This window comes from Macaca nemestrina, chromosome 9, assembly GCF_043159975.1.
Source record: "Macaca nemestrina isolate mMacNem1 chromosome 9, mMacNem.hap1, whole genome shotgun sequence".
Classification (NCBI taxonomy): Eukaryota; Metazoa; Chordata; class Mammalia; order Primates; family Cercopithecidae; genus Macaca; species Macaca nemestrina.
Genome location: NC_092133.1, coordinates 24,753,894 through 25,042,251, shown reverse-complemented (window position 1 = coordinate 25,042,251; position 288,358 = coordinate 24,753,894). Strand labels below are relative to the sequence as shown.

At 36.9% G+C, this 288,358-nt stretch overlaps 1 long non-coding RNA gene and 1 pseudogene across 1 annotated transcript; one reads left to right on the top strand and one right to left on the bottom strand.

Moving 5' to 3' along the window:
• Nucleotides 1-113,827: 113,827 nt before the first annotated feature.
• Nucleotides 113,828-248,080, top strand: LOC139356051 (uncharacterized). The gene is made up of 5 exons (XR_011607425.1): nucleotides 113,828-113,865; nucleotides 115,735-115,803; nucleotides 169,916-169,966; nucleotides 246,311-246,447; nucleotides 247,846-248,080. It is a non-coding gene; the product is annotated as an uncharacterized lncRNA (long non-coding RNA).
• Nucleotides 127,817-130,707, bottom strand: LOC105467928 (ubiquilin-4 pseudogene; annotated as a pseudogene).
• Nucleotides 248,081-288,358: the final 40,278 nt, after the last annotated feature.

Here is a 288,358-nt window from a genome sequence, read left to right as displayed (position 1 = left end):
AAAACCTCTTCAACTCACACTTGACCTAAAACCTAAATGCCTTATTTTCTTCTGCAATGCCGCTTACCCCAATACAAACTCAATAATGGTTCCAAATAGCCAGAAAATGGCACTTTCAAGTTTTCCATCCTGTAAGATCTAGGTAATTCTTGTCATAAAATGGGCAAACGGTCTGAGATGCCTGATGTCCAGGCATTCTTTTACACATTGGTCCCTCCATAGACTCTGTTTCCAATGTGACTTGTGCCAAATTCTCCTTCTTTCCCTCCCACCTGTCCCCTGGCATCACTAAGTCTTTTCAATCTTCCTTTTCTACCAACCCATCTGACCTGTCTCCTCCTCCCCAGACTGCTCCTCCTCAGGTCACTCCCTGCCAGGCTGAATCAGGCTCCAGTTCTTCCTTGGCCTCCACTCCCCAACCCTATAATCCTTTTATCACATCCCCTCCTCATACCTGGTCCGGCTTACAGTTTCGTTCTGTGACTAGCCCTCCCCCACCTGCCCAACAATTTCCTCTTAAAGAGGTGGCTGGAGCTAAAGGCATAGTCAAGGTTAATACTCCTTTTTCTTTATCTGACCTCTCCCAAATCAGTTAGCTTTTAGGCTCTTTTTCATCAAATATAAAAACCTAGCCCAGTTCATGGCTCGTTTGGCAGCAACCCTGAGACGCTTTACAACCCTAGACCCTGAAAGGTCAGAAAGCCGTCTTATTCTCAATATGCATCTTAATACCCATTCCGCTCCTGACATTAAATAAAACTCCAAAAATTAGATTCCAGCCCTCAAACCCCACAACAGGACTTAATTAACCTCGCCTTCAAGGTGTACAATAATAGAGAACAGTTGCAATTACTTGCCTCTGCTGTGCAAGAAACCCCAGCCACATCTCCAGCACACAAGAACTTCAAAACACCTAAGCCACAGCAGTCAGGCATTCCTTCAGGACTTCCTCCCCCAGGATCTTGCGTCAAGTGCAGGAAATCTGGCCACTGGGCCAAGGAATGCTCGCAGTCCGGGATTCCTCCTAAGCCGTGTCCCATCTGTGCAGGATCCCACTGGAAATCGGACTGTCCAACTTGCCAGGCAGCCACTCCCAGAGTCTCTGGCACTCTGGCCCAGGGCTCTCTGACTGACTCCTTCCCAGATCTTCTCAGCTTAACGGACTGAAGATTGATGCTGCCCCATCACCTCAGAAGCCTCCTGGACCATCACAGACACTTTGGGTAACTCTTACAGTAGAGGGTAAGTCCGTCCCCTTCTTAATCAATACAGAAGCTACCAACTCCACATTACCTTCTTTTCAAAGGCCCGTTTCCTTTGCCTCCATAACTGTTGTAGGTATTAACGGCCAGGCTTCTAAACCTCTTAAAACTCCCCAGCTTTGATGCCAATTTGGACAACATTCTTTTATGCACTCCATTTTAGTTATCCCCACCTTAACTGAGCAATTAACCTTGTGAAATTCCTTCTCCTGGCTCAGAAGATCCCCCACTGAGCACCTTGTGACCCCTGCCCCTGCCCACAAGAGAAAAATCCCCTTTGACTATAATTTTCCACTACCAACCCAAATCCTATAAAACAACCTCACCCCTATCTCCCTTTGCTGACTCTTTTTTTGGACTCAGCCCGCCTGCAACCAGGTGAAATAAACAGCCTTGTTGCTCACACTAAACCTGTTTGGTGGTCTCTTCACACAGACGCGTGTGACATTTGCTACTGTGATTAATATTTCTGACTTTTCCACCTAATAAATTTCTTTTTATATGTCAATGTTCAGAGACCAAATTTTGAGTATGTAGGAAAAACTCAAGTGTTTTTCCTCTACTCTCACTCAACACAGGACACTTCTGTGACCCTGAAGTCTAGGGGTGTCTCTCATACTTCCAGCAATTCTCCAGCAGATTTTCCAGGAGACACCCTGGGGATTATAGGTATTTCCAGCTGGATGTCCTCGAATTCCATTCAATTTAGACACCATCCACCTGGAGATAGCATCAGATCCCAAAGGCTAAGTGCTCAGTCCCACAAGATGGCCTCTCACTTCAGATCCTGCTTCCAAGTCCTGGCCTCCTGAAATTCTGGTGAACTGGCTACAAATTTGGGTCCCCACAACCCTTCCTAGGTTAGATTAATTTGCTAGAGTAGCTCACAGGATTCAGGGAAACAATTTACTTACATTTACCTATTTATTACAAAGGATATTTAAAAGGATAAAAATGAACAGCCAGGTGAAGACATACACAGGAGGAGTTCTGGAAAGGTCCTGAGCACAGAAGCTTCTGTCCCCCTGGAGTTGGGGTGTGCCAATCTCCAAGCCATGCAGATGTGGTTGCCAATCCAGAAGCGCTCTGAATCCCATAGTTTAGAGATTTTAATGGAGGCTTCCTCACGTAGGCATGATTGATTGTTAATTTAATTTCCAGCCCCTCTCTAAAGATTGAGGGTTGTGGCTAAATCTATAAGCTTCTAATCATTGGAGTGGTCTTTCTGGTGGCCGACTCCCATCCAGGAGCCCACCAAAAGTGGTCTCATTAGAACAAAAGATGCTCCTATCACCCAGGAAATTACAAAAGTCTTAGAACCTCAGTGACAAGAATCAGGGTAGAGATCAAATATTAAAACACAAGATCCTCTTAGCATTCATATCTACAAGGGTATTAAGGGCTCTGTGCTAGGGACTGGGAGCAGAGACCAATATGCATATTTTAAAATTTTTATTTCACCTACATTGTCAAGGATATCATTTGAGATGGCCTTCTCCCTACCACCTCATTTTGCCTTCTATGCTATGATTTCATAATACACTCGACGTGTCATTTCATGGCACTTAAAGTATAACAAGGTAATTGTTAGTTTACTTATGTTCTACTCCCTCTGGAGACTTTAAATACATAAAGGGTAAGAACTGTGACTCATTCATGTACTAGTCACTTATGCCAGCATCTAATCCACTATAGATATTTGACAAGTATGAGCCTTGCATATGAAGTTAGGGAAAGTCAGAGCACAGATTTTTCAGGGATGAGTATGCATGTCCCCAGATGTGGAAGCTGATCGGTGATTGAAATTTCTAGGATTAGTGGAGGTTAACTACCCAATAAGATTTTTAGTGAGTGGCTGGAAGGTAATACTCAACCAGCATTCCTTTGATTAAAATGGAGAACCTATAACTCAGGCATTGTACCAGGACCCTAAATCTAAATAATCAGGTTCCAGCCAGTTTTAGGTTACACTGGTTTATTAGTCTCTTCATTAGGATCTAAGCCAAGTCCTCTGCAGAATCCTAATTAGTAGAAAAGCACTATGAGTTATTTAGTCCCTGGAATATCTTACCACAAGAAGTCAACATTTTGACAACTGTGAAAGGCTACCCTCATCAAAATCAGGTTAAAAATAACAGTCTGACTTCTGTTGAATCTGTTATCTTTTCTACCTGTTAAAGGGCAACTAAACCCATCCCCTTACCAGTTTGTCAATACTCCTATTTCTAGAATGATCACTATTGCCAGAATTAAAAAATATGATATTAAAACCTATAATTACTAGTTTTATGTATAAACTTGACTAAAGTATAATGCTCAGTTATTTAATCAAACACTACTAATCTAGGTGTTACTGTGAAGGTATTTTGTAGGCGTGGCTAACATCTGCAATGATTGATTTTAAGTAAAGGAGATTACTCTTGATAATGTGGGTGGACCTAATTCAAACCAAAAGGCCTTAACAGAAAGAAAGAAAAAAAAATAAAAAATAAAAACTTTCCCAGAGAAGAAAATTTGTGCAAAGATGGCAACATTAGCTTGTGCCTGAGTCTACAACCCTACAGACTATAGACTTGCTAGACCCAAAATCTCTTGCCCTAATTACTTAAAAATTTCTTTACCTCTCTATGTCTCTGTCTGCTTCTCCCTCTCTTTATCTATATCTATATATATATAGTATATATAATATATAATTATTATTATATAATTTTATACTGCTCTGTTACTCTAGAGAACATTGACTGATACAAAACCTATGTAAAACCGTCTCAGGAGTTTAAAGATTAATTTCCATTGTAAAGGCATTTGCTTTCTCCTGTTTTTTGACTGCTCAGAATCAGATAAACTTATTCATGAATCAGGTAATTCACTGAAGAGCTAGTTCTTTAAAATAAGGTTATCTTCCAATATGTCTAGGAGGACTTATTCAGGAAGACTTATTAGGAGGATTTATTAGCCCTTCAAGGCTTGTTTTCAGAAAACTTGTTTTGCATTTAGACAACTTTCATACATCCATTCTAATGGCTCAAAATCACCTCACAAAAACTGGTGCACTTATTTGAGGACTTGAGAATTCGAGAGTTTCAGTATGTGTGCATGATTGTTTGCAGTTTCGGCTTTAAAGTCTTTTTTTTATTCTTTTTTTTTTTTTTTGAGACAGAGTGTTGCTCTGTTGCCAGGCTAGAGCACAGTGATGCAAGCTTGGCTCACTGCAACCTCCGACTCCCTGGTTCAAGTGACTCTCCTGCCTCAGCCTCCCAAATAGCTGGGATTATAGGCATGTGCCACCCCACCCAGCTAATTTTTGTATTTTTAGTAGAGACGGTGTTTCACCATTTGGTCAGGATGGTCTCGATCTCCTGACCTCAGGTGATCCATCTGCCTTGGCCTCCCAAAGTGCTGGGATTACAGGCGTGAGCTACTGTGCCCGGCTGTACTCTAAACTCTTAGCTCTACCTCACTTCCCATCATATTTATCCTTCTTAAGCCCTTCGCTGAACTATTCTATTTCTGACTTAGTCTTAATTCCTGAGGACATGGTGATATATAATACTTCACTTTTGCAAAACTGCACATAATCCTTTTTATTTCTGTAGATGAATAATTTTACTACTGTTTATGTAACAGTATATCACCAGGAACAACATATTTTAATGGCCCTTTACACTAAACACAGTGAGATGTCTGAGTGAGAAATAAAAATGGTTCTACTCTCTCCTTTATGCCTGCATAAATTGGACAGCTTATTGTATGTGAGTAACAATATACCATCTTATTATAAATAAGAAATGCTTTTTACAAGAGAAAAAGTTGTTATAAGGTAATCTTAACACGTTTCTATTACTTCAAAGTTTTATTTTTAGGTTTATGTTTGATGACTTTTGATGTAATGACATATTTTACTCTTTAATGTTTATATCCTTTAAGCAATTTTTAAAAATTGAGAATTAATTTGCTTTAAGGAAAATGTGAATGAAAGTTTAATTTCCCACTTAATGAAAAATACTACCATGCAGAGATGAGAAGCCAAATATACACATACTAGGTTTTCCTTAAATATGTTCAAAGGAGATTACAATTTTCTGAAGCATGCCTTTCTTCTTCCTATATCTTGTTTATAAATATAGTATATGTTTAGATTTTTTCCTTCTTTGTTCCTGTAGCTCCACTACTGATAATTCCTTACTGCTTTTCTGTGCTTGTTCTTACATGTTCTTTTCCAATTTGTAAACAGATATGGTTAAAATGTTTGTACTTGCTTCAAATAAAGATATTAAAACCAAAAGAATACCTTCTGTGTCAATAATTATTTTCTCTCATTTCAAAATAAATATACTCTGTTTTATAATTCAGAGGGTAAATTCTGAAAATTATATTTTTCTTAATTCTTGTAGCTTCCTGTTCGGTTCCCACAAGATCAGTATAGGAAGACATCACTTGATTCTTCCATTTACTTGCTATTGCTGGCAATATTAAAAGGCTGTCACCAAGTAATGACCTGTCTCCACGCATCAGTAGCTGGTTGTGTATCTAGCTGCATTTAGCACTACTAGAACCAATTTCAGGGTGCACATTCAGAGATAGCATTACCAGTTGGGCAGTGCTATCTCCTCAGTGGCCCCAGCTCTGTGATGATCCTCTTCCTAGTTTTTGAGTTATCAATATTATTATTTTGGTGACTTTAACTTAAACGTTTCAGCCCCATATCTGTGAAACTCTCCTTCAAAGTCTGGAATGTCAGAAACAGCTTGGATGTGCATTTTCCGCAAATGTCTGAGCCCTGAATCCTCTGAGTATGTGGGTATTATCTAATAACCACAGCCTTTTCTGTTGGTTTCACAGCCTTAAGAGTGGTCGATGCCTCTGCAGTTATGGCCTCTGTATTACCTCAGTTTTCCTTTTGATCTTTCAATCCTTTAACAATTATTTAACCAATTCATTAAATACTTTCTATTAAAATACGTAGCACGACTTCTGTTTTACTGACTGTAGTCTGATTTATTTTATTTTATTTTACTTTAAGTTCTGGAATACATGTGCAGAATGTACAGGTATGTTACATAGGTATACATGTGCCATGGTAGTTTGCCACACCTATCAACTTGTCATCTAGATTTTAAGCCCCAGATGCACTAGGTATTCGTCCTAATGCCCTCCGTCAACTGGTCCCCCATTCCCCCGACAGGCCCCAGTGTGTGATGGCCCCCTCCCTGTGCCCATGTGTTTTCATTGTTCAACACTCACTTATGAGTGAGAACATGCAGTGTCTGGTTTTATGTTACTGTGTTAGTTTGCTGAGAATGATGGCTTCCAGCTTCATCTATGTCCCTGCAAATGACATGAATTCATTCCTTTTTATGGCTGCATAGTATTCCATGGTGTATAAGTGCCACATTTTCTTTATCCAGTCAATCATTGATGAGCATTTGGGTTGTTTCCAAGTCTTTGCTATTGTGAATAGTGCCACAATAAACACATGTGTGCATGTGTCTTTATGGTAGCATGATTTATAATTATTTGAGTATATACCCATTAATGAGATTGAGTCGAATGGCATTCCTGGTTCTAGATCCTCGAGGAATCGCCACACTGTCTTCTACAATGGTTGAACTAATTTATACTCCCACCAACAGTGTAAAAGTTTTCCTATTTCTCCACAGCCTCACCAGCATCTATTGTTTCCAGATGTTTTAATGATCTCCATTCTAACTGGAGTGAGATGGTATCTCATTGTGGTTTTGATTTGCCATTCTCTAATGACCAGTGATGATGAGCTTTTCTTCATATTTTGTGGGTTGCATAAATATCTTCTTTTGAGAAGTGTCTGTTCATATGCTTCACCCACTTTTTGCTGGGGTTGTTTTTCCCTCATAAATTTGCTTAAGTTCCTTGTAGATTCTGGATGTTAGACCTTTGTCAGATGGATAGATTGAAATACCTTCTCCCATTCTGTAGGTTGCCTTTTCACTCTGATGATAATTCATTTTGCTGTGCAGAAGCTCTTTAGTGTAATTCAATCCCATTGGTCAATTTTGACTTTGTTATGATGGCTTTTGGTGTTTTAGTCATGAAGTCTTTGCCCATGCCTATGTACTGAATGGTATTTCGTAGGTCTTCCTTATGGATTTTTTATGGTTTTAGGTCTTACATTTAAGTCTTTAATCCATGTTAACTTTTGTATAAGGTGTAAAAAAAGGGGTCCAGTTTCAGTTTTCTGCATAAGGCTAGCCAGTTTCCCCAGCACCATTTATTAAATAGGGAATCCTTTCCCCATTGCTTATTTTTGTCAGGTTTGTTGAAGATCAGATGGTTGCAGATGTGTGGTGTTATTTCTGAGACCTCTGTTCTGTTCCCTTGGTCTATATATCTGTTTTGGTACCAGTACCATGCTGTTTTGGTTACTGTAATCTTGTATAGTTTGAAGTCAGGTAGCGTGGGGCCTCAAGCTTTGTTCTTTTTGCTTAAGATTGTTTTCATTATAAGGGCTCTTTTTGATTCCCTATGAGATTTAAGGTAGTTTGTTTCTAATTCTGTGAAGAAAGTCAATGGTAGCTTGATGGGGATAGCATTGAATTTATAAATTACTTTGGGCAGTATGACCATTTTCACGATATTGATCCTTCCTATCAATGAGCATGGAATATTTTTCCATTTATTTGTGTCCCCTTATTTCCTTGAGCAGTGGCTTATAGTTCTCCTGAAAGAGGTCCTTCATGTCCCACGTAAGTTGTATTCCTAGGTCTTTTATTCTCTTTGTAGCAATTACGAATGGAAGTTCACTCATGATTTGGCTCTCTGTTTGTCTATTATTGGTGTGTGGGAGTGCTTGTAGTTTTTGCACATTAATTTTGTATCCAGAGACTTTGCTGAAGTTGCTTATCAGCTTAAGGAGTTTTTGGGCTGAGACGATGGGGTTTTCAAAATATACAATTATGTCATCTGCAAACAGAGACAATTTGACTTCCTCTCTTCCTATTTGAATACTATTTATTTCTTTCTCTTGCCTGATTGCCCTGGTCAGAACTTCCAATACGAAATTGAATAGGAGTGGTGGGAGGGCATCCTTGTCTTGTGCTGGTTTTCAAAGGGAATGCTTCCAGTTTTTGCCCATTCAGTATGATATTGGCTGTGGGTTTGTCATAAATATCTCTTATTATATTGAGATACATTCCATCAACACCTAGTTTATTGAGAGTATTTAGCATGAAGCGGTGTTTAATTTTATCGAAGGCCTTTTCTGCATCTACTGAGATAATCATGTGGTTTTTGTCATTGTTTGTTTATGGGATGTATTATGCTTATTGATATGTGTATGTTAACCCAGCCTTGCATCCCAGGGATGAAGCTCACTTGGTTGTGGTCGATAGGCTTTTTGATGTGATGTTGGATTCAGTTTGCCAGTATTTTATTAAGGATTTCTGCATTGACGCTCATCAGGACTAGTGGCCTGAAATTTTCTTTTTTGTTGTGTCTCTCTCAGGTTTTTGAATCAGGATGATGCTTGCCTCATGAAATGAATTAGGGAGGAGTCTCTCTTTTTCTATTGTTTGGAATAGTTTCAGAAGGAATGGTACCAGATCCTCTTTGTACTTCCGGTAGAATTCACCTGTAAATTCATCTGATTCTCGGCTTTTTTTTTTTTTTTTGGTTGGTAGGCTATTAATTACTGCTTCAATTTCAGAACTTGTTATTGGTCTATTCAGGGATTCGACTTCTTCCTGGTTTAGTCTTGGGAGGGTGTATGTGTCTAGGAATTTATCAATTTCTTCTAGATTTTCTAGCTCATTTGCATAGAATTGTTTATAGTATTCTGTGATGGTAGTTTCTATTTCTGTGGGATCATTGGTTACTCTTTATCATTTTTTATTGTGTCTATTCAATTCTTCTCTCTTTTCTTCTTTATTAGTCTGGCTAGTTAGTGGTCTATGTATTTTGTTAATCTTCTCAAAAAGCCAGATCCTGGATTCATTGATTTTCCAAACAATACCATAGATCCACACCATAGAATAGATTCATGATTAATTAAACCATCACTTTTATTCAATTGAGATAAAGGATTTATCTAAGCGAGAACATAGGAGAAGCATGTGGTCTGCTGCAAATGACCATTAAGAATCTCTGGGTTCTCCCTATTGAATAAATGCTGCTGAACTAACTGGCTAGTCATATGCAGAATACTGAAACTAGACCCTCTCCTTACACCATAAACAAAAATCAACTCAAGATGGATTAAAGACTTAACTGTCAAACTCAAAACTGTAAAAACCCTGAAAGACAACCTAGGCAATACCATCATGTACATAGGAATGGGCAAAGATTTAATGACAAAGAGGCCAAAAGCAATTATAACAAAAGCACAAATTAACAAGTGGGATCTAACTAAACTTAAGTACTTCTTTACAGCAAAAGAAACTATCAACAAAGTTAACAGACAACCTACAATATGGGATAAAATATTTCCAAACTATGTATCTGACTTAAGTCTGATATCCAGCATCTATAGGAACTTAAACAAACTTACAAGAGAACACAAACAACTCCATTAAAATGTGAGCAAACAACATGAACAGAAACTTTTCAAAAGAAGACATGCATGTGGCCAAGAGTCATATAAAAAAAGCTCAATATCACTGATCATTAGTGAAATGCAAATTGAAACCACAATGAGATACCAGCTCACACCAGTCAGAATGGCTAGTATTATAATGCAAAGTCAAATAATAACAGATGTTGGTGACGTTGTGGAGAAAAGGAAACACTTATAGACTGTTGGAGGGACTATAAATTAATTCAATTATTGTGGAAAGCAGTATGACAATTCCTCAAACAGCTAAAAGCATAACCACAAATCGACCCAGTAATCCCATTACTAAGTATATACCCAGAGGAATATCAACTATTCTACCATAAAGATATATGCATGTGAATGTTTACTGCAGAACTATTCACAATAGCAAAGACATGGAGTAAGCCTCAATGCCCATGAATGACAGATTGAAATAAAGAAATGTGGCACATATACACCATGGAATACCATGCAGCAATAAAAAAGAATGATATCATATCTTTTGCGGGAACATGGATGGAGCTGGAGGCTATTATCTTTAGGAAACTAACACAAAAACAGAAAATCAAATACTGCATGTTTTCACTTATAAATGAGAGCTAAAGGATGAGAACTTATGAACACAAAGAAGGAAACAACATATACTAGAGTCTACTGAGGGTGGAGGGTGGGAGTAAGGAGAGCAGTAGAAAAGATAACTATCAGGTACTGGGCTTAATACCTGGGTGATGAAATGATCTGTACAACAAACCTCGTGGCACGAGTTTACATATGTAAAAACCCTTCACGTGTACCCCTTGAACCTAAAATAAAAGTTGAAAAAAAAAACTCACAACAGAATGTATGTGTGTATGTGCATGTGTGTATGTCTGTAAAGGCTACATGTGTCTTATATACTGTAGTGCTAACATAAATAAAGTGAAAAGTCAAGGGCTTAAAATTTCAGCTGAAGTTACATTAAAAAGAAAACAAAAAAGGACTTTTGGTTTCACCAACATTGGATAGCTCTCATTACTTCCAGGTCCCCTTTCTTACATCTAAAAGGCCACAAATGGCACAATAACAAGCAGAAGAATAGTCTGGAAGCTTGAATAAAAAGGCAGATTACCTAGATAACTCAGAACTTGAGGAATGACATAGTGATGTGTCCTCTTATTCCTTGTTCTGTCTCATATATCCTGGACAGGGTGCTTTAAAAGTTTCCAGCGCAGAACTGCCAACCCACACAGACAACAAAATCTCCAAGAAAAGTCTTCTCAAATCAAAATAGACTTAAATAAATGGAGACACATATCATGTTCATGGATTAGAAGACTTAATGTAGTAAATACGTCAATTCTTCTCTAAATTGATCTCTAGGTTTAATTCAATTCATATGAAAATCCCAGCATTTTTGGTAGGTTTAGAGTAGCTTATTCTAAAGTCTGTGTGGAAAGATTCAGGTCCTAGGATGCTTAAAAGAATCTCTAAAAAAGGATAAAGTGATAGACTGGTATGGTTTTATATGCCTGTAGTCAGTTACTCAGGAGGCTGAGATGGAAGGATTGCTTGAGCCCAGGAGTTTGACCCTAGAATTTTGAAGTTACAGTAAACTATGATTGTGCCTTTGCATCCCAACCTAGATGACAAAAAGAGACTCTGTCTCTAAAATTACTACTTCTACTACTACTACTACTAATAAAAAGGATAACATTGGAGAAATAAGAGGCATTACTAATTATTAAATTATTATATCCAATATTAAAGTCTCCCAGATAGCTATGGTAATCAAGGAAGTGTCCAGAGGGTGGCCTTTTCGTAGAAGTATAGACAAATAGATTAATGGAACAGAAGAAAAAACTCTAATATACTCACATCCAAGAAGGTCCAATTAGATTTTGATGAAAGCACAAAAGGCATTTAATAGAGGAAGGACAGTCTTCTTAACAAATGATGTTGAAACAATGGGACATGAACAGGCTGAAAATACAAACCTAACTTAAACCTCATATCTTAAATAGGAATAACTCAAAATGAAACAGGCTTAAATGAAATATTATAATACTTTTAGAAAACAATCATGGAGAAAATCCATGGGATCTCAGCTAGAAAAATCATTCTTAGACATGACAACAAAAGCATAGCTTATAAAAGGAAAAAGTGATAAAATAACATATTTTAAATACCCTGTGCAGAATAATTTTAATTAACATGTGGAGATACTCTACCATCAGGGAGGTTGAATGTAACTCTTCACTCCTTAAGTGAAGGCTGCACATAGTGACTTCCTTTGTGAGACAGGAGAGTAACATTATAATAGGGAAACCCAATAAACGCCAACTCAGCCTGATGACTAAGGTTAATATTGACTTTGGTAAGCCATACTGATCATATTTACTCATGATATGATGTGATATGAAAACAACACTTTATTTCTGTGTTCTTCCCCTCCAAAACACACAAACATAACATAAGATGCAAAGAAACACATCAAATCTCAATTAAGGGATCAAAATACCTGACTAGAATTCTTCAAACTACCATAGTCATCAAAAACAGGAAAAGTCTGGCTGGGGTGCAGTGGGTCATGCCAGTAATCCCAGCATTTGGTAGCACAAGACAAGTGGATCACTTGAACCCAGGAGTTTAAGAGCAGCCTGGGCAATATAGTGAGACCCCCATCTCTGCAAAAATATAAAAATTAGCAGAGCATGGTGGTGTGAATCTGTATTTCCAGGTATTCAGGAGGTTAAGGTGGGAGGATCACTTGAACCCTGGAGGCAGAGGTTGCAGTGAACCAACAATGCCACTGCACTTTAGCCTGGGTGACAGATAGAGACTCTTTCTCAAATAAATAAATTAATTAGTTAATTAAATACAACAACAAGGGAAGTCTAACTATCACAGTCAACAAGAAGCTAAAGAGACATGAGTACAAAATAAAATGTGGCATCAGAATGGATTCTCGAAGAGAAAAAGGACATAAAGTAAATACTAAGGACATTTGAATAGAGTACAAGTGCCAGTTGATAATAATGAATTAATATTCATTCATTAATTACAACAAATATACTATAGTAAACTGAGGTGTCAATATCAGGGGAGAAATGGGTACAGAAAATATGTACCACTATTACAATTTTCCTCTTAACTCAAAGCTGTTCTAAATTTTTTAATGTTTATTAAATGAAAAAAAAATAACAGTTTTGATCTTGAAAAGATTCTGGGAAAAGGATGAAGACACACTACAGATTGAAAGAAAATATTTGCAAGTCACATAACCACCGAAGTACTAGTATCTGGAATGTATACATCTCTCTTAAAACTTAACAGTGAAGGGTGGGCATGATGGCTCATGTCTGCAGACCCAGCACTTTGGGAGGCCGACGCGGGCAAATCACGAAGTCAAGAGATTGAGACCACTGTAGCCAACATAGGGAAATTCTGTCTCTACTAAAAATACAAAAATTAGCTGGGCTTGGTGGTATGTGCCTGTAGTCCCAGCTACTTGGGATGCCAAGGAAGGAGAATTATTTGAACCTGGGAGGCAGAGGTTGCAGTGAGCCGAGATCACGCCACTACACTCTGGCCAGGCAATAGAGTGAAACTCCATTTAAAAACAAACAAACAAACAAACAAAAACTTAACAGTGAAAAACAATCAATCCAGTTAGAATATGGGCAAAAAGACATGAACAGGCATTTTGCCAAAGCTGTAAATACTGATGGTACATAACTACAAAGGAAGATATTCAACATCATTAGCCACCAGAGAAATGCAAATTGAAACCACAATGGGATATCACACATACATATCCGAATAGCTAAAAATATATATAAGAAAAGTGGCAACCACAAATACTAGCCAGATTGTAGAGAAACTGGGTCATTCATAGATTACTGATGGAAATGTAAAATGGTCAGCCACTCTGGAAAACAGTTTAGCAATTTCTTATAAAACTACACATCTAATTACCATGCAATGCAATAAAAGCTAAAAGCAAATGAGGGATCCTTATGGTGATGGAGCTGTTCTGTATCTAAACTGTGTTAATGTCAATATTGTTTTTGTGATCTATCGTTTTACAAAAGATTACCTTTCAGAAAACTGTTTATATGTAATCTTTTTATTATTTCTAACAACTGCTGTGAATCTACAATTGTCTCAATTAAAAAGTTTAATTGTGCTTATATTGTGGTCCTAAAACAACTTTTTTTTCTTTCTTTTTTTTTTTTTTATTTTTTTAAATCAGGTCGCACTTTGTCACCCAGGCTGGAGTGCAATGGCATGATCTCGGCTCAGTGAAGCCTCGATCTCCCAGGTTCAAGTGGTCTCTCATCTCAGCCTCCTGAGTAGCTGGGACTACAGGCTTGCACCACCATGCACAACTCGTTTTTGTGTCTTTTGTAGAGACAGGTTTTCACCATGTTGCCCAGGCTGGTCTCAAACTCCTGAACTGAAGCAATCCACCTGCCTTGTCTTTCCAAAGTCCTAGGATTACAGGTGTGAGCCACCATGCCCAGCCTGAAAATCACACTTAATATTTAATTGTGCTGTTTGCAGTACTACAATATAAAATAATTTACAGATTCGTCAACATTTTCTTGTGTCTCTACCCTAAATATGACATTCATGTACATTTCAGATTTAACTTCTTTCTCATCCAATTAGTTGCCAAATTCTATTATTAATCAGTCCCTACTATATTCTTGACGTAAGTCTTTTGCAAATACTGCTGAACCATGCTTTACTTATATTTTTTCTGATGTTTTAATTGTCAATTAATTGTTCTACTAATGCCTTTCTTCCCTTTTACTTTTACCTATATTTATCAATGAAAATCTACCCAAACTCCCTAGAGGGTCTACACATTCTGGGCCATAAAAAATATCAACATAGACAAAGACCCAGCTAAAAGATAGTACTATGGGGTGTCATAAAGGCTATCTGACTTATAACACTTCTATATCTGAAGGAGTGAAAACCTCTAAGTAAACAGAAACATACAACACAGTCATCTCATTGTTTTGTGTGGAAAAGTCGTTATCTCTAGAGTTAATAGTATAGCATTAATCCTAGTGAATATTATATTTACAGTGCTATTATACATATAACATAAATATTTCTGAGCTAAATAATAATTGCCTCTTCCCTCTGGCCTCTGATATTGAATATATGCGTTCTCTGCTTCACTGGCCCATACTGATGGTATCGTCAAGCATCTTGATTTGGTAAAAGAGCTGGAAGCAGAGACAGCTTGATGTCGATTTGCTGTTAATGAAGAAAGTGTGCAGGCTAGACTGACCTCTACTTACCCAGAGTCCATTTTAATTTAGAAAAATGCTGTCAGGTTGGAATGGAAAGAAACAATACGACTTGTTAATTTCCATTTTTCTATCCTGGATAGGGAATAAAGAAGTAAATGGAGCTGCTGGTTCGTCACAAAGTGCCACTCTGCCTTACGCTGATGTGGAGGCATTGGATATTGAAATTTATAGCACTGTAGGCACTGCCCTCTGCTCTGGAAGAGGTCACCCTTATTGTGTTTTTATTATTGGGTTGTTTTACATGTCCAGCCTGCTCAATTTGAGAAAACTGTATCGCGTTGAGGGGAGACTTGCATTACACATGGGCAGGCAGCCCAGAGCATTAATTGTATAAATATACTTGTATTTCAAAAATAAATCTTTCTCATGTTTTTCCCTTGCTTTCTTGCTCTTGTGCTTTTTCCTTGCCCCTTGAATTAATTTTTCCCATAAACTCACAGAAGCCAGCTGAAATTACAGAGGCAGGTTAGGAACCTGACAAATCTTAAATATTCCCTTTGGGTGTTCCGCTCACAAACCTGTCACAGATGTTGTTCTTTGCCTGGGGGCACATGTTTCTTGCAGTCTCCAAGAGCATGCTATGTTTTGTAGGCACACAGAAACACACACTTCCCGTGTGCAGTATATGTAGTGATTAACAGACTTTGAAGTCAAAATCATCTAGAATAAAATTTCTACTTCCTCACTCAACCAGCTTACCTAACCTCATAACAGTCATACAAGCCTCCACTTTTCTCACCTGTAAATTCTAAAATGTCCCAGATGGGAATACGATACAGGTAAGATAATATAATGAATGTTAATAAATTATCACAATGACTAGACCTACCGTATATGCTAGATAGAATATTTTAAAGATAATCTCAGGGCTAGAACAGGCTTTAAGAATAATCTGTTTATAATATTCTTCTAAGCACTCTGATTTGAAATGGGGACATCTGGATGAACTCAGAAAAAGCTAAGGATCTCTAATCTCTAGCTTTTCATTACCTATTCCCATCTCACTATGTCTAATGTTAAAATCCATTTTGGAATATCACCACCAAATGCTGCTTTAAATTCTATTTACAAATCGCCACTGGAAGAAACTTTTCACCTGTTGGAGGAGGCTTGTCCATACTGAACATTTTTGAGAATGCATCCTCATATCTAACCAAATCTGGACCCAGTATATCCCTATCACTGATGCTAATTTTACCACTGGGTTTAGAAAGAGCAAATTTATTTTCTCTTCCCATTTTTCTGCTCTATGGAAATTTGAAAACATCTTCCATAACCTCCCTAGACTTCTGTGCTCTAAGATTATTGTATAATCAAAGTGCCAATCCAGGAAACCCAACGTTTTTTAATCTACCCAGTCGAAATGCTCTTGCCAAATACTTCTTCATCTAGAGTCTCAGTTGTCCCTGTCCTTTCTGTTCTCTACCAAGTAATCCTCTTTGGAATTTTCCCTTTCCATGTTCTAATTACCCCTTTCCTTGGCAAGTAAAGACCTATTTTAATTTGGGAGGGAATGGGGCATTTTTGCAGCTGTCTAGGCTGCTATAAAAGAACTTTCATATTTTTCATATTTTCTATCTCCTTAATCATAATGTAAGGTATTAAAGACAAAGACCATTGCTATTAACATGAGAATCTAAGATTTTAAAGTTGGAACTGGGTGGGGATAAAAATCATTAAGAGAACACTTGGCTCAAATTCCTGTTGTCATAACCATTTTACAGATTAGGCAGTTGAAGCACCAGGAGCTTAACTGACTTCCACAAATTCGTGTAATCGTGTTAGCCTCCATCCTACTGTTCAAGAGCTCCTTATAACAAGATTTCCCATAAATTTGGTACAGATCTCTCAAGCCAGAACCCAGATATTTTGTTATTTCACCTGACTAACTTTTGGGAGGTAGTATTTAAAACTCAGATTTTACATTAAAGTTATAAATTTCTGGCTTCTTTTAAAATGTAAGATTTTTTACATTATATAATGTTTACCATGTTGCTTTTGTATTATATCACACAATCTTGTAAGCATGTTCATATATTATTTTTTATTTGAGCCCATCACAACACTACATAATATAGGGAACCGCTATAATAACACGTGTATATTTTAGCTATATAGAGATAAGATAACTGAGTCCTCTAAAGTATCAGGCAGGGTACTATGGTGCAGAGATTTCAGAGTAAAGGTTCATAATAAATATTAGCCATAAACATTTCTTGCAGAGTAGGAGGTAGAAAATCCAGGTCTCCTGGAATCTAATACAGGGCTCCTACCATGGTAAGGCTTGCCACGTTCACTTTGTCTCATGTACCTCTCTTGACTTCAGTTTCTAGATTTGCTAAAAATGAAAGCCTCACAGAGCTGCTAATGAACACTCTCTCATGGTCAAGCACTGGATAAGTTACTGAAACATCTCAACATGCTCCTCAATCCAGCTCACTCACATATTCCTGTATGATAAACACAAAGTGTGTCCTGTGTGCAAGGTGGCTTCTGAATCATGTACTCAAGCTGGATCCTGAGTGGAGTAAATATTTTTGTAACCTATTAAAACTGATGGGTGAGTGTGTGAGTGTGTGTGTGTGTGATGGTATGATCAGAGTTCATACTTTACTTGGTAAATCACTGACCATAGGATTGCAATTGAGGTCCTTCTCCTATCTTGTGAAGAGCCTGACAAAAAACTAATTGATGACTCAAATGCCTGGCATTATCCCTATGAATCATCAGAATTTTCCTGTGCCAAAACCCTAGCCCTCCCATTCATCCCCAAGTCAGACAGGTTCTGCAAACTTTATGTTCTCAATAATTTTCTCTAATTTCTCTGGCTTGGGACTTTTTTTCCAATGTCTTATGGCAGATATTTGGCAGCTCTGTGGCCAAATGTGAAAATGGGAAATTCAGACTAAGAGGCAGAGACATTCCTATTCTTTGGAAGGGTGCTTTCATATGCCCAAGGAGACTTTTGAATAGAATTGGCTAAAGCATCCATGGAAGTATCACCTCGTTCTCCTAAGGTTTATTGGTAAAAACATATAAACAGATGATTTGGAACCAACCTAAAATATATTAACTTGCAATATCTGGGGGTGTAACCCATGAATTTGCCTTTCTAACAAGCACTTCTAATTATAAAAATCTGAGCCCCAGGGTTTCAAGAATTATGCTAAAAACTTAAAAATTATAGAGTAATCAATTTAAGAAAGAAAATACAAAAATGGTTTACGATACCCTAGAACTGAAAATCACAAGATAACATTAGATTGAGATACTAGTTGCAAGATTTTGTGAACATATTAAAAAATGAATTTTACCTTTGAAATCAGTAGTAAGATTTATGGTATAAAAATTATATCTTAAAGCCTTTAAAATAAATTTTAAAAATCATATGAGAGATCATAATCTAATTGGCCTAATTCTTCATGTAACCACTAACAGGGGACAGATATGGTAATAACAACTTCTCAAAATTTTTCTAGGCATTCATTCTTCTCTGGGTCTAGGACAACAGACAAAAAAGCATTGTCTATATTCATTCAAAGGGGAACTCAATATTTTGTTCCTAAATTTCTCATTTTGTGATCCCTGAGATTATGCAGACTCAGATATTGTTTGGATGCTTTGAGATTTGTAAGCAAAAAGTATGGAAAACATAGTGGAAGAAAATACAGAGAATGAATGTAGTTTCCTAAATCATAAGACAATGTCTAGTGTCCTCAGTCTATGCTGTCATATGGCCTCCTGGAGGTTTATGTTTAGAAGGTAGCTGTTTCAGCTGCTTGTGCATAAGGGTGTATATGTCTGTGTGTTTGTGCATCTTTGTACTTATAAATCAAATGTAGATACAGTGAACATTACACAAAAATTCCTTCTTTTCTTCTAAAATTTTTATGGATACAGAAGAGTCACATTTATGGGATACATGTGATATTTTGATATTTTGTATGTCAGTGCTTAGGAACCAACTGCGTGATATTAAAAATATGAGGTAATTAGGTCCAGAATATTTTTAGTTAAAAAAAAAGGCAGTTGGGTATGTGGATATTGAAGCAAAATTGCTGTCTGGTGGTTTTCCTTACCCTAACATTGTTTTTATCTTGATAACCTCTCATTACAGACTCAATTTTATCAGTAAAATTAATCATTTTGTCATGATTAAGCCATAGGATCTTTGAAAACACATTTTATAGATTGTACAGTGTCATCCGAATATAAGGTATTTGTCATAGTTTGTTCAGGCTGATGTAAAATAAAATATCTTAAACTAGGTAACCCGTAAATAGCAAAACTTATTCCTCAAGGTTTCGGAGAGTCAGAAGTTAAAGATCAAGGTGATGTTAGTGTCTGTGAAGGCATGCTTCCTCATGGATGGCACCTTTCGGCCATGCCCTCACAGGTGGAAGGGGCAAGATAGCTCTCTGGGACCTCCTTCAAAAAGGCACTAATCCCCCTCATGAGAGCTTCACCCTCATGACCTAATCACCTCTCAGAAGACTCTGCCAAGTAATATTATCATCTTGGGGGTTAATATTCCAATGTATGAATTTTGGAGAAATGCAAACATTTGGATCATAGCAGTATTATTGTGTGTAATAACACAAAGTTGCCTTAGGAAGAGTTAACCAATCAGGTTTTCTTTTCTTTTCTTTTCTTTTTTTTTTTTTTTTTTTTTTGAGACAGAGTCTCGCTTGGTCGACCAGGCTGGAGTGCAGCCATGTGATCTCGGCTTACTGCACGCTCCGCCTCCAGGGTTCACGCCATTCTCCCGCCTCAGCCTCCCAAGTAGCTGGGACTACAGGCACCTGCCACCACGCCCAGTTAATTTTTTTGTGTTTTTAGTAGAGACGCGGTTTCACCGTGTTAGCCAGGATGGTCTGATCTCCTGACCTCATGATCCTCCCGCCTCAGCCTCCCAAAGTGCTGGGATTACAGCCGTGAGCCACCGCGTCTGGCCCCAATCAGTTTTTAATCATTTTTAGCCTCCTAATATAAATTTCTTTTTCCCCCAACTATTTGAGGTATACATTCCTCTGAGAAAGAAAAGGTTTGAGGTAAAGTAGTTTCTATTTTAGGATAAAGAGTATGGGAGACAGGTAGGCTTTTTGTGGTGATGAGAAGGAAGAGAGAAAATTATTCTTTTTCTTTTTTGATCTATTAATTCTGAGATGTCTGTAGTTACCAGACTGGAGCTGTCAGAAAAAATAGGCAACTGTAATTGTCTTGAATTTTGGAGAAACATGGATTGAAGATGTTGTTCATAAATTATATTTGAATGGTAAGAGAAGCCAAGATATAAATACATAGAAGAGTATTGCATTTTCTCTTGGTTACATGGCCAGTAAGTAATAAATCCAAAATATAGAACCAAGTCCTCCTGCCTTAACTCAACCCTCCTTTCTTTAAATTGACCTCTTTCTGCATTAAAAATATTTGATCAGTGTTCACCATCTACGCAATATACATATAGCCTCATGAGCATAGAAAACAAGAAAAAGCATGAACCCTTGATAAGATTGTAGACACAGAGGCTATCTTTTATTACACATCAAGAATCTCTCTCTTATTGCTCTGTCCTTCCCTCATTTAGATCTCCATTGGTCCATCTTGTGGACCATTAGAGGCTTCATATTATCTGAAGCCCCAACTTTAGTCCCTTCATTCAAATTCATGATCAGCATATTCATGCCAGAATTACCTTCCAAAGTTGTTTCTCCTATGGACTACGATGTCTCCCTTTTACCCACAGGATAAAAATCTACTCAACTCTAATTGAAGCCTTCTTTGTCTGACATTCCACATTGGCCACTCTTACTTCTATCTTCTTCCCGGGTTGAACTCTCTGATGGACCCAACCTGACCTCTCCCATTTCACCATTCAATATTCTTCATCAGTAGACATATATTTCAGGCTTATAAGCAAAATTCATTCCATGTTTCTACCCATCTAAATTGCATTTATTTAAAAGATTCACTTAAATGCCATGTCCTTTGAGAAAATGTCCCTTAGAATCACAGCCTATGCTTAGCTCTGTATAACTACTTTCTACAATTTATCTAGTTCAGAATATGTTGTTAGATATTTTTTGAATATATATTATTAGGGCAACCAGAGGATAATAATAACCAGAAGATCTTATCTTCAAGATAAGATCTCTGCTTTATATATCTGTGTTTGACCAGTTATATAATTAAAACAAATATAGAAAATTAACGAGAACAATGACAGAATTGAATATAAGTTTCATAGGTATTTAAAACAATAAGCGTTTGTTCATGATCTGCTGTGTGATATCTTAGGTAGAGTCTTAGGTTTAGGCACTGGGACACTTAGCCTAAAACCTAAAAATTGCTGGCAAGAGCAAATGTTTCTGAGCATCAGCTTCATATTACCCATTAAGGTCACTTGTCCCTAGCTATAGGAGAAATTGAGTAAGTAAAATAATTAAAACTTCTGTACTTTCTTACATAACATTCTGTTTGAGTCCAGAAACCTGTGGGCCTGTTAAAAAGTTTATTCTCTTCGGCCATTCCACACTGTAGCCAGGGGCTTTAAGAAGCCTCTAATCTTAGCAAACATTCATTAAAATAAAAGGCCACCTGGAGACCCTGGAGAAGAACTCTGTCAGGAAGCCAATTAGCTTAAGTCCACCCCTGACTCTGTCTGCTCAGTAGTTATTCTAGGGCTATTTCTCTATTCCCTTTTTATTATTATAACCTGTAATTAGTTACTGTGCCATATAATTTCCATAGCCACAGGAAATATTTAACTGTAGCATCAGGGGCACCTGGGAAAATGATTAATTCTAGAGAGAGCGTAGTTTGGGTGACTAGAGCACATCAGGACAGAATCTCTTAATTGAGACATGTCACCAATTTGAGGATCAAATTAAAACTTCCTGCTATCATGCCATACCAAATACCCTCCCCCATGGCTGTGTGATCCAGCTGAGGACAGCATGGGCTCCTGAAAGAAGTCCCACAGCCACATCTGGTTTTGAGGTTGTAACCAGACCGTGATCTTGGTTCTGAAAGGAATTCAATCCTCTTCTCTCCACCAAATAATATAATGCATTTCAGAATCTTATTCAAATTATGACACATAAAACCCAACTTTGGTCAAATGATGAAGTTTGACCTAATTTGACATCTCAGTCTCAGTATCCATCAGAGACACACTCTTTCTCTCGCATTCTCTCTCTCTCTCCTCATCCTCACCTGCTCTTAGCCCGTCCATATATTTCAAATGTCAATGACTAAGTTACTTCTTCCAGGTGTGTGTGTGTGTGTACGTGTGTGTGCGTGTGCGTATCTTGCTATTCATGTCTGCACTGTTTATCGAATCTCCACTATTTGCTTAGTATTCAGCAGAGTGCTTTAAAAATATTTAGATCAAACCCTCCAGTATTCAAGTGTGTAGGAGAAAGGTAAAGTCAATATTTGTGACTTATTTCTATGCAAGGGATGAGGCAGTTTGTGTGCCTTATGTTGTTTAACAGATGACATGAAGTCAGTGTTAGTGTTTCCATTTATAAAATAAGAAAACTGAGATTTGGAAGGGTTAAACACATATTTAAAATTCATAGATGTATTAATGTTACAGCTTCAATTTCACTCCAGGGGGGGCCTATCTCCAAAATCTATGTTCATTTTTACTGCAATGTTTGTTTATAATAACTGCAACACAGGATAGAAAAGGACACATAGAGAGAGCAGATTTCAAACTAGAAATTATCCAGATGCTGTCTTTGATTGAAACTCTCTTCCTGTGCCTAGCATAGAATCTAGAATAAAATTGAAAATAAATAAATATATATAGATATATATATATGTTAAGAAAATATACAGGGGAAGAAGTGCTTTGTGTCCAGAACACAGATCAACTAAAATAATGCATTCCAGGGGCCACAGGCATGCAAGGCCCTGAAGATTAAAAACTGGCCCTGAAGATTTCCTACCAAGTTAATTCCCAGACACATAGAGTTTCTCCCACTTGAGGAAGTTTCTTCATGTATGGACATGATGTGTATGAATAAAGAAAATTACCCACCACATTTGTAGACCACACAAATCATAATGGTGGTTCAGCCACAGGTAGAAAAAACATACTCATAGGTCTGTGCAGGAGGGTGCCTGACAGAGTATAAAGAAGGGAAAGATACAGATCGGAAGGGGAGAGCAGGGGACATTCTACACATACAAAAGAGGACAGTTTAGACAAAATTATATAAGTAACAATGTATGTCTCCCTTTACTTACGAAGAATTTGAACCCATTAGAGTGGTAGTAGATTCTGCTCAATACCACATTTTTAAAATAATTATATCCCATTTTAAATTATATCCCATTTTATTTTCTTAAATGGGTATATTATTCAGATTCCAGCTCCTTTGCCTCATAAGTTAGTAATTATCTGCCTTATTAATTTACTTTTGACATTACAACTTAGTTTTGCAGTTAAGAGATGTGGACTTTGAAATAAATTTAAACATTTAAACAAATTATGTGAGATCACAACCTTGTTCACAATTTGTTTCTCCAGTCATTCTTAACTTCTTTTTATCTCCAAAACCTGGAATCTCTCTCACAGCACAATGTGTTTATGCATGATTTGTCTCTCAATGGCAAGTTTTATCTACATTTTTTCCTAGCTAAGTCACTCAGACCTTCATGCTGGAAAGCTTCTATAATTCTCTGGAGCGAGGCCATCTTAGATGCTGCTTGTCTGTGCTCCTCCTGGGTATGTATATATGTGTGCATGCTACACTCATTGGTTTCTCTGCCTCAGACTATTTTCAGATGGAGTGCTTCCATATGGTGACCCGTGCTTTACCATCCCTTAAGAAGAATAATTTCTTTCTAATAGTCTCAAATAAGATATTTTTGAAGAGAAAGATGTGTGTGTGTGTAGAGAGGTCCCTACAGGGACATTTATTTGCTTTTATCAAGGAAAGAGAAAGGCCAAGCAATTAGAGGTGATTGGATACACTGATTGCCAATAACCTTGGAAATATAAAACTTGACAACCCTTCTATCTACCCTAAGGTGGATATCAACATCCACCACCAAAGAATAGGGCCCCCTCCTGCACAGGGCAGAGAATTTGGTTGTGTTTGTTTCTGGGGTGTGTGTGTGTATGTGTGTGTGGGAGGTGTGTGTGGAGTGTGCGCATGTATGTGTGTGTGTGTGTGTGTGTGTTTGGTTTAGTAAGGAAATGAATCTTTACTGAAGTATTAGGAGTTGGGAGAAAAAAAAAATAAATCTTGTATTTCTTTTTGATGGATAAGGCAGTTCCAAAAAAAGAACTAGTCCTTCCTGAACCACTGTGTCCTAGAAATTGTGCCAGAAACATCATGCACATTATCTCATTTAATGATCTCTACCACCCTGGACTCTCATGGTCTCAATTTTATGGACGAGTAAACAATCTTACGAAGACTATACAACCTGCTAGAGTCACGCAGTTGGTTAAAAGTGGTCACAGGATTTGAACCTTGGGTCTCTGGCAGTCCAAAACCCTTGCTTACTAGAATATGGGGGTTACCCTCCTTGTCTTCTCTTTCAGTTACAGTTAAAGTTAAACTTGGAAATTTTGGATGCTGTTATTTGGTACTTGGGCCTCATTATCTTTTCTGCCAGTTAGTCATAAGACATCTTCTTTTTAAAAACATTGTGCAGAAATGACTTAGTTTCTGGCAATAGAGCCTTGTTCCCAGGATTCACATTATCTTTCAGGTAAAGCAGTAGAACAAATTACGGGAATTAAGGAGCATTTTATTATTATTATTATACTTTACGTTCTAGGGTACATGTACACAACGTGCAGGTTTGTTAGATATGTATACTTGTGCCATGTTGGTGTGCTGCACCCATCAACTCGTCAGCACCCATCAACTCATCATTTACATCAGGTATAACTCCCAATGCCATCCCTCCCCCCTGCCCCCTCGCCATAATAGGCCCCGGTGTGTGATGTTCCCCAAAGAGGATGCATATTAGAAATGGTGGAAGTAGCCAGCACTACTCCATCACTAACAGTAATGTATGAATTTAAAGAATTACTTTTGTGATCTGTTGCCTATTTATGTGAATTATTGACCAGTATGTGAATTCCCTGGCAAACAGAGTAAGGATAAACATAGTGAGGTTTGACCTCACAGGGCAAAAACAGAAATGGTGATTTAAAGTTCTAATAAAAATAAATCCACTTGAGCTAGATTCTCAAGAGAAAATTTATTTGATTGAGTGGAGACATAGCTGACAGAAGATCTTTTCCTCCTGGCTCATGTTGTAATTTCTATTTCTGATTTTGACCCTTAGAATAACATATAAAAAAAACTGGCAAAAGAGAAATGAAATTATACATTATAATTATACAGACAAATGGCATTTACAAAATGTTTACCTGCAGTGAAATTGTGTTTGAAATTATCTAATAAGAAAGATAAATAAATAGAGCACTCCCCTATTTCCAGATCCCCTCTATATCAACATGATAGCACAGTTTATTGGATGGTTTCATTATCAGAAATGAACATGGGCCTTCAATGTCTTGCCTACTTGTTTTTGTGTTCTCAAAAAGGTAATCTTCTAAATGTGATTATGAAAGATAATTGCAACAATTGTCACTTTGTGTGTGTAAATTCAGTTTTATCTGATATTGAACCTACCAGTCACTGTTTAAGAATATCAACAGCTACCAAATAGAATCATTGCAGAGATTAAATGAGACAGTGTATGCAAAATGTGAAGTCAGAATTTGAATAAGTTAGTACCAGCACTCAGGAGTCTGAAAGAGCAGTTTATGAACTGGTAACTGTCCCTACCTGGCTATTTTGCATCTTTATCTCAATTAGTGACATTATATAACAGCAAAGGATTTAGGGATGTTTTGTAACCAGGAACAATTACTTCACTTCTTTAAGCCTGTTTCCTCACTTATAAAGCACCTAGTTCCTAAGGCTGCTTTGAAGATTTTTTAAAAAGATAATACATATAAACAACTCAGAACAGTACCTGTTTATAAATGCTTAATAAATGTTAAGCACTGTTACCAAGATTGAGGATTTTCAAAGGCATCCGAACAGGTTCCCTTAAGTATGTCATCAGCAGTAGTCCCTGTGATTTAAGGCTAGCCTGGTTGCAGGTTCCAGATCCCTAGCATTAGGCTGGATGACATATGAGATCTACAATAGGTTTTTAAATCATGTATGTCCTTAGACATATTTTTAAAGAGGCAGGGTTGGAAAATGGACAGCACAGCCAATGCCACCATTCTTTTTCCTGTTCATGGCATCATCAACACTCTTTATGAGCCCGACCCACATCTTAGATCCCTGCTCAGCACATAGAGTACCCTGATGTGAGCAAATGAGAGGAAGTCAATGACGCTATTCCCATGGAAACTCATTCTGATGCTATTCTTCTGAATCACAGATCAGGGAGGGAGGTAAATTTTATAAGAGAAATGGAGTGAACATAGGCAGAAAAATAAGCACAACAACAACAAAAATGGCTAAAATTTCTTCAAGCATCTTCTAAGTTCTTTTCCTATCGGGAATAGAGATATATTCAGATTCTAGTGCCTGGCTCAAAATAACTGAAGGGTTCCTTTGTGCAACTGGGGAGAGAAAAAAGAGTAACATGGAGAATGCCAACTTGCACTTTAACATGCAGGTAATAGTGGCCTTTATCAAGCTCCCGCCTTTATATTCCACTGGCCACTTTATTATCCTACATAAGAGGTTGTCCCATGGAGTCACCTTCCTCATGTCTGTGCCCGTCCGGACTCTCAGTCTAAACCAGGCCAGTCTGAAGCTTTCCTTGAGATCCAGTCTGCCCATGTTTTCATAGTGTCTGTAGCTCCCTTCAAATTACTCTACATTTCTGAGGAGACTTGAGGGAAGAGCTGCCTCTTTTAAAAGGATACTAATATTGTTCGTCCAGTCTCCTCCTCATGTGAGTAATTTCCATCATATTTCCGGGACAAGACACTTATGTAGACATTCTGGGGTTAATCCTAGCATACTGTTATTAGGAAGCTTATTTATTTTTTTGATGTCTGCTGAGGCCCTTATTTTATCACTGCCTTTTCAGCACACAGAATTGTTCAGGATGTTAAAGGATCATTCGAATTATAAACACATTTATCCCCCTTTCACGTATTACTTCAGTTTTAGTAGAATATGATACAGCTGTGAGAAACCAGCGCTTCATAGCAAAGTTTACTTTCACTTAAGATGGGATGGCAAGCAAATCTCTGCTTGCTTTCTCTTTATATGTGGAATAGAGAAAGAAAACTGTGTTATTTACTGCATACATAACAACATAAACATCATAATATTCCCATAAGAAAATAACTTGCAGGTTACCTATCAATCAATAATGTGCCCAGTTTACATTTACCATTTATTTTCCCTCTCATGCTGTTTTGTTTGTTTGTTTGTTTGTTTTGAGACAGAGTCTCATGTGTTGCCTAGGCTGGAGTGCAGTGGTGCGTTCTCAGCCCACTGCTGCAGCCTCCGCCTCCTGGGTTCGTGCAATTATCCTACCTCAGTCTCCCGAGTAGCTGAGATTACAGACATGCGCCACCGCACCCAGCTAAATTTTGTATTTTTTAGTAGAGACTGGGTTTCACCATGTTGGTCAGGGCTGGTCTTGAACTCCGGACTGGAAGTGACCCACCCACCTCAGTCCCCCAGAGTGCTGGGATTATACGCGTGAGTCATCACGCCCGGCCTCCTTTCTCGCTTTCATTCTCACTCCTGCTCTCGCTCTTGCCCTTGCTCTTCCTCCCTCTCCCTTTCACAGAAATAACAGGAGGGGGAGAGAGGGAGAGAGAGACACACACAGAGAGAAGTCAAAGGCAGACTGATGGCTAACTGATGAAGGGATAGGAGAGATGAAAGCATGTAGACAATAGAAGCAGGGTCTATTCTAAAAGCAGTAGTAGGTGAAACAACTCATAAGATAAATGATATCACAGCCAGCTAGAATAAATAATGACTGGTTATTGAAAAATACGCTTCTTATAGTATCTACAAAACTGTAATTTTAAAAATAAAATAAAGTGAAACAATACTGGTCTTGGATGTTAAATACTAAATATTAGCCTGTTCCTACTTTATCTTGCACCTGACAATTTCAAAATTTAGTCAGCTAGGCTAGAGTTTTGCAGTCTCTCATTAGTGGAGGCAAAAAGAAAATATTTCACTGAATAAGTAATTAACAACAAATGAGCTTCTTCTCTATAAATGTGATGAAATTAGGGCAATTCCTTCTCAATAATTCCCTCAGACCCTCTCCTGGAGAGTTCCTACTCTTCAATCCTTTTGTGTCCCTTCCATTCCTTTAATTAGCCAATCTCAACCTTGTTACCAGCGACTAGGTAAAATCTAATTCAAACTGTTTGTAAATTTAGAAACATCAAATACAAGTGAATCTAAAGCATATCCCTGGAGACATAGAGTTTCTGTCTGTCTCTGAATCTGACCCTCCTGGTGGTATCAAGCTCACTCCCAGGAACTTCAGCCCTGAATTGACCTTGAAATTGATGATCCCACACAAGAAAAGCCCATTTCAATTTCTCCAGAAAGGTCTCTACATTTCTCCCGGGATAAATTCTTCAGTTCCAGTCCCATTCTCCTAACATTATTATATGATACATAACTCTGATAGGAAAGCTTACCATGTTGTTGGCTGTTTTTCCCACCTTATTGCCCTTTCTTATGCTGTTTTGTTGTTGTTGTCTTGTTTTATTTGTTTGTTTGTTTGCCAGGAAACCCGTCTATACCCTGCTAGGCTTCTCATAACAGATCCATGTCTCTGCATAGTTTCATACAACAGTCTATATCACCCAACTTTGTATTTAATAGTAGGCCATCTCATGTTATTTACTAACATCATATGTGAGAACATCTTTGTTTCCCTACCAGATAGTAAACCCTTCCACTCCCTCCATCCTCCGACTCAGCTTATGCATGCAATACAATGCATACTGATTACAGTATGTGGACACTTAAGGATTACAAACATTTTGTGTGTGTTGCCTAGTATATTAGCTGGAGGAAAAAGTAAGGTAATACTTCTAATAGCTTTTCAAGAGTAGGTATGTGTGTATGAAACTTAATATTAAAATGTTCAACATGGCTGATCAGCAATAAAACACAAATTAAAATCATAATGAAATATTACCTCATGCCTGTTAGGGTGGCTATTACCAAAAAGATAAACAATAACAAGTGTTGATGAGGATATAGAGAAAAGAGAACCCTTGTACACTGTTGGTGAAAATGTAAGTTAATAGTCATTATAAAGAATGGTATGGAAGCTCCTCAGAAATCTAGAACAGAACTTCTATATGATCTAGCAATCCCACTTCTGGGTATACACCTAACAGAAATGAAACCAGTATATCAAAGAGATATCTGCACCCCATATTCATTGCAGCATTATGCACAATAGTCAAGGTATAAAATCACCCTAACCATCTATTAAGAGATGAATGAAGACAATTATTATACACACACACACATATGCACACACGATTATTACTCAGCCTTAAAAAAGAAAGAAATTCTGTTATTTGTGACAACATGGATGAACCTGGAGGACATTATGCTGAGTGAAATATGCCAGGCATAGAATGATAAATACCACATAATCTCACTATATGTGGAATCTGAAAAAGTTGAATTTATAGAAGTGGAGTGGGGAATGGTGGTTGTTGAAGGCTGGGAGAGGGGAAGGTAGAGAATGGAAAGATGTTGACCAAAGGCTACAAAATTTCAGTTAGACAGAAGGAATACATTTTCAAGATCTGTTGCACAGTATGGTCACCATAGTTCATAATAATATATTGCATATTTCAAAATTGCTAAAACAATAGATTTTAAATGTTCTCGGTATAAAAAAATGATAAGTATTTGAGGTGACGGGTATGTCAATTTGCTTGCTATAATCATTCAACAGTGTATACCTACATCTAAACATCCCATTATACCCCATAAATATATACAATCATTATTTTTTCAATTAAAAATAAAAACTTAAAAAACAACTCCCTAAAATGTATGTGTGTATATCTATATACACACATATACACACACACACGTATACAGACATATATATGACATATGTCAATATATATGACACATATAACATATGTCACATATATATGACATATATGACATATGTCACATATATATGACATATATATGTCTGTGTATATATATGTGTGTATATGTGTCATATAGTATATATATGTCTGTGTATGTATATATGTAAACTTTCCTGTGGATATACTTGATATCTGTTGCCTTTTTCTCCTACCCTAAGGCTTGTAATGCCAGAGGTGCCATACAGCAGGCACTCAACAAGTGTGTATGAGTGATGCATTATCACAGAGTTTCTATGTTTTTGCTTTTTTGTCATTTTCCTCATAAGTACATGTTAGGTAGAATGACTGTCAACATAAATATACCCTTTCAGAATTGAGCTTCCTACCTTAAACTTAGTGAAATTTAAAGGTTTTATTTATTTTAGCATGTATAGCTCAAAGTTATAGAGAAATGTATGAAAGCACAATGTATAAATACATGCAAACTGTAGAGTACATGCAGTTTCTCTCCTGCAAGCACCCCTCTGAAATCTTTATGTCAGCAACAAGAAGCAATTTGGGAACAGGAAAAGGAGTGAAAATTTCAGAATGTGACATCTGCCCCCCTACCCTCCTAAAAATATACCTTACCGAGGGACAACTCTTCTTTACATAATAATTGTAGCTAACATATAGAGAACAAATGTATAAATGAGAAAAAAGAAAGACCTGTAGAAAGCCATCAATGTAATAATTCACTAAGAAAAGAATCAGAGGTTATTGCCAAAACACTGAGAGAGAGGAGTTGGGAAACATGATATTTACACTGGCTCAGCGATGACTACTGATGCCAAAGCAGGAAAAGCATCTTACAAAGAAATCAAGGGACCATCTTAGCTGAATGATCAATGTGGCATCAATAGCAGAGTACATGGATGTTTCTCTTCCTGGGAAGCAGTGGGAAGAACAGCATGACGTCCCTGAGGAATAGCCTTGCTCTGACTCTTACCTGGATCTAATAATGGGGGAAAATTAGACAAACCAAGATTGAAGCCCATTCTATAAGATACTTGGCCTTTACCATTTAAAAATTTCAATATCATGAATGAAAAAGAAACATCACAAATCTACTCCAGACCATAGAGATTTACAAGCCATGATATAACTAACTGCAAAACAGGTACTTTACCTTCCCAAGCAAAACCTGAATGTCTGTGTGTCTAGGGAACAATGGGAGAAAACACATGCCCTATGCAGTTGCAGCACTGAAAGAAGAATCAGATACCTGATGTTTTATCAAAGAGATCTGGGTTGGGAATGGGGTGGTTATCTCAAGGACTCTGCTCTTTGCTCTCCAGACATCCTGCCTCTTTCTGGAACACAGCTGGCATGCCCCTACCTCAGATCTCTTGCTTTTCCTCTGGACTATTCTTCAGGTAGGTATGAATCTCTCTTACCTCCTTCAGCCCTTTGCCCAAATCACTTTCTCTGACTACCCTATTACATCTGTACCCTGTCTTCAGCCTCTATGAGCATTCTTTGATTTTTTTCTCCGGTATACTTTTTTCACTAATATACTACATATTTTACTTCCTCATATTTACTTTTGTCTCCCTATGCCCAGAATGCAAACACTGTGATGACAGTGGATTTTGCCTTTTCACTATTTTTGAGTGCTTACTATATGCTAGCAACACCTTGCATGTGACATTCCCTGCCTACGTGGAATGTGTACTGACCCTCTCACTGCACGTTCAGTGCTGCCTTTAATCTCTAATGGCATACTTGAGAAGTAATCATTCATGATGCCACGGTGACAGAACAGTTCCGATGTCATGAATCGGTGGTGAAGGCCCAGTCCCATCAAGAGTTTATGAGAGGAGAGAGGATTCTTTTGTACAATTGGTGAGCTGTAGGGTGGACACTAAGTGTCCTCTTTTAGTGTCCTGGTCTGCATGATGCTTCACAACCCCAAAAATAATTCCTAAAGAGCAAATATGACCTTAGAAACTTCTCTAGATCATGGTGGCTACAGAAATTGTCATAATTCTTCCAAGGTAGGCAAATCCAGTCTTCACAACAGGAGTGTTACTTTCTCCTGCCTGATTGATTATGCTAAATGTAGACACACACACACACACACACACACACACACACAAAATGCCAGAAACTAAAAATATATGCCAAACCATTAAAAGTACATTAACAGTATAATTATTTTTCTAGAAGTATTTGCATAGGGGAGATGTGGTCTTCTTGATATATGATATTTATGGAAGATCTTGCTGAAAAACACAGAGAAAACCAAGATTAGATGTCAAAACATCTTCTGAATCTATCTTCTTGCTGTAGCTACGAGATGAAAGAGCCCAGTCAATTCTCCAAGACTCAGGCAAAAATGACTGTTCACCCATGCATGGTTCCTGCTCTAGATGCTAGATTTGCTTTACATTTCAAATTATACTGCAGACATCTTTGTCAATAAGTCATGCATTCTGAGGACTCTTTTCTTGGGGGAACTCCTTTTGTATGGAGCCAAATATGCTTTCTTCCTCCATTCTCTCACAAAAAAGAAGTCACTTTCCCTTAAAAAATGACTGGTAAGAATTTAGTCTGCAACTTTAAAGTTTACTTGCCCAATAAGAATTGAGCCTCTCATTGCACACTGAGCACTGCATCACCCTTAATCTCTAATAACATATCTGAGACAGAATTAATGCATAATGCCGTGATGACAGGATAGTTCTGAAGTCATGAATCAGTGGTGAAGGCCTGGTCCCATCAAGTTTGCAGAAGAGAGGATTCCCTTGTGCAGTTGGTGATCTGCAGAATAGACAGTAAATACTCTCTTTACTGAAGCTAAAAGGACTGCAGAAGTTCTTGAATAAATCAGCCTCCAAAACTGAATATTCTGCTACTTAGATAGTAAAAACTCCTGGACAAATTCAACAGCCCATCCCCTTTCTCTTGCTTAGGTAAATCTAGCATCATGTATTCATTCTCTTCTGTTAGTTCCATGATAAACTGGGCATTTATAACGCCATTTCCTGTCCCTCTCTTTCTTATTATATACAGACTTCCTAGTACTTGACACAACACATCAGCAAGATTCCGATGACCTCTGGTGGTCTCCCTCACTGCTTGAATGCACACACACAGACTGTCAAGCAATGCTAATAAATATTGATGAAGCCAGTGTAGTCCCAAGAGTGATGGTCCCAGGAGAGGGGAGGAATAAAAAGAGCCCACAGATAGCACTCAGAGGAGACATCAGCGAACCTTAAAGAAACACTTCCTACACATCACAGCTCTGAGGCAAACACTGAAACTAATGGAGTGTTTGTAAAGAGATGTGTATTTGCTGGGAGAGCAGGGTAAATGATGTGTGAGACCAAGCAGGAGGGCTTTGCATGTTGCCTTTTTCTCCTACCTTTTTTGAGGCAAAGGGCTGGGAAGGAGGAAAACACAACCTCACAATCTTCCTTTTCCTATTTCTCATAAATCAACAGATAACGTTATATGTTTTTATCATATTAACATCATGTTTTAATGTACTCATATGGCATGGAATGACTCAGTCTAGCTAATTAACAAATACATTACTTCCCCCAGTCATCATTTCTGTGGTAAGAGCACATAACATTTGCTCTACATTTTGCAAGAATACAATATATCATAATAAGCTTTAGTCATCCTCCTATACAATAGATCTCTTGTAATTTATTTTTCCTATGTAACTTTCATTACATATCCTTTGCCCAACATCACCTCATTCTCTGTTAGTCACCCCAGCCTATGTAGTAACCACCTTTCTCCTCTCTACTTCTATTTGGTCAACTTTTTTAGATTACATGTTTGAGGGAGATCATGCACTATTTTTCCTTAAGTGCCTGGCTTATTTAACTTAGCATAGTGTCCTACAGGTTCATCCATGTTGTCACAAATGGCAGGATTTTATTCTTTTTATAGCGGAGGAGTATTCCATCGTGTATACATACCACATTTTCTTTACCTATTCACCCACCAGTGCACATGTAGGTTGATTCTGTATCTTGGCTATTGTGCATAGTGTTACAATACATTCAGAAGTGCAGCTATCTCTTCTACATTCTGATTTCAATTCCTTTGGACATATGCCCAGTAGTGAAATTGCCAAAACATATGGGTAGTTCTATTTTTAATTTTTTGAGGAACCACCATACTGTTCTTCATAATGGCTATTCTAATTTACATTCCCATCAGCAGTGTATACGCATTCTCTTTTCTCCACATCCGCATCAGCACTTGTCATCTTTTGTCCTTTTTTATAATGGCCATTCTAACTGGGGCAAGATGATATTTCATTGTGGTTTTGATTTGCATTTCCCTGATAATTGGTAATGTTGAACATTTTTTTCATATACTTCTTGGCCATTTATATGTCTTCTTTAGAGAAATGTCTATTCAGGTCTTTCCCATTTTAAAAATTATGTTATCTGTCATTGAGTCATTTGAGTTCTTTACATAATTTGGAAATTAACCCCTTGTCAGTTGTATTGTTTATAAATATTTTCTCCAATGCTGTTGGTTATCTTTTGGTTTTATTGATTGTTTCATTTAGCTCTGCAGAAGCTTTTTAGTTTAACATAATCCCATTTTTCTATTTTTGCTTTTGTTGCCTTTACTTTGGGGTCTTATCAAAAAAAAAAAAATCCTTGCCCAGACTTATGTCATTTCTGATATGTTTTTTTCCATTAGTTTCATAGTTTTGGATCTCACATTTAAGTATTTTAGTTCATTTTGGGTTAGTTTTTGTATATGGTGAGAGATAAGGATCTAATTTCATTATTCCGTATGTGAATATCGAGTTTTCTTAATGTCATTTATTGAAGAGACTTCTTTCTCACTTGTGTGTTCTTGGAATATTTGTCAAAACTCAGCTCATAGTAAATGTGTGGATTTCTGGGCTCTCTCTTACATTCCATTGGTCTATATTTGTCTATTTTTTACTCTTGTGCTATTTTGGTGACTATAGCTTTGTTCTATAAGGTCACATATGGTGATAGCTCTAGTTTTGTTCTTTGTGCTCAAGATTTCTTTGGCTAATTGGGATCTTTTGTGGTTCAAATGCAGGGAAGCTTCTTGGCTTCACTCAGGAAAGAATTCAAGAGTGAGCTGGTGGAAGAAGAATGCAGCTTTATTGAGGCAGCAGCAATGTTACAGCTCTGTGACTGCTCCTTGCAGAGCAGGGCTACTCCACAGGCAGTGTGCCTATGGGCACTTTGCAGTCATATTTATGCCTTTTAATGACATGCTAATTAAGGGGTGGGATATTCAGAAAAAGCTAGACAACAAGTTGTAACTTTCAGGTGTTGCTATGTCAAAAGAAGCAATAACTTCAGAGCATTGCCATGTCATTGGTGAACTGTGCTGGTGGGAGTGTCTTATGGTCATGGTCAATGAGAGCAACTGGAGGTACTTTCAGTGCCCCTTTCCAGCCTCAGCCTGCCTTCAGTCTGATCTGGAAGAGTCCTGTCTGCCTCTTACCTCAGTTCAAATAGTTCAAAATACAAATTTTGGGATTGATTTTCTATTTTTGTGGAGAATGTCATTCGTATTTTGATAATAATTACATTGAAGCTGTAGATCACTTTGGGTAGTATGGACATTTAAAAATATTAATTCTTTCATTCTGTGAACGTGGGATATATTTCCATTTTTTGTGTGTGTCTTCTTTTTGCAGAGGTTTCTGGCAACTAAAGTCAAGAGGATTAAAGCATAGATTGAATAACTTCTCTGGTTTGACAAATATTCACCCCCTACTCACTACCTCCTTTTCTGGTAATATCCTCCTGGTTTTTTACTGCTAACAACCCATCTCTCACTCTCAAAATGTGTTGATATAGAGAGATGAGACAGACAGACTTGCCCCATCATCAGCTTCAAGAATAGACATGTGATGCAGGAATAGCCAGTCAGAGCATTACATCTGATTGGCTGAGGAGCAAACATGTGACCCAACTCAAGACATCCTGAGTTAATGGTATTCTTTCATTGACCTTTATTAGAACCACTGAGAAACAGATCATCTATTTTACTGGCTTAAAATGAATAAGACGTAAACTTTAAGATGCAGAGGCCACTGTAAAATGGAAGCCAGTTTTATAATGAAGCCAAAACAGAATGCAGAGCAGAAAGACAGAGAGAAGCTATTTCAATCATGACATCACTTGAGTTCAGCCTTGTCCTAAATTTTTTAACTTGATGAGTCAATAATTTTTTTTTGCTTTAACCAGTTTGCATTAGATTTCTGTAACTGAATATATCTATACTTCTAACAAGAATTTGTAGAGTTTTTTATTATTATTATACTTTAAGCTCTGGCATACACGTGCAGAGCATGCAGGTTTGTTACATAGGTATACATGTGCCATGGTGGTTTGCTGCACCCATCAACCCATCATCTACATTAGGTATTTCTCCTAATGCTATCCCTCTCCTTGTCCCTCACTGCCCGACAGGCTCTGGTGTGTGATGTTTCCCCCATGTGTCCATGTATTCTTATTGTTCAACTCCCACTTATGAGTGAGAACATGCAGTATTTGGTTTTCTGTTCCTGTGTTAGTTGGCTGAGAATGATGGTTTCCAGCTTCATCCATGTCTCTGCAAAGGACATGAACTCATCCTTTTTATGGCTGCATAGTATTCTTGGTGTATATGTGTCACATTTTCTTTATCCAGTCTGTCATTGATGAGCATTTGGGTTGGTTCCAAGTCTTTGCTATTGTGAATAGTGCTGCAATAAACATACATGTGCATGTGCCTTTATTCTAGAATGATATGCAATTCTTTGGGTATATACCCAGTAATGGGATTGCTGGGTCAAATGGTATTTCTGGTTCTAGGTCCTTGAGGAATAGTCACACTGTCTTCCACAATGGTTGAACTAATTTACACTCCCACCAACAGTGTAAAAGCATTCCTACTTCTCCACATCCTCTCCAGCATCTGATGTTTCCTGACTTTTTAATGATCACCATTCTAACTGGCGTGAGATGGTATCTCATTGTGGTTTTGATTTGCACTTCTATGATGACCAGTGATGATGAGTTTTCCATATGTTTGTTGGCTGAATAAATGTCTTCTTTTGAGAAGTGTCTGTCCATATCCTTCACCCACATGGTGATGGGGTTGTTTGTTTGTTTGCTTTGTAAATTTATTTAAGTTCCTTGTAGATTCTTAGATTCTCGATATTAGCCCTTTATCAGGTGGATAGATTACAAAAATTTTCTCCCATTCTGTAGGTTGCCTGTTCACTCTGATGATAGTTTCTTTTGCTGTGCAGAAGCTCTTTATTTTAATTAGATCCCATTTGTCAATTTTGGCTTTTGTTGCCATTCCTTTTGGTGTTTTAGTCATCAAGCCTTTGCTCATGCCTATGTGCTGAATGGTATTGCCTAGGTTTTCCTGTAGGTTGTTTATTGTTTTAGGTCTTATGTTTAAGTCTTTAATCCATCTTGAGTTAATTTTATATAAGGTATAAGGAACCAGTCCGGCTTCTGCTTTCTGCACATGGCTAACCAGTTTTCCCAACACCATTTATTAAATAGGGAATCCTTTCCCCATTGCTTGTTTTTGTCAGGTTTGTCAAAGATCAGATGGGTGTAGATGTGTGGTGATATTTCTGAGGCCTCTGTTCTGTTCCATTGGTCTATATATCTGTTTTAGTACCAGTACTATGCTGTTTTGACTATTGTAGCCTTATAGTATAGTTTGAAGTCAGGTGGCATGATGTCTCCAGCTTTGTTCTTTTTGCTTAGGATTGTCTTGGCTATGTGGGCTCTTTTTTGATTCCATATGAATTTTGAAGTAGTTTTTTCTAACTCTGTGAAGAAAGTCAATGGTAGCTTGATGGGGATAGCACTGAATGTATAAATTACTTTGGGCAGTATGGCCATTTTCACAATATTGATTCTTCCTATCCCTGAACATGGAATTGTTTTTCCATTTGTTTGTGCACTCTCCTATTTCCTTGAGCAGTGGTCTGTAGTTCTCCTTGAAGAGGTCCTTCACATCCCTTTTAGGTTGTATTCTTAGGCATTTTATTCTCTTTGTAGCAATTGTGGATGGGAGTTCACTCATTATTAGGCTCTCTGTCTATTTTTGGTATATAGGAATGCTTGTGATTTTTTCACATTGATTTTGTATCCTGAGACTTTGCTGAAGTTGCTTATCAGCTTAAGGAGATTTTGAGACCTCATTCTGTCAATATCTGAACCCTGGAGAGAATTTTTTCCCTTCATATTCTTATTGAAGTAGGCAGCATCTATTTTAAAAGTACGAAGTTTACAGTACAGTATGAGGTTAGAAAACTCCCCTTTTCTTCTCAACTGCTTAAAATTATTTACTTTGTTTGCCAGAATATCCACGTTCTATCCTTATCACCTTCCCCCAGAATCTCTAAGTTTCCCTGACCTCCAATGGCTTCCTCTCAGGATTAAGTTTCACAGTCCCACATTCTAATGCCTTAAGTTAATGAATTGAATATTTGAACTTCCACTTTTTCTCAACAACTCAGACTTTCCTGTTCCTCCTAAACAAACCTGATAACCTGCAGTTTGAAAACTGACCTTTGCTAAATTCAAGTTTTTTAATCTCCAACTTCTCTACTTTACAGAGGGCACTACTCTTCTTTCATATCACAGATAAAACCCCCCGCTCAGTAGAATAAATAACTCACCCTTCCCAACAGAAGAGACCTGGTAAAAACTTCAAGCAATAACAATGGATGTCTGACAGATGCTTGTTTAGTTTCTGCAAATGAGAGACTGTTTCCCTGGAAGACAGTTCAGTTGCCATAAATGGAATTTTAAACATAGCTAATTTTAAAAGATTTTAAAATATTATGTCATCTTTAATAGGAGACATACCACACTTGCAAGCTGAAAGTCATTTTACCCATGCTTCAGATACACACAATCCAAGTGAAAGGCAACAGGCATTGACCTGGTCCCTGTTCATGTGACTCTTTATGTGAAGGGTGTATGACAGCAAGACAGAGCTGGACAGGAAGGTTTCATACGTGGAAAGTAAGATGACCTCTCAGGTATTCTTTCAGTCTCTGAATCTAGGGGATGTGCATTTCTTACTCACAATTGTAGTGCAGATCAATCTCATAGCCCATTCAAATCTCTGACTGAGCAAACAAGTTTTATGATCTTCTTGAAATGTCTTTCCAGAGGTCATAAAACACCACCAAGCAACACCAAGTAGCACCAAATCAGGCTTATTTATGTACCTCAGCTAACATTCTGGTTGCAATACTACTCTTTGTTTCCTGTTACCAAGACATTGCCCCATACTTAATTTCTGTAACAGAATTCTTGCATGACAACATAGCCTCCCAGAGAGAACATAGTTCTCATCTGTGTTCTCATCTGTCTCTCAGGAACTGAAGTCCCATCCCTGAAGTTATTCCTTCTTCTTTATACTCAGACAAAATTTGCCTTTCTACCGCCAAGAACTATCATCCCTTTTCAGATTCCCAGAGCATATCAAGCCACAGACGGCTCTATGTCTATATAATGACTACTTATTATAGTCTTCACACGTCAACTTCTCTAGATGCATCATTCACCTTTCAAAAGAATTCAGTTTAAAAAATATTAAACTTTTTGTGCATGCACCAATTTTTAACCTGCTTTATTATTTTTGTTGTACTATGCTGGTCGTCATATATATTTTTTTTGCTATGAGGTTATTTGAAATTCCCAGAGCATGGTCCTTTGATAGACATTGTGGGGCAACAGTGTAATACAGAATTAATAGCAGGGACTTTAGCATCAGCTGACCTACATTTGAATCCTGGCTACAAAATGAGGATAGTAATATTAACATCATAAAATTAGTTGTGTGGGCTAAATGACGTATTTTATATTAAGAGTATAGCACCATACTTGATACAGAAGAATGATGTAACTGAGAATAATGAGGATAAAGATGTCAAAATCATATAAAACTATTTTTTTCTTATTATTCTTCTGGTTGGACTACAAGTTCATAATCAGTCAGAGATTAATGATCCCTTCAGGGTTTTCTACAAAGTGAATTGCTTTTAAATTTTAAATTTGTAAGTTCACTATCTTACACTTATGAATTTGGTTTTTTTTTTTTAATTTAAATCTTAAGTCTTTCAATGTAGCAATAATAAATTTATTCAACTTGTTTTTTTTAAGTATTGGTATTCATTCTCCCTTTTAGCTGGATGCCCTAAGTATGATCTGAGTGTTAAAATCTGTTCTTCCTCTGCTGGAAGTTATCTGCATACTGTTAAATGTGCCTTCTATGCCTTCACTCATGAAAAAGAAAAGTTGTTTTGAAAGAGTCCTATAATTCAGCTCTAGACTTCTCATCAAATTGACATTGGACCTTGAATATCAGGTGAAAGAACCATGTTTAAGTGTTCTGTGACATTAGAGAATAACACAGCCCAGAAATGTCTGAGGAAACACAAAAAAGAGTATTCAAACAATCTTTTTTGCCTGAAGTTCATTGAAGTTTTGTTTTCTCTGTTTTACTTGTTTTATTTATCTCCACCTCTTAAGGATTCCTACCTCATTCCCATAGTCTCCCCACTCAGCCCAGGACTCTTTTTACAGTGCCATAGTAACACCATTTTTATTTTGCACTTTGGAAGTGATGAGATCATTTCACAAGTTAAATCAATAAATAAGCTAAAATACTGTGATTTCTAAAAATGCTTCACTTGTGGAGGAAGTGACTTGATATATATATATATATATATATATATATGTATATATATATATATATATGTGTGTATATATATATATATATCCTCTTCCATGTTATATTACGGTGTAATTTTCTGGTTACTCTACTGTTGGAGTTTAGGTATATTGTAATGCTGAAGGCAGAACTGAAAGATTAAACCAGGCAGCTCTTAAAAAGCAGATTTACACCCTTAGGAAAGTTAGAAAGACCCTTTTTAGACTTAACCACGATATATATATATATGTACACACACACACACACACATATATATACACACACACACGAGAGACATGAAGTGTTTCACAACATGCATCTATATTATAATAATTCTGTGTCCATTGCAGGAAGACCTGAACACTTAACCACAGAAAGACTTTGTTGTACATTGCCCCTTGGTCATTCTTCTATTAGATTTAATAATTTATTTTTTTGCCTTCTAGAATATTTTTCTTCCTTCAAAGAAGATATTTGATCTGGTGTGGTGGCAGCTCACACCTGTCATTCCAAAACTTTGCGAGGTCAAGGCAGAATTGCTCAAGACCATAAGTTTTAGAATAGCCTGGGCAGAATAGTGAGACAGTCTCTATGAAAAAAAAACCAAACAAGCAGCAGCAACAACAACAACAAAAACAATGTAAAACTTAGCCAAGTTTGGTAGCTTGTGCCTACGGTCCCAGCTACTGAGAAAGCTGACTGAGGCAGGAGGATTGCTTGAGCTCAGGAGTTCAAGAATGTAGTAGTAAACTATGATCATGCCCCTGTATCAGACTGGGTGACAGAGCAAGACCCTATCACGAAAATAAATACATGAATGCATAAATAAGTGTATAGGTAAGAAGAAAGAAAAAATATTTACATATTTTATTCAGTCAAGAATTCTGTGTTCATTGTTTCTAGAAGAAACTATGGTGCATAGGGCAGAGAAAAAATGCATTACGTTTGACCAGTTTCTTTCTAAAATTATTTACTATCATTGTAACCACCAATGACACATTTTTATGACACAAAATTCATGAGAAGATGTTAAGGTTGAACATCGTTCCTGCAGATTTAGTAAAGCCTGGTAATTTTCTGATGCTTAATAGCATTTGTAGCCATTCTACTTAAGACCACTTTAAAAACAACAAATAATTTTGTTTAAGTGCCAAAACAAATGCTTGGAGGATCAAGAACTAATCTCCTCTTCCATGTTATGTTATGGTGTAATTTTCTGGTTACTCTACTATTGGAGTTTTGGTATATTGTAATGCTGAAGGCAGAACTGAAAGATTAGACCAGGCAGCTCTTAAAAGGCAGATTTAAACCCTTAGGAAAGTTAGAAAGACCCTTTTTAGACTTAGCCACAAGATCTATAGGTACTGTTTTTGGAAGAAACTTTAGAGATCATTTGTTCTCATGGTTTACAAAGTTCTAGTATTAGCTAACTTTTAAAGCTATTAATCGGAGGCAGAGTTTCCTATATATAAACTCAATAAAAACCAACTATTATTATTGAAGTTTTAACTTTTCATCTTGGTTGGTTTAGTCAGTAAAAATAAGAATGTGAAACCATTCTTAACATATTTCAGCCAGACATTTTACTTCTTAGAGTGGGGAAAAAATACCTGCATTATTTATATCATAGCATTGTCATAAACATCAGAAGTAATAATTAATGTGAAAGAGTTTTTATAAATTATAAAATGCATTTTCAGCTAAGATAATATCACTACAGGAAAAGATAAACACTCAATGTAGTACCTGACAAAACAAAGTTATGAATGAGGGGTTAGACAAGAAGTACTCTAACAATGGAGAGACAGAAATATTCTATGTCTTTTATCCAGTGACCCTTTTCTGCCTATTCATAGTGTCCCAAAAGATTGGAGTATATTACATTTAAGGAACTTGACATAACACTGATTATGTCCATAGGTCATCAGAGATGACAAATAAGATTGTGGAAGTTTGAGAGCAGTTTCACAGAAAATTTTCTTCATCAATGGATATATACCCAAAGAATTATAAATCATTCTGTAAAGACACAGGCACATGTATGTTTATTGCAGCAGTATTTACAATAGCAAAGACTTGGAAGCAACCCAAATGCCTATCAATGATAGACTGGATAAAGAAAATATGGCACATATACACCATGAAATACCATGCAACCATAAACAAGAATGAGTTAACATCTATTGCAGGGACATAGATGAAGTTGGAAACCATCATTTTCAGCAAACTAACACAGGAACAGAAAACCAAACACCTCATGTTGTCACTCATAAGTGGGAGTTGAACAATGAGAACACGTGAACACAGGGAGGGGTATATCACACACCGGGGCCTGTCGTAGGATGGAGGGCAAGGGGAGGGAGAGCATTAGGACAAATACCTAATGCATATGGGGCTTAAAACCTAGATGATGAGTTGACAGGTGCAGCAAACCACCATGACACATATATACCTATGTAACAAATCTGTACGTTCTGCACATATATCCCAGAACTTAAAGTATAATTAAAAAATATAGCTTTCTTAGTATTCAGAAAGAGTTTTATGATAAATTTATGATTTCTGCCATTTGTAAGAGATAATAGCAGTGGCATTTGTGCCCTATGTTTCCTATCCATGTTATAAATAATCTAACTTCATTTTGCTTTCTCCTCTCACGTCTTTGACTGTGGGTCCTTGGTGTTAGGACTCACACCATTTCATAGAACAACTGAAATTCTACAGTCCCAAAAGCTTTATTTGAGGATGGAACTACATGTTCACACTTCTCATTATGCAATATGTTTTGGTCTTCTGGGTCTTATTGCTTTAAATTCTGGCCAGTCTTCTAACTTAACAGGATCATTTATTTCTTATACTACTATACTCAGAAAATAACATCAGATGTGAAAGTTTCATGGAAGCTCATTTATCTTAGGAATTTGCATACTTACTAATATAGTGTTTTAATTGTCTCTTCTGTTTCTCTGGAGCATTCTGTACATACATTCAAGTGTTCTTTATAGGGGACAGAAAGATCATACTGGACCATACCTAAAAGGACCTAAAATTCCTCCTCTGTACCTTGATCTGCTGATTTCAAACATCGTTTGGCTGCTTAGGGAATAATTGTGCCTAAAAGTCAAGGGATAAGAGGTGAAGTGATCAACTTCACAGGTTCCCCGTGGCTTGATGAGAAAACCAGTGTGACCTAATGGGGACATGGTTGGCTCCCAATATCAGGTTTTTCTATCCTTGTGCAAAGTCAAGGGCTACTAAGACATCCAGAAGCATTCCGCTACCCATATCAGTAATTGTAATTATACCAAAGAGGAGATGATAACCACAGCAGCTCCATGTATAAATCCTGCTTTTTAACTTCAATAGCTCCTGTACATACTGACCGTAAGTCTATCTTTGGAATCAGCAGTAAAGAGCAGTTTTGCTTTATGGAATAAGCAAAATGATTTGAATACGTATAAAATTCTTTATGATGCATGGATTAATGAAAGTGTAAAATCACTGTAATAATATATAAGACATTACTATGGCTAAAAGATAAAAAACTTTTCTTCCATGCTTTCAGTCAGATTCAACTATTTTATCCTCCACAGTTGCTTAACTTGGTGTTGGAGGAGGGTTTAAGCATTAAAATAGGAAGCAGGAAATTTGATTTCTCTAATTTTAGAAATTATATCCCTAAAAATTAAAACATGAATACTGGGTGGTAATGATAATTGAGGGAAATGTATTTATTTTGGTGACATTTTGCATGTGTGAAGATTTTCTGAAATAGGACCTTCAAGATCCTAGGGGTCTTTTTTTGTTTTTTAATTGTGAGGAATAAAAAATCTGCCCACACTGGCATTTTAAGGTGACTGAGGTCAAAGGTTGTTTCCTTAGGTTGAAATAGCAGCCAAAACATTCTTCACACAGGGGCTTGGGATATGGCTGCTGGCAACATATTTTGTTGTGGGCTCCTTAATTTAATGATAAAATTTAAGCTAAACACAAGCCAAAAATTTTTAAATTTTTAAAAGTTTTTAAATTTTTATTTTTCACTAAACAGGCAATTGAAATACATGGTACAAAAATAAGTGGTAAGATAATTGTAAAATGAAATGGACAGAATATTCAATTTTCCATCTATGAAAATTTCACAATGAAAATCATAGTTTACTTTGTATTAAAAAAAAAAAAAAAAAAAGAAAATGTTGTCTCCAGATCTGTCTGTCTAAAAATAGCAACCCCTTAAACCTACAGGCTTCCTACACACATTATATTAGGCATACAAACTCAATTATCACATTTCCCCCACTGCCAGTGAAGCCTGTTCCTCTTCCCTATGACTGCTGTGTTTCCAATTGCTATGGTCTGAATGTTGGTGTCCCCCCAAAATTTATAAACTGGAACCTAATACCCAATTGGATGGTATTAGGAGGTGGGGCCTTTGAGAAGTTAATAATTTATGAGGGTCCCACCCTCATGAATGGGATTTAGTGCCCTTATAAAAGAGGCTTGAGAGCTCCCTTTCCTCCCCTGCCACGTGAGAACACACAGAGGCATCATCTTTGAAGAAGGCCCTCACTCGACTGCATTGCTGACACCTTGATCTTGGACTTTCCAGCCTCTAGAACTGTAAGCAATAAATTACCGCTGTTTATAAATCACTCAGGCTGATTTTTTTTTATAGCAGCCAAAGCTAACCAAGACATCACCCAAAGATACCTGCTGGGCAGCTACTTAAAATGCTAATCTTTAAACTATTTTTAAAATGTACTATGAAGGATAAATTTGTACTCACTAGTACAAATTTTGCATTGGGGAAAATATTGAATTGATTTGAAGAAACATTTTGGTATACCACTTGAAGTTGGAATTAGACTTCTAAAAGTCAAGAATGAATCAAAACAAACCATTTTTTTTAAGGTGAGTGTGATTGGTTTCCTGAAAAGTTTTGTTCTCTTGAGAGGGGATATTAGTGTAGAAGTGAACTGATCAGAATAATCAGAGGCAGAGTAGCCTCCCAGGTGTCCTCTTTAGTGATCACTACTCCATTTCATAAGCCATTCAATTCTAATTAAGTATATATAAATGCATACACACAGAAACAAACAATATTGGTTTAAATAACCTCCTTCTTATGATCCTGTCCTTTCACCTATCTGCCTAGGTCTGGCCCTTCTCACTTTTGCTCTGAAAGTTTCCCTGTACCCTGGATATGCTGGGACTCACATTGCTGTGCCTTTACCCACATTGTTTTATGTGTCGTGAATGACCATCCATTCTCTCACTCCCTCTCCTCCACTCCTGAGAATATTTTCATTGTCAGTAACTAACTGAGCTTAAAGAGTATCAGCTTTCCCTTAAGGCCCCAGGCACTGAATTCCTCTTTGTTTTGTATCCCCCATGTATTTGTTCACATCACTTTATTTTTATTTCCTATCATTGTTAATGTTATATATATTTTTTCACACGTATATTTTCAATAATAGTCTTTGAGTTACTCCAGGGCAGGAATTCTTCACTTATTTTCATTTTCTTAGTGCTTATCCAGTCTCCACATTAGCTGAGTGATCAGATAAAGGTTTTTGAATTAATTGAATTAGTTTCTGTTACCTTTTAAAGGTTACAGAGGAGGTTCTAGCCTTGAGTGAGTCACTGACCCATTCACTAACTTAAAGCAATGAGAATGGCAGGGCATGCCCATATACATTGGAGCACTATGTGAAAAATAAAATAAGTTAATAAAAAATGATACATTATAGTAAAGCACTGTACCAACTTATGTTATCTTAAACATCATTCATCATATAAGATGATTTGTTAAATTGAGTGGAATGAATCAGTAGTAGATCAAGACCTGTAAAAAAAAAAAAATCACATTAATGTGAAAGTCCAAGGTGTTTAGTTACTGATCCACATTTCCTGACCAGAGAGTAATTGGTGAAGACTGCATCATGAAACATCTCCTCTTCTAAGGAAATCTACAGACGTTTAGCATTCCAAGTCAGCAAGCATATAAGTCCAGAATAGCAAAGCAATTGTCCAGTGCCTTAGCAGTCTCTATAATACTTGTGGACATGGAAAGAAATCTGTGACATGTATACTCATACTGCTGAGAATGGACAACAGCATGGAAATAAAATTAAAATGTCATTGAGACAGGCCTTGGCAGGATTCTTCAATTATAGTGTTCTCTTTATATGGAATACAAAAGGCAACCATTATAAGGTCCTAAATGATACACTCTCCACCTGCAAATGTAAGGTGGTTACTGTATCACCACACTCTATTCCTCAAAGAAACAACAACAAAATTAAACAAATGAGTCTAGGAACTTGTTTCAGCTAACACCTGTTTCACTAAATATTCTAAATAGAGACCCCTGGTAGTAAATACCTATTGACTTTGTCAAACATACATTATTTTGTAAAATATCTTTGATTTTCCGAACCCATCCATCCACCAATCTCAGTTCATATGGCTTGGCATAGTTTCTCAGTAAGTAACTAATGGTGTAGTGATAGTGGTGCTCTGGCATTACAGCATAATACTGCACTCCTGATGAAAACTCGGCTCCCACACATATTGTTGCTCTGATATGTCCATGAAGCATGGCTTATCATTTTCATTTCCTAATAAGTTATCTGTCCTTTCATAGAGCATACTTATGGTTGCTTTAAATTTAGTACTTTCTGGTCTTTGCCAAAATCCATGATTCACAAATATAAATAAGAACATCAGAACAAAAAACTAAGATATGGGTGCATGTGTGCATATGCACATGTGTATATTTAGAAACTGGAAAAACTAAAATGAAGATAGCCTTTTTGGGACAAAATATCTCTTATTACAAATATTAAAAATACATAAGAAAATAATCTCTTCATTAAAAATACTAAAAGTGCATAATTGTTATAAGTATACCCATAAGAATTACTACCTATCCCATTACCCAGTGAAATTCCTCCATAATGCCAAAGATAATACAATTAATACTAGTGCCCAGAGAGGCAGGAGGCACATCTCTAATTCTTACTACCACTGAGTGTTCCAAATAAAATACTGCTTCAAAACTCAAACCCTCACTATATTATCTAATGTAAAGGGAACCGTGTCAGTCACAGACCAAGACAAAATTTCAAGAAACATAGCGCCACTGCAAGCTTAGAACTGACATCACCAGTGTTGTTTCAGAACACTGTAATCAAGTTTACTTCATTTTCCTTCTGTGTAAAAGATGTGGTCAAAAAAGTATATATGCACTGAGGCTTGGTGTTCCTAAGAAGAAATACTTCAGTAGGCAACTGTCTTTAAATGAATATAATTAGCTCAATTTAAGAAATTGACCATTGTTTTGAAACACTGCATACAAAAGCTATTTGTATAAACTGCAAAGAGAAGTCTCTCACTCTCCCTCTTTTAAACACACACATAGAGGCGGAAGGAAGGAAGGAAGGAAGGAAGGAAGGAAGGAAGGAAGGAAGGAAGGAAGGAAGGAAGGAAGGAAGGAAGGAGGGAGGGAGGGAGGGAGGGAGGGAGGGAGGGAGGGAGGGAGGGAGGGAGGGAGGGAGGGAAGGGAGGGAGGGAAGAGAGAAAAAAGAAAAGAAAAGAAAGGAAAGAAGGAGAGAGAGAAAGAAAGAGAAAGAAGGAAGGGAAGGGAAGGAGGGAAATGTTTCAAGCTATTGTAGATTGATTTTTAAAATGTCTCCAATTTTTTATGCCTCCCTGTATACAAATTCTTTGCAATATGACCTTGTAGCTCCTCCCATTAAGAGCTGGAATTAATTGTACCACACTTTAATCCTGCTTTGGCCCATAAATTGAGGTGTAAGTGACATTGTGTCTATTCTAACCAAGGCTGCAAAAGGAATATTAGTCAGTTCTCACTGTATAACATACCACTCACAACCCAATATCTTAAAATAATTAGCATTTTTTTGTTGCTTGGAAATCTACAGATTAGTTGAGTGGTTCTGTCAATTTGGGTCATGCGTGGCTGATCTTGGCAGGGCCTGTTCATCATCCAGCAGGCGAACCCATATCTTTTCACATGGTGGTTCCAATTTCAAAGAGAGTCAGGAGAAGTATGACAGGCCTCTTAATCTTTAGACATGGAACCAGCACATTTATTCTTTCTGTTTTCCAACACAATTCAAAGAGTCAGCACGCATTCAAGGGACTGGGAAACAGATTCTACTTCTTGATGGAAGGAGCTACAAATTCACATTTTAAAGGTGGTAAATATGTATAAATAGATAACTGAGGTCATTTTAATAATTAATCTAACACAACAGACTCTGAACACTCTGTTAACCCTTTTGAAATCCTACTTCCATCATAAGAACAACCCCAGTCAGGTGCCAGCCAACTTTCAAAGTTGTGAGTAAGACCATCCTGGAGCAACCGACCTCAAGATGACTAGTCAGCTGACAAAAGATGCAGGAAGAAAACAAGGAAAGCTCAAAACCACTCATCGAAGCCAGCTCAAATTGCTGCGCACAGAATACTGAGCTAAACAGAATTAAAAGTCAACCAAATCTTGGGGAGGTATATAAAGTAGCAGCTTTAAGGTGTCAACAAGTCACTGGTACGTGGCTTTTGTTTGATAGATGTGCCTGCTTTTATGATTAATCAGCAAGGATGGTGCAAAGTGGACATAAAACACAATATTAGTCTCATGCTGCTAACCATCTTGCTAGTAAGACAAAGGCCCAGGCATCATCTACCATTTCCGGTGCTATGTTTAATACGTGCTTATGTCTGCATATATTAAACTGCTTTCTAGGAAGCTCATAACATTCTTCATGTGTTAATATCTTTTTTAAAAAATGTACTGCCTTCAAATATTTAACTAAATGTAGCATTTCTGCATACTGAATTCAGCCATCTGATAATGTTATGCATGATCCAAACCATGTTATTTTTATTTGCTCATTTCTATAATCATTCATTAAACCACAATCCCATTGTGGGCTCCAACTATATGTAAATTGTGTGGAAGATTTTAGAAATATAGTAGTCATGTATATATAAGAATTGGCTTCAAGAGCCTTCCAGAACTGAGAGATAGATAGATAGATAAAGAAATAGAGAAGCAAATAGATAATTGCATACTATGTGGTCTGCCTTGGAATGAGCTTATAGGAAAGTTTTTTGTGTCTAATATATGGAGAAATTAATACTGTCTTGGTGCAGTTGTGGTCAGCAACATCCTCCAAGGGCCAATTTTATAAAAATGGTCAAAATGCAGAAGGTTATGGGGGGGAGAAAACATTTAGGATTTTGTTAAAAATATCAATTCTAGGACTCTAAAAATAGACTTCATGTATCAGAATCTCTGTGGCCAGAGTCGAGTGACCTACATTTTAAAGAGTATCCCAGGTGATTCTCCTGCCCAGTGAAGTCTGAGAACCACTGCAGCAGATTAATTGACATATGTTTGGAGACATGGATAACCAGTATTGCTAAGTTCGATTCTTACTTCCTCTTTAATGTATTTAATACACTGACATTAATTTTTAAAAATGCAATTCAGTGGGAGAGATTTCCGAGATAGCATTAAAATGTAAATCCTTGACAGACTCATTATTTTAACTATGATTAGTAACAAATTACTTGCAGCCCACTCCATAACTGAAGAAAACACAGGAGGCTGAATTAAGAGTTCCTGTGTGAAATCCTGGCTCTGCCCCTTACCATCTGGGTAGCCTGAAATAAAAAATCTAGTTTTCCTCTGTCTTAGTTACCTTTTTATGTGAAACAGGGATTTTAGTGAGCTATCTACATTATGAGTATCTGTGAGGACAGAATAAGTTATTATATGTAAATTACTTGGTATATAAATTAATATATGTAAAGAATTTGGCACATAATAAGGGCAAAAAAAAGTGTTAGGTATTATCTGTAATCTCAGTCTCTCAATCCCTTCCCTCTCTAGACCTAGCCTAATGTCACTACCTTACGCTTTCTTGCACATCATCTCTCTGTTGTCTTTTCTGATGTTTTCCTGGACAGGCCCATGGAACAGAAGTGTCTAATCTCCACAGGAGGGCTGCACTGAGAAGAGATTTATTTCTACTGAAAGCATGACTTTCATCCAGGGTGACATGATCCTTAGGAGAACCAGCCACTCTGCCCTTACCATAGAAATCTAGAAACCTGATATTTCTTTTCACCTCTTAACAATGAGCAAATAATTCCTCTCCCTCCCTCTTCAGCAGCACAACCCTTAGTTCTTCAAAATGAAGTTATTTGGATGTGAGGATTTGCTGAGAGTACGAATATTAGGCAGCTGGCATTTACTCTCAGATCTTTTATCTTCAGAGGTGCTGTGTGAAAATCAGAATGCCTTGTGACTGGGCATGATGGCTCATGTTTGTAATCCCAGCACTTTGGGAGGTCAAGGTAGGAGAATCATTTGAGCCCAGGAGTTCAAGACCAGCCCTGACAACATAGTGAGATCTCATCTATACCAAAAATTAAAAAAAAAAAAAAAAAGAGCCAGGCATGATTGTGCACGCCTGTAGTCCCAGCTACTATGAAGTCTGAGGCGGGAGTGTGGCTTGAGCCGGGGAGATCAAGGCTGCGGTGAGCCATGATTGTGCCACTGCACTTCAACCTGAACAGAGCAAGATCCTGTCTCAAAAAAAAAAAAAAAAAAAAGATTGTTAGAATGCCTCTTCCTCCACTCTCCTCTGTGTGTCCTACTTATATGTATGTGATGAAATGAGTCTCCAAGGTCATCGTTAAGAACTACTCGAAAGCCTCTCTCTGCTCTTAAAAATTGCTTATTACATCATGTCATGTAATCTTCTAATAATATAATTTGAGTCTCATTTCATAGCCCACTTCTCTAAAATTTAGAAAAATTCCAGTGCAATTAATATACATATTGAATATTTTAAATCCTAAAAAAATTTTAGATGGATTTTTAAAAGTTACTTACTTTAGAAATTAAGCCTCTTTGGTTAGTGAGAACAACTTTTATGGCTATGTTTAAAAGTGATGCATTTATGTATTTGTATCAAGTTGTGTATCTTATCAGTGAGTTATAATATTTTTAAATATATTGTAGGTATAAGTACTTTATCACATATATGTCTTGCAAATATTTTCTCCTAGCCTGTGTCTTTTTATTAAGAGCATTTTTTAAAGCAAAAGTGTTTATAAGGTCTTAAAATTGCTGATAAAGTATTATTTAATTTTTTTTTCAATGATTTTTGCCTATGTCCTACCTAAGAAATCTTGGCCTAAACTCAGTTACAAATATTTTCTCCTATGTGTTTTTTTTTTCTGAAAATTTGAAAACTTTAATTTTTGTATTTAGATCAATTATCCATTTCAAATTAAAATGTACAAAATATTTGACCAGATACTTCACTAATAATATGCAAATGAAAAATAAGCAAAGAAAAAGATACATAATGTTAGCCATTAGGGAAATTACATGAAAACTATGATGATATGATATTGTACCCGTAGTTAAACAGCTGAAGTTCAAGAGACTGACAATATTAAGTGTTAATTAAAAAGAAAAAACAGAGTAAATGAAACGTTCATACATTAATGATGGGAAATCAAAATACTATACTAATAATCACCTTGGAAAATAGTTTTGCAGTTTTTTATAAGGTTGATCACAAACTTATTGCATGATCTAGCAATTCTGCTCCTAGGTAATTACATAAGAAAAACAAATAACAACAACAACAACAAAAAGCTATGTTCGCATAGAGACTTATGAATGAATGGTAACAGTAGCTTTATCTGTAATGACCCCAAACTGCAAAGAACCCAAGTATCCTTCAACTTGATAAATAAATAAAAAATAATGATGGATTTATACAGACACACTGCTCAGCAATAAAAATAACTATTGTTACATGAAATAACGTAGATAACCTCAAATGCAATATGCTAAGTGAGAAGAATCAGACACAAAAGACTTCCTACTGTATGATTCCACTTATATGAACTTCCAGAAGAGATAAAGCTATAGTGACAGAAAACAGCTATGACATTTTTCACAGGTAAGGGCAGAGGGAGAGCATTGACTGTGACAGGGATAAGGGTATTTTTTGTAGTGATGGTATTATTTTTTTATTGTGGTAATAGTTACATAATCATATTTATTGTCAAAATGCATTAAAGTATACACAAAACTGGTGAATTTCAGTGTATGTAAATTAGACTTTGATAAGCCAATTTTACAATGCAGTTAAATAATTGTCATTAAATAGGAAAACAGTGACTTACAAAGTCTCATTTGCCCTTGCCTAAGAATAAATGAATTAAATGTCTTCCATGTATGCAGAAATTTTATGGCATTATATTGTGCTAGAGGAACCATATCAAACCTTTCAGCTCAGTGTAAACACTGATGGTTTTAACGGCCTCCCTTATTATTGCAGATCACAAGAAAACCAACAGCATAGTTATTTGCAATTTTTAAGGTATTTAAAACCATTTCACCTGTCCTCTAGTTTCAAAGACTTTTTAAATGGCTACAGTACTTTTCTCTGGAGGAGTCTGAGATAACTGGAATTAGTTGTTCTTTAATAAAATGTTCAAGGATCAGTTCAAGTAAACCTGTCCTGAGAAATATTATATTTTTTAATAAATTAAAATATCAGAGTATTATAATCTTTATTAACATTATTATTGTCAGTAGTTTCTCTGCTTCTTAAAGCACCTAAAATTTTTTTGGAAACAAGGTGAAAGAAATGAGAGCAAGAGAAATACATCGGGGATTTCCAAAATATGTAAAATGTTTTCTCAGAATATGTAAAATATTCTATGGGGCTACAAAATAACCAGGTGTTCATAATATGTTTTGGAGATTAAATACTGACAAAATAAAATGACATTATGTATTCAAGAGCTTGTAGTCCCTCAGCTGCCAGGAATTTAAATATTAAAACATGACATGACTCATCACACAACCTGTAGCATTTAAAAAGTTTGTTTAGAAAGAGCAAGCTATCAAGAGCTCAAAGGGGCAGCTACCAAGAAACTTACAGCGCCTGCTTTTCACTGCCATGTGTATAGCAGTGATCAAGTGTGAGAAACTGACTACAAGGTTTCAGGAAAGGGAGAGAGAAGGACTGGGATAGTCAGAGACCTTCTTAGGAAACATGGCTTAAGCTGGTCTTTGTTGAATGAATAGGATGTTGGTGCGTGAAAGGGAGAACAGAGAGTGCTTGAAATAAGACAGTATATGCTGAGTATATCACAGGGTGGAGAGCAGTTAGTGATGTATTCAGTGACAATTGCCAGCATACCAAGCAGTGTCTCCAGATCATTAAACCAGGAAAAATGGCTTGAATGAAAATATAAATGATTTTTAATGAACATAATGAAAATTTTTTTAAAAAAATTTACCATTGACTCCTGACTGAAAATGATGGCTTTCAAAAGAACATTTACAAGCAGATTTTTCAGGACTGAATGACATTCAAGTCCAGATTTAAAGCATCCACCGACCATTTGTCAAAACGAATAAGAGGGATACAAACCAAGGCACTTATTTGTGGAATTTCCAACTGCTTGGGCTGAAGTAAAGATCCACATGCATTGAGACAGCGAAAACAATATGAGAATCAGAAAGTCATCAGTATTTTCTCCAAGCAGCACCGAATGATAAAGACAATAGAAACACGTCTATGAAATTTTAGGCAGGGCAACTGATTTCAGCTTAGTTGAAAGAACTCTTCTTGTGGATTGGTTTGTTTTTGTTTGTTTTGTTTTTTTTTTTTTTTTTTTTTTGCTTCCAAAGCATCTTTTTCAAGAAACTACTACTGAGGAAGGAACCCCACAGAAAATGGGGTAAACTAGCTGACTAAAAGAGAAAGAGAATCCAACATCTAAAACATAATAGATATGTAACAAATCCAAAAAGAAATTGACAGAGATTTCACTGTTTGGATGGAAAACAGAAACTTTAAAAGAGAGATCTCAGAGAAAATAAAAATTAATCATTTTCAAAATTATTTGAGCCATTTGGGGAAAAATACTGATAGTCATATAATAGTAATGATAGAAATAATTTATAATGGATATGCTAAAACTATACAACTGACAACAAACAAATATGAACATAGTTTATTATATTGATAGTATTATTGGCTGGTTATTTAAGTAATTTGTATTAAATCTATTGGCAAAATAGGAGAAAAATAGGAACTAGAGATGCAGTATTATGTGATAGTAATATTAATAAACCCCCATCTATCATAACAGGATATCAACAGGCATACATTTATAAAGCAAGAACACCAAGATACAGCATTATAGATGTATGTCAATAATTAAAAACATGTTTCTTCTGGGAATTTGAATTTGGGAATTTGAAATGGTGAAAAGCATCAGCCTATTTTATTATAAATATTTTAGTTTGAATTTAAACGTTGATCTTTAAAATCTTTAAAGTTATCATCATTTTGAATTTCTTAACATTTTTCTAATGACAAAGTAAGAGACATCATCAAATCTTTACAGAAAATTAAATAACTGCCTTTCTAGAACTGGAAAAATGAACTACCAATGTTTCCTGTGCTCTGTTCTAGGATTTTCATGTTACAAAATGTATGAAATGTATTGGCAGACCTAAGGATTAGGTGCTCCTAGGAGGACTGGATTGCTTTGTGGTACCATAACAGGCCAAGTATTTCAGCAAACTTGGTAGAAGAGTATTTCCTTAGAGAAAGTAAACTTGACATACTTTTACTACTAGCCACTCTATTATATTTGAATGTTGTTTTAAACATCCTAGACCTATATGACTCTCATATGGAATGCTGACTTCTGAGCCACCTTTCACGAGGCTGAGATATAGTATAGTGTACTTAGGGCAATAAAAATGTCTCTAGATCACCTGTTCGTTGAATTGCTCAAAGACATTAAAATTGCTTCATATGTAAAAGAAAAATCTGTTGGGACATGTTGACTGGTTTCTAATATTTCTGCATGTCTATCCTAACATTTTGTGTCCTGAAAAAATAGAATTGGGGCCAGCTGGTTAGAAGTCACAGAGAGGTTGATCTCAGTTTTACAGAGTCAAAAAAAAAAAAAAAACCAAAAAAAAGGAGATTACCTACAATTTTAATTGCGGGATGATGGAAGTCTGAGTTCTCTGTTCCTATAGCTGCTCAAGGAAGGCCAAAAGTTCTCATATGTCATCCAGTACTGCAACTGAGCTGTTTCAGCCTGTAGGAAATTTAAATATTCTTGCATTTATATAATTTAATTCCAGAGTGTTAGAGCTGTAAGGGCCTTTTAACACCGTGCAGTCAAACTTCTTGATTTAACAGATGATGAAACTAAGGATCGGAGGTATTGGTGGGATTCAGTGGGGTTACTGGATGAATGAGGATGGACTGAGAAACCAAGCCTCTTTGAACTCAATCCTATCTTCTTTCTACTTTTCATTGCTGCTATAATGTGAATCTAATCTAAAAAAAAAGAGAAAGTCACTCAGATGCAGATACCAAAACTATTTAATAGAATGACAAACACAGAGATTAACAGTGTGTAGCAAGAGGCTAGTCCTGAAGGAGGGCACAAAACAGAACTATGGCTCTGCAATTTCTATTTTCTCTCTGACTTCCTTTGAATGGAAAGGCTAAGACTGGATTCTAGGCCAGGTGTTAGAAAGCTTTTTTCTGGAATGTTGCAAAGAATAAAAATTGTGTGCCTTCCAGACCACAGATACTCTCCGACCCATATTATTTGTTTTGTTTTTCTATTTGTTTGTTTATCACTCTTTAAAAATGGGGAAAAATCCTTTTTCGTTTGAAAGCTACACAAAAATAGGCTACTGGCTAGATTAAGCCACAGAGAGCAGTTTCCTGAGCACTGGTCTGGTCTATTAGTAAGAGGGAGTAGGACACTAAATGTCCTTTGAGAGACAGAATGTTGTGGACAAGAAAGTATGCTCAAGACAGTAGTAGGTAGGTAACGTTTATTGTCTTCAGGAAATAAGTTAAGGGTATCTAGGCTGTTAAAAAGTCCTCTCAAATTTGTTAGAAAAAATATATAACAATAATAATAGCCAAAGAAGAGAGACAACCATCAGCTATCTATGGGCCATGTGTGGTCACTGAGACTTGATGAGCTTTATGCAGAAAAAGAACTGTTAGTTGCTTGATGTGAAATCAATTAGTGCCATAACACAGCAATTAGAAAGTAATTATAGTCAAATCTAACAATAGACTTTATGGGCAAAAATGAGATGAAGAAAATAAGATGCATAATTCAGTAATGGAAATGTTGTTTACTGAATAACTAATCAAAAACATTAAAAAATAATGGGGTTTTAGAAAATCTCTATCCTGTCACATTTCACAGCAGGGAGAAGGATAGGACTCCTGTGTGAAGCCATTAAGTAGGTAACTTTTCCTCATGGCAAAGTGAAAAACAAAGAAACACAGGAATTAAAATCACACTTGTCCTTCCCCTCAAGTATTTTTGCAATGCTCCTAAACATGGAGCTCTCTGTGGGCATGATCTGGAGAGAGATGATGAGAGAGAGAGACAGATATACATACCTATGTACATACATACCTATGTACATACATACATACACACTCAGATGATGACTGCTGAGCTAGAGAGATACACAGATAAATAGATTTGTACTGTGAAGTCCACTACTTCATATACATTAATTAATCCCCATGAAGAAAGTTATACAGTAGGTATTATATTCCTCATTTTGGAGACGGGAAATTGAGGCTCGCAGAGGATAGGTACTTCTCTAAGTTCTCAGGCAACAAGTGGTGGGGTAAGGATTAGAATTTTGGTAACTCTAATGCCAAAGTTTTTACTTTTTTACCATCTCCTGCTTCCTCTCTTGTAACCACCTTCTACCTCTGCTAATTACAAGAGATTCCCAGGCTCTACATTCTCTGAGGCAAGTATAGTAGACGGTTGGTTGCTTTAAGTTAACCAGTAGACTCCACTGTTTGTGGAGTCACAAACAGGCTCTGCTAATATGCTGCCTCTGGGGAAATGAAGTCCTGGAGAGACAGGGTGCCTTAGAGCTGCAGCATGAGGCAATGTCATGGAGCCAGTAGAGTGTTGGTGAGAGAGCTGATAGATGGATAAAAGGAATCAGCAAAGGAAATCGAGGATGCCTGTACCCTGACTTTCTGAATCAGCTTAATATGACCCACAGGAATAATCGTTCCCTGCCCCAGCTCTTAACCTCTGACTCTGCTGATTAATAATATTAATGATGATAATAACAACGATAACTTCTTTCACCAAAACTTTTTATTCTAACAGCCTTTAGGCTTTATTCTAATAGCCTCTAACAGCCTATTTAAACGTTCACATAGGATATTCTATGATCTTTCACAATTTTATATTGTCTTTTATGGCATTCAATCTTGTATTAAAATAGCAGAATTCTTTTCCCTCTGTATCTTGTACATAAAAGAAATCTGAAACATAAAAGGATCTAACCAGTAGGAGAAAACATACTCTTCCTACTGTCTCAGAACCACCGGATGCTTATTAATATTTAAATTTTAGACAGTAGAACAACAACAATAGGAGTCCATTCTTAATCAAGCTCAGAAACCCCAACAGAGAACACAGGAAGAGAAGTTGGAAGGTAGTAGAGGTGCATAGTGAAAGGGTCAAAGGATGGAATTTAAATGTAGCAAGGACAGCAGGAATGTGTTCTAGTCAATTCAAAGACTGAATTCATTCCTGACGTTGTTTCACAGTGAGAGGCATAACCAGTAACCACAGATGACCTGCAACTTCAATGCTGAGGTGAATCTGTCACAGGAAGACAGTCCCATGAGCAGGAGCAAATCCCCTTTTTATGGGATCCAGACTTTTGATCAACCTGAATTCACTGAAGGGGTACACGTGGGCATGTGTGTTTTCTGACCAATGTGAGCATACATAAAGGACAAGGACTTAGAAACACACACCTGAAAATTAGACATAGAGCGGAGAGAAAATAGCCTAACAGATAAACAGATCTTAAAATTGCAAACAATTAAATCTACTTATGTATGTCAAATTACTAGACTTGACCTTTAAATTTAACTTGGAATCATAAATACAAGCAGGCTTGAGAGAAAATGTCATTTTGATGGAACCCAGGTATTTAAAATTTTTTCATATAAGTTATAAGCTAGAAATGGGAGACGCTTTGACAAGTAAATATATTTTTTTCAGAGGAGTTGAGTTTGTTAATACATTTTTGTAATTAAAACTTTGGGAAAGAAACATTTCTTAAATTTACTTGGAAGGATGGCCACAAGAAAAGAGAGAAAAACTGTCTCCAAAGGCATCACTGAGCAGCTGCAATAACCCAAACCTAAAGTGTTCCAAGACTTCTAGGGTCAAGGTAACACACGCACGCTCATTTAAACATTTAAAAAATAATTTTCCAATACAAAGTCCTTCCATTTTCCACAAATATCAATAAGGAGATTCTTCGTTTCTTTGTTCTCCAGCTTTTCTTGTGAATTGGCTCCTGAGTGCTTTACTACTCCTTCATATAAAAGACATAACCAAGTATAAAGAATCCTGCCACCTCCCTTACAATAATCAACTCTAATTCTCAAAGGCTGATAAAGGAGCATCCTCCTAGCATGAGGCACATGGAATCACAAAGATTTCTTGAAGATAAGGTGAAGCTCATGGGGCAGGAATCTGTTTAAACTATCCAATTCTCTCCAAACAATACTTAAGAAAGTTCATGGGCCTCTTCTACAATCAGTAAGAAGGTTTGGAATTGACTATTGTGTTGGCTCATCTTAATATTGAATATAATTGCTGACATGTTTTATTCTGGTTGTTCATTTTACTTGTCCCTAATCTTTTAAATATCCAGTTCTTGAGAATGGCTAGGATCTCATATAGGTTAGTATAATTATATGTACTTTTCATTTTTTAAAGTTTAATTTGCCCTTTAAAGATAATTATTCTTGCTTCTAATTGCCCTTTAAAGATAATTATTCTTGCTTCTAATATATTTTTATTCTCAGTCAAACTCAGAAGCCAAAGTAATATGCCAATATCATTTGGACTGTGATCCAAACTTGCATTCAAGTGTACTGCAGAGAGAAAAGCCAAGGCTCTCAGGGGTAAATATTGATTCTTTGGAGGGCACCCAAGACACCAAAATAAAGTTCTGAGAGGAATTATGCAAGAGACAGGATAGTTACTCTGATCAAATAAGAATTTGAATGAGTGCCCTTGATTGGAACCTCAAAGGACACACCCCTCTGCTGTGGGAAAGTTTCCCCTCCCCAGGGCAGAGGTCACAGGCTCCTCCTTAACTCGGGCCTCAGTGCTCAGTGCCTGGAACTGCTATTTATTTCTTCCACACATACTGCTTTTCCCTGGCTAGGTTAGATGCCCCTCATGGACAGGCTGTTTCTGTAACTCCCATTTCTAGCCTGCACGATGCCTTAGATGTCATTGAAAAGCAATACTGCTTTGTTGTGAAAATTTATGCAGATGAAATGAATTGTAGCTCCTGCAACTTATGTTGACTCGCTTAGAAAAAAAATAGAACGATGACTTGAGAATTATAAGAGAATAGAATATGTTACATTTCTAAAATGCTTTTTATGTATTTGATGTAAAAATATTCAAACTTACATGAGAAGTAAAACTTATTTGCACTACAAGCAACATAACAACCATCATATTCTGAGGAAAGGTAATTTCATTCATCAACCCAGCTGTTCACAACAGAACTCAGACATCCTGTTTTCTGTCACAAGTATTAATAATTTTATAAAAAGGAAACTGGTTAATAATATAACAAATCTGTGCAGATGCGTTTCATTGTTTTTCCAGGAGGGCAGCATTGCTGACTTACTTGAGAGTCAAGTTTAACCTTATTTTTTTTTATGTACTTACTGTTGTTACAAAACATGATCAATTTATTTTCTGCAAGTCATGGAGCATTGCTGCTAAAACAAGATTGATTCTGAATCTCTCCAAAGTAACTGCTTCTTTTATTTTTATTTTTATTTTTATTTTTTATCCATGTTAATGAAACCACAGTGTCTTGGCAAAATTCAATTTAAGATACTTTTTCCACCTGGAATGTTTTAGACGTTTAAAACTTTAGACATTTCTGGAACATGAGTTAGAAGAATATTTTTTTCTATAGTATTATTTTAAAATAATATTCTAAAAATATATTATTTGAATGATATTCTAAAGGGATTATTTTTTAAGGAGAGAGAAGAATTACTCTATTTTCATACAAATCCTCCACAGGGAAAAAGACAATAATGACTGTTCTTGAGGGATTTGTGGTCGTTTTTGCTCACAAACAATCTAAAGTGGAACATGCTATTAGAATACTTTCAGTACTGTGTGGTAAAAATTAGTATTTACTGAATAAAATGAAAGGTTTATTTTACTAGTCAGGCTTATGAAATAAAGCATCCTTAGAAACTGCATTTCAAAATAAAATCTCATGAAATGGATATTATGCCTTTGCACAATTATCTTTTAATCTTAGTAAATATTTAACTTGCCACAGAATAGTAGCAAAATATACTGTCATAACCATTTGTTAGAGTTTCTATCAATTTATTAATCACCTACTTTATGCTAGGGAATATAATAGGTTCTATTTATTCTACAATTATGTCTACTTTTACAAGTTACTATACAACTATTCTTTTCAAGCAAAAGCAACTATTTCTCTCATCCCAAATCACGTGAATGATATTTTTAAAAAATTATTTAAGATTAAAAAGTTTGTACTGCTTTGGATGATTCCTTCGGGCACAGTATATTTACTTAGTATTCATATGTATTTAAAACTTTTTAAATATCCATGATACTATACAGTATGGATGTCGTATTATTGTTACAGTTATTAAATAAGCATTATTTAACAAAATATTGATAGGATCAGTATTCTGAGGGATTGCTTATGTTTACATAATTTGTTTCTGAACATATCTCCATTCAGTTACTGAAAATTTAGCGTCAGATAGATGTTTTAAATATAAACCAGTGATGAGCTAATCTTTTCTTTTTGAGAGTCAAATGACATTAATGTATTACAGGATTTAGTTGTAGAAGAATATTAAAACTTAGGCTTCTGTTCTCATTAATACCTCTACTAAGAATTCATTTTTCTTTTGTCCTACTCCCATTATCTTTAGTTGGAGCAGTGTTAAAATCTTTCTCTTACAGTGTGTGCATGTGTGTATGTGTGTCATGCAAGTGTGTGACTGTGTATTGAGCAGTGTACAGTAATTGAGAGTATGGGTATGAAATACAACAGATTTGTGTTTTGATTCAATTCCAGAGTTTGAGGGTCGACAATTTATTTTTTATTTTTATTTTTACTTTTGGAGATGGAGTTTTGCTCTTGTCACCCAGGCTGGAGTGCAATGGTGCGGATCTTGGCTCACTGCAACCTTTGCCTCCCAAGTTCGAGTGATTCTCTTGCTTCAGCCTCCTGAGTAGCTGGGATTGCAGTTGCCCATCACTACATCCAGCTAATTTTTGTATTTTTAGTAGAGACAATGTTTCATCATGTTAGCCAGGCTGGTCTAGAACTCCTGACCTCAGGTGATCCACCAGCCTCAGCCTCCCAAAATGCTGAGATTATAGGCATGAGCCACAGCCAAATTATTTTTGTCAACTGTAAAATGGGATGATATAAGCTATAGTGTTGTAATATGTTAAATCCATGTCACATAACTTCAATAAACAGGAGTTATTTATTTTATATTAATAAATGTTTTCCTAACTTGTTGATTTTTGTAACAAGAGATTTTATTTAATCACAGTAAATATCTAATAAGTATTTCTTAAACTGAATACCTTGGATCACTTTTCTAGGTGAAAAAACAATCATTAGCAACTGAAATCGTTAATCACTCAATCACTGATGACTGTACAAAACATCTGCTATTAAAACACCACATTTTCTGTAATATATTTAAATCCATGATTGTTTGATAAATCTTCCAGGAGAAAACATTTAAAAAGTTACATAATCTCAGCACCTAGATTTTATTTTTCATTGATAATACAAGAATGAAAATATCTCTATTGTAAAAGAGATCAGTTCTGTAACAACCCAGATTAGCAAAAAAATATGAAGATGAGTTTCATTACTTGTTTCAGAAAAACGTACAAAGACACGCAATTCACTCAATGTTTATGCCTTTAAAGTTAATGTCTAAAGCAATCTGACTTTACAAATTAAGTGGGAATAGCTTTTGAAACAATATGCTTATTTTAACCAGTCTAATGTACTGAAAAAGGTGATTAGCTGCCATTGAAAACAATAGTCCAGTCAAAAGGATTTAGTGACATCTGTGTAAAACAATTCATTGACTATATTCCAGTGTTCTCATCAGTTCATTTTTTAAAAATACATTTTATTAGCTAAAAAAATGCTTACTGATCTCAAAAATAGTATTTTAAACAGTGGTCATAGGTGCTCTGGTGGCCCACAGAAAGGATACAGCGAAACTATAGAACTTAGAGGCAAATTTGGAGAAAATATGCACTTTTGTGAAATAATAATAATTTCCTAACATTAACAACATATAATCAACATGCAATTCATGTAGATTTATATTTCCCAAAGAGCAACGCGGGCTGTGCATAAAATTATTTAGATAAAGATATTATATAACAATAAATATTTTGTTAAACTGTAAAGGCATAATCTTAAAGTCATGTTTAGCACCCTTTAAAGAGAAAAAAGACCTGTCATATTCCAGACCATCACTGACAACTACAATTGTATTATATAAGAAATCAAGAAAAAGATATATAAACCAAAATATGTCCACAATTTCAATATGTGATTAAGGTCACTTTCATTATTTCTCTAGATGCTTGTGTGCTGGTTTATGACCACCTGGAAGAGAAAATGTTTCTTCCTAGGCTTATTCATGTCTGAATTTTCCATATGTTGTCTGGTTGGCAATCCATAGCATAGGCACAGTAGCATATCAGGGTGGAAATAAAGCATGAGTGTTGCTAGCCTTAGTCCTTAAATGCTGTTTTGTCACAGGACATGCTCTTATTCCTGAATTCTGGGATACTGGAGTTTCTTATCTATTTTCTCCTGTGGCTCAAGACTTCTTTTCTTTTATCTTAATTTATGCTTTTATATTTTACTGTTATTTTTACACAGTTGCACAGTAACCAAAATCCTGATTTATCTTTCACAATTTAAGCAATGTATTTTATATATAGTATAGATTTTATTTCATTTTTTTTCTGTTTTTTGGTTTTGGTTTTATTTTTACAATTCTCTCCAATCCCAGAAATTAAGGAGTCTATATCTTTATCTTGAGTGTCTCTGATGTCGCACATGGGATTTGATCATAAACTAAAACCAAAAAAATGTTAAGTCAAATAGAGGGGGTGAAAACACGATGCAAAGAATATGTAGGACTTCAGTATTTTGCCTAGAATCACTTATCTCTACTTAAAAATGTATACAAATAAAGTAGCATATTAGTGCATTACCTTTCTCATATAACAGGGCATAGACATGGCCAGGATTAGTTAAATTGGCAGCTAGGTTGCATCATCAGGAACTGAGATGCTTTTATCTTTCTATTTATCATCGTCAACAAATTAACCTTTGCTCTCAGACTTAGTCACTCTGCTCACACCATGGCTGCATTACTCTAGCTATCAAGTTTTTACACAAATATGTCAAAATGTGGGAAAGAAAATATTTCCTTGTGCCTGTCTTTCTGAAAAATCCCTGTGTGGTCTTCCTCTCAGGTCCCATTGGCCTGGATAAAGTTATTGCTTATTATCCTGCTGTAAACTGAACTATATGCTTTCCAAAATCCGTATGTTGAAGCTCTAAGCCACGTGACTATGTTTGGAGATAGAGCATTTAGGAGGCAATTGAGGTTAAACGAGATAATAAGGGTGAGGCCTGATCTAATCGGATCGGTGGCCTTCTAAGATGAGGAAGAGAGGGAGATCACTCTCTCTGTAAGCATGCACCAAGGAAAGACCATGCGAGCACACATGGAAAGAGGCACTCATTGTGTACAACTTACGAGGCAAGCCCTCACCAGCCATCAATCCTGTTGGCATCTTAATATTGGACTTCCAGGATCCAAAACTGTGAAAAATTAAATTTATGTTGTTTAAGCCACCCAGTCTATGGTATTTTCTTATAGCAACCTGTGTAGACAAAGAGAAATCTTAACTTCACAAAAAGCTGAGGAAGCCTAAAAACTCTCTGGCATTTTCAGCTTTTATATGGAAGTTGGTCTCTGTCAACAAACAAAAAGTAGAGTTTACAAACTATTCATAATTTAAAAAAAAAAAAAAACAGAGAAAGAGACAACAGACCCAGAAAATGCTTCAGATTACAGTATTTTGTGTGTGTGTGTGTGTGTGTGTGTGTGTGTGTGTGTGTGTGTATTAATCCTTATTATTCCAGAAGTCAATTGGGAGGATAGTGAACACATGCCTGAGAGGAGAAGGGTGTAGCAAGCCTTGGATGTCTTCAGCGTAGCTTCAAAATGGGGAGCCTGAACTTGGTATTTATTAGAAAGAGAAAACCCCATTTCATTATTCTACAACCCATTTTAATTCTAGGGCTCTTCATTCCCCTTAATGACCAACCTGGTATAATTGGGAAGTGCAAACTCAGAAATACCTCTGAGAAGGTACCTTCCTGATTCAACTTGAAGCTGTCAATACCATGTGACCCTCTGCCCATGAACTTTCTACAATTCAGACTGTTAGGTTCAGTGGTGTTTTAAGTTCCTGATCCCAGTATTAGACACGACAAATATCCAAAATCCCAGAGAATTTTCCCATCAATAAAAAAATTCAGAACAGTCTAAAACAAATACAAAGAGGAAACAAAGGTTTCCTCAAACCAAAGGAACAGGTGGTTCATTTTAAAACACAAGAAAATGTCAGGCCGGGCATGGTGGCTTACTCCTGTAATCCCAGCACTTTGGGAGGCTGAGGCGGGTGGATCACAAGGTCAGGAAATCGAAACCATCCTGGCTAACATGGTGAAACCCCATCTCTCTATATGTATATGTATATGTATATGTATATGTATATGTATATATGTGTGTATATACCTATATAAGTATATATTTACTTGTATATACGTATATATATACACGATATTTTACTTGTATATATATGTATATATACACACACACATATATATGTATATATGTATATGTGTGTGTGTGTGTGTGTGTGTGTGTGCGTTTGTACAAAAAAATTAGCCAGGCGTGGTGACAGGCGCCTGTAGTCCCAGCTACTCAGGAGGCTGAGGCAGGAGGATGGCATGAACCCGGGAGGCGGAGCTTGCAGTGAGCCAAGATCGCGCCACTGCACTCCAGCCTGGGTGACAGAGCAACACTCTGTCTCAAAAAAATAAATAAATAAAAACCCAGAAGAAAATGTCAAGGAGAAGGTAGTAACAAAGTTTTACCCAGGGCTTTAAATTACTTACCTCTTTCCTGAAGAGCCTGCAATATTCTTTAAGTTTTATTCAATAAATGGTAATGTTCATTCTTATTCTTCTCCTTTTTTTCCCATCTAAATCCATTATAGCTTGATTGCCCCTCTATGCTGGGTCTGCAACACAATCTTTGTAATTTTCTCTACATTCTACTCTGGCTGAGGAGTGGTGCTGGATGGTGAACCCTATGTGGCCAGTTTAAGGTTTTTTAGCTCAAGAGAAAACACTGCGGCCAGGCTTGAACCAATATCCTATCAGCTGTGCCAATTCACTTTTGCTTTGAGGTCGATTTGAACTGAGAGTCATTTTCTTGCATATATTAAATATTTTAAAATGGATGTAGGTCAGAGAACACTTTCTTGCTAGACATTAGTAATGGTTGGTAAGAAATTGAAAAAAATAATTTCATTAACCCAAAAGTTTAAGTTCTAAAAGCAATTCTAGACAAATATACAAAATCACATGCAAAAAGATACTCATTTCAATGTTGCTCATAAAACATAAAAGTATAAGCTAGATATGCATCAAAAATAAATTACGATATATCTATGCAATGAAATACAATACCAGTGCAAAAAAAGGCAATAGAATTCCATTTAGTGGTACACAGATATTAATAGTAATTTGAGTGCTCAACATGTGCAGATATTGTAATATTCCTAATAAAAACTAGTACACATGAAAATACTGAGAAATAGTAAAATTACATTACTTCTTCAAGGTCACAGAGCTTAAACTTGACTGAAAGAAAGTTTGAACCTAGTTCTGTATAACTTCAGATACAGATCTATTAATTCCTTCATAAGACCACAAGAGCTTCTAGATCTTCAAAACATTCCTCACTAATGTAAAAACAACTACAACAACTTTAACTAGTTTGCAATTGTTGATCAAAGCTGGGTTTTTTTGTAAGTATCATACTTTTTACCCTGTCATAATATTATTCACAGTTGGGATGAGATACTGGGGAAATATGGTCCTGGAAATTGGCATAAAAAGGACAAAGGACCAATAAAATATAAACAATTTGGAACCATAAATCTAGAAAGAAAATAAAGAGAACATTGCTATTGGTTAATGAGATATGCACAAAACACACAACATAATACGAGGGTAGAGGAAAGAAGATAGTTTTTGAGTGCAGTGGAAAGAGAAATATGCTTCTCCTCTGTGTACAGAGACAGGTGTTTCTCTTGAAGTCAGTGGCATTATAGACATGGCCAATGTGCACCCTGGATTTTCCAAGAAAGTTCCCATTATATGTAATTTTATTATTTTCAATAAGAGTGGCTCAATGAAAATTACAACTAAGTATCTGTTTCTAATGGTTGAAAAGTTTTTAAATGCAGATAATTTTACAGTCAGAAAAAAAATCTTTTATCAGAACCATTATTTCACCTTGGATTTTGGAAAATACAGGAAGTATAATCAGAAAAATTTGCTTTAGCAACCTATTTATTAGGATGATAAAAGTAATATATATGACTGGGTTGTTTCTAAATTTTCCAGCCTCTGTAGCTAAATTTTCCAAGGGCTTTGTGAACAAGAATACCCTGCTAATAATAGCAATAATAGCAATGATGATGAAGCTAATTAAAAAAACTATAACAAGAATGTGTATGAATTGAAGCTTTCCTTTTTGCAAAGCTCTGTGATAAGCACTTCTTAGGTATTTTCTCAAGCAGGTAGTGCACATATATCTTAGAGATTGTATACATTTTTTGCCATTTTACAAAACAATAATCCTATTTGGAGATACTACATAACTTGCACAAAGTAACAGCTATTAAAGGCTAAACAGAGACTCTTCCTCTCCAGTTCGTTTGATTCCATATCCCTTGATCCCCATGTCTCTAGAAGAACAGGATGTGCGTTATATAAATATATAATAGTAATCAGGAACAAATCCAGAGGAAGAAAAGCCAGACTTTACTTGTTACTCTAGAGTTGAGGGTCTCCTTTTGAAATAAAACGTGCACTGGGATGTAGTATGGGGATATGACCAGCACCTAAGCAAAAACTCGATCCCCCCGGGTGTGGTGGCGCACAACTGTAAACCCAGCATTTTGGAAGGCCGAGGCAGGTAGATCACAAGGTCAGGAGTTCGAGACAAGCCTGATCAACATGGTGAAACCCCATCTCTAAAAATACAAAAATTAGCTGGTTGTGGTGGCATGCGTGCCTGTAATCCCAGCTACTCAGGAGGCTGAGGCAGGAGAATTGCTTGAATCCGGGAGGTGGAAGTTGAAGTGAGCTGAGATCATACCACTGCACTCCACCCTGGGTGACAGAGCGAGACTCCGTCTCAAACAAACCAACCAACAAACAAACAAAAAACTTGATGCCCCTTGCCCCTTCAGCAAGATGCACTCTGCACCATATTTATCTCTTCAATAAAATAAAAAGGGTAACAGTTGACTGTTTCTTAGGAGCAAATGCAACATTAGGGGTGCGTAATTTAAACAACAGTTCATATGCATAATAAAAGTCAATAAATTATTGATAATACTGTTCTTATATTGCAGCCTCTTGCATGACCTATATTTTCTCCTTTATCTGAGCTTGAATAAATTGGTGCTTGACCTTATAACTTGAGGAATGATAATCCTTGAAAGGAACAAGTCATCTTTCATTATATGAGCTTGAAAAATCATAGTGCCAGATGGTCCACACTTACATTGAGTCTCTGCTATATACAAAACACTGGCCCTGGCATTGGAGCCTCATGAATGAAAGACAAACAGTTTCCTTAACTTTGTGAACATTTCAGCATTCTGCGTGGTGTGGTATGTTTCACAGCAGGAGGGAATTGAAAGAATGTGAGACACAAGACCTATTTCTGGGGCTTAGGTTTCAGAAGACAAAATAATCACACATGAAACAGAGAGGGCCTGGTGCTAAGCCATTGACTTTAAACACAACATTCAGAGAAAATTAGAATGTAGGAGAAAACCTCTAGGAGGAATCTCTAGAAGAGGAAAATCCAAAGAAATGTGAAATGTAATGATACTCAGCCTAAAAATATTTTAATGTTTAAATTTAGTATACACTTTTTTTCAGACACACAAAAGTATATGATGACCATTATATGCTTGCCTCTCAGCTGAGTGTTATCAATAGCATGTGAGGCTGCCTTTGAATGTATTTCTGCAGGATCATGTGATTCTTATAGATGTATAAGGCTGGACACCTGTGTAATGCGCTATAAATAAATGCTTTTAATAATGTTGTAAACAAGATTACTTACTTGCATGATATGCATAAACAGATATGCTCTGCTGCTGCAACACAGCCCCATGTAGGGTACACGCATACCTGATTTATAACCTCTGATATAGCTCTACTGTTTAGAACCAAGGGGAATTTACCTGTATTTTGCTATGTGCTAAACACCCTCTCACATATTAGCTTATGTAATTCTCACAGGTATTTTATTTTTTCCAACTTTCAGATAAGAAAACGGTACCTCCTGTGAGATGCTGTCCAGGGTCACATGACTAAGCGGAAGAGCTGGCTTTCTACTCAGTCCTTCTGACTGCAAATTGACTTCAGCGTTTCTGGTCCAGTGCTGATGCTTTTCAGAGATGTGATAACATTTAGGTTCTGTGATAATCCTACATGGGTTTCAAATACTGGTTTTAACAAATGCTGTGTGTATTACTTTGAGCAAATTACTTGAACTCCTTAGGTTTAACTTGTCTAATTTTCAAAGTAGAAGGAATAATGAAAACTCTGTATTAAGAATATTCTAAATATTTCATGGAGCCACTTATTAAAAGTAATTAGCATTATCCCTGACACATAGTAAATGCTTAATAATGATAGTTAGGATTGCTATTTCTTTTGTGAAGGTGATTTTAAAGCTCCATAGCAAAATGCAGAAGGCTGACACTTGGAATTTCTATGTAAATGAGTTGGCTTTGGGAGGCAAATATAGTAGATGTTGGTTATGACCAACTGTCAGAGAGCACCTGCTGCCTGCATGGAGCTGGGTTGACTTTTTCTCTCTGATTAAATAGCCAAGAACCCTGAAGACCAAGGTATCCTCCTTATTCCACAATGACTGCATTAAAGTCCTTCTGTTTCCTCTAGGGACTAGTCATTTCAACCTTATAATGACTTTCAAAATGCTGGAGAAAGCTTTGGCTTTCTGGAAAAAATTATACTGAAGAGTAAATGCGTAGAATTAAAAGATATCATCTTCATCAATAAATACTAAGTTAAAGCTGAAGGCTTCCTTTACTACCACCCTGCAACCTAACCCTCTGCCATATTTCCCCTCCCCCAAGAAGAGGAACCTGAATCTGAACTAGAAACAATCACTTTTCAGTTAATAAAACTTAAATTTGAATTTATTTTTGTTTTTAAAATGGTTGCAAAATTTTGTTAATGAATGCAATAAATCTATAGATTAATTTGGATAGAATGGATACCTTAACAATATTGAGTCTTCAAAGAGCATGGTAAAGTGTTATCTCAAAATATTTCTAATTTATAAATGCTATTTTTAAAAAATTTCATTTTCAAAATGTTTATTGTCAGCAATTAGTTTCTGTATACTGATCTTGCAGTGTAATTTTGCCAAACACAGTTATTAATTCTGATAATGTTTCTTTCAGCTTTCAATTTTCTGTAGGTTCATATTCTATGTAGAAAATCATGTCACCCATAGAGACTTTTTTTCTATCTCTTTTTCTCATGAAATGCGATCTCTTTACTCTTCTTTTCCCATTTTAATGCACTAACCAGTACAATGTTGAATGAAAGTGGTAGAACCAGACATGTCTGCCTTATTTTTGGTACTATGGAAACATATTTTTTCTTTATTAAATGTGATGGTAGCAGGGGAATGCTTTTACAAACACCCTTTATTAGGTTTAAGTGTGTTGAGTCGGGTTTTTATTAATTTAAATCACAAATGATTGAATTTTGACAAATGCATATTATTTACTGAAAGAACTACTTTAACTGATCACCTTTTTTTTTCCTTTTCAGTATATTAACTTGGTATATCACATTTGACTTTCTGATATAAATTCCATTTGATCATAATTGTTATATATTTCTGAATTCAAATTACTACAATTGATTTTATTAAGGACTTCTACACCTATGCCTATAATGAACATTGTTATATGGTTTTCTTTATTATTTGTTTCCCTTTTTTGGTATTAGGTTAATGTTGGCTTCATAGAGTGAATCTCAAAATATTTATTCTCCAGCTTCTACATTGCAGAAGAGTTGTAAATATCTGACATCATTTCTTCCTTAAACATTTAATGGAATTACCCAGCAGGTTCATCTAGGCCTACAGTTATTTCTGTGAGGAGGATTTTAACTGCTAATTCAATTATTTTAAATAAACATAGAACATGTTTATTTAACATGTTTATTTAAAATAACATGTTTATTTAAAATGTTTTCTTTAGTAGGTTTCATTAGTTTGGACCTTTTAAGAATTTTTTCTATTGTTTCTAAATTTTTTAAGTTATTGGCATCTGTGTTTTAAAATATATCGTTATTATTTGTGTATGTGTGTTGAAACTCCAGTGATGTCAGCTTTTTCATCCTTGATATCAATAATCTGTTTTATTTTCTTTATTGATATGGTTAAATGTTTTCCAATTTACTTCTTTTTAAGGAAGCCGCTTTTGTCTTTTGTTTTTGTTTCTTTTTCTCTGTCTTTATAATTTTGTTCCTTTTGGTTAGTTTGCATTTAATTCATTTTTTATTTTCTGATGTCTTATAGTGGAAGCTTAGATAATTGTTTTATGACCACTCATTTTTTTTTTTTCCAGGATAAGCAACTAAGATGATGGATTTCCCTGTAAGCACTGCTTTAGTTGCATCCCAAATGTTTATTCAACTTCTTTTCTCTCATTCAACTTCTTTTCTCACCTTGTGATTATTTTTTATTCTTGCTTTATAAAAAACAACTCTCAAGTAGTTGGAAATTTTTCAGATATTTTCATTTCTTTCTTTTTTTTTAATGTAATTTGATTGTGGTAAGAGAAGTTACTTTGTATTATTTCAATTTCATTAAATTCATTTTTTTGTTTATTTGTTTGTTTGTTTTTATGGCCCAGAATAGTCTACCCTGGTAAATGTCCCATGTGAGCTTAAATGGAGTGTATAGTCTTCTATTTCTGGGTGAATTGCTTGATGAATGTCAGTTATGTCTAGTTGGTTGATATGGTTTGGATGTGTCCCCACCCAAATCTCATCTTGAATTATAACTTCCATAATTGCCATGTGTCATGGGAGGAACCCTATGGGAGGTGATTGAATCATGGAGGCAGGTCTTTCTCATGCTGTTCTCGTGATAGTGAATAAGTCATGCGATCTGATGTCCTTAAAAAAAAACAGTAGTTTGCCTGCGCAAGTTCTCTCTTTGCCTGCCATCATCTACATAAGATGTGAGTTGCTCCTCTTTGCTTTCTGCCATGATTGTGAGGACTCCCCAGCCAAGTGGAACTGTGAGTCCAATTAAGCCTGTTCCTTTTGTAAATTGCCAAGTCTTGGGTATGTCTTTATCAGCAGCACAAAAACGGACTAATATATTTGTTGATAGGATTGTTCAAGTCTTTGTGTTCTAATTTTCTAATTTTACTAATATTTAGAAAGTATAAATATCAGTAACTATTATTGTGGGTTAGACTATTTTTATTTCAATTCTATTAGCTTTGGAATATATAATTTGAATATGTAATTTGTTAAGTGCTTATACAATTAGGTACCTTTGTGTTTGACTATGTGCATGTATTTGTGTGTGTCTGTCCACTTCATCATCAGCAAACTCATGGGAATCTTCTGAATTGAAGCCTGGATGAGAATGAAGTATGACTGCCTACCAGAATTGTAACAAAAGTCAACTTTATAAGTTCTCTTAGACTCAGATGGGCCATCTTCAAAATTAGAAAGCGTTCTATCTCAGATCACGGTTTCAGGACATGAATTTAATTTTTTAAAATCTATGAAGCAGCCAGGTGGGGTGGCTCACACCTGTAATCCCAGCACTTTAGAATACTGAGGTGGGTGGATCACCTGAGGTCGGGAGTTTGAGACCAGCCTGACCAATATGGAGAAACCCCATCTCTACTAAAAATACAATATTAGCCAAGCATTGTGGCACATGCCTGTAATCTCAGCTACTTGGGAGGCTGAGGCAGGAGAATCAGTTGAACCCGGGAGGCAGAGGTTGTGGTGAGCCAAAATCGCTCTATTGCACTCCAGCCTGGGCAACAAGAGCAAAACTCCATCTCAATAAATAAACAAATAATAAATAATCTATGAAGCACTTACCATATTGTTTAGAAACATAAAAGATAATCATTAATGGCTATTCTTTGTTAATAGGTTTTATAGTTACCTTGGTGAAGAGTAAGATTAATTATAGAATTGTATAAAATTATTACTAAACTTGAGGCATAATTTCTTTCCTATGGCTCCTACCTAATTCTCCAGTCTCCTCTTATAAAGTACTTCTCCATCAGGCAACTAAGCTTAAGACACAATAATGTTCACTTTGTTCTCATAGGACATCATGAAATTTTCAATTCTATGTAATCCTTCAAATCCCAGCAAACTGTAAAGTCCTGGGTAAAGCCTTTGCTAATTCTCCTAGAGTAGGGGAGATTATCACTGCATTTATCTGTAATCCACATAACATTCTGTATGCTCATTTTTTGCCTTTCTACTTTAACATTAGAGGTTATTTATTTACATGACTCCATCAACCTGCAAACACTGATATGGCAGAAAAGGCAGAGTTTGTTTGTTTCATCTTTGTATCTCCAGCAAGCAGAATTTATTAATTAACTATAATAAAGCTTAATGTACATGCATGCTCTGTAATTCAGTCACAAACATTTACTGTTCATCTGTGTTAACCAATCTTTGTCCTTGGTATTGAGATGGGAATAAAATATAAAATGCACTAAAGAAGAGTGGAAAAATTAAGACTCAGAATCTCTAAGTGCTGGATATGTAATCATGGATTCTAGTGTCTTCATTTCTAAAGTAAAATCATTAAGAAATCCTACCACACAGAATTTTTTAAAACATAAATTAAATTGTGGCTATCAAAGTCTATAATTTTTGGTTGTCTTAAAGATATAGCTTTATAATTTTATGGAATTCCTAAGGTTTACATTGAATTTAGTTGAGATTTATGACCCACAGATACCCAGGAAAATGCAATATCTATAACCTGATATTAATATAAGACACTATACAATGTATCTAAAGAATAAGCCATTAGTTTGTTCTCTACCAAAAAAGACAAGAATAATGGAGTTGAAGTCATCAGAGGAGTCGACATAGGGGAGATATAACTAAAACAGGTAAGATTTAAACATATGAAGTGAAGACTAGTTATATATTTGTGAGTTTCCAGATACTGCAGCACAATGTGAATTTGCAGTGCATCCGGCAGACAGTTTCCAAAGGTGACTGCTGGTTCAATTTGTTTGCAATGACGGGAAGCAAAAACAGCTAAAGGTATAAAATGGCAGCAAATCCTTCTTCATAACAGGATAGTTGACAAAGGTTATTCTATAACCAGAAATATATCCAGACAATGTCTTGGATAAGAAGGTGGAGATCACAAGAGGTGGTGACTGCAGAACTGAAGTCTTGGAAGGACCCAAGAGTGTCATTTCCCACTGCACGCGCCCCCGCACCACCACCCATTGAAACCTAATTATTCACATTAACAACAATGAGCCTCCCTGCCACCTACTCTTTTACTTAAAGGCAGTTCCTGATTTTTGATTGTGTTGATTTCTCAGGGTGCAAGTCAATAATTCTGTTTCTCTCTTTTCTCTCAAGTATTCCTACGCATTCTGAACAATGTTAGATTTGCTGAATAATTTAGCCAGATTTTTGCATGTGCATTTAAAGAAAGGTTTCTTTACAGAACTGTCAGTGTTAAAATGATTTTTTTTACTACCAAATAAAATATGAATAAAGTAGGAATCAGAGCCAAGTACCATAACCAGGAGCTGAGTAAGAGTCTTTGAGGTGGTTTTAGTAAAAATTAAGCCTTCTCCTTTCTTCCCCAACCCCTGACTCATAAACAATATCCTTCTAAATCCCTCCAAATCACTTTTCTCCAGTAACAGACTTCATGTTGTCTTTCAATTTCTGTTCTAATGGCATTGTATTCAACTTTGTGTGTGTGTGGAAAACACATAATCTGTACACCTAGCAAACATGTTCAGAACTCATTAGATTTTGCTTTAAGTCATAGTAATGTTCTTTTTTGCAGAGACATTGCACTTGACAATCACTCACCCAGATAACGGGATGCAATGAATAAATATGTGCTTTACAAAGTCTGCAATGTCCAGAAGACAAATAGTAAAATAAAACCTTATTTGAAAATAATTCTGATCATTTATCATGAGAACATGTATTTATCTTCGTGACTCTGTTCATTGAAATTGGAATTTAACAAACTTTGTTTCTCAAGAAGCCAAGGACATTGGATATAGATATTTGGAAATAGCTCATTTTTTAATATTAAGAAAAGGCTGGTCCAGCCACTTTCTGTGCAGAGATAACTGGAAAGGCTCACCTTATTCTGGAATCTGATGTCTTCAATAATTAATAAAATGTTGGGTAAGAATTGTCCAGAACCACAGAAAAGCTCACTGAGAAGAATCCTTGGCTCCTCCAATTTAGATTGAAAATTACTTGATTTCTCCTTCTTTAACACTCTTCTATAAAAGGAAAATGATTTGTTATTTACCAGACTTTTGTGAGCAGACATTATACTTTTCAGTCAATGGTAGAAACAATACTTGTTAGATTTTGCCATGAGGAAAGTTCTCTACTAAACCTGTTATATGGGTTATTTCATTTCATGCTTCAGCAACCCCACTTATGTGTCCAAAATTATTTCCTACATACCCTCAGTCTCCCCACTTTACACATACTGGCTTTAAGTTTCTGCCAGCTAACATGATCTACTTACATATGATCTTTGCACATCCTGTTTCCTAGGACTGGCTGGAGTTCCTTCTCCCTCCCTTCTCTCATCATTGCTCATTACCTAACACATTATTTTCATTTCAATATAATTTTTTTATTAATACATAATAGATACACATATTTTCAGGGTACATATGATAATAGAATACATTCATATACTTTACAAAGATCAAATCAGTGTACTTGGGATATCCATTACTTTAAATATTATTCTTTTCTTTATTCTAGAAACATGACTATTCTAAGTATTTTGATTGAAATATACAATAGATCATTATAAACTACTGCCATCTCACTGATCTATCAAACATTAAGTCTTCTTCTTTCAAATTGTATTAACATATTTCTACCCTGAAAAATATTAAATTTGCCTATTATACATCTTATTATACATAGAAACTTAGGGCCTCCTCTTTGGAGCTTTTATCACATTTTTCATTGTTTCAAATTTCATCTTCTCTATATATATCTGATTCCAAGTTCAAGTACTTAGTAGCTGCTAAAATTCAGGTTATCTAAAATTTTTCAAGGACAAAATCATAGACAAAAGGACATCCATGTGGACAGTTAATCAAGGCCGCAATAGTCAAGGAAAATAATGAGTAGAATGTTATAGTTATATGTTTGAATAGTATAGTCAAATAACCAAGGAAGACATTTCCTAAACTGCACTTCTATTTCTGTAAATCTCTGTCAATATGAGACACAAGTGTATTAGTCAGTTCTCACACTGCTGTAAAGAAATAACTAAGACTGAGTAATTTATAAATAAGAGAGGTTTAATTGGCTCACAGTTCTACAGGCTATACAGGAAATATGGCAGCATCTACTTCTAGGGAGGCCTTGGGGAGATTTTACTCATGTTGGAAGGTAAATGGGGAGTAAGTGTCTTACATGGTAGGGGCAGGAGAGAGGAGGGGGAGGTGGTGGTATGAACTTTTAAACAACCAGATCTCGCAGTAACTCACTTACTCACTATCATGGGAACAGCACCGAGAGTGCTAAACCATTCATGAATGATCCATCCTCATGACCCAGGCCCATGATCCAATCACCTCCCATGAGGCCCCACCTCCAACATTGGGGATTACAATTTGACTTGAGATTTGGGTGGGGACACAGATGCAAACTATATCACTAGTATATCAAACAAGTTCCTTACTAGAGAAATCGTAGGTGTTTGATAGGTATATTCTACTTGATTGATATACTCAGTATCTATCCCACTCTACTCTCATAAGGAGTCTCTGGAAAAATTAGAGATCCCCTTCTTCTAATCCAATGTGTGAAGGTTTAAAAGATCAAGTTGGTGTAGCTATATCCCCTCAGTCTTTTTGGCACTGCGAGTTGTAGGGAAAGTCTAGAATGGAGGTAATAACTTTATTATATATCTGCATCCCAGATGGTAGCTTACAATATTTATTTGTTGCTGGGAATATACAAACAGATTTATGAGTGTGTCTGTATTATTAGAAAGACTATGTGAAATGCAAATCTTCTTAAGTACCAATAACCCTTTGAAAAACAAAATGTCACCATTTTTTGGACCATCTTTTCTTATATTTGACTTCAACTACACACAGGCCTTACTCTGGGGTTGAAAAAACCTTTTCCCTTATAGGGGTTCCATTTAGGGTATTTGAGTCATGTGAGAATGTGTTTTGCTACAGTAAATTTCAATTTTTTTCTCTAATAAGAAAATATAATGTATTTATTTATTACAACAATAAACACAGCTGTAAAATGAACCATAAAAAATAGATGACATGAAAATTCCTGTAACTAATGTGTCAGCTACAATTGAGAAATAAATTAAATGATCCATCTGCTTCCTACCATTGATTTCACCATTTTCTTCAGCATTTGGGTATTTAAAACCAAGACAGCATTATTTATACTAATTATTCACTAACAAAAATGCCACATCTCTATTGATTGGCTCTGTAGTATAATTTTGTCAATCTTTAACATACTGTTGCTTTTTTCAATACACTCAAATCTAATGAGCATATGAACTCCTTGTCTCATTAATATCATTTTGTCTTTATATTATACGATTAAGTTTTATCTGTGCTGATTACTTACAGGCTTTTGTGTAATGAGTGGAAAACTAATCTATTCCTGTGGTTGTGATTTCAAACAAAAGAAGAAAATAAATAAATAATAAGAATATGTATGTTAAATGTGTGTTAAATCATGCAATATAACCTTTTGGCTAATTTGGTTTAGTGGCGAGAGTCGAAATAACCAACAGCCATTGAAATAAATTAACTATAATTATTTCACATATTTCCCCTCATATTTTTAAACATCTCACAATGAGATAGGGAACACAGCAAGAATTTGTTTTCATTTTTTCAAATATATATGTGTGTATGTGTGTTATTATATTTTAACCCTTGCTTATTGCTGAATTCATTTTTTTTCTTGAATTCACACATATATTCATGACTCAGCCTAGCAAACTATTTGCAACATTTTAGAGAGGCAATGATAATACAAATCTGCCTCTGTAAGTGCTTTTTCTTCCAATGTTTTATTTTAACTACATAAGAAATTCATGTAGAAATTCAGAGATAATAATAGAAACATAGGTAAGAACAATAAAATATAATTGATCAGATATAATGGCCCCTTACACCTTCTGTGTCTGCTCCATTTTTCATTGCTGCATAATGAAACACTGCAAAATCTTGAAACCTAAGACAATAAGAATGTTTATTTCACTCATAGACCAGCAATGTGGGTGTCAATGTGGATTCAGTTCTTCTTTATTCCATTGGCATCAGCTCTAGTGGTTTGATTTTTAGAAGCTGGAATCATCAGAAGATGCACTTGCTCATGTCTGACATGTCTCTGGGACCTCAGGTTAAGGAGTGGCTGAAAAAAACTACACACATCCTTTCTATGGGGCTGTTTGACTTCTTTGTAGCAGAATCAGTGTGTTCCAAAAACAAACATCTCAACGAGATTTGGCAGAAACTATATTGGCCTTTCTAAAAAGTATTTTCTATTTTGACATAATTTAAAACTACAGAACAGTTGCAAAATCAATATGAAGACTCTGAATACCCTTCACCCAGCTTCCCCTAATGCTAATAATTTACATATCACATGTTTTTCCATGAATGCCTTTTCTGCTCATGATTTTGTGATCTTGAGAGTCAGCAGTATGTGCTGGACACATCTGTGTGTTTCTGCTCTTGAGTGCAGGACTTGCTGGTCTTATTTGGCTCACTCTTGTGATTGTTGGCAGCTGCTGGTTAATCTAACAAGTCTCAGCTGTGTTATCTCCTCTCTACTCCACATGTTTTCTTATTCCTCAGCAGGTCAGCCTGGACTTGTTCTCAAGAGAAGAGCAGAGAAATTCCAAGAAAGTGACCTAAAGTAAACCACGCTTCTTCAGACCTAGGCTCAGAATTCATACAATGTTGTTCTGCTGTCAATCAGTCATATGGGCATCCTAGATTTAAGGGTGGAGACAAAGACACCATCTCTGATATTTCTCATAGCAAGCTTAATAAACTTCAATTCATAAAGTCAAATATTGGCACTAATAAGTCTGTTCTTTATCCTTTATTAACTGGGGTTCTCAGAGCCAAAACAGGAACCACTAACTTTCTCATGTTAGTACACATAATGCAGTTTCTGTGAAACATGATAGCTACCCCAGAGAGCCCAAAACTGAAATTCTACCTTTTTTTGAAATTTTAATCTGGTTCTAGCATCTTCCCCTTGACTTTACCAGCAGTCTTGCTTAGACTACTCTGTCCCCTGTCTCCAGACACTTGTCCTGCTTAACCCACTTAGAGGCTTAGCACAGTCCTCATTCCCTGACAGATCTCTGGTGTCACCTGAAATGCCAAACTCCAGATGCTAGGCTTTGATAGACTGTATTTATAAATTTTCTTTTCCTCTGCCATTTTTTTCTTCTCCTTTCTTGTCCTTGCTGCAATATCTTCTGCCAATGAGTGGAGGCAGAATAAAACTGAGATTCCAGAATCTCATTAGCTTCAGAGGGGAAAAATATTGCAATCTATGTTTTAGTATGATCCAATGTGACAGTATCTATCATCTATTTATTTATCTATATATCTATCTTTCCATGTGCATAGGCATAAAATACAAATATGTATAAATATATTCATATACTTCCCTAAGCTTCAAAAAGCAAAAAAAAAAAAAAGAGAGAAAGAAAAAACAATAAGAACCCCTTGAAATAAGATTTATGAGAAAACAGCAAACATATTTAAAAATTGGGACATGTTAACTTTATATAACAAAATTTTTCAATTAAGTTCCAAAGAAAAGAGCAGCCATCACTTCTCTGAGAATATTAGTTTCCAGATCCACATCTTCCTTTCTGTGCTTCTTCCGATATGCCTGTCTAGCTTGCCAGTCATATCTACTTGGAGACTGGATGGGACCCGGAAGATAGTCCAAAATTGAACTCTCTATCTTCACCCTAAAATGCATTCCTCATTCTTTATTGCATTGTTTTTGTTGTTGTTGTTGTTGTTAAAGGTGCCAATATCTACTTTGCTATCAAAATCCATAGAATACTCTTTGTTTTTTCTTTGTTTTACAATTTCCTAGTCCTAATTAACAGTAGAAATAAAATTATTCTGAACGTCTCAAGTCTCTGACAATCATACCCTTTCTTCCTAATGCAAGCCTTCATTACCTCTTCCTCTGTGGCATTGTAGTCACCTGACTGGCATTTCTGCCTGCAAGTCACTTCTCCTTACGAGAGAGAGAGAAAGAGAGAGAGACAGAGAGAGAGAGGGAGAGAGAAAGAGGGAGAGAGAGAGAGAGTTGTGCGGGGGAGGGGCAGGGAGGAGGGATTTTGATGCTAGCTGGGCTATCTTACTTTTACTTACTATTTAGGAGAACTTAGGATGTTATTTACTGTAGCATCTCTGAGTCTCATTTTCCCTTTCAGCAATACAAGCATAATCAAACCACACAGGTGATACACTGTGAGTCCACAGCATTCTATACCCTATGTACATTCAATTTTCGTATATCATAGCTCTAAACACACTACTCCCTGATGCTAACCCCTTTCAATGGTCTTCATTGCCCTCAGAATAAAGAACAAGCTTCTCAGCTTTGACAGATGGAGCTCACTGAGAACTCCCATTAACTCCTCATATATTCCTAACCCTGCTTTTATAGTTACGTCTTCATTTGTCCTGGAATGCCCTGTAACAGGGTGGTTAGAAGCTGGGCTTTGCAGTCAGACTACAGGACTTTATATCCCTGTTCTATTACCTGTCAGCTGTAGGCCCTTGGACAAGTGGTTTAACCCCAGTATGACTTCATTTACTTACTCATAAAATGGGATAATAGCTAATTCATAAGATTATTACAAAGGTTAAAAAAGTATTAAAGCCCTTAGAACAATACCTGGAGACATATTAAAGCCCTAAGAATAATACCTGAAGACATAGTAAGATTTCAATAAATATCAACTATTATTAGAGAGTTTTTACTCTTAACATCCTTCAAATATCAGCTAAAGGTCATCCTTCAGGAAGACTTTTCTGGTGCACTCGATCAGATATACAATTCTATTCCTAGCTCATATTCCACCTAGATGCAGTTGTTGATATTTAGTTTCTGGCATATATTATAATTAAATGCATACAGTATTCCTACTAAAACATCTAGTCCTTAAGAGGAAAAATATCTCTTTCATCTAATACATCATTGCTAAACACAAAGTAGAAATTCAAGAAACACACAATGAGTTAGTTGATTTCCACCTGCCTACCAATAAAAATCACACTGAAAGATAGAGTACAATTAATTTAGAGCATTCAAAACTTCTTAACTGGTTTCATAAGGACTACAGAAAATGCCAGCTTCAGAAAATAAAATGTTTCCACTTTATTTCCAGAAAATAAAACATTTCCACTTTATTTCCAGAAAATAAAACACAAAGTGTACAGCAACTGTAAACATTAAATATGTTTAATTAGCCTATCTTCATTAGAGGTCAGAATTAATTCTGCTATGAAATTTCATTTATAGTACATAAAAAATAAACCATGAAAAATGAGAAATTTAAGGCTAAAGATTGGCATGTCTTGTTATATGTCACGTTTAAGCAAAACACAGTAGCTCTTAGAAGCTCAAACTCTCACTATAAATTAAAGTATTATATATCAAAAATATGTTCCTGCCCATTTTGTTATCTGCTTTCTGACTTAAAAAAACATCTGCAGGGAACTAATGCCACACAATGGGGAAATAACAGTCTCTCCAATAAACAGTGCTGTGAAAATTTTATGTCTTCTTGCAAAAGAATAAAGTTGGACCCTTTATGCCATATACAAAAATTAACTAATAATGAGTTAAACGACTAAAAATAAGACCCAAAATCATAACTGGAAAACAGCACATTGGGAAAAAAGCTTTATGAAATTGGGTTTGTGAATAATATTTTGGAGGCAATATAAAAACAAACACAGACAAATGGGAATGCATCAAACTCCAAAAATTCTGCACATCAAAGTAAACAATCAGTGGAGTGAAAAGGAAACCTACAGAATGAAAGAAAACATTTGCTAATCATAAATCTAATAAGGGGCTTATATCCAGAATATATAAATATCTCCTACAACTCAACAATGAAATGACCCAATTTTAAAAATGCTTATGATTTATAACCCTTTGGGTATATACCCAGTAATGGGATGCACACCAACATGGCACATGTATACATATGTAACAAACTTGCACATTGTGCACATGTACCTTAGAACATAAAGTATAATAAAAACGATGCTTATGAAAATACATCCTAACATCACTAAGCACTGGAGAAATTAAAATCATAACCACTATGATATATCACTTTCACCCACTAGGATGCACACAATTAGAAAAAAACACATTGTCAAGTATTTGCAAGGATGTTGAGAAATTGGGTCACCTGTGTATTGCTCATGAAAATGTAAAATGGTGCAACCACTATGGAAAACAGTATGGTAGTGACTCAAAAAATTAAAAACAGAATTACCATACAATCTAGCAATCTTGCTTCTGAGTTATATCCAAAGAAATTCAAATCAGGATCTTGAAGAGATATCACAACCATGTGCATTGAAGCATCATTCACAGTAGCAAAGATGTGGAAGAAACCCAAATGTCCAGGGATGGAAGAATGCATAGAGAAAATGTTATATAAATATATGTACATACACACACACTTATATATATACACACACACACATATACACACACAATATATATACACACATATATACATGTACATATATACACACATATATGCACACACATATATGTACACACACACACATATATATACACATACACACACAATGGAGTATTATTCAGCCATAAAGAAGAATATTTTGCCTTTTGTAGCAACACGTATAAATCTGGACAACCTTGTGCTAAATAAAATAACTCAGTCACAAGACAAATACTATATGATTTCACTCATGGAAACAGAAAATAGAATGGTGGTTTCCAGGGACCAGGAGAAAAGAGAAATTAAGAGTTAGTGTTCAGTGGGTGTAGAGTTTCAGTTTTAGGAGATCAAAAATTCGAGAGCTCTGTTGCACAACAATGTGCAGATAATTAACATCACTGAATTGTACATTCAAAATGATTACAACAGTAAATTTTATGTAACATGTATCTTACCATAATTATTATTTTTTAGCTGTTCAGGATCCACAAAAATTAATTACCATGTTAGGATGATATTTTGGAAGAAGTCATGAATAGCTTCTGCTTTTTAATTGAAGAGATATTTCTCATTCATTTTTTCCAAAACTCAGAATTCTAAGTGCAGCTCTACTGCCATTTCCTGAGACCAGACCAACCAGTAATTAAAAGCAGAATTTAACATAATGTATTAATAAGATAAATGAAGGTCATTCATGTTTTTTTCTTCCCTCCCACATTTCTTTTTCATCTATTTCTAGAGATGTTCATCTCCTACATACATATTACCTAGGTCATTGGATCTGCTAACTAACCTTTATGCTGAGTATGCCTGCAACATCCCTGGTAGTGCTGAGATAAAAACAGAGTAAGCTGGCATGACATACCTTATCAGGCTGGGCAGATCAGTTCTCAGCTCTCTGGGGAGGCCAAAACTCCTTGAGGGAAGAAGCTATATTTTCAATATTATGCTGACTTCAAGGGCATCAAAAGGGGCCAGTAGACTATCTACAGACTTTGAATCTGTGAAATTATTCACCAGGTGACAATGTTCTTCATATGTTTAGGCCAAACAAAACTGCTTTCATTCCAAACAAAGGTGTTCTTTCTGCATAAGGGAATTGACCTCTTGGAAAAGCCCTTATTCTCTGGGTACCCAGGAGGATACTTTTGGCTGCAAGGAACAGAAATCCTAACATAATTGACCTAAATGATAAATACATTTATTGTCTTGCATAATAAGAAGAACTGTAGAAGTAGGATATTCCTGGTTCATTAAATAAACAGCTTAATGACATGATCATGGCTTAGGTTTCTCCTAACTTTCTTCTCTGCCAGTCTCTCTGTGTTCACTCCTTCCATGGCCAAATAATGTCTATTGGAGTTCCATCTGGCATATACTGCTAAGCAGCATTGTGCCAAATAATGATTCTGTATCTTTTCATGGGTCACTTTTTAAGGTAAAAACAAGCCAAAAATACCCTCTCTCTGAAGTCCCACTGGCAGATATCTCCTAACATTTCACTGGCAATCACGTCACAACATTTATTGGAAATGGAAATTGGATGACCTTGTCTTATAGGCAATCCATAGTGTTTTCCACGTTCTGCTACTAACCAGTTGTACAACTTAAGTATCTTTTCTCTCTAGGAGTCAACCCTTCCCTCCCTTCCCCTCCCCTCTCCTCTCCTCTCCTCTCCTCTCTTTCTTTCTTCTTTCTTTTTTCCTTTTGAGTATCTTACCTACATTTAACTATATGAACTCTGGGAAAATCTAATTCAACCAGCCTTTTTTATATATTTGGTGAGTAGACTCCTACACTTGTAAGATTCTACACTAGACTGTAAGAGTTTCAAAGATTACTGAGATATGGTTTTTGCCCTTAAAGATCTTAAGGGATTAGATAGACATTCTCCCATGCCATTGGATTCAACCTGAAAAGACATAAATCCATAGCTACTGACAAGTGACTTGACACCTGGGGGACTCTGAGACTAAAACAGTTGAGATTAGAGTTAGGAGATAATATGGAAAGACACTGAGTACTGAGGATACAACTTGAGCCTTAGATTGATCGCTTTAAAGCTAGGAAATTCTGGACTTTTCTATAATTTAGACCAGTACAATTTCTTCTAATTTAAAGGATCAAAGTGATATAGTGAACAAATGCACGAAGCTGAAGAAGGCCTGAGTGTTTCAGAAACAGCCAGAAAAAATGTAAAAATTATCTTGGAAAAAAAGGAAAAGAAGAATAAAAATATTCTGCAATATAGGGTACTTGTCAACAACCAGCACATTTGTGAGTTGACATTTTTCCCCAGTGCCAGCCCATATCATATATTTCCATGAAAATCAATCTAAAAGCTAATAGAAAGTAGGGCCAAGTTGATGAAATGTCATTTTCTCTGACTGCTCGATTTCCTTTCACCCTCCTAAAGTTGACTCCCTGACTGTGTTAGGGAGTTAATTGACACAGATGGTTTTTGTTAAATGCAGAATTTCCTGCACATACAGCTTAAGTTGTATCATGGAGGTTGCTATAAGCCAGGCTGAGATGAGACATGGTGATGATGATGACGATGACAACAAAGATGATGGTGGTAATGAAGATGTCAACAATGGTAACATCTACAATTTATTGAATGTATGTTTCCCATATTCCAAACACTATTCTAAAGATATTATAAACATAATTTCTGCATACCACCACTACCATTTTGTCGAGTGTTGCTAAAGCTCCAGAAATACAAGTTACTTTCTTATAGAACTATAGCTTGTAAGTGACAGAGCCAAAACCAGATAAAAATTTGTCTAACTTCAAGATGTGGCATTTCATCTAATATACTATAGTTACTCTACATCTTGTCTTAGGGGTTCATATTGGGTTGAACCCCTGGCATGTACCTAATAAATGTATGATGACCATGGCAATGGAATGCTGCCCGTCCTTCTCTTACTGTCAGGGAGATTAATATCTCCTTGCTTATTGGGAGGGAGTTTAACGGGGTTAGCTGGATATCCAGTTCAGTCTAGATCAGGACTTCTTAATCTTGTCATTATTGACACGGGGGACCAGATAATTTTGTTTGTCGTGAGGCCCATCCTGCAAATTATAAAATGTTTAGCAGTATCCTTGGCCTGTACTACTCTCTAGATGCCAGCAGCACCCCCTGCAGGTGTGACAACCAAAAATGTCTCCAGATATCCATCAGATACAAAATCTACATCTGGCTGTAAACGAGTGGTCTAGAGTCTTGTAAAAGAGATTACTTGTCTTAATTCATTTTGTGCTGCTATAACAGAATACCTGAGACTGCATAATTTTTAATTAACAGAAATTTATTGGCTTGTGCTCTGGAGGTTGGAAGTCTAAGGTCAAGGCATTGGCAGTTTTGGTGTCTGATGAGGACATTCTCCTCTTCCAAGAAGGATGTGCCTAGTACTCTGCACCCTCTGGAGGGAGGAAGGCTGGATCCTCACAGAGCAGAAGGTGGAAGGACTGAGAAAGGTATAACGGGGCAAAATTTGACCTCTTATAATTGCATTAATCCCATCCCTGAAGGTGGAGCTTTCATGGCCCCATCACCTCTTAAAGGTTCTTGCTCTTAATACAGTTACAATGGCAATCAAATTTCAAGATCAGTTTTGAAGAGGACAAACATTCTAACAGTAACATCACTGATAAAACAGGGACTGAACTTTCTCTCTGTGATTGGAATTATCATATAATACATTGTTCTGAAATACGCTGTGTTTTTCTTTGTTAAAAACACAACTCCTACTGATTAAAAGAGAAAGACAAAGGCCAGACAAGGTAAGCCTCTCCAGGAACCAGACTAGGTCAAGTTAAGGACCCAAACACTCTAGATTGGGCTGTGAATAAAAACCAGCTCCTGAAGGGAAGTTTGGATCTGGGCCATATTTAAGAGTCAGTAGGAGGGGTTAGAAAATAGAGCCTGGCAGACTACTGACCTGGTCATCAAGTCTCATCATTGCATCATTTTAGGCAACTCTGTACTGCATAGCAAGCTGCCCAGCTCAGTTTCAAGCATGGAAATAAACTGGCATTTGCTGAAGCCCAGTTAGGGACTAGGCATATTTATACTTCATCTCGTTTACTATGTTTACTGACCGTGTATACAATATGCCCTTGAGTTAGTTATTATTATTCCCATTTTAGCAAATACAGACTTGATATATAGAGATGTTAATAGTTTCTCCCAAATTGCCAAACTAGTAAGAGGAGAAACAGAATTAGAATTCTCCACTGTTTAAAGTCAGGCCCATTAAATCAAGCCCTCTCACAATTCAGAAGAAAAAAAGCTGATGGGACAGAGTACTCCAATAACTAGTAATTCAATTATTTCCATGAACAGGTAAGACAATTTTGTGGTTCTTTTTCATTTAAAGTATGTATAGAAACATTGCATTTTTCCTTAGAGAGCATGCAACACTTTGAAGTGAGCCAAAATATTATTCTCTCCAAAGGAAATATGTAAGCCAGTTTACATAAGTCAATTTCTAGCTCGTAGGTCTCAGAAGTATCATAAAGAGCATAAGTAAATATAAATATGTACACATATTCTCACAGCAATTGTTAAACCATTATCAAACTACATGGATAAGAAGACTAAGAAACTGAAAGCCAAGAGAAGGAGTCTAGGAAGAGGCTGGGTAGGAAGCACCAGGAATCTATCTCCCCGTTAGATAACAATTAAGCTTGCAGAATCTGCCTTATATGATTATGTTGGAACTCTGGAGTCTATTAAAGCCTTGAAGCTTCCAAGAGAAGCCTTCAACACTCAGTTGTGGTTAACTTTGGTCAATTTCAGCTCTAGGCTCAACAGCAGCTACTACTTCCCCATGCACAGCCCCATGGCAGACAGCGGTGCACATGCTCCTGAAGCAGCTTCCATGCATCTCGTAGGAACTGCGGTGTCAGACAGCAATAAAGACCCTGTCCTCTAAATTTTGGGGATCTGTGTTCTGAGCTCTGATTGCTGTTTCTAATCACTGAGCCTAGAGCAAGAGGTGAGCAGCTATTATTATTTCATCGCCCCCCCGTTATAACAAACCCAATTCCCTTCAGTTGAAGTGACATTGAGGAGACTGAAAGGTCCACTGTCCTTTTTTTTTTTTTTTCATCACTTTCCTTTTTCTCTTTTTCTTCTTTGTAGAGCCAAACTAGACGAGGACATTGAAAAGCAACTGTATACCTTGGAACATTTTAAAAATTACTGTGCATACCCAGGCAAAGTCTCAGGCTCAGAAAACACCTGAAGAGAATTTAAGTTTACACCTCAGGTTGATCAACAGCACAGAGACAGCCTACAGAAATTGAAAACAAGTCCTGGAGAAAGAGAAGAATCTGATTTTCAGAGCTGCCACCTTATTAGATTCAGATGTACAGTTTACAACAACAACAAAACTATAGGGCATACAATTTAATTGGAAAGTGTGGCTCATTCACAGGGAAACAAAACACACACACACACATGAGAAACTATCCCTGAGAAAGACTTCGTGGTAGATCTACCTAATAAAAAAAGACTTTAAAACAGCTCTCTTAAAGATTCTCAAAGAACTAAAGGAGGGAGTCGCTTCCAAGACAGCTGTATAGGGAAAGCTCTGGTCTACAGCTCCCAGCAAGACTGAGGCAGAAGACAGATAATTTCTGCATTTCCAACTGAGGTACCTAGTTCATTTCACTGGGACTGGTTGGACAGTGGGTACAGTCCATGGAGGGCAAGCAGAAGCAGGGTGTGCCATCACATCACCTGGGAAGTACAAGGGGTCGGGGGATTTCTCTTTCCTAGCCAAGGGAAGCTGTGAGTGGCTATACCTGGAGGAATGGTATACTCCTGCCCAAATACTGCACTTTTCCCAAGGTCTTCACAACCGGTAGACCAGGAGATTCCCTCCCATGCCTGACTCAGTGGGTTCATGCTCACAGAGCCTTGTTCACTGCTGGGACAGCAGTCTGAGATTGACCTGGGATGCTGGAGTTTTGTGGGGGGAGGGGTGTCCACTATTGCTGAGGCTTGAGTAGGCGGTACTATGCTCACAGTGTAAACAAAGAGGCAGGGAAGCTCGAACTGGGTGGAGCCCACTGCAACTCAGCAAGGTCTACTGCCTCTCTAGATTCCACCTCTGAGGGCAGGGCATATCTGAACAAAAGGCAGTAGACAGCTTCTTCAGACTTCAACATCCCTACCTGACAGCTCTGAAGATAGCAGCGGTTTCCCAGCACAGTGTTGGAGCTCTGATAATGGACAGACTGCCTCCTCAGGTGGGTCCCTGACCCCCATGTAGCCTGACTGGGAGACACCTCTCAGTAGGGGCCGACAGACACCTCATACAGGTGTGTGTTCCTCTGGGACAAAGCTTCCAGAGGAAGGATCAGGCAGCAATATTTGCTGTTCTGCAGCCTCTGCTGGTGATACCCAAGCAAACAGGATCTGGAGAGGACCTCCAGAAAACTCCAACAGACCCACAGCTGAGGGGGACTATCTGTTAGAAGGAAAACTAACAAACAGAAAAGAATCGCATCAACATTCACAAAAAGGGCATCCATACCAAAACCCCATCTGTAGGTCAGGAACATAAAAGACCAAAGGTAGATAAAGCCACAAAGATGGGGAGAAACCAGAGCAGAAAAGCTGAAAATTCCAAAAACCAGAACATCTCTTCTGCTCCAACGGAACATAACTCCTCACCAGCACGGGAACAAAACTGGACAGAGAATGAGTTTGACAAGTTGACAGAAGTAGGCTTCAGAAGGTCAGTAATAAATAATTTCTCTGTGCTAAAGGAGCACATTCTAACCCATCGCAAGGAAGCTAAAAACGTTGAAAAAGGTCAGATAAATGGCTAACTAGAATACCAGTGTAGAGAAGAGCTTAAATGATCTGATGGAGCTGAAAATCACAGTATGAGAATTTCGTGAAGCATACACAAACTTCAATAGCTGATTTGGTCAAGTGGAAGAAAGGATATCAGTGAATAAAGATCAAATTAGCGAAATAAAGAGACAAAATTAGAAAAAAAAAAGAGTGAAAATAAATGAACGAAGCCTCCAAGAAATATGGGACTATGTGAAAAGATCAAATCTATGTTTGATTGGTGTACCTGAAAGTGATGGAGAGAATGGAACCAAGTTAGAAAACACTCTTCAGGATATCATCCAGGAGAACTTCCCCAACCTAGCAAGGCAGGCCAACATTCACATTCAGTAAATACAGAAAACACTGCAAAAATATTCCTCGCAAAGAGCAACCCCAAGACACATAATTGTCAGATTCACCAAGGTTGAAATGAAGGAAATAATGTTAGGGGCAGTCAGAGAGAAAGGTCAGGTTACCCACAAAGGGAAGCCCATCAGAATAGCAGCAGATCTCTCGGCAGAAACCCTACAAGCCAGAAGAGAGTGAAGGCCAACATTCAACATCATTAAAGAAAATACTTTTCAACCCAGAATTTCATATCCAGCCAAACTAAGCTTCAAAAGTGAAGGAGAAACAAAATTATTTACAGACAAGCAAATGCTGAGAGATTTTGTCACCACCAGGCCTGTCTTACAAGAGCTCCTGAAGGAAGTACTAAACATGGAAAGGAACAAATGGTACCAGCCACTGCAAAAACATGCCAAAGTGTAAAGACCACCCAAGCTATGAAGAAACTGCCTCAATTAATGGGCAAAATAGCCAGTTAACATCATAATGACAGGATCAAATTCACACATAACAATATTAACCTTAAACGTAAATGGACTAAATGCCCCAATTAAAAGACACAGACTGGCAAATTGGATAAAGAGTCAAGACCCATCAGTTTGTTGTATTCAGGAGACCCATGTCACATGCAAAACCACATATAGGATCAAAATAAAGGGATGGAGGAAGATCTACCAAGCAAATGGAAAGCAAAAAAAAAAAAAAAAAAAAAAGCAGGGGTTGCAAAGATAAAACAGACTTTAAACCAACAAAGATCAAAAGAGACAAAGAAAGCCATTACATAATGGTAAAGGGATCAATTCATCAGGAAGAGCTAACTATCTTAAATATATATGCACCCAATACAGGAGCACACAGATTCATAAAGCAAGTCCTTAGAGACCTACAAAGAGACTTAGATTCCCACACAATAATAATGGGAGATTTGAATACCCCACTGTCAATATTAGACAGATCAATGAGACAGAAAATTAACAAAGATATCCAGGACTTGAACTCAGCTCTGGACCAAGTGGGCGTAACAGACAACTACAGAACTCTCCACCCCAAATCAACAGAATATACATTCTCCTCAGCAACACATCATACTTATTCTAAAATTGACCACATAATTGGAAGTAAAACACTCCTCAACAAATGTAAAAAAACAGAAATCACAACAAACTATCTCTCAGATCACAGTGCAATCAAATTAGAACTCAGGATTAAGAAACTCAATCAAAACTGCACAACTACCTGGAAACTGGACAATCTGCTCCTGAATGACTACTGGGTAAATAACAAAATGAAGGCAGAAATAAAGATGTTATTTGAAACCAATGAGAACAAAGCTACAACATACCAGAATCTCTGAGACACATTTAAAGCAGTGTGTAGAGGAAATTTATAGCAATAAATGCCCAAAGGAGAAAGCAGGAAAGATCTAAAATCAACACACTAACATCACAATTCAAAGAACTAGAGAAGCAAGAGCAAACAAATTCAAAAGCTAGCAGAAGGCAAGAAATAAATAAGATCAGAGCAGAACTGAAGGAGATAGAGACACAAAAAAACCTTCAAAAAATCAATGAATCCAGGAGCTTGTTTTTTGAAAACATCAACAAAATTGATAGACCGCTAGCAAGACTAACAAAGAAGAAAAGAGAGAAGAATCAAATAGACGCAATAAAAAATGATAAAGGGAATATTCCCACATATCACACTGAAATACAAACTACCATCAGAAAATACTATAAACACCTCTACACAAATAAACCAGAAAATCTAGAAGAAACGGACAAATTCCTGGACACATAACACCCTCCCAGGACTAAACCAGGAAGAAGTTGAATCTCTGAATAGACCAATAACAGGTTCTGAAGTTGAGGTAATAATTAACAGCCTACCAACCAAAAAAAGTCCAGGACCAGATGGATTCAGAGCCAAATTCTAGCAGAGGTACAAAGAGGAGCTGCTACCATTCCTTCTGAAACTATTCCAATCAATAGAAAAAGAGGGAATCCTCCTTAATTCATTTTATGAGGCCAGCATCATCCTGATACCAAAGCCGGGCAGAGACACCAGAGAAAAAGAGAATTGTAGGCCAATATTCCTGATAAACACTGAGGCGAAAATCCTCAATAAAATACTGGCAAACCAAATCCAGCAGCACATCAAAAAGCTTATCCACCACGGTCAAGTTGGCTTCATCCCTGAGATGCAAGGCTGGTTCAACATATGCAAATCAATAAACATAATCTATCACACAAACAGAACCAATGACAAAAACCACATGATTGTCTCAATAGATGCAGAAATGACCTTTGACAAAATTCAACAGCCCTTCATGCTAAAAACTCAATAAATGAGATATTTATGGAACCTATCTCAAAATAATAAGAGCTAATTATGTCAAAGCCACAGCCAATATCATACTGAATGGGCAAAAACTGGAAGCATTCTGTTTGAAAACCGGCACAAGTCAAGGCTGCCCTCTCTCACCTCTCCTATTCAACATAGTATTGGATGTTCTGGCTAGGGCAATCAGGCAAAAGAAAGAAATAAAAGGTATTCGATTAGGAAAAGAGGAAGTCAAATTGTCTCTCTTTGCAGATGACATCATTGAAAATTTAGAAAACCCTATTGTCTCAGCCCAAAATCTTCTTAAGCTGATAAGCAAATTCAATGTCTCAGGATACAAAATAGATGTGCAAAAATCACAAGCATTCCTATGCACCATTAACAAACAAACAGAGAGCCAAATCATGAGTGAACTCCCATACACAATTACTACAAAGGGGATAAAATACCTAGGAATCCAACTTACAGGGGGTGTGAAGGATCTCTTCAAGGAGAACTACAAACCACTGCTCAACGTAATATAAGAGGACACAAACAAATGGAAGAGCATTACATGCTCATGGACAGGAAGGATCAATATTGTGAAAATGGCCATACTGCCCAAAGTAATTTATAGATTGAATACTAACCCCATCAAGCTACCACTGACTTTCCTCACAGAATTGGAAAACAAAAAGAGCCCACATAGCCAAGACAATCCCAAGCCAAAAGAACAAAGCTGGGGGCATCACCCTACCTAACTTCAAACTATAACTATAAGGCTACAGTAACCAAAACAGCATGGTACTGGTACCAAAACAGACATATAACCAATGGAACAGAACAGAGCCCTCAGAAATAACACTACACATCTACAACCATCTGATCTTTGACAAACCTGAGAGAAACAAGAAATGGGGAAAGGATTCCCTATTTAATAAATGGTGCTGGGAAAACTGGCTAGCCATAAGTAGAAAGCTGAAACTGGATCCCTTCCTTACACCTTACACAAAAATTAACTCAAAATATATTAAAGACTTAAATGTAAGACCTACAACTGTAAAAACCCTAGAAGAAAACCTAGGCAATACCATTGAAGACATAGGCATGGGCAAAGACTTTATGACTAAACCACCAAATACAATGGAAACAAAAGCCAAAATAGACAAAAGGGATGTAATTAAACTAAACATCTTCTGCACAGCAAAAGAAACTACCATCAGAGTGAACAGGCAACTGACAGAATGGGAAAAAAATTTTGCAATCTATCCGTCTGACAAAGTGCTAATATCCAGAATCTACAGAGAACTTAAACAAATTTACAAGAAAAAAACAACCCCATCAAAAAGTGGGCAAAGGATATAAACAGACACTTCTCAAAAGAAGACATTGATGCAACCAACAAGAATATGAAAAAAAAGCTCATCACCACTGGTCGTCAGAGAAATGCAAATCAAAACCAGAATGAGACACCATCTCATGCCAGTTAGAATGGTAATCGTTAAAAAGTCAGGAAAGAACAGATGCTGGAGAGGATGTGGAGAAATAGGAACACTTTTGCACTGTTGGTAGGAGTGTAAATTAGTTCAACCATTGTGGAAGACTGTGTGGCAATTCCTCAAGGATCTATATAACTAGAAATACCATTGGACCCAGCGATCCCATTACTGGGTGTGTACCCAAAGGATTATAAATTATGCTACTATGAAGACACATGCACATGTATGTTTATTGCAGCACTATTCGCAATAGCAAAGACTTGGAACCAACCCAAAATGTCCATCAATAATAGACTGGATAAAGAAAATGTGGCACATATATACCATGGAATACTCTGCAGCCATAAAATGGATGGGTTCATGTCCTTTGCAGGGACATGGATGAACCTGGAAACCATCATTCTCAGCAAAATATCACAAGGACAGAAAACTGAACACCGCATGTTCTCACTCGTAAGTGGGACTTAAACAATGAGAACACATAGACACGGGGAGAGGAATATCACACACTGGGGCCTGTCAGGGGGTGGGGAGCTGTGGGAGGGATAGCATTAAGGGAAATGCCTGATGTAAATGATGAGTTGATGGGCACAGCAAACCAACATGGCACATGTATACCTATGTAACAAACCTGCGTGTTGTGCACATGTACCCTAGAAATTAAAGTATAATTAAAAATGAATAAATAAAGAAATAAAGAACTAAAGGAAGATATTGAGAAAGTCAAAATAAAAATGTATGAATGAAATGAAATATCAATAAGATAATATAAAACATAAAGAAACTCTGAAGCTTAAAATCACAATAATGGAAATGAAAATTTTACTAAAATATTTAACTGCATATTTGAGCACACAAAAGTAAGGATTAGCAAAATTTACTATAGGACAAATGAAATGGTAAAGTCTGGGGAACAAAATGAAAAAAGATTTTAAAAAGTGAACGGAGCCTAGGGGACCTGTTACAAAGGAGACCATACACATGTAAGAGTCCCAGAACAAGAAGATAAAAATAAACAGGAAGAAAGGATATTTGAGGAAATAACAGCTGATAATCTTTAAAATTTGATGAGACATAAATATAATCATCCAAGAAGCTCAAAAACACCAAGTGGGATAAACTTTTGAAGGACCACATTGAGACACTGTAGTAAAACTGTTGCAAGACAAAAAGAGAATCTTTAAACCAGCAAGAGAAAAGCAACTTGTAACATGGAAGGGATGTTAATATGATCATGAGCAGATTTTTTTTCATGAGAAACTAACACATTTTAAAAGATAAAAACTGGAGGTCAGAGGCAGTGGGTTGATATATTTAAAATCCTAAAAGATAAAAAAAAAAAAAAAAACAAATATACAAAAAAACCTGTTATCCAAGAATTCAGTATCTAGCAAAAACTGTCCTGCAAAAGTGAGAGATAATAAAGACATTTCCAGATAGACTAAAGCTAAGGATATTTATTACCTTAGAACCACCCTATAAGAAATGCAAAACAGAGACCTGTAGGTAGAAATGAAAGAACATTGAACAGTACCTTGAAGCTGCTTGAAGAAATAAAGATCACAGTAAAGGCAAATACATGGGCAATATAAAAACCAGTTTTATTATAGCTTCAGTTTGTAACTCATGTTATTTTATACATGATTTAAGACACTAATGCATTCAAAAACACCAAATATTACTTCATGTTTTCAGACACCAAATGTATAATAATGTAAATTTGTGACACGAATAACTGGAAGGGATAAGGATAGAGTCGTAAAGAAACAGAGATTTTGTATGTCATTGAAGTTAAGATAGTATAACTTGAGTGTTATAACTTTAGGACGTTAAATAAAATCCATATGGTAATGCTAAAGTAAATGAGTATAGAATATACACAAAAGGAAACAGAAGGGAATTAAAATATTTTACTATAGAAAATCAATTAAACAAAAAAAGTAATGTAAGAAGTGAGGAACAAAAAGAAGCTATAAGACATATAGAAAACATACAGCAAAATGACAGAATTAAGTCACTATCAGTAATTACTTTAATGTAAATATATTAAATTTTCCAGTCAAAAGACAGAGGCAAGCAGAATGCATTTTAAAAGATCCAAGTAAATACTGTCTATAAAATATTGACTTTATATTCAAAGAAACAACAGGTTGAAAATTAAAGGATGGGAAAAAATGTTCCATGCAAATACAAACCGAAAGATAAAAGGGGTGGACATACCAATATCAGATAAAACAGACTTTAATTTAAAAAGACAAAGATATACATTATATATTAATACAAACTCAATACAGCAGAAGATACGATAACCATAAATATTTACATACCTAATAAAAGGTAATCAATATATATAAAGCAAAATTGAGCAGAATTGAAGGAAGAAATAGATCGTTGTACAATAAGAGCTGGAGACTTCAATATCCTGCTTTCAACAATAGATAAAACAACCAGATAGAAGACAAATAAGAAAACAGAGGAATTGAACAACACAATAAACCAACTAGTTCTAAGAAACATACAGAACAGTCTACTCAACAACAGAATACATTCTTTTCAAATGCACACAGGGCATTGTCCAAGATAGATGCTGTTAGGCCAGAAAATTAATTTTCAGTAGATTTATAAAGAGATATCGCGCGAAGTATCTTTTCTGGCCACACTGGATGAAGTTAGAAATCAATAACAGAAGGAGCACCAAAAAATTTGAATACTTGTGGAAATTAAACAACATATTCTTAATCAATGAATCAAATAATAAATTACAAGGAAAATAAAAAATACAGGCCAACGAAAATAGAAATACACCTTACCAAAAAAAGTTAAACACAGTAAAAGCAGTGCTAATGGTAAATTTATAAATGCTTTCAATGCTTGCATTCAGAAAAAAAAAAAAAACAGGTCTCAAATCATATTCAAGCTTTTTGATTTAGGAAACTAGAAAAAGAAGGATAAGCTAAACAAATAAACAACAACTAGTGGAAAGAAGGAAATACTAAGATCAAGGCACAGATAGAGAAGATAAGACCAATACATAACATCAACAAAATCAAACATAGGTTCACAGAAAGATTTTTAAAATTGACAAATGGACAAAACAGAAAAATCAAATTACTAAACTCAGAAATGAAAGTAGAAACATTACTGTCAGTTCTGCAAGAATAAAAATGATTACAAAGGTGTACTAAGAATAAGTGTATTCCAATAAATTGATTAACCTGTATGAAATTTTAAAATTCTAAATATATAAACTATACCAAGACAAAATCATAAAGATAGGGAAAATATGAATAGGCCTAAAATGAGGAAAGAGATTAAACCAGTAATCAAAAATCTGCAGAAAGATAAAACCCCTGGACCAGATGGCTTTACTGGTAAATTCTATCAAACATTCAAAGAAAAGTTAACACCAATCCATCTCAAACTTTTCCAATATAATTGAAAAAGAGGAAACACTTTTTAATTCATGCTATGTGGCCAACATTCCCATGACAGCAAACCCAAGCAAGGACATGAGAGAAGAAAACTACAGACTGATATACTCTATTAGCATTGATGCAAAATCATCAACAAAATACCAGCAAACCAAATTTAGCAGTATGAATAAAGGATTATATACCATGGCAAAGTGGAATTTGTTCCTGAAATGCAAGGATATTTCAAAATATAAAAATGACCAGTGTAATATACCACATTAACAGGATAAAGGGAAAGAAAAACCTTATGATTAATTCAATTGATGCAAAAGAAAAGAATTTGACAAAATTCAACACCATTTCTGTAGCAAAGTAGCAGAATAAAAAGTCAACACACAAAATTGAACTGATTTACGTATGCATTATCTCACCTATTTATCATTTTTTGTGGTGAGAACACTTAAAATCTACTGTTTTAGTAATTTTCAAGAATATAATACATTGTTAAATATAATAATGTACATTTCCCCTGAATATTTTTACCCACCAATAAATTGTCATTAACTTAAAAAAATTAAATAATAATAAAACAAGCAACGTGACAAAATGAACCTGCATTTGATTTTTACATACATTTACATTTCAATGGGGGTTTCCATTACAGAAATTATCACTGAAAAGTGGGAAGGACTTATTTCTAGAATATATATCATCCCTAAAATTGATCCAAAAATCTTTATGAACAACTAATGTGTTGTCCTTATTTTTGTCATTTTGTTGATGAACCACTGTCAAAGGTTAAGCTGGTACACAGACCTGAATTCACGAACATTGTTCCCCAAGATATCAGCTAAATGGAAGATTTCAAGTTTCCTCCTTCACTTGCTTTACAAAACTTCTAAAACAAGAGCATAAACTTGTTATGTGTTTTCAGGATTACATTCACATTTCATTTTGCTAATGGCCTTCAAATGTATATACAAAATATCTTAATTTAATCCCCTGTCACTCTACTGTATCCTTTTTTTAAAAATATTTTCTCCAAACTATACTTTTAATGTTGCATTGGCTGGCATAAGAAACTACCACTCCCGAAACCTTAGAACTTGGAAATGACCCTTATCTTAAAAAGGGTTCTTAACAGAATCAAAGGGTAAACTTCAAGGATCTGAAAATCCCTGGAGGCTATTTGTGAATTTTTAAGAATAGGCATATATGCTGTGGCTCTAGAACACAAATTGTTTAGAGACTACTACTCTAGTTTTAGTCAAGAACTCACTGGGTGACCTTGAGCAAGTCACTTGACTGTTATATCAGATGAAAATATTAAATAATGTAATATATGAGTAATGCCCCTTTAAAGTGATGACTACTACATGAAGTTAAATGCTATGTAAAGCCAAGTAGTTATTATGTCTCTTTATCTTATTTCTATAAAAAGAGGACTTATAAGGTTTACTGTTCATGAGGACCATTTGGGGCAACTTCCATTGCACCTATGTTATTTAAAGGCCAGACTTTTTTACTTTAACTATTTTCCTTGTCTACTGATTTTGCAGTATTCTATACCCATCGCTTCCTGTAAACTCTTATCTGCAATGTTTCCAAAGTCCCCCAAATTTAGGTTCAGAATATGTAAATAGCAATAAACATTGCATTTCTGGTGATTGTGGTATGGATGGGAGTTCAAATGAAAAGGTGCCTACCTGCAGTTGTCCAATTGACATGCCATAATTGCTTCCAGGCAGATTAAGCAACTGCAATAGTGATTGTTCTTCAATCACTGAATCTCTTCTGAGTGGAAAGGTAATGCTATGTACTTGCTCTGAGGATGTTTTTGAATTTCAAAATACAACTCCAGAAAAAAATCCAACTAGTGTGACTTTGTCTCACAAATAAGTTCTCCTAGAGGGATAACAGGTACCAAAGACACAGCCATCATTACTCTCTCAGCTTTGCTGATTAGCTTTGCACACCTGTACACATGCATTGGAGCAATGCTTAGCTTTCACATGACACTTAGGAGCAACACTTAGGAACATTTAGTAATAAGAATTCTATGGACTATGACCCTGCTTCCCTGGCAAGTTCTCCACGAAAACTTCATAATTTGGCATCATTTAGGAAGAACCATTTATTAAATTATGCTCCCCAGTGAAGCTTATGCTATTAGCCTGAACAATGTGCATCGTCTGAAATCCAGGTAATGGGGTTGTAGTCAAGATGAAGGTTCTCTAGAAAGAATAAAGGAAAAGGCTTTTGGATTTAATCTGAATATAACAATGGGTGTCCCTTCCCCCATGGCCGTACCAGAGAGCACATAGCACTCTCTCTTCACCATTGATCAAGAAATTATGACTCCTCAGAGATGCTTTGATGTGGGAATTGCACTAACAACTGGATAAGGAGGTACTGCACGTGCAAGCAAAACATGCATTCTAATTTAGTGAAATTCTAGAAGATAAGATTAGACATAGACATAGTGTGTTAACTATCCAAACCTCACGGATGGTTTAATCCTTACTACATGCCTATGCTGTGTAGTCATTTGAGTAATGCAAGAACACCTACAGTGATAGAGAAATCATTACTTCCATATGGCTGGGAAGCTCTAGTCATTATTTATTATGTAAACATTTATTAAAAGGGTAATTTTTGACAGACATTCTGCTAGAAAGTGAACCACATACACACAGACATACACTTAGAGAGTTCATAGACAAACCAGTAACTACAATAGCACATTCTTCCTTATTTTTGAACTGAATTATCTTTGCCTAAAACTTGACTCCCTATTCCTATATTAAATTCTTAAGGGCACACATAATATGTCTCACAATCTTCCACAGGCCAAATCCTTCAGATATCATGGTTTCACCGTGTTTCTCTTCTGCAGGCTAACAATTCATCCATTTCCATTCTCTCGTTAATTGATTTGTTAATTCGCTCAACAAGCACGTTTTAATTAGATATTATGTATCAGAGATAAAGCAGAAAACATGTAGACATGATCCCCGTTTCATTAAGCAGACGATCTGTTGTTTTTGAATCTTTCATTTATTTTTCATGAAAACATTTTCCTACAAATCTCTGTCCACTTACTACTTGAAATAACATCTAGTGTATGAAGAAGTATGTGACATAGGCGCTGCCTTTACAGAAGTTAAAGTCTTGTAGAGCCAATATACATAGTATAGTATAGTATAGTACAGTATAGTATAGTACAGTATAGTATAATATAGTATAGTATAATATACTTCCCATATCTTTGTTTTTATCATGAATTGCCAAGATAATTAGTTATGTGGCAATATTTTTATTGGTATATTTCCATATACCATATCTTATGAAGATATAGATATCTAAGATATGTGATTACTATTGCAGCATGTATAATTAACAGAAAATGTACATTGAAGACATATCAGATTTATTAATTCAGAGGCTGTGTACATTCTAAGAACTCCTATAATTTGTAAGTCAGCAAAGCCCATTTACCAGACCAAACCCACAAAAACTGATGCTTTATTCCTGTCTTGTAATGATTTTTGAGAACTTGAGACTTACAAATTACGCATGCTACAATGGTAATAACATATCTATATGTGTTTGTCACTGTCCTAGAAATAATTTCCCTGACCATCCAATATGAAATTGCATACACAGTGAGCCTCTCTTACACTGTCACGGTTTTGTTTTCTACAGAGCATTTTCCACTATCTTAAATTGTTTTTAATAATCTATTTATTTACTTGTTTATGTCTTTATTGCCTCTACTGTAGACCCACCCATGCTCCTAACTAGAACATCAGCGTATAAAGACAGGTCACGTACTGGTATTATTTGTCATTATATCTCCAGCTGGCATAAAATCAACAGGAAAAACACTACACATACACATACATGCATGCACCTTTTAATGAATGATTAAACCAGAAGAAATATATTTTTCACATTGGCTTATTCCATAAATAGCTGTCAATCCTTCTAAGCAAAGTGCTCATTCTTGGAACTTTACCTTAACTAGGTGTATCTAATGTTTTCTGGTAATTTCTCAGCAATGAAAAAAAATAACTCTGCCTTTGTTTTCAACTAATAAAGAAATTTGTCTGGAAAATCACAAATGTAAGCTATTTCTATTTTAAAATTTATAGTTGTATTTCTATATATGATTTTATTTCGGTTGATTATATATGATGTACACGGGACTAGGATAAGCATAGGCCAAGGATATTTGAGCCACGTGTGATCTTTGTTTTAGCATTCTAGACTGTATAGGAAATTTCAAATTATATTTCTTACAGCTCTATTAACATTAAAAACTCAGTAGTCATTTAGTTTAACAAAACATTTTATAAAGATGGTTTTGGTGTTGGGAGGCCAAGGAGGGCGGATCATGAGGTCAGGAGATCGAGACCATCCTGGCTAACACAGTGAAACCAAGTCTCTACTAAAAATACAAAAAATTAGCCAGGCATGGTGGCGGGTGCCTGTAGTCCCAGCTACTCGGGAGGCTGAGGCAGGAGAAAGGCACGAACCCAGGAGGCAGAGCTTGCAGTGAGCAGAGATTGTGCCACTGTACTCCAGTCTGGGCGATAGAGCAAGATACCACCTCAGGGGAAAAAAAAAAAAAAAAAAAAAAGGTGGTTTTGGTGATCAGGTATGATACAGATACTAATTTTATCCTAATAACCTTGAAAAATTCTTATTTTTCCCCAATTATAAAATAATCTTGTCAAAACTGAAAAAAAAAACTCACAAGGAAATCAACTGTATTCTACTATCAAGGAGCCCTTCAAAATGGAGCACAGGTAATAGATAACTGTTTTGTATGTTATCTAGTGATGATTTACAAACATAAAAAGAGATTTCACATTGTCAAGACATGTTTGATGTGATCATTTCAAAATAGATTGCTTGACCCAGCATAACGTTCTACTCCCATCTTAAGACCTGGGAAACTGTCAACAACTTGAGATTTTCCTGAAGACTACTGCCCCGTTCATCAAAATATTTTTAATGTATAGATATATATACATATAGATATCTCAGTACAGGTATTTTATGATCTGAGGGGCACCACCCAGTGGTCAGAGAAGCCCCTGGATTAGATGAGATTAGCATATTAACTTATAACTCCCCCTTGAACATATTGCTGTTCTTGGTGGTAGTGTTTCTGCTAATTCTACTGCTGTTGGTAGCTTGTTTTTGCTACAAGATTCTATGTACTCAGTAAAAGACATCCATTATTGCACTAAAACCTCATAACACTGAGAAGTGTGTTTGCACCTCCTCTGACACATGAACAATTTATGGTAGGAGAGATTAGGTAATTCACCCAAAACAAAATAGCAAGAGGAAGACAGAGACAGGATTGGGTTTGGAAATCCAGCTAAACTGAGGACACTAGAATTGGAAAAATGCTGTAAGAGAGGCTCGTGAGAGAAGGAGGTTAGTAGGAGAAATTACAGATTTGGGAAATTAAGAATGATTGCACCGAATTTTGCAGCAAAACAAATAATATTTGGGTCCCCTTTAAAATAAACTCACTTATGAGTTCATTCAAATTATGTAAACGGCCTGTGGTTCATACCCTGGAGTTGGCTATCTGTGAGTGTCCAACTGCATAAATCTCTTTAAATGCCATCACATGCAAAGAAACACTGTTCCTTCCAGGAAACCAGATTTAGCCATAATTTCATTTCATTCATTCATTTGTGCACTTACACATTTGCTCTTTCAAATATTTGATTTTCCAGTAAATGTCAGACACTGGGGATATAGAACCAAAGGTGTCATGCTCTGTCCCAGACCTGGAGGAATGTCCCATCTTACTAGGAACAGTCAAGAGAACAGACCCAGACAATGCAGAGTCATACCCATGTGTCTCCAATCCTAACATCTCTTCCGTGCATTAAAGGTTAGCTCAACAAAATCCAATTCTTGGAAAATCTTTGTGAAGTGTAAACTCTTGCAAAACTCTCTTCTACACATTGTTAAACCAACTGAATCATTTAACCACAGGTCCTCAGGATGATTTCCTAGTAAGTTAGAATATTTTCTTAAGCCTCGATCAGTTTCTCTTAGTCTTCTCTCAACTAGAAATGATGGTGTTAATTAAAAAGAGGAAAATCTATGGAAAACATGTATGTTCCTTAATAGCAATTCACTAGCCATTAAAGTTACTTTTCACCTTATTCAATTTGAAATAAAAACCTATCATAAAATTTAAAAAATTGATTAAAATATAGGTGGAAAGAGTTTTTTTGTTTGTTCATTTTGTTTTCTTCAATACTCTTAAAGCTTTTCGGGATAAGAAAAGTTTAAGTTTCGAGTTGCCTCAACTCTAAACTTGAACTTGTGAAACCCAATTTTCCTCTAAATCACAGGCCCAACTCCCTTCCACTCCATTTAAGACAGGAATAAAATGATTAAGTAAACCCCTAGACTTAGGGGTTTGTCATGACATTTTTCCTGAGGTAAGGGCCAAAAATGTGAAAAACAGTATACGTCCTTAATTTTATGCACGGTCAGGAGACAACACATTGTATAAATGTAAGTTGGCTGATACTTTGGTTACTTTTCTTGCCTTCTGAAAATGCAATAAAACTGCATTAAAGAAGCAAAGGGGAGAAGTGGCTTCTTGCATACAAATTTCTCACTTTCCAAAGCCTGGTCAGAAAATCAGCTGTTTTTATCTGTGTTCATATCTCTCAACCATTTAGATACTTATTATATTCTTCATAACCTTGAAGATATTTCATAAGAAACAGAAATGCTAACAAAGAAACTTAAATTAAATGGAACCTATGCTTTGACATGCAAATGTGTTTTAGTTTTGCCCCACTAGGTCGTATGTTTCATTATGATTAAAAATGTCAAACAATATTTCGCCTGCTGGGAGTATAGGTGTTACTCCTACTTTTCAATCTTACTCAAACGTCCTTATTGCATAATTTATGAGGTACAGCAGCCTTTGGTTGCTTTTTTAAAATTACAAACTATGAATCCTACGGTGGCATTTTGCTAAATTATTTTGCACATACTGGCTTTTGAACATTTATAGACTAAAAGTACACAATAAGAATTTTCTTTAGATGATTATTCTCTTATGTGCAACTTTCAGGAGAGAAAATAATCTGGCTTCATCAATAGAGCAATTGAGTGAGTCAAATCATCTGTCTATTCAATTCATGAGCTTGTCTTTCATTTTGGGTGATGTAATCCTCAAACTACTTATCAGTCTCTCTCATTCCTCACCAACACTCCTCCCCTCATCCTACCTTTTGCTGAGAAACTCATTGATTAGGTGTTATGTGGAGAGCACTTACTAGCTGAAAACCAAAGCAGTATATTAAAGCCACCTGCTTTCTCTCTAACCGCTTCCTCTGGTGTTCTGTGAGCTTAAACGAGTTTACGAGGTGTGTTTTCAGTGCGCCAAGGTCACTGGAAAAATAATTCCCTTTGTAATACGAAATACTTAAAGGGCACTCATGGGAGAAATGGAATAACATATTTGGGGAAATCAAGAGAGCTGGGGACACTGAGGTTTTACAACTGGGGTTTTAAATAGCTATGTTTTGTTCAATAAGTTTTTAGAATAATAGACTACCCTGGTCATATGTTCCTGTCCACCACAGCAACAATCCTTTGCTAATGAATTTTCCCCAAAGTAGTAAAAATACACAGTAAGTACTTTGTGACAGGGTGATGGGAGGCTCGCAGGAACCATGCCTGTATGTTCTCCACAACCAGCTATCATGTTAGAGTCCAGTCAGCATAAAGGTGACTGGAACTACAAGAAAGAGATAAGTGGTACCAAGTGGATGGGAGATGGGAATAGAAAGAGTAAAAGGTGAGAGTAAAAGAAAAACACGCCTTCAGTTTTCTTCTACTAAAAGCTAAAGCTAAAGAAACTAAAACAATATAAAACAAAATAAAACATGTAGAAGGTGGCTACTACCACTGTGTGAATGCAACGGCTCCTTTTCTTCCTCCCTCCCTTCATTTCTGTGCATTCAAGATCATCTCAAATGCTGCAAGAACCCAAACATTGATAAAAACAAGAATGAAACTAAACACCCATTTATCATTTATCATATACAAGACTTTGTTCTGTGTTTTCTATTAACTCAATTCATTCTCATACAGCCTTATGACATGGATACATATCCTTTTCTATTTTACAGATAAGAAAGTTGAAACTTAGCAAAGTAAAAGACCCAGATCACACAGTGATAAATCAGGATTTGAACCCAGGCAGTCTGATCCTAGAATGGGGCCTGTGCTCCTGAGCTAGCAGTGCCCCAGCCTGACCGAGAAACTGATCATTAATTGAGAAATTTTTTAGATGATTAACGCCAGGATTATTCTCCCAATTTAATAAGACTTTCTGGACCTCTACATATCAGTTAATTTTTAAAAGCTTCCTTAGGTGATGATAATGGGTAATAAAGGTTAAGAGCCATTGCTGTGAACTGAATCACCTAAAGGAAGAAACTTTATCCCTTACAATTACTTTAATTATTTTGTTTCAATAAAGGCAAAGCCTCAGTTTGGAGCTATTATGTCAAGTTAGGTTTAATAACATTATTTTATTTTCATTGTATTTATTGTATTTATTTTTACAGTTATTATCTATAAACAGCAAATAAGAAATACATAGATGTATACAGATATTGTCAAATACGGATATATGAAACAAAGATGGGCAAATATTGAAAATATACCTAGTTTAGTGAGCTAAACTAATATACCTAGTTTAGTGAGCTAAACTAAGGTGGTTTATAGTGGGAGAATTAAGAGCAATAACATCAAATGCAGAAATGGGTGTAGAAACCCTGAAATCAGACACTAATGTGCTTCTAATTCTCAATCAGCCCCTTTGCAACTCTGGGCATCAGTCTTTAATGCCAAGCGAACTCCCAAACTGATCCACTTCGAGTTTCCACTTGAATGGTCTGCTATTTAACTTCTTCACTGCTATGTAACACAGAGTAGGTGCTCAATTGTTAGTGAATTTAAGCAAAAAAAAAAAAAAAAAAGAGCAAGAGAAAGAGAGAAAAAAAAGGCCAGTGGGAAGATGGGAAGGAAAGAGAAAACGTTAAGGAATAATTTCACAAAATATATCACCTTTCTCGGGGAATATAGATACATATATGTACGTATATATATATATGTTTGTGTGTGTATATATACATGTATATATAGAGAGAGAGAGAAAGAGAGACAGGCATATTTATGTGTATGTGTGTGTGTATATGAGAAAGGCATATATATGTATATATATGGAGAGAGGGAGAGAGGGAGAGGAAGAGAGAGAGAGAGAGACAGAGAGAGAGAGAGAGATCAGTACATTAGGCCAGAAGAATAAATCTTTATGTGGAATTTCAGTCACTAAGGATAAGTAGGTGATGAAAATAATTTTAAAATAGTTTCTTAATAGCACTCGGATGGCCCCAGATTGAATGACTTGCCTTTTTCAGGCATTTCTTTTTTTCTGCCTCTTCCTCTTCTCTATCTAAACAAATATACTATTTCTGCTTTCATTCCTACCCAGCATTAATGTGACACTAGCAGGTAGCATTCTGACAACCCTGGATTTGTCTCTGCTTTATAGAAGTTAATGCTCTGGTTTAGCCACAGTCTTGATTTCTGAAGCCAGAAAATATGTCTGGAGGTCTTAGCAAACTCCCAGCTTAGATCCAACCCTCCCCTTCAACTCACCCCTTCTCCAGCCAAAGCCCTTGGATCACAGAGCATGGATAGAGGCCTATGGTGTTTTCTTCCCAGTCCTCGGCAGACATTACATCAGGACTGGTCTGTTGTGTTTTCAGCTGGTAACACTGGCTCTAGTAAGGCTGAAGGCAGAGAAAGAAGGTTGAAAGCTGTTGTAGTATCCAGGCAAGAAATATAGCAGGTGAGAAATCTCTTAATGTGTGAGTATGCATATGTGTGTGCTGATGTACGTGGGAGGTGGAGGTGTAGGCAGAGTGACATATTGTGAAAATAAATAAATGTATAATCAACAGGAGTCAGTGATTAATTTAGAAAGAAGAGAAAAGAGGGTGTCTTGTTGATTTTATACTATTATAACAAAATGTCTAAGACACACTTATAAAGAACCAAAATTTATTTTTTTAAAACCACAAATTTATTTTCTCATAATTCTGGAGGCTGGGAAGTCCAAATCAAGGAACCATCTGATTGTGTTGTCTGGTGAGGAATACTCTGCTTCCAAAGATGACACCTTGAAAGCTGAGTCATCCAGACAAAAGGAATGACATGTCTTTACACAGTAGAAGGCAAAAAGGGAAAAGGGGACCCATTCTGTGTCCTCACATGGCAGAAAGCAGAAGGGCAAAAGGGTTGAACTTCCTCCATCTAGCCCTTTTATAAAGTTGCCTAATCTCATTCATGAAGGCACAACCACACCATTCAAAGGCCATGCCTCACAGTGCTATTGAACTTGGAATTAGGTTTGAGCATGAATTTTGGAGGTGACAAAAACATGTAAGCCATAGCAGAAGATCTCTGACTTCAGTAGCTAAGGAGATGGTGATGTCACTAATGAGATGATGAATCCTAAGGAGTAGGTGTTTTGAGGAGCTCCATGGAAAGCTCCACGAATTAGAGGAGGCAGTAGGATTTTGGGCTGAGAGTGAGCTGGAGCAGTAAAAATTCCAAGTGGAGATAGCCTTTTAAAACCAGCCATTTTAATTTAAAATAGCAAAAACATAGGATTCAAAGCAGGAATGTGGAAGGAATACATGACATGATATACGAAATGAAGACCTTTCATAAGCACAGCCGATTAGGAGAGGAAGAGACTGAGGTGAAGGGAAGAGAAAAAAAAATCAATAAAGAAATACAATTTTCCACAACTGTCACTCTAGTCAGGAAGACCCATGGAAACAAATTTTGATTAAGTGCAGTAATCTCCTGAAGCAAAATAAGTCACTGACCCCTACTATTAGGTTGGTGCAAAAGTAATTGCAGTTTTTGTCATTATTTTACCTGGCAAAAACCGCAATTACTTTTGCACCAACCTAACAGAAGCTGGTTTTCTCCGAATCAATGAATTTCAGATGAGCGATTTTATGGTAGAATATAATGAGTTGGAGATGATTTTTTTAAATGCCACGTGAATCACTATTCAATGATTTGAGGCATCATCTCAGACCACCTCCCATCTACAAGCTGTCATAAACCACCCTGTCTCATGGCAGAGCCCAGCTTTTAAATCACATCCAGAGGGAGTTGTGTAAATGCAGACCAATACCTTAAAGATTACTCTGATGTTTACATATGAACTTAGTAGCGTGCCTAGTTGGACATGATGGGAGGGCAAGAGAAATAGGCCCATCTATTCTGCAGGATTTGAAAAGAGGTGGAGCTGCTGAGATTGAACAAGTGTTTTGGGCCAATTAGAAATTCAAATGTCAAGGAAGCTATAATGGCAGGCTCTAGAATAGCAACTCTGACCATAGATGGAAGGACAGTCAAATTAGAATAGCACTAAAAGTGCAATTGAACATTTACTAGACTTCGTAGCAACATTTGCACCACGGAGAAAAGTCAGCATCAGCATCCTAAAGCAAAAGGCTCATGACACATGAATCAAGAATGTTTGTCACAGCCAGGTGCCAATGACTAAAGTCTGCAACAGAATAAAAGAATGAGCAAATACAAGAATAAATCATTTATTATCAGGGAGATAGCCTGCTTAATTAAAGTCATAAATGGTCATTATTAAATTAAAAGGGGTTTTGTGTGTCCTCACTTGGATATTAATTTCATACATTTCACAGAAGGAACTCAATTAGTTTCTACTTCTATAGTTAATCAAAAATATTAGGTAATTAAATTAACTTTCACAATGCAGTCTAACCAGATTCCTAATACAATAATATACTGAATGTTCTCCTCTCACTCAATGTATTACTTTACTGTATGTTTTTTCTTCTGTAGACAAAATTGGGTTTCATATTTATTTGCAACATTTTGAAAGCCCTGCTTAATGATAAGCTGGGTATTTTTCCTTAAATTGAAATATGTTGAATGTTACTCAAATCATCCAACCATAAAATGAAAATGAAATTATATCTGTGGATATCAGCTTGATCCGCTTTCATATCTTTACTAAAATAATGTCCAGGTAGCATTTTTAACTTTCCTAACAACGTATATACCAAAGCATAATTTGTTACATTTTAGCATCATATAAAGTTATAAACAAAACATTCAAGACTATAGTTAACTGGTTCTCCTTTGAAACTTTATAAGTGAATTCATTATCTCCCATAATATCATTGTTATCTCAGTTGTCTTTCTAAATTGCATTTCTTTTAAGGATAAAGAGAAAACTAAATTGCTTCAGCTTAATGTTAGTATAAGGTAGAAGGCAGAGATTCACTGCAACCTTGGTGAGTAAAGAGGCTCAATTTCCAATACTGTTTTGACTTGCACCAAATAAGTGCAAGAGAAGAGATTGTTTCACAGGGCTAATACATGTATCATACCCTCATGATACAAATCTGATATACTGTCATGAATCAGTAGCTTTCCTTCTGCCGAGCTAATCTTTTCTTTTTCCTTCTTTTTTTTTTTTTTTTTTTTTTTGAGATGGAATCTCACTGTGTTGCCCAGGCTGGAGTGCAGTGGCACAATCTGGCTCACTGCAACTTCCGCCTCCTGGGTTCAAGCAATTCTCCTGCCTCAACCTCTCCAATAGCTGGGACTACAGGTGCCCACCACCTTCCCCAATTAATTTTTGTATGTTTAGTAGAGAAGGGGTTTCACCATGTTGGCCAGGATAGTCTCGATCTCGTGAGCTTGTGATTCACCTGCCTCCGGCTCCCAAAGTGCTGGGAAACTAATCTTTCTTACTCCTAATCATATATATGATTGTGTTCCATGTTAATAGATTTAAAAAAAGCCAATCTTAAGAACTATCTTTCAAATCCTTTGGAGGGTAAATCAACTTATTTTCCCAATAACTTTTTTCAAGATTTTTTCAAGGGTACAAATGATTGTGAATGGTCTAGCATAGTTTTCTCAAATTGGTCCACTTCAATCTGCCTATTTACAGAAAGCTAAGTAAATGGCAAGATATTTATATATGGCAAGATGACAGAAATACAAATAAAACAAGGACAAGAGACCAAGACAGAGTGACAGACAAGAAGCTAGAACCTTGACAAGGACATGGACATGTATGTATATAAGTGAATCACTTGTCCCCTTAGTTCCACTCTTCCATTTTTAGCTTAGTTCCACGGACAGGACAAGAATTATGGAGAAAGAATGGAGTTTGAATCTTGGCCCATCACATATTAACTATGTCTTTAGGCAAGTCACTTACTTCTCTGAGACTCATGTTTCCCATTTATACAAAAAGACATACAGCTAGTTCACAGGGTAATTATGAAAATAAGTATAAAATGCAGAAAATGTAGCCTCGCTTACATGCAATATAGGTCCTGGCCCCACTTTCTCTCAAGAAACATGTTTTAGCATATTTTTAAACATAGCTCTTTCAAAATGCCTTTGGTGATACTGGTAGTGAAGGTACTGAGTTTATTTCTCAAGCATGGGTACAAGATTACGTTCAAAACAATTTATCTCTATTTCCAGATCATGTCCACTTTTAATACTATGCTATGCTTGCTCCATCTTCTGCCTGCTTCCCAATGATTCTGGGTTTGTTGTTTATGTAACATGATTATGATTTGTCAGACAGGATTTGTGGTGGGGGTATGAACCTTCTATATGAGCATCTGTCTGGCTTGAATCAGAATAATGAACAACATACAGATGGTCTTCCTGGAGTGGTTTATTATGTTCATTATCTGAACATCACACAGCAGTTTTCTACAGTTGGCTAAACCACTCATGCTCCCCACCTCTCTAATGTGTATTACACATGTTCATAATAGCATTCACTGGCCTTAAAGTAGTTTTTTTCATGGCATTTATTTTCAAATATTACCTTGTCCCTGTAAGTGTTCTTAAAAGTCACTATCAGTGTTCGTTTAATTTTTCTTCTCAGTGTTCATTTAATTTTTTACCTTTTTTCACTTGGTCCAGTATAACCATGTTACACTCTGCTATATAGTCTCTCTAGTCATTAAATGGCTGCATGTTATTTCTTCTAATGAATAAACTGTGGCTTACTTCATCGTTTTCCTGTTGTTGAACTTCTGAAGCTATTCTAATGGTTTCAGAAATTAAATAATGTGGGACTGAATATCCTTAGTCACCACCGCACTCCAGCCTGAGTGACAGAGTGAGACTTCATCTCAAAAAAAAAAAAAAAAAGTTCATAAAAGCAACAAGAATTATGGGGGAAAATGGGATTAGTGGCTTGACACTCAAAAACTTCATTAGTGGTTCGGGGGTGGGGGTGAGAAAGATAGGAGCATTCAAAAAGAACAGTAGTACAGTTTTGCATATATAAAATAGTTAAGTAATACATAATACTTTAATAAATGTGACACTTTACCTTTAAGAGAGCTGAAGTTTGCTTGTGGAAACAGGCATTTGAAGGGTGTAGCTTGTGAGTAATTGTAAAGTGGTAGAAGGAGTGTTGTCTGAAATCAGACAGAAAGTTATAACACCAGATGTGCATGAATGTGGCTCACAACACACCTGCAGTGAACTGAGGTAGCTTATAGGTGTTTGAGGTGTATGCATGTGTACTTGTTTTATATATTTCTACAGAGCTCTGTTCAGCTTGGTGAAGCTTTCTAAGTTCACACAGTATTTCACATGAACAAAAATATGCATAGGCAAACACAAAATTTGTGTTATGCTCAAATCAATCCCTAGCATATCAGTTGTTAGAAGAAATTCATGTTTTTAAAATATATTATCATAGAAATGACTGCATATACTTCATCCTCAGAATATACATATACACACACTGCTTTGGATGGAGCATGGGCCTGACAAAACATTCTCAAGTGAGCCTGCTTTTCTTATGCAATTAACCAATATCCATTTTAAGAAAGCCAGCATTATTTACTTTTCAAGAAGTAGATGGGATTAATGAATCACTAATTTCAGATTTCATTAAGTTGACTTGGTTGGAATTGGTTACAGAACAGACAAATCATAATGCTATCTATTTTTAATTGTGAATCTCTTTGATTAAGGCAAATTTATTTTGGAAATTAGATTTTATTCCACATTATGTAAAATTGAATCCTATTCCAAGATAGTACTTATGTCACTGAAGTGGGTCAAAGTTTGAAAAGAAATACATTGGGTGGGAACCATCCTGAGCATATTTTTCTTCAAGGCTTCAATTTCAGCTTGACAGCCATGTGTTTAGAACCAATTAAGTGTCAGCAGCCAAACCTCAGAGCGGCCAGTGCTCTCTGAAACCCCAGTCCTGATCCAAGTCTTCTCATCTGAAGGTCCCTCTCCCATGCTCATTTTAGAAATGGGACTTCTCATTCAACAGCTACCTTTTTTTTTTTTCTGACTACATTATTTGTCTATGATTTTATTTATCCAGAGTTTTATTATTTTTTCGTTAAAGTATGTAATACATATATACATAGTTGAAATAGCAAATTGTATTTATGGGTTTATCAGCAGTGACAATAACAACAGAAACATGAGGGAAAAAAAAAAAAACTGCAATGTGTCTTCACCCTCTCCCACCAGAACAGAATCTTCCTATCATCATTCTCGCCAATCGCCTAAGCAAGAGCAGAGGTATGCTGGGAGATTTCCATATAAGGGTGGGTCTTACTTAAGCCATTAAACAGAGAGGGAAGAACAGGAGCAATATTCTTTATCTGGAATAAGCAGCACTGCACAGGTTATTTTTTCCCTCATAGTTTCATTCCTGAAGCCAACCTGAGACAAATAACACAGCAGAGCCTGCACAATCTCTACCTCCAACCCTTGGTTTCACCTCCCTGCCCAACACTCCATGTGCCTGCTACCTTTCTTCATATACCTCACAAATCCCTTTTGCCTTAGCCCCACTTCTGCACCGCTAAGCTTTTAATACTCTCCGTTTCCCCTCATTTTTCTGTATCTCAGCCTTGTCTCAAGTCTTGACACCAAGAAGTGAATGACTGGTAAAAACTGTGTTAGAGATAGGATTGCTTAGTGGTTAGCCCAGTACACTTGGATTTCTGTCCAATCTTTGCAATTTTGCTATAGTCTTGGGGAAGTTGCTTCACTTTTCTAAGCTTCTGTTACACTATATCCAAAATTAATAAAATAACATTTCATGATTGAGAATAAAATGAGCTATGTCAAAACCTGGCATATAATAAGAATAGAACAAATACGTTCACATCCCTTGCAATTACATTCTTTTGCAAAGAAGAAACACAAAGAATTTCGGTATTAAAAAGTTAGTCCTGGCCAGGCACAGTGGCTCACGCCTGTAATTGCACTTTGGGAGGCCGAGGCTGGCAGATCACCTAAGGTCAAGAGTTTGAGAGCAGCCTGGCCAACACGGCAAAACCCCATCTCTACTAAAAATACAAAAATTAGCTGGGTGTGGTGGTGGGCAACTATAATCTCAGTTTCTTGGGAGGCTAAGGCAGGGAGAATTGCTTGAACCCAGGAGGCAGTGGTTGCAGTGAGCCGAGAATGCACCATTGCACTCCAGCCTGGGCGACAGAGCAAGACTCTGTCTCAAAAAATTAAAAAATAAAAAAAGGTTAGTCCGACCCTCTGTAATACAAGTATGTTTCAAGGACAAAGGAAAAAGCTAATTGATGGTTGGGACAGGTTCCAAGACCTGTGCTTTAAAGATTTCAGATAGTCTTCTAGATGAGATGTGGTGTGGCCCATAGATAAAGCCTGAGACTGATTCAAAAAGGCATGAAATCCTGTCTCTGCTATTAGTAGTTGCCTGGGAAAAGTTATTTAGTCTTTCTATGTTTTGCCTGTAAAATAGTGATGATAAAAATACCTGTTTCATTGTGTGTGTGGGTGCGTGTGTACATGCCTGCATGCATGTTAGAGATAATTAGTGCATTTAAAGTCCTTAGCACAGAGTCTGGTATGTATCAATACATATTTTCATATTTATTATTTTGATGATGATGATGAAGATAATGATGTCATGAAGTGTAAAATATTACCAAGACTTCAAGAAGGCTTAAGATGTCTTGAAAACATCATGAAAGCCGATTTCTGCAACTGCTATAGACATTTAACCAAACCATTAATATTGATGTATAACATGCTGTGTGAATTTATTTCTCTATCCAAGGATAACCAGATCCATCATCTGTTAACACAACATTGGTTAAATATTTTGAAAGGTTGTCAGAATAATTCACTGAGTAAAATGCTTACTGAACTACTTTCTTTCATTTCAGTGCTTCAGGTAGAAATGGCACCAGCATAAATTTAGTAATGGGTAACTTCAAATATTTACAATGGTCCCCTGAGACTATCTGAAATGAAGTCTCAGGTAAATGACATTATAGAGGACAAAAATGTTAACTGTTTACAATAGCTTTTTAAAAAGCAGTTAATCTTTAAGGAAAGCACAGGGAATATTTCCAAAGCAGACTGATTATTAGAGTAGATAAATACTGACTGCAAATACACACTAGAGATTTTTTTCTGTCCACCTTCAGGATCCTGTGTTTTCTTGCGCAGTCCACAAAGCAGGATGTCGAGTCACCTGCTCTCAGAGTCCATGACAGGTCTGCACAAAACCCCTAACAGATAAATCAAGCCCAACCTCCCTGTCTTATGGATTATTTGAGAGTAGAACTGGAAAAAATATGTCAATAGGATAACCACATTACATTTAAATCATTCTCTCCACCTTAACTAAATAAGTGTTTTGCCTACTAAATATATGTGTTAAATAGATTGCTTTATTTCTTTCCTAAGTTGACTTTCTAAATTATATTTTTCTCCTCATGAAAATATATACAATTTGGGCAATTATTTGAGTATTCTTTTCACATACCTGGCATATTCTCAAACCTCAGAGAAAATCTTCTATTTGAAGTAATGTTCTCGCCTCTCTGGCTAGAGATACAATTCCCTTATCTGTTGCCACCTAATTCTCTGCCTTGCATAGAGGCGGGCATCGTCTCTTGTAGAACAATCTACACGTAGGTCTTAGAGCTATACTAGCCCTGTTCACACATAATATTTCCCACTGATAACATTACATTTTAATTATGACTTTATTTACTTCTAGAAAATAAAAGCAGACATACCAAATACCATTATGTGATGTCTAAACTTAATATTGTACTACAATATACATACAATACATACAATAATACATATAACTTGGGAACTTATCTGCTTCTTCTCAGCAGGTAAGTAATATTAGTCCAATGCCAACAAGCCACTTGCTCCTCCCAGTGCAAATTTTAACCACCTTCCACCCTATATTAGTTTGTTCTCACATTGCTATGAAGAACTACCTGAGACTGGGTATTTTATAAAGAAGAGGTTTAATTGACTCACAGTTCTGCAGGATGTACATGAAGCAGGGGTGAGGAGGCCTCAGGAAATTTACAATCATGGTGGAATGCAAAGGGCATGTCTTACATGGCCAGAGCAGGAGGAAGAGAGAGCAGGGGGAAGTGCTACACACTTTAAAGAAACAGATCTTGTGAGAACTCACCCACTATCATGAAAACAGCAAGGGGGGATATCTGTCCCCACGATTTAATCACCTGCCACCAAGCCACTGCTCCAACATTGGGGACTACAATTCTACATGATATTTGGGTGGTGACACAACTCCAAACCATGTCTTTCTGTCCCTGTCCCCTTCCAAATCTCATACACTTTTCACATTTCAAAATACAATTATGCCTTCCAAAGGTTCCCCAAGTTTTTAACTCATTCTGGCATTAACCCAAAAGTCCAGAGTGTCATCTGAGATAAAGCTAGTCCTTTTCACCTATGATCCTGTAAAAAAAAAAAAAAAAAAAAAAAAAAAAAAAAGGACGTTACTTCCAAGACACAATGTGGGTAGAGGCATTGGGTAAATACTCCCTTTCTGTGCTCGCTTCAGCAGCACATATACTAAATACTCCCTTTCTAAAAGGGAGGAATTGGCCAAAACAAAGGGGCTACAGAGCCCATGCAAGTCCAAAACCCAGCAGGGCAGTCATTAAATAAAACTCCAAAATAATCTCCTTTAAGTCCATGTGTCATACAGGTCACACTGACACAAGGGTGGGCTGCCAAGGCCCTGAACAGTTCTGCGACTGTGGCTCCTCAGGGTACAGTCCCTGAGGTTGCTTTCACAGGCTGGCATTGAGTGTCGGTGGCTTTTCTAGGCACATGGTGCAAGTTGTCAGTGTATCTAACATTCTGGGGTCTGGAGAATAGTGGCCCACTTCTCACAGCTGCACTAGGCAGTCTCATAGTGGGAGCCCTATGTGGGGGCTCCAACCCACATTTCCCCAATGTACTGCCCTAGTAGAGGCTCTCCATGAGAGCTCCACCCCTGCAGTAGGCTTCCGCCTGGACATACAGGTGTTTCCATACATCCACTGAAATCTAGGCAATGGCTCCTAGGCTTGGCTGTGTCTCCACCCAAGTCTCATCTTGGATCATAGCTCCCATAATTCCCATGTGTTAAGGGAGGAACCTGGTGGGAGATAATTGAATCATGCGGTGGTTTCCCCTATATTGTTCTCATGGTAGTGAATAAGTCTCATGAGATCTGGTGGTTTTATAAAGGGAAACCCCTTTTGCTTGACTCTCATTCTCTCGTTTGCTGCCATGTAAGACATGCCTTTCACCGTCCACCATGATTATGAGGCCTCCCCAGCCACATGGAACTGTGAGTCCATTACACCTCTTTTTTTAATAAGTTATTCAGTCTCAGGTATGTCTTTACCAGCAGCATGAAAACAGACTAATATAGTAAACTGGTACTAGTAGAGTGGGGCACTGCTGTAAAGATTCCCAAAAATGTGGAAGTGACTTTGGATCTGTGTAACACGCAGAGGTTGGAATAGTTTGGAGGGCTCAGAAGACAGGAAAGTGTGGGAAAGTTTGGAACTTCATAAAGACTTGTTGAATGGCTTTGACTGAAATGCTGATAATGACATGGGCAATGAAATCCAGGTTGAGGTGGTTTCAGATGGTGATGAGGAATTTTTTGGGAACTGAAGTAAAGGTGACTCTTGCTATGAAAGAGATTGGCAGCATTTTGCCCCTGCCCTAGAGATCTGTGGAACTTTGAACTAGGGGGGGTTGATTTAGTGTATCTTGCAGAAGAAAATTCTAAGCAGCAAAACATTCAAGAGGTAACTTGGGTACTGTTAAAACCATTCAATTTTAAAAGGGAAACAGCATAAAAGGTCAAAAAGTTTGTAGCCTGACAATGAGATAAAAAAGAAAAAAGCATTTTCTGAGGAGAAATTCAAGCCAGCTGCAGAAATTTGCATAATGAACGAGGAGCCAAATGTTGATCACCAAGAAAATGGGGAAAATGTCTCCAGTTCATGTCAGCGAACTTTGTTGCAGTCCCTTCCATAACAGGCCTGGAGGCCTAGGAGGAAAAATCATTTCATAGGTCAGGCCCAGGGCCCCCCTGCTGTATGCAGCCTAGGAACTTGTTTACCTCAGTTCCAGCCACTCTAGCCACAGCTAAAAGAGGCTAGGGTACAGCTCAGGCCATGGATTCAGAGAATGCTAGCCTCAAGCCTTGGAAGCTTCCATGTGGTGTTGAGCCTGCAGGTACACAGAAGTCAAGAATTGAGGGTTGAGAATCCATCCTAGACTTCAGAGTTTGTATGGAAATGCCTGGATGTCCAGGCAGAAGTTTGCTGCAGGAGCAGGGCCCTCATGGAGAAGGACCTCTGCTAGACAGTGTGGAGGGAAAATATGGGACCAGAGCCTCGACACAGAGTCTCCACTGAGACACTGCCTAGTGGATCTGTGGGAAGAAGGCCACCATCCTCCAGGCCCCAGAATCATAAATCCCCTGACAGATTGCACTCTGTGCCTGGAAAAGCCACAGACACTTAATGCCAGCCTATGAAAGAAGCTGGGAGGGAGGCTGTACCCTGCAAAGCCACAGGGGCAGAGCTGTCCAAGTCTATGGGAATCCACTTCTTGCATCAGTGTGACCTGGATGTGAGACATGGAGTCAAAGGAGATCATTTTGGAGATTTAAGATTTGACTCCCCTGCCAGATTTATAGTTGCATGGGACCTTTAGCCCCTTCATTTTAGCCAGTTTCTCCCATTTGGAATGGGTGTATTTATCCAATGCCTCTACCACCATTGTATCCAGGAAGTAACTAACTTGCTTTTGATTTTGCAGGCTCATAGGCAGAAGGGATTTGCCTTGTCTCAGGTGAGACTTTGGAATGTGAACTTTTGAGTTAATGATGAAGGCATGATTGGTTTTGAAATATGAGGACATGAGATTTGGGAGGAGCCAAAGGCAAAATTATATGGTTTGGCTGTGTCCCCACCCAAATCTCATCTTGAATTGCAGCTCTCAACTCCCATGTGCTGTGGGAGGGACTGGTGGAAGATATTTGAATCTTGGGGCAATCTCCTTCATACTGTTCTCATGGTAGTGAATAAATCTCATGAGATCTGATGGTTTTATACAGGGGAAACTCTTTCACTTGGCTCACATTCTTTCTTGTTTGCTGTCATGTAAGACATGCTTTTACCTTCTGCCATGACTGTGAGGCCTCCCCAGGCACATAGAACTGTGAGTCCATTAAACATCTTTTTTTTTTTTTTTTTTTTGAGACAGAGTCTCGCTCTGTCACCCAGGCTTGAGTACAGTGGCGCGATCTGTGTTCACTGCAAGCTCCGCTCACTGCATGACATTCTCCTGCCTCCGCCTCCCGAGTAGCTGGGACTACAGGCGCCTACCACCGCGCCTGGCTAATTTTATTTTTGTATTTTCAGTAGAGAGGGGGTTTCACCATGTTAAAAAGGATGGTCTCGATCTCCTGACCTCATGATCCGCCCTCCTCGGCCTCCCAAAGTGTTGGGACTACAGGCGTGAGCCACTGTGCTCGGCCCAACATCTTTTTCTTTATAAATTACCCAGTCTCAGGTATGTATTTATCAGCAGTGTGAAAACAAATTAATACAGATCCCAAGGTGCAACTCTTGCAGTCTCTCTACCCACAGACTTAATACCATGTGGAAGCCACCAAAGCTTTTGGCTTGCACTCTCTGAAGCAATGGTCAAAGCTTTACCTTGGTCCCTTTTAGCCGCTGCTGGAGCTGGATCACCCGTGATCCAGGGTCCCATGTCCTGATGTTGCACAGAGCAGTGGGCCCTGGGCCTAGCTCATGAAACTGTTCTTCCCTCCTAGGGCTCTGGGCCTGTGATGGGAGGGGCTGCCACAAAGGTCTCTGAAATGCCTTCAAGGCATTTTTCCCATTATCTTGGCTATCAACATTTAACTCCTCTTTATTTATGCTAATTTCTGCAGCTGTCTTGAATTCCTCCCCACAAAATGGGGTTTCTTTTCTCTCATAAGGCCAGGCTTCATATTTTTCAAACTTGTATGCTCTGCTTCCCTTTTAAAAATAAGTTCCAGTTTTATATAATTTTTTGCTCACAAATATGAGGATGGCATACTATAAGCAGCCAGGACACAACTTCATTGTATTGCTACTTAGAAATTTCTTCCTTCAGTTACTCTAAATCATCACTCGCAAGGTCAAAGTTCCACAGATCTTTAGCACAGGAGCAGAATGCCTCCAACCTCTTTGCTAATGCATAAGTGGCCTTTGCTCCATTTCCCAGTAAGTTCCTCATCTTCATCTGTGACCACCTCAGCCTGCACTTCATTGTGCATATCACTATCAGCACTTTAATTACAACAAATTAACAAGTCTCTAAGAAGTTCCAGACTTTCCCTCTTCTTCCTTTCTTCTTCTAAGCTCTCCAAACTCTTCCAGCCTCTGCCTATTAATCAGTTCCAAATCTGCTTCTACATTTTCAAGTATATTTATAGCAATGTTCCACTATCTGTACCAATTTAGTTTATTCTCACATTGTTATAAAGACATCTGACATTGGGTCATTCAAAAGGAAAAGATGCTTCATTGACTCCTAGTTCTGCAGAGTGTACAGGAAGCATGGTTAGGGTAGCCTCAGGAAACTTACAATCATGGTGGAAAGCAAAGGGCTTACACAGAAGAGCAGGAGGAATAGAGAACGGGGAGGGGGGGGACGTGGCACATACTTTTAAACCACCAGATCTCATGAGAACTCACTCACTCTCATGAGAACATCAAGGGAGGAATTCAACCCCATAATCTAATCACCTTCCACCGGACCCTTCCTCCAACATTGGGGATTACAATTTGACAGGAGATTTGGGTCAGGACAAAAATCCAAACCATACACACTCCATCTGCATTTGCAGGTTACTAGAGGGGGTAATAGGGAAAGGAGGCAACACCACATCCATGAACTGAGAACTGACAAACTTAACAATAGTGATCTATTGTCTTGGTTAGAATCACAAGATGTTTTCTGTGGATAAAAATAAGGATTTGATGTTTGAGAAACAAAAGGGAAGCATTAAACAAAAGTGGTATTTAGCACCAAGGCTTGAGACTCACGCAGGTTCTCTGTAATGATAATACTACAGTAGACCAGTGCCTACAAGTCAGAGATCAAGGTGAAGCAGTGCTGGTTCCTTCTGAAGACCGTGAGTAAAGGATCTGTTTCAGGCCTCTTCCTTGGATTGTAGAGGGCTGTCTTCTTACCAGGTCCCTTCACTTTGTCTTTTTCTGTGTGTGTCTCTCTGAGTGTCTGAATTCTCCTTTTTTTAATTATACCAGTCATATTGGATTGTGGTTCATTTTAATTACTTCACCTTGACTTGCTCTGTAAAGATACTGTCTCCAAAGAAGGTCACATTCTTAGGTACTTAAAGTTAGCACATCAGCATATGAATTTGAGAGGGGACACAATTCAAACCATAAAACATGTACAGGAGCATTCATCCCATAACTCTTGTGAGTGTTGTCAGTTAATACTCCACAGGAGCCTCCTACCACTGAGAACTGCTTTCAAACAGAAGCTGTTTTGCCTGCATGTTTCTCCTCTATCACTGAGAATTCAGTAAGCCACAGATAAATATTGGCTGACTTGCGGGTATAAAAGTCCTGCCTGCTTCCTCCAGATTGGACCAATAGTGTTGCATAATTAAGGCTCCAGAGTGTCTCATGGATTCTGGCTGTGATTTTGTGTAATCATTAAGGATTTTGTAAATTTAGTTCATCATACCAGATTGCAAGCTCCTTCGATCTTGTATATACACTTTTATAATAATTATTAGTAGCATTTGTAATTAATGATTAGCTTTGTCCATAATTAGAGCTTGTAACACAGCACAAGTGCATCCTTGATAAATACATAATTGGAAAAAGATCTTGCTAAGCTGGGGCTTAGCATCACTTATACAAAACACATTGTGTACCCATATAGAAAGAATAACAGATAAATGACATTGCTGACTTTTATGCGATGTAAATGATCTTCTAGGCACTAAATGATATACCACACACACACATATACATACGCATGTGTGTCTGATGTTTACATATAAGGTTTAAATATATATTTAAATATATAATTAGCTTTCAATATATATTTAAATAAAAGAATAGTAGTCTTCAATATGAATTTTAATCTTCATTATCTCAGGTTTTGAAAATGAATGACATATTTGTTTATTAAATAAAGTAATAAACATTTAAATTTCTGAAAAATAAGAATTATGAAATACATTTAAAAGGCACAATAACCACAATCTGTGTAATGAAATGCTACCAAAAATAATTCCATAATGAGAATGTTTTAGTGAACTAATTCTGAAAATGTGTCATTATCATATTTATTGTTAGATTGAAAATAATGTTCCCAGAGAGATGAAAGAAAGCCTATCTTTTTAAGTAATGTAAATTTTTCTTTATATATTTGCCTAAATTATTGCTTCTAGAATTTGTTCTTGGCAATGTGTTTTTACATTTGGGTTGGACTTTTAAAAGCAGATTATCAGAGGATTTCTGATTCTGGCCAAGATGGAGTGGTGATTTTTATTTAGCCCAACTAAAAACTCTGGACATAACTCAATAAACAAGCTGAGGAAGAGTATTAAAGGTGGACTGCCTCAAGTACTCAGGACTTCAACAACATGGTAATGCATGTCCTTGGTTTTCTTATTTCCTCCCATAGATCTTGGGCAGGACACTTCATAAGCCTTTAATTTGTAATGGCCAACAGGCATGGAAAAAAAAATATCCAAGAGAGGCCTGTCTCCTTTAGCCAAAGGAACAGAAAATGGGTGACCTAAGGAGGAAAAAAATTCCAATACACAACCTACTCCAGGCAAACACCACAGAAATCCCACTCGCATACCACTTGCACAGTTTCACTCGGGCCAAGTGGGAGTTGACCTTCTACCCTACCACTTAGAGAAGCATCCTGTAGAAGCAGGTACTGATGCTCCAAATCCTCTGCCTAGTGATGTCTGCAGGACTGAATAGAGAGCTGACCATCAATTCTTTATTTATCTAGGGAAGGAATGCTCCAAATCTCATGCTCAAGTAGTGTCAGTGGGGCAGAGTAGGGAGTGGATCCTCATCCTTCATCTGGTGGCAGCAGAACATACTCTAATTCTCCTGCCAGGGTAGAATCAGTAGATTCCAGCGGCAAGCTGAGTCTCCACTCCCACCCCCATTTAACAAGGGACTCGGAAATGAAGTTGGTTAGCACTTCGTTTATTCCCATTCTTCCCCGAATGTCAGTGAGGCCCAGTGTGGAGCTGAGCGGCAGGCCTCAACTTACAGCAGCAATAAAGTGATGTGATTCAGATATTTGTTTTCCCTCTTCATGGTGTCAGAAGGGCACAGTAGAGAACCGATATTGGTACACCACTTTTACCAGGAAGGTGGAAGCTGAATTTCTAGCTGACCTATTTGCGAAGAGGCAACACTCCACTTTTTCCAGTTGGAACAGGTTGAGGAGGGGATCCAACAGAAAGCCAAACATACGTGCCCCCTGCCCTCATGCTACACATCAACAGGGGGAATACAAGATTCAGAATATTATAATATTCAAAATGTATAGGATTCAATTTTAAAGAGGACTTATCATACTACGGACCAGGAAAATCGCAACTTGAATAAGAAAAGATCATATATAGCTATGCCAACGTTAAAATAAATCAGATGCTGAAATTGTCTGATAAAGAAAAGCAGCTATTATAAAAATGTTTCAACATACATTTACCAATTCTCTTGAAACAAATGAATAAGTAGAACATTTCAACTAAGAAATAAAAGTTATGAAAAAGAACCAAATCGATAATTTAGAACTAAAAATTGCAGTATTTTTTCAAAATGGCTGACTAAGGACATTGGATGCCAGATTTCCTCAGAAAAATGATGAAAATTACAGGTTAATGGACAAGTTCTGAATGGAAAACTTAATGAAGAAAACCAGGACCTCTCATAGTGCCCATGGAGAGAAGCTGGTGTTCAGAAGAGAAAAGCAGCAAGACACTGGCACAGATCAACCCCAGAGAAACTTGAAGTTCTATGGAAAGGATAGGTAGGAGTGCTTCTCTCCTTCCCTCACCCTTGTGACCAAACTGTTGGTGAGCCCTTCTGTCCTCTTGACCTAGGGCGATGCTATCAGTGGAGATTTAAGGTTTCCTGAGGAAAGAACACGGTTTCCATGCCTGCACTCCCTTCACACCTGAACTGAAGCATTGGGCACCATACTTGTTGTTCACCTGTTGCGGGTCACTGCCCTGCCTGGAGATTCTCTGCTCTTGAGTTACTGCACCACCAGATTCTTAGCAAATGTACCTCATAGCCTGGTCTGATTTTGGCAAGTGCAGCAGAACGGTGGGTCCCTGGAGAGCTGTGGGACCCCCTGGAGATCTAACCCTTGGCATGGACCACCCCTAAAAAAAGGAGGAGCACATTCCACCGAAACCTCCCTTGGGACAAAGGACACATTGGTGTGGCACAAATTGATGAAAATGGCAGCACTGATGCCTGGGAATAGACGTGGGGAGTGTGTCATCTCCCATCCCCATACCCCATCAACTGGTGTGGACACATTAGTGGTTCTTCCCACTGGAAAGCCTGCACATGTGCACTTAGAGAAAGCATTTTTTAGCACTTTTCACAGTGGCATGACTCTTGCTGAAAGTTAGCCCTTGCACAGAGTCATGACTCTTGCTGAAAGTTAGCCCTTGCTGCTTGGGCATATATGAAGGACTGGACCCAAGTCCCCTTTCCTACACAGAGTGGCAGTATCTCACCAATGGAGATAAGAAATGTCACAGAGTTGTCTGTACTGGAATTAGGGAAGAGATTCTGCCCCAAGCCCACTTTGATGGAGCGTATTTGTGGCCTGCAGCTGCACTGTGGCTGGCAACCAACGGATCAATTCTTTACAAACTGAAGGTCATGCGCCCAGAGACACAGGTGTGATAGGGAAATGAACCAGGTTTCTGCTGGCTCAGGATGAAGAACTGGTGCACCCACCCCGCCTCTTCCCTTGAGACCTCAGCACATCACACATGATCTCTTTCCCAAACCCCCCTTTCAGGGCAGGTGCTTCCACCCGTTATCAACCCATCTGGGTGTGAGCAAGCTATTACTCTTAAGCTCCACTTATGAACTACAGTCTAAAACACATTACCAAATAATAAACCTCCTTCCAGAAAGGCTTGGTGCTTGCCCACAAGACAAGCTTGCTGACTTCCACATCCTCAGACCACAGAAAATAGTGTGTCCACTCATATGTCCAATGCATAGCTATAACAGCAACATCCAAGAAAGTCACTGCATGAAAGTTATCCACAACTAAGGAGCCCAAACACAGCAGTGCCCCACTGAATGGGTCCAGAAACAAAGCCAAGTGATTATATACAACGTACACCATACTCATACCACCAAGGGAAAAAAGAATTTTAAAAATATCCCATCCAAATGATAGCAAATTCAAAAATAAGAAGCAACAACTTCTTAAAATGGGAAGAGATAAACACAAAACCACTGACACTACAAAAAGCCAGAGTGTCTTGATACCACCAAAGGATCACACTAACTCCCTGGAAATGAATCCTAATGAAACTGAAAAGCCTGAAAAAACAGATAGATAATTCAAAATATGGATCTGAGGAAACTCAATCAGTTCCAAAGGAAAGTTGAAATTTAACAGAAACCAGTAAACAGATTCAGTATATGACAGACAAGATAGCTATATCAAGAAAAAAAAATAGAACTTTTGGAATTGAAAATTTCACTAAAGGACTGTTAAAATATAGTAGGAAGCTTTAACAATAGACTAGATCAAGCAGAAAAAGAAATTTCAGAGCTTGAAGACAAATCTTCCAAATTAACCCAGTCATACAAAAAACATTTTTAAAACTAACAAATCCTTTGGAATTATAGAAATATGGAATCATGTAAAATGATCAAGCCTAGAAATTATTGGCATCTCTGAGGGAAAAGAAGAAAAAAGAAAAGAGGTGGAAAACACCTTTGAGAGAGTAATTCAGGAAATATTCCCTAATCTTGCTAGGGAGGTCAACATCCAGATACAAGAAATTCAAAGAACAAGATACTATATAAGATGACTGAATGAGTTCATTCTCACATTGCTATAAAGAGCTACTTGAGACTGGGGAATTTATAAAGAAAAGAGGTTTAATTGGCTCATGGTTCCACAGGCTGTAGAAGAAGTATGCCTGGGGAGTCCTCAGGAAACTTCAATTATGCCAAAAGGTGAAGGGAAAGAAAGCACATTTTCACATGACCAAACAGAAGAGAAGGCAAAAGGGGAAATGCTACATACTTATTTTTTATTATTATTATACTTTATGTTCTAGGGTACATGTGTACAACATGCAGGTTTGTTACATATGTATATATGTGCCATGTTGGTGTGCTGCACCCATTAACTCATCATTTACATTAGGTATATCTCCTAATGCTATCCCTCCCCCCTCCCCCAACCCCACAACAGGCCCTGGTGTGTGATGTTCCCCTTCCTGTGTCAAGTGTTCTCATTGTTCAATTTCCACCTATAAGTGAGAACATGTGGTGTTTGGTTTTTTGTTCTTTTTTTTTTTTTTTTTTCAACAAAGACCACGCCATTTATTTACAAAGGCCAGTGTGGGAGCTGGGGGAGGTAGGGAGGGAAAGCCACACAGACATCTTCTCTGGACTGCTTGAGACCTTTCCCACTTGGAGCAAACTCTATTCCTCTTGCCGTCATATTCTCAGCCATGGGGTCGGTCCTCCAAGCAGCTGGGCCAAGTCGCAGAGGGAAGAGGTGATATGAGCCTCCTCTGTGCTCTGACAGAGCAATGTCCAATTCCAGATCAAAGGCATCATTGCCACCCTCTCCTCTCCTTCCTCAAAGAAAACTTTCTGGCCTGGAGGGAAATAGTTAAGAACTGAAAGGCCAGGGGCTCTGAAGGAAAAAAAACCCTCTACTATTCCCATAAGGCAGTGAGGGGTGATAAGGGTGCTAGTCACAGCTCTGACAGCTTCCAAAAGGATACCCACATTACCTCTGGGTTACTCAGCATCCAGAGCCCCAAGGGACCTAGTTCTCCTGTATTCCTGCAATGGACTGACCCTTTTACCCACTTGTCTCTGGTAGTGGGAAAGCACTCTGAACCAGAAACCAACAAAGAATCCACTTCCCACACATGCGGATACACACGCACCCCCCCACTACTCACACAGACCCCAATCCCCTTCATGTCTTTGGAGGGGGGCTCAAATTACTAGTGCCTGGGGACAAAAGCAAGTCCTGGGTCCATGGAAATGTGTGTGTGTGTGCATATAAGCACGTGTGTTTGAGGAAATAAAGCCAATATGACCCCTCGTGGGGCATGGCACTTAGCTTCATTGAGCTCCTTTCTTCAGTTCAAATTCCATTAGCATCTCTAAGTCTCTTCTGCCAGCTTGGGCCTGGATTCTTCTGCCTAAAAGAGCTATGAGTGCTTCTGCTCCCCAATTCCAACTTCCAAGCCTTTTACTCAGGCTGTCTCCCCTATTCCCTTCCTCTGAATAATCTCATTCCCTCCTCTTTCACACCAGTTTCCACTGGGCTGGTCCAGGGTTTGTTAATTCCTGTCCAGAGGGCTGTCTCATCTCCCTCTTCAGACAGAGAGAACAAGCGTCTTCCTCCTTACCCTGGAAGTCCCAACAGTGCCCACGAAAAAGTGCTGAATGAAGTGACCAGAATAGGGGCCGAGGAGGAAAATTACCGCGTGTTTCACCTGCTCCTCCTTCAGAGCAAGAAATTCTAGCATTGGTTGGGCTAGGGGTGGGGAGTAGGGAGAAAAAGAAGGAAGAGAGTTACCAAAAGTAAACATAAGACAAAACCCTAGTGGTATAGATGGAAGACTATGTTCCAGTAAACCAGACAGCTGGTTCCTCCTTCGACTCTGCACAGCCACTGAAAGTTTAAAGATTGCAAAAGGTGGTGTGGGGTAAGGAGGTAGAGTCAATCAATGAAACTGTGAAAACTATTTAAGTAGCACTGCTCAAGGAGACCAGGAGAGAAGATTCTGTTAGAGATGTAGCAGTAAAACCATAATTCTCAGACAGTGCTAAGGGGTTGGAGCCCATGCCTCTAAAGTCACCCTGCTGTTTGGAGAGGATGAGGGAGAAGACGGAAGGGATGACAAACTGCAGAGGGTAAGGGCTGACAGAAGAACCAAACGCTGACATCGAGGGAGGGGAGAGGCAGGAGGCATGGGCCGAGGGATTAGGAGAGCTGGGAGCCCAGCAGTCTCTCGATAGCTGCGTTGATGTCCCCTCCTGTGGCAATCAGGGCCTGCAGGTTGGCCTCACGATTGATGAAGCCCATGGAGTTGAACTGCTCCAGCGGCTGCTGAAATCTCACTTCTGGAGTCTGCACCTGTGAGTTTCCACTTCCAGCCAAAAGCTGGATCATCTGCTGCATGAGCTGCTGCTGGGCACTGGAAGCCCCTGTTGGAGAAGATGTGGCTGGCGTGGCTGGCGAGGAAGTGGAGGCCTCAGGCGTAGACCCAGCATTGCTGCCGGCTGAGGGTGCTGGGGTCCGGGACATCCCAAAGGAGCCAAGGCTGGGTACCAGCCCAGGGGCCTCGGTCTGCAAGGTCTGTAGTCCCTGCTGGATCTGCAGCAATGCCTGCATGGCTCGGGGATTGGTAAGGATGGAGAGTGACTCTGGGTTCTGCATCTGCTGCAGGAAGACTGGGAGCTGCAGGCGGAGCTGCTCCTGCAGTTGGGGATTCCCCGCAAAGAGCGGCACATTCACCATCATCTGAGCAGCAAAGTCGGGGTTCTGGGCAAGCGTCTGCATCATGCTGCGCATGTAGGGTGCTGAGATCACATTCTGCATCAGCTGGGGGTTCTCAGAGATCTGCTGGAGGAGGGCTTGCATTTCTGGGCTATTGAACATCCCTGACCCCAGGCTAGCCGCATTGATCCCAAAGGGGTTCGAGACTATCGGGTGCACCTGGCTGGTCCCCGATCCTCCGGTGCCCTCCCCACCGGACCCGGGGGCCTGGGAGGTGGGGGGCGAGGGGCTCCAGGGGTTAGGGAGGGGCTCTCGATTCTCAGTCCGCAGAGGCTGGGAGGATGAGCTGTCGGAGTTCCCGGCCAGGGAAGAGAAGGGATTGTTGCCAAACTGTTCCTGGGCAGCACTGAACATGGGCTCCTGGATGTCCGTGTACATGCGGCGGAGGGCATTATACCCTCCAGGGATGCTCTCAAGGTTGCTCAGGGCCCGATCCTGGTTCCGCATCATTTCTTGCATCATGGCTGGATTCCGAGCAAGCTCCATTGTCTGCCTCATGAGTTCAGGGTTGTTGAGCATGTGGCTGATCTCAGGGTTCCGCTCCATCAGCTGCTGCATCTGGGGGTTGGCCATGATCATGTGACGCATCAGGTCAGGGTTAGACATCATATCCTGGACCAGGGGGTTCTCCATGATCTGCGACAGCATCTCAGGATTGGACATCAGCTGCCTCTGCATCTGCTGCTGCAGCTCCATGAAGTTGGCAGAGCCCAGGCCCAGGCTGCCCAGCCCCAGGATGCCCCCAAAGCCAGAGAGTATGGACGCAGTAGCACTGGGGGGTCCCTCCCCAGCCCCTGGAGAGGGCCCCCCACCACTGCTCCTCCGGCTTCCACTGCCAGCATCTGAAGAGGCACTGCCAGAGGTGGAGGGCTGGGCAGGGGTGGCGGGTGAAGCAGGCGTGGTGGAGGGTGCTGAGGCAGGGTCAGGTGTGGAGGGGGAAGAAGCAGTGGCAGCAGCTGGATCTTGAGCCTTCTGAGGGGTCTTGATGACCAGATGGACAGTGAGCCCGTCCTTGATTCCGTGCTGGTTCAGTGTGTCCCCATCCTTGAGGATCTTGCCTGCGAAGATCAGGACCAGCTGATCTTGCTGAGCCTTAAACCTCCGGGAGATTTCCTCTTTGAACTCCTTGACCGAGGCTCGATCGCAGATCACAATTTCCTCCTTGTCCTTAGGGGTCTTGACGGTGACCCGAATAGGGGGCCTCGTCTCGGACCCGCTCGGCTCCGCCATGCCGCCGCCGCCACCCGGCCGCCCGCCAGCCCACCCGGCTCCTCCTCCTCCCCGCCCCGGTTTTTTGTTCTTGTGATAGTCTGCTGAGAATGATGGTTTCCAGCTGCTTCCATGTCCCTACAAAGGACATGAACTCATCCTTTTTTATGGCTGCATAATATTCCATGGTGTATATGTGCCACATTTTCTTAAGCCAGTCTGTCATTGATGGACATTTGGGTTGGTTCCAAGTCTTTGCTATTGTGAATAGTGCTGCAATAAACATACATGTGCATGTGTCTTCAGAGCTGCATGATTTATAATCCTTTGGTATATACCCAGTAATGGGATGTCTTAGTCAAATGGTATTTCTTGTTCTAGATCCTTGAGGAATCACCACACTGTCTTCCACAATGGTTGAACTAGTATACACTCCCACCAACAGTGTAAAAGTGTTCCTATTTCACCAGATCCTCTCCAGCACCTGTTGTTTCCTGACTTTTTAATGATCACCATTCTAACTGGCTTGAGATGGTATCTCATTGTGGTTTTGATTTGCATTTCTCAGATGGCTAGTGATGATGAGCATTTTTTCATGTGTCTGTTGGCTGCATAAATGTCTTCTTTTGAGAAGTGTCTGTGTGTCTTTTCATATCCTTTGTCCACTTTTTGATGAGTTTTTTTCTTGTAAATTTGTTTGAGTTCTTTGTAGGTTCTGGATATTAGCCCTTTGTTGGATGAGTACATTGCAAAAATTTTCTCCCATTCTGTAGGTTGCCTGTTCACTCTGATGGTAGTTTCTTTTGCTGTGCAGAAGCTTTTTAGTTTAATTAGATCCCATTTGTCAATTTTGGCTTTTGCTGCCATTGCTTTTGGTATTTTAGACATGAAGTCTTTGCCCAAGCCTATGTCCTGAATGGTATTGCCTAAGTTTTCCTCTAGGGTTTTTATGGTTCTAGGCCTAACATTTAAGTCTCTAATCTATTTTGAATTAATTTTTGTATAAGGTGTAAGGAAGGGATCCAGTTTCAGCTTTTTACTTATGGCTAGCCAGTTTTCCAACACCATTTAGTAAATAGGGAATCCTTTCCCTACTTCTTGTATTTGTCAGGTTTGTCAAAGATCAGATGGTTGCAGATGTGTGATATTATTTCTGAAGGCTCTGTTCTGTTCCATTGGTCTGTATCTCTGTTTTGGTACCAGTACCATGCTGTTTTTAAACAACTAGATCTCCTAAGAACTCACTATTATGAAAACAGTGAAGGGAAAATCTGCCCTCATGATTCAATCACCTCCAGCTGGTCCCTCACACAATATTGGGGATTGCAACATGACATTTGGGTGGGGACACAGAGCCAAATGATATCAATGACTATCCCAAATGCATATAGTCATCAGATTATGCAATGTCAACACAAAAGAAAAAATCTTAAAGACAGCTAGAGAAATGGCCAAATTATCTATAAAGGAAATCCCATCAAATTAACAACAGATTTTTCAGTGGCAACCTTATGAGCCAAAGAAGATTGGCAGCCTATTTTTAGCCTCATTAAAAAATGTCAGCAAAGAATTTCATATCCTGCCAAACTAAGATTCATAACCTTAGATAAGTCTTTCCTGGAAAAGAAAACACCAAAAGAATTGGTGACCATCAGATCAACCCTACAAGAAATGTTCAAAGAGATTCTAAATGAAATGAAAAAATGATACTTGACACCATAAAAGCACACAAGTTCAAAGCTATCAGATCCTATAAAGCAATTACACAATTGAGTTTACAAAGCACCCAACTAACAACAATATGACAGGAACAAAACCTCAAATATCAATATTGACCTTGGATGTAAATAGCCTAAGCACTCTACTTAAAAGACATAGAGTAACAAACTGGATTTGAAAAAAGGCTCAACCTCTGTTACTTTCAAGAGACCTATGTCACATCAAATGATATCCACAGGCTCAAAGTAAAGAGATGAAGAAATCATGCAAGTGGAAAACAAAATGAGCAAGAATGGCTATTCCTGTATCAAATACAGTATATATTAAACCAACAATAAAAAAAAAGACAAATAAGGCCTTTATATAAGATAAAGGACTTAATTCAACAAGAAGACTTAACTACACTAAATATGTATGCACCCAACATCGGAGCACCCAGATTTATAAAACAAACAGTACTAGATCTAAGAAAAGAGGTAGACAGTCATACAATAACAGTGGGGTACTTCAGCACCCCACTGACAGCAGTATATCAAGGCAGAAAGCTAACAAAGAAATTCTGGAAGTAAATTAGACACTTGACAAATTGGACCTGGTAGTCATCTAAAGAATACTCCACCCAACAACCACAGAATATGCATTTTTTTCCATCTGTACATGGAATAGTTTATGTAACTAACCACATGTTTTTCATAAAGCAAATCTCAATAAATTCAAAGAAATTGAAATAATATCAAGCATCTTCTTAGACCACAGTGGAACAAAACTAGAAATCAATACCAAGATGAACTCTCAAACCCACGCAAGTACATGGCAATTAAACAACTTATTCCTAAATAACTTTTGAGTAAACAAAAAAGGCAGAAATAAAAAAACTTTTTAAAACAAATGAAAATAGAAACAAAACATACCAAAACCTCTTGGATACAGCAAAAGCAGTGTTAAGACGAAAGCTTACAGTACTAAATGCATATCTCAAAAAGGTAGCAATATCTCAAGTTAACAACCGAATATTTCTCCTAAAGGAACTAGAAAAACAAGAAAGAAAACAAACCCAATGATAAAAGAAGAAAATAAATAACAAAAATTATAGCAGAACTAAATGAAATTGAGACTAGGAAAATGATACAAATAATCAAAAAACAAAACATTGGTTCTTTGAAAGGATAAATAAAATTAATAGACCACTAGCTAGATTAACCAGGAAAAAAAGAAAGATTCAAATAAGCAACTTCAGAAATGACAAAAGTGACATTACACACATGGAAACACAAAAGATCCCCAGTGACTACTGTAGAAATCTCTACACGCACAAACTAGAGAACCTAGAGGAAATGAAAAAAAATGCTGGAAACATATAACCTCCCAAGATTAAACCACGAAGAAACTGAAATCTTGAACAGACCAAGGAAAATTTTCAAAGTTAAATCAATTATAAAAAAATCTACCATCCAAAACAACAACAAAAAAAGCCCTTGACCAAAGAAATTCACAGCCAAAGTTTACTAGAAGAGCTGGTATCAATCTTACTCAAAACTATTTCAAAAAAAAAAAAAAATGAGGAGAGATTCCTCTCTAATTCATTCTACAAAATTAGTATCATCCTGAAACCAAAATCTGGTAAGGACACAACAACAACAAAAAAGGAAAACTACAGGCCAATATTTCTGGTGAACATAGATGCAATCAGTGTCAAGAAAATACTAACAAAACAAATCTAGCAGCACATCAAAATATAACTATTCATGATCACGTGGCTTTTATCCCTGGATGCAAGAATGGTTCAACATAAGCAAATCAATAAATGTGATTCACCATATGAACAGAATTAAAAACAAAAAACATATATCCTCTCACTAGACACAGAGAAAGCATTTTATAAAATCTAACATTCTTTCGTGATAAAACCCTCAATAAACTAGGCATCAAAATAGCATACCTAAAAATAATATAGTCCATCTATGACAGACGCACTGCCTACACCATACAGAATGCACAAATTTGAAAGGATTCCTCCTAAGTACTGGAAAAAGACAAGGATGTCCAGTTTCACTACTATTCAATACTGAAAGTCCTAGCCAGAACAAAGTCATGAGACAGAAATAAGTATATCCGGAAAGGAAAAGAGTAAGTCGAACTATCTCTGTTTACTGATATGATCTTATAACTAAAACACCCTAGTGATTCCTCAAGGACACTACTAGACCTGATGAAGAACAGAATACAAAGTCAATGTACACAAACCAGTAGCATTTCTATACACCAATAATGTTCAAGCTGCAAACCAAATTAAGAATGCAATCCTATTTACGACACACACACACACACACACACACACACACACACACACACACACAAATAAAATATAACTGAAGAGGTGAAAGATATCTTTTTTTTTTTTTTTTCTGTGGTGACGGACAGACAGGACTAGTGGCATTAGGCCTGATGGTCTCTTTTTGTTTTTTAATTATACTTTTAAGTTCTAGGGTACATGTGCACAATGTGCAGGTTACATATATATACATGTGCCATGTTCGTGTGCTGCATCCATTAACTAGTCATTTACAATAGGTATACCTCCTAATGCTATCCCTCCCCTTCCCCCTATCTCACAACAGGCCCCATTGTGTGATGTTCCCTATCATGTGTCCAAGTGTTCTCATTGTTCAAGTCCCACCTGTGAGTGACAACATGCAGTGTTTGGTTTTCTTTGTGATAGTTTGCTCAGAATGATGGTTTCCAGCTTCATCCATGTCCGTACAAAGGACATGATCTCATCCTTTTTTATGGCTGCATAGTATTCCATGGTATATATATGCCACATTTTCTTAATCCAGTCTATCATTGATGGACATGTGGGTTGGTTCCAAGTCTTTGATATTGTGAATAGTACCACAATAAACATACCTGTACATGGGTCTTTATAGTGGCATGATATATAATCCGTTGGGTATATACCCAGTAATGGGATGGCTGGGTCAAATGGTATTTCTAGTTCTAGATCCTTGAAGAATTGCCACACTGTCTTCCACAATGGTTGAACTAGTTTACAGTCCCACCAACAGTGTAAAAGTGTTCCTATTTCTCCACACATTCTCCAGCACCTGTTGTTTCCTGACTTTTTAATGATCGCCATTCTAACTGGTGTGAGATGGTATCTCATTGTGGTTTTGATTTGCATTTCTCAGATGGCCAGTGATGATGAGCATTTTTTCATGTGACTGTTGGCTGCATAAACGTCTTTTGAGAAGTGTCTCTTCATATCCTTTGCCCACTTTTTGATGGGGTTGTTTTTTTCTTGTAAATTAGTTTGAGTTCTTTGTAGATTCTGGATATTAGTCCTTTGTCAGATGAGTAGATTGCAAAAATTTTCTCCCATTCTGTAGGTTGTCTGTTCACTCTGATGGTAGTTTCTTTTGCTGCACAGAAGTTCTTTAGTTTAATTGTATCCCATTTGTCAATTTTGGCTTTTGTTGCCATTGCTTTTGGTATTTTAGTCATGAAGTCCTTGCCCATGCCTATCCTGAATGGTATTGCTTAGGTTTCTTCCAGGGTTTTTATGGTTCTAGGTCTAACATTTAAGTCTTTAATCCATCTTGAATTAATTTTTGTATAAGGTGTAAAGAAGGGATCCAGTTTCAGCTTTCTACATATGGCTAGCCAGTTTTCCCAGCACCATTTATGAAATAGGGAATCCTTTCCCTACTTCTTGTATTTGTCAGGTTTGTCAAAGATCAGATGTTTGTAGATGTGTAGTATTGTCGAGGGCTGTGTTCTGTTCCATTGGTCTATATCTCTGTTTTGGTACCAATACTATGTATGCTGTTTTGGTTACTGTAGCCTTGCAGTATAGTTTAAAGCCAGGTAGCGTGATGCCTTCAGCTTTGTTCTTTTGGCTTAGGATTGTCTTGTCTATGTGGGCTCTGTTTTGGTTCCATTTGAAATTTAAACTAGTTTTTTCCAATTCTTTGAAGAAAGTCATTGGTAGCTTGATGCGGATGGCACTGAATCTATAAATTACCTTGGGCAGTATGGCCATTTTCATTGATTCTTCATATCCATGAGCATGAAATGTTCTTCCATTTGCTTGTGTCTTCTTTTATTTCCTTGAGCAGTGGTCCTTGAAGAGGTCCTTCATATCCCTTGTATGTTGGATGCCTAGGTATTTTATTCTCTTTGAAGCAATTGTGAATGGGAGTTCACTCATGATTTGGCTCTCTGTTAGTCTGTTATTGGTGTATAAGAATGCTTGTGATTTTTGCACATTGATTTTCTACCCTGAGACTTTACTGAAGTTGCTTATCAGCCTACAGAGATTTTGAGCTCAGATGATGGGGTTTTCTAAATATACAATCATGTCATCTGCAAATAGGGACAATTTGACTTCCTCATTTCCTAATTGAATACACTTTATTTCATTATTCTGCCTGATCACCCTGGCCAGAACTTCCAACACTATGTTGAATAGGAGTGGTGAGAGAGGGCATCCCTATCTTGTGCCAGTTTTCAAAGACAATACTTCCAGTTTTTGCCCATTCAGTATGATACTGGCTGTGGGTTTGTCATAAACAGCTCTTAATATTTTGAGATACGTCCCATCAATACTGAATTTATTGAGAGTTTTTAGTATGGAGTGCAGTTGAATTTTATCAAAGGTCTTTTCTGCATTTATTGAAATAATCATGTGGTTTTTGTCTTTAGTTCTGTTTATATGCTGGATTACATTTATTGATTTGCATATGTTGAACCAGCCTTGCATCCCAGGGATGAAGCTGACTTGATCATGATGGATAAGTTTTATGATGTGCTGCTGGATTTGGTTTGCCAGTATTTTATTGGGGATTTTTGCATTGATGTTCATCAGGGATATTGGTCTAAAATTCTCTTTTTTTTGTTGTGTCTCTGCCAGGCTTTGGTATCAGGATTATGTTGGCCTCATAAAATGAGTTAGGGAGGATTCTCTCTTTTTCTATGGATTAGAATAGTTTCAGAAGGAATGGTACCAGCTCCTCCTTGTACTTTTGGTAGAATTCGACTGTGAATCCGTCTGGTCCTGGACTTTTTTTGGTTGGTAGTCTATTAATTATTGCCTCAATTTCAGAGCCTGTCATTGGTATATTCTGGGTTTCAACTTCTTCCCTGTTTAGTTTTGGGAGAGTGTCTGTGTCCAGGAGTTTATCCATTTCTTGTAGATTTTCTAGTTTATTTGCATAGAGGTGTTTATTCTCTGATGGTAGTTTGTGTTTCTGTGCGATCGGTGGTGATATCCCCTTTATAATTTTTTATTACGTCTATTTGATTCTTCTTTCTTTTCTTCTTTATTAGTCTTGCTAGAAGTCTATTTTGTTGATCTTTTCAAAAAACAAGCTCCTGGATTCATTGATTTTTTGAAGGGTTTTTTATGTCTCTATCTTCTTCAGTTCTGCTCTGATCTTAGTTATTTCTTGCCTTCTGCTAGCTTTTGAATGTGTTTGCTCTTGCTTCTCTAGTTCTTTTAATTATGATGTTAGGGTGTCAATTTTAGAATTTCCTGCTTTTGCTTGTGGGCATTTAGTGCTATAAATTTCCCTCTACACACTGCTTTAAATCTGTCCCAGAGATTCTGGTATGTTGTATCTTTGTTCTCATTGGTTTCAAATAACATCTTTATTTCTGCCTTCATTTTGTTATGTACCCAGTAGTCATTCAGGAGCAGGTTGTTCAGTTTCCATGTAGTCGAGCGGTTTTGATTGAGTTTCTTAGTCCTGAGTTCTAGTTTGATTGCACTGTGGTCTGAGAGACAGTTTGTTATAATTTCTGTTCTTTTACATTTGTTGAGGAGTGCCTTACTTCCAACTATGTGGTCAGTTTTGGAATAAGTGTGATGTGGTGTTGAGAAGAATGTATATTCTATTGATTTGGGGTAGAGAGTTCGGTAGATGTCTATTCGATCTGCTTGGTGCAGAGCTGAGTTCAATTCCTTGATATCCTTGTTAGCTTTCTGTCTCATTCATCTGTCTAATGTTGACAGTGGGGTGTTAAAGTTTCCCATTATTATTGTGTGGGAGCCTAAGTCTCTTTGTAAGTCTCTAAGTACTTGCTTTGTGAATCTGGGTGCTCCTGTATTGGGTGCATATATATTTAGGATAGTTAGCTCTTCTTGTTGAATTGATCCCTTTACCATTATGTAATGGCCTTGTCTCTTTTGATCTTTGTTGGTTTAAATTCTTTTTTATCAGAGACTAGGATTGCAACCACTTTTTTTGTTTTCCATTTGCTTGGTAGATCTTCCTCCATGCCTTTATTTTGAGCCTATGTGTGTCTTGGCATGTGAGATGGGTCTCCTGAGTACAGCACACTGCTGGGTCTTGACTCTTCATCCAATTTGCCAGTCTGTGTCTTTTAATTGGAGCATTTATCCCATTTACATTGAAACAAATGGGAAGTTTTAGAATTAGGGTAACATGAGGAAGAATTTGGCTGTTTCTTTTCTCTTTTTTGTTTGGATTTTTGGTAACACCATCTTTTATTTCAGGGTTTAAGAAATTTTTTTGCCCCACCTACAGCAGCTATCAAAAGTGGTGAACAGGAGAGGGAGGATGAAAATTGGCTTGTACTGTCTTTTGTGGCTACAGAAAGGCTAACATTAGCTTTGGTCTTCTTATTTATTTATTTTTTTTTTTTTTTTTGAGACGGAGTCTCACTCTGTCGCCCAGGCTGGAGTGCAGTGGCCGAATCTCGGCTCATTTCAAGCTCCGCCTCCCAGGTTCATGCCATTCTCCTGCCTCAGCCTCCCGAGTAGCTGGGACTACAGGCGCCTGCCACCTCACCCGGCTAGTTTTTTGTATTTTTTAGTAGAGACGGGGTTTCACCGTATTAGCCAGGATGGTCTCGATCTCCTGACCTCGTGATCCACCCGTCTCGGCCTCCCAAAGTGCTGGGATTACACGATTGAGCCACCGCGCCTGGCTAGCTTTGGTTTTCATGGATTGTAATTGTGTGCCGGCACCTGTCAGATGTGCAGAGGACTTGGGAGGTTTTCCGGGAGCTTGTCAGGATGTGGGAGCTGAGCTTCATTGCTCTGCAGTATTGACTCAGGCAATGGCTAATTTGGTAGCTGACAGATCTAAAGGAAGCCAAGGGTCAAGCCCTAAAGTGGGAAAGTGTTGTAAGTGTAGAAAAACTGGACATTTCAAAAAAGAATGCTGTCAGACCTCTGGGCTAAAGGGATCTTGTAACAGTTCCCCTCTTAACAGAAAAAAAGCCAGGACTTTGCCCACATTGAAATAAAGGAAACCATTGGGCTACTCAATGCCGCTCAAAATTTCATCAAAACAGCACCCCACTGTCAGGAAGCGAGAAGGGGGCCTGGACCTGGGCATCTCAAACTATGAGGACATTTCCCATCCAAGCCACAATGCCATCTCAGGGGTGGGTTTCTGGAGGCACATTGATTCCGTCTCCCCAGGAACACATGGAAATGCAGGATTAGATCTCCTATTTAGAGAACAAATTATGTTAATGGAAAGAAACAGACTCACTAATATTCCCATTGGTATTTGGGGACCTTTGTCAACAAGATACATGGGATTGATTTTGGTAAAAGCTGTCCTAACTTACAGGCCCAGGAGTTGCTCATTTTGATTGTGAAGGAGAAATTCAGGCAGTGGTAATATCACAAGATCTTTGGATTTTTGAACCAGGAGATTATGTTGCTCAATTTTTGCTTATTCCCTGTAAATTGTACCTTTCTCTGTGTAAGAAGAAACGAGGTCAGGGACTTGGAAGTGCAACTAGGAGAGAGATTTATCTATCATAACCCATAGCATCTAGTGGACCCGCCTGTACAGTGCAAACTGAAAGTTTAAGGATTGCTTTTTGCTATACTGTTGTATGAAAAGGATAAGCCTTGATTTGCTTTCTGTGTGTCTTATGTTAATCAGAAAGAGACTCTCTCTCATTATCACTGGAAAGTTTTACCCCACAGTAGGTAATTAACCAAAGAGGCAGAAGCTGAGCTAACAAATGCTCAGCAACGGCTTGCCTCCTGGCTCCAGCCACAAAAGCTTTTTGCTTCTGTTTCAGTAGATTTACTAACGTGGGTACGAGGGTATGCTTGTGTCTTTACAGAAGACGAACAAACCATGGGGGTGCCCTCAAGATGTGTGCGACCATGGAATGGGAGACTGGTGGGACCCATGGATTCCAATTACAGACCTGGTTCCCCTAGTACAAGCCATGAGCCAGGGGACAGATCAAGAAAACCACACAGGAAGCTGAGAAACTGCTGGAGTGCCAGGGTTTCACCTTTTGCTGGAACTCAGAGGTACAATTGATGCTGAATGGACCAATGCTTTCTGACTGAGCTCCTCTCTACCCTGAATACAAGACACCCTAATAGGCAGGAATATCATCACCCCTATTCAGCATGAAGAAGTTGCAGAACACAGACCTTCATCTTTCTGCAACCCTTAGGATTAAGGGTCCTCTTGTAAAAGGGAAGGGGAAAATACATAAGCAGCATTAAAACCAGAGCAACTCTATTTTGAATAAGGGCTAAAAAATGAACCTGGATCACCAACTGGCAATTAAGGGCTGCACAGCCTGCAATTGTCTTGCTCAATTAATTTTAAAACAACAAGATGTTGGAGGCCACACGAATGTTTCTTGTGATTAGGTACAGCTGAAACCTGTTAGTAATATTAACCTGTGATCAATTAAGCAGTTGACCAATCATTACCTCCTCCTCCTTGCTCTTGTTACCCAATAAATAAGGGCTGTGGATGCTCAGAGTGGTTGCCTTTGCTCACTAGAAGTAGGGAGCCATTTTCTTCTTTTCTTCTCTTTTTTTCTTCCCCATGCTAGCCTTTCCTTAAAACAGTTTCTTTCGTTCTTTTGTGATTTCTACATTCATCCCTTCGTTCAGTTGTAATGACCGTCTCAAGTGGTAACAGTATTCACTGCTGTAATGATGGTCTCAAGTAGTAGCAGTGGCACTCTGCCACAGGTATTATGTTCAACACCAGAGTGATGGATTCACAAGACATTACATAATTTTTATAATTTTTATTTACATAATACACTCATGTAACAAACCTGCACGTGTATCTCCTGAATGTATAATTTTAAAAATGCAGTAACTGAAATTTAAAAAAACAACAAACAAAAAGCTTTGGATACATTTATAACATAAAAGAACCGGATACATTCAATTGTAAAGTGGTATGACAGAGGATAAAATCAGCTTGAGGACAGACCAATGTATTTTACAAAATCTGAACAGAGAAAATGTAAACTGTAAGATAATTAATAGTATGAGGTACCTATGGTACAATAACAAAGATAATATTCATATCATCTTAGCTGTAGTAGAGGAGAAAGTGTCACTAAATGTGTTGGAAAAAATGATTATTGAATTTCTCAAACATAATGAAAGATGCAAATCTGTAGATTCAAGCTGCTTAGTGAACACCAAAAAGAATAAACCTAAATATCATAATTAAAATTCTGAAAACTAAAGACACATAAAAACATTTAAAAGCAGTCAGAGAAATGTGATGCAATACATATAGGGAAACACCAATTTGAATGATAGAGGATTTCTTATCAGAAAGCAGAGGCCAGAAAGAAGTGTAGCATTTTCAACTACTGAAAGGATAATATTGTTATTCTACATCTGCTAAAAAAACATTCTTTATAACTATATCAATTAAGGGGACAGCAAGACATTTTTTGGGAAAAGAAAACTAAAAATTTGTTGCTAGCATAAGTATCCCTCAATGAATCATTGAAAATGGGTTCTCTAAACAGAAAGGGAATAACAGAAAGAATAGAGTTTCACAAAGTAAAGAATATCGAAAAGGGAAAAAGAAGGGTAAATACAGTATCTTATTTGGTACTAATTTCTTTAATATTTGTTGAAATAAAAATCATAACAGCATATGACATGTTGCTCAATGTATGCAGAAGAAATAGGCAATTATATTTCAAAAGGAAGGAGAGTAAAAATGACCCAAATAAAAGTATGGTTTATATGCTTTATACAAATGAATAAAAGCACATTCTCATTTAAACCATGCATGATCTTAGGAATGAAGTGAAGCAGGAATTACTATGTTCCCATGTAAATAAAGTGAAACTTAAAGGTATTTCTTACTTGCCCAAAGCCATCTTTCATATACAAAATGCCCATTTTTCAATAATTTTAAGTCATGGGCTCTGAATAACAAAAATTTTAAATTATTTTTTTCCTATTTTAAAAGAGAATTTGAACTTTTTGGGATAAATGAAAACTATCTAAAATAGGATTTTTATAATAGTTGCACAACTGTTTAAATTTATTAAAACCCATGTAAACTTACACTTCAAATAATGCATTTTATTGTATGTAGTTCACACCATGATATTACGGTAGAGAACAAGAAATATTAGTATGACTTTCCAACAAAGTAAAAATTCAAGGTCAAAAGCAAAGTTCTTTCATTGATTTTCTGTAGTTCCTAGTGACATGTTTCATGTCATAGAGACTCATTGAGGTTCAAGTAGAAAGGAAGTCAATTTTGGTAGTTTTGAGCTGGGTTTGACAGAAGTGAGAAATTTCTCTTTTTTTGAATTTTATTTTTTTTAACTTTGAAGTTTAGGAGTAGATGTAGAGGTCTGTTATGCAGGTAAATTGCATGTTGCAGGGGTTTGTTGTACAGACTACTTTGTCACCCAAGTGATAAGCATTATAACTGATAGGTAGTTTTGCATCCTCCCCATTCTCCACTCCACCTTCCAGTAGGCCTTGATTGCTACTGTCACCTCCTTTGTGTCCATATGTACTCAATGTGTAGGTTATAAATGAGAACATGTGTTATTTGGTTTCCTGTTGTTAGTTTGCTTAGGATAATGGATTTCAGTTTTATTCATGTTGCTGCAAAGGACATGATCTCATTCTTTTTTTTTTTTTTAATGACTGGATAGTATTTCATTACATAAATGTACCACATTTTCTTTATTCAGTCTACCACTGATGGACATTTCTTTATCCAGTCTACCACTGATGGGCATTTAGGTTAATTCAATGCCTTTGTTATTGTGAATAGGGTGAATAGGGTGGCAATAAACATGCATGTGAATGTGTCTTTATAGTAAAACAATTTATATTATTTTGGGTATATGGCCAATAATGGGATTGGTGGGTTGAATGGTGATTGTGCTTTAAATTTTGAGAAATTGCCAAACTGCTTTCCACAATGACTCAACTAACTTACATTCCCACTAGCAGTGTATAAGCATTCCCTTTTCTCCACAAACTTGCCAGTATCTATTATTTTTTGACTTTTTAATGATAGCCATTCTGACTGATGTGAGATGGTATCTCCTTGTGGTTTTGATATGCATTTCTCTGATGATTAATGATGTTGAATTTTGTTTGTTAATCCCATATATGTCTTCTTTGAAAAGTGTTCATGTCCTTTGCCAACTTTTTAATAGGGTTCCTTTTTGCTTGTAAATTTAAGTTCCTCATAGATTCTGAATATTATACCTTTAATTTGTATAATATGTTAATATGTATAGTTTGCAAATATTTTCTTCCATTCTGTGGGTCATCTGTTTACTCTGTTGATAGTTTCTTTTGCTATGCAGACCTTCTTTAGTTTAGGACTCATTAGCCAAATTTTGTTTTTCTTGCAATTGCTTTTGTTGTTTTCATTATGAAATCTGTGCCAGGTCCTAAGTCCAGAATGGTATTTCCCGAGTTATCATCCAGGCTTTTTACAGTTTTAGATTTTATATTTATGCCTTTAATCAATCTTAGGTTGATTTTTGCATATAAGGAAGTGGTTCAGTTTAAATCTTCTGTATATGGCTAGCCAGATCATTTATTGAATATGAAGTGCTTCCCCCATTGCTGGTTTTATCAATTTTATTGAAGATGGTTGTAGGTGTGCAGCATTATTTCTGGAATCTCTATTCAGATCCATTGGTCTATGTGCCCTTTTTTGTACTAGTACACGCTGTTTTGGCTACTGTAGCCTTGTATAGTTCAACATTGAGTAATGTGATGTCTCCAGATTTGTTCATTTTGTTTAGAATTGCCTTGGCTACTTGGGCTATTTTTTGGTTCCATATGAATTTCAAAATAGTTTCTTCTAATTCTGTGAAGAATGGCATTGGTACTTTGATAGAAGTAGCAGTGAGTCTATAAATTGCTTTTGGTAGTACAGCCATTATAATAATACTATTTCTGCTATTCATGAACATGGAATGTTTTCCCATTTGTTTTTGTTCTCTGAGATTTCTTTGAACAGCTTTGTAATTCTTGTTACAGCAGGCTTCCACTATTTTGGTTAGATGTTTTCCCAGGTATTTATTATTTTTGTGGCTGTTCATGCAGGGGATTGTATTCTTGATACGGCTCTCAACTTGAAAGTTGTTGCCATATAGGCATACTACTGATTTTTGTACATTAATTTCATATCCCAAAACATTGCTAAAGTTGTGTATCAGATCAAGGGGCTTTTGGGAAGAGACTGTGGGGTTTTCTAGGTGTAGAATTATATTGTTGGCATAAAAGGATAGTTTGACTTCCTCTTTTCCTATTTGGATGCCTTTTAGTTCATTATCTTGCCTGATTCCTGTGGCTAGGACTTCAAGTATTATATCAAACAGGATGGTAAAAGAGAGAATTCTTGTCTTGTTCAGGTTTTCAAGTGGAATGCTTCCAGCTTTTACCCATTCAATATGTTGGTTGCGTGTTTTTCATATATTGCTCTTATTATTTGTAGGTATGACTAGTTTGCTGAGAGTTTTTAACATGAGGGGATGTTAAATTCTGTCAAATGCCTTTTCTGGATCTATTGAGATGATCATATGGTTTTTTACTTCTGTGTATGTAGTGAATCGCATATATTGATGTGCATATGTAGAACTAACTTTGCATTCTAGGCATAAAACCTACTTGATCATGGTAGATTGAGTTTTTTATGTGCTTCTGAATTCACTTTACTAGTGATATGGTTTTGCTATATCCCTACCCAAAATGTCATCTTGAATTGTAATCCTCATAATCCCCATACTCAAGGGTGGGACCAGGTGGAGGTAATTGGATCATGGGGGTGGTTTTCTCCATGTTGTTCTCATGTTAGTGAGTGGGTCTCACAAGATCTGATGGTTTCATAAGTATTTGGCATTTCCCCTGCTTGCACTCCCCCCATCCTGCTGCCCTGTGAAGAAGGCGTCTGTTTATCCTTTGCCTTCCGCCATGATTTTAAGTTTCCTGAGGCCTCTCCAACAACGTGGAACTGTGGATCAATTAAACCTTTTTCCTTTATAAATTACCGCGTCTCAGGCAATTTTTCATAGCAGTATGAGAACGGACTAATACAATTAGTATTTTGTTGAGAATTTTTTGCATCAGTATTCATCAAGGAAGAATATTGGCCTGAAGTTCTCTCTTTTTTGTTTTGTCTCTGCTAGACTTTGGTTTCAAGATGATGCTGGCTTCATAGAACAAGTTAGGGAGAAATGCCTCCTCATCAATTTTTTTTTTTTTTTTTTTTGGAATAGTTTCAGTAGCAGTGCTACTATCTCCTCCTTATAAATCTGAGAGAATTTGGCTGTGAATCCACCTGGCCCAGGGCTTTTTCTGGTTGTTAGGCTTTTTATTACTGATTCAGTTTCAGAACTCTGTATTGGTCTGTTCAGGAATTCAGTGTCTTCCTAGTTCAATCTTGGGAGGTTATATGTTTCTAGGAATTTACCCAGTGCTTCTAGATTTTCTAGGTTGTGTGCCCAGAGGTGTTCTTAATAATCTCTTAGGGTTTTTGTATTTCTGTGGGGTCAGTGTTAAGGCCCCCTTTGTCATTTCTAATTGTATTTATTTAAATTTTCTCTCTTTTTTTCTTTATAGTCTAGGTAGTGGCCAATCTATCATATTAATTTTTTCAGAAGATAAGCTCCTGAGTTTATTGATTTTTTGCATGACTTTGCGCATATCAGTTTCCTTCAGTTCAGCTCTTATTTGGGTTATTTCTTTTCTTCTGTTAGCCTTGGGGTTGTTTTGCTCTTATTTCTCTAGTTTCCCTAATTGTGATGTTAGATTGGTAATCTGAAATCTTGCTAACTCTTTGATGAGGGCATTTAGTACTGTAGACTTTTCCCTCTTAACACTACTTTGGCTGTGTTCCAGAAATTCTGGTATGTTCTTTGTTCTCATTAGTTTCAAAGAATTTATTGACTTCTGCCTTAATTTAATTAATTACTCAGAAGTCATTCAGGAGCACGTTGTTAAATTTCTATGTAATTGTACAATTTTGAGTGTTTTTTTACATTTATATTTTTATTGCACTGTGGTCTCAGAGCATGGTTGGTATGATTTCAGGTGTTTTTAATAAGTTGCTGAGGATTATGTGCTTGATTTTAGAGTATTTGCCATGTGTAGGTGAGTATAATACATATCCCTTTCTTTTTGGGAGGAGAGTTCTGTAGGTGTCTGTCAGGTCCACTGTCCATATCACTATCAGCATCTTAGTCACAACCATTTAATCAGTTTCTAAGAAGTTCAAAACCTTCCCTTATCTTTCCTGTCTTCTGAGCCCTTCAAAATCTTCCAATCTCAACTTATTACTCAATTCCAAAGTGCTTTCACCTTTTCAGTTATCTTTACAGCAATACCCCACTTCTGGTACCTATATTCTGTATTAGTTCATTCCTGAATTGCTATAAGGAAATACCTGAGACTGTGTAATTTCCAAGAAAGAATTTTAAATGACTCATGGTTCTTCAGGCTGCACAGGAAGCATAATAGCATTTGCTTCTGGGGAATCCTCAGGTAGCTTCAACTCATGGTAGAAGACAAAGCAAGAGCAGGCACTTTACATGGCAAAAGGAAGACCGAGAGAGAGGGAGGGTGCCACGTACTTTTAAACAACCAGATATCATGAGAATTTACACAATAGCACAAGAACAGCACCAAATGGATGGTGCTAAACCATTCATGAGAAATCTGTCCTCATGATTCAATCAGGTCCCACAAGGTTCCACCTCCAACATTAGGGATTACATTTGAACGTGAGATTTGGGTGGGGATGCGAATCCAAACTATATCATAACACATGCCTTCTTACATTTTGTGTTTGCTTGGTAGATTTTTCTCCATCTCTTTACTTTTTCCTTTGAATGTCATTGCCTGTGAAATGAGTCTCTTGATGACAGCATAATGTTGGGTTTTGCTTCTTTATCCAACTTGTCACTCTGGGCCTTTTAATTGGGGCATGTAGCCTGTTTACATTCAAGGTTAGTATTGGTCTGTGCAGATTTGATCCTGTTATCATGTTAGTAGCTGCTTATTATGCAGACTTGTTTGTGTTGCTTTATAGCATCAATGGTTTATGTACCTTAGTGTATATTGTAGTAGTTAGTAATGGCCTTTCCTTTTTAACCTTAGCTCTCCTTTTAAGACATCTTGTAAGGAAGATATGGTGGTATCAGATTCCCTTAGCATTTGCTTGTCTAAAAAAAAATTTCTCTTTCACTTATGCAGCTTAGTTTGGCTGGATATGACATTCTTCACCGAGTTATTTTCTTTCTTTTTTTCTTTTTTTTTTTTTTTTTTTTTGAGACAGAGTCTTGCTCTGTTGCCCAGGCTATAGTGGTGCCATCTCAGCTTACTGCAACCTCTGCCTCCTGGGTTCAAGCAGTGCTCCTGCCTCAGCCTCCTGAGTAGCTGGGACTACAGGCATATGCCACCATGCCTGGCTAATTTTTGTATTTTTAGTAAAGACAGGGTTTCACCATGTTGGCCAGGCTGGTCTCAAACTCCTGACTGCAAGTGATCTGCCTGCCTTGGCCTCCCAAAGTGCTGGGATTATAGGTGTGAGCCACCGTATCCAGGCCGAAAATTATTTAAAAATGATGAATATTGAATCTGAATCTCTTCTGTCTTGTAGGGTTTCTGCTGACAGGTCTACTGTTAGCCTGACTGGGTTACCTTCGTAGGTGACCTGCCTCTTTTCTCTAGCTGCATTTAACATTTTTTCTTTCATTTCTACCTTGGTGAATCTAATGAATATGTGTCTTGAGGATAGTCTTCTTGTGTAGTATTTCACAGGGGGTTGCTACACTTTCTGAATTTGAATGTTGGTCTTTCTAGTGAAGTTGGTGAAATTTTCATGGATGATATTCTGAAACATGTTTTTTGTATTGTTTGGTCTCCTCTGTCTTTTTCAGGGACAATAGTGAGTCATAGATTTGTTCTCTTTGCAAAATTCCATATTTCTTGGACGTTTTGTTCATTTTTCTTTACTTTTGTCTGAGTTATTTCAGAAAACCAGGCTTCAATATCTCAGATTCTTTCCCAACAGTGGCAGGGGTGGGCAGGGTCATGCACTCTGCTGTCTGTGTGTTTCTTGGGACAACAGGAGGCTGCACCCTCCAGCTGAGTTTACACTGAAGTGAGACCTCTGGGATGGGAGCTCTAGCAAGCATTGTCCCTCTGGCTACTAGTGGTGGGGATGGCTGGAGTGACTTCTTGAGTTCTTGCTGAAGTAGGACTGCTGGGTTAGAAGCTGGTGCTGTGTACCACCTGGCAAGGGGTGGAGGTGGAGCAATCTTACTGCTCACAGGCCCTGCTACTGCAGTCTCTACTGGGGCTATGGTGATGGTGCTTATCTGCTCCGGGGACCAAGGTGTGTAGAGGTTCCCTCAGACTCAAGTATTGTCTCTGCAAAATGTCCAAATGGCTCTCTGCCTCAGACTACAAGTATGGTGTGGGGGTAGGGGTTGGGGAATGTTCATGGGGCTAGGAATATTCTCCCATTCCCAGTCTTGCCCATGTCCCTGTGGAGAGCATGATTCCCCTAGGGGCCTCTCATTCACTCAGCCTTTCCCATGTTGAAGAGGTTCTTCTGGCTCCATGCCAAGCCCAGACAGGCTACTGCCCAGCTTTGCTCCTCTCTGCTATGCTCCCTTGCTGCCATGATGGATCTTGATGTGTTTTCCCAGATGAATGGCCTGCACGGTCAATCTTCATTAGCCCTTTGTTTCTTCTCCGTGAGAACAGCACACATAAGCTGCTTCTAATCTGCCATCTTGGCCCTGCCCCTCAAATTTGTCTTGCTAAAACATTTGTTAACTTATTTCATTTAAAAAACATATGCATGTAAACACATAATTTCATCAAAAATTTAATAGTGGTTTTTCCTGTCTGTGTAGAAAGAGTAGATACTTGAAACCAAATCATATTTTGAGGTTTTATCCCAGAATCTCTCCCTCTTTCATCTGTATTACTATTGCAGAGCATTATATATGAAGGAAATTAAATTCAAAATTTACATATAACACGTTTTTAGCTAGTAGCAGTTCTGGTTCAATTAACTCCTTTAAATAATAGGAGTAAAATGTGGTAATTGTATTATGCTTGTAGCACAGCAGAATTGATATGGTTAAACATTTCATTTTGTAACAATGTTTAATGTCAATAACAATAGTGCTGAAAAATATTTCATGGAGTACAGAGGGACAACCTGAGGGAAAATGTAAGCAAATAGCTAGATCCTGAAATCAAAGACATGACTTTTATTTATTATTCAGGATAAAGAGAGGGCTTTGTTACAGACATCAGAACACAAACATCAAATAAAAAACTCTTTAAGGCATCTTATTTGATCATTTTAATCACTACTATATAGTAAAAACTAATATTATTAATGGGATACAAAATAACAACAATTAAAGGAATATGGAGTTGAAAACAAGTTGAACAAGGTCTTTGAGGGTTGGTGAGTCACAACCTACATGAACTGACTTTTTTTTGTCATCTGGAAGTTGGGATTAATGACACTGTTACCTTAAGGATTCAATGCACTAATAATCGTAATGTGTATTGATAAGGTATAAATTATAACATGAATTTGGGACAATTGTTCCTTCTCAAATTATTTTAGACTATAATACAATGGACTTTAGTTCTATATAATAAAAGTCTCCCCAAGACAGGGTTTAATAATAAGAATATTCACCAATTTACTTTAATGTCCTTAAGATGAATAATTTGCCTTCTTCATTCCTCTTGAGTACCTATTTATTCATGTGAATGGGCTTTTTAAAAAGATAATAGGAAAGTTCATGACCTTGTGCTAGAACTGCAAATGGTTTCAGTAATTGAGGAGATAGCCAGAAATACAGGGGTTCTGTAAAGAAATTGAAGCCAGGTACTAAAGATTACTGGTTTATAATCACCAGTGCATTCTACCTGTGGCTAAAACCCAACTCTACTCCCACAAAGATAATAGACTGTCAATCTCAAAAATACTTTATTGATTCACAGGTAAACTAAGATTCAAGATGTTTAATTAATTTGCCTAAAGCCAGAACACTAGCAATTGAAATACATGTATTTGGTGTGGATTTTGCCTGGGAAGTATGGCACCCATTTCCTTTTCACCCCACTGCACTGACAGAAAAAGCTAAGTATTCCTTCTTTAAAGCTGAGCCTTCAATACTGTCATTTACCTTTACTTAATGGTTAAGACTGAGCCCAACAATTCCTCTCCTAGCCTCCCACCTTAGGTAAAATATCCATTAGAGCTTAATAACACTCTAAGAAAAGGTCATATAGCTCCTGGATGGCTCTTATGAAGCAAATGAGGGCAGGAACAAAAGGTAGATGGGCTTTTCCTTTCTCAGCAATGTGAGAATGGAGAATCAGACATTGGATAGTTCAGCAGCTTGGAATGCCAGGCCTCAGAATGGCCAGCTAGCTGCTCTTTTGTAGCAAGCCTGGGAGCAGGGACAAGAACATCAATGGATATTGATCCTTTGACCAACCCATAAGCCCAAAGGAGGCACTGCCTCTTTTTCACACAAAAGAAACTAACCAGGGGATATTTACCTTCAAACACAAGGAGCCCATGTGTCCCATGCTGTTTCTCAGAAAATATTTATAACTAGCATCAGCCATTGGCATGTCTAGGATCAAAAGATTCAAGCTGGTGAAGTCATTGGACCATTCTATGGCAGAGCTTGACATGGCTTGCCTGTGTGTGTATGCATTGTTTCCATTAGTTCATTTACTGGGAAGGCAATGATCATAAGGCCAGAGTTATGAATGTGACACATAAATTTGCCTTTTCCACAATTAGTCCCCCTACTCAATCCCATCCAACTTCCTACAAGCCACAGAGAGGGCCAGGACAGAAATTATGGGTGACACAAATAAAACTATCCAGCCTATTAGAAAAAAAAATTATGACAATCCCCACCCCTCAAAAAAACAAAGAGGTGTTAGCTGGCAGTGGCATAATAATCTCTTTTTTAATACAGGTATTATTGTTAGGCCCTTCCTCTAATGCTTGAGACACATTTTTGTGTGTGTATGTGGTAAGAATTATCTTTGGAATAGATTAGACCCTTATGTAATTGTTTGAAATAACTGAATTTATGTTTGCTAGTAGTGATAGGTTATGTTTTGATGAAACTCAGATCCTTAAACACCTAGCTTCAGCCCTATCTGACCTACATATTCATGAGGATATTCAGCAAGAAATTATACAGGCAAATGTATTATTATACTTTGGTGTGTTATGCCCATAACCTCCCCACAACCCCTGGAAGAGGGGCTCCTAGCCTTATTTGATCAGAACTAAAAGAGACACAAGACTGTAATCAGTTGGCAGAGACATCTGACATAAGAGGGCACATATCCAGTGTTCTGTAGAAATGAAATTTTGAAAGGAGAAAGCAGAAAGAGTAAAATAGAAGGTGTGAATTTCTACCTAGGAGAAAGAATCAAAAGCAGAAATGAGAGATCTCAGAGACTCAGAGAAATATAACAAGGTAAAAAGAGACAGAAATTAAGATGTGGGAAAAGATCAGAGACAGGGGCAAAATCAAAGATAAACAGAAAGAAGGAGACACGGTTTTTATGTCCTCATAGATTTTTAGCTTCTCAATTCCATATTCATGAAATCCTTGATAGCACTGTATCCTTAAAATAACCCCAACCTACTTTCTACCCTGTATAGGCAAATTCATTTAAGTACATTTCTTCCCTTTGTATCCCAAAGACAAGTGCGTGTCCTCAACTGCATAGTGTCTTCCATACAAGTTCCACCCCACTTGGGGGTAGTCCCTTTAATCTTCACAGAAACCCTGTGGAGAAGATACAATCACTCTCTCCACTGTTAGTGTAACCATGAAATAAATCTTGCAAACCAGGACAAGTGAACGTGGCATAAACTAAGAGTGTCCCTAGCAAAGCAGATCATGTGGTCACAAGGCCCATTACAGAGGTGAACTGGGGGCTCCAGAGGGCCAGGGCTCTTTGGTGGTCTCTCCAAGACAAGAGGTCAAGAGAACCAGACCAGAAACATGTCCCCTTTGTTCCTCTAGTTTCCTGATACCTTTTTGCAGCTTTGCCTTCAGTGAGCACTACTGTTTACCAAATAATACACAAAAACACACAGTCAAAAAGAATAACAACAACAAAGAGGTCACATTGCTATATAAAGAATGACCAAATGCTAGACCGAAAAGGTAGGACATGCAGTTAGGATCCTTAAAGTAAGAAAATAAACAACTTCTGCAAGTTTAAGAGATACTCCTCTGATTAGGCCATTAATCATGAACAGGTGTGTCTCTGCAGCTATTAATTCCAACACCACAGTCCTGGAACAAAGGAAAATAGCAAAGCTGAGCTAGGTGTCTTCCTGTGAGCTCAGGTGCTTGGCAGCTGATGTGGAAAGAGAGTTGTATTTGGCACCTTTGTCCTGATTTTGATGGAAGTGTGATTGAAACCTTTAGAAGAAGTCAACCCTACCCTGGAGAGAGTGGTGAAATATTCCTATACCTTTGGACTACATTTTATGATAGTCAGGGAGTCTGTGGTCATCTCTAACATGAAAGGGTAAAGGAGTAAGTAGATTGTACATTCAGCATATAACAAAAGAATTGCATGTTGCCAAAACTGTCCTGGAAAATCTCCTGAGTCATCCATAATGTGCAATATGTGCACCTGGAAATATACGGCCCTATACAGTTATACCTATACATGCTAAAGTGAAAGAAACACTGAACCAGATTAAGAGGAAGGGCCTGAAGTCCCCATGTTGTAACTCAAATCATTCTGTTTTCAAGGAAACTGTTAGAACCCTGTCAATGTTTTCCCTTGAGAACTGGATGGGTCGCCCACACCCTAATTGTTACATCCTGCTGAAAAGTGATCCACATTCTGCCTCCACATGGGCAGCCACAGCAGAGTGCAAACACCTTTATAAATAAAAAAGTGTCTGTTTTTATCAGCCATTTTAGAGTCTGTGCCTACAGAATTAAGTATGCATCATGTTAAATTCACCCTAATGCTTTTGGTAATGCAGATGTCTTTTTCACTTTTGATCAGCACTGGGATTATAATGAGCTTCCACTGTATTAACTCCAACCAAAAGGAACCATAAAACAAGCCCCTCCCTGAAGGAGACTTGGGCTCATGGTGGGGTGGTCATTGGTTGGCCTGCAGTATAATGTGCCAGTGCAAATGTTCATTAAGTAGAGCACTGGCCATTCGCAGGGATGGATTTCAGAGAGACTGAACTGAAGCCGGAAATGTGAACATTCACTCATGTTAACACCTGGACTTTGTCTGCTGCCTGCCCCCAAGCTTCCTCTTTTAGGGATGAATTCCTCCAAGCCAAAGACTCAGAAATATGAACAGAGCAACGTAGGTCTAGGAAATGTGAGTGCTGGAAAAGGCCTTGTATGAACTACATCACTTTACAAAGAAGAAAACTGATGTCCAATGTAAACTTATGACCTGTTGAAGAGAAAATTACACAAAAGAAAAAAATATGTCTCTAATACTAATATTCCTTCCACATCTATTACAGATATGCTTGTCACTATGTTCATTTTATATAAAAACTTTTCTAAATTCAAGAACTGAATCCTCACAAGGAAATTACACCTTTCTCACTTGAACCCACTGATGTGTCCTTTAATGTGCTTTTACTTTTTTAAATGTTTCCTTAACATGTCCACATGACATTACTCTCATATACTTTGTTCAGGTGAAAAATCCAAAAAAGAGCAAAAGTTGTTAAATGTCTGGTAAAGACCTTCACACTTTTACACCACTCATGTGTCTCATTTTAATACTGTACGGGGTGGATGGAATAGAGTTAATGATTAGCTAGAATCTACTCTTGGGGTACAGATATTGTATAGAGGCCTATGATATATCCTGTACTTTGCATCACTTCTGTGATAAAGGCATACTTTTGACCATTTTACAAGAGAGACAACTGAGTCCCAGGAAGTTTAAGAAAATATTTCCTGATTATTTAGTAAGTAAATGATTGGCAAGAATTTAAACCCAGGTCTACCTATTTTTAAAGTGCACACTCTTTCAGCTCCTACACATCCTCCCTAAGGCACAACTTTAAGAACTGATGCAGTAGTAATTTACTGCAGTGCTGATTTTTGAGTCAGAAGTAGGTATAATCTGGTGTTTTATAAGTGAGGCAAAATTGGATTTATCTTACAATATAAACAATGAAAAAAAGGGAGGAACATATTTTTATATAATTTTGTATGCTTTTAAACAATTTTCAGATAAACTTTTTAACAGCTCATAAGGAAAATAGGACAGATTTTTATATCCCATTTTTACAGATGGGAAAACAAGAGGTCAAATGAACTCCTTATGATTCCACGGTGAGTTAGTGAAGGGACCAGATTGACCCCCTCTAAGTCTAGATCCCCTCCTACTACATCATGCTGCTCAGATATATAAACAGAAGGACCTCATTTTATTCTGACATTACTGACATTGGATACTTTTTCCCTCAGAGAAGCTAAATTATCTTTCATTCAAGACAGAAAAGTGCAAGGGCAAATGTTTGCTCCACCACCACGCTTAGGAGCTGTTGACCCATCCTGGATTTAGCTCCTTTTGAATTCTCTCCTGGTCTCAATCCCTCTTCCCCAGAGAAATGACAAAAACATTTCACTGGAAAATCTCCCCACAGAGGAAAGGGCAGCCCTGGCAGGAGTTCTGATGGGCCTCATGCTGTCGCTGGCTCAGGATGCTTGGCTGCCTCCAGCTGCACTGTAGGGACAAACTGCAGAGGGAGAGGTTCCCACTGTGCCCCATTTGAGCACTGATCTGTTTACTGCCTGCAAGCTTAACTTCCAAATGGACTCTGGGCCTTGCCAGTCCAAGGGACAAATATATTATCCTTTAAATAAATAAGCTAACATTTATAAAGAGGTTTACGAAGTTCTGCCATGTATATCATCTAATTAAATCCTGAATCCAACCCCATGAGTCTCTGCATTTTTTTCACATGGGGAAGCTGCTTAGTGATGAAATTACTATGTTGACTTAATTTGTGTCATTTGGCCTCTAAAATCCCATGCCATTTTCCCCCACATATTTTGTTTACTTAATGACCTTAGACAATCATCTAAATCCTGGTGGTTGAAATGTCCCCAAGAAATCATTCAAAGACCTTATCTCTCAGTATATCAGATATCCAGGCAGCAAGCAGCTCTTGAATTCTACATGAGATCCCTTCTCAGACACATGTCCCCTTGCCATTATGTGACACGGAGGGGCTACGCTTTGAGCTGATGCTCAATGAACCACATATGTGTTTCTGATTTGAATTTGCAATCTGTCTTCTGTGTTTATTTGGGGTGATAATCCATGACTTCATTGCCAAAGTCCAAAATTGTCCTCATTTATGTTCATCTAGTTCATTCCACAAGCTTTAAGTTCTCAAGAAGTTTTTGAATTCGTTGTTGCAGAGAAAAAACCTAAGTGTAAGAAGTAGGATGGAAGGGAAACAGCAGAGCAATCTATTTGGGCTTCTTGCTATACTCTCTAAACACAGCTGGCTCTTCCATGTCCCTTAACACAGCATATTTGTATGAGCCTGGGACATCACACTATAATATCTCCTCAAAAGAATTGCTCTGTACTGTTTTCTGCCTTGACCCACTACTTTTTTTTTATTATTTCTATGACTCTACAATGTTGGACTCTATTTCCTGGACCTCTATAGCTGCACCTAGTCCTCCACTTTGTTAAAAAGCCAAACTTTTCTTTCTGGCTTAGTGAATTTATTCCTCATTTCTCAATTCTATCACCATAACCCAACTTAGAGAGTCATTAACTGTCAGATTTGTTTTCATCTATAAAAGTAGGAAATTTGACTACATTATCTAAGGAAGGAAAGGAAAAGGGAAGGGAGCAGTACACGCAATATGAATGATCAGAATTTGAGAGGTAGAAGGGAATTTAGTGGAAATAAAATCTATTGTTTTTGGTTTCACCAATGGAGAAACCATCATTTCAGTAGAATTTATTAGATGAAAGTATATGTACATATAATTGTAGATATGCATGTAATTTCACTGAAGCTTATCATAAACTTAGGTTAAGGACTCTACTACTGGTGCTCATGTCAAGACTCAATGCAAGAGGTGTTTGGGTCACATATTAAGTGCTTAATTTAGAACACATGTCTAAGTGTCACATAATTATCTTCCATTATCTTTAGTTGCTTCATGTGTATTAAGCAAGTGTATTTAACTATAGAACTTGCTGAATATGTTTACATCAAACCTGTAGAAAAAAATAAGAAAAAGGTAAAAAAACAGCTAAGTCAAATGAACAATCAAATTTATGATACAGCCATCATTTTACATTAAATTTATTAATATCCATGAGGGTAATAAAGCTTATGTGAATATATTTACCAATCAACAAACAATAATTCTTTATCACATGGAATATTCTAATTTTTAGTGTAGATAATATGATTCCCATATTGAGTGCTTAGATAATTTGAGTTCAACTTCCTATCTCAAGTAAGTTTAGCTTCCAATCCAGAGATATTTGAATTTGAAAGATTATAAGGTTAGGTATTTATACTAAATGGATAAAGTGAAACCCAGAGAACAAAATAGGAGCCTCTCTGCTTGGGTGATAAATGATTGTGCATCTAAAATGTTATTACAGTTCTACTGAATCATGAAACATAGCTAATATAATTAATCATTAAAAAATACTGAATCTGCTGAAGAGAGATAAAGAAAGAAATGAACTCAGCAGTATTTCAAAGCCTAATAAAGAGGCGTTTAAAATGTTGATTTAATCTTTATTATTTTCGAGTAGCTTTATATTCTTATTTAAAACCAGTTTTATTATACTTCATATTAAAAACATATAACTACATAAATAATCCAGTAGGGTAGTCAGACTTCCACCAAAAACTACCAAAAAAAAAAAAACCTGGAGGGCAGATAAATGAATATATATCAAATGTCAGAAAACTCTCAGACAGGCACATAAATATGATTTTCTTAACATGTTCAATAACAAAGGCAAACAGAAGCTGAATCCTCAGGTATTATTAGTGAAGAAGAAGTTGTCCATGTGATTCATGAAGCAGAGTTTAAAACTTTGTATAACTGTATAATTGGTCCAACAAAATTCAGCTATAAAAATTCACAGGTGCCTTAGGTTTCCTTAGAGTAATGAACTCAATGTAGTTATCACACAAGGAACATTTCCCAAGATCTTTCAGCTACAGACAAGTAAGACTTTAAGTGTTCCAGAGTCCAATTCCAATGCAGATAATTCAAATTCAGAAAGACTCATGTCAATTCCAGACTGAGATGTAAAGGAGTATGCATTCCCAGCCATAACACCATTCCACTAAATGGTCTGCAGAAAATATGGATCCAGAACTGGAAGAAATATATGCTGTATTTAGTAAAACTCATTCTGTTTCCAGTCAGAAATATCCAATCCAAAACAACCTAAAAAACAAACAAAATAGCCGGGCGTGGCGGTTCATGCCTGTAATCCCAACACTTTGGGAGGCCGAGGAAGGCGAATCACGAGCTCAGGAGATCGAGACCATCCTTGCTAACGTGGTAAAACCCCGGCTCTACTAAAAATACAAAAAATTATCTGGGCGTGGTGGCGGCCGCCTGTAGTACCAGCTACTTGGGAGGCTGAGGCGGGAGAATGGCATGAAGCTGGGAGGCGGAGCTTGCAGTGAGCCCAGATTGCGCTGCTGCACTCCAGCCTGGGCAAAAGTGTGAGACTCCGTTTCAAAATAAAACAAAAAACAAACAAACAAACAAAAAAAAACTAAAGGGAATTTATACAATTCCCTCCAATAAACTAGGAAGTAAAAAGAATTTGGAGGTAGATCTTCAGTTACAAACTGAATATTGAACTCAAATACTGAAATAATATCAAGGGGGATTTATTACATTCTTCATTATTCAGATAGATACACATATTCATCAACAGCAGCAACATTATTAACTATATCCTAGAATACAATGAAGGAAAAATATCAATTGATTAATCTTTATAGTATATCCTCACTCTCAGATTCTAAGAGAGCCTAGGTGCATGGAGTATTTAATATTCATAATATGTCATCAACTACTTTATATTAATATTATTGTTGATGCTGGAAAATTTTCTCAGTTTTCATACTGTGCGCTTAATACTATGCTAGAGATTAAGGTTGAAGTTGGCACAAAAATACTTGGGAGGTTCCATGAGATTGAGAGTCGTATAATCCTCAGTCAAATCCTTTCTCATCAGCCATGTGAACTTAACTAATTAATTTATCTTTTCTGAACCTCAGTTTCTTCATTTGAAAAGAAGGATAATAATGTCATCATCTACTCCAAAAGGCTATTGCAGCTAATGAAGGATATATGTACACTGCTTAGCACAGGGCCCGGAACATAGAACTAACTCGAATTCCAAGCATTTCACTAACCACAACCCAAACCCTGTACTTTTTATTGATTCAGAAATATTTATTGATTGCCTACTAAGGATCAGGTACCATGGTAAATATCAGGAATTTAAAATGTGGACGATACACATTCTCTATTTTTCAAGCACTTAAACCTACTCAGATGAAAGGAGAAAAAATATCAGGACCCCAATGGGGATATGCTCTAAGCCTTTAATGCTATATTCAGAATTGACCCTCTTTTCCCTGATCAGGGAACTGTAAGAAAAACTCCATCTCTCTGAGGAAGAGCTGTCTCTCAGGATGCAGCCTGGTCTCATATAAGATAACTAATTGGCAAACCGCCTCAACTAGTCAATCAGACATACCCTAACAGGTATGAATGCTAATGGTAGAACACAGCATAATAAAGTCATGATGCCAATCTCATTCTACAATAGGTATTCACAATCTGATAAAATATTGAGCTGACCCTTTCCTCTATATATAATCTGACTGCATATATTCATTGTCAATTATTTACTCACAAGAAAATGTCACCAAAATTCTCTTTGACCCAGAAAAAGAGTATCTGTATCATGTGTGACCAACTTTAATTGCATTGTTTCTCCCCAGCACAGATTTCTGCAGTCTGGCAATCACTTCAGGTCCTGAGGGTATTTTAAATGTTACTGTCACTTAAGTCAAAGTATTCAGTCAGCCTCTTTGAATATGGACTAATGGAAATTGTATTTGAATCCACAACTCATGGGTTGAAAGAAGTGCTGAGGGAATGAGATTCTAAATATAAATCTGATAACCTTGGATACAGCTGAAGCATCACTCAGTCCCTTTACTTGATGTGTTCTGCCAATCACAAGGGACAGTGGAGAGAAGCATTGAGAAGTAGAGAATTGGAAGGAATTTTCTCAATTTACAATCTATTCATTGACTTTACTTGGATATACATGAGATATATGAATACATACATAAGAGAATATGAATCATGTATACTGTTTCCACCATTGTATGTTTGGGACCTGATGTAGTCTCTAGTATATCATTGATGCCCAATAATGAACTCCAAGTACAGATCACGACACTGCACAGATGAGGTATTTTTCTTGCAGACAGGTATTCTGAAAACATGTTCACTCTGTCACTTGCTTCTCTCTTCACACTCTTGGCAGCCGAACTTATACAAAGTGCTCTTCAATGCCACCACCCTACCAATCCTCTACTAAACTATTATCTCAATGGTGAAGCTGGACATTCTTCAGCAAGAACACTACTCTAGGGATGAATATATATGGCTCTGTTAAAAAAGAGAGTATATTCATTTGAAGAAGAGTTCAATAAAAAACACCTTTCTTTCTTCATTCATACATTCATTCCTTCATATTTGGGTCTTAAATATGTACATGATGCTTTGTTGATCAACAGTTACCAGTATTTGAAATTTGACTATATTTGCTTTATACTTTCTACGTCTGCTCCTTCTTTCCTTCAGTGTAAAACATCTTAGCAAGTAATAATGTGGTCAGTAGAGGGTCAGCAAAAAGAGAAGGAAGATGAACGCCAAATATGCTTAATCCTTAGACAAGATACCTAAACTCAGGGAAACAGAGTTAGTTCTGCACATAATAGATGATAACTAAATTGTGATTTGTCACAAAGCATTTTGGAGTCCTACAGTCCTGACTATAAATCCTAGCTCAACTACCTAGTGTATTAGTCCATTTTCATACTGCTATGAAGAAATACCCAAGACTGGGTGACTTATGAAGAAAGAGTTTAATGAGCTCACAGTTCCACATGGCTGGAGAGGCCTCACAATCCTGGTGGAAGGCGAAGGTGGAGCAAAGGCACAGTTTGTATGGTGGCAAGCAAGAGAGCGTGTGAGGGGAACTGCCCTTTATAAAACAATCAGATCTCATGAGATTTATTCACTATCATGAGAACAGCCTGGGAAAAACCCACCCCCATGATTCAATTACCTCCCACTGGGTCCCTCCCATGACACATGGGGATTATGGCAGCTACAATTCAAGATGAGATCTGAGTGAGGACATAGCCAAACCATATCACCTAGTAACTGTGCAAACTTACACTAGTAAATTTTTCTCTCTGGGTCCCAGTTTCTTGTAAATTGGGTTTACAGTAATCTCTCTCTTATAGCATTTTAACAGGAAATTATTTGAGAGACCATGAGTTACGGTCTTTCACATTCAGTATGAATCAATAAGTCAAAAAAGGAAAACAAATGGTAGTCCCCTTCTATTTATTTCATTCTTCATTTATGAACACAAGTTGTATTAAACTATCCAGTCTCTGGGACACATACCCAGTGAGGTACATAAGACAGCTGGTCTGGAACAGGAGTCCTTGTGCTCTGTGTTGATAAAAGATAGGTTTTATCCATGAGAAAGAATCTATCTGGGAAGTTCTATAGTACAAATGCCAGACTCATTATCCATAACACTGAGCCAAAGAACCTTGAACACTCAACACTAAGTGCCACCTTGGCTTCAGAAAGAGAGGAAGTGTTTTGTTCCATAGTACATACATGGCACACCTGGTCACATGCCAAGTGTTCTCTTTAATGTCCCCAAAACTCTAATGATTCTGAACATGAAAACATGTATCGATCTGCCAAAATCACTAATGACCAAAAGCAAATAAGAGGAAAATAAGACCACTAAAGCAAGCCAACCAAATTTTGGATCTTGCCCAGATGTTAAAGAAGTGCCAAGTGATTTCCCCACAGGTCACACCTGCTTAGTTAGCAACAATAAAAGCTTTCAGAAGATAAGAGGGAAATTAAATAGTTACAGATAAATGATCTAACAATTTTGTCTCAGCCAGAGAAGGGACAGGATGCAATTTAATAACATGATCACAAGTAGAATTGTAGGTTAATGACCTTGCGCTTTGTAATTTAATGGGACACACATAGTACCAGGCTGAAAGTAAATGGATTGTCAAACGCAAATGCATATACTGGTGTTTTATAAATACATTATTATAGCACTAATTGCAATTAAATTGCCATGGTTTAATATGGCCTAGTAATTAAGTCATAGGTGGCTTGCTGCCTGGTTCTTGCCTGAACCTGGCAACAAAGAAAACTATTTGACTCAGCTAAAGTAGTTCTGAATATACCTTCAAACTTTTGCATGGCAGTGGAGGTCCAAAGGAATCCCAGCTCTACACTTAAGGGTTAATTCTGTTCCCCCCTTGCCTTTTTAAATGAATATTTACAAAGAAAAACAATACCAAAGTAAATTGGGTTAACTTGAACTCTTCTTGTGTCTCAAGAAATATTGTCAATTCTGACTCAGGCTTCTCCAAAAATGGTTTTTCCCTTAAAGCTTAAGGTGCCTCTCCGGTTAGCTAGTTTCACCACCCATATATTCCTTGGTACTGAAAGGAGAATGCCTTTGTCAGAAATGTCACTACAGTTGTAAGTGTTGGTTATATATAAAGCTTCCATGGGATCCCTTTGGGTCATCTGTCCCTGTCTGTACTCCCATGGCTCCTGTGTTTAACCATGTCAATGTACTGTTTTCTCCATATTTCAATCATTTATTTATGGATATATGTATCCATTTTCCTGAGGGTAGAACTATGACCCTTTGTATATTTCCAGATCCTAAAATATGCTGTGTACTCAAATATATTGGTTGTCCATGAAGGAAAAAAAGAAAGTAAAGCTAATTCACAGCATATCATAATCACTAAGAGCCCATATGTAATAATTAATTAAACCAATTCATACTCATTTTAGTGTCTGCCAACTCCAAGGGTTTTTGAAGATATAAACACAGGTACATGATAATTCCTGCCTTCAAATGAAGTACAGTCCACTTACCAAAAAGAATACCCATATTAAGGTAGAATCACTTTTTGTCAGACACTGCTCTGAAAACAATATGAGCTCTTCAGTCCTCACAATGATGCTGTTATTGTACTATTAGTATCCTTACTTCATATATGACAAAATGCACACCAAGTTGAAGAAACTTTCCCAAGTCCTCTCCACTGGTAAATGAAACAGCCAGCCTTCTGTCCCAGGCTAGCTGGCTCCTGAGCCTACATATATAATTACTGCAAGATTTAACTACAAGAATACTCTGTTTAAAGTATTAAATAGAGTATTTAAAGGAAGCAAAGGTCAATAATCTTTAATGCATTGGGGCAACTAAAGACAGTGTCAGAGCAGAAGTAGTGTCTCCAAGGGTGGGCGGAGTCAGATGGAGAAAGGAGTTGATGAGTAAGGAAAGTGAGAATGGAGTCAAAGGTGAACATGGCATGGTCAGAGCAAAGGGCTCAGGTGGACCACAAGGAAAGACAAAGCTGTAGTTAAATTGTGGAGGACTTCACCATCCATGCTGAAGAAACCTTCAGATGTTGTTGACATCTGATCTTTGCAACCAGAAAATTCTGGTCACTTGGCCCATCTTTAAGCTAAATTTCTTGACTGAACACCCACTAAAGCAGTAACATTTTATTCTCCCCAACTTTGTCATGTGGTCACTCAAATAAGGTTAAAGCAGCAAGTAGATAAACTCTGCCCTCCCTTTTCATGCCTTGTCACACAGAGTAAGTCTAAAAAGCGTGAGGGCAGGTATATTCCATCATAAAAGGCCAGAACATAGAAGCTGCTTCTTTTCTCCTTTGCAGACGTTTCACTGGGAGAGTTTCTGCATTTGCTAGTGCTTGATATGTCAATGCTGACTTCTTTGACTGAGGCCACAGGTTTTGGATAAACCAGGAAGTAAAATGCTTGGGCACTCATTTCATATTGTTAGTGTCCTCCCAAATCTACTTTGGCAGATGATGAATATTAGGAACAAAACCTGTTTCATGCATCACTATTTTAACTGACAAGGTATTTTATTAAATTAGGGTAATGAGTAATGGGGATGTTTTTAAACTTCATCAGTTATAAATAATCTCTTGTGTAAAGCACACACAACAGGCATCTCTTACCCGGTATCAGTCAGGTTGATGTCTCTATAAGGACTGGATTTCTGGGTTACTCTATGACCAAATTCCATCTTGCTGATCCAAGCTCCATTCTACTAAAAACCACAAATTCTTGTGCTTAGCCTCGACTCATTGAGAAGAACACATTCCCACAAGATAGACCCTGACCTTCAGGAAGCCCCTGGGAAAATTTTAAACCCTTGAGACCAATTTCTCTGGAAAAATCACAAGCAGAAAGAGAGACCTGCAGAGCTGTCCAAAAGATGGTGGCTAACTAGGAGTCTTAGATATATGAACAGTCTAAGCATTTCAGATCAACACTATTATCAACTAGGCTAATGATAGGCTAAATGTGTAGGCTAATGATAACAGCAAAGGCATTATAACTCTAATTTGGGTGCTCTACTATACGCTAGGCAGTGTTAGGTACTGCATCCCACTTAATTCTCATTACAATCTTGGGAGGTGATTATTATTACATTTTCACCTTTCTAGATAGGGAAACTGAGCCTCCAAATGATAAAATAATTTGCCCATATGGCATGCAATAGAATTTGCCAGGGTTAATACAATATGTCTCTAAATTATGTGGTTGTAAGCACCACCCAGTAGCTAGTTCACCAATCTACCAACATTCATCAATGTAGAACAGGGGTACATCTTCCAGATGACCCAGTATTTTTATTGAAGGTCCTCTCCATCATGTACAGATTTGGAAATAACTAAATTCATCTGCCAAACTATTTACCATAGGCCTAAGAGTGCATTGATTTAGCCTTGCTGGATTTTCTTTAAATTAAATTATTTTGTTTTTGAAGAGAGTTCACAGAAGAGTAGGGATTGACTCTTGAAATCCTCAGCAGAATTAAAAAGAATTTTTGGATTATCCTCAGATATCTGTTGGATCCTAAGTAAAATATATAAGAGAAAACAGCATATGAGCAGGGAACAGTCTATGCTCACTGTATAAATGAGGTCCCAAAACAAAGTAACCTGATTTATTTGTTCTGTTGTTTTTCTGAAAATAACTCTCTTCAGAAAAATGGTCTTATTTGATAAAAGGGGATAATTTTTTTGCTTATTCATTCATTTATGTACATAGGTATGGATGTTTATACATACATGTATATGTGTGTGTGTGTGTATATATATGTATGTTTGTGTATATGTGGGTGTGGGTGTGTGTGTGTGTGTGTGTGTGTGTGTGTGTATATATATATATATCTATATATATATATTTTCCCCCCTATGTTCCAGACATTTTCAGTGACTAAGAATAATAACTATCTTGCTCTTTCTCTTTTTCTTCCTCCTCCCCATTGTCACATACATTTGAAACTTTAAGGGGAATTTGATCTTTATTAGCTTATTTTTTCCTCTCAACAACCATGTAGAAAAGGTAGGCTGATTATGACCAAAAGGTCTTAATGTTTCCCTAAGCTTGATCAAACTTTCAACAGGTAGCCTCATAACTACAGGCCTCTGACCTACATTTTCTTTGAGCATTCAATTTAGAAAACTTGGTATTGGTAATTCTTTCTCTGCCACTTTGAGTTGGAAATCTTCTCCCACCTCTTGCTGGTTTTACAACCCAGGATTATCTTTCTGGAGGAAGTGAAAGCCATCCTTTTGAAATGTAATCATCAAGGACGATAGTGCCCCTAGATCGCATCTCTATGGAAAGGTAGGGGGCTTTGATCAGTGCCAATGAGAAAACACAGATGGCCTGATCTTATGGAACAGTCTACCCACTAACATCCTTCAGTATTCTTCCCCTAGCTCACGCCAACACTTAAAAATTCTTCTGGCCTTGTTTCATCAGAATTGACTTCAATATGCAATAGTCTTGAATTAAGTTTCCTTTGCCTTTTTAATTCTGTTCAGCAAAATTTTTCTTTGGCAGTTATTGTCACTGCTGTTCCACAGATGTGGAAACAGATTCTGAGAAAGTCAAGAATTCGCCCAAGGACACAGAACTGGCAATTAATAGAAACAGATACAGAATTTGTTTTGCTCCCAGTGCTCTTTCTGCAGTAGCTAAGGAAAATGGGGCAAATGGAGAAAAAGAGACCTCAGAAGTCAGGCGTTTCAGACACTTAAAAGCTGGGGATGAAACTGCTTTTGCAAAAATTATAACTGGGAAATTATGACAATGAAAGAGAACTGACTTTACCTACTCCCTCTTGCTTCTAACCTCCAAACTGTCCTGGTTCATTTTGGGGCGTCAGCCATATTAGCTTTGGAAGGAACTTGATTTATAACTTTGAAACAAAGACAATAACAGCCTTTTCCAAAAACAAACCCTCTTCTTGTCTGGGGACTAGATTGCCTTTTCAGGACTAAAAAGTTAGTCATGAGATGAGAAATTGTGGTTTAGGAGTCACTGCTGAAAAACCTGAGATCAGTGCTTAAGATATTTTGCAGACCCTGGATTCTGATGTACCACCCAGATGGATAAACTGGCTCATCTGGTCTTGAGGCCACCCCCCCCAGGGACTGACAGCACAACAGGATAGCTTTAACTCTCTATGATTTCATTTTTGTCCTGACCAGTCGGCACACCCCCTTTCCCAACCCCTACTCACCAAATTATTCTTTAAAAAGCCATCCTCAAATTTTCAGGGAGACTGATTTGAATAATAATAAAACTCAGTCTCGCATACAGTTGACTCTATATGAATTAAACTCCTTCTCAATTACAACTTCCTGTCTTGATAAATCAGCTCTGTCTAGGCAGTGGGCAAGGAGAACCTGCTGGGCAGTAACAGGAGTGTTGATCCTTTCTGTCTGGGTCATCTCCTGCTTATACCCACATCTTGTGAATTAGAATCAAAGGAGAGAGAGAGAGTATGTGTGTGTGTGTGGTGTGTGCCTGTTTAGATGCACAAACAATATGTATTTTGTTTTGTTTTGCTTACGTGGGGGTGGAGAAAGTAAGGTAATCCTAAAGTCCTCTTCTAAGACGTAAGTAATGGCTAAATGTGGAATATGAGCAGACTAAGTTTGCTTATATGGAACATGGACTAAAACCCTTCTTATATCCCCTTTTTACCTATTTCAGTGACTAGGGAACACAGTGCTCTGAATATTTTGCAGATCGCCTTGTTGGGAAGATGAGGAAGCAGAGCAGAGGTGATGAAGGGTACTTTACGATCTTTATTAGCCAATAATGACAATATTGTGTTAAAGCCGGCCTATAACAAAGGCAGTTTCATAGCACAGGCTTTGCGTGTGGGATATGCAACAATTCATTTCTTACCATATAGTGATCCATTAACGAGTGGAGGAAGGGAAGAGTGCAGCAATGTTTTTAGGGACAATTTTAGAATTATATTAAGCAAACTGATCACAGGAACAGACCAATGAATCATATAATCACATGTCTTGACTCTAATAATTCTAATTACTTCAGAAAGAGCTGTTTAAGATAATGATAGTGACTCATGATTGCCAGGTAGTATCCATCTTTGGGGTACAAAATTCAGAATAACAACTTTCAATATTTTTATTCTCAGAATGCTAATCTGAAATTAAGTAGAAGAAATTGATGTTATTGTAACTTGCCTGGGACAATTCTGATAGCTAAAGCATGCTTTAGACAAACAATTAGAATTTGAGAGTTTAATTGGTGCTTGCAACTAGGTCTGCATTATGAGGACACCAGAGGTATATTTTAAGGTTTCTGCCCATTAAAACTTATGTTTTAAAGGAAGAGACACATCTTAGACATAGCTTCATCATGCACACGCAGAAAACTCAATCAGTGGTAGGTGTTAATCATTCATTGTTTTGAGTATATGCCCCAAAATTCATCACACCTAGGTTTATATTCATCTTGGTCACTGTGTTTTCTTAGGTAAACTATTCAATCTCTCTGAAATTTTATCTCCTTTTCTATAGAAAAAAGATAATGGTATTAGCTACCATATACAGTTTTGTGACAGTTAAATTAGATAAGACAATGAAAAGGCATAAGACAGCATCTATAGTGAATGATCAATAAATATTATCCATCACAGTTATTACTAATAAATAAAGATAAGATAAAAGGCAAGGCAGAGAATGCCTAGGTGAAGCACATGGTGTGTATTGGAAGCAACATCTTAAGAAAGTATTACGCCAGAGCCAAGAGGATGAACTGAAATTTGTCAGTCTAGACAGGGCTAAGCAAGAGAATACCTTCCCTTGAAGTCCAAGGTGTGTGCAACCAAGGGAAACAGATGAAAGGAGGAATTTAAAGCAAATGGTGAAAATTAGACCTTGGAATTAATTATTCGCTGGCATACATGCAACTCAGGTGAGTTTTTAGAGACTAGGTTGATGCAAAAGCAACTGTGGTTTTTGTCATTCCTTTCATGGCAAAAAAAATGCAATTACTTTTGCAGAAAACTAATAGTTCCTCCAGTCATTGGGCTTCAGTGATGGTAGGAGAAAAGACACAAGAAAATATAAAGAGCCAATTATTATTTATTTATTTTTTTTAGAATTCTAACCATTACTTCCTCCTCTTCCTCTTACTGCTGGGCTCATTTATTTTTATCATAACAACCTCTTCCTTGGAAAAAGACTATGACTATTAGGCCCCTGGCTGTACTTCAGGTCTATTAGTGCTCCTTACCAAGTAGTTGACTATCTGAGGACAAGCACAATTTGGTGCCAGAGTAGTTGTGACACATTTGAGATTAACTTTGGTACCTACTATTTATGCACCTAACAGAGGGCTCCTCCCACTCACAGCTCCTACAGAATGATGATTTTAACATAGTCAGTTCACTTTGAATACGTTAATTGGCTTAGAGACGGACATCTAACTATGGGTGGACCATCCATAAAATGTCTTGGAAAGAAAAGCAACGGCAAAGAGACTCATAGTTTGGGAATATGAACTGGAAGACACAGATGGCAATTTCAGATGTTGGGGTTTCAAAGTCATGTAATCTTGAAGCTGAGGCTGCCATTTCCATCCTAGATGCACATAGAGTTACAAACGAGTAGAATCTAGGAAAAAGGTAATGAGGAGAAACAGAGAAGAAAGAGTACATGTGCAGAGTTAACCCAGAGAAGACAGGGAAAGGTGAAATGGAGAGAGTACCACGAAGCAGAACTGCCCTTCTAGATATTTGATTCTTGATCTTCCTAAGGCCTAGTGTTGAGCTGTTTTCAGAGTGTGCTGCAAACTCTCTGTGGCTGTATAATGATCCCTCCCACTGTCCCTTTTATTTGAGCTTGTCTTTCTTACCACAAAAATGAACCTAACTAGGAGAGAAACCTTATGTTCTCTGCAAGCAAAGAGCTGGAGGAACCAACTGAACACAAATTTGCTTTTTTTTCTCTAAATTTTCACATCCATACTGGCCAATGTTATGAGAATGACCCAGATAAACTATAAGCAAAAGCATCGTAACCACTGGAAGGGTCATGGGACAGCCATTTTGAATGTAGTCCAGCTCAGTGAAGACAGTGCCTTTTCCTAGGTAGGTCTATCACTAATGCAGTAGGAGCCTCATGGCTCAGGGGAAATAAGCAGGGACTGGACAGCGCTGCAGACCACAGTTTAAATCTGACTCCTCCACTTACTGTGTTATCCTGAGAGAACTAGTTTACTTCTTGGAGAATCAGTTTCTGCATCTGTGAAACTGAGATAGTGACATCTAACTTACATAGATTTGGAATAGACCTGATATAATAGTGTCCATGCAGCTTCCAATACAATTTCTGCCATCAGTTTGAAAAAATTTTGCATTTTTTTTCTTGCTGGACAATTTGTCAAGCTGGGTGTAGACTGGATTTCAGTCCCAATTTACTTTTTCAGCTCTGTCCTCTTCAATAATGGTGCATGGTGACTCTCAATATGAGATACGAGGTAAGTAGCGATTATCATGTTTTTGTGGGTGATTTATATCAGGAAAACAACATAGATTCACTTAAGGAAGTTGAAACTAATGTTTTCCCTCAGAGAAGGTTACATAACTGGAAGAGTAGCTTGGATAAAAATTTTAAAAAGAGGAATCACAAAGTGTTTCAGCCAGTTAGGAAAATCAGTACAGATCAGTGAGCTGTTGAAAGAATGAATTACTTCTCATTGGTTATAATGGAAATTGGTTTGCACTTACCTATTTTGTATTAATTTTTTAACCTGATGTCTGACTAAATGTCACCCTAAGCACCAAATCAGAAGCCAGTTGACAAGCGAAGAAAACATGTCCCAGACTTCCAAAGATAGGCTACCCACCAAGAAACAGTTTATCTCTATATAACGCAGAGTGCATAATTGAAAATGACATTAAATGAGGAAAAAGTCCCATCTAATTTTATGAACATGCTAGATACATTTTGCTGACAGATTTGTGGATTATAACTGGCTGAAGTCCTTCTGTTTAAATGTTCACTTGTTTCCTTCGAAGACAAGAAAATCAGTTAATCTTAAGGCCCTTTGAATGATCTTTCCCCAGAACTTAATGGATTTGAAATTTGTCTGAGAGGAATTCATTCAATCTGACGCAATGCTACAGATGGTAACCATCTGAAGCTCTGAGTTGTAGAAATTCTAAAAAGTGACACAGACCTCCCCAAATTGTGTTGTACATGGAGGTTAGAAATAATTAATGCATTCCAAGTTAGAAATAGGAGGGAGGCATTATTTGCAATCCCTGATCTTGTTTGAGAGATCTTCCTTACAAAATTGCTGAGTGACTCAAACTCCAGGATACTGTGACAAGTGCTTAGTCCCCCTGTGTTCTTTCTATACCTTCCAGGAAAGGTGGAAATAAAAGAACTCAGAACCATATAATTCTTATCTTCAAAGCAAGGGGGACAAGACAGATAAAAAGAGTGCCTTAAGTAAACACTGAAAATTTGTTTAAAAGTATCATCTAAAAGACAAGTCAGAAACAATGCTTTTACTTCCAGGTTTGGCCGATGTTAAAAAGTTTCACAGTTATCAAGTTCAGGAAAAGCTTCAATTTAGTATTGATAATCATGAAAAAGCCAAGAATGTTTAATATTGCACTACTGCATTATCTTGTTTTTATTTATTCAACCCACATACTTTATCCCAACCTCTATAAATGTTTAAGCACAATAAAGGAAAATAGGAATAAGATTCCTGTGAGATAGGTCTGAAAATGGGTAGCAAATGGCCTAAAGTACATTAAGCTCTGAATAAAATGGTCTTCCCTTCTTCCTCACATAGGACATCTTGATTCTGTCTTAGGGATTCCTTGTAAGTCTGGTAGAAGGGAGGTGGCTAATCCTTCCCAAAAAAAGAACTAGTCCTGAAGAGTGTCTGAGTCTCTGATACAAAGCTGTTCTCTCAGTAAGAGTGAATGGCACATCCAATACTCAAAAACACTCAACTCATACGGGAGGGTAGTGAGGGGAGATGCCCGATAATCCTCCATCAGGATCAGTCTTTTGTGCCTACAGCCAAGAACTACACATGTCCTCCACTAAGTAAAAGTGATTTTTTAGAATCCTAAGAACTAAACAGACAAGATTTTGAATCCTATGGGACATAGTATAACTTTCTCTGACCCATAGTTTATTATTCAAGTGGAGCAAAAATTTCTACTATGTAAGACTGAAGTAAAGAATAAAAGATAATATGAGAAGATATTAATATAGTGCCTGGCACTTGGTACATATTAAATGGGTAAAACAGTAAGTTAGTAATATCTCCATGTAAATCAGGATACTAGAGATGAGAGGAGATTTCTGGGGAACATGGAAGCCCGGCTGATGATGAAGAAGACTCAGTACATTAAGAAGTGGTAGGACTTCCAAAAACAAATTTTGCTAAATATTCAAAATTCCACAAATAGTCAGAAGTATAATATTCTTTAAGAAGAAATAAAGTCAGCCATCTTTACATTACCATTATCTTATTCTCTCAAACGTGGGCTGAAATAAAAATAGTCCAGTGGCCTGATGTTAGAATACTGGGCACCAGAAGCTGTATGATAACTCAAATTCCAAACTCAACAGAAAAAACACAAATGTTCCAGATTTTTTTTCCAGACAGGGTCCTGCTCTGTCACCCAGGCTGGAGTACAGTGGTGTGATCACCACTTACTGCAGCCTCAACTTCCTGGTGCAAGTGGTTCTCCTACCTCAGCCTCCCACCTCATCCTTCCAAGTAGCTAGGACCACAGGTGTACACCACCAAGCTCAACTAATTTTTTTAAAATTTATTTTTGTAGAGATGGGTCTCCATATGTTGCCCAGGCTGGTTTCAAATTCCTAGGCTCAAACAATTTTCCTCCCTCAGGCTCCCAAAGTCAGACATCATTCTTGATGAGAAAAAAAAAAAAAGGAAAAAAAGAAAAAAATGGGAAGAAGAAAATAGTATTCAGTCTTGAGAGCAATTCTCTGGCTTTTAGCTCCTAGCATCAAAGTAATCTGAGTTTACTGAGGCTTTTTAAACAGCCCATGTATGTTTCTGTTTTCAAATACCTGCACACATTCCTCCAGACTGGAGAGATTTTAGGAACACAAAAGAAGAGATCATGGCTCAACTTTTGTAATATGTAGTCACATGGCCTAAGTTTGAATACCAGGTTGAACTCTGATTAGCATGTGACTTGTGAAGACACTCAGCCCTCTAAACCATGGATTCCTTCTTTATAAGGAGGACAAATACTATTACCCACCTCATAGGGCTGAGGTGAAGGTTCTAATGGGATGTTGCATATTCAATTCTATGCCAAAGGCTGTTCATGATTAGTACCTGTACTTCGTGTTTTTGATTAATACCTCTATTTTGGGCTTTGTGAATAATCTTATCACCTAGTTTGGTCGTAAATGTGATCCAAAGGTTTTTAGTTCTTCAATCTAGATTTTCTGGCTAGTTTTACATGAAGATTCAATAAGATTGAAAAATGTCCCTGCCACATTTCTAGAATCTTTGCTATTACTTTTGAAATCTCCACTGAAACTCTTTTACATAAGGTTTTAATAAACTCTTTTAGAATAGTTTTTTATTTACAGAAAATGTATTAAGATATTACAGAGAGGTCTCATGTCAGTCTTTTAAAAAAACTGGTCCTGAGTCTTCAATTTGATGAGTTTGTACAACTGTAGACAAGATGCTTAATTGTATACCAGCCATGTGACTGGGCTTTTCGTCTTGCTGGCACGCTCTCCCTTGACCTCTTGCTCTCTCTCTGATGAAGCAAGTTGCCCTGCTGCAAAGTGCTCTGTGGAGAGATCCACAAGTCCTCTTGCCAATAGCTCCTGAGAAATTGAATCCTACCAACAGCTATGTGAGTGGGCAAGGAAGTACTTTCCCCCTAGTCAAGCCTTGAATTTACAGTGACTGTATGAAGATTCAGAGCTGGAGGACCCAGCTAAGCCATGCCTATAGAGCCCAAATACCTGCAGACATTCCTCCAGACTGAGAGACTTGAAAGATTTTATTTTAGGAAAGCAATAGTGAGACTGTGGCTAAATGTATACACTTTAGAGTCACATTGCCAGAGCTTGAATACCAGGTTGAACTGGTATTAGCACTGTGACTTGTGGAGACACTCAGTTCTCCAAGCCCCAGGTTCCTTCCCTATAAGGAGGACAAATAATAGTGACCACCTCAGACCATAGGACCGACATGAGGGTTTTAATGGGATAGTGCATATTCAATTCTATGCCTAGGACTGTTCGTGAATAGTACCTATATTTTGTGTTTGTGATAAGGTATCTAATGTACAGAAATTGTGAGATAATAAATGTAATTTTAAGTCTCTAAATGTTGGAGTAACTTGTTATGCAGCAATAAATACCTAATACAGTGGTTCCCTGTATTAGGTATTAGTGTAGGTATTAGGTATCAGTGTAGACATTATGCTAACAGCTGGGAATATGAGAGTAACAATCCAGATTCCTACCCGGCCCTTTGGGGCTTACAGTATGGGGTTTGCTTTGTGACTCTGAAAGTCCATGGCCCAGTGCTCCCCAGTTCTCTTTCAAAACCAAAGCCCTGAACCACCCTACATCACAAAGGGGCTAAATGGGAAGGTGGAACATTTTTCTAACCAAAGCTTAATTTTTCAAATTGACTGGAATAAAAGTTTCTACATGCACTCACCACATGTTTGACGTACCCCTCCTGGTTAATATTCATAGAAACTTGAAGGAATCCCTGTTAATACCCAGATTTGAAATCTCAGAGCCAAGTGCTATAGCCTTGGGGCCTGATTTGCATCCATGAATATGCAGCAGCAAGAGCCCTTTGCTTGGGATTTCTGCCCTATGATGGGTGTCACTGGTAAGTGTATGGCTGTGCATTTTCTCTTTCTGAACTGAATGTCCAACTCAGGAAATGCAATCTGAGCTGTAGAGCAGAGGATAACTTCCTTTTCTATTTTCTTTCTGCAGCAAATCTCTCTCTGGTTTCGGCATCCCCTAAAATGTTTTCACTTCTGTATAAATTCTGGGAGAGACGATGTGATTTTTTACAGCTTCCTCCAGCAGTATGGTTTGAGGGATGGTGAGTAAATCATTTAACTGCAGTCAAGTGTTCTACTAACATACCACTCAGACTAAAACAAATAAGCAAACAAATAAAAATAAGCAATCACTGCCATGTATGATGATCTTCAAAATGTAGGCAAATAGCTCATTTCCAGAAATTTAAGAGAGATGGAGTGGAATATTTGATATTTTCAAATCATACTATTTTCATGTGATTGGCACTTATCATGTAGATAAGAAGCCTTTGGAATAGATTCAGAAAAAATTTAGAGACTCTTTTTTGTCTTTTGTTAAGAAAGACACCTCTCATTTTCTATAGAAGAACAGCAGGGAAAATGGGCCTTGAGTCCTATTAGAATCACCACCATTATGCACATGTTCACTATCTATCTTATCTCCTTCATGTATTCTTTTGACAGGGCCAAAATGATCTTGAGAGGGTAATGGGTGCCTCCTTGGAGGAAGGAGTAAGACTTATGGCCCAGGAGGACTTGATGCTGGCTGAACTCCATCTCCATCGGCAGGAGGTGAAGCAGCACCTCCTCTCAGACCCTCGATCTCAGGGTGTCATCAGGCCACTGAGGTAGCGGCTGAAGTCAGTTGGGTTCATTGGGCATAATGTCTCAATTTTTTGAAATACTTGAACTAGATTCACAGACAGTAGTGCATTGCCTTAAAAATGTCAGAGTACCTTAAAAAAGATAGTATACCATTTGGTAAAAAGCAGGATCACTGCTGTCGAACTAGATAGGTAAAGAGTCAATCCAAAGTTGGTCTACACAAAGGGAAGGGAACCAGCATTCACAGAGTACCCATTGCTGACAAATGTTATCTTAAATTCAGCCAACTGCCTCAGAAAATATTTGTCATTATTCCCTTTTCACAGTCCACAAAACTGAGACTCTGAGGGGTTAGGTGAGTTGCTGAGATTATAGGATCTGTATGCTGAAGATGCTGAACTCGAAGACAGCTATGCTTTTCATGTCTGGGTTCCTTCTATCGTAATGTGGTGGCACAAGAGATGTACACCTTGGCCTTGGCTCTGTTTCTAAATGGCCACTGGCCTAGCCTTTTAGGCTGTACATTTTCTGCCACTGGCTTCTTCTGTGAGGAAATGAGTTGTTTAGATTAGGTAACTTCTGGGTGTCTTAACTAATAAGGTCCTCATCCTGTGACCTAAAGTATCAGTGTGCTAAGTGTTCAACAGAGGAGTAGAAACCAGACCTGAAATCTAGGCAGATTGAAAGAATTACATTGAGGGAGTAATTCCAGTTTTCTTTAGAAGAGTGATTAACTCCAAAAAGAACAACGAAGAGGCTCACAAAAGCCTGCCCCAAAGCTAAACTGGCTTACATTTGGCTACAGACATCAAAGAATAGGATGTACTGTTTCAAGTCTGTGTGCATGTGTTGGAGCTGGAGGCTCTTTAGACACCCTGTGACTGGCAGACCCATCCCCCAAGGAGACTGAGATGAACTATAGTCTTGGTCTCAGAGCCATGATTAGCAGTACCAACCCCAACTGGCTTAGACAAGCAATTCTAACATTGCTGGTCCTCAATTACTCCAACTTTAAATCAGCATGGTACCTATGTTCTCATTTGGATCACATGAAATGGTGAAAATCAGATGTAAAAATGCTTCAAGAGAATAAAATGATCTGAAACATTACAATAACTAAGATAAAGTATTTATAATATAAGAAATTAAGTAGAAATTACATACCATTTATTTTGATAAAGTATGCCTTTTCACATTACTGGTCTGCGTAATGTTTTTAATGCAAACACAAACACACTAACACACACCAGAGAACAAATTATATATACGTATTTTTTTTTCTTTTTTTCAAATTTTGGCATAACATACCTGATACGGTTAGGCTTTGTGACCCCACCCAAATCTCATCTTGAATTGTAATTCCCAGGTGTTGAGGGAGAGAACTGTTAGGAGGAAGTGATTGGATTATGCCGGTGGTTCCCCCATGCTGTCCTCATGATACTGAGTGAATTCTCATGAGATCCGATGTTTTTATAAATAGTAGTTTTTCCTGTGCCCTCGCTTACTTCTCTCCTGCCACCTTGTAAAGAAGGTGCCTGCTTCCCCTTCTACCATAGTTATGTTTCCTAAGGCCTCCTCAGCCCTGGAGAACTATCAATTAAACCTCTTTCTTTTATAAATTACTGAGTCTCAGGTAGTATCTTTATAGCAGTGTGAAAACAGACTAATACAATACCTGAGTAAAAGCACCTAGTAAACTTATTTTAAAAATCAGATTCCCAGGCTCCACCCAGAGTTACTGAAATTAAATCAGAATTTGATGGTGAAGAGTTTATAGGAAACTGCATTTCCAAGTATTCTTTGGTCTCCAGACTATATTGTGGGAAAACTCATATCTCTGACTATACATATTGAAATATTCAGGCATCGTTTGCTATTGTTGGTGCTTCTACTTAATCTGAGCCCTTAGGAAAACTCAGACCTGTCCTGTGAGGATTCAAAGATGCTGCCTTTGTGCTGGAATACGAGTTTATTGCAAGCGATTGGCATTTATGTAACTTTCAGAGAGTTTGGGTAGAAAGAAGGTAAAAAATGTGGGACCAGATCGTGGTTCTTTCAAGTCAGGGTATACAGAAATATGATTTATTCTTGAGCATCATTAGGGCCTTGAAAAAGAGAGTAAGTGCTCAACAACCATTGAAATACGTGAAAGATTGAAGAGAAGTGAAGGTAAAGATAAGATGGGTGGTATCATAAAACAAGGCTAATGTTTGCAGAATAGGTCTCTAGAATAATCATTTTATATCAGAAACTTAATGCATAAAATTGATATGATATGGGGGTGGGTCATATTTTGGTCCACAATATCACTAAGTCTCAGAATTTAGCTCTGAAAGGGATTTGAGGAGTTGTGAAATCGAACCCTCATGTCTTACATAGAGCATGCCCTTGTATAGAGGAATGGTGGAAATGTCTACTTTCTATCAAAATGCTACCATGAAGTTGGCCCATAATATCATTTAATAAGTTCCTTTTATTTTTCTTATTTTTGACCTTGAATACACAGGCTGATGTGCTTTGTGAATTTCAGAAATTTAAACCAAGAAGCATAATCCTCAGGGAACAGAACTTTTGTCACAATAGCATAGTCAATTTAGAAATTTTCCTTCACTGTCCTCCATTGCCTTATGTTCTTCAATGATGGGCTATTTGATTGAATGTCTTTTTCTGACAGATTTCCTCAACCTTACCCATAAAACAAAGCACTAATACCCAATGACATTCCATGATATATTATACCATAAAAAATGAAAAAATAAAATGTTCTCCATATCATAGAGAGTTTTTCATTTAGTTATTATTTTACATATGTAAGTTTGTCAGCTCTCACTAGCTTAATCATTAGTTCCACATCATTACTATACATTACTAGAACAACGGTTATAAAAAGACAATAGGCATAAGCATGACAAGGGTAAGAAAAGATATGATTATTTGTACCTACTTGTAATATATCATTTTAACATGTCATATTTTTTCTTCCTCAACCAATGAAAAGTTGATACATATTTAATACAAATTTTATTTTGTTTTTAACCTTACTTATTCATACTTCCTTTTAAATTGCTCATCTGGATTCCAGTAACAGGCATGATAGAGCAACAGATGGCACATGTAACCTCTTTCTTTAAATAACTGCAAAACCAGACCAACTACGAAGCAACCCTTTTTAGATGTTGAGTAAGATAAAGCATAGGACTCTAATCCATGAGCAAAGGAAGCAAATGAGGTGAGCTCTGTATTTTCCACGACTTAAGACACTTTATACACCCAGAGAAGTGAATGCCAAACATAGAGCTTCCCTTCATTCATTTTGGTCTCAATGAATGGAAGAAACAGAAATGACGTATGGAGCTGCTGAGGCTATTTGCATTTTCTGGGCAAGGTTACACAGACAAGGAACCTTAATTGTCAAGGACCTTGAGAAACTTAAATAAGAGTTCCCTTAAGACTTTGACCTAGTAATTAGCTGCATATGTGCAAGTGAGAACCAAGGAAACCTGGCAGAAAAAAAGCTACTGTGGACTGAGAGACAGTACAATGTTGATGGATATTGGCTATCAGAGCAGATAAATCTTACTTCCCATCCCAATAAATACATTAAAAATCCAGAAAGCCAGACCTTAAAGAGCAGGGCTACTCTAGCTCTAGGTCAGGACTATTTAGCTCCAACACAATAAAACCTAAGACCAAGCTTAGATAGGGCAAGCTGATCTGCTAAAATTTAAATAACTGCCTGAAAAAAACACTTTTTAATAGAAGCAAGCAAGCAGACTCTCAGCAATGCAACATCTACAATTTCCAATATTGTAGATGTTTCATATTGTTTCATATTAAACATATGAAAAAGCAATAAAGTGTGACACATAAACCAAGAGAAATGAAAATAAGGATAAAAAATGCTCAGAGATGATCTAGACATTGGAATTAGCAGATAAGAAGTTTTAAACAGCTATTACTAGTATGTTAAAATAGTTAAAGGATAATAAGATCATTATGTATAGTCATATATGAAAATTCAGGAGATAAATGGAAACTATTAAAATAGAGAAACCAATGACTACTGAGATATCTGAGATGGTATATTTATTTGTCTGGCATTTGAGTGCAGTGTTCTATAAACATTAATTACTTAAAAGTAGTTGATGGTATTGCTCAGATTATCTATGTCTGTTTTTTTCTTTTTGTTGTAGTTATTATGTATATAACTGACAGTGAGATCAAATTTTCATTTGAGATTTTAAATGTTTATTTTTTCTTCAAATCTGTCAGTTTTTGCCTCATATAATTTTGCTATTAAGCACATGTATCTTTATGATTTTATTCCTAATTCATACTTTGACATTATGAAATAGCTCTGCTAATACCCTTTGTTATGATGCCTGTTTGACTTGCTATTAATGTAGGCTCTTCAGATTTATTTTGATTGTCATTTACATGGTATAATATTCTATTTTCTGCCTATTTGTGTCTGAATATTTAAAGATATCCCTAATAGACAATACAGAGTTTGTTCTTACTTTTCCATCATTCTAATAATCTCTGTGATTTTTATGGATTGCATATGCTACTCCACTTAATGCAATTTTTATCTTGTGGAATGTATGAATATTGCTTTGATTTATTGTTTTCTTATTGTTTCTTATCTTACTATTCCTTTCTTACCTCTTTTGTATTATTTGAAGACATGTTAGAATTTCATTTTAATTCGTTGATTTTTATTCATGTCCATTTGTACTCTTTTTAAAGGTAATTTTCTCTGGGACATACAAAAAGTATTTTTAAGTCTTCACAGATTTCTGAGTCAATATTGTACCACTCTATATAAATGTAATATGACAGAATATATTTACTTCTCTTATTACTGTAGAATACATACGATGCTAAAACCTGCTATAACATTGACTTGGATATTTATCGCATTGTAAGATGGGAAAGACTGGAGAGTTAAAGGATCTCAGGGGTTGCACAGTTTCCACATTTTGCCAGATATACAAATCTGACAGTATCTACTCTGTCCCCACAAACACGTGCATGCATGCACACGTGAGCACCAACACACACACACACACAACTTTCAAGTGACTGTTGCATCATTACCTGGACTCTATAGTTTCTAATGAGAGGTTTTAAAACATTCTTCAAATCATTGTTTATATAATGTATCATTTGTTTGTCTGGCTGTTTTCAAGATTTTGCTTGTTTTTCAGCAGATCTATCGTGATGTTTTGGTGAATCTGTAAATTTATGTTTCTGCGATTTGTGATGTTTTCAGATATTTCTTTGAATACATTTTACTTATTTTTCTCACTCTTCTTCCTCAGGATCCAGATCACATATACGTTAAATAATTTGATATTTTCTTACAGGATTGTAAGTCTTTGACTTTTATGGGTTATTTTTATTTCCTTTCATATTTGTGGCATGGATAATTTCTATTGTTTTGTGTTCTTGATTTTTGACTCCTTTTTAATATCCTTTATGAAATTAAGCAAGTCTTTCAGCCTTAATTTCATATTACTAAATTTTTCAGTTCTAAGTGTTATTGGGCTCTTTTACGCACTTTCTGTTTGCTGATATTTCCTTACTTTTCATCTATTAAATTAATATTGTCTTTCATTTCACTGAATATATTTATAATAACATTTTATAAAATCCCTGTTGGCTAATTCCAACATCTCTGTCATCTTAAGGTCACTATATATTGATTATCTTTCCTTTTGAGAATGGGGCACATTTTTCTCTTTCTTCACATGCGGAGTAATTCTATATCACATTATACACATTGTGAATATTATACGTTTATTATTTTAAGTGCCTTTAAATGGAATGTGTGTGTGTATAATACACAGTAAGTCAGTTAGACTGAACCTCAAAATGTCTTTGGGGCAGCTAAAATCTCAGCTAAGTTTTTATCCTTAGCTTGGCTATTTGCAGTTTGCTACACATTTGCATGTTTCAGAAATGGACACTTAGGCAATCGTTTTTGTTCTTTCTCTGATTGTCTTGTCCCTGGGATTCTCCCCTCATTTTCTAATGGTTATAAGTTAAGGTTGTTCCAAATTCTTCCTCTCGTTCTTCAGGTCAGAAAAATTTCAGGAATTGCATTGAAGTTTTAGTTGATCCTCTCACATGAATCATGACCCACCTTTAGGTTAAAAGATACAAAAACTGGAAATGCACCATATATTAACACTTTCATTCAAGTGTTGCTCATCTTACTAACCTGCCTTGTTGGGTTGATTTCTTTTTCTTTTTTTACTGCTTTTTAATTTTGTTTTAAGTTCCGGGATACATTTGCAGGATGTGCAGATTTGTTACATAGGTAAATATGTGCCCTGGTGGTTTGTTGCACCTATCAATTGATAATCTACATATTAAGCCCCACATGCATTAGCTTTTTATAATGATGCTCTCCCTGCCCCTGCCCTCCCCAACAGGCCCCAGTGTGTGTTGTTCCCCTCCGTGTCCAAGTGTTCTCATTGTTCAGTTCCCACTTATAAGTGAGAACATGCGTTGTTTGGTTTTCTATTTGAATGTTATTTTGCTGAGGATAATGGCTTCTAGATCCATCCATGTCTCTGCAAAGGACATGATCTCATTCCTTTTTATGGCTGCAAAGTATTTCACAGTACATATGTACCACATTTCCTTTATCCAGTCTATCATTTATGGGAATTTAGGTTGATTCCATGTCTTTGCTATTGTGAACAGTGCTGCAATGAACATTTGCATGCATGTGTCCTTACAATAGAATGATTTATATTCCTTTGGGTATATACCCAGTAATGGGATTGCTGGGTCGAATGGTATTTCTGGTTCTAGATCTTTGAGGAATTTCCACACTGTCTTCCACAATGGTTGAACTAATTTACATCCCCACCAACAGTGTTAAAGCATTCCCATTTCTCCACAGCCTCACCAGTATCTGTAGTTTCTTGACTTTTTAATAACTGCCATTCTGATTGACATGAGATGGTATCTCATTGTGATTTTGACTTGCATTTCTCTCATAATCAGTGATGTTGAGCTCTTTTACATATGTTTGTTGGCTGCATCAATGTCTTCTTTTGCAAAGTGTCTGTTCATGTCCTTTGCCAACTTCTTGATGGGGTTGGTTTCTTTTTGTAAATTTGTTTAAGTTCCTGATAGACTCTGGATATTAGACCTTTGTTGAATTGATAGACTGCAAATTTTTTCTCCTATTCTGTAGGTTGTCTGTTCACTCTGATGATCATTTCTTTTGCTGTGCAGAAACTCTTTCATTTGATCCCATTTGTCAATTTTTGCTTTTGTTGCAATTGCTTTTGATGTTTCTGTCACGAAATCTTTGCCTGTGCCTATAACCTGAATGGTACTACCTAGATTTTCTTCCAGGGTTTTTATAATTTTCAGTTTTACATTTAAGTCTTTAATCCATCATAAGTTGATTTCTGTATATGGTGTTAGGAAAGGGCCCAGTTTCAATTTTCTGCATATGGTTAGCCAGTTCTCCTGGCACTATTTATTAAATAGCAATCCTTTCTCCATTGCTTTTGTTATGTTTGTTAAAGATTATAATGTTGTAGATGTGTGGTCTTATTTCTGAGAACTCTATTCTGTTCCATTGGTTTAGGTTTCTGTTTTTGTACCAGTACCATGCTGTTTTGGTTACTATAGTCTTGTAGTATAGTTTGAAGTAAGGTAAGGTGATGCCTCCAGCTTTGTTCTTTTTGCTTACTATTGTCTTGGCTATATGAGCTCTGTTTTGGTTGCATATGAATTTTAAAATACTTTTTTCTAATTATCTGGAGAATGTTAATGGTATTTTAATGGGAATACCACTGAATCTATAGATTGCTTTTGGCAGTATGGCCATTCTCACAATACTGATTCTTCCTATTCATGAACATGAAATGCACTTCCATTTGTTTGTGCCCTTGCTTATTTCCTTGAGCAGTGGTTTGTTGTTCTCCCTGAAAAGGTCTTTCGCTTCCCTTGTTAGCTCTATTCCTAGGTATTTTATTCTGTTTGTAGTAATTGTGAATGAGAGTTCATTTATGATTTGGCTTACTGCTTGTCTACTGTTGGTATATAGGAATGCTTGTGATTTTTGCACACTAATTTCATTTCCTGAGAGTTTGCTGATGTTGCTTATCAGCTTCAGAAGATTTTGGGTTGAAACTATGGGTTTTTTTAGATGATGTCTGCAAACAGAGACAATTTGACTTCCTTCTTCCTATTTGAATACCCTTTATTTATTTATCTCGCCTGATTGCCCTGGCCTGAATGTCCAATACTGTGTTGAATAAGAGTGGTAAGACAGAGCGTCCTTGTCTTGTGTTGGTTTTCAAGGGGATGCTTCCAGCTTTTGACAATTCAGCATGATATTGGCTGTGGGTTTGTCATCATATGTTTAGAATTTTATTTTTTGTCTAGAGTTTTCAGTTGTTACTTTCAGGAGTATTGGCCTAGTAGGAGCTTATTCAAGAATAACAGAAAAGAAAGTTCTCTGTTTATTTTTACATCTTCATTTCTGTATTGCAAAATATAAAATTATGAGCTCCAGACAACTTGGCAATATGTGAATTGTTCCTTTCCCTTTCAATGGCTGTAGTAGAATTGAGAGCCCTAGATTCATTTTTCAATGACAGCCCAGATGTCATCTATAATTCAAAGGGCCCTGGAATACTCTATTCTCCCAGGAAGGGTATTACATCTGTGAAAAATGAAAATAAATAAACATGAATTCCCAGTTGCTAAATTAAAACATCTGAATTTAGAGGTCAAAATATCCAACCACAATCATGATTCATGCATAATTCATGATTAAGGCATGACGATTATACATTTCAGCTTGTGGGAGCAGAGGGTGAAGGTGTACAGGTGCTGGACAGGATGTCAAAAGCATTCCAGGCTTTTGGAATGGGCTCTCCACTCTCTCTCCTTCTGGCTACCACAATTAATATGCCAGGGTAAACAAAACTACTTAGAATTAGATTTAGATCATTTATTCATAGTTTTTAAAATTAAATGTTTGTTATAGATTTTTAATGCATTAGTGGCATAATGTTTTCCTGAGTTTTCCAGAAAGAAAAGGTTAGGGAAGAATCTCTTTTGTACTTCTCTTTCAATCCAATACCCAAGTGCATTCCAGTACTGAGGGAAGGGGATTTTTTTTTTTTTTTTTTTTTTTTTTTTTTTTTTTGAGATGGAGTCTCACACTGTTGCCCAAGCTGGAGTCCAGTGGCACCATCACAACTCACTGCAACCTCCACCTCCTAGGTTCACGCAATTCTCCTGTCTCAGCCTCCCGAGTAGCTGGGATTACAGTTGCACACCAACACACTCAGCTAATTTTTTTTTTTTTTTTTTTGTATTTTTAGTATAGACAGAATTTCACTGTGTTGGACAGACTGGTCTCAAACTCCTGACCTCGTGGTCTGCCCACCTCGGCCTCCCAAAGTGCTGGGATTACGTGTGAATGTGAACAAATCTCATGGTCTTTGGCATTATGCTGCTTAGTTACATGATATATAAAATCATATGGCTGAAAAACATAACAAAATTACTAGCTGCTTGCTGGGACTTTTAATACCACAAGAGTGGCTGAGTCCTATTTCTATAAGGTACCAAAGAAGGGAATCAGTTTGACTGGTAACACTTTCCCCTAGCAAACACATTCTCTCTCTCTCCTACACACACACACACACACACACACACACACCATGTTCAAGGCCTAGAAGCCCTCTTTAAGGTACAAAAATGTCATCCTTGTATCATAGTCTGGAAATAATGACAGATTCCTCAGCAAACCCTGTTGCAGTTACATTATTTACTTTTTTAAAAAATTTCCAACTTTTAAGTTCAGGGGTATTTGTATGTGCAGCATGTGCAGGTTTGTTACATAGATAAATGTGTGCCATGGTGGTTTACTCCACAGATCATCCCATTAGCTTGGTATTAAGCCCAGCATCTATTAGCTAGTCTTCCTGGTGCTCTCCCTCCCTCTACTGCCCCAACAGGCCCCAATGTGTGTTGTTCCCTGACCCCATGTATCCATGTGTTCTCATCATTCAGCTCTCATTTATAAGTGAGAACATGTGGTATTTGGTTTTCTGTTCATACATTAGTTTGCTGAGGATAATGGCTTCCAACTCCCTCTATGTCCCTGCAAAGGACATAATCTCTTTTCTTTTTATGGCTGCATAGTATTCCATGGTCTTTAGTCATTGTCTTTAATCAGTCTATCATTGATGGGCATTGCACCACATTGTCTTTAATCAGTCTATCATTGATGGGCATTTAGGTTGAATCCATGTCTTTGCTATAGTGCTGCAATGAACATACATGTGCATGTGTCTTTTTTTTTTTTTTAACGGAATATCACTCTGTTGCCAAGGCTGGAGTGCAGTGGCACGATCTTGGCTCACTGCAACCTGCGCCTCCTGGGTTCAAGCTATTTTCCCACCTCAGTTTCCATTGTAGCTGGGATTATAAGCATGTACCACCATGCCCTGCTTGCTGGCTTGCTTATTTATTTATTTAAGTGGAAATGGGGTTTCACCGTGTTGGTCAGGCTGGTCTCAAACTCCTGACCTCAAGTGATCTGCCCACCTTGGCCTCCCAAAGTGCTGAAATTACAGGCATGAACCACTGTGTCTGTCCACAGGTATCTTTATAATGTAATAATTTATATTTCTTTGGGTATATACCCAGTAATGGGATTGCTAGGTTGAATGGTATTTCTGCCTCCCAGTCTTTGAGGAATGACAACACTGTCTTCCACAATTGTTGAGCTAATTTACACTTTCACCAACAATGTGAAAGCATTCCTTTTCCTACACAACCTCTCCAGTATCTGTTGTTTACTGACTTTTTAGTCATTCTGACTGGTGTGAGATGGTATCTCACTTGCATTTCTCTAATAATCAGTGATGTTGAGCTTTTCTTCATGTTTCCTGGCTGCATGTATATCTTATTTTGAGAAGTGTCTGTTCTTGTCCTTTGCCCACATCTTAATGTTTTTTTTTGTTTGTTTGTTTTTGTTGTTTTTTTTTTTTTTTTTTTTGGTAAATTTACTTAAGTTCCATGTAGATGTTGGATATTAGACCTTTGTCAGATGGATAAATTGCAAAAAATTTCTCCCATTCTATAGGTTGTGTGTTCACTCTGATGATAGTTTCTCTTGCTATATAGAAGCTCTTTAATTAGATCCCATTTGTCAAATTTTGCTTTTGCTGCAATTGCTTTTGGCATCTTCATCATGAAATCTTTGCCTGTGTCTATGTGCTGAATGGTATTGGCCTAGATTTTCTTCTAGGGTTTTTATAGTTTTGGGTTTTACATTTAAGTCTTTAATCCATCTTGAGTTGATTTTTGTATATGGTGTTAAGTAAGGGGTCCAGTTTCAGTTTTCTGCATATGGCCAGCCAGTTCTCCTAGCACCATTTATTAAACGGGCAATCTTTTCCCCATTGCTTGTTTTTGTCAGGTTTGTTGAAGATCAGATTGTTGTAGGTAAGTGGTCTAATTTCTTAGTTCTCTATTCTGTTCCATTGATCTATGTGTCTATTCTTGTACTACTACCATGCTGTTTTGATTATTGTGGACTTGTAGTATAGTTTGAAATTTGGTAGCATGATCCTCCAGCTTTGTTCTTCTTGCTTAGGACTGTCTTGGGTATTTGGGCTGTTTTGGTTCCACATGAATTTTAAAGTAGTTTTGTTTTTTGGGTTTTTTTTTAATTCTATGAAGAACATCAATGGTAATTTAATGGGAATATCATTGAATCTATAAATTGTTTGGGACAGTATGGCCATTTTCACCATATTGGGTTTTCCTATCCATGAGCATGGAATTTTTTTCCATTTGTGTCATCTCTGATTTCTTTGAATGGTGGTTTGGGTTCTCCTTGAAAAGGTCCTTTACTTCCTTTGTTAGCTATATTGCTAGGTCTTTCATTCTTTTTGTGGCAATTGTGAATGCAAGTTTATTCATTATTTTGCTCTAAGCTTGCCTGTTGTTGGTGTTTAGAAATGCTAGCAATTCTTGCACAATGATTTTGTGTCCTTAAGACTTTGTTGAAGTTGCTTATCAGCTGAAGAAGCTTTTGAGCTGAGACGATGGGGTTTTTTAGATATAGGATCATGTCATCTACAAACAAAGACTTTATCTCCTCCTATTTGAATGCCCAGGACCAGATGGCATCCGAGATTAATTGTGGTGGCACAAAGAAGAGCTGGTACCACTTATACTGAAACTATTCCAAAAAAATGAAAAGGAGGGACTCCTCCCTAACTTATTCTGTGGGGTCAGCATCATTCTGATACCCAGTCCTGGCAGAGGTACAACAACAACAACAACAAAAACCTTCAAGCCAATATCTTTGATGAATATCAGTGCAAAAAGCCTCAAATAAATACTGGCAAACTGAGTCCCAAAGCATATCAAAAAAGCTTATCCACCATGATTAAGTAGGCTTCATTCCTGGGATGCAAGTTTGGTTCAACATACAGAAATTAATAAATGTGACTTATCACATAAAATAACTAAAGACAAAACCACATGATTATCTCAATAGATGCAGAAAGGCCTTCAATAAAATTCAACATCCCTTTATGTTAAAAACTCTCAATAAATTAGGTATTGAAGGAATATACCTCAAAACAATAAGAGCCATATATAAGAGACCCACAGCCAATATCATATTGAGTGGGCAAAAGATGGAAGCATTACTCCTGAAAACCGGCACATGACAAGGATGCCCTCTCTCATCACTCCTATTCAACATAGAATTGGATGTTCTGGCCAGAGCAATTAGGTAAGAGAAAGACATTATTATTTATTTTCAGTACCCTCAATTTGTCACTGAATTGATTTTTACAACACATAATTTTAATTCTTGCTTCACTCACATACACAAATATGGTTAACTTTTCCCCCACTAATTCCAAAATCTTTTACCAAATCTCTTTATAATTTGCCCCATGCTTTCTTTTCCACGTTAGTCTTTCTTTCCTATCATTCAAAATAACAACCTGAGTTATGAAATATATGCTAATCTGTAGGTAGGGCTAGATAAATTATTAAACATGTACTCCATAATGAAGTACCATGCACTTTAAAAAAAATTTTAAATTCCATATATTATTTTGGATTTACCACTGGGACATATTGTTAAATGAAAAAAATACAATCAATATGCATGCTTCTGAAAGTGAGAAAAAAAATGACATCTGCTGAAAAATACAGAATAAACTAATAACATTGATTTCTTCTAGGGAAGAAAGCCTGATAACTGGAATTTGAGATAAGTAGCAAGAGGCAGAATTTCTACTTTGTAACCTTTATACCTACTGAATTTTGAACAATAAAAATGCATTGTCTATTCAAAAAATAAATATAACTGCATTTAATTAAACATAATTTCAATAATTGAAGTCAATATGAAGCATTACGTCCTTGGATTACCATTTTAGAACGTTTCTCCTACATGCTGGGAGGATGTCTCAGGGAGACTCTGAAATTCAAGTCAGAGGATGCTGTGAGGCTCTCAGCAAGGCTAGACAGGAAGGAAGACAAGAGAAGAGAGAAGTAAACAGGAAATGTTCTTGTGAGCTCACAGTGGGGAACTTCTTCCCTACAACTGGAAAGCGTCTGAAAGTTACTCTATAGCCACACCCTCTCTTAATAAAGATGGCTCCCTTCAAATAAGAAATAATAAAGATGAAGGCAGTATCAAAAAATTAGTTCAAACTATCCTTTTAAGAGAGGAGAAAGCTCTCTTTATTCTTTCAAATATTCCTTAACTCTACTAGAATAGACAGTGAAAAAGAATAACCATTGAAAAGTACATATCAGTATTTAGGCACATTTATATCAATGCCCTCCACTAATGGAGTTTTTAAGATTTTTTTTTCCTTAGTGACATGATCCTCGTCAATATAAGTAAGGAGAGATGATGAATGTATGTGAAGATTTATTTTTAAAGGTGAAAAGAAATTATTATCTGACAGGCCTAGGGGAAAAAAAACAAATAATATACTTGTCTGTCTTAATTGTGCCAGCAAATTGACGAAATTCTTATGTCTCAGGAAACCTAAAGGGTGGTATCCTGATTTCCCTTCTGCAGGGAGATTTTCTTAGGCTCTTTAATTTTTATGTCCTAGGAAATAATTTATTTCTCACATGTATTGAAATTCTAATAGTTGCAAAGGGCTATATCAAGATTGAATTAATTATTTCAATGATTAAGGATATGGTTTTCAATTCACTCTGCTTAACTACTTCTAACTGGGATTAAAGCCAGAGAGTCATTTTAAAGGAATAATGTTATCTCAACCTTAACAATTTAAAAGAGAAGTGTGATGCTGTTACTTTGTCTCATACAAAATCATAGCCACTTAACCACAAAGATACATCTGAGTTCAAATACTTGCCCCAGAAAATGCCAGCTATTGTGGAGAAGAGACAGGGAATGACTTGAATATTTTAACCCGCTGGTAAAAGATATGTTTAAAATGAAAATGGGAAAAATAGTTGCGAACTCACCATGAACTGAACTTTGGGCCTCACATAGTTTATTAGTTTTCATATTCATTTCCTATATATTAAATTATGATTTTATCCATAATAAAATCCTCATTTTTGATAACCATAACAATCTTTGACCTCTTCAAAATGTCTTTACTAGACACACTAAAAAAACCTTCTCAGAGGCCAACCCTGAGCTAATTTCTAGGAAAAAGAAATTCTTCATTTCCTCTCCAGTATGGAAAAGACAAATATCATCAGTGTTCTGCATAGAACCAGTCTACAGATGCCTGATTACTCTCAGAAAGACTCCACACTTCAGATCAGCCACATGACGCACATATGATGATACCAACTACTACAGATCTGGGAAGATAAGACAGGGTGAGGGCAATGGGATACTTTTCCTGAATTCCATTGAGTGGAAGGTTACTGTGGCTATTGCCTGCTATTACTTATAGGAGCATTTGGAGAAACTATGCATGACATTGCACTGACTTCTAAGTTACAACACCTCTTGCAGTTAAACTGATCTAAGAGTTAAGAAGAAATCACTTAGGCAGATAGTGAGTGTATGTGGGTCCTCAGTAACGCTTTACTTTTTAATGAAAAGCAGCACCAAATCATTTTCTAACAAAGAGTTGCCTGTAAAGTTGAACTGCAGTCATAGACAAGCAAGCTGGGAACTTGCATGGGTGAATGCTGGCAGGAACTAGTGACCAGACGTGTTCAAGATGGCAGCTCCATCTTCAATTCTCTGCCAGCCACGTGTACAGTAAGAAGCAGATAAGATGGCACCAACCAAGGGAAGAATTCATTTGTGTAATAAGATTAGGGTGGGGCAACCAGACCTGATTGAACCTATCCATGAGCCCTATGTAAATCAGACATTTCTTCCTCTCAAGCTGGACTATAAAATCCAGTGCATCTGCCACCAGCCGATCTTTCCTCTTGGAAATCCCCTCTCTCTTACTAGAGAAAGCTGTTTTCCTTTCTCTTTCTTCTGCATATTACACCTCTACTCCTAAACTCCTTGTGTGTCAGTGTCCTAAATTTTCCTAGCATGAGATGACGAACCCCAGGTATATACCCCAGACAACATAGCTACTTCATAGTGGAGACCTCATCTGGGATACCATGGTACAACAGTCATCAAAATGGTGAGTAGAGGAGCAAACTCCAACTCTGTCCTTTCATTTTGGGGCTCTTGCACTCCATTTTAAAACCAAATCAAACCAAATACTGGGCCTCCTTTAGCCATCTAAAAATGACTAGCATGGCTGCTAGCCTTATAAGACTTAGGGGACAGGCTTGCTGGGGAGAACACAGAGAATCCCCCAGTATCTATGTGTTACTGAGCATGTTGGCCATATTTGTATCAGCTTTCTTTCACGGAAGACTTAGCCGTCACATGAGGCTGGAAGAGGTTCTGGAGCAACTGAGGATCTCTGGCTGTGGCTAACCCCCAGTGTTATTCAAAGACATCTGGACTGACACCAGCCTCCAACTGCCTGATGGGGTTTCAGCAACACAATCTCCAACTTTTCTATCATAATTTCCTCCTTTCCTTTCCACAACAACCATATTGCTTATCCTCTCTGTGTATGCAGTATGTGGGAAGTTTTACAGTTCAGGGAAATCATCTTGTTAAGGCAAGATGAGGGAATGTCATAGTAACTGGGGAAGGGAGGCATCTTTGTGATTTTCTACAGAGGGCCCCCTCCACCACAGTGAGCATCACTCTTTGCCCTTGGTCTAGAGAGCACAAGGCATTTTAGGTTCTCTCTGCCCTCGATCTGGAGAGTGCATTGCACTTCCAGGTCTCTCTCTGCCGTTGGTCTGAAGAGCACATGGCATGTCAAGGTCATGCTCCCATTGGCCTGGAGAGCACATGGCATTTCAAGGTCACCACCACCACCTAGTGGAATAGGGATCCTCTCCATGAGGCACAGGAATAGGGATCCTCCCCATGAGGCACATTGTCAGTCCTTTACCTAAATATTCTAGCTTCCCAATTATCTTCCCCTTCTGCACCTTTCTACTAGAAATCAGGCTTCATGCTGCTTCTGTAAACCAGAAAATTCTGCCTTCAACAACCAGGAGTAAAATATCCTCCAAAGCCAAATTTTAGTGTTGATACTGTTCCATAGCAGGAAAATGGCCATTTGGTCCCTACATTCTTTTAAGGTACCTATTCCTTCTCGAATTAGAATGGCACCTAATTAGTGCGGGGATTTTAAGTTTGGAAGTTAACGAGAACCATTCTCTAAGGGTAAATGCTTTAGTATGTGCTGTAACAGCAGGATATAGAACTCAAACCAGCACACTTCTGCCATTAAAGAGGGAAGTGCAGAAGTTGCCCAGATGTAACTGTCACATACTCTCTCCCAAGATCCATTATTTGGGGAGCCAGGTGGGTCACACAAGTCTAGGAAGTCAAAGGGAAATCATAGGAAGAGGACTAGATCTGCAGGGGTGAGTGTGACTAATCCCAATTTCTTAGTTCCTCTGGTTCCATGGCTGGGGGTCACACCTGGAACAATGGGCATTGCATCTAACAAGGTGCAGGGACCCAGGAACTAAGGAAAGAAAACAGCAAGGGGGACGTGCCCATTGTCTTTCATGGCCTTCAGATTGGGTCTGAGCTGATTTACTGACTCTCTCACATTCTCTTTTCTTCCTCTTGCATGAGTCAGAAAATCAGTGAGTAAAAGAAAGTGAGTCAAAATGAGAGACTAAGCTTATATGTCTCTGCCTCATCTCTTAAAATCAGATGGTATTTCAGAAAAATAAAACACTAAAAACATTGATAAAACATATCTTTAGACCAAAAATAAGGATCATCTGTAAAATAGACAACAGAAAAAATAAGAATCTCTGCAAAAGAAGACTGCTCTGGAAGTAATGTAATGATCAAGAACTACCAAGTGCTGAAGACAGTGAGTGTCATGAATGAAAAGAAGAATTTAATAAACAGAAAATAAAATGATTCCCAAAGAGACTAAAGAGAACAAACGATCAAAGACATTAAGATCAATAAATCAATACTATTAGAACAAAGAGATAATGACTGCATCCAATTAAATAAGACAAGAAGTCTCATAGAACATATTTGTGAAAATCATAAGTAAAATACAAATTAATTGACAAAGGCCATAAAATTGGAAAAAAAAAAAAAAGCCATAGCCCAAAGTAAAATTGTCAGATATTCAAAATTTGTGTGTCAAAGATAAGCTGCAAATTCATCTAAGAGCTCTTAAAAGCCAAAGCAAAGACTAAAATACAACTTGATACACAAATTACAGGGCTTACAAAATAATAAAATGAACAATTGATAAAGAGAAAGTGCAGTTGATCTCCTAGTGGAAGCTAAGAGAAAATTCTCCCGCAGGTTTTCATAATGATAACATGCTCATCAACATCTCTGTAGCAAATACAATAACCGTATTCATAAGAAAGTTTGTTAGCACATCCTTCAGGTCAAAAATGATTGTTATTATTTGAAAGCATTTTTCCTTTCTCTCTCTTAATTTACATTAGCCTCGTGACCCTTGGCTTTTTTGGGAATGTACAGTACGACTCTATTCAGAAGATACATTGGTTCTGATGTCAGCTTATAAAACTCTCCTTTGCCTCAGGCTTCCTGTAAAATCCATCTGATCTCTTTTAACTGTCACCATGAATTCCTGATTCTAGATGATGCCTCTAAAAGAATAACCAGGAGAATGCCTTTTGTCTCTAATAAAAACAGTGTACTTATGTGGAAGGGAAATGACAGAGACCGTTTTGCAGCAAGTGAATTCTGAGACATTCCCTTATCTAGAATTACTTGGACAACAGAAGAAATTGTTTCTACGGTTGTGTTGATATAATAAAATGTAACTGAGCTTGTTATGATAAATAATTTGCTATCAAATATACACAATTTATTTGAAAATAAGAGGAAAATAAAAGAAAAGCATAAACCTACATTCCTGTTGGAGTGCTGACAGCTTGATAATAATCCTAAACTGTGACATTTCAATTCTCATTGCTAGGGAGATTCTAGAGAAGAGATATAAAGACAGAAAACGTCAAAGTAACTGTCATATTTTTATAGTTAGCTTTAGTCCCAAAACTGAGTTTTATGGATGTCAGCTTCCCCAGTCTCTCCCTCTGTTCCACCCCCTGTTGATAAAAAGAAGAGAATTTGGCATTCAGTGTTAAATAATCACTACATGTGACATCAACTCCAATGTATTCCAGAGGTTCAACAAAATTAGCCTATTGCAAGAAAGAGGAAGCCCCAACTAGCTAAGAGAAACTGACCAGTCTAAAAGTCTGACCTCTGGCCATAGCTAGCATTTTGAGTCACCGTGTATGGTCAGCTCTGCCAAGCTTTAATTTGGTTCTGATATTCAAAAAGAATTAATCCAGAAATGACAGAACGAGCTTGTGTATAAAGAGGAAGAAGGGTCATGGATCTGATCCATGAGTTTATTTGCAATAAGACATTAGCTTGTGGTTGGTGATTCAGGAAAAGATTCACCTTTGCAGGAGGGGATGATGAAAAAGTCCAGGTAGCACGCCTAAGATCGGGCAAGTATACCAGGATTCAGAGACAGATTTGTTTTCTGACTCAATCAAGGTCTAGGACAAGTAAGCCACAAGGGAGAGGACTAGTCATATTGAATCCAACAGGGCAGGAAGCTGAGGTTGATTTGATTGGCAGTCCAGGGTCTAAACCATACAACTGGCACAGCAGATGTTAGGTCCATGGCATCAAGACTCATCCCAGATGCCATGATTTGGTGTACTGGAAAACCACTGGTATGTTTTCTGTCCTGGGATGAAATGTCTCAGGAAGTAGGCAGGGTGTGACCTAAAGATAGGAGGTGTCAGTACTTCTAATTGAGAGGGGATCAGAGAGTAGAAACTACCTATTATGTATCCATAAAGCAAAGACTAATACCAGAAAAAAACATGCAAGGGTTTTTAGAGGTCAAACAAGTAAAGAAACAGAGACATGGGAAGGGAGCTAGGAAAGGTAGGGGTGGGGAGACTGCCAAACCACATTGTTACATGGCAGTTGAATAAAGGAGAGAGTGAAGATTAGATGGAAGTCACCTAGGTAGTCCCAGGAAGAGTGCGCAGGGTCATCTGTGAGTTCTTGAGCCGAAGTTTAGCAGTCAGGGGAGTCCTGTGTGTCACAGGAATGAGCCTGCCTTAGTATACCTGCTGTGCTCTATCATTGGCCAGAAGCCCTGAGAAGTATGGTGTTAGCATAAACAGAGGAAGGGATTTCACAGGACAACAACCAGGGCCCTTGCTTGATGATGCTCTATGTTTAGAAGACTGCAAAGACATTCTTATGGTGCTATAGGCTGACTTAGCATTTCTCCTAATTAGGCGACTTAAGCTGGCAGAACAGTATCAGTCAAGCTTGCCTAACACTTCATAAATGTTTTATAATTATTAGGTTATATAATAAAGTATGTGTAATCTTTAAGATGAGAAAAACGGAGACACAGAAAGTTTACTTACTAGTCCAAGTTGACCTTGCTAGGAAGTGAGTCAGTCACGATATAAGGTAGAACATCCCTACTCCGGAGCCTACTTACCGAAACACTGTACCTAATAAATGCCCACCTCTGCTTGTTGGAACACCATCTGCTGAGGATAGAACAAAGAACCAGCTCACAGCTCTGAATGCAGATTTGTCCCTATTACTAATCATTATTTCATATCAGAGCAGGTCTTGGCTTTTGAGTATTAACAGAAACCCTGTGCGTGATTCATGAATCACAGGAAATGAGCTTTCCTTTGAATACTGGAGCATTTTGAAGAGGGAAAAATCAGAGTTGCCTGTGGTACTGGAATTCAGTCAGGAATACAGGTTAAAACCAAAGGCTCTGTGTTCATCTTATAAAGTTATTATTTTCTATATATCATCAGCAGAAATACCTAGGGGAGGAGATGTGAGCACGACTAGAAGATACCATTTTGAAAACAAGAGTTATAACAAAATATGTATTAAACTCTGTTATATCTATTTTGAAATACACAGATAATATTTGGCTATTGAATTCAGCATTTAGGATGTGATAATGAGTTTTAATCACATTTTCCTCCACTGTGCTATTCCCATAAATTGGGATGTTTATCTCATTTTACTATAGGCTAATGTTTGGTATATTAAAAAAAACTGAGTTTGATAAATTATTTAGTAAGCACTGGATAAACAATCTAGTACTCCTGCACATAAAACATCTTTAAATAAATTATATTTTTGATCAATGAGTTCTGCCTGATTTATCAACCTAATGTGGAATTGCCCTACAATTTTATAGCACTAGACCTATTCAACATTTGAAGCTTTTATTGCAGGCTGAAAAATGAAGGCAAAAGTAGAAGTTATTTCCAATTGGAGGTTAAGAATTAGTTTTGTGTTAGTTGACAATGTATGACTCAAATAACAGAAAATAAAGCAAAAGCAATAAAGACACAAAACTTTACTTCAATCTTGACTTATGAAATGACTCATGTTTGCTGAATAAAAGAAAAAAAATACCATCAGAATTAACTAAACTTACTTAACACTAAACCAAAATGTGGTTCCTCATATCATAAACTTTTTCCGAGTGGGCTCCTGTCTGCTTTTATTTAGTTAGCTGAGCATTAAGCAGCATTAAAAATCTTTGGTACAGTTTGAATAGGAGGAAAATTCTGTAGCTAAGAGGTTGGCATACCTCCCAAAATCAGCCTCAGGAAGATGAAATTGCAGAAGTTTACAAGCTTAAGGTACTTACTTCATTGGCTCATAGGTTGCTATGACAAGGGAAACGATGCTATCAATTATACAAACTTAAAACCATGTTAAACATTACCAACATAAATTGTGAAAGAATTTTTAGTCCAGCTGAGGTAGCACACCAGTATCTATTTGGAGTTCTAAATACATGACATGCAAGCTATAAGATACATTCTCATTTATTCATTTAATTAAACGTGTATTAAAATATTTTCTATGCCTGATACTACGCTAGTCATATGGGCTACTACGGTTAATAATACAGGACTATTTTATGCACATGTTGAATTTTAATCTAATGGGTGAAACTAGCATTAATAATGGTATATATAATAAATAAAAATTGTGCTTCCAAATATAGAGATGACTGAAAATTATGTATTTCTCAAGGAAGTATACAAGAACAGCTATTACTATAATATGCTTATTGCCCCTCAATTGGCACAAATCTGAAAAAGGCTCTGAAACTAATAATTAGTTTAAAGATAATATAAGAGAAGAGGTAAATATGTTAAATAAACCCATAGTGATACATTCAGCAAAATTTAGACTGCAAGAGAATTTACAGGGCAAATGCACTAGATTTCTTTAAGAAATTAATTTTTAAAATGAAATAGTAAATAATTAAGACTCTTCAAAGAAATATTAAACAATTGTAATGCTTGAACTCTTATCATCTTGATCATCAAATGAGAAATAGAAAGAGAAACTGTCTGCATGGTTGACACTACTAATAGAATATTGAATATTATTAGTTTTAGATTTGAAAATGACTTTATTTTCTAAAAAGACATACATTAGAAATATATACTGCCATGTTTATTGATGGAATACTATGATGTCTGGGATTTGCTTCAAAATAGTCTCAAGTTTATTACTGCAGGTGAGTATGAGTGAAATAAGATCGACAAGTTGTCAATCACTGATGCTGGATGTTGAATATATGTAGGTTTATTTGATAATTTATTTTGTAGCTAAGAGGCTTAGTTACACTGTAGATGGAAAATAAAATATAAAAGAGAGAAAATTGCAAGAAGAGTGTGGATGAATTGTTGGTATCTTAGAAACCTTGTTAAGTATTTTGGCAACACTCTTATAATTAATGAGAAGTCATCAAAAAGACTTAAGCAAGAAAGCAACAAAATTAAATATAGTTTCGGGAAATAACATTGTCTCTTTCTTTGCAATGAATTAGAGGAGGGCAAGAATGAAGAGGCTACTGCAACACTTCAGGTTAGGAAATAATGACACTAATACATATATAGTAAAACGAATAGGTTCAAGAGATGCTTAGATAATAACATCACCAGTAACTGGCAGTTCACTAGGTACACAGGATTGTGTAGAAAGAGATGGCAAGGGTAATTCCCATGATTCTAATTCACACAATTGAATGTTGGTATCATGCACCAGAAGATGACCTGTTTGAGGGGCAATTCTCATGAGGTCAGTTCTGGACTACAAAATTTGAAGCACATTTGTAACATCCACGTTGAGAGCCAAAATAGTTTTACGTAATGATCTATAGCTTAAAAAGAGGTATCTTGAAGTATAAATTGAAGACTCTCAAGAAGATGAAATGATGGAAGAAAATTATGAATATAAAGAGATCCTTGATTTAAGCTCTGAGAAATAACACTCTTTAAGGTGCAGGTGGAGAACTTTGCTTCTCATTAAGTGTCTTAGTCCATTTTGTGTCACTGTAAAAGAATACTTGAAAAGTGGTAATTTATAAAGAGAAGAGGTTTATTCGGCTCACAGATCTGCAGGCTGTACAAGAAGCAAGGCGCCAACAACTCCCTGGCTTCTGGTGAAGGCCTCAGGCTGCTTCCACTCCTGATAGAGGTCACATGTACAGAGATGGCAAGAGCAGAAGGAAGAGAGAGGAAAAGATGCTAGGCTCTTTTTAACAACCAGCTATCATGGGAACTCATAAAGCAAGAACTCATTCACTCCCAACTCTCAGGAAGAATAACCTATTCATGAGAGATTTGCCCCCATGAGCCAAATACCTCCCATTAGGTCCCATCTCCAACACTGGGGATCAAATTTTAACATAAGGTTTGGTGGGGACCAATATTGAAACTATAACATAGTATATAACAGGTCATTGAACTCATTGAGCATTCATTAAACATAAGGTGGGTAACTTATACAAATTACAGTTTTAAAATATTAGAGAATGATGCAGGAAACATAGACTATATGACTCATATTTCCAGAGGGATTATTTTCAAAGACAATTGAGTGTTCTAATTCTTTCCCTGAAGGCATTTGCTGATTGTATGCATTAACTGAGAATCAGGTCTGGCCCAAACAAATATAGTATATTGGAGAAATGAGAAACCAACAAACGTGGTTGTCATGTACACCTGAGGTGACAGTCTAGGACCCCGAGTCACCTGAATAAGCCAGTTTTTCCATTGCTCTCTCCTGAGGCTGTGTGTAGAATGCTGCAGGATCATGCTAAAAGTAGTGTAAGATTTTCTGTAATCTTGCCAACCTTTGAAGGCAAATTCTACTATGAGAAGGGTGTCTGCTTCAAACTTGTGTCTGACATTGCCATTGGGATTGTTACCAGAGGTGAAGCTACAGGAGCTGTGAAAGTAAGACTTAAAGACAAAACATTAGAAAAGCATAATTAAAAGTCTTTTATTCTTGTAGGGATGAGAAGACCAATATTTGCCAGGTTATCAACCAAAAGGACAGGAGAGGTGCATATGGAGTACTGACAAACGAAAGTTGTGCTAAATCTTACTGTAATTGCAATACGTTCCACATGTATTGGGGAAAGCAGGTTCATGTATCATTTAACAGATAAGAACAGGCTGTCTCTGGAGGGAGACATCATTTACAGGCTCCACATGTCTATTATATACAACATATGGCTTAATATTAAAAAAAAAAACTACTTGATGTGCAAAAAGACAGAAAAAATGTAACATTATAAAGATGAAGAAGAAAGCATATTACAGAAGTAGACTCGTGACTGAGATATTGGAGTTAGCATACAAGGAATTTATATAATACCTATGACTAAGAAAATAGAAGATGATTACATTAAATGGGAAAAAAATAGAAAATATCAACAAAGAATCAGTGTCCACAAGGAAAAATTGAACAAACATTTTAGAACTGATAAAATAATATTGGGAAAATAAAACTCTTTACCTAGATTTGATAGGCAAATAAACAGAAGACAAGATTAGAAAATTTGAAGCTGGGTCAATGGAAATTTCAAATTGAAACATAAGGAAAAATAATGAATAAAAGTAATGTAGTATAAGAGGCATATGAAACAAGTGAATGAAAAGGCTGTATGAATATACATTTTACTGGCTTTAAAAGGATACAAAAAAGATGTTATGAATAGCTTTGTGTCAATAAACTCAGCACTCTATATAAATTGATCTATTTCTTGAGGAAAGAAACTTGTCAAAGTTGACAAGTAAATTTTGTTTTATAACGAAATGACTTTGTACCCCTTGAAGAAATTTAATTTGTAATGAAAACCTTAAGTGCAATGACAACAAAACCAAACTCTCTGAGCCAAGATGAATTCATAGGAAAAATTTTACCAATATTTAAAGAAAAAATATAACTTATTTATTCTAGAAGAGAGCAGATTATTTTGCAACTGATCTTGTGAAGTCAATATAATATTGCTTTCAAAATCTGACAATGTTATAAGTAGAAATTTATAAATTAGTACCTCATAAATGCAGAAACAGAAATGCTATGCTAAATGAAATAATACTAATCAATAGCAAATTGTTCTGCAACATCATCAAGTAAGTAGTTACTTCGGGTATTCAAGATGGTTTTCTCTTTTGAAAAGTCAATCAGTTTAAGTAAATTTACTAACAAAATTAAGGATAAAATATTTAATCATCACAACAAATGCAGAAAAATTATTTGGCGAAATTCACTCACTCATATAAAACTGTTGGACATAGAATAGAGAAAGCTTCCTCTGAGATTAAAAGAAATATAGGGAAATAAAAGTTTAGATACTGAAAAGAAGTCAATTTTGTTCACTTCTGTGTGAAAAACACCACCATGCCTGGTTCGTAGATTCTCAACATTTAATTAATAAATCAATATTAATGCTTAACTTGTCTTGTCCTTGGGATGTCATGTAAGAAGATAAGATGGGAAAGGCATTTTTCTCTATCAAAACATCAAACGGAATCTTAGAAGCTGTTTAAGTTTCCAGAATTTATTTCATATATAAAATTAAACTCAAAGGATTATATAAAGAATAATCAAAAACTCATGGGGTGGGGGATGCTACTCTAAAATGTGGACGTTTTCATATTCCAGAATGAGTATAGCTACAAATACAGTTTTTAAAGACAGTAGTTTAAAATTTCTATAGCAGGAATGAAGAACAAAATTATATCAGAAAATTTTTGTCCAGAACTGTCAGGTACCAATTTTCTAGCAACCAGAAAGGAGGTGCAGAATTATCTCCATAATAACCGCTATTAAATTATTCTAGCATAATATTGCTAACAAAAGATGTATATCAGGCAGGGGATATGGCCTGTCCTACAATTTGTTTCTCTGAGACACTGACCTGACTGACACTTCTCACGTGTAATCTAGGAGACAATAGAGCACAGTTTGCAGGGATGGCTGCCTGGAGAGAGAAAATAATTCTGACTTACAATCACCCCAGCTTCTCCTGGGAAAGGTCCCCTCTGACTCCATTTTTCAGCATGATATACATGACCCAAAACACAGTGATGAATGCCAGCTGGGATTTTCATGCCTTTGAATTTGGGGAATTATTTTTATTGCTAAAAATTGTGTTATTATCTTTCACATTAATTTTGGCCATTAAATATAAGATGCTTTGATTTTTTGTTCCCTGTCTGCATGAAAGCAGAAACATTACAGTCTTCTGTTTCTGTTTTCCACAAAAGAAATAATTACAAAGGAAATTATGAAAATGAATAGTCAATTACTGCAGGCTGGGAGTAATTATCCATCCCAGGTGCCCTGGTTGGTCATCTGTGCTCACCAGATACAGACCAAAGAATCTCTCACTGTGGTGCTTGGGCATTACCATAGCGCCAACTGTCATGGCCTCCCTCCTGGTCTCTTTGCTTTCATTCTCGTTCAATGCAAGTTATTATCCACTCAATAGCCAGAGTGAGTTTTAAAAACAAGTTTTATCCAAAAAACTTGAAAAAAACTATTCCAGGTGTTTAACAGGTGAATGTTTACACAAATGTGGTACATATGCTGGGTATTTCCTAAAAGGAAGCTAATTCTGCTACTCTAGCCACCAACTATTGGACCAGGGACAGGAGCATGAACAAAAAGACTTCATACGTGGATTGGACGTGAAGGAACCGGACCCACAGTGGCTTTGTATGAAAATCTGACCAATGTTGGTTAGCACTCAATTTTTAAGTAGTATCAAATATTCAGAGACTCTTTGTCAGAAAATGAACTCATTAAAAAATGAAAACAACAATGTGGATAATTATGATGTATTACTAATGATACCATTATATCTTTCCTGCTTTACTTTAAGGCCTTTACATAATCCATTCTTGAGAGCACTTGAATCCAGATTTCCTGATAAAATGACTTACTTTTATATCCTATAGTTTTAAATATTTTAAAATAGTTCCTCCCCTATTATTAAATATTTTCTATGTGTCTTCCTTGACAAGTTTCTTTGCTATCTTACATAAATATAGATTTCTAGGACTACCAAGATGCTCAATTTCTGCATCCCTTTTTGGCTTCCATATTTTATTAAGAAGCCTTGATTATATCTTCATTCTTTTTCTGGTATTTTCCTGATTCAATGACCCACTCTCTTAGTACATGCACTCTATCTCTCCAGTTCTAACATAGATAAAGACAACTATTATTGTAAAAGTCAATGATCTCTTTAATGAAGTTACCCAATTCTGTTCCTGGTAATTTGGGTATGTGTGTGAATGATGCATCCTCAGATACCTTGCCATAAATGTGAGCATGTGGTATCAGCAGGCTGATGAAGAGCACGTTATACCTACCCCCTTCCTCAACACAGTCTTTTATTAACGATGGCATTAGAATCATTTTGTGGACTCGACATAATGGACATAAACATTTTGCCAAATGATTTGTTTAGGACATAAGCAATTACTCCAGAATCATTAGTCTAAGAAAACCGATTAGAATGAAGGGCTAAGAGATGCAAGAAACGAAGTCGATGAGATCACCTGAGACACCAAACCTGTTCCTGAAGTTAAATCCACACTTTGCCAAATCTAGATGCCCTCTCCGGTGACTCCTCAATCCGCTCAATCAGTCACAGCCACAAATGGTGCCAATGTTACTCCTGAAATGTGTCTTGACTCAGTTGTCTGCCCTTTCTCCACACTTTACTTGTTTGTTCTGCTTCCTTTATCCCTCACCTGTTTCTTGAAATAGCCACTAATTTCCAGGCTCTTCTCCCTTTATCAGGCATGTCCTCCATACTATCACCAGTCATTCCTCTGTATCACAAAATATGACTAAGTGTTGGTCTATCTAAAAGAGATCTAGGGCTCCCACTGCCCACTGCAGTGATTTTTAATGGCTGGGATTTTTGTTTGAGCTATGGAGGGAACAGACTTACATTTTATTTTCTTCTTTGATCCATTTTACCAAAAAAGAGTAAATTGGTCTGGGAAGGGGTTCTGAATTCTGATTTTTAAAAGCATACAGGTGATTTTGATATAGGTTTCCTTCAAATGACTCCTTAGAAAACTATGATTATGGGCTGTTGAAAAAAATTCTGCCTCCTGTAACTTAACTACTGACTCATAATTCTCCACTGGCTTGTCAATTCTGTTAACTAAACACAGCACTCCATCTAACTCTGAAAGCCCAGTTCATGTGAATTGTGGACTTTCTGAAATAAAGGCTTTACCACACATATTTTTCCTGTCTTTGTGTTTGAATCTATGCCAGATATTTTGTCTAATGTTTCAAAATGGCACTCATGCACAATTGGGTCTGGATAGGTGGGTTATATATTACTTTACACAGAAGTGAATATAAACTTGTAATTTCTTTCTTTGAAATAATTACATAATATATGCTAAATTTATTTTAGGTACTAAATTTAAATTCATATACGATGCTGTTTTAAAATTCATCTTTGAGATTTTTGGTGATTATTTGCATATTTACATATTTTAAAACATTTCATCTTTTAATATTTTAATGTTATTAAATATATTTTTAAATATCCCATCTTTGAAACATATTGTATCTTGTTATATGTGTGTCATAAAATGCTTTAAAAGCAATATAATCTGATGTGAGAGCATTAATCAGAGAAATGAAGGAAAATTGGAAGATTTTACTAAGAAATAAGCATAACTTCACAGCTAAAATGAGTTGACAGATATAAGCAAAAAGATGAAACTCAGTGAATTAGAGAGGTTAAAATAGAGATAGAATAATCTGTCGAACACATGAATTTTCTTATATGAATAAAATAAGGAAAGTTAGAGGAAGGAAATGGATAAGAGAAATATCTGCGGGACAGTACCATCTACAGATAACAAAATATGAGCTGTTACTACCATGAAAGATCGGTGTTTAAAATCTCGAGTTTCTCTTCCATGAATTATATGCTAACTTCAGCCTCTTAGATGAGGACAGGAGATGAAGCTGGAGCAGGGAATGACACCTGGCCAGGGGATATGCTGCTCCTACTATGCTTCATTTCTTTCTTTCTTAATGGCTGCATTAGTTTTTAGTTTTTTGGCTTCTATGACTCCCCATATTGTTTGCAGAATTGCACTGATCCACATATGACTATAAGGTTTTTAATTAACCTACTATGAATTCAAACTTCAGCTCCGTATTTGTTACTTGGGTAATCTTGACCAAGTAATGGCACCTTCCTAAGAAGGTATCCTTGTATGTAAAATAGGTATGTTAATAGCATCCTACTTACAAATTTATTGTGAGGATTAAATCAGTTCATGTTTGTAAACACACATAAACCTGGGCCTTCCCTGGGTTAACTATTCTATCAATATTGACTGTTATTATTATCATCATTAGCACTGACTTGGTTAGAATGTTTTTTGAATTAGGTATCTTGATAAGCCTTTAATTCCTAAAGATTCTTACACCTAAATTTCAGAGTGTTAGAGTTTCTTTAGGTCTTATAATACTCTACTTCTTCACCAGGTTTATCATATCAGGAAATGTCTTTGTCTTTTCCTCGTTTTCCCAGTTCTTCTATTTTATCTTGCTTTTTGTTTTTCCTGGCCTTGATGTTGGGGACAGTCATTATTCAGCCAATTATGAATATGGTGGAGTTTAACTCTTTTTTTTTTTTTTTTGAGATGAAGTCTCGCTCTTGTCCCCCAGGCTGGAGTGCAGTGGCGCGATTTCAGCTCACTGCAACCTCCGCCTGCTGGGTTCAAGCGATTCTCCTGCCTCAGCCTCCTGAGTAGCTGGTATTACAGGCATCTGCCACCACGCCCAGCTAATTTCTGTACTTTTAGTAGAGACAGGGTTTCACCATGTTGGCCAGGCTGGTCTCGAACTCCTGACCTCAGGTGATCCACCTGCCTCGGCCTCCCAAAGTGCTGGGATTACAGGTGTGAGCCACCATGCCCAATTGAGTTTAGCTCTTAAAATAACAGATATTCTCTATTATCTACAGTCTAAGATTGATGAGTATATTATTAGCTTCCAAGAGTGCCTGCCAATAAGCAGCAGTGTCTAGCACTCATGGCTGAAATATTGCTGTGATGGTCAGACGTTTTTGAAAAGCTTCAGCTAACTGGCTAAAGAACACAGCTGCTGAACTCAGACAAGACAGGAAAGAATTTCATTTTGCTGAGACTTCAAGATGTGATTTCATGTGTTCTGTTCTGTGTGGGGTTGAATAGTAACAGCAGATAAAGGCTTAGGAGTGTTTCAAGTTCTGTCCTTCCCTGAACTCTTCTAATAGCCAGCAAAACCTTGTTTTCTGTAGACAGCTTCACTTTTTAAAGGACTATTTACTCCCACAAAGACTCCTATCTTTCAGGCTCCTCATGACTGCCACCAGCCTAGGAAAGTAGTTGTTCCTTGAATTAGCAAGGCTGACATTTTGACCACTTCCTCTGCGTTCTTCTCTAGACTCCTGTCCTTGCTGTTCATTAGATTAGGCCGGGAGAAAATAGACCTGCAGCTCCACACTTCTCACAGTCTGATACCTGAGGTCAAGATGGTGTCTCTTGTGGGATGCCTCAGTGACCCAACCTAGGAAAGAGAGCCCATTGGAACTTTGTCCATTTCCTCAAGATACTTAATGATGCAACTCTGCGAAGAAGAAGGAGAAACAAGCTGAACTATTCCAAATATCAAAGAGAGCACATGTTATGTTAGGGAGTAAAAATCAATTTAATTCCACTATTTTCTAATTTATCTCTGTCCTTACTTAAGCTGCGATTTAACATAGATTTAAAATTCCTTATTAAAATATGCTTCTAAGAAGTAGCCAGATGGATATAAATTGACTTTGAGGAGATACCTCTTTGCTTTACTTTTGCTTATTGAAGCTGCATACTTGGCAGACAAGATCCCGTGTTAGCAATTGCACTTCCCCCAGTGCTTGGGCCTTGAAAAAGAGATGGTAACAGAATTTGAAACCAACCAAGAATATCAAATGTGGCAGGGTAATACATGATTAAACTATTCGAGTATAAAATATTTAGCTTGCATGTTGCCAAGGTGGCATGAAAAAACTAGGGTGGGATGTATGAACTATTTCCTAATGTTCAGTCCTGCACCACATCCCAGAAGATAGATTATAGGCTCCAGAGCTGAACTATGGTGCTAATCATTTCAACTCAGCTTTTTGCTCTTTTACTGTCTAATAGTAAAATTTAAAAAGTGTGAAGATTTATAGACAAAAATTCAAGGTTTTATTGTTGTGCAAAGACCCAAAGGATCAGAGCTAGAAAATATTGTCTGAATGACTATTAAGTCATTGTAACAATTATTAAACTTCCTGCACTATGCTGAGGACATTGAAATATCTAGATATCTTTCAAAGAGTGTAAAATATACATGAGAGTATAAGATTAATCTGAAAAATATCAGGAATCAGAAGAGGGTGCAAAAAGACATTAGAGGCTTAAATATAAAAGGTAGTTGGAGAGGTTGCCTATCAAAATTCTAAAAAGTCAGGTAAATAAAGTCAACTCATCTAAAGTCTATGCATATGAAGATGCCTACATTTTCATGAAAGGTGTATATTAAAATGTCAAGTAGTTATAGTAAATGTTATCCCAGATCCCATCATCAATATACTTTGATGCAAATTTCAAAGGGACCTCTGGAAAAATAGCAGTGACTGTGTTCATTGCTAGCTAGTAAGGATGAGCATGTGCTGTGCTTGGTATTAGATCGATTTGTGTTAAGTGGGAACATCTCCAGAAATTCTCCACTATCCAACAAGAAAGTGTATATCCTATGCTTTTATTTCTCTGCACATTTGCCTATGTGAGACACTCACCAGGAAGGCTCTCGTCATTTCCCACTATCTGTGAAAATCCTTCTTGTTCCAATGTTCACTTCAAATTCTACTTTTTAGGAAACTCTCTCAAATGTTAGAACTCTTCATTGTTCATTCAAATTTCCTGTGTTTCGCTTGCCTCTCCAAACTGAATCACATGTGTTTGAAGAGAAAAGGCTATGGGTGGCAGAGACAATACTAAGTATTCCCCAAATCTCCTAATTTACCTCCAGGAGACACATGAAAACAACATTCCAGCCTTTTGTCGTTATGTAGGGAAAAATGACTAATTTTGATTAGTGGAATGTGGGTGGAAATGATACACACAGTTTTCAAATTTGCCTTGTAAAAACTCCACACCTTTCTTTTCTTTCTCTAAATGAGAAAGAAATGGGATTGCACTCCCATGTTTAGAGCAGTACTATTCAGAGTAGCCAAAGATGGAATCAACTTATCTGTGAATGGATGACTAAAGAAAATTTGGTACATATACACAATGAAATACCATTCAGCCATAAAAAGGAATGAAATCCTGTCATTTGCAGAAACATGTATGGAAACAGAGGTCATTATGTTAAGTGAAATAAGCGAGACCAAATGGACAAGTAACTCATGGCCTCTCTTATATATGGGAGCAAAAATCATGGATCTCATGGAGATAAAGAGGAAATTGTTGCTTACCAGAGGCTGAGAAGGATAGAGGAAAGAGAAAGATAAATAGAAATTGATTAATGAGTACAAAAATACAGTTAGATGCAAGAAATGAGATCTAGTATTTGATAGTTCAGTAGGGTGACTATAGTTAATAATTTATTGTATATTTCAGAATAACTAAGAATTTGAATATTCCTAACATAAAGAAGAGTGTTTGAGGTGATGGATATTCTGATTACCCTGATTGGATCATTACACATTGTATGCATATATAAAACATAACATGAATCCCCAATATATGTACAACTATTATGTGCTAATTTAAAACATGAAAAAAATCCTCCCATGTCCTGTTTTCTGTCTATTATTGTAGCAATAGAAGCTCTGTGATGAGGAAGGGCAGTGACACAGGCTAGAAGGAGCCTGAATCCCTTAGTCACTTAATGGAGAGGTGATTCCCAGAAGAAATACCCAATAAGTAACTTTTTTTTTTTTAAGGTGGCGTCTCACTCTGTCACCTAGGTGGAGTGTACTGATGCGATCTCGGCTACCTGCAAACTCCACCTACCAGGTTCAAGTGATTCTTCTGCCTCAGCTTCCCAAGTAGCTGGGGTACATGTGTGCACCACCATGCCTGGCTAATTTTTGTATTTTTTTTTTTAGTAGATGCGGGGTTTCACCATGTTTGCCAGGCTGGTCTCGAACTCCTGACCTCAGGTAATCTGCCTGCCTCGGCCTCCCAAAGTGCTGGGATGCGAGCCACCGTGTCAGTAACTTCTACATAGGATTTTGAATGAGTGAACATTTAACTCCTAGTGTGCAAAGGTACTGACATTTTTTGTTGTTTTGTATTTTATGAGAGTTGGCATTAATTACTCTTAATATCTAGATGTCACAAGACTTATGTAGGTTTATACTAGACTTTTCGATGTTCAAAGAAAGAATTTCCATTGGAAATTAGAATAGTCTTAAGAAACTTTGGGGAAGTCAAGAAACAAAATAGCATAAAGTATGAGTTATACAGCCATATCGAAAGAAGAATTGACATCTCAGGGTGTTTAGATTGTCACAACAAACAAAAATGGTAAAGAAATTTAATGACATTCTGTTTAGGAAAAAACTCTATTCAAGCTGTATTTTTCCTCTGCTCTTACACCGACCCAACAACAAGCAACACAGAAGACTTCAGTGACCCCAAAATATGTGGTCTTTTTTTTCCCACAGCAAGCAATCAATTCTGTAGTGGACACCATCTAGGTATCCCCCAATTCAATTCTGTTGTTGTCTACCTGGGGTCAGTGTCACATCCCACAGGTTAAGGGCTCAGTCCCCATGACTGCCTCCGCCAACATCAGATACTATTAACAAGTATGGGCCTCTGGAACTCCTGCCTGACTGATGTCAAAGTGGGGTTTCCATGCTACCTGCTTTGGTGTTTGACTAATTTACTGGAACAGCTCACAGAACTTAGGGAAACACTTACTTGTATTTACCAGTTTATTATAAAGGATACAGATGAAGAGATGCATAGAGCAAGGTAAGGGAAAGGGGCATGACACCTCCATGCCTTCCCTAGCTGCCCCACCCTCTAGGGATCTCCATGTGTTCAGCTGTTCAAAATCTCTCTGAACCCCATCCTCTTGGGTTTTTATTAAAGCTTCATTATGTAGGCAAGATTGATTAAACCGTTGGCTATCAGAGATCTGCTTGATCTCCAGCCCCTCTCCACACTCTGGCAGTTGGAACATGGAGCTGAAAGTCCCAACTCTGTAATCTTGCATTTGCTTTTCTGGTGATCAGCCTCCCCTAAAACTATCAGTCAACATTAGCAAAAAAAAAAAGACAACATTTTGGATTCCAAGGATTTTAGGAGTCATATGCTAGGAAATGAAACCAGGAAGGAAGACCAAATGTATATTCCATAATACCACACATACCATTAAAGATGTTATTAAAGAAAGTAGATATTTTTAGACTATATATTGAAAGATTAGTGAAAAATTAGGGAGATGTAGCAGGTCTCTATAAATCAATCTGTCAAAATACTTCCATTTTTTTTTTTTTGACCCCTTCTACTAGGTGGAGCTAATAGAGGGAGTCAAAAGGAGCTAAGACTAAGGAGTCATAATGAGTCACAGGAGATTGCTTTTGGTTTGATATAAGCCATTTGTTCAGTAACCAAAATTGTCCGGTTGAAAGATGAGCATCCTACTCCAGGGGGATTGAGTTTTCTATATCGAAATCATTCAAGCACAAGCTAAGCATTGGATTATAATGGAATTTTTAGAGGGATTTAAGGTCAACTAAATGCCACTACTATTACTACCATTTCCAAAGATGTCTAGTGGGAATGTAACAATATCCAACAGGACTTCAGAGAGAACAGAACAGAAAACTCTACCAGAAGTTCAATTTTCAACTTTTATATGCCACAATTAGTGTTGGCCTTTTTCTACAGACCCTCTGAGAAGTTGTATCAGCCATTTGTGGTAATGGCATAAATCTCTCTTGATGCATGACTATAGGAAGGAAAAATATTTCTCCTAGGAAGTTATAAATTACTGATCTGAGGAAAGCCCTGGGAGAAAGTACATTTTTTTGTATGTATTATAAACTACTCTTTAGAAAAATAATTTTCTCCCCTCAGTGCTTTCAAACTTCACAATTGTTACGGTGAAGCCAGTACTACAATACTCTTACATAATGCCTCCTCTATGGGCAACTCAAAGCCATTTGTAAACGATACTGGAAACTCATTCTGTTTTTCTGAATGAAGTTCCTTATTTCTAAGGCACTTTGAATCCACCCACTGTATAACCAGGGCTCAGAATTAAGTACAATCGCCTATCCTATTCATTGCCACCTGGTTATTTTCCATTTTTCATCACTTACAAATTCTGACAAATTATGCATTGCACAATTGTCTCTACATTTCAAGTTTCAAGACTGACCTTTCTCTGTTAGAGAAAGAAAGTATCATAGTCTGAAAGAGCACAGATCTCCCAGTTCCTTTCTTACAAACAAGGTCTTATTTCTATTCTTGAGTCCTTTTCCTACTTGAATTTTGGATTGTTCCTGCTCACAAAGGATAGATCCTTTTTCAAAAACTGTGATGTTGCTCTGTTTCAATGTTTAACCTTTTAGCTAATTTTATTTCTTTTCATTTCTCTTGTTATTTATAACAAAAGAAACTCTGACTCTTACTTGAAGTGGCTTATTCTGAAAGAGCAATTCATTTTGCATTTTTGGAGCTCAACTCTATAAATGATATATTTAGACAGCACAGGCTCATCTGAGCATATCAGCCTACAATATCTTAAAGACTCCCTGCTTCTTCTTTCAGTTCTGGCTAATCCCATTTAGAATGAACTAAGGAACATAGTAGAGAGGCTTAAATCTTTGTACTTGGACTACAAAATATATATTCCTGAGAAAAGGCACTGCTTGACACTTTTATAAATCTTCTTAAATACACTTAATTGGAAAAAAGCTATAAGAGCAATAAAAAGAACAATGAGTTTACTGATTATTCATGAGCTATGTATACCTTTATGTTGCTTACTCTCCCTACTCTTGCACTGCTAGTTTGAACCCCTTTTGTCTTTGTTGAAATGAAGGAGGCTATTGAAAGACAACGAATTTAAATTTCAAGGTAGTTTTCATGATCTAAAAAAGAAAAAAAAAATGATGTCTTTCTTCACCTACTAATTATATTTCACAGTATAGGAACAGAATTTCCAAATTAAATATTTATGCATTTTTTCTACTGTGGGCATCAGCCATTTTATGATACTGGCCTTAGAGTATAGTGATGTCATTATCAGAATGGAGAAGAATATCTGTCACTAACTGCAACGTTGGAAAACTACTTAGCATTTACAAATCTTAATCTCTACATTTGTAAATTTAAAATAGTGATACAATTCCCAAGAAGATTAAATAAGATTATACAGGTGTAGTTTTGTTGGTACTTGAACTTCAGAATTTGTGTTTTCTGTAGGCGAGTAATGGGAGTCATCAAAGGATGTTACTCAAAGGAGTGACATGATGAGAGGGTTGCCTATACAAATTGATCTGGCAGCAAGGACAAACTTAAAATAAGAAGGAAGAAGTTGAGAAGTATGGTGATCATGTATCTAGAGAGAGTTAAGTGGGGATAAAACTGCAGATATAAATGTGAAAGAAAATGGGGATAAAACTGCAGATATAAATGTGAAAGAAAATGGGGAGAAAACTGCAGATATAAATGTGAAAGAAAATATATCAAAATCTACAATTGATGGGATATGGGGATCTCAAAAATTTAAATTTGAAGTGTAAGTACTACAATTTTTTTCTTTATATATATGTGTGTGTGTATATATATATATATATATACATATATATATATAGAGAGAGAGAGAGAGAGAGAGAGAGACAGTCTTGGTTTGTTGTCCAGGCTGGTCTCAAATTCCTGGCCTCAAGTGATCTTCCTGCCTTTGCCTCCCAAAGTACCGGGATTACATGAGCCACTACACCCAGCCAGTGCTATGATTTGAATATGGTATGCCTTTACCATAACTCATGTGGCAACTTTAATTTTCAGTGCAGCGATGTTGGAAGTTACAACTTTTAAGAAATGAGGCTAGATTATTCAGGGGTCTCCAGAGGGACAAAATTAATAGGATATATGAATATATGAAAGGGAGTTTATCAGGGAGAATTGACTCACACAATTACAAGATGAAGTCCCATGATAGTGCGTCTGCAAGGTGGGGAAGAGGGAAGCTGGTAGTGGCTCAGTTTGACTCCGAAAGGCTCAAAACCAGGGAAGCTGACAGTATAGCCTTCAGTCTGTGGCCAAAGGCATGAGAACCCTCAGCAAGCCACTGGTACAAGTGGCAGACTCCAAAGGCCAAAGAACCAGGACTCTGATGTGCAAAGGCAGGAAGAGAGGGAGGAAGCATTCAGCATGGAAAAAGGAAAGAAGCCAGAAGACTCAGCAGGCAAGGTTATCCCACCTTCTTCCACCTGCTTTGTTCTAGTTGTGCTGGCAGCTGGATTGGATGGTGCCGATCCACATTGAGGGTGGGTCTTCCTCTCCTAGTCGACCAACTGAAATGTCAGTCTCCTCTGGTAACACCCTCATAATCACACCCAGAACAATGCTTCATCTATCATCTAGGCATCTCTTAATCCAATCAAGTTGACACCTAATATTAACCATCACAGAGGCCTAATGGGAAATCTTTGGGCCATAAGGGCTCTGACCTCATGGGTGGCTTGGTGCCCTTTTTTGTAATAGTGAGTGAGTTCCTGCTCTGGTGACACTGGATCAGTTCTCATAGGAATGGATTAGTTTCCAGGAGAGTGGCTCATTAAAAAGCCAAGAACGCTCCTTTGGTTTAGCCTCTTCATACATGTCTGCTTTTCTCTTGACCTTCTGACATGTTATGATGTAGCACAAAAGCCTTTAGTGGAAGCCAAGAAAATGCTGGTGGCATGCTTCCTGAACTTTCCAGCCTGGGAAACTGTGGGGTAAATAAACCTATTTTTTTTTTAAATTACCCAGCCTCAGGCATTCTTTTATAGCAATACAAAACAAAGACAGAAAAATGGTACCAAGAAGTTGGGCATTTCTTTACAGATACCTGAAAATATGGAAGTGGCTTTGGAACTGAGCAATGGGCAGAAGCTAGAAGAGTTTGGAAGACCAGGGTAGAAAAAAATTGTACGCCATGAAGGGAGCGTTAAATGTGATTCTGGTGAAGGCTCAGAATAAGACAAAAATGTTACTAAAATGCCAGTTTCAGTCTAGGTTTTGTTGCTAGATGCACAGAAAGCTGATCACCGAGACAATCAGCATGGCCAGGGAAAAAAGGGGATGAGTAATGTCAGCTAGGGAGATAGGACATAAGTTTCAAATATATCTCCCCAACCAGCTAAAATTGGGAGTTAATGTACTGGGGAAGAAATACAACTGTGTGTGGAAAAACAGGAATTCGAGAGGAGTAAGGAAGCCATCGTAAAAATGAGGGATCTAGTGTTTCATTTTCTGGATGTGGTAATCTGGTAAGCTTCAGTTTCTTGATACTGTGGGCCTGAAGTTCAGTTTCCTGAGAAAGAAAATCAGGTAAGTCCAAAGTAAGTTTCAGGTTGTAAAACTGGGAGGGCCAATTTCTATACTTATTCGAACATGACCATAAACATCAGTTCTACAGGGAAACTGGGTTGGTTTCAAAAAGATGAGAAAAGGATTGGAACTTCTAGTTGAGTGTTCATGATCAAAATTCTGACTGAAATATCAACAATAAAGGTCATTCCGATGAGGTCTCAGAGGAGAATGGGAAGCAAGATATTGGCACCTGGAATGAAGGCTGCCCTTTTAGTAAAGTAGTTCAAAGCTTGGTGGGACTGTGTCTATGCTACAGGGCTTTATGGAATTCAAAACATATGAGTGATGAACTAGTATATCTAGCAGAAGAAATTTCTAGGCAGCAAAGTGCTCAAGAAACTGTGGTTACTTTTAATAGGTCGTGCCCAGTTATAGCAGCAAAGGAATGGTTAAAGGCAGAATTTATAAAAGAAAAGAAGAGCATAAAATTTGAAGAATTCATAGCCTGGCCATGAGACACAGAATGAAAAATGACTTTTCAGGAGAGGAATTCAAGAGTACAGCTGAGAGACTCTTTGCTAAAAAGATTAGCATAGCTAAAAGAGAGGCAGGTGTTAATGGTCAGAACAATGGGGAAAAGCCTCCTAAGGTATTTCAAAGATTTTCAAGGCCACCCTTCCTACCATAAACCCTGAGGCCTAGGACTACAGAATTTTGTTTTGTTTTGTTTTGTTTTGTTTGAGACGGAGTCTCGGAGTCTCACTCTGTTGCCCAGGCTAGAGTGCAGTGGCAGGATCTCAGCTCACTACAAGCTTCACATCCTGGATACACGCCATTCTCCTGCCTCAGCCTCCCGAATATCTGGGACTACAGGCGCCTGTCATCATGCCCAGCTAATTTTTTGTATTTTTAGTAGAGATGGGGTTTCACCATGTTAGCCAGGATGGTCTCGATCTCCTCACCTCGTGATCCGCCCTCCTCGGCCTCCCAAAGTGCTGGGATTACAGGCATGAGCCACCTCGCCCAGTTGGACAACAGAATGGTTTTAAGAAACAGGCCTAGGATATAGCTGCTTCCTTATCTGGTAATTGCTTCTGGAGCAGCCATGGCTCAAATGACCCCATTTGCTACTCACGTTGGTAATCCAGAGAGTGGTGGCTGCCACATGGTATTAAGTCTGCAGGACTGAGAATGCAAAACCTAGGTAGGCATGACTTTCTCCACCAAGATTTTAAAGGACGTATGGAAAAGCCTGCAATCCTGGCAGAGACTTGTTCAGGAGTAGTGCCAATGGGGAGAGTCATCTCAAGGGCAATACCTAGTAAATCTGCAGTGGCAAGGTCACTACAGGGACCCCAGAACAGACTGAAACAGCCACAGGCAACCAACTCCAACTTGTGAGAATAGTCACATGGGTTGCATCCAACAAAGCCATGGGGCAGGGATTCCTGAGGCCTTGGGACACCACCCCTAGCAACAGTGTGCCCAGATGCAGGACATGAAGTCAAAGGAGATTATTTTGGAGCTTTGCGATTTAATGTTAGCCCTGCTGGGTTTTTGACTTATGTGGAGTGTGTCTTTCCTTTCTTTTGTCTTATTTCTCCCTTTTGGGAGGAAGTGTTTATCAAATTCTGTTCCACAATTGTATCTTAGAAATACATCATTTGTTTTGACTTAAGCTGAAAGGAACTTGCCTTGAGTATACGATGAGATTTTGATTTTGTGTTTTGAGTTGCTGATGGAACAAGTTAAGATTTTGGAACTATTGGTATGGAATTATTATATTTTATATGTGAGAAGCACATGTGTTTTGAGGGCACAGGGGCATAATGCTGTGGTTTAAATGTGATTTTTACCCATCAAAACTCATTTTGAAACCTTAATTCCCAGGGCAGCAATGTTGAGAGGTAGAACCTTTAAGAAGTGCTACCAGATCGGGCGCGGTGGCTCACACCTGTAATCCCAGCACTTTGGGAAGCCGAGGCGGGCGGATCCCGAGGTCAGGAGATCAAGACCATCCTGGCTAACATGGTGAAACCTTGTCTCTACTAAAAATACAACAACAACAACAAAATATTAGCCGGCCATGGTGGTGGGCGCCTATAGTCCCAGCTACTCGGGAGATTGAGGCAGGAGAATGGCATGAACTCGGGAGACAGAGCTTGCAGTGAGCCAGGATTATGCTACTGCACTCTAGCCTGGTCAACAGAGTGAGACACTGTCTCAGAAAAGAAAAAAAAAAAAAGAAGAAGTGGGTCCTTATGAGAGGTGTTTGGGTCGTGAGGGCTCTGATCTCCTGGGTGGCTTGATGCTATTCCTACAGTAGTGAGTTTCTGCTCTGGTGACACTGCATTGGTTCTCACAGAAATTTAATAGTTTCTGAGAGAGTGGGTTATCATAAAGCCACACACACCTTGGGTTTAGCCTCTTCACACATATCTCCTTTTCCTTTGATCTTCTGCCATGTTGTGACACAGCATGAAAACCCTCACCCGAATCTGAGAAGATGCCGGTGTCATGTTCTTTAATGTTCCAGATTGTAAAACTGTGAGCTAAATAAGTCTTTTTTCTTTATAAATTGCCAGTCTCAGATATTCTGTTATAGTAACACAAACCAGACAGAAAGTTGGTCATTTTCAACCTCGAACTCCATGTTAATTTGGAAATTCAGTTATAGGAGAGAACCCCAAGTTGTCAGACAAAAAGAAAAGGCAAAGAATGAAAGACATCAATCAGAATGAAAATCAGAGATGTGGAAGTACAAAATAATGTAATTGATCAAGATTTGCAAGAGCCCAGTGCAGGAAAGCTAAGCAAAATTCAAACTAAGAAGACTTTGTGTTTGGGAGGTCTATGCACTTTTCAAAAAATAATTATATAATTATATAGATTTAACATAAATCTAATTATAGCCTCAGCAGGAATTTTGTAGAAATTGACAAATTGTTTCTAAAATGTCTATGTGAATATACAAGCAATTTCAGGAGCATTTTAAAAAACAAACTGGAAAACAGAGGACTAGATTGTTAGGAATTATACTACCTGACATCAAAATGTTTATCAAGGTAATATGCTGAGTTGTGAAAAAAGTGTTTTTACATATGATGCTGAAATAACTGAATATTCATTAAAAAAATAAAAACCTTGACCTATATCTTACACCACACACAAAAATAAATCTAGGATAACTCATATAACAAAATATGTTAGTTAGCTTGATTTAATCATCCCACAATGTATACACATATCAAAACATCACATTGACCCCATAAATATATACAAAATGGTGTTAAGAAAATGAATAGGAATTTAGAGTACATACTAGAAAAGTAAATTTGCAATGATAATACATAGACTAAATGGTACAATAGCAGTATTCACAGGCGGTGGAGAGTAGGGATTTCCTGCAAAGGGCACTACATGAGTGCAGGCATACAGGGGTGAATGCCTAAGTAAACCTTGTAAGTTATGGAATTTTTATGTAGCTTGGCATAGCTGGGGCATAGTATGTCAACATGTATGTTTTAAGAGATGAGGCTGGATAGGCATGCAGGATTTGACATACAAATAAATAAGACCTTATGAAGGAGACGGAAATTTTTCAAAGGATTTTAATCAAGTGGAAAACATGATTCCATTAGTATTTTAGAAAGACCACTATGTAGCTACATGGTGACTGGAAAATGGTATGAGACTGATGGCAAAGTAGTCATCTAGAAAGACTGTCAGTAATCCACATGGGCTTCAGTAAGGAGCCACACTAAGGTATACAAAGCATGGGCAAAAGAACTGAAGAAATGGATTGTAAAGCTCTTGGGGGATCAAATTAATAGATTAATAGGAATTCTAGGATCTGTTGAGTCAGGGATTTAGGAGAAAAGCCTGCAGTCACTCTTGTAGCCAAGAAGAGTGTTGTTAATTAAGAATAAGATGGAGAGGTAAAGGCAAAGTTTAGAATGTAGGCAGGGTAACTGATTCCAAGGGGAATCTAATCACGTAACTGAAATGGCAACACATGGTGTGCAGGTTGGAGCAAATGAATTTAATGGAGGCTGAGGAAGCTAGTGGAGCTGAAGGTCAAGATGCCTCAAAGACCAGACCCAGTGAAAATTAGAAAGTGGAGGTGGTAAAATATGAGGACATCTCCTCTTCTCAAAAACATGTGACACATCTCCTGTATCCACAACAATGGCACCAAACACTATCTATTAATCGATGACTATAAAACTTATGAAGTCAGGCAAGTCCTGAGTTACATTTCAACCTCTAGAATATTATCTTCAAGTGTAGTGAAGTTCAAATTTTCCATCTTAAGGTAGGAGTCTAAGTCTACTGAAATGAATTGACAATAGATAAATTAACAGGAGAAAAGGTATACAAATTTATTAACATGCATATAGACATGGGAGTTCAGTTCATATGAGACTCAAATAAGGGTCAGATGACTTAAGTCTTCATACAATACAGAAAGAAATAGAAGCTTAGAGCATGGTGACAGGTTATGACAGGGAGACAGGAGAAAAGGCTTGGCAAGCAAAGGCTGTTTTGTTATGTAGGTGAAATCTCTGAGATAGCAGCTCTCAGGAGGAATGGATAGAAGCCTGTGATAATGGTTCTTCTGCCAGACCTTTAAAAGTGTCAGACTTTTTATCTCCTTTTCCTGTGAATCAATCTTCTCTGGAAAGAAAGATCTAGAAAGCCTCTGCATCTGCTGTTTACCTCACTAATGTAGATTCTGTTTAAAGATGCAAATTTCTTCCACATAGTGACAGTTTTTCAGAGCTGTTGGTGTGTCTGCAGCCCCTTCCAATAACTATATCAAAATATGCCAAAGAAGTACATTTTGGAATGGCATGTTTTGGATTCTTCTACAAGTTATCCCTAGACTTCTAGACTTCTATATTCAGTGGACATCTCACATTTTATGCATGTTCAAATCCAATTTACAGTATTGGGCCAGGGTTAGCATTGAAAACATTTCATAGCAAGAGCATCATAAGTTTTAACTAATCAGAACAGATGCCAGTTGACTCTGAATGGCAACCAGACATAAAGAATTGGAGCAAGCCAAACCACAACTTGCTGGCTAAATATCAGACATGTCACAAAACAATTTAACTTCCAAAACCTTTTGTTCTCAACTTCAGTTGATGATACCATCACCTAAGTCACTAAGTCAGATACCTTAGAGTTATTCTCTATGCCTTCGTTGCATGTAAGTGACTTCATGTCTGTCTTTTCCTAATTTACCTTGTTGCAGACAATTTATCGTTCCTGTGTATTCAGTTTCTAGCACAGAATTACATGCTGTATTTAGGAAGTATTAAAAACTTCTCTGTTTTCAAAAATAAAGAGGATAACTATAAAGGAAGAAAGATAAGCTGTTTCTCTCCATTTCAGCATACTCCACTACCCTACTACATAATGAAGTAGCTAAAATACCTTATTTGCTGTTATTTTACTCCAAGTCTCAAATTTCAAGGTACTCAGTTAAATTAATTCACATGGGACATGCATAGAGCAATTATATGTAGGCCACATGCCTAATTCAGATACCATAATCTAGAGTACCCCTTTAGTCAAAAGGCAGAGTATTGTTAAAAGGAAAACCCTAGCTGAATTAAATTTAACAGAGTTTAAATGAGCAAAGAATACTTTGTGAATCAGGCAGCTTCCAGAGCCACAGGGGCCTCAGAGACTCCAGTGCAGCAACATGGTGGAAAAGGATTTATGGACAGAAAAAGAAAAGACAGAAGACAGAAGTGAGATACAGAAACAGCTGAATTGGTTACAGCTTGACTCTGACTTACTTGAATATGGTTTAAACAATTGGCCACCTTTGACTGGCCAAAACTCAGTGACTGGTACAAGAGTAGGCTACAGTCTGTTTACAACTCCCTTAGCTTATAGCTCACAATGTACAGAGAAATCTTCAGGTCAAAAGTAAAATATTTTGTTTAACAGTATAAAAGAGACTGTTATGGTTAATTTTAAGTGTCAAATTCACTATGTTAAGGGATGTCAAATAGCTCATGAAAACATTATTTCTATGTGTGTCTATGATGGTATTTCCAGAAAATACTAGTATTTGAATTGGTAAACCTGAGTGAAGGCCATCTGCCTTCCTAATGCAGTCTGGCATCATCCAGTCCAATCCATTCAGGGCCCACATAGAACCAAAAGGTGGAGGAAGGGTGAATATCTCTCTCTTTATCTCTCCCTCCCCTCTTCTAGATGGGACATCCATCTTCTCCCGTCTGTGAACACACAACCTCTCCACCTCTGCTTTGGGTTCTCAGACCTTTGGCCTTAGCAAAAAGTTACAACATCAGCTTTCCTGATTCTTAGGCCTTTAAACTTATACAAAATTATGCCACCAGCTTTCCTAGTTTTCCAGCTCAGAGATGGCATATCATGGGACATCTTAATCTCCATAAGCACATGAGCCAATTCCCATAATAAATCTCCTTTTATAATCTAGATTGTGTGTGTGTCTGGGAGGAGGGCATATAGATTTGGATCCTGTTTTATTTCCTCTGAAGAACACTAACTAATAGAGGGTATTTTTTCCCAGACACGTCCAAGGGTGTCATTCTTTAAAAAATGTTAACAGAAGCTGAATTCAGTCATCTAGTAGCATCATTGTCTCTGGCCTGTAGCAATTTTCAGCTCAGTTTGGAAGACAAAGTTTTACCTGTGTATGTACAAGGAGTCACTCTAAGATAGCACAGAAGAAAATGCTTAACTGAGTAGAACTGATTCTTCTGCCATGAGAACTCTCCTGTGTCCTGAATTATGTGTATAATTTGTATAATAAATCCAGATAGTAGGTGTTTCAAGTTAAGAAAAGGACATCTTTATAACCCTATTAATATCATGGTCCAAATTAATTCACTAAATCAAATTCTGCAGATCACTATTCATCAACAGTGATGACTGAGCTGTCCAAATAAGCCATAGGAAACAATAAAGAAAAAGTCTTCACCATGACAAATAATGTTGACACTACTTGTCCCTTAGGAGCCACAGTCTATAAAATCAGAATCAACCCTCAAATACACCAATCGAAAAATGTGGGGAATCAAATCACTTTCTCATTTAAGTCCATATAACATTTTCTTCCCAAATGAGGGATCCATTTCTACAAAAAGAATTTATTTACCTGTAAGTCTAAGTGTGAATCAAAAGCTCTTCTCATTTTTGATCAAACTATTTTTGTATATTAAGAAATTCAAGCTTATGGGCTTTATTTCAAACTTAAGCAACTTGCATTATCATACTGGGAAAACTAAAGAAAAATGCAGTTTTCTTTAATGAATTCTTGATTTAGCAATCTACAAAATTTACTAAAATGTTGCAAAAATTAAGACCTTGTTGTTAGACTCAAGCAGAAATATAATTAGCAGTCACTTCACAAAACATGACAGTGGTCAGCATTTCAAAAACAGAGTTGTATTTAGGAAATATAATTTTCTTAGTAGACTCCACCTGGGCTTTTGACATCTCTTTGTGAGCAAGGACAAAATGTTTATGAAAAAGCAGAATGTTTTGTTATCCTATGCTTTGTACTACTTTAAGTGAAATATGTCTGCCCTCTACCACATATTTTCACTGTTCCCCTGACCACAGTGATGATGGCAGCATAAAGTACAGGTAATTAAATGCCTCCCATTATAAGAGCTTCCATAATTATTTTTTATTAATATTTAAGTAAACAAGATATTATGAAAATAAACAAAATAGGGTTAAAGCCAAATGGTATTCACAGAATTCTCTTAAAATTTTAAACATCATGATAAAAGGGGAGGGAACAAAATCATATACTTGAGTGAAATGGCCATAAATTCCAAGACAGGCAGATTCAGGTCATGTTTTTGCCCACAGAGCCATCAAATGGGCCTGAAACAAAGTAATAATTAAAGAGAATAATTTTGATATTTTGTTTGTGTGTTTGAGTCTCCCTCTTGGAATAAATATTTTTAAAGTTCCCTATTGTTTTTAGAATAAATCACCTGGTAAGCCAAGTTATATAAATCACCAATTTTGTTGCTTCTTTTGGCTTAAACACTGAGATAGAAATTTTGCATATTTCATATCAAAGACTGATAATAATCTCATGCAGTTATCATTATCCTCAATGTAGTGAAAATACAAGTTTTAAAGATATTAATTGATTAATTGTCCTACTATTACACCATGTATAAATGATAAAGCCAGGAACAACAAATCCAGTGGGTTTAAATGATTCCCCATGTTAATTCTAAATCACAATTGTAATCTTGAGGTTGAATAATTTCATACTCAAATCTTATTACTCCCTTCTTCCTTGCTCATTTCCTAGATTTATTTTGATTTGTATAAGAATCTAGTCAGCCAATTGTATTTTAAGCTCCTCAAAAGCATCTTACTTTTTGCTGTGGTCTGAATGTCTACGCCAAAATCTAAGTGCTGTAAATTTAATCCCCCAATGCAGCAATGTGGGAAGTAGGGTCTTTTGAGGTGTTTAGGAGTTAGGCGGAGCCCTCATGAGTGGATTAAGAAATCCACTATAAAAAAGACCTGTGGGAGTTAGTTCTGTCTTGCCCTCTGCCTTCTGTCATGTGAAGATGCCATAGGAAAGCCTTCCCCAGATGCCAGCGTCTTGATTTGGTATTCTGTTATAGCAGCAAGACACAAACTAAGATGATCTTTTTGTGTCTTTTATTGCATGTCTTCATCTACTCGGGTTGCTATAAAAGAATAACAGAGGCTGGGTAATTCATAAAGAGGTTTACTTGGCTCATGATTTTGCAGGCTGCACAAGAAGAATGATGTGCCAACATCTACTTTTGATGAGGGACCCAAGCTGCTTCCCCTCGTGGTAGAAGGCAAAGGGGAGCCTGCATGGAGAGGTCACACGGTGAGAGAGGAAGGGAAAGAGAGAGGAGGCAGGTGCCAGCTTTTGTCTAACCAGCTCTTGTCAAAACTAACAGAGTGAATACTTACCCCTTTTCCAATGTAGAGCATTAATCTACTCATGAAAGATCCACTCCCATGACCCAAACATGTCCCACCAGGTCTTACCTCTAATACTGGGCATCAAATTTCAACATGAGGTTTGGAGGGGTAAACATCCATACTATAGTACTCCATAAGACTGTGGAGAAGGAAGCATCATTTAGTGGACTTGGAACTCTATCCATTGTCTGGCTAAAAGGGTGCTGAGACAAATGGCTAAATCCCACATTGATGTGGTAGGTAGGGCTTTCCGTGTTGACAACCATAGTGAAGCATTTCAGGTGGTCGCAAAGATTACTCACCAAAGAGACTTAATACATTACTGGCTTCACCAGTGACAGCCTTTAAAAACTAGAGATTTTCCCATAGAGGGTTAGACAAACCATCTGCGATTGAGTTATCTAGCATTAAAGAAAACATTCATCCTAGAAGCACCATTAATACTGGATTTCTTCTTTTGCCCCAGTCATGACCCTAATCAAGCTCAAGTTTAACTATGTCTCTCTGACTCCCTTCTAAACTTCGAACTGCTCTCTATATTTTTCTAATGGCTCATTGCTCACTGGCCCCTGGTGTCAGGGAAGAATGCCCAGACACATCAAATTTCTTGTTGTTTTCCAATTATCTGTGCTTCTTTCACACCTCATCTCTCCAAATTTTGTCTTTTCTAAACCAGATGAATTTTTACTGTTTCAAAATGTAGCTTGACTATCTTATGAATCCTTTCACAAATATCATAAGAACACAATTCTTTTTCCTGTTTCTGTTGTTTTACTGCACTGAATGTATATCTCTCTGAGAGCAACTGTCAAATTGAATCTGTTCTTACTTTGTTTTCATCATGTTTGAAAATTGGCTAGTGGATCAGTAAGTAGAAATTGATCATCAAGCAGGACTTAAGAGACAGTTATTGTTGCCAACTATTCTGGCAGTAGAAACTAAATGATGCTTTTACAAGAAGATTTGTTTGAGCCCTTGTAGATATTTGAAAGGTTCTGATAAAGTTGGGGAATTCTTTCTTCTACTCTCCAATCACAACAGCCTTTCTACCTCTCACCTCACCATTTTACGCAGTTAGTTATAAGACCAATGATTGAAACCAGATGTTGAGTCTTGGTGGCCTTCAGAAGTGAAGTCCTATAAAGATCTGTAAAAAGGGGAAAAATTACTAGATGTTTCCTACCAGAGTGATGTTGCCTGGAATTGGATCTAAGTATTTTATTCACTTCATGGACATTTTATGTTTTTAGATTTCCCTATATTAATTTAATTATCTGCCTCAGGGTATCTGATTAAAGGCATATTGTCTCCCTTTGAAGGTGAAGACAAATTGCAGCTGAGAAGCTGTTGAAATAGACAGTGAACAGAACATGACTGCTAAATATGTACTAGTTTCTGATGGCAAGGAATCTCTTTTATTTTTATCTCAATAATATTGGGTATAGGGGCCTTAATCAGTGGGACTACAGCATTAAGATTGTAGCAATACATAGTGAGGTGCTATTTATCCTTTCCAAGTTTTCAAAAGGAGCAAATTTGGCTTATAATTGTCCCAACAGTAGCCATAATCACTATTTCTGTAAATAGGTCTTATATAATGAGTTTCAATATTGAAGGCCCTGTTTTAATTTATATTGCACTGTATTTATTATTTTAACCAAAGAGGCTAGTTCATAGGGTCCAATATTATCAAGCCAATTTATGAACTAGAAACTTCATTTAATTTTACTTTATTACTCATTGAGTGAGTGTGGATATGCTATCTATGGGCTATTTTAGGGCACGGAATGCTATTACTATGAAGAAATTAGGCAAGATAATAGTTCTGATGGTTCAGATGAGGCTTATCTGTTTTGTATTTGGTTGTTCCCCTAAAAGTATAAAAAGTATCTTGTTTAAATTGATAGCAATTGCCAGGCATACTGGTAATTTGAAGCCCAATATTGATTAAACCACAAAGTTTTGCCAGATAATACATTTTAGCATATTTTAAAGATGATTCAAATCTAGGCTATAGAAGAGAATAATATTATATAATTGTTCATTACATATACCAATCTCATCTGTGCAAACAATTTATATTTTTATCTAATTTTTTTCTTAAAGTTTTAGTTTGTGGAGAAACTAGTTTTGCACCTGTATAGGGGCTTGAGTATCCCTTATCTGAAATGCGTGTTTTGGAAATCAGATTTTTTAAGATTATGGAATATTTGTATTATACCTACTGGTTGAGCATTCCTAATCCAAAAAATTACAAATATGGAATGCTCCAACGAGCATTTTCTTTTGAGTGCCACATGGCACACAAAAGCTTTTGTATTTTGAAGCATTTTGGATTATTGAATTAGAAATGCTCAACCTGTATGACACTCTGATTCCTCTTGAAGAAATCCAAACAACAGAGAACACAGAGAAGTCTTCTCATACATTTTGCAATCTGCTTGTGGAATTTGGACACATATGTTAAGCAACTAAATGACATTTACAAACCGTTAGCAAGTTCTAAATAAGTTACTACAAATTAAATGCATAAGAAAGCCACTTACATTTTTAATGCTCTCTTTAATATTGTGTTTTACTGTCTTGTTCTTCCATTTACTAAAGTTGTAAAGATCTTTAAGAAGTGTTATTTAAAAACCTGCATCAGAAACACGTGTGTTTTCTCAATAATAATTTTATTGCTTCTCTTATTTTGTTAGTGCAGCATGTGATTATTAAAATCAAGCTCTGGTGATTAAAACAAAGATATAGCATTCTGTAATCCAGGCTGCAACTCACTTACAGGTGAAGAGATTTGTGAAAAATGGTGGACCTTAACATTTAACCACAATAAGTGACACCTTGGGATGTAATGTGTTGTGTTAATATAAGATTCCAACAATTAACTGGAAATCAACCCCTGGTTATCAACAGATATTCATGGACTCATAAATAAGGACAAGGAAGGGACAGTTACCATAACTAATAGTGCATATTAGCGTATAGTTACCAAGGCAGGAGCATGGAGCTTGATGATTTTTTAGTGAAGAGCAGAATGCTTTTATAATTTAGAATTATACATCCCAAAAGCTCATTAGCCATCACATTATTCAGTGTAACAAAATTCACCAAAGGAAGAAATGGGAGGGGAATAGTTAACCTATACTTCCCAGAGAGAAATGTCAGAATTTGCAGTTTTCCCATAAGTTATTATAGGATTCTCATCCAATATTGTCCCCAGTGACACTGTGATCTCTTCTCAGGGGGCTGTATGTGGTAATATTTCCCTGAACCCCTCAAAGACAGGAGGATTCAGAATAACTATAATAAGATCTAAGGCTGTTTTGCAGGCTTTACTTTTTAACTAAAAAAGAACTAGAGACGGGTCAATTGTCCAAATAATCCCAGACAACTCATTAAGTATACTAACAAATCTCTGACTCCCTTTGTTTTGACATCATGACCCTGTCAAAATTCCAGTATGACACTAGAATTCTAAAATTAAGAGTTCCACTGTCCAGTTATGATTTCTACAGTAGTGGGATATGAAACCCTGAAAAATCTACTGTCTCATTAAAAATCTGACAACACTGAGGAATATTGTCAAAATTAACTTTTACAGAATTTTGAAATGAATAAATGCTTGCAAGGATAAGTAATAGTTATTCAAGACATAATGCTGAATTAAACTAAAAACTTTACATTTGTTGTGCTCTAACTTGCCTTAAACCCATCCCCTTCTCTCCAGCTCTGCAGAAGCCATAAAAGTAGCATCCTTACAACCAGGAAAGTTGTGAAAAACACTGCCTATCAGTCACTGAGGGGAGTATATCACAATGGGAACTTTCAAAAAAGCCCCATCTCCAAAGTATTTTCACTATGTGACTGTTACTGGCAGCAACCTGTAAAAGGTGCATTCATTTATCATTATTCAGCCCTTACTAAGAATTTACTCAGTGTAAAAAGTTTAATACCCAGGAATTTGAAAACAGCAAAAAAAAAAAAAAAAAAAAAAAAAGGAAATTATTTAACATCATACATGCCTGAGTTGGGAGAAACAATAGGTTTGTCCAAAAACCTAAGTATCTTGGAAGTCAGATGTCTACGGGAAGTTTTTAAAAAGCTCCAACATGGCCGGGCGCGGTGGCTCAAGCCTGTAATCCCAGCACTTTGGGAGGCCGAGATGGGCGGATCACGAGGTCAGGAGATCGAGACCATCCTGGCTAACACGGTGAAACACCGTCTCTACTAAAAAATACAAAAAACTAGCAGGGCGAGGTGGCGGGCGCCTCTAGTCCCGGCTACTCGGGAGGCTAAGGCAGGAGAATGGCGTAAACCCAGGAGGCGGAGCTCGCAGTAAGCTGAGATCAGGCCACTGCACCCCAGCCTGGGCGACAGAGCGAGACTCCGTCTCAAAAAAAAAAAAAAAAAAAAAAAAAAGCTCCAACATATTCCTTGGAATCTTGTGGGCCACATATATCTGCTAGTATATGCATATGTTTTGAAGAAACTAAAAAAAACACAATCTTTTACATATGTCTGACTTGAAGTTCTGCATATGAAAGAAGTGATGGCTAAAAAAAAGTTGTGAACTGCTGGAGAATTGAAGATATGTCTCAGCACAACAAGAACCACTCGACAAAGGCTGGGAAACTCTAAGGTTACATCAATTAAGGAATTTTCTGTCTGTTAGATAAATATTAAGGACATCGAGTGGAGGCTTAAGCAGCCACATATGACAGGATATACATACTTTACATGGTTAGACCAGAAAGATCACTAAACAAAGGATTGACAACAGCAAGAAACATCAGCAAACAGCAACAACATGAAACTCTGAAGTATGTGTGCGTGGGAGAGAGTTCTGATTTACAATATTCTCATACTATATTATTTAAATACAATACATTTAATATTAAAATTTAATACTTTAACATTAAAATATTATCTAGTGTATATCGTATTATTTTAAATGTCGAGTTTCAACATAAAATTTTAAGACATATACTGAAAGAGAAAGCGTTGCTTACACATTTTTTTCACACAGGAAAAAAATAACATGATAGAAACAGTGAATATGGAAGCCAAGATGTTTAGACTTTAATATTAAAAAGGCTATAAATCACCTATTATAAATAAGTTTAAAGAAATAAAAGGACTTTTTCCAAATAATTAGAGGATATATGAGGATAAAATTCCATGAAATAGAAGAGCTCAATAAAGAAAAATTATTTATAGGCTCAAAATAAAGGGATGGAGGAAGATTTACCAAGCAAATGGAGAACAAAAGAAAGCAGGGGTTGCAATACTAGTCTCTGATAAAACAGACTTTAAACCATCAAAGATCAAAAGAGACAAAGAAGGCCATTACATAATGGTAAAGGGATCAATTCAACAGGAAGAGCTAACTATCCTAAATATATATGCACCCAATACAGGAGCACCCAGATTCATAAAGCAAGTCCTTAGAGATTTACAAAGAGACTTAGACTCCCATACAATAATAATGGGAGACTTCAACACTCCACTGTCAACATTAGACAGATCAACGAGACAGAAAATTAACAAGGATATCCAGGAATTGAACTCATCTCTGCAGCAAGCAGACCTAATAGACATCTATAGAACTCTCCACCCCAAATCAACAGAATATACATTCTTCTCAGCACCACATCATACTTACTCCTAAATTGACCACGTAATTGGAAGTAAAGCACTCCTCAGCAAATGTACAAGAACAGAAATTATAACAAACTGTCTCTCAGACCACAGTGCAATCAAACTAGAACTCAGGACTAAGAAACTCAAAACCGCTCGACTACATGGAAACTGAACAACCTGCTCCTGAATGACTACTGGGTACATAACGAAATGAAGGTAGAAATAAAGATGTTCTTTGAAACCAATGAGAACAAAGATACAAAATACCAGAATCTCTGGGACACATTTAAAGCAGTGTGTAGAGGGAAATTTATAGCACTAAATGCCCACAAGAGAAAGCAGGAAAGATCTAAAATTGACACTCTAACATCACAATTAAAAGAACTAGAGAAGCAAGAGCAAACACATTCGAAAGCTAGCAGAAGGCAAGAAATAACTAAGATCAGAGCAGAACTGAAGGAGATAGAGACACAAAAAACCCTCCAAAAAATCAATGAATCCAGGAGTTGGTTTTTTGAAAAGATCAACAAACTTGACAGACCGCTAGCAAGACTAATAAAGAAGAAAAGAGAGAAGAATCAAATAGACACAATAAAAAATGATAAAGGGGATATCACCACCGACCCCACAGAAATACAAACTACCATCAGAGAATACTATAAACACCTCTACGCAAATAAACTGGAAAATCTAGAAGAAATGGATAATTTCCTGGACACTTACACTCTTCCAAGACTAAACCAGGAAGAAGTTGAATCCCTGAATAGACCAATAGCAGGCTCTGAAATTGAGGCAATAATTAATAGCCTACCAACCAAAAAAAGTCCAGGACCAGATGGATTCACAGCTGAATTCTACCAGAGGTACAAGGAGGAGCTGGTACCATTCCTTCTGAAACTATTCCAATCAATAGAAAAAGAGGGAATCCTCCCTAACTCATTTTATGAGGCCAACATCATCCTGATACCAAAGCCTGGCAGAGACACAACAAATAAAGAGAATTTTAGACCAATATCCCTGATGAACATCGATGCAAAAATCCTCAATAAAATACTGACAAACCGGATTCAGCAACACATCAAAAAGCTTATCCACCATGATCAAGTGGGCTTCATCCCTGGGATGCAAAGCTGGTTCAACATTCGCAAATCAATAAACATAGTCCAGAATATAAACAGAACCAAAGACAAGAACTACATGATTATCTCAATAGATGCAGAAAAGGCTTTTGACAAAATTGAACAGCCCTTCATGCTAAAAATGCTCAATAAATTCGGTATTGATGGAACGTACCTCAAAATAATAAGAGCTATTTATGACAAACCCACAGCCAATATCATACTGAATGGGCAAAAAATGGAAAAATTCCCTTAGAAAACTGGCACAAGACAGGGATGCCCTCTCTCACCACTCCTATTCAACATAGTGTTGGAAGTTCTGGCTAGGGCAATTAGGCAAGAGAAAGAAATCAAGGGTATTCAGTTAGGAAAAGAAGAAGTCAAACTGTCCCTGTTTGCAGATGACATGATTGTATATTTAGAAAACCCCATTGTCTCAGTCCAAAATCTCCTTAAGCTGATAAGCAACTTCAGCAAAGTCTCAGGATACAAAATTAATGTGCAAAAATCACAAGCATTCTTATAACCAGTAACAGACAAACAGAGAGCCAAATCAGGAATGAACTTCCATTCACAATTGCTTCAAAGAGAATCAAATACCTAGGAATCCAACTTACAAGGGATGTAAAGGACCTCTTCAAGGAGAACTACAAACCACTGCTCAGTGAAATCAAAGAGGACACAAACAAATGGAAGAACATACCATGCTCATGGATAGGAAGAATTATTTTCGTGAAAATGGCCATACTGCCCAAGGTAATTTATAGATTCAATGCCATCCCCATCAAGCTACCAATGAGTTTCTTCACAGAATTGGAAAAAGTTGCTTTAAAGTTCATATGGAACCAAAAAAGAGCCCGCATCTCCAAGTCAATCCTAAGTCAAAAGAACAAAGCTGGAGGCATCACGCTACCTGACTTCAAACTATACTACAAGGCTACAGTAACCAAAACAGCATGGTACTGGTACCAAAACAGAGATATAGACCAATGGAACAGAACAGAGTCTTCAGAAATAATACCACACATCTACAGCCATCTGATCTTTGACAAACCTGAGAGAAACAAGAAATGGGGAAAGGATTCCCTATTTAATAAATGGTGCTGGGAAAATTGGCTAGCCATAAGTAGAAAGCTGAAACTGGATCCTTTCCTTACTCCTTATATGAAAATTAATTCAAGATGGATTAGAGACTTAAATGTTAGACCTAATACCATAAAAACCCTAGAGGAAAACCTAGGTAGTACCATTCAGGAGATAGGCATGGGCAAGGACTTCATGTCTAAAACACCAAAAGCAATGGCAGCAAAAGCCAAAGTTGACAAATGGGATCTAATTAAACTAAAAAGCTTCTGCACAGCAAAAGAAACTACCATCAGAGTGAACAGGCAACCTACAGAATGGGAGAAAATTTTTGCAATCTACTCATCTGACAAAGGGCTAATATCCAGAACCTACAAAGAACTCAAACAAATTTACAAGAAAAAAACAAACAACCCCATCAAAAAGTGGGCAAAGGATATGAACAGACATTTCTCAAAAGAAGACATTCATACAGCCAACAGACACATGAAAAAATGCTCATCATCACTGGCCATCAGAGAAATGCAAATCAAAACCACAATGAGATACCATCTCACACCAGTTAGAATGGCGATCATTAAAAAGTCAGGAAACAACAGGTGCTGGAGAGGATGTGGAGAAATAGGAACACTTTGACACTGTTGGTGGGATTGTAAACTAGTTCAACCATTATGGAAAAGAGTATGGCGATTCCTCAAGGATCTAGAACTAGATGTACCATATGACCCAGCCATCCCATTACTGGGTATATACCCAAAGGATTATAAATCATGCTGCTATAAAGACACATGCACACGTATGTTCATTGCGGCACTATTCACAATAGCAAAGACTTGGAATCAACCCAAATGTCCATCAGTGACAGATTGGATTAAGAAAATGTGGCACATATACACCATGGAATACTATGCAGCCATCAAAAAGGATGAGTTTGCATCCTTTGTAGGGACATGGATGCAGCTGGAAACCATCATTCTTAGCAAACTATCACAAGAACAGAAAACCAAACACCGCATGTTCTCACTCATAGGTGGGAACTGAACAATGAGATCACTTGGACTCCGGAAGGGGGACATCACCCACTGGGGCCTATCATGGGGAGGGGGGAAGGGGGAGGGATTGCATTGGGAGTTATACCTGATGTAAATGACGAGTTGTTGGGTGCTGACGAGTTGTTGGGTGCTGGCGAGTTGATGGGTGCAGCACAGCAACATGGCACAAGTATACATATGTAACAAACCTGCACGTTATGCACATGTACCCTAGAACTTAAAGTATAATAATAAAAACAAACAAACAAACAAACAAAAAATAGTAAGAGCAGTTGTAGATAATATGGGAACTGCCTGTAGAGTCCTTGTATTTTCTCTGTAAATACACAACTATTCTACTACATATATTTTTATACATGTATACATATATAAAATAAAATTTTAAAAAAAGAAAAATTATTTTTAAAAGAAGCAAATATAATTCTGGATTTGGGAGTTCTGGAAGAAAAAGAGGCATAATCAGATAGAAAAAACATTTGAAGAAATAATGGCCACAAATTTTACAATTTGATAGAAAACATTAGCCTCTACCTTCAAGAACTTTAACACACTATACGTAGGTAAACTCAAAGAGATCCACCTTAGACAAATTATAATAAAACTATCAAAAGTCAAAGACAAAGGAAAAATGTTGAAATCAGCAAAAGAGAAATAACTCATCATATACAAGTGATCTCCCATAAGATGAACAGCTAGCTTCTCATCAGAAATCACTGAGCCCAGGGGCAATGGGTTGATTTATTCAAACTGCTGGGAAAATAAACACTATATTAAAAATTCTGTTTCTAGAAAAACTATCCTTAAAAACGTGCAGAAGAAATTAACACATGTTTAAATAAATATTAAGAGTATTTTAACAAACTGTATCATAAGAACTATTAAAACGAGCATTTCAGGCTGAAATAACAACAACAACAAGAAGAAAAGAAACAGTGGGAGCAACTCACATCCATACAAAAACATAAAGAGCATCTGTAAAGGTAACTACTTTGGCAAATACAAATAACATTATAAATGCATGTTTTAAAATTACACTTTATGTTCTAGGGTACATGTGCACAGCATGGAGATTTGTTACATACGTATACATGTGCCATGTTGGTGTGCTGCACCCATTAACTAGTCATTTACATCACGTATCTCTCCTAATGCTATCCCTCCCCCATCCCTCTACCCCACAACAGGCTCCGGTGTGTGATGTTCCCCTTCCAGTGTCCAAGTGTTCTCATTGTTCAATTCCTACCTATGACTGAGAACATGAGGTGTTTGGTTTTCTGTTCTTGTAATAGTCTGCTGAGAATGATGGTTTCCAACTGCATCCATGTCCCTACAAAGGACATGAATTAATCCTTTTTTATGGCTGCATAGTATTCCATGGTGTATATGTGCCACATTTTCTTAATCCAGTCTGTCATTGATGGACATTTGGGTTGGTTCCAAGTCTTTGCTATTGTGAATAGTGCCGCAATAAAAATATGTGTGCATGTGTCTTTCTAGTAGCATGATTTATAATCCTTTGGGTATATACCCAGTAATGGGATGGCTGGGTCGAATGGTATTTCTAGTTCTAGATCCTTGAGGAATTGCCACACTGTCTTCCACAATGGTTGAACCAGTTTACAGTCCCACCAACATTGTAAACGTGTTCCTATTTCTCTACATCCTCTCCAGCACCTGTTGTTTCCTGACTTTTAATGATTGCCATTCTAACTGGTGTGAGATGGTATCTCATCGTGGTTTTGATTTGCATATCTCTGATGGCTAGTGATGATGAGCATTTTTTCATGTGCCTGTTGCTGCATAAATGTCTTCTTTTGACAAGTGTCTGTTCATATCCTTTGCCCACTTTTTGATGGGGTTTTTCTTGTAAATTTGAGTTTTTATAGGTTCTGGATATTAGCCCCTTGTCAGATGAGTAGATTGCAAAAATTTTCTCCCATTCTGTAGGTTGCCTGCTCACTCTGATAGTAGTTTCTTTTGCTGTGCAGAAGCTCTTTAGTTTAATTAGTTCCCATTTGTCTATTTTGGCTTTCATTGCCATTGCTTTTGGTGTTTTAGTCATGAAGTCCTTGCACATGCCTATGTCCTGAATGACATTGCCTAGGTTTTCTTCTAGGGTTTTTATGGTTTAAGGTCTAACATTTAAGTGTCTAACCTATCTTGAATTAATTTTCATATAAGGAGTAAGGAAAGGATCCAGTTTCAGCTTTCTACTTATGGCTAGCCAGTTTTCCCAGCACCATTTATTAAATAGGGAATCCTTTCCCCATTTCTTGTTTTTGTCAGGTTTGTCAAAGATCGGATGGTTGCAGATGTGTGGTATTATTTCTGAGGACTCTGTTCTGTTCCATTGGTCTATATCTCTGTTTTGATACCAGTACCATGTTGTTTTGGTTACTGTAGCCTCATAGTATAGTTTGAAGTCAGGTAGCGTGATGCCTCCAGCTTTGTTCTTTTGGCTTAGGATTGTCTTGGCAATGCGGGCTCTTTTTTGGTTCCATATGAACTTTAAAGTAGTTTTTTCCAGTTCTGTGAAGAAAGTCTTTGGTAGCTTAATGGGGATGGCATTGAATCTATAAATTACCTTGGGCAGTATGGCCATTTTCACGATATTGATTCTTCCTATCCATGAGCATGGAATATTCTTCCATTTGTTTGTGTCCTCTTTTATTTCGTTGAGCAGTGGTTTGTAGATCTCCTTGAAGAGGTCCTTTACATCCCTTGTAAGTTGGATTCCTAGGTATTTTATTCTCTTTGAAGCAATTGTGAATGGGAGTTCACTCATGATTTGGCTCTCTGTTTGTCTGTTACTGGTGTATAAGAATGCTTGTGATTTTTGCACATTAATTTTGAATCCCAAGATTTTGCTGAAGTTGCTTATCAGCTTTTAAGGAGATTTTGGGCTGAGACAATGGGGTTTTCTAAATATACCATCATGTCATCTGCAAACAGGGACAATTTGACTTCCTTTTTTCTTAATTGAATACCCTTGATTTCTTTCTCTTGCCTGATTGCCCTGGCCAGAACTTCCAACACTATGTTGAATAGGAGTGGTGAGAGAGGGCATCCCTGTCTTGTGTCAGTTTTCAAGGGGAAAGATTCCATTTTTTGCCCATTCAGTATGATATTGGCTGTGGGTTTGTCATAAATAGCTCTTATTATTTTGAGATACATTCCATCAATACCGAATTTATTGAGATTTTTTAGCATGAAAGGCTGCTGAATTTGTCAACGACTTTTTCTGCATCTATTGAGATAAGTATGTGGTTTTTGTCTTTGGTTCTGTTTATATGCTGGATAATGTTTATTAATTTGTGTATATTGAACCGACCTTGCATCCCAGGGATGAAGCCCACTTGATCATGGTGGATCTTTTTGATGTGTTGCTGGATTCAGTTTGCCAGTGTTTTATTGAGGATTTTTGCACCAGTGTTCATCAGGGATATTGGTCTAAAATTCTCTTTTTTTGTTGTGTCTCTGCCAGGCTTTGGTATAAATGCATTTTTATTTGTAGTTCTATTTTCCTATTTTTTAAGACATCTGCATAAACAATAATTATAAAACCTTTTTGCTGGTGTTATAAAGAAGTAATTTGTATGATAATGGCATGAGAGGGGATAGGGAAATACTGTATTTTTGCAAAGTTTCAAACAATATAGAAATAAAGTTGATGTTAATCCACCCTAGATAATTTGAAGATAAGATGTGTATTGTAATTCTCTGGGGAAGCCCAAAGAAAATAACTCAAAAATGTAGTATACATAAAGGATATTAATATACTAGAGAATACCTAGATAGCAGTAATGGGGAAATTTATAAATTGCATGAGTCATATGGAAAATGAAAAGCAAGATGACAGATGTAAAACCCACTTTATTAATAACATTAAATAAAAATTGACTAAACACTCCATCAAGAGACTGTCAAAATAAATTGAAAAAAACCTTAATTGAACTATATTTTATGTACAACGAACACACTTTTAAAACATAAATAGGGTGAAAATAAAAGATTAAAAAAGGTATACCATGCAAAACGTAGTCAAAAGAGAGTGAAGAGGCTATGCTAATATTAGACGAAATAGTGTTTCAGCAAAAATTTGTTAAAGAAAATTAGAGACATTTTGTAATGAAAATGTCAATACATTCAGAAGACATAAACGTTGTAAACATACATGCATCCAACAACAAGGCCAATAAAATTTATCAGTCAACAATAGTCAGGATTGGAGAGAAATAAACAATTCACAAATAATAATTAGAGACTTCCATACCCTACTTTTAACAATTGATAGAAAAAGGAAGCATATTATCAATAAGGAAATAGAACATAAAAATAATAATGTATGTCTGGTAGGTAGAATAATGGATTCTTGAAGATGTACACATGCTAAACCCCAGAATCACTGTTTTTATTATGTTACATGACAAAGGGGAATTATGGTTGAAGATCAAATTAAGATTGCTAATCAGTTTACTTTAAGATAAAGAAGCTATCCTGGATTATACACATAGGCCAAATATAATGTATTAGTTAGTTCTCACATTGCTATAAAGAAATATCTCACACTGGGTAATTTATAAGGAAAAGGGTTTTAATTGACTCATGGTTCCACAGGCTGGGGAGGATTTGGGAAATTTACAATCCTGACAGACAGTGAAGGGGAAGCAGGCACATCTTACATGGCCAAAGCAGGAGAAAGAGTGTTGTGGGGAGGTACTACACACTTTTTAAACAACCAGATCTCGTAATATCACACTATCAGGCTGACAGCCCCAAAGGGGAAATCCACTCCCAAAATCCCATCATCTCCTACCAGGCCCCACCTCCAATACTGGGGATTACAATTTGACATGAGATTTGGGCGAGGACACAGACCCAAACCATATTATTCTACACTGACCCCTACCAAATCCCACGTTCTACTCACATTGCAAAATATCATCATGCCTTCCCAGGAGTTTCCCCAAGTCTTAACTCATTCCTGCATTAACTCAAAAGTCCCAAGTGCCATCTGAGACAAAGCTAATCCCTTTTACCTATGAGTGCGTGAAATAAATAAATAAATATGTGTGTATATATATATATATTTCATTACTTCTAAGATACAATGAAGGTATAGGCATTGGGTAAATACTCCCTTTCCAAAAGAGAGAAATCAGCCAAAAGAAAGAGGCTACAGACCCCACACAAGTCCAAAACCCACCAGGGTAGTCATTAAATTTTAAATCTCCAAAACAATCTATTTTGATTGCATGTCTCACATGCAGTGTACACTGGTGAAAGCAATAGGCTCCCAAGGCCTTAGGCAGCTCCACTTCTGTGGCACAGCAGGGCTCAGTCCCCACAGCTGTTCTCAAGGGCTGGTATTAAGTGCCTGTGACTTCTCCAGGTGCAAGATACAAGCTGTTGGTGTATCTACCATTCTGGGGTCTGCAGGATGGTGGCCCTATTCTCACAGCTCCACTAAGCAGTGCTCCAGAGAGAACTCTTTGTGGGGGCTCCAAACCCACATTTCCCCTCCACATTGCCCTAGAAAAGGTTCTCCATGAGGGCTCCACCCCTTCAGTAGGCTTCCTCCTGGACATCCAGGCTATTCCATACATCTTCTAAAATTAGGTAGAGGCTCCCAAGCCTCAACTCTTACACCCTGTACACCTGCAGACTTAAATCCAAATGGAAGCCAGTGAGGTTTACAGCTTTAACCCTCTAAAGCAGCAGCTCAAGTACCTGGGCCCCTTTGAGCCATGGCTGTAGCTGAAGCAGATGGGATGCAGGCAGCAGTGTGCTGAAGCAGTGCAGGGCAGTGGGGCCCCGGTCCTGACCTATGAAACCATTTTCCCTCTCTAGGCTTGTTGGCCTGTGAGGAGAGAGGCTACTGTGAAGGTCTCTGAAATACCTTCAGAGCCTGGTTTCCATTTTCTTGGCTTTTAGTACTTGGCTACGCATATTTTTGCAGCTGGCTTTAATTTCTTCCCAGAAAATGAGTTTTTTTTTTTCCTACCGCATAGCCAGGCTGCAAATTTTCTAAACATTTGCACTCTGCTTCCCTTTTAAATATAAATTCCAGTTTCAGGTCACTCAGTTTGCTGACGCATATGAGCATAAGCTCTAGAAGCTACCAGGCCATTTAGTGAGTGCTTTGCTGCTTAGAAATTTCTTTCTTCAGATGCCCTAAATCATTTCTCTCAAGTTCAAAGTTCCACAGATCACTAGAACAGAGAAACAATGCCGCCAGTCTCTTTGCTAAAACATAGAAAGCATGATGTTTACTCCAGTTACCAGTAAGTTCCTCATTTTCATCTGAGTCGTCCTCAGAGTGGACTTCACTGTCCATCTCACTATCAGCATTTGGGTCATAACCATTCAACAAGTCTCTAGAAAGCTCAAAATTTTTGCTTACCTTCCTTCCTTCTTCTGAGCCCTCCAAACTGTTTCAACCTCTTCCCATTACCCAGCTCTAAAGTCACTTTCACATTTTCAGGTATCTTTATAGCACCGCCCTACTCCTGGTACCAATTTTCTGTATTACTCAGTTCTCACATTGCTATTAAAATATCTGAGACTGAGACTGGGTAATTTATAAAGACAAGAGGTTTAATTGGCTCACAGTTCCACAGGCTATACAGGAAGCATGGCTGGGGAGGTCTTGGGGCACTTACAATTATGATGGAAGGTGAAGGGAAAGCAGGCATGTCTTAGATGGCAGGAGCGGGGTCGAGAGTGGCAGCAAGTGTTACATACTTTTTGAACAACCAAATCTCAGGACAACTCTCAATCACAAGAACAGTACCGAAGGGGAAACCTGCTCCCATGATCCAAGCACCTCCCAGCAGGCTCAGCCTCCAACAATGGGGATTACAATTTGACACGAGATTTGGGTGGGGACATAGAAACAAACCATATCATATAATCATAAGGGTCCTTAAAATTGGGTGAGGGTAGTACAACAACAGGTCAGAAGGATATAATGTGAGGATTCTACTTGCCATTGCTGGATTGTCAACACATTGATTTTACTCAAACTCTGACCTTAAAAAATTGTTATATATTTGTGTTGTTTTAAGCCACTGAGTTTGTGGTAATTTGGTATAGCAACTTGGAAAACAAATGTGATAACTAGATCTAAAACATCTATGCAGCACTCCACCCAACAAAGAATACACACTTTCTTATGTACCTGTGAAACATTCTCCAGGCTATAAAATATGTTACATTATGGACAAATCAATTATTGGAAAAGATTAAAATTATTGTATAAAACGTGTTATTCAACCACAATAGAATAAATGTGTAAATCAGTAATATAAAGAAATTTGGAATATCATATATAGGTGGAAAGTAAACAACGGCATTCTAAGTAACCAACAGGTCAACTAATAAAACATAGGTAAACTAGTAAATAATTTTATATGAATAAAATCATATAGTAAAATTTACGTAATGTAGTAAAAGCAGCGCTTAGAGGACATTGATGACCCTCAAAACCTGTATTATAAGATCAGAAAGATCTCAACCCATCCACCAAATTTTCCACCCAAAGAAACTAGAAAAATAAAAGCAACTCAGCCAAAGCAAGCAGAAGAAAAGAATAAAGAGTATGATGTAAAAGTGTTGCGCTTTCTTCACAACCTCACCAGTATGTTATTTTTTGACTTTTTAATAATAGCCATTCTGACTGGTGTGAAAAAATATCTCACAGTGGTTTTGATTTGCATTTCTCTAATCAGTTAGTTCAACCATTGTGGAAGACAGTGCAGTAATTCCTCAAAGACCCCAAAACAGAACTTCCACTCAACCTAGTAATTCCATTACTGGAAATATAACCAAAGGAATATAAATCATTCCATTGTGAAGACACATGAACACGTATGTTCATTGCAGCACTATTCACAATAGCAAAGACACAGCATCAACCCAAATGCCCATTGGTGATAGACTGGATAAAGAATATGCGGTACATATATGCCATGGAATAGTATGCAGCCATGAAAAGAATGAGATCATGTGCTTTCCAGGGACATGGATGGAGCTGCAGGCCATTATGTTTTGAAAACTAACACAAGAACAGAAAACCAAGTATCACATGTTCTCATATGTGGGAACTAAGTGATAAAGACATGGACACATAGAGGGGAACAACACACACTGGGGCCTTTCAGAGGGTGGAGAGTGGAAGGAGGGAAAGGATCAGGAAAAACAACTAATGGATACTAGACTTAATACCCGGGTGATGAAATAATCTGTAGAAACAACTTCATGACTTATGTTTACTATGTACAAACCTGCACATCTTGCACATATATCCCTCGACTTAAAATCAAAGTTAACAAAAGAGTACAAAGAAAAATAAATGAAATAAAGAATAAAAGCACTAGAGAAATAATACCAAGAAGCTGTTTTGTAATAGATTTTCTAAGAAATAAAGAGAAAACCTCATATTATTGAAATGATGAAAGGCAGAACATGAATGCCGACCTTATAAAAATGCATTAGATTGTAATATAATACTATAAACACTTGCTTGAAAAAAAACTTCAGGCTGTGCATGGTGGCTCATGCCTGTAATCCCAGCACTTTGGGAGTCTGAGGTGGGTGGATCATGAGGTCAGGAGTTCAAGACCAGCCTGCCCAACATAGTGAAACCCCGTCTCTGCTAAAAATACAAAATATTAGCCAGGTATGGTGGCGGGCACCTGTAATCCAAGCTACTCGGGAGACTGAGGCAGGAGAATCGTTTGAATCCAGGAGGCGGAGGTTGCAGTGAGCACAGATCACGCCATTGTACTTCAGCCTGGGCGACAGTACAAGACTCCATCTCAAAAAATAATAATAATTTTCAACCCAAAATGAAATGGACAATTCCACAATAGATATAAACTACTGAAACTGAATGAAGAAGTTATAAAGCTGAATAAGCTTATAATAAATACAAAATAATTTTGTAATTAAAAAGTGCTTTGCACAAACTATGGCCAGGCCAGATGGTTTTACTGGTGAATTCTATTCAACATTTAAAGAACACACAATAGCATACCTTCTTAACTATTCCAAAAAAGGGAAATTCTAAACTCATTCTAAGAGGTAAGTATTATTCCAATAGCAAAACCAGAAAAAGGTATAGAAGAAAACTCCACACCAACATTCCTTGTGAATATAGACATAAAAATTCTCAACAAAACGCTAGCAATAGAATCATTAACATAAAATAGATTATACACCGTGGCCAAGTGAAATTTTTCTCAAGAATGTCTCGCCATGTTAAAATTAACCAATATACTCTATAGAATAAAAGTCTTAAGATACTTACAACTCCAGTATCTTATCAATACACATAGAAAAATCATTCAGAAAAAGCCAACAAATTTTCATGTGAAAACACTCAACACATTAGGAATAAAAGGAAAACTCCTCAACCTGTTTAAGGGTATTTAAGAAAAATGCACAGATAACATCATACTTAATGGTGAAATACTACATATTTGCCCCCTAAAGTGAGGATAAAGACAAGATGCCCACTCTTCCCAGTTATATTCAACATTGTATTGGAGGTTCTAGCTGGATCATTAGGTTAGAATAGGAAAGAACAAGGTAAGTCAGATCAGAAAGGAACAATTCAATTGTCTCACTTCACAGACGGCATGACATTTGATGTAGAAAAATCTAAGAACACAAAAAATTACTGTGAGAAGTATTAAACACATTCAGAAAGGTTGTGCAATAACATTTTCATAAATGAAAGTTAATTGTATGTCTATAAATTGTTAGTGAAAATTATAAAAATGCAATGAGAACACAATTGTATTTCAATATAATTATAAATAAAAGATAAATAGGAATAAATTTAACAAGAGAGGTGCAAGCCTTCGACACTGAAAACGATAGCGTATTGTTGAAAGAAATTAAAATCTACTAAAAAGGCAACACATTCCACATTTATAAATTAAAGTACTTAATATTGTTAAGATGACAGTACTCCCAAAATCATCTACAGCATCAATGCAAGCATTAATAAAATCATAACTTCTTTTCTAGCATGAAATAAGCTGACCTTGAAATTTATATAAAATTGCAAGGGATTCAGACAACTCAAAACACCTTTAATAAAAAGAAACAATAAAGTCAGTGGGTTCACACTTTCTTATTTCAGAACTCACTACAAACTAGCAAACTACATTAATCAAGATACTGTAATACTACTATAAGGATGGGCATATTGATCAATGGAAGGTAATTGAAAAGTTCAAGAGACTATACGTTTATTATAAACTGTTATTTGACAAGGTACAACATAATTTAGTGGTGGGGAATAAGAAAAAACACTGGTAGGACCAATGGAGAGGTATGTGCAAAAAAAAAAAAAAAGACCTGGTTCTCACATCGTATATTAATATCAACACAAAGTGAATTATAGACCTATACATGAAAGCTAAAACCATAAAACACATGGAAGAAAATGTAAATTTAGTGACCCTGAGCTAGGTAATGCCTTTTAGAGTATAAGTGATAAAAACAATAGATCAATTGGACTTTAGCAAGCTTAAAAAATTTGTATTTAAAGGACACAATAGAGTGAAAAATCAACTGATGAAATGGGAAAAAATATTTATAATAATATATCTAAGGGAATTACATTCAGAATGTATATTTTTAAGTCTTACAATTCAAAATTTAAAAGATAAATTAATAATGGGTAAAATATTTGAATAGTCATTTTTCCAAAGAAGATATACAGATGGTCAATAAATACATGAAAAATGCTAAGCGTCATTCATCATTAGGGAAATATAAATCAAAACCATAATAAAATACTTTTTCATACCCACTAGTATGGCTAAATTTTAAAAAGAACAATAAAAATAAGTGTTGGCAAGGATGTAAACAAACTAAAACCTCATATAATGCTAGTGGAATTTTAAAATGATACAATCCTTAAGAAAACAGTTAAACAGTTTCTCAAAATATTATATAGAGAGTTTCCATATAACACAGTAATTTTATGCTTAGGTATATAAACCCAAGAGGAAAAAATGTATTTTCACACAAACACCTGTGCACAAATATTCATAGCAGCATTACTTTTAACAGCAAAAAAGGGTTAACCATCCAATGTCCACCAAGCAGTGGATGGATAAACAAAATGTGCCTTATCTATATAATAGAACACATTATTTAGCAATAAAAGGAAATCAGGTACTGACATATTCAAAACAGTTTTACCCAGAATACATGTAAAAACAGCAGTTATAAATGACTAAATATTTTATAATTCCATGTATATGAAATGTCCAGAAAAGACAAATGCATATGGAAAGCCAGTAGATTAGTCTACTAAAGTTAGGGGATGGGGGAATGAGAAGCTTAACCATCCAGAGGGCCTTCCAAAGACAAGTCACCAATGTCTAACTGAGGCAGTCCAGTACTTCTGCTTCATGGCTCTGTTCTTTTCTATCCCTTCATGAAATTTGCTGATAGAACTAGATTTTAGAATTTCTTTAGTAGGAATGTCTATTATTTAGGGCAAGTATATCAACTGGCTGCATCGAAGTTTCATACATGCAGTGGATTCTCTAACCACTGGGAGTTTAAGGGTGCCTACTCCCATTCATTAGAAAATTAATGTATAACTTTTGACTCCCCAAAACTTTCTTAATAGCCTACTGTTGAGGCTTTACTGACACATAGTCAATTAACCATATTTTGTATGTCGTATGTATGTATACAAATATATACTGCATTTTTATAATAAAGGAAGCTAGAGAAAGAGAATGTTGTTAAAATATATTCATTAAATGGATGTGAATCACCATAAAGGTGAATAGATTGAAGAAAATGAGGAAGAAGAGGGGTTGGTCTTGCTGTCTCAGAGGTGTCAGAGGTGGAAGAAAATCTTCATATATGTGAAACTGTGTGGTTCAAACCCGTGTGTGTATATATATATACACACACACACACATATACATACACACATATATATGGAAGTTTGTTGCTCTCTCACTAAACTATTTTAACATTTCCTAAGGAAATTATTTGCACATTTCATCTCAAGCCATAAACAACTTATTTTTCGTTGTTCATGTGACACTTCGTTTATTTCAGCTGTGATGTTTTTACAATTCCCCATTTAAGGGAATATTACTTGCCAGACATTTATCTGTGACATACTTCTACCCATCATTTTGTTAATTATTTAAATCAAGTTCAATATCCAATTTGGTTACTTCTTAAGGCCAAATCCTGCCTGATCCCTTTTCAAAGTCACGAGTTTGGCTCTCTTGTCAATAACAGGGGTTATACATGAGCGAGTATGACTAATACCTAAATAACACTTTCAGATTTCATCTAAGGGAGTTAGATGAAAGGATTGTTGATATTTGAGAGAAGCAGCCAAATGATTCCACTGACTAGGAAATTAATAACAATGATAAAGAAGCAAAATCTCCAAATCATTCAAAGATTCTAAACTTACTTTTCAGTTACTTGAATCGACCATGTTATTTTCCAAGTAAAGAGAAAGTGTAACTATAAGAATGTGAGCCTCTGATATTATGCATAAATTTTGTTCTGTTTTTCAACTTTTCTTTTAGATTCAGGGTCCATGTTTAAGTTTGCTCACTGGGTATATTGCACGATGCTGAAGTTCAGAATACGAATCATCCTGTCACCCAGGTACTGAGCATAGTACACAAGAGTTAGTTTTTCAACCGTTACCCTCCTCCCTGTCTACCCCTTCTAGTAGTCCCCAGTGTCTACGGTTGTTATCTTTATGTCCATGAGTACCAATGTTTAACTCTCATTTTTAAGTGAGAATATGTGGCATTTGTTTTTCTGTTCCTGTGTTAATTTGCTTAGGATAATGGGTATCAGGTCTATCCACGGGTAAACAACTATTTTTTGGAAAGAGTTCTTTTATTTCTCAGCAGGAACAGAATAAAAGGCAATATATTTTTAATTAGGAAAACATGCAAACTACAATTTAGACTTCCAAAATAGGCATAATGTTATGAAATCATGAGATAAAGAAAAATATGCCGAAAAGACTCCCTTTCTTTTTTAAGTAATTATAAGATCTATAATGGAGATTGATGGTGAAATGTATCTGGAGGTTATACTTTTAAATTGCCAGATTAAAAGTGGTTATAGAATACTTTTAAAATCTAGATTTATTTGGAGCTCATTTGCCCAGCCGATTTGCATCATAATAGGATATCAAAAGTGAGTGCAGGGGAAGAAAGGGCCCATTACAGAGAGGTCACCTGATCCAGCCCTAGTGACAATACTGTATTGTTCCCTTTAGCACTGTCTGGAGGGCTTTGTCCAATCTCATTTGAAATTTGCACACATTTCACCTTCCTCATTATTTTTAGCTTGAATACCTATTTTCTAATGGCAGTAATGAGTAGTCTGCCAACACATTCATCTTCCTCTAAAGAGTAAAATAGCAGTCTTTTAGTATGTGGGGCAAAGAGCAGAATTGGTTCACAGTTTCTAGGTGATAAATGAGCAGCTAAAGTTGTACATCTATTTTTGAGTAGAACTCAACTCTCTGAGACAAGCATTATTTTAATGCAGTGAAGAAAACAAAGAGGAGATTCTGAAAGCTAGATAGCATGTTGTTTGAGCTATTTCAGATAGCACTGAGGATACCTTGGAACCACAGGCACCTGCATCTCTCCTCTGGTTTTCAAATGTGGAAAACATGGAGAAAACTACCTTTACTTGAGAGATTGCACTAATATTTGTTATGTTTCAATGTTTGAAACCATTGCTTCAAAATAAGATATCAGCTAGTGCTAGGATTCACTATTATGAATTAAATCAAAAATTTCCAGCTTTCTTCATTAGTAATTATATCACAGAGATATCAAAACCTAGAAACACTGTAGAAAAATGTAAAAGTCTAACACAATGTCTCTCACTATTTCTTCATAAAGGCCAGCTATAGCTAAGGCATCTTTTGTACTTATTATTATTTTTTATCATTTGATGGTTTCTTCTGCAGCCTCCCAGCAAGAGCCTCTTGGTTCTACCAGCACCTTTTGATTTCACACTACCATTTTCTCACGACTCAAGTGAGCACTACCATCTGCCAAGGGGATGGGTCCCTGCTAACCACAGCACTGCAGTAGGCACAGGAAGAAGCGAGGTACAGAGAGGTGAGAAGAAAGTTCTGGATAAAGGCACAGATGTTGCTGAGTCCTCCTTTAGGAGTATTTTAGACAACATCTTCCACAGACAGGACTTATCTCAAATAGCTATTATAATCTGAAGATAAACAACTTGGATAAATCAAATCCTGCATGAATTAATGTTAAAGATCAAGGAGGAGAGAGATATATTAAGATATAATATTAATATGTTAATATTAATAGCTTATGTGATGGACCCAATTGAATGCATCTACGAGAAAAAATAAATTTTTAAGGAAAGGAAGAGAAATTGATGTCTAGCATTAGACTAATAAGGTCTGATAGCCATTGTGAATCCAACATCAAATGTATCAAAGCATCATACTGTACCACATAAATATATACATTTATTATGTGTTAGTGATGAATAACTTTTTGCTCCTTAGTTCAGTTGAATATGGGTTATTGTTAACAACCAGGAAAGATTAGGCACATGGACACATTGAAAGGTAAGGAAAGCAGAAAAAAAGGAGCACTGTTAATAAGCTCCTTTGTAAAATGGCTTTATGTTTTTTCTCTTCTCCTTTAGACAGCATCTCTTATCTGGAGACTGACTGCTCTCCGTGAAAAAAGGGGTACTGCTAATAGGCTCTCACCTCGCAGACTGAATACCAGGCCACCACACAAGAACTGAAGAGGCCAGGCTCTTCCCCATTCTCCTAGTGTGCAGGTGAGCCCCTAGTCTGCCAGGTGGGCCCCTCGTCCATTGCAGGCATGTGCAGACAAGACCCTGGGCAGGTTCCCTCGTCTGCACAAAAGCATCTGATGTAAACACTTGTGGGGAGAGTTGGAGATTCTCTGGGGACCCTCCTTCATCTGCCTCCCGCATCTATCACTAGTGTTACCTCAAAAACAATATAAAACTTAAAAAAAGTGAAATTTTCAATTTTTTTTAACCTAAAGGCTAGTGTATCTGGCAACATACAAGATACATACCTCTCATCGAAGATTAAAAACTTTTTCTTACCAGGGATTGTATCATTCACATTTGTATCATTCAACCTCACATAGTGCTTAGCACCCAAAAAGTACACAGAAAACTTAGCCAAGTGCCTTATATTCTAAATATTACGTAAATCCCACATATACACGTATATGTAAAGCTATCAAAGACTGTTTTCTCTCTTCAGTAAGGTTGTCATACATAACAAAATGTAGTCAAAATGTTCACTCATAACTGTCTTCATTCCCTTCTCCTTACAGTTATTTAGAAAACAATATTTGTATCCTAATGCCTATTGAACTCAAGCTAGAAAAACATTAAGAGTGAAAGACTGAAAAATGAAATGATTTCAGTCAAAGGAGAGGGGGGAAATGAGACTTTAATGAATGTAAATATGTTAGGGTTTCGGTTTGTATTCTAGAAACAAGCCAGACAGTTTTCTATTGTGCCTATATATTATATAAAGGGCTCCAAAATATGCCTAAGGTACTAAACGGTCTTTTAAAATATAACAATAAAAAAATATTTTTTTGTGGCTGGAACAACCACTCAGGTAAATAAGATTTTATTTACCTGGAGACACACTCCAAAAACAAAAGATGTTCCTTAAACTGTCTCTATGGGAATTACTTTGGAGGAGGAGGAAGAAATGAGTAGTCTTAATTAGAAGAATAGGAGGGAGACAGGATAATTGGGGGAATATAAATAGCAGGAAAAACAAAATAGGCACTTTGGAGCACTACCCTTGATAGGTATCAACTCTGACTATTTCTGTGTCACCCTACCTACCCAAGATTCAAATTCCTGGGAAAGAATCAGGAGATTTCAGATTTGGTTGGGGGATTACAGGGAGGCTCGACTGACAGTCTCACCAAGACTCAGAGAAGAAGAGAGTTGTACCTCAAAGGAAATTTTTAAAACTTGTTAGCAATAGCTGGAGGAAAGGATGCTGTACAAACTCAGTTTCAGATGTTCATTACACATAGTTACAGCACGAAACTATTACTAGTGACTACTTAATAATATCCACATGTATAATGCCCTTTGTGGCAGGTTCTGTCTTAAGACTTACTGATATTAACTCATTTAACCCTCACAAAAATTTTCTTTATTCCTCTTTTGCAGATAAAGACACACATATTTAGAGAGGAAGAGTTGATTCCAAGTTACACAGCTATGTAGTGGCAGAAACAAAATTTGAGTCCAGGATACCTGGCCCCAGAATCTACAAGCTAACTCCCTGCTTCACATGGCTTCTCAAATACATGCTGCCTGAAAATAGAGCAGCCAGTCTCCAGCTAAGAAATGCCATGTAAAGGAGAAGAGAAAAAATGTAAAGCCATTAAACTATTTCATTATACGACTTTATTGCATTTATTGAAAGAGTGTTTGAACTTTCATTTCATGAATCAGAACCCAGTTCTTGGCCTCAATTTCATGAAAGCTTGGAAGATTAAAAATCTCACTTTTATACATGAAAGTTAAGTTCTTAACGATTCAGGGCATATAATTGAGGTTTGGAGTTTTTCAAAAGTCCACTATCTTCTCCTTCAAAAATCAGAGACTTCAGTGCCTAAATGTTATCAAAAGATTCCTTTTGTTATTTATTCAAAGATTAGAATTTCTTGAAGTAGGTGAGATCACTAACACCATGTCATTTCAGGTCCCTCATCACAATATTGAATAGAATCATATAATTGGAAGCTTAGCCAAGCATAACAGGCATTAACAGGTGATGGTACAATCGGATACCACTCTTATCTTCTTGCTTGCAAACCCAGGCCATTTCACACTGGAAAGGATTTATAGTCTCAGAAGGCACAAATAAAAAGCAGCCTGTGAAAAGAGAGTCTTCACAAAAGCAGGAATATCAATACCCTCTAGCAACTGCAGTGATAAGCAGACTTCAATTTACCCAGGGCCTATGCTGGGCGAAAAAGCAGATGATGTCAAATAATAGCTTTTCATTGGACTGGTCTCTAGAACAGGCAAATAGCAAAGCTTATGAAAAAAAAAAATAATTTGTGACTAACCATTAAACATTACCTACATCAATTATCCATTAACGCTCATTTGCTAGCAATGAAATTTTGTTATAAAATGGGACCTGTATTTTGAAGACTCCACTCCCAAATCTGTGGCTTTAAATGAAATAAATCACTGATACACTGATGCAGAAGCTTAATATTAACTAAAAATAACTTCATTATTTTCTCAAAAACTATTCATCATCAACTTTTATGATCATCTTATTTTCCTATTACATATCCTATTAGTAGTAGAAAGTGTAGTAGAGTCTTAGAAAATTCATACTTAGATAAGTATTAGAAAGCCATTTGTGGCAAGATACCTCATCAAAGTTACTGCCATATAAAGGAAAGCCACTAATCAACATCCATTTGCAGATTCAGCAAATGTCAATGCAGAGAAAAGTCTAAGAGAGTCACTATGGGGAAGAGACAATTGACTGAATCGTAGTCCAATTTTAGGGTAAAGTTTTCTGGTCCGATTAAACAGAGAGAGATGCCAAGGTATTATGGTTTATTTCTATATTATTTACCTTATATGACAAACTTCTTTGAGATGAAGATTAAGAACACTCCTTGTTTATAAAGGAGAGAAAAGGTTGTTTGCAGGGAAACTACCAATTTGACAAATGCAGGGACACCACCCAACTGCACACATTTTCAATCTCTTGTTCAGAGATTGAACAAGAGTATTTGAATCTCCCTAACAAATTTATTGATTTCATGGTGCTTCCTGCCATGCTCCCAAGGAGAAAAGTAACCCTTCTCTCTCCAGAAAGGGTTCACCTTGTTTTAGAATTTATTTCATGTAGTTTTATCTGCATCCTGGTCCGACAGTTTTTTGAATTTTTTGTTTTTGGAGTTTATCTAATATGTTTTCATTGTTAAGTCTCTTGTGACTTTGTACCTCTTAAAGCGACCAGAAACAACAATTATAATTCTAAGTGATTTTTTTTGTTGTTACACAAGTTCACATATATAGAAAATCAACTTTTTACAGTGTCTTAGATGGGTATCTGTCTAAATGCAAAGCTGAAATAGATCACCTCCTTAGATCTTTTTTAATTTCTTCTTGTATTCAGGGTAATGACAATTTAATAAGAACTGAATGTCAAAAGCTTCACCAAGAAAAGGTTTGTAGGGCTTTATCTTGCAGTCAGTTTGGTATTTTATAACACATGGACACTGTCCTATTAAAATAGGTAGGTAAGTAGGTAGGTAGGTAGGTAGGACGATCAATCAATCAATCTAACCCTCATAGCATCCTTCTGCATCGCTCTTTATCTTAATATTTCTCACCTAAATTGATGAGATGATGTTATCCATAAAATAAACAGAACTATAGTTTTAAAAGTTACATCAGGGACTTGGTTTATATTTGATACCACGTGGATATGGTGAGAAAACATACACACCGGACTTTACAGTTAGACCAACTGCTTAATTTCTCTAAACCTTCAGTTTCTTCATCTGAAAACTGAGAGTACTTTTTAAATTTAATTCTCAAAACTGGATAATAGGAGTTACTACTACTGCTAGAATTGTGGGCAAGCTAGATCCTCAAACATATTAATTACAGTGCTTAATACATGTCACACAATTACTAAATTCCAATCCACATGCTGAGTGATTTACATGCATTTTGTCCTCTTTCAGCATAATAACCCTGTGGGATATAAACTATTACTATTCTCAATATTCAGTGAGGAAACCTCTCAGAAGTAACTTGCTTAAGGACACATAGCAAGAAAATAGCAGAACTAGTGACTCTAGGAATAGATTTATAACTACAATTCTATACTGTGCTCTATATATTCTTATCATTGTCTTCCTCTCCATTCCGTTTTGATGCATGATGAACTTGCATTGGCCTGAATTCTGCTCCAAACAGTACTGTATCATTACAAGAAGATTCCAGGATAACACTACAAAGTTTTCATCTCCCTCCTGCATATTCTCACTAAATAACTATTCTCTGCCATTTTGGTTGCATCCTCTTCAGATGATCAGGAAGCTCTTTCATATCTATTCTCTCATTCTTCCTTTGTCATCCTTCCTAAGCCATCAATACTTGGTCTCTTTAGGCAGATGTCAACCATTTGGCTTTATCATTTTGCCTCTTCTTTCTCCTAACCATTTTCTATCTCATCAGCTGACAAGTTTTGGCTATAGCAATGCTTGAAGAGAAAGCCTACTTCTAATGAAAGATTCACAGACATCTTCATTTCCATTTAAGGAGAGAGATACTGATTTCTGAATTCATAATAGACAATTTCCCCGAATCTGGGGAAAAAAGTTTCAAAAACCTATAGTGTCACTGTGCTTAAAGCAGTGATCACAGATACACGGTTGCATGAACTATAAGCGTCGTGGAAGATGGAGCCTAAATCAGATTTCTGGATGCAGAATCACAGAATAGATGACTAGAGTGCATTGAACCACAGGAGGCATTGTGCTACTCGTTTCCAGAAATGTTTTAATAAAACTTTCTTGATGAAGACAAAAAAACTTCATAAAAAAGTTGAGAATGCTGCCAAAGTTAGCTGTCTCAACTCTCCCAAGTTTTAAAAAGTAAATATCAAATGAATTAGTTTCCATTTGTCAATTTTTGTTCTTGTTGCAATTGTTTTTGAGGACTTGGTCACAAATTCTTTCCCAAGGCCAATGTCAAGAATGGTATTGTCTGGGTTTTCACTGAAGATTCTCATAGTTTGAGGTATTACATTTAAATATTTAATCCACCTTGAGTTAATTTTTGTATATGGTGAAATGTAGGGGTCTGATTTTATTCTTATCCATATGGCTAGCCAACTATCCCAGCACCATTTATTGAATAGGGAGTGCTTTCCCCATTGCTTATTTTTGTCAACTTTGTTGAAGGTTAGATGGTTATAGGTATGCAGCTTTTATTTCTGGGTTCTCTAATCTGTTCCATTTATCTATGTGTTTGTTTTAGTACTAGCACCACACTGTTTTGGTTACTATAGCCTTATTGTATAGTTTGAAGCCAGGTAATGTAACGACTCTGAATTTGTTCTTTTTGCTTAGGATTGCTTTGGCTATTTGGGATCTTTCTGTTCTATATAATTGTTTTTCCTAATTCTGTGAAAAATGACATTACTAATCTGATAGGACTGGTGTTGAACCTATAGTTTGCTTTGAGCAGTATGGCCACTTTAACAATATTAATTATTCCAATCCATAAGCATGTATTGTGTTCTCATTTGTTGGTGTTCCATGACACAAAACACTTCTTTCAGCAGTGTTCTGTTGTTCTCCTTGTAGACATCTTTCATCTCCTTGGTTAGATATATTCCTAGGTATGTTATCTTTTTGTGGCTATTGTAAGTAGAATCAAATTTTTTTGGTTCTCAGCTTGAATGTTATTGGTGTATAGAAATGCCACTAATTTTTATGTTAATTTGATATCCTGGAACATTACTGAAGTCATTTATCAGCTCTAGGAGCCCTTTGATGGAGTCTTCAGGGCTTTTTAGGTATAGAATCACATCATCAGGAAAGAGAGATAATAGATTTTTTTTTTTTTCCTATTTGGGTTTCTTTTATTTCTTTTTCTTGCTTAATTGCTCTGGCTAGGACGTCCAGTATTATGTTGAATAGGAGCGGTAAGAGTGGACACACTCATCTTGTCCCTGTTCTTAAGGGGAATATTTTCAGGTTTGCCCATTCAGTATGATGTTAGTTGTAGGTTTGTCATAAGTGGCTCCTATTATCTTGAGTTATGCTCCACTTATGCCTCATTTGTTGAGGGCTTTTAATCATGAAGGGATTTTGGATTTTCCTAAAAGCTTTTTACCCCATCTATTCAGATTATCTGAAGGAACTATAAACAGAGAAAACAGACAACTTGCTGAATGAGAGAAAATATTTACAAATCATACATCTGACAAAAGTCTCATATATAGAATCTATAAGGAATTTAAACCAATTTACATCAAAAGCAAATAACCTCATTAAAAATGGACACTTCTCTAAAGAAGACATACAAATGACCAAACAAACATATGAAGAATTACTCAACATCACTAATCATCCGAGAAATACAAATCAAGACCATAATGTGATAGCATATTACACAAGTCAGAATGGATATTACTAATATGTCAAAAATTAACAGTTGCTGGTGAGGCTGCAGAGAAAAGGGAATACTTATACACTGTTGGTGGCAATGCAGATTAGTTCAACCACTTTGAAAAGCAGTTTGGCGATTTCTCAGAGAACTTATACAGAACTAACATTCAACCCAGCAATCCTATTACTGGGTATATATTCAAAGGAAAAGATATAACTCTACTAAAAGACACATGCACTCATGTTCACTGCAATACTATCCACAATAGCAAAGATATGGAATCAACCTACGCGACCATCAATGGTAGATAAGGAAAATATGGTACATATACACTATGAAATACTACACAGCCATAAAGAAGAATGAAATGGTTTTTTTTTGTGTTTGTTGTTGTTGTTGTTGTTGTTGTTGTTGTTTGTGGCAATAAGAATGCAGCTGCAGGCCACTATCCTAAGTGAATTAACACAAGAACAGAAAACCAAGTACCGCATGCTCTCACTTACAGATGGGAGCTAGGCATTAGGTTCACATGGACATAAAGTTGGCAACAGTGGTCACTGAGGAGTATTAGTGTGGAGATAGGGAGGGAGTAAATGCTGAAAAAGTAACTACTGGGTACTGTGCTCCAAACCTGGGTGTTAGGATCATTCATACTCTAAACTTTAGCATCACGTAATATATTCATGTAACAAACAGGCACATGTACCATCTGAATTTAAAATAAAAGTTGAAATTATTTTAAAAAATAAAATGAACAAGAAAGCAGAGAGGCATCCCTGGCACAGTGTGAACCCATGCTTATCTCAAAAGGCATTATATATGATTTGAAGCTACAAATGGCACATAAATAACCAACTCCTTTCTGGAAAGGCTGAGCCTGGAAGATAAACATAAACACAAGAGAAAAGAAGACAAGGAAAAGTGACAGAGTGGCAGCCAAGGCTGAAAAGATAGTCTTCAATCAATAATTTAGTAAGCCCTTGCTACGTATCAGGCACTGTGTGTGTGTGTGTGTGTGTGTGTGTGTGTGTGTGTGTGTGTGTGTGTGTAATCTTAATTTTACAACATTGTGAGACATGACATATTAAATTAATCATACAGGTGAAGGAAATCAGGTTCAGACTACTAAATAGCAGGCCCAAGATCATTATTAGGAAAATGCTGATCACAATGAGATAAAATCTTATACCCACTAGCATAGCTAAAATTGAAAAGACAATAAGACAATACCAAATACTGTTGAGGATATGGAACAACTATGTTTTTAAAGTAAGGCAGTATTTATAAGGTAAATATAAATACATTTGCCCTAAGACCTTTCATTTGCACTCTTAAACATTTACCTAAAAGAAGTAAACAGTATTTTCACAAAAAAATAAATTGTAAAATAATACTTATGGAAGCTTTATTTATGGTATCCAAAACTTGTAAAAAATGTAAATCAACAAGAAAATTGTTAAATATATTGTAGTATATTTATGAAATGTTATGCAGCAGTTAAAAAACAATCAAACAAGTGACCAATCTACAACAAAGGTGAACTCAAAAAAACATTATTTTGAAAAAAAAGGTGTACACTATGTAACTGCATTTACATTAATTAGAAATAACTAATATAAAGTGATTGGAAATCAGAACAGTGGTTTTCTATGGCATGGATTGCCCTTGGCGTGGTAGTGAGACAGGGATTTAAGGGAACTTTCTAGGGTGATGCAAATATTCTATATCTTGACTGAGTAGAGATTACATGTACATTTATTTGTCAAAACTCATTGAACTGTACAATTCCTTTCTGTACAGCTCACTGCTTATATATTTTTCCCCATTACAAATGCTAATTTATTTGAATCAATTAGCATACCACCTGGTGCAATATGCTCAATAATGATCAGTTATTGTTATTCTCATCTAAATCTTGGTATGGGATGGGGAGAGAAGATATGTTAAAGATGTGTAAGTAATTCCTCAAGTAGGCCAAGAATATAACCAGAAAAGCAAACCAAATCTTTAGTATTCATTAAGAGTTGGATCATCCCCATACACGGATGTATATTCTTATACATCTATTAAAACAAAGATGTTATTATCCTTTTCATTGGAAAATTAAATATTTCTCTCAATTTGACACTTTTATTTTAAAATACACAAAAATTATTTTCAAAATTAATACAAATTGTTACTCCTCATTTCACTTGTTAGGCAATTCTTGTTTCCTGAAAAGCATGATTACTCTCCTGCCATTTCTATGTTAAAAATATGATGAATTCCATTAAATCAGAAAACATTATCTGTCAAGGACATTAATATAACATTTAAGAAGTGGTTTTTCAGCTCTTTTTTTTTTTTTTTTTTTTTTTTGAGATGGAGTCTTGCTCTTTCACCCAGGCTGGAGTGCAGTGGCGTGATCTCAGCTCACTGTAAGCTCCGCTTTGCGGGTTCACACCATTCTCCTGCCTCAGCCTCCCAAGTAGCTGGGACTACAGGCGCCCGCCACCGCGCCCGGCTAATTTTTTGTATTTTTAGTAGAGACGGGGTTTCACCGTGTTAGCCAGGATGGTCTCGATTTGCTGACCTCGTGACCCACCTGCCTCGGCCTCCCAAAGTGCTGGGATTACAGGCGTGAGCCACCGCGCCCGGCCCATATTCTTAATTTTACAAGCATGCTACAAATTTAGAAAATGTCCCATAAGCCCTATGCTTATAAATGCAAGAAATAAAGAAAGAGCGGGGGTAGGGGGGGAGAGGGAAGGAAGGAGAGAGGGAAAGGAGAGAAAGTGAAAAGACGGAGGGAGGAATGAAGGGAGAAAGAAAGGAAGGAAATAAAATGGAAACAGTATCACTTACCTATGCAAAATTACAAATTACAGAACTAATAAATGAAATAAAAGATGCCCCAGCCAGAAAAAAAGGCCAGACGGAATTTATTATAAATAATTCAAACAATATAAAAAGTAGTAAAGATAAATGCAATGAAAAAATCTCTGTCTCCAAGGGTGGGGTCCTCATGGAGCATGTCAAAAGAAAGTATGATGATGTCATCAAGGAAACATTCATTTAAGAAATACAGTATTTCCTGGACTCAAGTTAAGAACTGGGATTAGTAATCCAGTTTGAGTCAGGATTATGGGGAAAAAAGCTGGCTGAGAATTTGTGTGGAAAAAATCTGGCTGAGAATTTTTGTACACTGAAAATTCCTTTTAATCACCTCAAAGCTAGAAATGTGTGTAAACACAGTGTGTGCTATGTGCCCCAATATAGTTCATATTATTAAAGTGTTAGCTAACTGTGTGGCTTCCTCATGAGTCCAGACCCAGGGTCTGACTCAATGGTAACAGAAATGATGGAAGGGAGATAGCTCTTTCACAGCATAGCCCAGCACCAGCATTTTACGGAGAAGCAAGCCAGCCAAGTATCAAAGCAGACAGCTCTGACTCTATAGCACGTCATATTTTAGAGATCACACATAGGGAGCTTATGCCTGACAATCTGCCCTTGCAGGATAACCTTATGAATGCCCCAGTGGCATTTATAACTGAATTCGCCAAAACTGATCAAAGCAACATGACCAAAATGCCAGTTCGCCCTTTGTTAGGCAGCACCTCAGGAGATGCGAGAATTCCTCAGAAGAGTTTGGCATCATATCTACCTTGCTAACATGATACACTTACAACCAGGGCTGTGGTAGGTGGACTGTCAGGGTAATTACGTACAAGATGCTATGTGGAGTCTCTCCTTTTTACTCCAAATGCAATAGCAAGACAATCCCAAAATACATGTGGAGAAAGATCCTGAAAGAGAAGCAGTTACAAGTTTCAAACACAGGCATGAAGCCAGACCTCAGAGGTGAGCAAGATGTGAGAAAACTCCATGAGGTCAACCTAGAGGAGAAGTTTACCATCAAGGGAGTGGGGAGCAGATGAAGCGCAATTTGACTGAAGCTCTGTGCAATGGGCTGCTCTGTGCTCAACTGATGGTGGAGAAGACAGAGGCTGCAGGAATCTAGCAGGCTCATGTACTACAGTCAGACTTAACCCCCTGCGCTCTGCAAATAACCCCATTCTAAGAGAGAGAGTGCTACCTTCACCAAGCCAAAGGACAGTGTTTATGGTTGTGATAATGGAGTGAAGGATTCGAATGCTGACATGGGGAAACTCTGAGATATGATGCTCTGTGTATTCTCTCACAGGCTGGAAAAAAAAATAAAGGTAAGAAGCTTAATGAAGCCACACATAAGTTTTGGAATATAGCAGGGGTGGAAATTCCACAATGATATTCTGCAGCGCTTCAGCTGGAATATTGTGAATTCAAACATAAAATAGATTGACTAAGACTGGCAGAAATTGTGTAGAAAAGCAAACCACATCTCATGAATCCAATTAATGACAATTTGAAAAAAATGTTTCTAAAAAATTTGAAAAATTATTCCCTAAATGAATTTTATATATTATAATATATATTTTCATGACATTTTGATACAGTTTAATAATACTATATAGATGTAAATACAGAAATCAGTGGTAGTAAAGTATTAAGAAAAACTCAGTTCCTAGAGATATTCTATTATTTTAGAACTGTTTATTCTTATATTCATAAGGCAGCCCATGGTATTACCCAACAAAGTTCTTTTACCAGTAATAAAGTAAATAAACCAACTATGAACAGTAAGCAGCGACCCAAGTATAGTGACATCTCTGCTTAATATGCACTTAAATTTTTAAAAAGTCACCCTGAATCCTGACCATAACCACAGTGACCCTGAAACCTGACCATAACCACTGTGAACATTTTGAACATTCTTTCAGACATTATTCTGAATCTGTACGTATCTATAAAATCTACATCTGCGATTTTATACACAGAATACTGCGACTGTACCAGCTGTTTGGTGGTCTGGTCTTTTTCAATTAATAATATATTATGGACCTATTTTGAAGTTATTATATGAACTTACATGTCTTTAGTTTTAATGGCTGTATAATCTTGCATTGATTTTCTTAACTCAGCTTTCCTTTACAAAGCTCCTACTCAGGAAATTTTAGGTTCTTCTCAGTTTTCTGGTATTGTGAAGTATAAGAAGTGGAATATCCTTTTATATATGCCATCATACATTTAGTTATTCCCCTGGAACAGAGATTAATCAGCTTTTGCACGAAGTGCAAAATCTGTTGCTTGAAAAGTACTGGACTGTGAATCAAGAAACCTAAAGTCTAGAGCTAGTTTTCATATTTCTTTCACTTCTTCTTTTCTGTCTCAGTATGTACAAAAGAAAATAAGAGAATAAGGAAGATGTCTAAGACTCTTCTAAGATTTAAACTTCAACTCAACAAGTGAAAATATTCTTTTTTTTTTTTTTTTTTTTTTTGAGACGGAGTCTGGCTCTGTCACCCAGGCTGGAGTGCAGTGGCCGGATCTCAGCTCACTGCAAGCTCCGCCTCCCGGGTTCCCGCCATTCTCCTGCCTCAGCCTCCCGAGTAGCTGGGACTACAGGCGCCCGCCACGTCGCCCGGCTAGTTTTTTGTATTTTTTTTTTTAGTAGAGATGGGGTTTCACTGTGTTAGCCAGGATGGTCTCGATCTCCTGACCTCGTGATCCGCCCATCTCGGCCTCCCAAAGTGCTGGGATTACAGGCTTGAGCCACCGCGCCCGGCCTATGAAAATATTCTTAAAAGTGACACATTAAAAACTGTATTTGATTTTATTATTTGTATGAAATTATAAATTTTAATCTATTGATTTAATCAAATGCTTATATTTTGTTTATTCTCTCATAGCCTCAGTATGTTTGTCTAAATGATGGGTGAAAGTCAGAATATATATTTTGTAGTTATTTGCATGTGAAAACCTTAGCACAGGATGTGGCATGTAAACCGCAAACCACTTCCAGTCTTAGATTTCGTCAGGATTTTAGTAACATGATAGATTTTTAAAATACATAAACATAAAGATTTCCTATTTTTGTCATAAACAACACTACAAGGGTATTAAACCATATATAGACCTTTTGCAGGTAGTTCAAGTATGAAAAGGGTTTGAATGGTGATCTCAATTATTTTCATAGCATCTTGATGATGAGGTACAAATGGTTGGGATTATTCTTACCTCCATTTTACAGATGAGAAAACTAAGGAACAGGAATAAAGAAACTTGTCCAAGATTGTGCAGCAAGCCAATGTCAGAGACACTTGGTTGAACTCAACGTTCAACTTCCTGATCCAGGACATTAGCTGCCAGCATCAAACATCAGAGAAATCTTAATATCAGTGATATATACTTGCTGTAGTAGAGGCACAGGTTATTATAGCATCAAATGACATACTATCTTATAAAATTTCCAAACTTTATTTTTTAATGTTAATACGTATTATTGGTTATGGAGCATAGAAATAGACCATTTATAATATATTGAAAGCCTAAAAACCTCATACCATTTATTATGATAAATGTATTTGTATAAATCGGAATTTATGTTGTATAAATATTACAAATACAATAAATATCTATGAACATAGAATGCTTAGAAGAGCAAAAACCCCCAAGACCCACATTGCATTGTGGGTTACAATATTTTTAAATGGAGATATAATACACAATCCTTAAAAATCAAGATCTAGGCTGGGTGTGGAGGCTCAAGTCTGTAATCCCAGCACTTTGGGAGGCCAAGGTGGGTGAATCACCCGAGGTCAGGAGTTCAAGACCAACCTGGCCAACATGGTGAAACCCTATCTCTACTAAAAATACAAAAATTAGATGGGCATGATAGCACACGCCTGTAATCCCAGCTACTTGGGAGGCTGAGGCAGGAGAATCACTTGAACCCAGGAGGCGGAGGTTGCAGTGACCGCTGATATTGTGCCACTTCACTTCATTCAGCCTGGGCGACAAAGTGAGGCTCCATCTCAAAAAATAAAAATAAATAAAAATAAAGATTTAGATTAATATTTAATAACATAAAAATAATTGTGCAATATTAAGTGAGAAAACAACTTACAGAAGACTGGACATTGTATAATACCAATTTCATAAAATATAGCTCTAGATAAAGCACCTAGGGATATTCCTAGAACAAGTATGAAGTCTACAGAGAAAAAATGATTACTGAAGATTTCCTTCATATATGTGTGTGTGTGTGTGTATATATATATGAGATATACATATCAAATATTTATGATCCATTTTTTCTTTTCTGTATTTTCCATATTTTTACTTTAAATCATTGATTCGATTATAGTCAGTAAAAATGATAAGAACATATTCCAAATTCTATTTTCCTGAATGTGGATAATTATTGGTATCTTAAATCCATTTTGAAATTAATTACCTCTTAGCTAATTGCTTCATATCAGTATCCAAATTCAAGACATATTTTTCTAAAACAGAATCACACTAAAATAAATTGCTTATCTTGGCAATTCTAGTCACAGATACTAAGATAAAAATGGCTGCTCCCTCACAGATCTCCTTCCATGCGGCAATGGCATCAGGTTGAAATATTGAACAAGAGCAATTCCTAAAGCATAATTTATGTGCCACTGTCAGTGGGGATTTCCATAGGTCTTCAATACCCCAAAAGATCTGTAGCCTTTGTGCTAGTGCAACCCAAAAATTTCCCTTTATGATTTCATCTTTATCTACTGCATTAAACATGCCCACTCTCTACCCCAGACTTAAACTGAACATGAAGCTAACTGAATTTCAGGTCATAGCACTTCTAACTATAGTTTGTGGCAATTTTTTTTTTTTTGGTCATTATAATATCATCATCAGGAACGAGAGGTCCCTTAGAGAAGAGTGGTGGTACTTATAGTTCAGTATCAGTTTGTTCCTCAAATATACATGGTTGGACTTCCACTGGGTTTTGAGGCCCTAAGAATGCAATTATTCTCCAGTATTATTTTGTCTTGTTTCTAGACAAGTGTTTAATGAGCTATATAATTGTTCTTAAATACAATACCTCAATTTATTTAATTAATTAACCAGAGGATTTGTCCCTCCTCAGTATGAATTCTCTTACTGACCAAAATCTTCCATTTAATAATTTTCTTTAAGGAAGAGCAGAGTTCTCAGTTACTCTCTCTACATTCATTCCACATCTCTGTGCTGATTTTACCTTCTCTTTCTGATGTATAAAACAGCAGAGCAATTAAGAACTTGCTGAAATATGACTCTCTTGGCAGCCATCTTTTCATTATTACCCCAAATAAGTTCCATCCCTTCTCATCATAAGTATCACAACTACTTCAACTATTCAGCTATTAGCAGAACTTTTGGGTGGTGTTATGGCTTGACAGATCTTGAAGAATTTTAAGTTTAGTGAAAACTGAAAATGACCAACTGGATGAGAAACTTGGAAACTTTTGATATGGTATTTCACTAGAGAGTTGAGGTATTTTTAGAAAAAAGATCTGGCAAAGACAAAGCAATAGTATCAACAGCTGAAGATTTACAGGAGGATCGTTTGAGTCAAAATGAAATATTAAATCAATTAATTCAACCATTCTGCCACACAGCAAATAGATCTGCTCCATGTACTTGGCAAGCCTGAGACCATAATCAGAGTAAAACAAATATTGGCTTCCTCTAAGAAGAAATTATTTCAAATCCAGAAATTCAAAAAAAAAGTAGATATATATCAACCCCATCTTGAAAACTTTCCATCAAAGGCAGGAAACATATGTCAGCAAGGGTATAGTAGAGCTTTTTAGCTGGGATGTGTTGTTGCATTTCATGACCTCTATGGCCCATCTAAAATTCTAAAATTAAGAACTTTTCAGTGAAAAGCTTCTCATACCTCCTTTTAGAAAACCAAAGTATTTGAGAGATAAATAGAAGATAATCCATGAAAGACCAATCTTTTGTATTCCTGTAGATGTGAGTGGCCCTCAGAGAGTGTAGGACATATTTAACTTGCATCTACATTAGAAATCCTATATCCAGGAGAGGCTGTAGTATTAGAATAATGTATAGAGGACTAGGTTAGGAATCAGGAGGCTGAATTTACTACTCATTGGAGAGCTGAATGGCATTGTAGTAGATTACTTCTCTGAACTTCAGTTTCCTCAACATGGTTCTGAGGATAATAGTATCTGCCTGGCTTTCTTCCAAAGATCATGGTTAAGTTCTTCCAAAGCCATAAAATAGTACAAAAATGCAAAAGAATGTCATCACATGACTTTTCTGAAAATTGAGATGAAGGGACATTTAACTTGGGACTACTACTAAATTCATATTCAAAGATAGCTATCTCCCAAAAGCAACATCAACTTCTATCCCACATAATTGATGCAGCTTATAAAATCACAACATGCTTGACTCACAGTTCACAGAATCTTCCACTGACATATGACACGATTGTTTTTACAAAATGAATAATAAAAAAGCCATGATATGTTGTTAGTTTGCACCCTGAAGTTTCCTTTACAACATCTGCAAAAATAGTAAACCAATTATGAAACCATCTGGAACTAAGTATTTTTTAAACCTCTCCCTGAATAATTGGCACTATAATAGATGACATGTCAGAACAATATTAACAAAACCATTCTCATTAAAGAAAGAAGGAAAAGAATTTGTATGAAGAAAATCGTAATTGCTTGTAATCAAAGTGGGGACACATGTTGATCCACAGCTGAGATAGGCTGAGCATCCGTCATTATGCATATTTGAGGCACAAGCTGAGATTCTCAGCTAGTGAATTATTTGGTGACCTAGGGCAAGACATTCACTCCTACAGGACACTATCCTCTTCAATAAAAACATGAATTTTTAACTATCAGCCCATCCTACAGAACCACAAAATAAATGAAGAAATTCAAGAAAATGTTAGTTGCAAGGCTTTACCCAAGTTATTCATCTAGTTTGAGAAAGTAACAGACCTCTCACAGTCTGTTACTGATACTCCCAGGGTATGTTCTAGCCATTTTATCTACTTTGTATCAATAGGAAGATAATAAAATGCGGTAACTAAGAATAAAGTCAATCTGCTTTGAATTACAAATCTCAAAATTACTGTATAATCTAGATCTTACTAGCTGTTGACATTTCTAATACTCCGTTATTCATTTGAAAGTTGAAAATTATTGTAGTAAAATATTCAAAGATTTATATGAGAATTAAAATAATTCACATAACCCTTCTGCCTTTCCTTTTCCCTTGTGCATTTTAAGCATGTAAAACATTTAAGCAGAAATACTTGCCATATATTATTAATCATCTTAATTTTTAATTATTTTCTTATAAACTTATAATAATCAAAAACAATTTTCTCCTCTTTTGACATCCTTTCTTAAAATTTGTCAAATTTAGAAATCAATTTTCTAATCAAATTTAAAAATCATATAAAAACTGGAAAGTAATCAATAATTACATTTAAGCAAAATAAAACACATAAAAATAAAGTATCTATATACTTTTATTAGGTTAGCATGAAAATCTTTATGCTAAACTTGGCTCTGCTACTCAAATGCCCTCATCTCTTTGCAAATTACTTAAATTTTCTCATTTTTATCATTTTAAACATGGAAAAATATGTACTTTTCTCAAATTGTGGTCATTAAAATCAAAGACCTATACTATCTTTGGATTCTTTTTTTTTTTTTTTCCTTTTCTTTTGAAACAGAGTTTTGCTCTTTCACCTAGGCTAGGCTGGAGGGCAGTGGTACAATCTCAGCTCACCACAACCTCCGCATTCTGGTTTCAAGCGATTCTCCTGCCTCCACCCTCTGAATAACTGGGATTGCAGGTACCCGCTACCACACCCAGCTCATTTTTGTATTTTTAGTGGAAACGGAGTTTCACCATGTTGGCCAGATTGGTCTCGAACTCCTGACCCTGTGATCCACCCGCCTTAGCCTCCCAAAGTGCTGGGATTACAGACGTGAGCCACTGGATTCTATTTAATCTGTATCAAGATCATAGTCACATTTTTTAATTAGAAATAGAAAAAAACAATCCTAAAATTCATATAAAACCAAAAAGAATCCCAACAAGCTGAAGCAATCTTTGGAAGGAAGAACATAGCTGGAACCCTTACACTTTCTGATTTCAAACTATATTACAAAGTTACAGTAATTAAAATAGTATAGTATTGACACAAAAACAGACACATAAACCAAAATAACAAAATAGAGAAGCCAGAAACAAACCTACACATATATGATCAACTATCTTTGGCAAGGGTGCCAAGAATAACTAATAGGGAAAGGATAGTCCTTTTAACAAATGGTTTTGGCAAAACGGCATACTTTCATGCAAAAGAACAAAACTAGACTCTTACCATATACTTTACATAGAAATCAACTCAGAATGGATTAAATATTTAAATATGAGATCTGAATCTATAATTCTCCTAGAAGAAAACAGGAGAAAAACTTTGTGATATCCCAGCTACTCGGGAGGCTGAAGCAGGCCAATCAATTTAACCCGCGAGGCAGAGGTTGCAGTGAGCTGAGATCACGCCACTGCACTCCAGCCTGGGCAACAAGAGTGAGACTCCGTCAAAAACAAAAACAAAAACAAAAACCCTTTTGATATTGTTCTAGTCAGTGATTTCTGGAATATGAAAGTAAAAACATAACCAACAAAAACAAAATAGACAAGGGTGAGGGATGAATCAAACTAAAAAGATACTGCACAGAAAGCAAAGTGATTCAAACAGAGTGATTTAAACAGAGTGAATCCACAGAATGAAAAGACAACCTATGGAATGGGAGAAAATGTTTGCAAACCCCACATTTGATAAAGGGTTATTATGCCAAATAGATGAGGAACTATCACAACTTAACAGCAAAACACAACTCTACTCAAAATTGGGTAAAGAACTTGAATTGGTGCTTCTCCAAAGAAGACATACAAATGTCCAAAAGATATATGAAAAGATAGTCAACATCAGCAATCATAAGAAAATGCAAGTCAAAACCATAATGAGATATCAGTTCACATTATGGCCATTATTTAGAAAAGAAAAGCAAGATAACAAGTACTAATGAGTATGTGGAGAAATTAAAACCCTTTTACACTGCTGGAAGGAATATAATATGGTACAGTAGCTTTGGAAAATGGTACGGAGATGAAAACCTAGGTAGTACCATTCAGGACATAGGCATGGGCAAAGATTTCATGTCTAAAACACCAAAAGCAACGGCAGCAAAAGCCAAAATTGACAAATGGGATCTCATTAAACTAAAGAGCTTCTGCACAGCAAAAGAAACTACCATCAGAGTGAACAGGCAACCTACAGAATGGGAGAAAATTTTTGCAATCTACTCATCTGACAAAGTGCTAATATCCAGAACCTACAAAGAACTCAAACAAATTTACAAGAAAAAAACAAACAACCCCATCCAAAAGTGGGCAAAGGATATGAACAGACATTTCTCAAAAGAAGACATTCATACAGCCAACAGACACATGAAAAAATGCTCATCATCACTGGCCATCAGAGAAATGCAAATCAAAACCACAATGAGATACCATCTCACACCAGTTAGAATGGCGATCATTAAAAAGTCAGGAAACAACAGGTGCTGGAGAGGATGTGGAGAAATAGGAACACTTTTACACTGTTGGTGGGATTGTAAACTAGTTCAACCATTATGGAAAACAGTATGGCGATTCCTCAAGGATCTAGAACTTGATGTACCATATGACCCAGCCATCCCATTACTGGGTATATACCCAAAGGATTATAAATTATGCTGCTATAAAGACACATGCACACGTATGTTTATTGCAGCACTATTCACAATAGCAAAGACTTGGAGTCAACCCATATGTCCATCAGTGACAGATTGGATTAAGAAAATGTGGCACATATACACCGTGGAATACTAAACAGCCATCAAAAAGGATGAGTTTGTGTCCTTTGTAGGGACATGGATGCAGCTGGAAACCATCATTCTTAGCAAACTATCACAAGAACAGAACACCAAACACCGCATGTTCTCACTCATAGGTGGGAACTGAACAATGAGATCACTTGGACTCAGGAAGGGGAACATCACACACAGGGGCCTATCATGGGGAGGGGGGAGGGGGGAGGGATTGCATTGGGAGTTATACCTGATGTAAATGACGAGTTGATGGGTGCAGCACACCAACATGGCACAAGTATACATATGTAATAAACCTGCACGTTATGCACATGTACCCTACAACTTAAAGTATAATAATAATAAATAAATTTAAAAAAAAAAAGAAAAAAAAATTAAAAATAGAACTACAATATAGCCCAGCAATTCCATTTGTGGGTATGGAGTATTCCCCCTATATCCACAGGAAATACGTTCCAAAACCCCCAGTGGATGCCTGAAGCTATATATAGTACCAAACCCTATATATACTATGTTTCTTCCTATACATATATGCCTAAGATAGAGTTTAATTTATAAATTAAGTACAGGAGATTAACAATTATAACTAATAATAAAACAGAGCAATTGTAACAATATGACAGCATCATAGCTCTTACACTTTGGGGCCATTATTATGTAAAAATAAGAGTTAATTGAACACAAGCCCTGCCAAACCTTGACAGTCAATTTGATAACTGAGTTAGTTACTAAGTCACTAATGGTGGGGGGGATTGCATATGGATATGCTGGACAATAGGATAATTCACATCCAATGTGGAATTAAGCAGAACAGCACAAGATTTTATCACACTACTCAGAATGTCATGCAATTTAAAACTTATGAATTGTTTATGTTTCCATTTGGTATTTTCAGACCATGAGTGATCCACAGATAACTGAAACCAAAATGAAACGGTAGATAAGGTGGAGACTACAGTATACCCAAAAGTTGAAATCAGGATCTTGAAGAGATATTAGCACCCTTATATTCACTGAAGCATTCAGGATAGCCAAAATATGGAAACAAACTAAATGTCCTTGGAAGAATGAAGGGATTAAAAACAAGTGGTATACACATATGGTGGAATATTAGCCTTATAAAAGAAAGAAATCTTGCCATTGCTACAACATGGATGAACCTGGAGGACATTATGCCAAGTAACATTAGCTAAAGAAGGACAAATGTTACATAATTCCACTTACATGAGATTCCACTTGTATTTTAATACTTCATATGAGGTGTACAAAATAGTCAAACTCATGATAACAGAGATGAGGATTGTGGTTGAGAGGGAGGGTGAAATGGAAAATTGCTATTTAGTGTGTATAAAGTTTCACTTATACAAGATTAACAAGTTCTAGAGATGTGTTGTATAATTCTGTGCCTATAGTTAACGATACTGTACTGTGCACCTAATGATTTGTTAAGAGGATGGATTTCGTGTCAACTGTACATGTCACAATAAAAAATAAGTAAAAATAAAACTTATGGGAAGAATCATTGTCGATTTAACTAGAATTATTTAGTGTTCCAAAACTTTGCTCTAGATATATTATTCCTGGAAATTTTTCCTAAGTAACAATTAAATTGAAAAGAAAGCAAATAAGCATATGAAAAAGTATTCAACATTACATGTCATATTAAGACAATGAGATAACATGGCACTCTTATTAGAATGAGTTAAAATCCCAAACACCCACTAGACCAAATGGTGGAGAGGATGTGGAACAATGAAACTCTCACTCATTGTGGTAGAAATGTAAAATCGTACAGTCACTTGGAAAGACATTTGGCAGCCTCTTTCAAAGCTAAACATAGTCTTACTGTATGATCCAAGAGTCATATTTCATTATTTTTATCCAAATTTGTGGGAAATTTATGTCTGCACAAAAATCTGCATGCTAATGTTTATAGCAACTTTATTCATAATTGTCAAAAGTTGGAAAGAACCAAGCTGCCTTCAACTGGTGAATGAATAAACTATTGCACATCTATACAATAAAATAGTATTCAGTGACATAAAGAATTGAGCTAGCAAGCCAACGAAAAATTTGAAGGGAACTTAAATGCATATTGCTAAGTAAAAGAAGCCAGCCTGAGAAGAATGTGTACTGTATGATTTCAACTCTTTGATATTCTGGAAAAAAGCAAAACTGTAGACTACAAAAACATCAGTGGTTTCCAGGGTTCAGGGGACATAACGGAAGGAAGAATAGGTTGAGCAGAGGGAATATTTAGGTTGGTGAACTATTCTGTATGAGGCTATAATGGTGACACGTGATATTCATTTGTCACAACCCCAAGAACCATACAACACCAAAAGTGAACCCTATTATAAACTATGAACCTTGTTTAATAATAATGTGTCAACACTGGCTCACTATCTGTAACAAATGCACTCGAGTAATGCAAGATGTGAATAATAGGGCAAATTGTGGGAAGTAAGTATATAGGAATTCTTTGAACTTTTTCCTCAATTTTAATAACCCTAACATTCTTCCAAAAAATAGTCTATTCATATAAAAAAAGAAAGACACCATGTATTCATATGTTTTTACATTTGCTTTTTTTTAAAGTATCAATCAATTCCAAATAGTGAAAATGCCCAATGATTTGCTAAATTTATTTTGTTACTTAACAAATTTAATAATAAATACAAATTTATTATGTATTACGTAAATGTTATTGCATATTAGGTTTCCATTCAAATCAAATTCACAAACACTAAACTGCTCTTTTGAGAAATGTTTACATATCCAATATAGTTAGAAGATAAAAGGCATCAAACAGTTATATAATCAAATATAACAGTGTAAAACATGTATTGTCTGGAAAGGATGTAAAAATTAAATCAGTTGCATCATAGTTGTAGAATTTTATATTATAAAATCCTAATAAGCATAAATTAATGTCCTAATGCGTTTCTTTTTAACTTCAGGTTTTTAAATAATTATAGGCATAAGAATTTGCCAAACTAGTACATACAGTCCTTCCCATATTTCCTCAAAGGTAACATCTTATGTAACTGTGATACAATATCGAAAATAGAAAATTAACATTGATACAATATCATTAGCTAAACTGCAGACTCCTCTATTTTGCCATGATACTAGTGATATATGAGTTTCAGTTGCTTTACATCCTTGTCAACATTTGGTTTCCCCATCTTTTTAAATTTTAGCAATTCTGACGAGTAGTTTAGAATGGTCTCACAGTGGTTTAATTTGCATTTCCCTAATGACTACTGATGTTCAGCATCTTTTCACATGCTTATTTGCCATTTTTTATTTTCATAGGTGAAGTGGCTATTTAAATATTATGTCCCCTTTTTAATTTTTAGAAGTTAATTGTGAAAAATAAGCTTTTATAGAACTGTTTAGATTTGCAAGAATATTGCAATGATATTACAAAGCTCCCAAACATCACAAGGCCAATTATACCTACTGTTAACATCTTACATTAGTATAATACACGTGTCACAATGAATTAATATTGATATATTAATAACTAAAGTCTATATTGTATTGAGATATTCTTTCTGCTTACCTGATTTCTTTTTTACTGTTCCAGGTTTCCAATAAAGATAATACATTACATTTAGTTCTCATGTCTCCTCAGCTTTCTCTTGGCTATGACAGTTTTTCAGACTTGCCTTGTTTTTGTTGGCCTTGAAAATTCTGAAGAGTACTTATCAGGTGTTTTGTCAAATGTCCTTCTATTGAAATTTCTCTGAACTATTTCTCATTATTAGGCTGAAGTTACAAATTTCAGGCTGCCATGGAAGTGCTATATTCATCACGATACATAGATATAGATATAGACATATAGATATATATGTTTTATATATATATATATATATATATAATTATACTATTGACATGACTTCTTACTGTTGATGCTGACATTGATCCCCTGACCAAGGTTGTATTGGTCAGGATTTTTCACCATAAATTTATACTTTGTTTTCACATTTCCCTACTGCACTCTTTAGAAATAAGCCACCATGTGCAGCCCACACAGAGTGGGATGGTATGCTTTATCTCTTGAGAGTATAGTATTCACATAAATTATTTGGAATTATTTGCCATAATAAGTTATTTTTATCATGAAATATTATTTGTAATAATTATAAAACTGTATTCATTCATTCATTTACATCACTATAGATTGATGGATATTCATTTTATACTTTGGATTATAATTGAATACTACTTCATTTTTCACATTGGTCCACTTTGGCCCTTGGAAAGACTAATGGATATTCATTTTATACTTTGGATTATATTTCAACACTAATTTATTTTTCACATTGGTCCACTTTGGCCCTTGGAAGCTCTTTCATTAGATTCCTGTGCCCCTTTGACACATTCCCATCACAATATTTTTGTTTGAGAATTTTCTTATTTTCTGGCACCACATAATACTCAAGGCTTATCCTGTACATTTCCTGACCAAGTCCTATAGTTAGCCATTTCTCTAATTACATTTTAATGGAAAAAATGGTATTTAAACCAAGATGCGGATGCTGAGTAGGCTGGTTGCTATTTGGATGTTGTTTCCAGGCCCTCTCAGCTGACATAGCAAGGAAGTATATATGTGAATATACTAATGCATCTATATATACATATCTCTAAATATATCTATATGTGATTATATCTATTATGCTAAAACCAGGATTCATACCGATGTCTCCAAATTTGATAGATTTCAATCTGGATTATTCTAGCGTCCTCTGATTGCATATTTGTAAACTACTCCAACACTGAGAAATCTAGCTTCCACCATCTACCATTTATTTACTAAATTTTCACCTTCAATGTACAGAATTGCTAACCCATACACTTGTAGAAAAGACTTATCAACTCGAGTATAAACTGGAGTTCAAACTGCTCTTGAATAGTTATTTTGCCCCTGGTCTTACAGACTTCAGTGATTTATAGTTATTTAGGTCAGACTTCCTCCACCATCACCTTAAGAATAGTTGTCTTATATATTTGTAATACAGTTAGGTTATTGTGTCACACTTTGAATTCCATCTTGGGATTTTCTTTAACTTGCTGAATGATAGTTTTAAATGGCGTACATCAAGGTTCACTCTTTAAGCTATAAAGTTCAGTGGGTTTTGCATAGTCATGTAGCCACAATTACAGGATTGTGCAACGTAGTTTTACCACCCTAAAAAATATCCACTGTGCCTCAAAATTTAACCATCTGATTTCTGTGAGCCCCTGAAAACCATTGACACTTGTATAGCCTCTGGTTCTGTCTTTTCCAGAATGCCATATAATAAAAATTATACAGTATGTAGATACTTCCAATTAGCTTCTTTATCTTAGCAATATGTATTTATTCATAAGATTCACCCATGTTTTCTCGTGGTTTGACTGCTTATTTGTTTTGATTGGCGCATAGAATTGCATTAAACCACAGCTTTTTATCCACATGCCTATTAAAAGACATCTTGATTACTTCCAGTTTTTGAAAATTATAGATAGTCCTGTTATAACACCTGTATGTGCATTTTTGTGGACATAGGATATTTTATTTCTTTTTCTTTCTTTCTTTTTCTTTTTTTTTTTTTTTTTTTTTTTTGAGACATAGTCTTACATTGTTGCCCAGGCTGCAGTGCAGTGGGGTAACTTTGGCTCTACTACAACCTCTGCCTCCCAAGTTCAAGTGATTCTCCTACCTCAGCCTCCCAAGTAGCTGGGATTACAGGTGCCTGCTACCATGCCTGGTTAATTTTTGTACTTTTAGCAGAGACAGTGTTTCACCATCTTAGCCAGGTTGGTCTTGAACTCCTGACCTCGTGATCCACCCACCTCAGCCTCCCAAAGTGCTGGGATGACAGGCAGGAGTCACCGGGCCTGGTCGTTGACATAAGTTTTGAGATGAGTTGGGTAAATACCTAGGAGCACAATTTCTGGAATGTACGATAAGACTGTTTAGCTTTGTGAGAACTACAAAACAATATTCCAAATTGGCTGTATCACTTTTACATTCTCACCAGCAATTAATGAATTATATAGCTTTGCATCCTTACCAACAATTAGTATTGGTAGTTTCTGGGTTTAGCTATTCTAGTAAATATACAGTGCTATCTTGTTGTTTTAGGTTTCAATTCTGTAATGACCAAATGATGTTGAGCATATGTACATTTTTTTCATTTACATATCTTCTTTGGTGAGATGTCTGTTCAGATCATTTTCCCATTTTTTAATTAGTGCTTTTAAATTTTTGAGCTTTAAGAATTATTTTGATATTTGGGATACAAGTTATTTATTAAATATGTGTTTTGAAAATATTTTCTCACAGTCTGTGGCTAATTTCTTTTAATCTCAGCAGTTTTCTTCGCAGACTAAATTTGTTTTGTGTTTTTTAATTTAATAAGGTTCAGCTTGTCAATTTCTATTTTCAGGGATCATGGTTTTGATGTTGTGTCTAAAACACCTTGTAAAACCCAAGATCATATAGATTGTTTTCTATATTTTCTACGTTTTCTAGTTTTGTGTTTGGTATTTAGACCTATGATCCATTATTAATTAATTATGATGAAAGAAGGTGTATGTCTAGATATAAGGTCTATGTCTAGGTTTACTTTTTTGACATGCAGCCATCCAATTGACCTAGGATAACTTGTTGAAAAGGCTATCTTTGCCCACAGAACTGATTTTACTCCATTGCCAAATATCAGTTAACTGATATTACGTGCATCTATTTCTGGGCTCTCCATTCTGTTTTGGATCTGTCTATTCTATAACAAATACTATGCTTTCCTGATTTCTGTAACTTTATAAGAAGTCTTTAAATTGGGTAATGTGTATCATCTAGATTTCTTTCTACCCTTCAGTATTATGTTGACTATCTTAATACTTTTGTTTTCCTACAAACATTAGAATCAGTTTGCTTATATTTACAAAATAGACTCCTGGAATGTTTGCTGTAATAATGTTCATTCTATAGATCAAATTTGGAAAAATTGACATATTAACAATTTTGAGTCCTCAAATCTATGAACACGGACTACTTCACCATTTACTTAGGGTTTCTTTGGTCAGTTTTATAGTTTTCTGCATAAAGATACTATACACATATTTATAGATTCATACTTAAATACTACTCATTTTCCTAGTTTCTAAATCTTTTTGCAAATGTTACAAAATAATTTAATCATATTAGGTTCAAGTTGTTCATTATTGTTATATAGGAAAGCAGTTGACTTTCATATGGTAACCTGTATCCTATGACCTCGATATATGAAATTGTCTATGATAGGAATGAATTAAAATAGAAAGTAATCAGGAATAATTATATTTGACAAAACAAAAAAAGGGATTTCATTCAAGTAATTCAAAATTATATTCTAGGCCAGGCGCGGTGGCTCAAACCTGTAATCCCAGCACTTTGGGAGGCCAAGACGGGCGGATCACGAGGTCAGGAGATCGAGACCATCCTGGCTAACACAGTGAAACCCCGTCTCTACTAAAAAATACAAAAAACTAGCCGGGCGAGGTGGTGGGCGCCTGTAGTCCCAGCTACTCGGGAGGCTGAGGCAGGACAATGGCGCAAACCCGGGAGGCGGAGCTTGCAGTGAGCTGAGATCCAGCCACTACACTCCAGCCTGGGCGACAGAGCGAGACTCCGTCTCAAAAAAAAAAATATATATATATATATATATATTCTAATTCCAACTCATCATTCCACACATTGTCTATAAAGAAAAGGAATTCATTCATTCAAACCATACTGAGTTACAACCTTCCATATTCAGGATGCTGCCCTAAAATTTTTACAGAAACAAAAACAATTCTTATCAACACTATTAATAATCTCATAGGAATCCTCTTAGCTAACATCAATTGCATGCTTGTCATACAGCAGAAATTATAGTTTGTACTTTACACGTGACTTAATTTGACAGTCATCACAACCTTACAGCATTATACACTAGTCCTAATTCTTTCAAATGCAGTTGGAAGAAATCTAACTGCACCTGTATTAAATGAAATAAAGATCACAATCTTGGCAATAATGAGGGTTTAGCATCGTGAGAAACCAGGAAGAATAGGTGAAAATTGATCAGGCATTATATCTAGTGCCTACTAGCTCTTTTTTTCTCCTCATTTCTCTTTATGTTTCAGCCTTATATTCTCATTCTAAGAACAATATTCTTAGGATGGATACCTATATGGATACTTAGGGCTACCAGGTACATAGGCAAGATATCCATAAAAGGGGCAAGTACCACTTTATATCTCAGGACGGAGATCTGTAAAAGTGGTCACCACTTCTTTGTTTTCTCAAGCAAAGAAACCTCCAGAACATATCCTCACTGGCATTGCTTGTGTCACATGTCTATCTTTTAATCAATGCCATAGCAAGGAAAATGAAGTTTTCCGTATTGGCTAGTTCAGGTCACATGCTCAACCCTGAGGTTCAAATCATGGAATCCTATGATTGACAGTCTAACTAGAAATAAATATTGGAAAAGGAAAACAAAAATAACTATGGGCAATTATAAGTAGGTGAATAGGAAGCTTAGAGTTTAAATAACTTATTGAAAGTCATCTATGTAAATCGCCAGAATGGAGTTTGATTCTAGATCTAACCGAATTGTACACCCAAGCTCTAAATAGCTTAGCCACAGTGCCTTCCCTTTTCCTATTTTGATGGTGTTTACAACATATACGGGTGCTGCTGCTGCTGATGATAGATAAGGTAATAATGATGATGACGGTTATTATTATTATTACTATTATTATTATTATTACAAAGTGGATAATGAATACAGGGCAACCGAATGGTCCAGAATATTTTCATAAATTCTGAGAGTTTTCAAATGAGAGATATCATAACTAAAAAAGAAAACTTACAAAGGACTTCTTGGAGGAATGAAATTATAAGTAAATTTAAATAAGAATAAAAGATTACCTAATGAGAAGAGAGAAGGTAGACTATGGTTTTCTGTCTCCAGCTAGAGCTTTATTTCTTGCAAGAATATCACAGACATTGGAAATAAAGGGACACAGATTCTAGTCCAGATTCAGTTGCCAGTTCCTTTGTAACTTTGGATAAAACATTCTGTTCATCAGACTCAGGTTGCTTATCCACAAAAATGGGCAACAATATCTGTTCCTCCATTTCATGATATTCTCATGAGATTGGGGAGCAAACATCAAAGCATGTTGAACAAAAGTAAAATCACTATTCAAAGAAAAGATAGCATTATTTGTTGTATTTATGCTTCTTCCTGTTCATAAAATTGCAGGGCTTGCTTTCTTCACTATCAGCATTCTTAAAGTCCAAGACAAATTAAGATTTTATCACAAGAGCAGTTTTTAAATGGGTAATTGAAGAGACAAATTTTATACCAACTAATTTCCTCCTTACTTAATATGTTATCCAAACTTTTTTTAATATAAAAATGTTTTTGCTAATCATTCCCATGTAGCAGAATTCCTGTGCATTAAATTCTGTTCTCCAAACAAGTTGCTTTGTTTGGTTATATTACATGCAGGTAAACATTTATTTCTTTATATTGTGTTCTCTTCAGTAAACAGGGATATCTTACTTTATCCACACTGGTCAATAATTTTCCCTAAATCTTCTGAATTTGTTTTTCTGGAATCTAAGTAGTCTTTTCATTTTTTTAATGAGAAATGTCTTTTTTTCCCAAATACCTCCAATCCTTTTGGGGAACCCTCTTCCCATACAATTTCAGGTAGGAAGCAAGCATTGCTTTAGTCTAAGTCCTTATCCACAGCCCTAAGGAAAAAAGTAAAATGACACATTTTGTGACTAGTTGGTTTTTAAAACAAACCCAGAAGTCAACAGAAATGTGTGACTGTCTGTTTCACGTTATTTTGACAGTTGTAGGAGTTCACGTTTCATTGCGCATGTTAATATTAGTAAATATAGGTGGGAAAAGAAAAAAATAAAGTCAAAGAGACTCAGATTCCCTGAAGCGTAAAGACTAATAAATTGTGATTAAGTGTGGCAGCACAATCATTGTATGAGTTGGGGATATAATTTGTTAGAGCATTCTGGATGGTTCTTCATATTATGCTCCACAATAGGATAAATAATCCGCAATAGGCATTCTCTCAGAGACACCAAAGCTACTGAGAACAGCAGCTGCCCTCTGGTCTCAGAGCAGCACTTTTGCTTCTACACAGGATCCCTAGATCTTAGAAATGTAAGAGGAAAATCTCTCTCTTTTCCTCAGACTGTTTTTTTCTGTGTTCAGTGTAAGAGAAAAACAAGAGATTTTTTTTAAAAAAGGAATTGGGTAAAATATAGTGAATAGAAAGAAGGAGTAAAAATAATCAAGACATAGAGGTGAGAAACATTACAAAAACATTGTCATATAAACATAAAAAATATTAAAATTGATTGTATTCAGGAAGAGAAATTATAGCTAGGGTTCAGTGGGTTGGGGGCTGTTATTTTTTATCATGGCCCTTTGGTACTATTGGATTTATTTTCAATGTGCACATATTACTGCAGTAGTGACGATGACAATAATAGCAATATCAGCAATATAAATAATAATGTCTCTAGACTAACAGATTAAAGTGAAAGTGTAATGTCAAACAAGTTAACTATAAGAATGAAATTATCTTTCATAGTTATTTGCCTATTCAAGTATCATAGTAACTCTCTAAGTTAGATAGATCAGGTTTATTGTCCCATTGTTCATATAGAGACCTTGAGGTTGAAAAATTGGGGGATGTCTCCCAAAGTTGTCCAGAGTAATGGGGAAGAGAACCTGTCTCATGAGCCTGACTCTGGTGCTCCTTCCTGACCACCAGATTGAAAGAGATGTACCCAAGACACCACCCACTAGTGCAAAAGAGATTTAGGGCAAAGGAAGGAATAAGAATAACACAGTAGCCAGATAAATATCTACCTGAGAGGTGACAGGGACCAAAGTATCAACTGATTCAAGAAAGCTTTTAGTGATAAATGTGTGAACAGCTGATCTATTCCGGTTATGAGAAACTGCACAAAATTGGAATAGAGCCCTGACATTTTAAGAACGCCGAGTGGTTCTCTTATAAATTATCCCTGACCAAACACACAGACTAACAGAAAAGCACACGAACACACAGAAATGAGTGAACTATAGTTCAACATAGTAAGACAATTCATTTAATTCTAGATGTAGAGGTCAGCAAAGACAAAGAATAAATCTCTTCCACTGAAGTAAGGTCAGTGTACAGATGTAAGCAAGTGCTGCTTGCACATAACTTCTACAGATACATTGCAATGGTCGACCCTGAGCAACTCACATCACTCCCCTGTGACTCTCCTGGCCTTCTATGCAGGAGAAGAGGAGATTTGCTTGTATCTTTTTCTGATCATTTTGATTATGGTGAATATTTAAAGACATGTCCAGTGATAGGAAAATATCACCACTAGATCTAACCCATTTGGGTAGAGAGATATTCCAGCAGAAGAAAGTAAGAAGCGCATGAATAAAAGATCTGAAATTTAAAACAAAAAAATCACAGAGCTCACTGAAGAACACGTATAAGCTGGGTTACAATGTGAGGAGAGAGTGCAGAGGGCAGGACAGCAGAGGTGGATAAGGCCTAGCTCCTACAGGTTGTTACATGCCATGGTCATGAATACCACCCTCAGATGCTCCCAGGCTTATTTCCTCACTACATGCAGGTCTTTGTGCAAAAGTCATGTGCATAGGTGGGCCTTTCCTGATCACTACATCGAAGCAGCACGTCCACTCTCTCACTCTCTAGTCCTTTACCTTCTTGTTATTCTCTCTGCATCTCTTCTTTGTGCATGTGTGTCTTTATGGAAACATAATTGGTCTTCCCCACTAGAATGTGCACTCTAAGACAGGGACTGTTTCTGTCCTATTTGCTGCTGTATTCCCCAGCATCTAGAATAATGGCATAACTATTCCATGGATATCTGGAAAATGAATGAAAGAATAAATAAATGAATGGCTTTTGCTTTACTATCCGGGTGAATTGGGCAATTCGTGTGGCCTCTCCATATTCACGTTTACATATATTTTGTGAAATAAAAGGAATGTATATGATGTACTTAATCCAAGCCTGACACATTCGTATGTTCAATGTTAATGTTGAATTTTAGAATTACACAGAAAAATAGAAGCCAATAGCCAACCTGACTATGCATTGCTTCTATTTTCTAAAGACAACAGCTTTAAACCTCTCTATCCAAATGTCATAAAACATCTCATATATCTTTGTCTTTACTTACAGAAGAAAGAAAAGGAGAAGAGAAGAGAACAGAGAAGATGGGAGAAAGGGAGGAAAGAAAATAAAGAAAATGAAAGAAAGAGAGGCAGGAAAGGAAGGGAGAAATAAATGAAAGAAGGAAGAGAGAGAGAAAAAAAATTCACTTTTTTTCTAGAGTAAATGTGAAAATGACGCTTTTTCCTCTGCTTTTCCTGAAGTCTCTGTGCAATTGTATCAGAAAATGAAGAGCGATTATCTACTTTTGATTTCACAAAAGTATTTTACTCTTGGTTCTGAGAAGTTTGGGTTTGAATTTATGGACATACATGTTTTATAATTTTTGTCCAATGCAAAAACAAAAATCAGCAATGCAGCACTGATCAAAGTGGCTCAAGTAGTATAAAAGAAACACATTCTGCAGGTATTAAAAATACATATAAAAGTGAAAATAGTTATGGTGCTTTGCAACTATCTAGAAGTAGTAAAAATATTACATTATTCATTGGTACACATTTTATTTTTCACCTACTTTACAGAGCTGATGACATTTGGAAGCCGCTAAGCTTCCTGAGGCTGGTAGATCTAATAGTTGGAGGTCTTAGGCTTCTAGAGCACCCTGGTTTTGTTTCTCTAATTTATATGTTTATAAGCAATGGCCTACTTGCCAAAAATATTTAAAGCAGTTTACAGCACACTTGCTTGTCTACCAAGGTGGTGTTTTACATGATCCTACATCTTTTAGAAAAGCTGAAGCTGGCCCTACCATCCCATCAAAGTGCACCTGATGGTACAGGGTTAGCGAGGGATGAGATGGAGGCGAAGATCATCACATTACTATTTCAAACGTAAAAATTTGTAGCAAGTAGCAGCTGAATCATTGCATATTTGCATCATCCTCGAAACTTCCAAAATGATAGGCACATTCCACGCCAGTGGTTCCCAAATGTCTGTGTTCCTCAAGATCACCTGGGAGCTTGTAAAAAATATAGGTGCCCCAAATATAGGTGCCCCAAGCCTAGTCCCCAAAGTTTTCCTTCTGGGACCTTGAATAACAACCAGAATTCTCAGTGTTTAACAAGCACCTGATGTGCATCTGATGAACGAGGGTCCCATTTTGAGAAGTACTAACAGTGTTCTCTGACTGGTAGGTCAATATCTTTCACATGACTTGTTGATTTTAGTCCATTGATCCCATGACACCACCCCCTCCCCCATTCTCCCTAAATTAATTTGCTGAGTCTATTGTGTGTGGCTAAACTGGCCCCACCTGGAAAGGTCACTGTACAAGAATAGAGAGACCTGTAACTGCCCCCTATACCCTCAGCCATTCAGCAATAGCAATGGAAAGAGAAGCAGACATGGCAGAGATAAGGGAGATTTGAATTAACCACCACAGAATATTTATAAACTTTCGTATTACAGCTCTTCTCTTTACTAGTTGAAGAATTTGATGTTCAGAGAGCTCAACTAATTAAGTCAAGGACATACAAATGGGATAGAAAAGACAGAACAACATGAGGAAGGAAGATTATTGCAAACTGGACATTTGTCAAGTCTCAGTTTGAGAGGGCCACTATAGATATTAAGAAATCATTAATCCCTGAGGGGTCAAAGTTGACCAATAGCCGACAGTGCCAAATACTGTGGCTTTGAAAAGAAAATGGTAGCATTTGTTACTAAATCACAAATGAAAGCAACTAAAAAGTGAACCTAAGAGGCTGGATTCATCTATTTAAAAAAAAACCCTACCAAAGGGGTGTGTGTGTGTGAGTGCAAGCACACACATTTGTCTATATCTACATGCATATGCGATATATCTCCAGGCAAAGAGATTACTATCTTTTCCTAACAAAGAACAGCTGAGATGTTGCTGATCAAAGGCTGGTACCAGACATGCAGCCTCAATAATTAAAGTTTCCATTTATAACCTTGCTTCTAAGAGAACACAGGTTGATTATAAGTTTCTCAAGTCAAATAAATTAGCTTCACATAATTCGAATTTCCAGGCTCCAGTCCCTCTCAAATCTATCTCTCCCAGCCATCTTGAAGCTAGTGTGTAAGATTACCTTGTGTAGTCTGACTGGGGATTGGAATCACGTGTTTTCAGTCAGATGGAGAAATGTAGCCCAGTGTGTTCAGGGATCTCAACCATAAAATATTGCTGGCATTAAGCCATCAGCATGAACATAAAATAGCATTTCATAAATTTCAACTTTCATCTCTATGTAAATTTAGCCAATGTATTTAAAAGAATAATTTATGAATATATTATAATGTTTGTCTATAAAGGCTTTTAAAAATTGTGTTTTAAATTATGGTTTAGAAGCACATTATTTCATTTTATAAAACCCAGTAATTGGCTGCATGTGGAGCTACAGAATAGCGATCCATCTCCCATATAAAGAAAATTGTAACTACTAAACCCTTTCTAAGCTAAAAACATAAAAAGGGGTTGACGCTGAGCATAAAGTTACCAAAATTGGAATGTAATTTAGAATAGAAAATGATTCTGAAAAATGCACATTTTAAAAATTATTACATAATTGAGTAATATAAAATATAAAACCAATAATGATTGAAATGCTGATGTTTATTCAGAATTGAGTTGTATTCTAAGCATCATACCAATGATCTTATTCTTTCCCTCTTCAGGATCTACCACACTCGACAACATATAGTATATAAATTTAAGAGTACATGTATGATGATGGAAACACACATTTCATCATGCTTCTTTTAAAGCATATAGACTTTGTATCAACCAGGATTGTCCAGAGAAGCGCAACCAATACGGTGTGTGTGTAGTGACCGTGGTATCTGGCAATTCTGAAATCCATAGGTCTGGCCAGCAGCCTGGAAACTCTGGCAGGATTTCTGTTTTAGAGCCTGGAGGCAGAATTTATCCTCTAGGTAACCTCATTTTTGCCCTTAACATATTCTGCTGATTTGATGAGGCTTACCCACATTATCAAAGATAATTTCTTCTTTATTATAGTCAACTAAGATAGATGGAATTCCATCAACAAAACTTTTCAAACTAGTATCTAAGCTAGTATTTGACCAAATAACTGAGCACAATAGTCTAGCCAATTTCACACACACACACACACACACACACACACACACAAAATTAATCATCACAGACTTTGAAGGGGGAAAAAATGCCTCATGTTGAAAACTATTGAGGGTAGAAAGATCCTGGAACAAATATGCTCCAATATTTTTATAATTTAACAAAATAGAAGCTTAATTTTTATTCTTATAACAGCCCTATGTGTTATTCTAGGTTGATGATTTATTCTTTCTGCACATGGATATTTAAAGATCTAAGTTCCTTTCATCCTTGGCTCCCACATTCCCACAGGGCCTCTTTGTCCTCTGTGGGTCAGCAAACTACATAGGAAAGATAATATTGAATGTGTACAGTCACTTCTTCAAAGCTTTGCCGCAGAAACTACAAGCATTATTTCCACTCACATTTCAATGGCAAGAAGTAATCACATAGCCATCCTTAGAAGCAAGTGGTCTGGGCAATGTGATTGGTACCTAGACAGCCCATTTTTGCAAAATCTCTCTTCTCTTAAAGGAATACACATTTTGTTAGCCATCTATACACCTAAGAGAGAAAGGGGATCGCAATGGGGCATCTAAACATCAGAAAATTGTTTACAAATGAGATTCTTTGTCAACATCACTGTAAGTGTCTAGGGAGTTTATTTTAAAATGCATATTCATGTGGCTCTTGACTCACGAATCAACATTTAGGAAGTCTGTGGTAGGGTCTACAAATGAGATCACCCCGACACAACCCACTTAATTCAAATCCATCATCTACCTACAAGTGGGCACATAGACTGTGTCTTGCACGGATATTTATCTTTGAACTCAAATACACTCAAACGTAGTAATCATAAAAATCCTACTCTGTCTCCAGAAATATTCATTTTAACAATTCCCCAGATGATAATATTAACTCATTTTTATTGCACATAGAAGATGTAAGTACTTTCTAGAAGTGTCATAGGAATTACCTTATTTGTTCTGCACAGAAACATTACAAGTTAGCTATTATTAACCAAATTTTATGAATGAGAAAATTAAGGCACCAAAATATTAAATTAAATGATAAAAGTTATACTGGCAGATGGCATAGATGGGATTTAAACCCAAGTAGTGTGACTCCAAAGCCTGCCATCTTTCCTACCGCCCTATATCTAGGTAATCCTGAAACACTTTGTCTAAAATACATTGAGTAAAGGATAGTAATGAAGAAAATTGAGATTGTACAAGATTTTTGTTGAGAATCCTTGCAGTCTATAACATGTTCGTTACTTTTCGTCTGTCACTTAAATCATCCAAAAAAGCCCTCTAAATCCCAACTCTGTAACTCCTCTTCTGATTGTTTAAAAGCACATGTTATATCCTAAAACAAACAGATACTCTTTCTCTGAAAATTCTCTTTTTCCAGTGTTACAAATCAAAACAAATGGTTACAACTCTCACAGGTATTACAAGTTTGTCATCTGGGAATCATTTTTCACCAACTTTCTCCACCATGTCAATCCAACAATAAATTAGTCTAGCAATTTATCTACAAAATCCTCCTTAAAATCATGCATTCTCCATTTCCACTATCAATTCCCAAGTCTACATCACCATCACATTGCTTTGGCAACTGTGAATGATTCCAACAGGGTTCCATCTCTCCCACCCACCAATCTATTCATTACGTTGTAGCAAAAGTGAACTTTCTAGCATGTAATACCTAAAGCCCTAAATTCTTAAAGTTTATTGGAAAACTCTCCATATGCCAACCTTGCCTGTTAATCAGCCTTGCCGGTCAACCCTCCATTTGTCAGCCTTCCAATCGGACCACTCTTCCCATCTTTCCAACTTTAAGTCATCTCCTTTGATGTTAAGATGTTTGCATGCAGGCCTGTCTGCCTACAGTTCTCCCTTGCCATGGTCTGAATGTTGTTTCCCCCCAAAAGTTAAATGTTGCAACCTAATCACCAATGTGATAGTATTGGGAGGTGATTAGATCATGAAGACCGTCTCATAAATGGGATCAATGCCCTTATAAAAGAGGCTCCAGATAACTACCTTGACTCTCCTACCATATTAGGGACACAGAAGGCACCGTCTGTGAACCAGAAAGTGAGCCCTAACCAGAAAATAAAACTGCTGGTGTCTCAGTCTTAGAATTCGTAGCTCCTATAACGGTGAGAAGCAAGTATCTGTTGTTTACAAGCCACCATTCATGGCATCCTGTTATAGTAGCCACAAGGGATGAAGACACCCTTTAACTCACTTTGGATGGTTAAATACTCCAAACATCGTCATCTATAAAATGGGACTTAAATGTCACCAATTGGGAGTTATTTTTTAAAAATGAAATAAAATCAGTGGTTGGTATATAAAAGGTTTTCAATGATTTTTTCCTGATACATTCCAGCTTTTTAAATACTATCCAACACACATAAATATATATACATATATATATCAATTTTCTTCTTTCTCTAATCATGATTTTATTAAATCGCTAAGGTGGAAATAACATTTAAATAATGTATTTACCTTTATTCAGAAATGTGTTAAAATCACAGGGCATCTTTATCTGAAGGAGGCTCATAGCAGTTTAAAATTACTGTCAAATTAATACTATCTTTAAGCATTGTATCTTTTCCAAATAAAGGTCCTGAACTCCTAACATTTTCAACACAATTGCTTTGTTATGGAATCATTAACAAAATGTGCATATCTTTGTAAGTGCTGACATGAAAAAAAACAAGTTTCCAACAAATGAAAAGGTTGAAAAATATATTAACTAGTGTCTAATTTAAAAGAGCAAATGGCAGCATTCAAATATTTTAAAATGAATTGAACTTTTGTATTAGTATAATGATTGGAAGCATAACCAAATTCTTACTGAGATAAGATCAATGCAAAACAGCACATTGTTAAGAAAACTGACTTATTGAAGAAACAAAGATATAATATATAAGAAATACCCATCTCTGAGTACACTCAACTTGGTAAAGCAAGTAGGTAGAATATTGGAAGAATAGTGTAGACTTATGAAAAGAGAAAAAGAAGATTCTGAAGATAATCAAACAACAAAAGTAATGACAAGAATTGTGTTATGCTAAGTTTAAATGATTGGATGTTAGCTTATTTTAGAAAAATCAAAACAAATGAGTTTATGATACTAATAATTGGAAGATTGATATGAGAGTTTTCTTTTTAAATTATCTTCAAGAAATTATAATTATTAAAACTCAATACTTAATAGTATATTAAATTCCTTGGGGGAGTCTTTGTAATTCTCAACTGTGTCAACTAAGAAGTGTTTAGACGGGTACAATTATAATTTCAGTGGAGAGAACTGTACACAGACGATGGAGACAAAGGACAGAGCATCAGTCATGATTTCTGCAGTACCATGACTAAGACACAGGGCTTTAGACTGACATAGATATGGGTTCAATTTCACGACTTACACTTCAAGGCTGTGCGAATTTCACCAATTATGTAATTTTTCTAAGCCTTGATTTCTTCAGTTGGAAAATGAAGATAATGTTACTATTAATTGGTTTATTTTGAATATCAGATAAGGTTATCATGTAATGTGGCAGAACCAGAATTACTACTGGGGTCCAATGCCAGAATCCCCAATCTTAAAATGATGATTCTACACCCACCTTTCCAGTTTACCTACATGATTTGAATGCATACAAGTGTGCTTGGCACATAGTAAGTACTCAGTAAAGGTGAGTAGAGGCAGAAATACCACTGGACCCAGTAATCCCATTACTGGGTATATACCTAAAGGAATATAAATCATTTTATCACAATCCAGAATAATTTTACATTTTTGGCATTTGATCAAAATCGATCAAGACAAGAAATACCCAACTTTGGTCTAATATGTCTCCTTCAGAGATTGAAAACTGCATGTGAGACCCAGGAGGAAGCCAGATGAGGTTGGGAAAAGAAGAAAATAATTGGTGTGAACATCAACAAGTTACCCATTTCCCGGAGGCACTTGCGGAAGTAATGTGGTGTGTTATAAGCTTCTGTTGTATTTTTTGTCTTTTGATTGCTTTACTCATCCCAAGCAAATGTCCGCCTCTCAAACTAGCACTTCCATAGGGAATTAAAGTAGTTTGCCCTATGAGGAAGGCTTCTAATTCATCTGGTCCTGAGAAGAAGTCTATGGTTTACAAGTCAGTCTCACATTTTATACTAATTGAAAAAGTTTTACCCCTACATTTTTTTTGAGAAACTATATTTTATGTATGCTAGAGGAGATCATTATTTGAAAAGATTAAAGGAACTTCTGCACAGCAAAAGAAACTATCAATAAACAAACCCAGAATGGGAGAAAATTTTGCAAATTATGCTTTAAAGATCTAATATTCAGCATCTATAAGGAACTTAAATTTATAAGAGAAAAACAACCCCATTAAAACGTGTGCAAAGGACATGAACAGACACTTTTCAAAAGAAGACATACATGGCGGCCAACAAGCATATAACAAAAAGCTCAATATCACTAATCATTAGAGAAACGCAAATCAAAACCACAATGAAATACCATCTCACACCAATTAGAATGGCGATTATTAAAAAGTCAAAATTAACAGATCCAGGTGACATTGTAGAGAAAAAGGAACACTTTTACATGTTGGTGGGAGTGTAAAAGAGTTCAACCATTGTGGAAGACAGTGTGGTGATTCCTCAAAGACCTAGAGACAGAGTTATACCTTTCAACACAGCAATTCCATTACTGGGTATATACTGAAAGGAAAAGAAATCATTCCATCATAAAAACATATGCACATGGATGTTCATCGCAGCACTATTCACAGTAGCAAAGAATGGAATCAACCTAAATGCCTATCAATGGTAAAATGGATAAAGAAAATGTGGCACATATACACCATGGAATACCATGCAGCCATAAAAAAGGATGAGTTCATGTCCTTTGCAGGAACATAGATGTAGCTGAGGGCCCATATCCTTAGCAAACTTACACAGGAACAGAAAACCAAATACCACATGCTCTCACTTTGAAGTGGAAGCTAAATGACAACAACAACATGGACACATCCACGGGGATGACAGACATCAGGACCTATCAGAGGGTGGAAGGTGGGAAGAGGGAGAGGATCAGAAATAATAACTAACTTGTATTATGCTTAATACCTGGGTGACAAAATAATCTGTACAACAAACCCCCCTGACATGAGTTTAACTATATAACAAACCTGCATGTATCCCCATGAACTTAAAATAAAAATTAAATAATCCTCAGATAAAACATTTTGAAAGCAACAAAAGTTTTATTAAAAAGTACACATGTGCTATCGTCCATTTGGTTGACTGCTATATTTCCACTATCTGGTACAGTTTGGCACATGCCACAAATATTCGTACAATGAACAAGTGAATATATTTGTTTAATGATGATCACGATAGTGTCTACCTCACATATTTGTCATAAGATGCACTGAGGTAATGCACAACATATCTCATGATGAGTGGATAAAAAAAAAGAGAAGGTCTAATCACACATGAAGGCAAATGCAATGTGCTATGCAGAACAATGTACAACGGGGTCATGTTGTGTGATTTTTTTTTTTTTTGGCATCAGTTATGACTTAGGGAAACATTCTCCTTAGCAAATTAGCCCCCTCTCTCTTGTATCTCATTTCTAGGAACCTCTCGAGGCTATAAACAGGGTGAGGCTAGAACTGTGAAGGATATGGACAATTAACATTTTCCTGAAGAGAAAGAGGAGGAGGATGAAGGAAAGGGGAGAGTCAAACAGAAATGAAAAGAAATCGGCCACAGGGAGAGAGACTTTGAAAATATCCTGAGACTCTTGCCTGTTCTGTCTTCTTAATAAGTTTCTTTGAACCCCTTTGATTTTTCAAAGAAATAAAGGGACCTACAATGATAGACTGAGGTGGTCTAAACAATTGAGAAATTTTAATGTTCATTTTTACTCAATTAAATTAATGGGAAAATGCCCCCCTTGCCAACCTATTAGCACCTGACAATAAAGTTGTTAACAGAGGCTTGACGGTTGACTATTCTCCTTGAAGGAAACTAACCTGCTCACATTTCATTTTTAGGTTGAATGCTGATTAGCCTTTCAACTGAATCTTCACCTTGTAAGCCTGAGCTGTTTAAAACTGTCTGAAAAGGAGTAGAATTGGGTACAGACCTCCAGGATAATGCAGAGGAAAAGAGGAAGGCTGGTTCCATTAGAGATGAATGTGAGAGGCTGCTGTGGGTCGAGCAAGGCCAGATACACAAGAAAATATTGCAACTGGGAAAGTGACGCTGGCAGGAGGCTGTCAGCCACTGCAGGCCTGAAACAAACAATGAAACCTGCATCTGGGGAGGCCTGTGAAGATCTATGAGTCAAGTGTACACATTACATCCCAACAGGTAACATCTTAAAGAAAATGAGTCCTGTGTCCTCTCAAGGCCAAAGAACGTGGAATATTAATACTGATATTCATTATAAGATACAGACACATTAACCCCAGTATGTACTGCTTTCCATATGTACTGCTGAGAAGGTGTGGGTGGACACTGAGTGTGGGTGGCTTGAATATTTAAAGCCAGAGGGTGTGGATAGGGTAAGTGCTATTAACGAAGGCAGGTTTTATTCCAATTTTATAGAAAAGAAAAATACATCATTAAGAAGAAACAAATGAAATAAGAGACACCAAATTTAAATCTCACTAGAAAACTCAGTGATTTGAACCATGTGAAAGTTTACTTAGCATCTATGAGCCTCTAATTTATTTTCCCTTACTTTCTAATAGTAATACAAAGTCTTTTGTAGGGAATTTGTAACTACAGAAAATAGAAATAAATGTTAAATAGTCTATAAGCTCACAACATAAAGATGACTGTTATATTTCCTTCTAGTTCTTATCCTATGAATATATACATGACTGTTCCCCTATGGCATGATTCTTTATACATAATCTGGTATTCTAATTTATTCTGAATATTATATACCAGATATTTTCACATATAATTAAGATTCTTCAAAACCACAATTTCTAATGGTTGTACAATGATCCATTATATACGAGCATCATGTATTTAACTATTTTCATATTTTAAAATAATTACATTGTTTCTTATGTTTCACTATTATATAGCATACCAAGGTAGTCAACTTAAACAGCTTCCATTTCCTTGGGTAAAATGTGAGTTAAAACTACTCTTTGAAGATTATCATGGTTTCCCATCTCCAAAAATTATTTGATACTCCTCCCATGAATTGGTGGAGGCTATGTATCCTTTCCTTAAAGTAGGTGGCCCTTTGTGACTGCCTTGATTAATGGAATTTTAGTGGGGGGAGTGATTTTAATAACTTTTAAAGATATGTTAGCAAAGACCCAGAAGCTCCTTCC